Source organism: Vombatus ursinus, unplaced genomic scaffold (assembly GCF_900497805.2).
Source record: "Vombatus ursinus unplaced genomic scaffold, bare-nosed wombat genome assembly UNPS02009062.1, whole genome shotgun sequence".
Lineage (NCBI taxonomy): Eukaryota > Metazoa > Chordata > Mammalia > Diprotodontia > Vombatidae > Vombatus > Vombatus ursinus.
This window is the reverse complement of record NW_020948840.1, coordinates 2,139,285-2,427,642: the sequence shown is the minus strand read 5'-3', so window position 1 is coordinate 2,427,642 and position 288,358 is coordinate 2,139,285. Positions and strand designations below refer to the sequence as shown.

The following is a 288,358-nucleotide window of genomic DNA, read 5'->3' as shown; positions in this document are numbered from 1 at the left end:
GGGTAGAGCACTGGCCCTGAAGTCAGGAGGACCTGAGTTCAAATTTGACCTCAGACCAAACACTTGACACTTACTAGCTGTATGACCCTGGGTAAGTCACTTAACCCCAATTGCCTTAAAAAGAAAAGAAAACTGCATGTTAGAGCTAGAATTGGAAATTGTCTAGACTAACCCCCTCATCTTCCAGATAAACTAAAGCTTAAATGGACTCAGAGATTTACCCAATGTCACACAGCCAATAAAAACTTCATCCAAAAACTTCGAGATGCTTAACATTTAGTCACTAATAAAGTAATTGGGTTTCCCAGGGCCAAAGAAAAGCTCGTTCTTTCTTGGGAAGAAAAACAGATAAACGTAATGATGGCTGGGTCCTCGTACTTCCTGTGATACATCATCATGGGGTGAAGGTGACACACAACTCTCAAAGGCTATGCCAGCAGAGGGCAAGTTCTGGCAGGTCCTCCCAAGCTGGAAAGGCTTCAAGTACCAGCCCAGGGACAGAATGTGTATCTGTCCTCAAAATGTCAGGCTAGCAGGGTATGGGAGAATAAGCCCATCACCTTAAGGACCTATCAGTGGAATCACATGTCCTTTGTTTTAGATGAGTTCTGAAGGCTTTATATTAATCATTTTACAAATATTATCCAATGAAATAATATTATAAAGCACTTAGCACAATGCCTGGCACATAGTAGGTGCTAGATAAATACTTACTCCCATCTCCTTCCCTTCCCCCTGCTTCAGGAGACTAGGAAAGCAGGAGAAGGGGAGGAAGATAGGGGGAAAGATTCAAGGGAAGCTCCCTGAGGACCTAGACTTCATTCCTTTATTTTCCCAGCATTTAGCACAGTGCCTAGCGTAGTCACATAGTAGGAGCTTAATAAATACTTGTTGGCTGATTCACTTTTGTATTTGTTTCCTGGGAACCTAGTCCAGAGCCTTGGCATACTTTATATTCAATAAATTGATTTTAGGTTACCATACATAGGCTTTCTAGTGAGGTAGTGAGCTCCCAACACCGACGTATAGAAGCAGAGGCAGAGGCAGAAAGGTGTCTTCTCAGGTATGTTTTAGTTGAGGGTCTATGTTCAGGTACAGGCTGGATTGGATGAGTTCCTCTATTCTAATAAAAAGCATTAGGATAGCTAGTTGGCAAGGTCAGGACAGACCTGTATTCAAGTCCTGCTTTAGACACTTAATAACTGTGTAACTGAGCAAATCACTTAACCTGTTTCTTTATCTGTAAAATAGGAGTAATAATGTCACCTACTCACAGTGTGGGGAGATAATATATGTAAAGAGCATTACAACCCTTAAGGCGCTACATAAGTGCTATACTATAATTATCAATTATTAAATGGAAGGCAGAGAGAAACTGAGGATAGGAAGAACAAAGTCGAGGAGACAAATGGGATGGCACTGGGCGGGATTGGGTCGAGGGGAAGGGGCGGGGTTGAGCCTCAGAACCGAAAAGGACCAGACGTGAGGAAGGCAGGAGGCAGGGCACTGAAGTTAGGTGCCCTCCCCCACTCGCTGTCTATAAAGACGTGATTCTCTACCCGGCCAACTCCCATTGGCTATTCAAATAAGTGAAGAACCCGTGGACCAATGAGGTGCGGCCACGGCTTGGCGAGCGTTTTCTCGTCCTCCCTCTCCCGCTGCTATTGCTGCTCTCTTGCTTCCCTCCCCCCTCCTGGGCGGAGGGCGGGGTTCGGCGGGCCGGCGGGGCTACTGAGGAGAGAGCGGGCGGGTGGCAGAGGGTGCGGGCGAGAGGGGATTGCGGCGGCAGCTCTTATTGCAGCGGTGCCCCCGGGCGCTCCTCAACATGACCGGCCTAGGGTTCGGTAAGCGCAAGGCTGGCGCGCGCGCGGAGGCGGCGGTTGGGAGAGCGTTGGGGGGATGGGGAGGGGAGTAGCGCGCGCGGACTGCCGGCTTCAGCCTCCGCCCCCCGCGGCCATTGTGGCGGCCGGACCGGCCCGAGCGAGAGGAGGGAGCCCAGAGGAAGGGGTGGGCTCGGGTCGGGAAACGTGCAGGGCTGGGACCGTGCTGCTGTGGATGGGAGGGAGGGGGAAGAACGGCGCGTGAGGATGAACTAGGACGGGGGTGGGGCTGGGGGTCTCGATGGTGGCGGGGGAGCCGTGCGGAGAGTTTGTCGGAAAGTAAAAGTGAAGGACTTTGGGACCCCTGCGTGGTGGGGGAGGGGTCTGAGTGGGCTGGAGTTTGGTGAGCTTGGGGCGGTGGACAGAGGAACACGGAGCACCCCAGTGAGGAGTAGGACGGTGCTTAAGGAGGAAAGGTAGACACGGGAGGCCCTCCATCGGGGCGGGGGGAAATGGGGGGCTGCTGTCTGTGAGCGGGTGTAAGTGGGGGACCAAACTCACTGAGGGCGGGAGATGCTGCGCGTGTGTGAGTGTGCGCGGGGGATGGAGGTAGGGGTGGGACCCAGTGGTGAAGAAGCCTCGGAGAGGAAGTTCTTCCTGTAGGGGAGGAAATGATGGCAGTGGGGGGCGTCAGTTTGGGTGGGACGGGACGGGAGTCCTTTCCTCGCAAAACTTTGAGCAGTCTGTGAATTGGGATGGTGGGGGTGGGGAAAGCTTCGTTACATCTCAGTTAGTGATGTGAGTGGCCCAGTGAGGTTTATTCTTAATATTCTCTCTCCCATTCTGCCTTGACAAGTGTTTTGTTTTTGTGTGTGTGTTTATTGGGGGGGGGGAGTAAAAGCGTACTTCTTCTGGACCCAGAGAACCAAACTATTGTTTGTAGCCTCCCTCAGGTGTGGGAGAGGGAATTCTGAACTCATTTCTCCTTGCACCAAGTATTTGGAAGGATATGGTACAAAGAAAAAGAATTTGCTGTGAGTTCATTTTGTTTATACTTAATTTTTATGGGTACACAAGGTGGGTTGGGAGTACCACACAGTTCTTCAAAGATACATGTATTGTGTAAAATGAAGTATACCTATTTGAAGAATGTGGAGCCTTGGGTTCAAGGGACCCTTGCCTCTCTGGGTCTATCCTACATAATAATACTCCATTGAGGTGAAGGCTGAGTAAGCGTTTTGCATGGGGCACAATGTGAATGATAGGTGTGATGTCTCTCTATTATGTACCTGTACTTCTATCAGGGGTGCTGTTTTCCCTTTTATATCCTTAGATTGTAACAGTACCTAGTACATAGGAATTGCTTAATAAATATTTGCTGACTAGAGATCATAGACCAAATCCGTCATTTACAGTTCAGGAAACTGAGACCCAGAAAGGTTAAATGACTTGTCCAGTGTCACACAAGTGTAATTAAGTAGCAGATCCTGGGTTTAAACTCAAATTCTCTGATTCAAAATCTGATGTCCTATCCATTCAACTGAAGAGGATGACTTCTGTATTAATTTAGCTCATAATTTATTAAATTTCCTTGAGAATCTCTAGGTTTCTGGGTAAGCAATCATCAAAATATGGATGGTTTTAGAATTCACACTCTTATTAGAATGTGGAATTGTCCCTTTCCTGAGACTTCACTGAGGCAGCATAGTGACATCCTTGAATGCAGTAAATAGAAGTTACAGATGCCAAATCATCTGCTCACATATATTCTAGGCATTTAGATAATTGAGATGTTACTGATGGCATTCATCAGTGACTAGAAGGATAAAAATAAATTTAGAAACAGTATAGGTCAATTTAGAAATTAACCTGTTTTGTCATGTTTGCATTTATAGAGATATATGGGGTTCTTTTGTTTGGGGGCCTGAAGTTAAGAGCTAGCAATTAGCCTATAAGTTCTCCCTTATATAACCTTTTAATTTTTTAAATTCTGAACTTAGATTCCCAAAAAACTTTTTCGTATATATAACAGAACACAAAAACAAAATAGTATATGCAACTGTGATATTTCTCCATTCCTCTAGCTTTTTTTTTTTTTTAAGTATGATACACATTACTTGCAAAACTATTCTCTTCTGAGAGAGAGAGAGCAATTAGGGTTATGGTTAGCATCACTTCTCTTTCAGGAAATAACATACTTCATCATAGATCCTCTGGGGAGGCATGGTTGGTCCTTGAATTGATCTGAATGCTTTGCAGCATTGTTGTATTTGTGTAATTTGTCCTTATGTTTCTGCTCATTTGAACTCTGTATTAGTTCATAATACCCAGAATTCTCTAAAAGTATCTTTTGTCCTTTTTATGGCACAATAAATACATATATCATGATTTGTTCAGCCATTGATGGGCACTCCCTTAGGTTCTGGATCTTTTCCCACTTTTAACTGCACCTTCAGAATCAGAAATTTTGCTTTGCTTGTTGTTATTTCTTCCCTCGTCTTATTTTCCCTTTTTACCCCACCTTCAAATTCCTGTATGTTTTCTTGTATTTTTACATGAAATTGTGTGTGTGGGTTCAACTTTCTTCTCTCTTTTACAGGTAAGAGTGAGGTTCTTCTGATCCCTGCCCTGTCTCCTCCATTTTTACATATTCTCCAATTTTGAGAAATAGCAAGTTGCACCCCTTTCTTCTTCTCTACACTAGTGTATTCCTTTTATCCTCCATTCTCTTGCCCTTTTAAAGTCTTCAAAACAGAACCAGTCCACCCCCAAATACTGTTTTTCTTGTTTAACTTCTTTAATCACCTTTGAAAACATTAAGACTGAAGGAACACTTGTTCCCTCCCTTCTCTTCATCATTAAACCCCTTTTTCCAGTTGCTCAAATAAATTTATCTTTGGTCATTTCAACAGAGAAGGGATTAAACATCCTCTCTTCCATTAAAGATCCACTTTTTTACCCCATAGGATTTTACTTAGCTTCACAATGCCAATTATTCTTGATTGTAAGGTTTTATCTTTTGTCTTTTGTAGTACTAAGATCTCTATGTGATCTTGACTGGTTTCTCAGGACTTGAACTCAACTAGGCTTTGCAGTATTTTTTCTTTGACATGGGAGCTCTTGATTCGGGCTATGGCAGTTCTAGGACTTTGCCATTTGTATTTTGAGGAGATGATAAATGGTTTCTTTGATCATTGTTTTTTTAAGTCTTGATTTTGCCCTAATATTTTTAGCTGTGTCATAGAGTCATTGATTTCTGTCCTGTTTTTCAGGGAGTTCATTTCTTGGGTGAAGTTTACCACATTATTTTCTAAGCTGTTTATTCTCTTTCCGTTTCTTTCCCTGGAAGCTTTTATTTCACTTTTTCTAAGTTTTTATGTAGTCCTTCCAGAAAAATCCACTTTTTCCTTTGAAGTTATGATTGCCATTGTTACAATTACTCTCCTTTTTGTACATCTTACAATCTTTCCAGTTTTAATTCCTTAACTTGGATTTTGAGCCAGGCTCAGACCCTGCCTCTGCTTTATCTCTCTCCCTAAATCATTGAGGTTACTTTTACTGACCTCCACCTTCTAGGACCTTCTTAGTCTTGAGATTCATGGCATTGACTCTTTCGGGTCATCAGCAACATCTCGGAACAAAGTGCTAGGGAACTTGGAGACTGGCCATCTGGGCTGCTTTGGTTTTCATGCAACTTCAGCTTCCAAGGCCTTCACCCAGGGACTTTCAGGGATGGGGGGAAGTGTTGCTACCTCGAGACACATGCCTGTTAACTACACGTGTTTCTGATTGCAATGGAAAGCTACCAACTTCTTTGTCTGTACTGGTGCTGGTCTTGGCTTTACTGGTAGCCCAGCCCCCTTTCCTATTCTTATGGTTGACATTTCGTATAGTTCCGCAGCAGAAGTGGTCATTTGCTGTAGTTTTATTATTGGATTTATTCAGTCTGGTTTTGCTAAAAGTAAGTGTATATAAGCTGATCAGTCTTCATTCAGACAGTGATCTTGGCTGGAAGTCCTTGTGTAGTTTCTAATATGTCATACATAATACCTTTTAAGTTATCATGAACTCCATTAGTTGTCAAGAATGTAGGGAACCTCATTTGAAAGAGGAATCAGCAAAATACCAAACTACTAAAATAACTTCTGTCCTGAAATTATATCATTAGTGCCATCATTGAATAGAAAGACTGGGTTGTAAAGCGCCTTCAAAAAGATAGTTCGTTCACTATAGGAGTTTACTGCTAAAGGTAGGAGTACTGAGGAGACCTTCAGTTTTCTACCACCTGCTTAAGCATAGAGATATTCTTTGAATGGGGATATGTCACCATGGCTTCTAATCCACTGAGTAGATGATTAAGCTTATGTCTAGCTTGAAAATAGAACAGAGTCCAAAGAGGTTTATATATAAAGCACATCTTGCTTTGAGGTATATTTATCTCAGGAGCTTGATGTATTTCAGTGATAGTTTGAGAGAAAGCAGCTTTAAGCTAGTGCTGAGATAGAGTTAAGAAAAATTTTTCTCAGTCATTGACTTTGTAAACATCAGGCTTTATATACAAGTCCTTGGGAAACAGCCAGTTGGGATAAGGTTCAAAGATCACAGTACTGTACAAGTACATTGGAGTGATGAAAAACAAAGGTTTCATGAAGAGAATGGCATTTGAGGTGGACTTCAAGAGGATACCTTTTATATGTATATATTTTTTTTAGTTTTCAACATTCATTTCCATACGATTTTGAGTTCCAAATTTATCTTTATCTCTCCCCTTCCCCCACCTCAAGACGGACTGTAAATTGATGTAGGCTCAACATATACATTGGTATTAACCTATTTTCACATTAGTCATGTTGTGAAGAAGAATTAGCACCAATGGGAAAAATCATGAGAAAGAAGAAACCAAAAAAAGAAAGAGCAAATAATATGCTTCAATCTGCATTCAGACTCCATAATTCTTTTTTTGGATGTGGATAGCATTTTTCATTATGAGTCTTTTGGAACTGTCTTAGATCCTTGCATTGCTAAGAAGAGATAAGTCTGTCAACGTTAATCATTGTATAATGGGGCTGTTACTGTGTACAATATTCTCTTGGTTCTGTTCACTCAGCATCAGTTCATATAAGTCTTTATAGGTTTTTCTGAAGTCTGCCTGCTCATTATTTCTTATGGAACAGTAGTGTTCCATTACATTCACATACCACAACTTGTTCAGCTGTTTCCCAATTGATAGGCACCCCCTCAGTTTCCAATTCTTGGCCACCACAAAAAGAGCTGTTATAAATATTTTTGTACATGTGGTTCCCTTTCCCATTTTTATGATCTCTTTGGAATACAGACCTAGAAGTGGTATTGCTGAGTCAAAGGGTATGCACAGTTTTATAGCCTTTTGTGCATAGTTCCAAATTGAAAAGGATACCTTTATTAAGGAAATATGAACCACATGCTATGAACTTCATCTTTCCTATTCCATAGAAAGAGGAACCAAACCTTCTCATTGGCCCCTAGATCTCATCTCCAGGAATTTATCCTGTGGATCATCTCTCATCTTTAATCTATCACCTCTTTTCCTGATGCTACCTGTGTATGTAGTCAAATTTACTTCGTTCTTTAAAAACTTTCAGTTGACACATTATCCCCTGAAGTTATCATATATATTTCCTTTTCACTACTAAAGTCATAGAATTATTGGATTTCTATTATCTCCACTTTCTTATTACCTAGTCTTCAGCCCCTACTGGTCTGCCTTCTGGTCCCACCACTCTACTGAAATGATCTTGTATTTACTTAATCTGGTGGCCTTTAATCCTTATCCACTCTGACCTCTCTGGAGCTTTTATATACTGTTGACTAACCCTTTTTGGACGCTTTTCTTTGGTATTCTTCCCAAATATATACACTTTGTTGAATCATCATCTTGCCATCTTAAGATAAGTGTTTCCTAGGTCACTGTCTTCTCTCAGATAATTCCTATATACATACCCATAGCTAATCCTCGTGCTGGATTCCAGCCACAAAACTTCACCTAACTTATCAACTATCTCTTCCAGGATGTCCTCTGGCTTTGCCGCCGCAAGGTGTCAGAAGCAGAACTCATCTTCCTCCCACCTAAACTCACCCTTCTTCCAAGCTCTTCCCTCATTCTTCTGGTCACCTGTACTCATAACCTCAGAACTATCCTTAACTATTCTTTCTTCCTCACATCCAGTCTTTTTATCACATTGCCAATCTTTTTTATTCCATCTCCATGACTTATCTCTCATCTGCATCAGTTTCCCTTCTCTTGACTCCCAAAGTTCGAGTTTTCATCATCATTGGCCTCTTCCATTGTAACATCTTATTTGTCTCCCTGCTTCTAGTCTTTCCTCTCTAGTCTGTCTTCTGCACAGCCAACAATATTTCTAATATGTGTCACTTCCCCTGCTCAAAATCACCCAGGTCATCCACCCTTATTGCCTACAGGATCAAATTGAAACCCTACGTGTTTAAGACTAATATCTGAATCCATCCTCCTTTCCAGACTTATTTTGCACTACTGCCCTTCACTTGCTTTGTGTTCCAGTCATACTGGCAAATTAGCTATTACTCTTAACTTCACACTTTCTCTCGCATCTGTTCATTCTCAGTCCATTCCAATGGCTGGAACACATTGCCACCTCATCTGTGTTGAGAATTCTTCAAAGTCTCAACTCAGCTGCTACTTCCTAGGTTGAAGCTTTCCTTGATTTCTCTCCTACTCCCTCCCCAAGTTGTTTGGTGTTTTCTTTAGACTTTTTTTTTTTTTTTTTTTTTTGTATTCTACGTCTTGGTGTAAGGACCTAGAAGACAGAGATACTTTACTTCTTTATACCACTAACGCCTAGCATAGTACCTTAATAGTTTTGTTGAGAGAGATGGAAAGAGGGCACTTTTAAGTGTAAGGAGTGAACCTGGTTAGAGGAATGAAAAGAACTAGGTAGATAGCAAGGTGTAGATAAGTGTTGTAGTCAGGAAGACCGGAGTTCAAACTTGGCCTCAGACACTTAGTTGTGTGAGTCTGGGCAAGTCATCTAACCTCTATCAGTCTGACTTTGCTCATCTGTAAAATGGGGATAATAGCAACTACCTCCCAGAATTGTTGTGAGGATAAAATGAGATAATTTGTGAAGTGTTTTGCAGATCTTAAAGCCCTATATAATGCTAGCTATTGTTATTACTATTATCTTTATTATATTTTTTTCTCTTTCCATGTAGACACTCTTTCCATTTGTACCATTCACTTTCTCACACTAAAGGCAGCATGATGTAATAGAAAGCATAGAATCAGGCAGGAGCTGGAAGACCTGGATTTTTAACTTGGCTTTTCCACTTTACTAGCTGAGTGTCACAACCTTTCTTGGCCTTGATTTTCTCATCTTGCCTATTTTTTGATGATGTGAGGATCAAATGAGATAGTATATGAACACAAACTATAAATTATTCAATAATTTGCACAGAAGAAAATGGTGTATAGGGTGACCTTAGCTTCTGAATATGTATGATCTAAAAGGGCTTTGAAGCCAGTTGTTTAGCACTCAAGTCTTTTGCTATAGAGATTTTTTAAATGGTGGTGTGGTGTTAGGTCCCCAAGATAGCTAACCCATTTAGCCCACAACACAGCTGTAAAATTTATTGCCATTTGTAATGTTTATTCATGAAAACTGCTTGCAGGGTTATTCTAGAAGTAAGCAGGCAAGGGTCTTCTAACTGTATGGAGCCAACACTGAGTGGGGGGTGGGGGGAATGGGAAGTAGGAGACTAATCCATCATCACCCTTTTGATGGTATGGTTGTGTTTTGTTCTAGGACTGATAAGCTGTGCCTTATTTCTGGGTGTGAGTGGCTTATATTCCTCTAGTGATGATGTGATAGAACTGACTCCTTCCAATTTCAACCGTGAAGTTATTCAGAGTAACAGTTTGTGGCTTATAGAATTCTATGCTCCTTGGTAAGTATTTATATTATAGTTGTAAGCACTATGATATCAGTGTATTGATATATATTCAAGTATAAACTTGAGAAGATTGATAGTGGATTATTTGGTCTCTTACTTAAGGAGAGGCTTGTGGAAGATAATTGGGGGAACTGAGGAAGTTCTTAAATGGTTAAAGATATTAAAGAACATACAGAGAAAAAGTAGTAAAATGAGTGTTTATTATAGAGGAAGTATAACTGTGATATAGTGATGATACACACAGCACTTGAACTGTCTTGCATAAAAATTAATAATGGTAACTGTATTCATTATGCCCAAATGTTTATGGACAAAATAGAATCAAGAATTATTTTTTCACTCTCTTTAAGCAAATTGTTTATTAAAATATACTTTCTAGTTGTTTGTCTTATTCATCTTAATATGTGGTTGGTGTAAGTTAAAAGTAACTGGAAGATGGGTCAGCTAGGTAGTACAGTGGATAGAGCACCAGCGCTGGAGTCAGGAGGACCCGAGTTCAAATTCGGCCTTAGACCAAACACTTGACACTTACTAGCTGTGTGACCCTGGGCAAGTCACTTAACATCAACTGCCTAAAAATAAATAAATAAATAAATAAGTAACTGGAAGTTAAGGTTTTTATTTTAGATAAAAATTGATAGTTTACCCAAAACAAAGAACCTCTCCAAGGGAGGTAGAAAACATTTAATTAAAAGCTTGTCCTCAGCAGTGTAGTAGATAGAGAACTAGCCTCAGAGTTAGGAAGACTTGTATTAAAATTCCATTTCTAATATATATTATGTGGCCATAGGCAAATCGCTTAGCTTCTCATTATCCCCAGGTAATTCTCTAAATTGAAGACAGCTGCAGATCTCCAGTTGAAGGAGTTTCCTTACCAAGAAGTGTTTTGTATTAATGAAATCTTTGGTCTAGATGGAAAAAAAAGAAAAGCTTATGCTAACAAACTCTGATCACATATGTCCATTTAGTGTAACACCATAGTTGATAATCTAACTTTTTGAAGAGTGGGATGTACTTTGTAAAGGGGTCTTTTGGAATGTTTGGGGTTTTTTTTGTTGTCGGTTTTTGGGGGGTTTTTTTTTTTTTTTTTTTTTTTTGGTTTTCAGCATTTACTTCCACAAGATTTTGAATTCCAAATTTTCACACCATCTTGCCCCTCCCCCCACTCCAAGATGGCATGCATTCTAAATACCCCTTCCCCTAGTCTGCCTTCCCTTCTATCTCTCTCCCCCCCCCTTATATTATCCCCTTCCCCTTCAACTTTCCTTTAGGGCAGGATGGATTTCTGTACCCCATTTCCTGTATTTCTTATTTCCCAGTTGCCTGTGAAAACTTTTTTCTTAAACATGTGTTTTTAAAACTTTGGGTTCCAAATTTTCTCCCTTCCTCCCTCCCTACCCACCCTCATTGATAAGGCAAGCAACTAAATATAGGTTATATATGTGCAGTTATGCAAAACACTTCCATAGTAGACATGCTGTGAAAAACGAACTCTATTTCCCTTAATCCTATCCTGCCCACCTATTTATTCTATTCTTTCTTTTGACTCTGTCCTTCCTCAGAAGTATTTGCTTCTGATTACTCCCTTTCCCAGTCTGCCCTCCTCTCTATCATTCCCCTACTCTCTTGTCCTCTTCCCCCCCTATTTTCCTGTAGGGTAAGACAGATTTCCACACCCAATTGAGTGTGTATTTTATTCCCTCCTTAAGTCAAATCCTATGAGAATAAGATTCACTCATTCCCTCTCACCTTCCCCTGTTTCCCCTCCACTGTAAGAGCCTTTTCTTTTCTGTTTTTGTTTTTGGTTTTTTTGTGGGATAATTTACACTATTCTACCTCTCCCTTTCTCCTTCTCCTAGTATAATCCTCTCTCACCCCTTAACTTTATTCTCCAGATATGACCTCTTCATTTTCAACTCACCCTGTGCCCTCTGTCTATCTATATCTATATATACGTACATATAATTTTTTCCCCTCCAACTACGCTAATACTGACAAAGGTCTCATAAGTTACAAATATCATCTTTCCATGCAGGAATGTAAACAGTTCAACTTTAATAAGTCTCTTACGATTTTCTCTTTCCTGTTTACCTGTTCATGTTCCACTCGAGTCTTGTATTTGAAAATCAAATTTTCTGTTCAACTCTGGTCTTTTCATCAAGAATGCTTGAAAGTCCTCTATTTCACTGAATGACCATTTTTTCCCCTGCAGGATTATACTCAATTTTTCTGGGTAGGTGATTCTTGGTTGTAATCCTATCTCCTTTGCTCTCCGGAATATTATATTCCATGCCCTGCTGTCCCTTAATGTAGAAGCAGCTAAATCTTGTGTTATCCTGATTGTGTTTCCACAATACCTGAATTGTTTCTTTCTGGCTGCTTGTAATATTTTCTCCTTGACCTGGGAACTTGGAATTTGACTACAATATTCCAAGGAGTTTTCCTTTGGGGATCTCTTTCAGGAGGAGATTGGTGGATTCTTTCAATTTCTATTTTGCCCTCTGGTTCTAAAATATCAGGGCAGTTTTCCTTGATAATTTCTTGAAAGATGATGTCTAGGCTCTTTTTTTGATCATGGCTTTCAGATAGTCCAGTAATTTTTAAATTTTCTCTCCTGGATCTGTTTTCCAGGTCAGTTGTTTTTCCAATGAGATATTTCACAGTTTTCTAATTTTTCATTCTTTTGGATTTGTTTTATAGTGTCTTGATTTCTCATAAAGTCACTCACTAGCTTCCAATTGCTCTATTCTAATTTTTAAGGAAGTATTTTCTTCAGTAGTCTTTTGGACTTCCTTTTCCATTTGTCCACTTTTGCTCTTTGGGGCATTCTTTTCTTCATTGGCTCTTTGGACCTCTTTTGCCATTTGGGTTAGGCTATTTTTTAAGGTGTTATTTTCTTCAGTGTTTTTTTGTGTCTCCTTTAGCAAGCTGTTAACTTGCTTTTCATGATTTTCTTACATCACTCTCATTTCTGTTCCCAATTTTTCCTCTACTTCTCTTCCTTGCTTCTCAAAATCCCTTTTGAGCTCTTCCAAGGCCTGGGACTGATTCATATTTTTCTTGGAGGCTTTGGATGTAGGAGCTTTGGCTTTGTTGTCTTCTTCTGGTTGTATGTTTTGATCTTCTTTGTCACCAAAGTACGATAATACAGTCTGACTCTTTTTGCACTGCTTACTCATGAGCCCGGCCAATTACTTGAGTTTTAAAAATCTTTGTTGAGGTAAAAGTCTGCTTCCAATGTGAAGAGTGTACTGTCCCAAGCTTCGGGGGTTTGTATAGCTGTTTTCAGAGGTACTTCTAGTGATCTGTAAATTTTCAGTTCTTCCAAAGTGGTATGATAAGGGGTGAGGTGTTTTCTCTCCACCACCACAGCAAGCTCCACTGAACCAGCACTCCTCCTTGCCCCAGGACCACCCCTCAGAACTGTGACCCAGATCCAAGCACCTGTAAAGCAAGAGATTCCTGCCTCAGCACTGGCAAAGAGATCCCTGCAATTCCCCTCTCATCAGCCAGTTGATTCCCCCTCAGTCTGTGGGCCGGCAGCTCTGGAAAAAGCCATGGCCCCAGGCCGCGGTTGGGACTTGCGATTGAGACCTAGCTCCTCTTTGTCGCAGTCACAGACTTTTCCCACTGACCTTCTGAGTTGTCTTTGGCGCTCAGGGGTTGAGAAGTCTGGAAACCGCCACAGCTGCCCGCGATTCAGTCCTCTGAGGCCTGCTCCAGGGTCGCTGCAGCCTGCGCACCCACGCTGACCTGCACTCCTCTCCCTGCCCGGTGCAATATACCTTTCCAATCAACCATCCAGGCTGTCTTTGGCTGGAAATTTGTTTCACTCTGTCTTTTTGTGAGTTCTGCTGCTTTAGAATTTGTTTAGAGCCATTTTTTTAGGTATTTGGAGGGCTTTGGGAGAGAGCTCAAGACAGTCACTGCTTTCCCTCTGCCCTCTTGGCTTCGCCTCTGGGGAATGTTTGTATTATAAAAGAAAATTTAAAATGTGAATTTAAAAGTAAAAATCTCAAGTTTTTAATATTTATCAATGGAAACATTAAAATTGCTTTTTAATGAACTTGTATAATTAAAAATTTGGAAGAGTGGAAACTAGACATCAGCTGAAATACTCACAAAGTGATTTTATTTAATGAAGTAAAACAACATGGTTAATAGTTACATATAATATACATGGATTGCCCTTTTAAAGAATGTGTATTTTAATAAATCATTTGACATTGACTATGTAGTGATATAGTATTTGAGAAAGGAACATTATTGTTTTTATACAAATATAGGGGAGCTTTATGATTTCACCTTTAAAGAAACTATTTGTGTAAGTGTTTTCTTCCATGGAGTCATTTATGACTATACAAAAGTCTTAGTGCTGGAGGCAAATGGAAGTGAAGAGATTTGCCCAGAATCACATAGCTTTTAAGTGTTAGGTTCTGGAGGTGGGATTTGAACAGAGGTCCTAAAGACTGAGCCTAAGTCTAGCCACTCAGCCAAGCTGCCTTTATAATACTATTGTTAAAATAACCTACCATTTTACTGAGAAAGCGTATGTTAACAGAGATTTGAGTAATGATATCAGACTAGAGGTTTTGCTATTTACCTGTGCTGCACATTATAACATCTTGATGTGCACAGCTGATAGAATCTAACAGAGCTAGAGACATTGTGATCTTGTTTATACAAAGGTGTTTATGTAAATCACATAATTTTGTAAAAATCTGACCCTTAATGTGACTGTTTATATAGCAAAAATATATTATTGTAAATACATAAAAACCTCATCCCAAGATATATCTTTAGATATTTGGGATTTTAGATTAGTGTTGTGCTCAGTGCCTATCAATAAAGTATAATCTTGTATGTCTGGGTCAGTGATTGCAAATAACTAAAAGATTAGGATTGAAGAACACAAGTGATTCAGAGTACATTATACCATGTTTCTGGGCTGAGGTTTTGTTTTTAAATTTACAATTTTTGAAATTATTACTTATGTTACAAGTGAACATCCCATATCATTTTTCTGTTTTAAATATTATTTGACTAATGTAAACTAATTTTTAAAAGTTTAATACTCACTCTCCTCACCTCCCAAAAACCTGCTAGTTGTGAAATACCAGCCTGAAATGTATGGATTTTCAGCTCTGCTGTTCAGATTTCTAGTTCTTTGATGCTTATTCAAACCATTTAGACAGAATTTAGCATTTTTTTTATTGAAGTGTTAATCAAAAATTCCTAAAAATCGAGAGATTTAAGTAATCTAATAATTGACATGTGGTTTTCCTAACCTTCTCCCCTATCTTTTCTCCCCTTTACCTCGCCCCCATAAAGGTGTGGTCACTGCCAAAGGTTAGCACCAGAATGGAAGAAAGCAGCAACTGCGTTAAAAGTAAGTTTCAGCCATTCTCAAAGATACCTAATATGGTTTCTGTGCTTTTGCACTCAAAAATAAGCAGATTGTATGAATTTAATCTGATAGGAAACTTTGCAGTAGCTATGGATTTGGTTTTCATAGTACAATTTGAATATATTGAAATGTCAAGTCCATGTGGAATCCTTAGGAATTATATTTTGTTTTCCTTCAGCTTTTGATTATTGTTGATTTATCCCTCATTTCCTCTCACCTTATAATCCACTTGGTATTAATTCTGCCTCAAAATCTTGCATCCATACTCTCTTTTCTTGCCTGGTTTTGCTTCTCAATACCTGTTACTTGGACTTTTGCAGTAGTTTCCTAGCCATTCTCTCTAGTCTGTCTTTTTCTATTTTAATTAAAGATGTGATGAATGTAAATTAATATTCTAGTAATCCAGTTCATCCTTTATGCTCCTATTAAAGTTATCTTCCTAATGTACAAATTGAATAAATACTTTGCATGCTTCCCCATCGTCTGCAGAAAAAGAACCTCCTTAATCTAGCATGTAAGGCTGTCATAATGTAGCATCAGCCACCTTTTTGGCTTTATTTCATACTACTCCTCTTCATTTTATGTTCTCTTATCTTCCAGTTACATTGAAATACTAGCTTTTCCCTGAATTTTTTTTTCTTCCATGTTCCCAATTCCTGAAATTTATATCCCCCATACCTCCCTATACTTGTTAAACATTTTTTTTCCCTGAGGGTAGGTGCAGGTGCCACCTATTACATAAAATTAAGTTTTCCTTGATCCTTCCCTCCTTAAGTGCCTCACTTGCTGGTCCATGACCTCTCACATCATTACTTACGTACATACATACCTACATACATATTCTACTCTTGTGATGTTGTTGGGGTCAGATCTGGTTATGATACTTCCTAGCTGTGTGACTTTGGGCAAACCATTTTTTTGAGCTCTGTTTCCTGATTTATAAAACAAGGATTATTGTAATGATTGCAACACCTTCAGGGTTTTTGTGAGGAAAGTTCTTTGTAAACCTTAACCACTGACAGATCGTAACTTCTTGAGGACAGGTACTATCGTGTTTTAATCCAAGCATGTATAGCATCGTACCTTGCATATAACGGGTCTTAAGTTTATTTAACTTAATTGAGTTGTATGAACTGTAGAATCTCCTATAGCAATGTCACTTAGTTATACCAGAGGAAAATTGGAAAAATTAAAATAATGTCCAGATTTATCTCTGTGGACCTGCTTAAGGTTCCCACAACTCACTTCTGTTATGCCTACTAATCCATTTTTGGCTCCTTTCCTCATTTACTCAAGTACAGAGATCCTTTTTGATCCAGTTCTCCTATTTCTTACTCTCCTCACTCGTGGACTTTTCCACTATTTTTGATTCTGTTTTACCCCCAGAGTGGTTGCTATGGACCAGATCTCCAAATGGGTAGGGAGTGTTATCTGTGATTTAAAGATACTGATGCAGGCAAAAAATACTAATGTGGGGAGTTTTTAATATCATTATATTTAACTTAAAACCCTGATATTGGGACTTGTTTTTAAACTTTTTTTTAAGCAGTTCTGAAATTTATATGAAAAACATTTAATTATGAACAAGGTAGTGAAACCATGCTGTTGACTCTAGCCTAGGAAACCCAGAAAAAAAAGCAGGTCTTTGTGAGTGTGAGTGCAAAATAATGTTTATTTGAATTTCAACAGGATATAGTGAGAGTTGGTGCAGTTGATGCAGATAAACATCAGTCCCTAGGTGGACAATATGGAGTCCAAGGATTTCCCACTATAAAGATCTTTGGATCCAACAAAAATAGACCAGAAGATTACCAAGGTAAGAATTTATTTTCCTATATCTCCCTTTCTTCTGGCTTTGCTGTGTAGTGGTATTTCTTTGTTTCAATTTAAACCACATTTTAAATAATCATTACATTATCATTGGAAAATTTGTGGCATTAGATTGCCAAGTGCTTCCCACTTACTTGCTACTTGTGTCATTCTCAGCATGTAAGATGCACAACATATCCCTCTACTGATGCCTCTCTATATGACTACCTTGTTCCTCCTCCTACTGGGAACAGAAGGAATAGCATATGGATAAAAGGACGTCTCATTTCAAAGGCTTAGAGAGCTTACAGTCTAGACACCCACAGAGACAAGTCTAAAATATATGTGTATACGTTAAGTGCTTAACTTTCTGCCAGGAATACAATGAAGAATTGAAATATTTCTTGCCTTTTAAGAGCTTATATTCTGTTGAGTAGAAACAGATGAATTAATACAAAACATATACAGAGTAATTGGGATGAGAAGAGAAGTAGTAATTTCCAAGGGGATATGGACCTTTTTCAGGAGATGGCACTTCATCTTGTCTGTTTTTGGACATGACCATTATGGGAATTTACTCTGCTTGATTGTAAATATTTGTCACAAGGATTTTGTTTTCAGATTTCTTTCTTTCTTTCTTTCTTTCTTTTTTTAAATCTTGAGTGAGGTGAGGGTCAAGGGGTGGGGAAGATTGGAAGAGGGACAAAGTATTGCTTGATCGCTGAAAAAATGTAATAAAATTTTGAAACTGCCTTGTTCTTGTTCTTTGACCATGTATTATTGAAATGTCTCCTTTCTTCTCCCTTGTGACTTTTTCTTTTGAAAGGATAGAAAGAAAATAGGGGAAAGAACAATATTTTTCTTAGCACTTTTTACAAAAATAAAATTCATACAGTAGGCAGGATTATTATTTTTATTAATTTTTTGTCTTGTTAGAAATAGGACTTGCAAACTACTGAGCCTTAAAGAGTTTAGCATCTTGTTTTTCTACTTCAGAAAAATTACATGAAAATATAAAATCAGATAAAATATAGGGGGAAAACTAATTGGTATTATTGTTGAACAAAGCATTTGTTTTCAGAAAAGGAACTAAGTTTAAAATCTCCAGGGAATTCAGTAGTGGTAGCTAAAAGTCATCCTCACAATTGTTACCATCATTCTTACTCTTTTAAGATAAGTCTTTAAATGGACTGCCGTCCTTAAATGAAATTAGTTTATTTTACAGTCCATTAAGACAAAGTCCTTTTTATTAAACTTTAAAAGGACCTCAGTACTCTAGTCCATTGAATCTTTTTTTTTGCTTTTTGGTGAGGCAGTCGGGGTTGAGTGGCTTGCCCAGGGTCACACAGCTAGTAAGTGTTAAGTGTCTGAGGCTGGATTTGAACTCAGGTCCTCCTGACTCCAAGGCCAGAGTTCTATTCACTGCGCCACCTAGCTGCCTCTTATTCCATTGAATCTTGCTGGACTCTTGTAACCATTTTCTTCTTGAAACAGTTGGTATGAGATAGTTTTTGGAAGTATTATTTTTACTTTGCTATAGAATTTGAAGAAAGAGGTTAATTTTGTGAAATGTATCTAGTACTTTTTATAAAAGGATATTCTATGACACTAATACCCGTAGCATGTTGAATTATCAGCAAAAAAAAAAAACAGCAGCATAGTAGAACAATTTCTATTTTTAGAATCCAAGAACCTGAGTTCCGTTCCAGGCTTTGCAACTTAGGTACATGTGTGACCGTGGGCAAGTTCTTTAACTATTCTGGGCTTCAGTTTCCTAATCTGTCAAATGAGGGTCTTGGTCTAAATGATACAAAGTTTCAACTATAAATTTGTGATTCTATAAAAACAGTTTACTAAACCCTATATTCTGTTGGAGTTCCTATATTTGACAACTACTCTTGTGTTTGTTCGTCTTTCTGTAGTTATTTCAAAAACTGATTGAAATTAACCCCAGGTTTGATTCTTTCCCCCGTCCGTAAGTATTACAAATGACATGATATTCTTCAGAATTTCAAAACTTTATTACTAGACTGTAATTTTCAGTTACTGATGATGTTCTTCCCCTAAAACATACTGCTTCTATAACAATTTGGTCAGTTTTTTTGTTGATATTCAGGTGTATAGCCTAGCAGACTGGGACTCATACCTGAGTTTAGTCTCCATTTTAAGGATCATAGAATTTAAAGTTGGAATGGATCTTAGGGAAGCCAGAGGGACTTCTGTTATGGCAATGCCCTTCATAATTGTCTCCTTTTAACACCTATGAAGGTTTGTTTTGTATGAAATTTGATGAGTAGGCTCTTTAGGGATCTATTTATCATTGTATTGATAGCACTAACACTGTTGTATAATTTTCTAAATCATTTTTCCCCTAGGTTAAGTACCTGTTCTCTTCTTTTCAGAAAAGATACTAGGATAGCAATCTCTAGACGTGCTAGAGAGTTTTTAATTCCTTTTATCTAATAGCGGTAATGACTGTACCTTTAGCATATAAATATTTGTCACTTTTTGATTGACTACATCTTAAAGTAATTGACATAAGGGAAATCCTGATTGCACATGCTTTTGTTGTCATCACTGTTAAAACTGCGGACAAAGACTACAAAAAAAAAATGAAGCGATGGGTCATTACAACATTGAATAAGCAGAATGATTTTAAAATCGGGACTATCTGTACTTTTTATATTAGAAAGCAATTTAGTGACACTGCAGCTAGTCAATTTTCAAGTTGTCAGAAGGATACCCGCTTGTTTTTATGTGATCCATGACCATTACATTTGTTTTCCTTTTAGGTGGTAGAACTGGTGAAGCTATTGTAGATGCTGCTCTTAATTCTTTACGACAACTAGTAAAGGAACGCCTTGGTGGAAGAAGTGGTGGATATAGTTCTGTAAGGCTTTCTTATTATTTTCGGTAACTTTAAAAATAGTTTTATTGATGCTATTTTGTTTTTACATCAGTCACTTCCAGAGAGTTCTTCATCTCCTCCCTCACTAAACCAACCCCTCATTCCTTGTTAGTTTTTCTGTATTCCAAAAAAAACAAACAAACACTACTTGTATTGACACTGTGTTGCATGAATACGTTTCTGAGTCTTATCTTGTTAATACTACTCTTTACAGATTTAGCAATACTACATGTCAACCATATTTAACAGCATATTCAATATTCCACACCCATAGTCTCCATCCATCAGAAGTTCGGGGTGCATTTCCTCATCTCCTCTGACTCTAATATCAGTCAAAATAAGTGTTCAAGGTTCCAGGTTTTAGCTTCGTTTGTTTCATACACGTTGTTGTGGTCATGGTGTTTGTTGTTTTTCTACTCATTTCATTTTGGGTCACTTCGTCTAGGTCTTCTGTGTTTCTTTAAATTCCTCATTCCTCACTTCTTAGACTGAAATTATATCCCACTACATTCATACCTCACAGTTCATCTAACCAAAGATGGGTAACCATTTAATTTTTAAAATGTCTTTGTGAGAGTATTGAAACTTCAGCTCCTAGTATGTGTGGAAGAGTATTGTGTGTATACATTTCTAAGAGAGTATATGTGTGGTTACTCTAAAAATCATATTCCATTAAGTTTTTAAACACTGGAAAACCTTTTGTTTTTTATTCATTTTGCACTGGAATGACAGAAACTAATCCAAAGCTTTCAGGAGTATGTGAACATTTCTTAACTTTAGATATGGAATTATATCCAGTGCCCTAAATCTTACTCCCAGGTTATAACTAAAGTTCAGATGTATTTTAATTACAGAGTCGAAGTGAAGGTTCAGGCAAGAAGGATGTGATTGAACTAACAGATGACACTTTTGATAAAAATGTGCTTGACAGTGATGATGTTTGGTTGGTGGAGTTTTATGCTCCTTGGTGTGGACACTGCAAAAAGTAAGTTGGACAGTTGGTTTTTACCCTCTTTTTGTTTCATGTTTATTTTAATCTACTCACTAGCTCAGGTCTAAAATTTCTTACATAAATAAATTTAGAACTATAGTGATAGAGAACGAAGTGTATCATCAGACTTTCAAACATTAGCCAGCAAAATGGATCTGGGGTATATAGGGAGTGGCATGGCACATAGATATTTATGGAATGTGGAACTTGGAGGAAAAAGAATACACTTAATGCATTTTTGTTTTGTATGTCTCATGTTTTCTTTCAGGGGACTTAGAAAATAGGGTTTTATCTGAGGGAAAGCATAACTTAAAAGGTTCAAGATCTGCCCCATCTGAATTTTATAAAAAGAGAATATAAAAAAAATATATTATTGCTAATTATTGAGGTGTAATCTAAAGATACTTTATTCTTCCAATAGCTTAGAACCAGAATGGGCAGCTGCAGCCACAGAAGTAAAGGAACAGACAAAAGGAAAGGTGAAGCTAGCTGCTGTAGATGCTACAGTAAATCAGGCATTGACTAGCCGATATGGGGTAAGTATGTTTTAAATTTAAGGCTGATTACAGAATCATTAAATATTAAGCATTCAGAAGGACCTTTAAAACCATGTAGTCCTGGGGCAGCTAGGTGGTGCAGTGAAAAGAGCACCAGTCCTGGAGTCAGGAGCACCTGAGTTCAAATCTGGCTTCAGACCAGGCACTTGACACTTATTAGCTATGTGACCCTGGACAAGTCAGTTAACCCCAATTGCCTTAAAAAAAAAAGTCTAAATCCTTCATTTTAAGGGTGAAGAAACTGAAACCTAAAGATGGCATGATGTTCCCTGCTAATAAGAGCTGAGACTTGAAATCCAAGTCTTCTAACTCAAGTCTAGTACTTTCACAATTCTTCCCTTCAACTTTACTTTTTATGTATCATATTTGCAAATGAAAGATGGGAAAATATCTGCAAAGGTGATCTTTTGTTTTTAAGTAAATCATCACTGATAACTTTTGTTTTTACATCACTACATTCAGGAAGGCCTTTCAGCAAGTTGGGTGGAGGCCCCATGTCTAATTTGTGGGAAGATGTGAACAAGAGTTGAATGGATGGGTTAACCTATATTGTTGAAAGGGATATTCATGTTGATAAAATCACAAAGTCATTGATCTGTTGGAATATTTACTTCGGTAAATATTCCCCTTATCCTGACTGGGAGATTTTTTTTCTAGTACCGTCACCTATCATTTACAGTGCTTTTACACCAGTCCAGCAGAACCTGCCTTTAGTCCACAGCACTTGAAGTTCAGGGCTTTCTCAGCTTTCTTCTATCCTGTCTCCACACACGGAATTACTGAATAGAAATTCCTTCTACAGTATCCCTAACTAGTCATTTAGCCATTGCTTGAAAACCTGTAGTGAGAGGGGTATCTTACAGTGACATCAAAGCCCTTTTGATTTTGGGATATCTCTAATTTTTTGCATATTTAACCTAAATTTACCTCTTTGAAATTTATCTCCATTGTTCCTAGTTCTGTCTCTTAGGCCAAGCAGAATAAATCTAATCTCACCCCCAACAGACAGCCCATAAGATACTTAAAGATAAATATATGTCTCCCCATTAGGCTGTACACCAAGTTCTTCTAGTCTTCATGTATCATGAATTTGAAGCTCTTCACCATCTTGGCTTCCTTATTGGATGTTATATAACTTATTAATGTCCTTTTTATGTTGCCCAGAATTGAACACAGCACTGTTTGTGATTTGACCAAGCCATGCCTCTTTAGTTTTATTTGGCCAATGCAGCATACTGTTGACTCATTAAGCTTGCAGTCCAACAAACTGCAAGTCTTTTTCTGACAAATTGCTGTGTAACCATGCCTTTTCCACTTTCATCGACGTGGCACAATGCATAGAGTGCTGGAAGAGCTGAGTTCAAATCCGGCATCAGACTTACTAGCTCTGTGACCCTAGGCAAACAACTTAATCTCTGCCTGCCTCAGTTTCCTAAACTGTAAAATGAGGATTATAACAACACCTATCTCACAGAGTTGTGAGGATCAAATGAGAAAATATCTAGAAAATGCTTAGCACAGTACCTGGTACATAGTAGGCACTTAATAAATATTTGTTTCCTTCCTTTTAGCTAACTAATAAATTTATACAGCACAGGGCCAACCAAGCACAAATTCCTGGGGCACTCCACTGATGACCTCCATCCAACTTAATATTGAACAATTACCCCTGCTCTAGCCATTCACCAGTTCCAAATCTCTATAATTGTTATATCATTTAGCTAAATCTCTTCTATCATTTCCATAAGAATTTCATGAGACTTTATCAGAGTAAACACTATGGGCAGCATGCTCTGAGCTCTGTATTGATTAGCCTTCTCAGAAGAAGGATATAAGGTTAGTCTGAGATGCCTTCTGACCCACAAAGAGTTGGAAATTAATGAGGAATTAGAAACTGAAAATTCAGCAGTTAAAATAGGTTAATTAACCGTGTCAGATAGTATGTCAGCTAAGGTTTCTAACATAATCCTTAATGGTTTTCTCAAGGCCTGACTTGACCCATGATTGTCTCTAGACCTAAACTCACCCACAGTCTCATTTTTTGATCTTCATGCAACCTAATGCTCAGCAGCACTACTAGCCAATTCAGAAGCCTTTTAATTGAATGGCAATATTGTGGTGCCTCACTCATATTGCTACTCTTAAACACTTAGCTGGGGCAGCTAGGTGATGTAGTGGATGGGGCACTGGCCCTGAGGTCAGGAGGATCTGCGTTCAAATCCAGCCGCAGACACATAACACTCACTAGCTGTGTGACTCTGAGCAAGTCACTTAACCCCAATTGCCTCATCAGAAAAATAAATAAATTTAATCACTTAGCTAAAAAGTTATCTTTTCTGCTCATTTGGAAAAGGAAACAAAGCTCTATAGGATAGTAGGTTTTTAGAGATGGAAGGAAACCTAAAGATCATCTGATCTAACCACTTCATTGTATAGATTAAGAAGATTCAGATGGGTCAAATGACTTGACCAAAATCATACTATATAAAATTTTTGCCTGTCACCTCAAAAATCAAAGTGATTTAATCCCACAGACATTACTCCCAGAATTCAAAAAAGACTCCCTTTTTCCTTACAGAATGTTAATTGAAAATTGGGTTAATCTCTCTCTTCCTACCCTGTCCCCCCTCAAATTTTGAGCTAGACTTGCTGCCAGAAGGAGTGGTTAAGTCAAATTGTCATAACTAGCATAGGAAAAAGTCAATATAAAGGAACAGTTAGCTGCTTGGCAGTGGTGGGGGATGGAGTGAGCTTGAGTTTGTTAGCATTTCTCTTCTTTTATGTCTAGGTATTTAGGGAGTTAGGCACCTCTTATATTATCTCTCCTTGACCCTGTTTCCAGGTTATTGTCTTAGATATCAGATATTCTCCTATTTTTTCAATCTTGATTTTGTCCTAATTATTTCATACTGTCTGATGGAGTCATTGACTTCTATGTCATTTATTTCTAATTTTCAGGGAGTCCTTTACTTGTATCAGGCTTACGGTGTTCTCTCCTAAATTATGTATTCTCCTTCTAAGAACTTTTATTTCATTTTTTACCTTTTTTGCTGCACTTTTAGGCTTTCATGTATGTAGTCTTTGTAGAAAATCTTTTTTTTTTCCTTTGAGTCTCTGCTTGCAGTTGTTATAGTTATTTCTCCTTTTGCAGAACTCTAGTCTTACACTAATTTTTTTTATATTGGTCAGTGTTTTTATTTGATTTACGCTTTTCTTCAACTGTAGTTAATGAATTGGGGTTTTGTGCTAGGACCATACTTCTCTCCCTGCTGCACTTTTAGGTAGGGTGGTGGACCCTGTTCTCAATATAGCTTTATTCCTGGCCACCTGCTGGGGTTAGGGCTGTGCCCTAAGACACACACACTAGCCTTGAGGTTCAGAGAACCAGATCTTGAGGGTTCTCTCTGGTATCTCAGGACAGAATGCTCAGGACTCGGGCTTTCCTCATCTGGTCACTTCCTTCTGTTGCTCTCTGGGTTTTCTGTTAGCCCAGGAGCTTTCTCAGGGGAGCCCTCAGCTTTTGGCTGCCTTCAGACACATAGCCTTAAAGGCTACATTTGTCCCTGGCCCTTCTGTGATCATTGAAAGCTACCCTGTACTAGACCTAGTTTTGCTAGCAGGGTCCCCTTTTCTGTTAATGGACTGGTTTATTTATTTATTTGCTTGTTTGTTTGTTTCTTTCTTTCTTTCTTTCTTTATTGGTGAGGTTCTGGAATGGAAAAAGTCAGTGTCATTTTCTCATTGGATTTCTTGATCATTGTTCAGTTTGTTGTGAACTTCTGGGTTTTGCTGGATTTAGGTATCCAGGGGCTAAGCAGTTTGCCTCTCATTCAAGCAGTCATCTTTCCCAGAAGTTCAGCGCTTCTTTCTGTTCTTCCTCACTCTGTGCAGTGGGCAGATTTAGGAAGTGACTCAGGAGTCCCAACACCTTTCATATGTATGGCTGCTGGCGTTTCTTAGAAACTTGAGGAATTACCAAAGGAAAGAAAGAAAACTAGAAGATCTAGGTTCTAATGACCTTTACCACTGATTAATGCGTAGTCTCAGGTAAATTGCTGTTCTTTAGTCAAAAGTAAGAAACTCAAAGATAGATGAAACTTGTTGAGGGTAAGATTGAATCAAATATTTATTTAAATCTTCCTTTTACATATGAAAATCCTGAGGAAAATATGGGCGATCTAATAATGGTTAAATAATATTCCTATTTTTCCTGATTTCAGTGTATTACATTGAAACGGCAAGCAGCCTTAGGACCACTATTACTTCTCAGCTCCTCTGTGTACATGTGAAAGTTGATGAAATGGTAGATGGTTCAGCACAATTAATTGCCAGTATTGAAGTCCCTAAACTTAAAAAAAAAAATTCAGGTCAATTTTTATATAACAGAGACAGTATATAGCAGATACATTGGTACAAATACATTGATTTGAAATACATTGGTACAAATATCCTACTATTTGTTTATGTCTGACTTTTTAGTGGAAGGAGTAAAATTCTCAGGGAGGCTTCTTATTAAAATCTAGGGCCCAAGTAGTTTTTAATTAACATGAGCATTAAGATTTGTATAGAGGATACTGATGATTGTGAACAGCTTTGATTTGTACTTAGAAATAGATGTGTGGGGGCAGGTAGGTGGTGCAGTGGATAGAGCATGGGCCCTGGATTCAGGAGGACCTGAGTTCAAATCCGGCCTCAGACACATAATACTTACTAGCTATGTGACCCTGAGCAAGTCACTTAACCCCATTGCCTAGCCAAAAAAAGAAAAGAAAGAAAGAAATGAATGTGTGTTTTGTAGACCTGCTTTGTCCCACACCCCCATTTCCCTCACCTGTGCATGTAGATGCTTTCAAATACATGAATCAGTAGTTGAGTTTTGAGGACTATAATTTAATTGATTTATTCAATTATTTAAATTGTTATTATATTCAATTATTATTGAAAATTCCAAAGGAAAAAAAAAGCTTAGTTGAGCCTGAAGGAAGTCATACCCAAGAAAAGAACAATTTAGATTGAATCATAGCAGTATGAGATTTCTAATATATTGCTCCTTTGTGGATTCTTTGATATAGAAACAAAATGAAGGTAAAAAACTGGTTCCTTTTTTCTTTTAGTGAGTTAAAAGCAGTTTTAGAAATGGTGAAAAGCAATTTTATCTTATTCTGGTTAAAGAAATAATATTCTGCATTTCATTATAGATTGGAGGATTTCCCACAATCAAGATTTTCCAGAAAGGAGAACCACCTATGGATTACAGTGGTGGGAGGACAAGATCTGACATAGTTTCCAGAGCTCTAGATTTATTTTCTGATAATGCCCCACCACCTGAGCTCCTTGAGGTATGTCACTTTTTTAAAAATTCTACCTCAGTTTATTAATACAGAATATTTATACTAGCTTCCTTATTTCCATTGAGGACATCAATATTTTCTCTCATTGTGCAAGTTTGCAATCTCACTCTCAACTTGGCACTTTCCTTCCCCTATATTCAGTTATTTGGCAAATCCTGTCAGTCCTGTATACATAACATCTCCCATATCTATCCCTTCCTCTCAACTCACAAATCTACTGCCCAAGTTCAGGTGCACATCCCCTCTTCTCTGAACTGTTGGAGTAGTCTCCTAATTGATCTCCATGTCTTCAGTATCCCTTCTGTAACGTATCTTTTGCACAGCTGCCAAATTGTTATTTCTCAAGCATAGTTCTGATTATGCCATTCTCCTGTTCAAAAAGCTTCATTGGCTCCTATTTTTCCAAAATGATTCTACATTACCACTCCTTAGGCATATTATGTATTCTGACCAAACTAACCTACTTGCTGCTTGCTATCTGTGACATTTTCCACTCCTGCCTCCATGGTTTTGTACAGATTGTCTTCTATACCTAGAATACTTTGCTTCCCATTTCTGTCTCATTGAATCCTTAGTTTCCTTCATATTACAGCTGAAGTACTACCTCCTACATCAGGCCTGTGCAAGCCCCTTGCGGCACACCAAAGAATTTCTTCCACTTAACAAAGGATGTTTTTCTCTGTGTTTTTTGTGGACCACCCAGAATCCTTTGGCATGCCACAAGCTGTAAGTGGCCCACAGGCCACAGGTTGTACAGGCCTGTCCTACGTGAACCTTTTTTTATTTATTTACTCCAGTTGTTAGTGCTCCCTCACACCCTTTGAAATTACTTCTTCATTGGGGGCAGCTAGGTGGTGCAGTGGATAGAGCTCCAGCCTTGGAGTCAGGAGGACCTGAGTTCAAATCCAGCCTCAGACACATAGCACTCACTAGCTGTGTGACCCTGGGCAAGTCACTTATTTGCCTTATTTAAAAAAAAAAAAAAAAGAAATTGCTGCTTCATTGATTCTCAGTTTTCTATTTCTCTGTGTATTTGTTGTTGTTCCTCAATAGAACATCTCCTTAAGGGCAAGGACTATTTTGTTTTCTTCCTAGCATAGTGCCCAGCACATAGTAGGTACTCATATGTTTGCTTGGTAAATTGAAATGTTGAAGGAAGTTGCCATACAAAGTACTTTTAATGCTGAAGAAATTACTTTCTAAACTGGTATGTGGAGAATATGAAATTGACTTAAGTACACTTAGATTGTTTCCTTTTCTTTTTATTTTTAACTGGCTCTTAGCCTTTTTGACAAACAACTGTGTTCCACGGCTCTTAGGTGCACAGTCTTTTTTTGAATGCTTCATTTCTCTTTTCTACACTAAAATAATTGATAAGAACAAGAATGTACCAAAAGATCATAAATATAACATTTTATTGGGTTTTGTATGAGCATCATTGTTAGATACATTCCTTAAAGTGGTGAAAGAATTTAACATATAATAACAAATGATGGGTTGCCCTTTGAATAATTTATGAAATTCACAATAGTGAGTTTTTCTTTTTATTTCTTGGCTGTTCATCTTGGACCTTCCTAAATATTAACTGCTGGCTTCCATATTATTATTCACAGATTGTTGATGAAGCAGTGGCAAAGAAAACTTGTGAAGACCACCAGCTCTGTGTAGTTGCTGTATTGCCTCATATCCTTGATACTGGTAAGAGAAACAGAAGTTCATGTTTCATCAGTTTTTCTTCTGATACTAACGTATCCTGTAGATAGCTTTTAAGTAGAGAGAGAAAAATTGCTCCTTCTCTAACTCAAATTTTGTCTGTCTAAAACAGGAGCAGCAGGCAGAAAGTCTTACTTAGAAGTTCTACTAAAGTTGGCAGAAAAATACAAAAAGAAATTGTGGGGGTAAGTTATTGAGCATTTTATCTTAATAGTTTTCACATTTCAGAAGGTATAGGACTTCTGGACATTGTCTTCCCATTAGGTATCTGGAATAGTTAAGATCTTATTGTTTCTTGTAGTGTTTTAAATCTGTCTTTAGAAAGTGCGTACTGTATGTGTGAGATATACTAGAATATTTTCCAGTAAATATAGGAGTGAAACAAGGATGTCCACTCTCCCTACTACTAGACGATTAATAGCTTCAGCAAACTTGCAGGCAACAGAATAAATGAGCAAAAAAATAAAAAGTGCATGCTCCCATTAAATGACCTTAGGATTATGCAGAACATGTAGGATGATTATTAAATAGAAAAGGTGAAGGTGTCCAGTGGACCCAGGTTTTAACACAAAACATAAAGCTATGTGATTCTTCTCAATCCCTAACTCCAAGGAGATGGTAGTGGTGGTAGTTGTCAATAGAGGTAGAAATCAATTTACCCATTAAATAAAAGAGTTTAAGTTGAGAAGCAGGTTGATTGGGCTTAAGGAGGAATCTCTTGACTGAGTGAAAGGCTTCTAAAGAAGAGAAGATGATAGAATCTATCTTCTGTAGATCTTTGTGAGACTAGACAAGCTTTATGAATGATAATCCTGTTTTGTGGATATTATGATTTCCACAAAAAAAAGGCAAGATTGTATAGTGAGGAAAGTTTTGAGTTTGAAAGCTGAAGGTTGAGTCCTTGTTCTGACATTTAGCAGGCATGTTACCAGCAACAAATCAGTTAACTATTTTAAGCTTCAATTTTTTATTAGTAAAATGAGCTTAGGAATACTGACACCACTTATTTCTTGTCAGCATTGAAGAGATATATAAAGGATTTTGGTAATCCCATAAGCATTCATTTTTCTTTGTACAGCAGTAGACTGTGTTTACATAGTACTCTAAATTTTACAAAGTATATTCCTTATACCCTATGTCCTGTGAGGTAAAATAATAAGTAGTAGTATCATTCATATGTAAATGCAGTCCTATATCTCTTCCCTTTCAGGGCTGTTCTCCTTGAGAAAGCTATCTATAATCAGTTCTTCTATTTCTTTCTTCTCACTCGCTGTAACTGTCTGTAGTCACTGCCAGCCTTGACATTTAATTGAAAATTGCTCTCTCCAAAATTACTAATGATCTCGTAATCTAAGGGCCTTTTCCCATTTTTCACATTTTCATGGTGCTTCTCGGACCTGGTTCTCGTAACCTGATTGCTCTTTTTCAGTCTTCTTTGCCGTATCTTCTTCCAAGTCACAGCTTCAAAGCTCTATCCGGATCTTCTCTTCTCCCTCTATATACTGTTTCACTTGGTGATCTCATCAGTTCCCATGGATTCAGTTATTGTTTCTGTGCTGGTGATTTTCAGATCAATTTTTCTAGCCCTAACCCATCTCCTAACCTATGGTCTCTTACCTCCGACTGCTTAACAGACATCTCAAATTGGATGTTTTATAGACATCTTTAACTGAACATGTCAGAAACTAAACTCATTATCTTTCCCACCCACACCTTCCCCTCTTGTTAGTTTCCCTATTATTGTTAAGAGCATCACCATCTTCCCAGGCCCTGATAAATACTGGCCTTCAAGCAAAGAAAATGGGAATGTCACTATTAGGGTAGTTGAAAAAAGTACCATCTCATCAAAAGGAAATTTGTACATCAAAGGACATTTGCTACCCATTCAAAACACCTCTTTGTTATGGGAAATCTGTAATTAACAGAATTTTAAAGAATGTGATTTGCCATAACCTTCTGTCCTTCCATTTATTCCTATGTTTTCCCCTCCCCACCAAACCTATTCACCTTCTTCCCTACAGTCTCCATTCACCTGCCTCCTTCATTGCACACATTTTCTTCCCTTCAAGATCTTGACCCTTAGCTAACCAGTTCAACTTTTTATACTGTCTTCAGTCCCTAGCCCCATTTCCTGTCTGCCATTTATCCCTTTTCAAACTCCACCTTGGATTACTCTTATCTATTTTCTCCATTCCTGTTTGAAAGCTGCTACTGAAGAAAGACTCACAGTCATGTTGATTGGGTCAACCACAAATTGGTTTTCTGTTCTCAACTGGGCACTCACTGTTGCATGCAGTCATTTTATTCATCCCTGATGTCCCCATTTCTGTCAAGTAGGCCACCATTTTTCCAGCCACCCAGGTTCAAAATCTTAATGTCATTCTTGATTCTTCGTTCTCTGTCACCCCCTGTATCTGGTAAGTTACCAAGTTTTGTTGACTCCATCTTAACATCTCTCACATCTGTCTGCTTCTCTCAACTTGCAGCACAACCATCCTGACTTAAGTTTTAATCACCTCTTGCCTAGACTATTGTAATAGCCTTCTAACCGTTTTTCTTGTATCCAGTCTCTTCTCTTTCCAAAACACTCTCTAAAGCTGCCAAATTGCTGTACCTAATGTGCACCATATCACTGGATAAAATACAGACTTCACTTAGGGCATGTAAAGCCCCGTAGAGTCTGGCTTTAGACTATCTTTTATTTGTATAAATTATATACTGTTACCCTGCAGACACTACACTCCAGACAAACCATCCTTCTTGCTGTTCCCCATATATGACATTCTGCCTCATACTTCTGTGGGTTTGCACAGTCAAGTCCACATGCCTAGAATGGTCTTCCTTCTTGCCTCTGCCTCTTGAAATCTCTTGTTCCCTTCAAAGCTCCGTTCAGATGCTACTCAAGAGACCTTTTCTGATTTCCTCAATTTTGTATTTATTTTTAATATATCCTATATTTACTTATCTTTGTATATTTCATATTTTATCTCCTCTTTTATATGTGGAAATGATATTTTGGGGGTGGAGAAATGACCAATCTTTTATTCTTAACTTGAGGTCAATTAATAGTATAATGAGTACCCTGAGAAATTATAAAAATATTCTTTTCTAGATGGCTGTGGACAGAAGCTGGAGCTCAGCATGAGCTTGAAACTGCGTTGGGAATTGGAGGTTTTGGGTACCCTGCAATGGCAGCTGTCAATACACGGAAGATGAAATTTGCTCTTTTGAAAGGTTCTTTCAGTGAGCAAGGAATTAATGAGTTTCTTAGGTAAGTGGGGGGCATGGTGCATAGAAGGCTTTGAAGTTAAAATGAGCTTTGAGATACGCTAATTTTGTAGGTGACTGAAATAAGCTTTTCAACCCACATTTAAATTAGTTGGTGCTTTAATTTGCTCCATTTTTGATGGCCTTTTTCTCTTAAATAATATTGATAATTCTAAAGTGGTAAATATTAGGGGGGCAGCCAGGTGTCACAGTGGGGTAGTCAGGAAGACCTGAGTTCAAATCCAGCCTCAGACACTTACTAGCTGTGTGACCTTGGGAAAGTCACTTAGCCAGTTTTCCTCAGTTTCCTCCACTGTAAAATAGGTATAAGAATAGCATCCTTCATCACTGTTGATTGTGGGGCTTATGAGACAATACTTGTAAATTGCTTAGCACAATGTCTGACATAGTAGGCATTATATAAATGCTAACTTTTCATTACCATTTTAGCATTATTAATGATAATATATAATAATTGTGCTTTATATTGAATCTTTTCATAGTCACAAAGTTACCAGACTTTCTGTTCCAGCCTTAGAAACAGGTTTTGTTTTTATTTTATTTTTGTTTTCTAAAGACATTTTTAGCCATAAGCAAAGTTATTATGAACCAGGGATCCAGAAGGGCCAGAGCTGGCTAATCAAGATTCCACTGTAGTTGGCTTTGGACTCTAGTTATTTGAACACAGGTGTGTCTGACCAGGGAATTCACAGTTCTTCAAATAACATAATAAATCCACTCTAGGAAGTGTTAAAAAGTTTACTTGCTTTCCTATCCTTGTTCTCTGCTCATATCCGTGCTTTCCACAGTATACTGGAATTTGACCTTGTCCCTTATTTTGAGAAAAATAGCCATCCCCTAACTCCCAGCCTAAAGAGAAGCAGCCTTCCATAAGATTCAGCCTTTACTTCTCAGTTACATCTTCTCTGAGGTAGGGCAAGTAATTGTCTAATTGAAAAAATCTACCATCTTATCTCCACGTCTGGGTACAAAGTAGATACTTAATTAAAATGGTGACAATCAGAGGACTTAGCCTAGCAGCTTACTAATATCCATAAGAAATTGAAAGCCAGATTTTACCAAATTGTGTGTTAGCTGAGCATGGATAATTAAGAGTTCACCCTACCTCTGAATATGTGAAGAAATCTTTAGAGTATATAGAGTGTTTTCAGACAAGTATAATAAAAATACATGTTCCGTAATTTTAAAAAAAGATGAAATTAAAATTTAGATGGAATAGACATGAATGGTCAAATCATTGGTTTAGTTTTCATTTAGTAACCAAGAGAAGCAGTATGGCATAGTAGATAGATATCTGGCCTTGAGGCTAAATCCTATCTCCAACACCTACCTGCTGTGTCACCCTAGGCAGGTCACTTAACCTCTCAGTGTTTTAGGCAAATCTGTAAGTAAGGGAAAAGATACTGATCTCAGTTAGTAGAGGTGGTTTCCTCATCTGGGGGTGTTCTTTGTACTGATGAAATCATTGATCTATATCCTGTCATATCATTTAGTAAAATAGTGCATTACAAAAAAACTTTCTTTTCACAGTGCTTCCCTGGAAGCCTTTAATGTTCAGAAAATAGTTGTTGGGAAAGCTGTACAGCCCACCTGGGCATAGTGATTAGGCCCTACTGCTCATCACCAGATATTCTCCCTGGGCCCTAGGGTAGGGGGAAATCATTATAAGGATCACATTTTTGTCTCTCTCTTAAAAACCTAATATAAATTTTTATGCTCCTCAGAAACATTTCAGATTTGTAACTTAGTTTTTATGGGATTAAAATGCCATGAGTAATCTAGTTTTGTGTTTTCAGGGAGCCAAGTTAGTGACATATTCTCATATAGTGTATATCTAATATGGCTACTTTAATGATGTTGCCATATCTAAAATATGGAAGAAGGGATATCAGCTTCTTGGTTTTTAAAAGTTATTTTCATCTTTAAAGGAGTTGGACTAGATAATCTCTAAAATCACTTTTAGCTTTAAAACTTTATGCTTCTACAAGGGTAGCAAAGCATACTTTTTTTTATAATTAAAAGCGTTAGATGGGGGCAGCTAGGTGGCGCAATGCATAGAGCACCGGCCGTGAAGTCAGAAGAACCTGAGTTCAAATGTGCCCTCTGGTCTCTGGCCTCAGACACATAACACTCACTAGCTGTGTGACCCTGGGCAAGTCACTTAACCCTGTTGCCTAAACCAAAAAAAAAAAAAAAAAAGCATCTGACAAATGTTTTGGTTTCCCCACTATATTGTCTAACAAAAATAAGAGATTGAATTGATGTCTGATTGTTATGAGCATGTGGGAGACTGCAATGTACAGAAATTGGCTTGAGCCAATAGCTTATCTTTTCTCAAATTACTTGTGGAATTTGAATAAGAATAAATTGTGTGCTTTTTGTAGGGAAGGAAGTATAATACCTAATCTTTGTAAACCTGGATGCAACCAGTTAGAAGCTTCTAGTAGTATAAAATTGAATCAAAAAAAAAAAAAGATTAAATCTCTACCCCCGGACCCTTTTGTCTACTTTAGCATTCTACTAGTTCCTTCCCTGCTGCCTCTAAACAAACCCAAGTCTATCCTATCCTTAGCTAATCTTTACTACTTACTACATTCCACCATGACCACAAGATATTATCCTCTAGTTCTCCTTTATTTCTCAAACTACTTGAAAAAACTTTCTACACTTGTTGGCTTCACTTGTTCTTTCATTTTTCTCTCATTTGCTTCTAAACTTAATTCAGTCTGGATTCCTGCCTTGTCACTCAACCTAAATTGGCCTATCTCAGTCTTCATCCTTTTTTCACTTCTGCGCTCTGCAACATTACAAATTTTAACAGCCCTCTCTTCCTGGGTACTGTTTTCCTTTGGGTTTTCATAACACTTCTCTATCTTTGTTCTGTTTCTTCTCAATCTCTTTTACAGTATCATCAGGTATAATACTCCACATATAACTATAGGTATGCCCCAGGGTTCTGTCCTGGGCCCTTTTATCTAATGGTCTTTCGTGATCCCATTCTCATAAATGGGTTTAATTGTCATCTATGATGATGAATCCAAATCTGTATTTCTTATCCTAGTCTCCTCTGGGTTATAGTCCTGAATTGTTAGCTGCCTGTTGGGTGTCCCATAGATATCACCAACTCGAGCATTTTTTTTTCCTGAAATTGCAAGTGGATAGTAAAGAATGAAGTTTCTCTTTAAGAGTTTATATGTCTTGGATCCCATTTAGCAGTCTGATGCCTATGGACCCCTTCTCAGGATAGTGTTTTGAAATATGAAAGAATTGCTAAATTTCAGTTAGAGGTTAGTGAAAATAAAGATTTAATTTTTCCCCTGTCCAGTTTCACAAGCCTACCTTCTCTTCCTGACTTTCATCACCCCACTCCACCCCCAAAAAAAATTTATCCACAGACCTTTTCAAGAGTCTCTGTATCCAGATTCTAAAGCAGCAATTTTTCAAGTATGGTCAGAAGAGGCCCTAAAACCAAAAAGTTTGATAACTGCTGATTTATAGCAGCTTTAGTTCTGTAGGAACCATAGTAATACTAACTTTAAAGTAGTAAGCTCCTCTAGGAAAGAAAATTAATGAACTACCTCCAAAATTTATTTGAATTGATCTGTTATATAATTGTGCATCTATAATAGTGTAATGTAAAGAGCCCTGGATTTTGAGTCAGGTGAACTAGATCCCAATCTTAACACTTAACTTGCTTTCCTCATCTATAAAATGAGGAGATTCTCTGATTTATCTCACCTTGTCATATTTTTGCCAATGAATACAAATTGCTGAGAAACAGACTTTGTCAGAAATAGATTAGAGCTGTGGTTCTTTTGGTAGAGATGACTTTGCTAATGAGATCTTCATTCTATTCATACATTCAGATTTATTCATTTTCACCAGTTGAACCTTCTAATACTCAATACTTCAGAACATTTTTGTGGGGAATGATAGATAAAACATGCCTGAGTAGCAATAAGGACCATGACTATTATTCATATTTTAACCCTACTCAGTTTGATCTAGAGTTTTCATTAAGTGCCTTCTCTTAGGATGGGATCGCTCTGGTCTGTGAAAGAGGAGAGACACACACAGTTTCTCACTCAGTATGTGCAAAGTTAATGTCTAGTACAGGAGCCCTTAAGAAAGATTGCATGTGATAACAAAAAGTAGATACATAAAAGTCAATTCCTAGCAGATTCTTTTAAGGTTTGGATTTTATTGAAATCTCTGGAAACATTCCTCCAAATCACTAGCTTATTATATTGATGGAATAATTAAGGCTAAAATTACAAAAACCCTTGTTAATTGACTGGATTTACTTACATTTCAAAAAAGCATGTTAAAGAAATTAAAATGGCTACAGATATTGTCATAGTACATAGTGGTTAAAGTGATAATAAAAAGCTGGCATTTACATAGTGCTTTAAGGTTTGCAAAATGCTTTAACAATAGTTAACATGTATGTAGCACTTAACTATGTGGCAACAATTTTGAAATGCTATAAGGATTAGTTCAGTGATAAACCATGAATCCAGACTATTGAAGATGAATCACATGCCTTCATCCTGACAGAGAAGCAGTGGACAAAGGCATGGGAAAGGAATAAGCATTTATATGCCTACTAGGAGCTTAGCACTTTTTACCATATACTATCTTATTTGATCTTCACAACAACCCTGCAAGGGTAAGTACTGTTACAAATGAGGGACCTGAGACAAACAGAGGTTAAGCGATTTGCCCAGGGTCACACAGCTAGTAAGTTTCTGATACAAAATTTGAACACAGGTCTTCCTGACACCAGGTCCAGCACTCTACCCACCTAGTGGGCCACCTAGCTGCTTTAATATTTACAAAGTACTATAACAAATATAGTTTAGTATGAAAGACCCAGTTTGAAAAAGAGGAAACATTGAAATCTTTTTAAATTCAGTTAAAATATTTTGGAAAGAGATATTTTTGATAATTGTTTAATGGAATAGAACATTTGGACTCCAGAGGCTCTGGGAGACCCTTGTCACAAGTTTCGATATCTGTGTCTCGTTTTCCTCAGGTAGAAAAGGAGGTAGGTTTGGTTTAGATCTTTAAAGTCACTTTCTTCTCTAAATTCTAAGTAGCAGCAAAATTTGCAGAATACTCAGGGATTTTCCACGTTTGGGGCTAATAATGAGTGTAAGCTGAAATTCTTTTAAGTAGAAAGTTTCTCTTCCTAGTTGCTAATTTATAAGACATTATGTCTTGAAAAAGCTTTTTTTTTTAAATAGGGAAAGTGGGTCTGATTCTGTGATTTCAACCATGCAAAGAATTCCCCAGTACTAAAATTCCCTCTCTTATGAAATCAGCAACTGTAACAGTCTGAGAAAGTTGCTTCAGGCAGTTGTGTCAAACTCAGATAGAAACAGGGGCCATAGATAAGGATCCTTGACAGCTACATGTTGACTTAGTTTTAAAATGCAGTATTACCTGTGTTTTATTTTATTAAGTATTTACCAATTACATTTTAATCTGGCTCAGACCCCCTGGGGAGTGTTGTAGACCTTGGTGTTTGACACCTAGCCTAGAACACTGAGAGGTTGTGACCTGCCTGGGATCGAAGAGCCAGAATGTGTAGGCAGGACTTGAGCTCAGGCAGGTTTTCCTGGCTTCAGTGTCATTTCTCCATCCACTCTACTACATTGCCATAAGCTATAAACTTGAGAAAGTCTCTAGATTTGCCTTCAAGTTTGTGTATTCCTTGAAATAATTTTCTTCTGAGGATCTCATTTAAATTTGGGAGCTCCACTGTTCTGGCTCTAATAAACTCTTTTACCTTGAACAGGTCATTTCCCCTTTCTGAGGATTTAGCTGATTTTAAAATGGAGAGGTTGGAAGGCCACTGAGTGGTTTGGTGGCTATAGTGCTAGGCCTGGAATCAGGAAGGCAGGAGTTCACAACCAGTCTTGGACACATAACTTCTGTCCACCTCGGTTTCATTTGTCAAATGAGGATAATAGTGCCTACTTGCCATGATTGTTGTGAGGATCAAATGAAGTATTTGCAAAGCGCTTTACAAAACCTTAGAGCACTATGTAAATGCTATTATAAAGTGATACCTAAAATCCCTTTCAATTTTAAATCAATTTTCCTTTGCATCAATAGTGTGGACTTTTAATTTGTTCGGCTCACATATCTAGATCTTCCTGTCAGACCTTTTTTTTTTCTCCCGATTCTTATGGCATCACTAAACAGGATAGGTTATATAATGTATTGACACTGTAATTCACACTTACTCCCTACTCTGAAATAGTAGGGACCTCATAGACTTCTTAAATAAATTGCCTCCTTTGGCCCTTGGAAAATGGGGGAAAACAGACTACATGTGTAACTTTCTGCCTGGGGATATTTAATTGGTTTCCTTAAAAACACCCTAGGTGAAACAAAGGTACTTGGCTATTTCCTGATTTGGTGAGGGTAGTGTTTTTGGGAAAGCTACTATAGCATGTAAAGAGTTGCCATTAGACTAGTTCTTAATCCTCAGCATTTAGTTTGATATAATTACCTATATAGATCAGAGAATATATAATTTTTCAGGGGACAGAATTGAGAAAAACAAAGTTACTATTTCTCTTGAGCTATTGTCATGGGTGGGTGGGTGGGTGGGTATGATTTAACATTTTATTCCCCCCCCCAATTACATATAAACTATTTTGAGTCCCAATTTCCCTCCTCTCCTGAGAAGGGAAGCAATTTGATATAGATTATACATGTGCAGTCATGCAAAACATTTCCTTATTTAGCCATGTTGTGAAAGAAAACAGACAAAAAGAAGGGAAAGAAAAAGAATGCTTCAATCTGCATTCAGACTCCATCAGTTCTTTCTGTGGAGAAGGATAACGTTTTTCATCGTAAGTCCTCAAGACTTGTCTTGAATCATTAAGAATAACTAATCTGGGGCAGCTACCCACCACGGTATTCTATTACATTCATATGCAACAACCTGTTCAAGCATTCCCCAACTGATGGACATCCACTCAATTTCCAATTCTTTGCCATCACAAAAAGAGCTGCTATAAATACTTTTGTATATAAGTCATTTTCCTTTTTGTTGCTTTTTTATTTCTTTAGGATACAGACCTAGTAGTGGTATTGCTTGGTCAAATGATATGCATGGTTTTATAGCCCTTTAGAGTGGTTTTCCTTGATGATTTCTTGAATGATGATATCTAGGCTCTTTTTTTTTTTTTTAATTTTGGCTTTCAAGTAGTCTGATAATTTTTAAATTATCTCTCCTGGATCTGTTTTCCAGTGAGATTGTACTTTTTTTTTATTCTTTTGATTTTGTTTGATTGTTTCTTGATGTCTTAGTACACTTTCCCAAGCTTCAGGGTTTTTGTGCAGCTGTTTCCAGAGCTTGTTCTGGAGGGCTCTGTAAGCTTTCAGTTCTTCCAAGGTGGTATGATCTAAGGAGAGATGTGTTTATTGCTCTTCTGGCCTGTGCTCTCTTCTGCCCTGGAGGTGTGACCAGAGTCCCTGCTCCCCTGCAGCTACAAGCTCTGATTGTGCTAGTGTTCCTCCTCACCCCAGGACAGCGAACCGGATCCATGGGGGCAGTGCAGCAGGTGTCCTGCCCCCAGTGCCAGCAGAACCACTGATCTTCTGACCAGTTATCCAACCCCCTTACCATCTGTGGACTGAGAACTCCAAAAGTAGCCATTGCCACTGCTGATTCAGTCACTCCCAAGGTCTTCTCCTAGGCCTGGGGCTGGTGGGGCTGTGCTGGCGTGGCCTACACTGGACTGTGCTTCACTCTCACCCTAGTTAGACAGCTTTGTTTACTGACCTTGTAAGTTGTCTTGGCTAGAAAACTGTTTCACCCCATCCTTTTGTGGGTTCTGCCACTCCCAAATTTGTTTTAAGGCATTATTTTAAAGGTATTTGGAGGGTAATCTGGGAGAGCCAGGGTGAGTCCCTTTCTTCACCATGTTGGCTCCACCTCCACTGCGTTGTGGTGGTGTGGCTCCACAAAGACATAGATGTAATTGTATTCGCTCCTACATGGCTTAGACTTTTAGAGGCTGAAGGGGACCAAAGAGCCAGAGCTAAAATTATAGCCAGCTATGATCCTTGCAGTTACTTGTTAAAATGAAATGAGTTAACTTGAGAAGAGGGAAGAGGCAATGGAGATTATAGGAGACTACATAGGATCTAAGGATTTAGGGAGTAGAAGCCGACTGCTTGTTCCATGTGCAGAATATATTCTTGCCGGGTGTCATCTTCTCACAGTACCAAAACAGCACAAAAATTATGCATGCAATTGACCCAGACATGTTGGTATACCGTAGTATTCCAGCTAATCTGATGCAGGAGAAGTTAGGATTTTGGTTTTGGTTTTTTTTTTTCCTTTTTCATGAAACATGCCACTGCTTAGTAAGCATGTAAATAAGTTGTATATGGCTCTTAACAAGTAATTAACCTGGCAAAACTAAGTCATAAATCAAGGTTTTGTTTTAATCGGCTACTTGAGAATTTAACTACAGCGCCAAGTTTGAGGATAAAGTCATTCTTTTCAGAACCACCTTGCTTTCTAGCTCGTGAACTGAAATAATGAGAAGACCAAATACTTGGAATTGTACCATTTTAAGTGAAAAAAGAATGTTTTTGTATTTGTTACTGATTTATAATTGCACTTAAATATAATTGGGGAGGTTGCCTTGAAATGTAAATTTTCCAGTCTTTAAGAATGTTGAAGTCACGTTTTACTTAGCTCACCAAATATATATTTTGAGATGTTTTAAATCGTACAATTTATTTTACAGAGAGCTTTCTGTTGGCCGTGGCTCCACAGCACCAGTAGGTGGTGGTGTTTTTCCTAAAATAAGCACTGTAGCTCCCTGGGATGGCAAAGATGGTGAGGTAAGCATTTATATATGTGCTAAGCACTTTATAAATATTATCTCATTTGATTCTCACAACAACCCTGCAAAGTAGATGCTGCTATTATCCCTGTTTCACAATTGAGGAAACTGAGGTTAAGGCTACTTTCTGTCATATCCTGGGAGACGTAATTTGCTATAATCTTTTGTATTTTGTATTTACTACAGTGATTTTTTGAATTTTTACTATTAGCTCCATCACTGAACACTTAGCCACTCCAGAATCTTTTGTTTTCTCATGAGAAATACCATCACTCTTGAATAAAGAGGACCCAGTTTCAAGCCCTTACACTTCTCATTGACAACTATTTGTCTTAGGCAACTTACCCACACTTCCTTGGTGCCTCAGTTTCCTCATCTCTAAACTGAGGAGATTGAACCACATGATCTCTGAGGTTTGCCCTTCCAGCTGAGATTTTGACACTATGACAGGGAATATTATGGCTTTGGCCCATTGTCTCATGAGTTGTGTTAATAGTTAATAAGTTATTACTTTGTTGTTTAGAAGGCTAGAGCATCTTTGAGTTGTTAGGAGCAACGTATTGTTTCTCCATGACTGAAGTAGAGCTATGTTTAAGAAACTATGTAATAGTGGTCAAATTCTTTTTGTTGGTCGTTTGTAATATTTAATCTACTGTTTGACTTAGGCACATGAAAATTGAGAGGAAGAGTTTTAAGCGGTGAGATTAAAAACGATCAGAAAGTATGTGGTGTAATAGGCATTTAACCCATCTGTAAAGTTTGATCCTTTGTAAAGTTTTTGTAAAACTTTTTAAAGTAAAGATCCTTCCAGCATTTAGAAGTCTGACTCTAAAGTATTACTTTGCCACCTTCAGTTAAATCCCATTTACTGTTTCACAGCTTCCCATTGAAGATGATATTGACCTCAGTGATGTAGAACTCGACGACTTAGGAAAAGATGAGTTGTGAGATATGACATATACTTCTTGGGAGCGGATTTTTCCAGCAGTGGTGGAACATCCTTTGCAATCAAATGGATATACCAGTGGCCTTTTTTAAAAACTGAAGCAGCATTGTTTGGTCATTCGAAACACTGTAACAGTGAACTGTTTGCATCTCAAGAAAAACATTGAAAAATTCTATGAATTGTTGTTAACCAGTGAATTTGATTGTATTCTGTCAAATAATATTTTGAAGATAATTGATTTTTTTTTGTTGCTGTTAAAAACATTTTTTTCCATCCCAAGTTTGCTGTTTGTAGGTTCTTTAAGGCTGTTACTTTACTAAGTTTTTAACTGTGATTTTTTTTTCTTAATTTGAACACAATGCTTTGTTCCAGTTAAAGAATAAAAACAAAGTATTTTTGACAGTGCCTATCATGTATGAAAACAAGTCCACATCACAAAGTTTAATTCAGGGTTAAAGGTTGTGACTATCAGCTATCCTCACATAATAATGCCCTTTAGGTTTCTTTCTTCCCTTCTATAGGTGAATAGTAAGAACATAATATATATGCCTTTGGAGAGATGTGGCTCTCTGGCTTTCTTTCCCCTTACCATCTTTTTTCTTTTCTTATTTTTGTTTTCACTGGGTCTGTTTTCACATTTCTCTTATTTTAAGCATATTATCTTTGTAAACTAAATACCTACAGAAATACAACACTTGCTTGTAGCACTATTTTATTTTCACATTTTATAAAGTTAGTTTAAGTTTTGGGAACCCAGACAAAACTTGTATGTGAAATATACTCTGTATACTCTTGAGCAGAATTAGGGACAAAGCATTTGTGAAAGCCAGGCAAAACTCAATCATATACTGTTTTTAAAGTGCTTCTTATTCAAAAGCAGCCACCTATCCCTAGTGTTTCCTTTGCTTGAGAGTAGGTTTTAATCAATTGCTGGTTCAGGGCTTCATTTCCAATCTACTGCTCTTGATCCTCTTTTTAGGCCTCATCAAATGAATATCAGGGAACAGAACCCAGGTATATAGCTAGGCAATAAGAGGTTTCCAAATGTTTGTTAAATGGTGTGGTGTACTCCATTTGTAATAAGTCTTTTTTAGACTTCTGTGTAAGGCATGGAACCCTGCTTTAGGACCTGGACTCTTCAACCTTGGCAAATTGTGTATCTTAGACTTTCAGGCAGGGAACCAGAACTATGAGACTAAGTACAAAACAGTTGTAATTACTTTACATGTTTGTACATACAATGCCTTGAATATGTGTAGGGTGACTAGGTGTTCAGTATTATCTTAGTATTTAATTATGTTTAAATTGAAGTCAAGAAAAAATACTTCAAAGTTCAAAGACTATGGGAGCTTTTCTTTATTGTAACATACAAAAAATAAATACAACCATAACTAATTTTTGTGAGTAATTTTTGTAACATTCTAAATTCTCTAACTTAGAGAAGACAGCATCTACAGTTTAATTTGATTACATAAAGACATGAAATAAGGTTATTTCTAGAGTTACTAAGGGTTACCAGACTCAAAAAAGCTAGTCAAGAAGACTTAGGTCAATGTGAAAGTAGACATAAGGAAAATAATCTTGGTTATTTAGTTGTAATCCAGGAATATCCACAGAAGCCTAGAAAAGGAAGAAAAGACATTCTTGAAAGAGCAAGCTGTTTTTTTTTTAAGTTTAACATTGTTTATATTTTCCATGTTTTAGCCTTTGAAAACACTGCTCTGCTCTAAATTTAACATTTGACAAGAACTTATCTAGATATTCAAACTAATTCTTCCTGCCACCCTTCACATTGATTTATTTCCTACACACACACACTCTTTTATAATGGGAATAAAATACAATTACATCTTGTCATAGATGATATACATACATCCAGTATACTTGCTGCTGCTACTTCATCCAGGTGTTTGAAGACTGAGTTTAGAACCTCTCTTAAACGTTTTGTGGCCTTCTTGTGGGGTTGTAAAAGCACTGCCTGAAAATTCACAGGTAGTCCATACCTTTTTCAAATATATAAAATATTATTGACTCAAAGTGTAAAGATCAAGACCATCTTAAAATGTACAGTAAAACCTCAAATAAGCAAACATTACCAGTTTTTTGCTTGACATTTAAAGTACATTAGACCCAGTTTACCATTGTACTGTTTCTAACAGACAAAAGTTGCTGACATTGAATATAGTCAATAGGCTATAAGCATCACTCTAAACATCAGTGATGTCCAACAGCTGGGTGATGCAGTGGATAGAGCACCAGCCCTGGAGTCAGGAGGCCCTGAGTTCAGATCTGGTCTTAAGACAGTATGTGACTCTAGGCAAGTCAAATTAAGCCCAATTGCTGCTTCTCCCTCCCACCCCCCACCCCCCCCCCCAAAAAAGACAGGTGTCAGAATTCTGGCACATGAAGAACGTTGTTTACTTGAGCTCTGGGGGAAGTAGTATGACTAATACCTTCTAAAGTTACTAGTGTAAGGATGGGGAGGTAGGAAAAAAGAATATCAGTCAGGGGCCTGTAGAATCAAGTTACTCTAAAAAGTAAATGCTAGCTAAAAAACGGAAGTTGTTCCTGAATAAAAGATGTATCCTAAAGAAATGAGGACTTACACCAAGCTATAGTTCTAAGGAGTAAAATACTTTTATGGTCATTGGTTTAAAAAAAAAAGGATGTCATAGGGCCCAATGGTTCTTTGACTCAAATGCCATTTTTATAGTCATTCTTTTATCAGAACAGACCATTAAAAGTAAAATTTTTCCCTTTTGGCCCACAAATTGTTTTCATCCACCCATTCCACCAGGGGAAGTCTTCACATTCTTGGGGTAGACACCTCCTAACTCACCAACAGATTTGACACCCCTTGACCTGGTTTAGCCCATCAGGCCAAAACTGTTTACTGGGATGTGGCTGCTGTGCCTGCTACAGCTTCTTGGAGCCACAGGTAAGAGGTGGACACCAAAGGTGGAGAGCAGCCCTGAAAAGAGCTCAGCAGCCTTCATATCGGAGGTACTAATCTTCCCTGAACACACCCTATACCCCTTAGAACTTAAAAGATTTTACATCAAGACATTCAAAATTATATATGTATCAAGGGGAGATTCCCTATGCATAAAACCGGAGCAAAAATGAGTTTGACTATTTGTTGACTCATGTCATTAGGTGCTAAAAACATTGGAGGTGAGAACTCTAGGTTTATGAAAGCATAACCCTAACCCTAAAGCTCTCGTGTTTTTCCTGCTCTTCTGTTGCTGTGTTCTCCCTGGTGATTATTAGGCAATTAGCTAATTAACATTCTTTGTGCCCTCTTCCTCCCCCCCAAAAATAAAATCACTTTATATTACCTATTTTCGTGTGTCCTCCAGATAAAATAGATGGCCCTTGAGGGCAAAGACTGTTTCTTTTTTATCTGTATCCCTAGCACCTGGCACATAGTAGGTATTTAATACATAATTAGCTGTGCTAAAGAGAGGTTAGATCTCCATTCGTGGTAGAGATGGGGGACAACTAAGTGTGGAAAACTACATATACATATAGAATTGGCATATTCTGCTGAATTATTTTTCTTATTCTTTGTTGTAAAGGATGGCTCTCTCTGGGAGGGATCTTTTGGGAAAGGAAAGTGAATAATTAGCAGTGTTTTGTTTTTCCCCAAGAGAAGGCAACATTTCCTTAAATCAGTCTTAATTCTTAAACCACAACTCTATTAAACAAAAGCCTTCAGGAGATAATTATTTGCACTTTCTATTACATTGTATCAACTTGTAGGAATTAAATTAATATGATATTGTCAGCATCAGAAGTTGATATAAAATCTGCCACCAGCTGGGGTGACTCTCCAAGAAGTTACTATCTTGGAACATTTCTCAAGATCCTGTTCTCCCTTAAAAAGTTGGCAACCTGTGGAAGGTAGAGGAATATGTCAACATACAAGGGGAAAATTCTGATAGCAAATAGGCACCAACTCCCAATATAGAGAAACTTGGATTTTGAAAGATATTTGTTACCTTTTCATTCAAAGCAAATGGGATCATGGGGTAGACCTTCCCTCCCCTCTCTCTCCTCTACCCTACCCTCTCCTTTCCTCCTCTTCTCCCTCTCCTGTCCTGTCCCCTCCCCTCCCTTTCCCCTTCCCCTCTCCTTTCCCTCTCTCTCCTCTATCTTCTTTTCTTCTCTCCCTCTCCTCTTCCCTCCTCTGTCCTCTCTTCTCCATCCCCACTGCTCCCCTCTATAGTGGTTCTTGGTTGCAACATAGGCTTCTTCTTCATGCAGTCTTTAGCTTTTCCTCCTGTCATCTCCTGTGGAGATTTCTCCGGCAATATTGTTGTTGTTTTGTGTTTTGTTTTTTCTTTTTTTTTTTTTTGAGCTAGGCAATGGGGTTAAGTGACTTGCCCAGGGTCACACACGTAGTAAATGTTACATGTCTGAGGGCAGATTTGAACTCAAGTCTTCCTGAATCCAGGGCCAGTGCTCTATCCACTACGCCACCTAGCTGTCCCTGGGAATATTGTTTTACCAGCTTTACTCTGCATCTAGTATTGTCCTGTTCTTCACTTCTGTGAAGAGACTGGACAGAAATGTTCTCATTCTGCTCCAGAATACCTATGACCAGTGTTTAACAGTCTTACAAGCTCTGCCCAATGCCCACGCCCCGACATAACCCAGGTGGAAGGCTATATTACCTATGGGCATGATGATACAGGCCTTTCTAATTTGTTCCACTGTTCTCTCTAAAATTCTATAAAATCTCAGCCACATAAAAGTAATATTTCTTTAGTCTTCAAATTTGCAGTGTTTTCCTTGTGACCCTAAGAAGGTAAGGTAGATGTCATCTCCATTTTATAGATGAATAAACTAAGGTTCTAAGCTCAGGTGAGCTACCTGTGGTCACACACAGTGTCAGAGCTGGGACTTGAACCCTAAATCTTCTGAGTCCAGGTCCAGTACTTTCCCCACTACTTCACATTTATTATCATCATCAATAAGGCAAAGCAGTTGAAGAATACTAGTTATACTAATTAATACTACTTAAAAATACTAAGCAAAATATTAATTAAAAATAAAATGTTAATCAATGGCTAGCATTTATATAGCATCTGACATGTATCAGACTAACCACTTTACAAATACCTCATCTGTCTCCCCTTAACAACCGTAGGGGAAAGGTGCTGTTATACTCATTTTGCAAACAGAAGCGAAAGGATTTGCCCAGGGTCACAAATTCGAACTGTCTTCTTGATTCTAGACCAGGCGCCACCTAACTGCCTTAAGAAAAATGGTATTTCTAGACATGTAACCTGGGTTCACTTACCTTAGCACAGATTCAACAAAGACTCTCAAAGCCTTTAGGTGAATCCAGGCAATAAAAGCTTCACTGAAGTTCACCTTGAGCCAGCGCAAAAGGGGACCCTTGAAAAGAAATCATGTTATCACCTTTCTCTTCTACCTTCAGACACAGCACGTTAGAAAGAAACTTTTCATTATGATAGAATACTGACATTGATAAGAACAAGAAGCTTGCAAAAGCTGAAAAGGTGGAGAATCCACCCAGAAGTCCACCTTCCAGAAAGATAAACCAGGCCCAACTATATTATGGGGGCTGATTGACATCAAATTCTAGACTCCATTAAGTAGAGTTGAAGGAAATGAGCAGCTCAGCCACCCAGCACATGCATACCATCTATACTAATGTCCGGGAAAACTAGCGAGCCCACCTTCAAAGTAAGTTCTGATACCAGGCAGATTTCAAGCTTCTGTCTGACAACAATTTCCAACTTGGGATCCTTTAGGGTTTTCATTGCAAGCTATAATGTCAACAGTGCTAAGGCCAACAGTGCTCTACCAACATTCCAAGACTACATTTCAGACCAGCTTAAAGCTCCAACCCTGCTTGGCAGAGGAAATGCGCAGATTTCAATAGCACTCCCCTTGATGTAGATAGTGACAAAACTTTCAGTAGCGCTTCTCTTGATGTGGATAGTGACAAAACTAATGATAATCAGCACAAGCTACAGATTCTTCTTAGGAATCTTAAATGCACTTCACAGACCATAGTGCATGAATCCTCCCCAGCACCTCAAGATAGGTTGGTAGGTGGTTGAGTACCATTCTCTTCATTTGTACAGATGGAGAAACCCAGAGAGCATAGATGAGCTGCCCAATATCCAGGTGAGTTAGTGGCAGAACCCGTCAAAAAGCCAAGGACTCATGTCTCCCAATCAGCTCCATCCACTCAGAATCCTGGGATAACCTAGCCCACCTGACCAAGAAGCACATTCGTTTAGGTATTAGGGGGAAGACGCAGCATTTAACAAAAAGTCCTATAGATTAGGAAAAGGCATGATTGGCAAGGGAAGGGTCCCCTTTTTCATCACTTTTATTAATTTGAGGTCTAGTGAAAGCCACACCAGATGATGAAAATGGTGGGGAGAGATTCATTTTATCAAAAGTTAAAGACCTCGCAGCCTGGAGAGGGAATAGAAAAGCTCCCCAAGCAGAATTGCTTACCTCACCCTCGCCCTCACTCTCTTTTTCTTTCTCCGTCTGCCCCGTAGTGGGCCTACCAGGGTTCCCTATCGGGGTTACCTTAACCATGTGATCCGGGAAGGTAGATGATCTCTTTTTAAGAGCAACACGTGAAGTTTGCTATAAGCATAGAAATGATTTATTAATCTTTCAGCAAACATGCATCAGAACACAAACTAACATTAAATCAATGAAAAGCATCTAAGAGCAAGCAAGTGAATGATGAAATTTAACATTAATCCTAGAGATTAAGTGTACAAGTTAGATCCGTCATCTAACCTGGGGAAACTGAAAATGGCCTGTGCCTGGCTTGGTGCATTTCCTTGCCCACAATTCCAGGACCAAAGTCAATCGCTGAAAGAGGGATTAAGATCACATACCATGCTTGGAATATACACAGCCTTTGCCTATATTTTGGGTTTTCCCTCATAGATCAACACAAAAAGTTAGTGGAATGGTCCCAGCCCTCCCCAAATCTTGAAGGAAGTCAGGGAAATAGAGGTGAGGGGGTAGAACTTTCCAGTAATGAAACAGCCAATGCAAAGGCATGAAGATGGGAGATTGGAGAGTCCTGAGAAATTGAAAGACCAGCAAAACTATACTGTAGAATGTGTGGAGGGGGTGTTAAGTGAAAAAAGACTGGAAGATGATGGAGAGTTGCTGGTACTGGACTGTAGCTCAGGAAATACCAGGTCTGAATTTGTAGATCTGAGATTTCATCTTATCTCTTTAAACACAGAGTCAAATGAAGGAGCACAATGAAAGCAGAAATAAAGCTTTTTTCTCCTTGGTCAAGAATAAAAGAAGGAAAATAAATAAATAAAATTTAAAAAATAAAAATAAAATAAAAAGAATAAAAGAAGGATGAAATGACTAGTTCTTAATGTATAATGCAATCAATTTAAAATGGGATTAAGACAGAAAATAGGTTCTGACCTATAAACCCAACACTGTAACACGCCCCACCCCCACCTAAAGGTTAGTAGGCAGGATGCTACTTTCCCCATATAATAAGATGAGAAGGTTGAAAGCTATTAAATGTTTAAAAGTTGGATGCCTGTTACAGAGCTCTATTTCCCTTCTTAAAGAAACCTTGGCCACACTCCCTGGGGCAGGGGAGGGGGGAGGATGGGGATGTACAGAAGTGGAATGCCATGTAAAATTCTAGACCAGCAATCTGATAACCCAGATGGCAGGTGTGATGCTCTTGTATAACACACTGATAAACGGGGTGGTCTCGGGTTGGCTTGTGATGATACAGAGGGTAGTGCCAAGGACCCCATTTTATCCCTCCTCCTCAGCACAGCCTTCTAAAAAGTTTCCCTGGAAATAAAAGACTCCTAGATAGTCCAGGAGCCTGGAAATACGATGAAATTCACAGGTAAGGAATTAGGAAAGATAGCTGGTTTCAAGTCAGGAAAGGATAATGCATTAGTTCCTTTATTGGGGCAGGGAGAAGGGGGAAGGGAAGTGGGGAGAGAAGTAGTGCTTTAATTTTTATTCTTTTTTTTTGGCTTTTTGGTGAGGCAGTTAGGGTTGTGCCTTGCCCAGGGTCACACAGCTAGTAAGTATCAAGTGTCTGAGGCTGAATTTGAACTCAGGTCCTCCTGAGTCCAAGGCCAGAGCTCTATCTACTGTGCCACCTAGCTGCCCCCTAAACTTTTATTTATATATATATATGTATGTATGTATGTATGTGTGTATGTATTTTGGGAGGGGGCGCGGTTAGGCAATGGGGTTAAGTGACTTGTCCAGGGTCACACAGCTAGTAAGTGGCAAGCGTCTGAGGAGGAATTTGAATTCAGGTCCTCCTGACTCCAGAGCCTCTATCCATTGTGCCACCTAGCTGCCCCTTTAATTTTTATTCTTCAAAAAATGTGGGGGGGGGGGGTCAGCTAAGTGACACAGTGGATAGAGCACCAGCCCTGAAGTCAGGAAGACCTGAGCGCAAATCCGGCCTCAGACCAAACACTTGACACTTACTAGCTATGTGACCCTGGGCAAGTCACTTAACCCCAGTTGCCTAAAAAAAAAAAAAGAAATGTGGATAAACAGGAATGCTCAGGAAATTGATGGGAGAGGTAGTTCTGGGGGTAACAAGATTTCCTAGTTAGCTCAAAGTTAATAGAATTGTAGACTGTAGTGAAAGGAGCCCCAGAAATCATCTACTCCCACTCTTCCCTCTTTCCCAATTAAAAAACCCGTGTTTGAGCTCTCACTTAGTATTATTTGGCAATGTCCCACTAAGACCTGCCTCAATAAAGTCAAGTCCATTGACCAGAATTGACTTATTCTCTTATGACTGAGGATCCTAGGGGAGTTCAGGGCCACTGTACAGAATGAAACGTCATCTGTTATTGTTCAAGACAATGTGAAAGTTGTGGGTGACTGAACACCAGACCTAAGCCAGAGGTTTGAAGTTTTTTGTGTCTAAATCTCTGACATCTTTTCTTTCTTGTCATATATCTCTTACTGCTAAAATTAGAGGCAGTCACAAAATTCCAGTTCATGTAGGTGCCAGGTAATTTGTTTACAGTAGTGATAGTTTTCTATGTTTTTTGCTTTTTCCTGATACACATGGAAAAGGGCTATTCAAAGCATTAATTGCAACATATTCAGGATTCTACGAGTTATCTAAACATCTGACAAACTTTGGCCGAAAAACAGAACACAGGATAATATATTAACAAATACCCTTCCAACAAATAACACTTCTAAAACTTCACCTGTCTTTAGAATAAACATATTTTCCTAACTTCAGCAGTAAGGATGACTTTTAATAAATTTTGTGTTGATTTGCATAAAGCCTTCTTCCCCCACCTCCAAGAAAGCAGAGGGGCTTTCTGGTCTTGCTCCCCTTTTCATGACCAGTCCTGAAAATCAGTAGAGATTCACAGGATTTCAGAACCAGAACCCTTGGTGGGAAGCATGGTAATAAAAGATTCACTGGACTCTCTGAGGAAAAGGAACAATAGGGGACATAGTTCTGGCTTCTGAAAACCTGACTATGATTTGGGTGGGGTTGCATATGTATTAAGCCCACTTTACAGAGGAGTAAACTAAGGAACTGAAAGAAATAATGATTTGCCCAAAGGCCATGCAGATCATCTTTAAAAATGGAAAGTCTGGGAGTAGCCAGGTGGTGCAGTGGATAAGCTCTGACCTTGCAGTCAGGAGGACCTGAGTTCAAATCTGGCCTCAGACACATAATACTTCCTGGCTGTGTGACTCTGGGCAAGTCACTTACCCCCAACTGCCTCACTAAAAAAATAATAATAATAATAACATAAAAATAAAAATGGAAAGTGTGTTACTTTCATTATATGCTAAGCTAAGCTTCCTTCACATAGTACAACGCTCACATGATACTACTGCTAAAGGATACCTTTCTAGGCAGATGCTTTGCTAAAAACATGGGCAGGTAAAGACAAGAGGTGGTTGTTTGGTACATCTGAACACCAAGCACCACTCCCTTGAAAATATGCTCTTGAACAGTCTAACCAATTTCATTCAGCATAGCTGCATTATTGCCATCAACAGAGGAGTTGTGTCGGTCCCTCTGACGAATGAACCCCTGAATTGTTGGCCTCAGGGTGAGGGCACCCTAAGATCCCTTTCAAAGGGAAACTGAGCTCATGTTCATCATCAATGCCTGTGGCTGCTTTCCTAGAGCCCCTGGTACAAAGCTCCTGTGAGGTCAGATGGTCCTACCTGATGGAAGTAGGTCAGAATTAAGAGAAGACAGGCTTCTATCTAGATCTATCTCTTAGAGAGTTGGAGACTAAATCAGGGAAACTTCCAGGCTTCAAACAAAGGGCTCTTCTAGCTAAAACATCTGCCCTGGTAAAGGGATAACCAAAGGGTGGGGAATTCAGTAAGAAAATTCACCAGGCTCAAGTACTTACATACTGTTGCTTCTTTTCAGACAGCAATTTAGTCATCTCTTCCCTTTCAGTTTTAATTTCTTTTTCATCATAGAAAAATTCACGGACAATGAACCTTAAAAGAAGCAATATGGAAATGTTTTACATGATTGTAAATGTACAACCTATATCTGACTGCTTACCGTCCCAGGGAGAGGGGAGGGGAAAAAAACAGGGAGACATAGATTTTGGAACTCAAAACTTTCAAAAAAAAAAAAAAAGAAGAAGAAGAAGAAGCAATATGTTAGCCAATTATTAAATATGTAGGAGGAAGAAAATCCTAGCAGACTAGCAGCCAGTAGAAAAGGGTTAAAATCCCAACTTTGCCATTAACTAAAGGGCAAGTTTATAGTTAGGATAGAGGCATTGCAGAAAAGCAACATTTTCAAGCTTTCAGCTTCAAATTTCAAAAAGGAAAAAAATATAAATAAAAGTAAATAGACAGATAAAAAACTGGGTGGGTGGATAAGTAAATAAATAAAGCAGAAGTCCCAAATCCTTACTTGTTTTCTTTGGCTTTGGCTTTGAAATCATTGATCACCTTCCGAAACATCGTGACTGTAAAGAGGCCTCCCTCGTCATCCTCAGCAATCAGTCTGCGGAGGAGAAGACCCCACTTGTAACTGTGCTCGGACTAAAAAAGGCATTGTTCTTCCCCAGGATATGACATCCTACTTTTCCTTCTGGTTAACACCTCAGAAAGGTTATGGGTGAGGATCCATGCATTTGAAAGGTTTAAGAGCTGGGAATACAAGGAATTTCCAAATTCTAACCCTGTAGTCTTCACTCTGCCAGCGTCTGGATTCTCCCAACTAGACTTATCAGCTAAGAGGTTTCAGGGATTGCTAATGACACACCTGAGGATACTCCACATGCGGTCTAAAGGTTAGTCCTTTTGAAGAGGAAAGTGTGCTAGACTAGGAGTTAGGAGAACTGGATTTGAATCCTGGCTTTGCAACTAACTGGGTGAAAGCCCAGATGGTATTTGACAGGAAGTTGGGTGGAAGACTTAAGACACTGGAGGATAGGATTTGGATTCAGCAAGGTCTTAACAAGTTAGAAGGACGATACTTACTTCTACATTACTTTAATACCTAAAAGATCAGTGATTTCATCAGTGTAAGCATTTTTTCCACTTGATAAACCCATTGGGGACAACCAGATGACAAGTACAATGTTAAAACTCAGACTATGGGGGGCATCTAGGTGGCTCGGTGGATAAAGCACTAGCCCTGAAGTCAGGAGGACCTGAGTTCAAATACAGCCTGAGACCAAACACTTGACACTTACTAGCTGTGTGACCCTGGGCAAGTCATTTAACCCCAACTGCCTTAAAAAAAAAACAAAAAAACCTCAGACTATGAACATAGAGAACATCACTAGCCCTGCACCTAAAGCATCTGCAGCTTGGTAAACTCTGCCAGAGCCTTTGAGAACCCAGTATCACCTCCATACCAAGATGAGTCTTGTGAATTGACATCTTCATACTTCTGAAGTCAGAATAACTGGGTTTAAATTCTATGCAACCCTAGTTGAGTCACTTAGCTCCAATGGGCCTTATTTTTAAAATGAGGGCTTGATTCAATGATGGCTGAGATGATGATGATACATCTATAGAATGCATTAGGGTTTGCAAAACACTTTACATATATTATCTCATTTTATCTTCACAATAATACTTGAGATCAGTGTTATTATTATCCCCATTTTACAGAAGAGGAAACTGAGAGTGGCAGAGGTTTAATGACAAGTGGCAGAGATTTAATGCCAAGGCCACACAGTTACTAAGTAGCTAAGGCAGCTTTCAAACTCATCTTCCTGACCACAGATTGAGCACTGACTGTATCTACTATTCCAAGCAAAACCCATCTGCCTCTAAATCTAGGATTCTGTGGCTTTCATCTGGAAGCTAACAGCAAGTTCTTAGTTCACAACAAGCAAACAGAAAATAAATTGCTTTACTATGTTTGCTTTCTCATTATTATTTATATATATATATATATATATATATATATATACACATATATGTATTACTTTGGTTAAGTATTAATGTTACTCATCTTTCAAGAGCCATTTCAAACATCACTTTAACGTGGTGCTCAGAATATATTCTAAGACTAGGGGTCTTAGAAGCCCCTAGGGAATTCCTTCCTCTTCTGGTCCCACTGGAGTTAGGAAAACTGTTCTTCTGCCTTGTATGACAGGTAAATTTGTCTTTCCCTACCTATGAAATAGATTGTGAGCTCACCAAGGACAATGACCATCCATGTCTTTTTTAAATCTGACTATCCTCCCATAATGTTTAGAGATGATTGATCATGATATAGAGGTGACCCTGGTTTCACAAAGGCTATGCCAGGAAAGCACAAGTGAAAAGAGTTTCAAATAACAACAGCCCAGCAATGGACAGCATGCCTGTCACCTAAGTCCAATTCATCTAAGAGCAAAGAAGTTCATCAAGTGAATCATATTACCCTTTGTCAGAGCACCTCATAAAACCATATTCTAGGGTCTAGAGAGACTATGACCAGCACTGGCAGAAAGATTGCCCAAACCAAGGAAATTATAATTCCTGGAAGTATGGAAGAAATCTTTTGTACGTATGCATCACATATAGAATCCATTTTTAAGTGAGTCCATAGAACGACAGCCTTCTAATGAAAAATACTTCCTCCTCTCTGATCTAGTCCAATCTCCCTCACGTTTTACAGAGGAGGGACTCCCAGAGAAGACGGGTGATTTACCCAAGGATGCACAAGGGAAACATTTTTCTGTTTATGCCAGAGGTGAGCCTAGGACCAAAGTTCATGAACACCAGTTCAATGCTCGCATGAGTCCCACACCTTGCCTCTTCAATTCACTACACATTCTGAAACATAAACTAGAACAGTCTCTCCTTGCAGAAAATGCCATTTCTAAATACAAGAAGTGCAAAATCCACTGGAAAAAAATGCCCTGACAGGCCAAGGACCTGATTTAAGAGTTTCACTTACTTGGTTGATCGAGGTACCACCATGTCTGAGAGAGATTCATATCTTTTTTGCCACTGTGAATAGTTTGGCCTTCAGACAACAGAACAGAACTTCAGTTAGCAACAGCAAAAGCAATAAAGTAAAGTTCACAAGAGCACTTTCCTCACAAGAACCCTGTGAAGTAAGTTTGTTATTATCTCCATTTGAAAGATGAGGACCTATAGTCTTGAGAGGACAATTGACTTTCCCAATGTCTTATAACGATTAAGTGTTAAGAGCCACAACTTTCTCTGGGGGAGCCCACGAGGTCCTTAGGCAACTGGGATGGGAGGCTCCTGCCTGACACAGATCATCACTGCCAGCAGCTTCCTACTGTGGGGATTAAAATTGTCCAAACTACAATAAAAGAGACTGAGGCAGAGCTCTGAGCCAATGGCACTTTAATAAAGGATCCATGGTCCCCTCTAATGAAGTGGACCTCAGATCTTCCTTACACTCTGAGATGCCCTCCTCTTCCAGGGCTCTATTTTTAAGGTTTGACAACAAATCTGATACCTGAACATTCTAATGAAGCTACACAAAGTACAGAATCCTATTGGTTGATAGATATTGCTTCAGGGGCCAAAAATTGATGCATCAGCTAGAAATGGTATGTCAGCAGGAGGGTCTCGGGTTGGGCAAAGCATGGGGCATTCTCCACTGACTAAGTGGTCATAAGATGGTTACCTGCTCATTGTGGACAAGATAAAATGGTCCAGAGGTACAAAAATAAGTTCAGGGACTTTCCATGTCATCGAGTCACCTCCACTACACTGGGCTTGGTCACCGTAACAAAGAAAAACAAGGGTGGAGGGCCTCTAGTTGGCTTCCTATGATTAAGCAAATGAACTTACAATCTGCAACTCAAAGCTCTGGGGCCTAATATACATAACTTATAATCACTACCCCTATGGAATCATATCAAATTGATTAATACCGATTGGAATACAGTAGGCGTCCAAATGAATTATTCCTCACACTACCTGCCCCTCTCAGATGTCTCTTCTGGTTCAGCTCTACATCCTTGAGACCTTGCAGTGGTCAAAGAGCTTTCCCTTGGCTCTCTCAGCCCATTAGACAAAGAGAAATCTCCCAAAGAGGAACTGAGGACACTGAACACTGGGGTCACTTAACAATGCTCTTACTTTGGAACTATCACCAGGAGAGTGATGAGATACTCTGAATCCAGCACAAAATCTTCTTTGTTCACAATATCAGCTAATGTTCGAGTGAAGAGATTTCCCCTGAAATGCAAAAGCAGAAAGATGTGAGCTTAATGGAAAGACACATCACAGTCCTATCTGAGCTCCTATTCTTTCACTTAGGCTTTCTAGCATATAGGCATATGTGCCACATATGTAACACATACACATTGAAAATGAGATCTCAGCTACAAAATGGTCATATTCAACCAGTCAACAAGCATTATTTAGTGTTTTTCAGAGCACTGTGCTAGGCAGTCTAGGAAACAGTTTAGATCAGGGGTTCTTGACATGAAATTAACATGTTAATAAATATTATTTCAATATAACTGGTTTTCTTAACAATTTTCTTTTATGCATTTAAAAACATTATTCCAAAAACGGGATCCATATGCTTCACCAGACTGCCAAAGGAATCCATGGCAGAGAACAAAGTTAAGAATCCTTGATTTAGATAAAACACGGTCCTTGACCTCATGAGTTTACCAAGAAATGACATAAACACAGATAACTAAATAATATTACATGATGAGTGCATTATAATATGATAAAATGCTATCTAACGTATTACCAGGAACAACACTTAGATGAATGAGGGGATCTGGGAAGCCTCCTTGGAAGAAGTAGCATTTGAATTGGACTTTATAATACCACAGGCGTATTTTAAGCACCTACTTTATACCAAGTCCTATGTTCCCTGGTGGGGAGGAGAGGGATCCAGGTTGAATTAAACAGGGTCAATACCATCAAGGAGTTTGCACCCTTTAAATGCTAGTTTTAAAAAGACACCAAAAAGATTTCTCAAACACATTCTGTCTAACATACAATGAGTCATTATACAGATGCTTATGAATAACTTTTCTGTCATGTTAATGAAATAATTTGATTGCTTTAGTCACATTATCTAGGGATAAATTCACCTTAGTTGTGTGGATTAAGTATTAGGGTGGGGTGGGGGGAATGGGAAACCTATAGCTTCGAGGCCACATGTGACCCTCTAGGTCCTCAAGTGCAGCCCTTTGACTGAATCCAAATCACAAAACAAATTCCCATAATAATTTGTTCCATAAAACTGGGACTCAGGGGCAGCTAGGTGGCTCAGTAGATAAAGCACTGGGCCCTGAAGTCAAGAGGACCTGAGTTCTAATCTGGCCTCAGACCAGACACTTGACACTTACTAGTTGTGTGACCCTGGGCAAGTCACTTAACCCTAATTGCCTCACCAAAAAACAAAACAAAAAAAACAAACAAACAAAAAAAAAACCTTGGACTCAGTGGAAAGGCCACACCCAAGGACCTAGAAGGCCACATGTGGCCTGGAGGCTGCAGGTTCCTCACCTCTGTGTTAGGATAAAGTTGGGGAAGAAGCAAGAGGAGGATGTTCATAAATTTCAAATTGGACAGGACCTTTAGGAACATTTAGTTGTATTCCCTCGTCTTACAAATGAGGGAACTAAGGTCTCAAAATAAATGACTCGCCCGTGGCAGCACAAGTTATAAGCTGAAGATCTGAACCCAAGCGCACTATTGGTGATCCTTCCACTTTCTATTCCACGGCCTCCTCCTGAGCAAGTAAAATTGGGGTCCATTTTACTGATTAGGGGGGCAATAAGGAAGGCAAAGGATGAGATGTCATTTAAGCTAGATTTTAAAGGTAAAAATAGGGATGGATATTTCATCTATAGAATGTAAAAAGAGGTGTGATTTCTTTTTCTTTCTAAGTCCCCGACCTGTAGCACAGTGCCAGCACTAAGGTAAGCACTTAAGAATTGCTTCTTGATTAATTCCAGGCATAGAGGACAGTGTGAGCCACTGCAGGGATGGAGTTGTCCGGCTGACCTGGAACGTGAATTGTGGAGAATAGAATGATTGAGCTAAGACTGGAAAGGTAGAGAAGGTGCCACATCATAGCTGCAGACTTGGGCAAGTACCCTAGAGGCATCATGGGACAAGGGAAGGGGAGTTTTACCCACAGTTTGAAAAATGCTTGTTACTCATCTTGTTCCCTGGCCACTCACACCTTCTTTCTGCTTTTATTTCCTGGCATCCAGGGCACCCCCTCCCTTCCCCAGGAGATGTGGCAAACTTGGCTCATTAACCCAATGGTGTTCTCACCAGTCTGCCAAGATGGCTAAACTCAAGCTGCCTGAATTCCACGCCTCAGTGACCTGGGCTCCCCTCCCCACCTCCATTCTTTCCATCTACATTGCTCTGCCAGATTCATCGCCCTAATGCATTATTTGGATCATACTACTCTTCTGTTCAAAAGTTGCTCAAAAGCTCAGCCCTGGCACATTCCCATTGCCCACGAAGTCAAGTCCAATTTCCTAGCTATTCAAAGTCCTCCAGGATCTGGCCATAACCTACTTTTCTAGTCTTATTTCCCTCTTGTGAAGTGTTTGACTCCAATAGAACACAGCACTTTCCAATGCCTCTTAGCTGAGTCTCCAATTTACCTTCCCAATCAGACTGCCTTCTAAAAAAATTTAATCATTTCCATAACTGGAATCCCACAAAAATACTCACATTTCTATAGGACATTAGGATTTTAAAAGCATTTTCCAACCAATAACCTTATGAAATGGGTTTTGCAAGTATTAATATCCCTAGCTTTCAAGATAAAGAAATTGAGTTCAGAAAGGCTGTAATTTATCTAATGCAGCACAAGTGCAAGCTCTAGGATGTGATCCCAAGAGACTACTGACTCCAGTAACCTCCACACTATGATACTGTTCTGTACTAAAATATTGAGAATTCATTTATTATTATTTTTAGGAAATGAGGGAAGAAAGGAAGCAAGGAAGGAAGGGCCTATTATGTGCCAGGCACTGTGTTAAGCATTTTACAAATACTATCTAATTTGATCCCTATAACAACCCTAGGAGGAAGGTTCAGATAAGTAAAGAAAGCAGAAGTTATGTGACAACCTGAGTCACATAACTACTAAGTGTCAGAGGCTCAATTTGAACTTAGGCCTTTCTGACTCTAGGTCCAGCACTCTGTCCACTGGCTGCCCCTGATCAAAAGATCGAGAGCTGAAGAGCTGAGAGGATCTTAGCAATGTATGACTTCCTTATTTTATAGAAGATGGAACTGAGACCCAGGGAGTGAAAGTAGCATGTCAAAATCACCATGAAGTCAGTAGTAGCCAGGAATCAAACCCAGATCCTCTGATTCCAAGCCTGAGGCAGCCTCCCCTGCAATATGCTACCTTCCCCGTTGACTGTACCTCTCTTCTAGCTCCTATCACCTTCCAGAAGGGAAAGCTATTTCCCAGGGGGCAGGGGGAATTCCCTGGGGGCAGGGCTCTTTACCACTTTGAAGCTGACCACCAGGAGAGGAGGAGGAGGAGGAAGAGGAGCTGGTTCAAGTCACCATAGGGAAGATGGCTCAAGATAGAGCAAAGCTGCCGTTGACATGATTTTCAGCTCAAACAATCTAGTTGACTTGCACCTGGGGGGGGGGACTTTTTTTATCTTAATCACAGCATTGGTGACAGTATCTTATCCAAATTTTGTATCTCCCCCAGTACTCTTGAGTACATTAATTGCTTAATGTTTTTTTTCTTTTTTTTTGGTGAAGCAATTGGGGCTAAGTGACTTGCCCAAGGTCACACAACTAGTAAGTGTCTAGTTTCTGAGGCCACATTTGAACTCAGGTCCTCCTGACTCCAGGACCAGTGTTCTATCCACTTCACCACCCAGCTGCCCCCTCCACCAAAAAAAACTTTTTTAAAAATTCAAAGAAACCTCATCCTGGATATTGGCATATGATACACTGGCAACAACAGAAGAGAAAGTAAATAGCATTTTATCTGAGACTTGAAGTGTAGATAGAATTTTATCAATCAAGAATGGGGATAAAGGGCAGCTAGGTGGCACAGTGGATAGAGCACCGGCCCTGAAGTCAGGAGGACCTGAGTTCAAATCCGGCCTCAGACCAAACATTTGACACTAGCTGTGTGACCCTGGGCAAGTCACTTAACCCCAATTGCCTAAAAATTTAAAAAAAAAAAAAGGAATCATAATAGGTTGAAAAAAATTGCTATTGAGAGCTCTTCCAGCTTAAGCTCTATGATCCTTGGATTCTGTAACTAATAATACCATGAAGTATCTGATGCTAGCCAAATAAGGGGCATGGAGAAGATGCCTAGGAGTTGAGAGAAGGGGGATGTCATTACGGGGCAGCTAGGTGGTGCAGTGGATAGAGCACTGGTCCTGGAGTCAGGAGGACCTGAATCCAGCCTCAGGCACATAATACTTACTAGATGTGTGACTCTGGGCAAGTCACTTAACCCCAATTGCCACACACACACACACACACACACACAAAATGGGGGATAAAGGATATCATTTTTGATCGAGAAGTTTGTTCCAGAGGGGGTGGGAAGATGTGGTAGACAGAGCATTGGATTTAGTGTTAGAAGACCTGGGTTCGAATCCTGCCTCTTTTTTTTCCTATTGGTGTGACCTTAAGCAGTTCATTTAACCTCTGGACCCCAAAGCTTCAATAAAATGAAGAGGTTGTAAACAAATGGTATGGAAGGTCCTTTCCTATGCAAGGTTCTACGATCTTGGGGATTTTACTCACTTTGATGTGGGACAGAACAAGAAAACTGAGAAGCAAAATCATAGCAACCAACTTCTTACTTCCTGAATCTTTTATTTAACAACAACAGTATAAAAGAATGATGGTGGTTTACTGCATGTTATTGTTTTTTGGTGTACTCTGCTGGGTTGTCTAACCATGCTTCAGTGACTATATTCTGGGCATAAGCATTTTATTGACAGGCTAAAAATTATCCAGAGGAAGAGAGATCAGAAGGACTGGGAAACCCAAAACCATGAGGACCGCTTAAGGAAGTTGGGAATGTTTAGACAGGTGAAGATACTCAGTGGGTGGGACATCTTTGAGAAAAGCCTGGAATTCCCCCCTTCTTCCTTCTCTCTGCCTCTCCTGGCTCTGGGACTATCTCCTTGATATCCCAGTTGTGTTTGCGCTCTCTCCCTCCTCAAAGATAGAGAGCTAACCTTGCAGCCAGGAAGGCCTAAGTTCAAATCTGCCTGTAACACATACTGACTCTGTGACTTGGGCAAGTCACATAATTTCTTTGTACCCTAGGCAACTCTAAGATTGTAATTTGCAAAGAAGTACTGATCTACTACATTGGTAGAAGTACAGTTATTCCCTCACTGGGAGCTGGTTTTACTAATGAAATCACAGGAATTGGACATTGAAGGGATACCAAGCAATTGGGGAATGGTTGAACAAGTTGTGGTATATGAATGTAATGGAATACCGTCGTTCCATAAGAAATGATGAGCAGACAGATTTCAGAAAAACTTGGAAGGACTTATATGAACTGATGCTGAGTGAAGTGAGCAGAACCAGGAGAACATTGTACATAATAACAGCAACATTATCCAATGACTGACTTTGATAAACTTAACTCTTCTCAGAAATGCAAGGATCTAAGACAACTCCAAAAGACTCATGATGGAAAATGTTATCCACACCCAGAAAAAGGACCATGGAGTTAGAATGCAGATCGAAGCATACTATTTGCTCACTTTCAGGTTTTTTTGATTGTTTCATTTTGTTTCATCTTTCTCATGCTTCCTCTCATTGCTTCTAATTCTTCTTTACAACATGACTAATGTGAAAATATGTTCAATATTAATGTATATGTAAAGCCTATATCAGATTGCATACCATCTTGGGGAGACAGGTGGAGAGGGAGGGGGAGAAAATTTAGAACTTGAAGTTTTATGGAAGTAAATGTTGAAAACTAAAAATTAATTAATTAATCAATTAAAAAAAGAAAGAAAGAAAATGAGGACAAACAACACAAAAAGAAATCACAGGACCAATCTTCATACTTACTGGGGACTCTTAACTTTGCATCTTCTCCACCCAGAAAATTGCCCTGTTTTAATAAATGTTCGTAGGATCAAATTGAAAATATGGTAATCCCCTTGAGAGATAGATGGCACCTTTGTTACTACTGATGACAAGATTCAGTTGTGGCCAACTCTTTATAACCCTATTTTGGTTTTGTTTAGAGAGTGTGTAATCTGATATAGGCTCTACTTATACATTCATATTAAGCATGTTTCCATATTAGTCATGATGTATAGAAGAATTAAAACTAATGGGAGGAACCACAAGAAAGAAGAAATAAAACAAAACAAAAAAGACAAGGAGAGCAAATAGTATGCTTCGATCTGCATTCAGGTTCCATGTTTCTTTTTCTGGATGTGGAAAACATTTTCTATCATGAGTCTTGAAGTTGTCTCAGATCCTTGCATTGTTGAAAAGAGCTAAGTCTATCAAAGTCAGTCATCACATAATGTGACTGTTACTGTGTAACATCTTCTCCTGGTTCTGCTCATTTCACTCAGCATCAGTCCATACAAGTCTTTCCAGGTTTTCCTGAAGTCCACCTGCTCATCATTTCTTAATAGTACAATAGTATTCCATTATATTCACATACCACAACTTGTTCAGCCATTCCCCAATTGATGGGCATCACTTCAATTCCAATTTTTTGCCATTTGGGTTTATTGTTTTTTGGGGGGTTTTTTTTGGCAAAGATACTAGAATGGTTTGCCATTTCCTTCTCCAGCTCATTTTACAGATAAGGAAGCTGAGGCAGACAGAGTTAAGTGACTTGTCCAAGGTCACACAGCTAGGAAATGTCTGAGACTGGATTTGAACTTAGTAAGAGGAGTCTTCCTGAGTCTAGGCCTAGCACACTACCCACTGTACCACCTAACTGCCCCTGAGTGGCACCTTAGACATTATCTAATTTAATCCCTTCATATTATCAGTGTCTTCACATATTTAAAGTGCTGTCCTATAGAAAGGAGGCAGATTTGTTCTGGGTTGTGCCAGTGGGAAGAAATAGGAACATATAATCCAAAACCAATTTACATTTATATAGTTACTTAAAGGTTTTCCTTATAATCAACCCCATATCCTCAGGTCAAAATTCTTTATGAGCCTGATTTGGGATTTTACAACATCTCCTGAAATACTAGAGAAATTGAAGTAGAGAGGCAGCTAGGTGGCACAGTGGATAGAGCACCAGCCCTGGAGTCAGGAGGACCTGAGTTCAAATCCGGCCTCAAACACTTAACACTAACGAGCTGTGTGACCCTGGGCAAGTCACTTAACTCATTGACTAACAAAATACAAAAACAAGCAAACAAAAAGAAATAGAAGTAGATAGGTAGAATAGCGTTCCTTATTGTCCCCATTTTACAGATGAAAAAATTGAGTCAGGAGGATTAAGTGACTTGCCTAAGGTTGTATAGTCAGTAAGTGGTGAACGTAGGATCTGATTCTCAAATCCAATGTTTTTTCCATTCTCCCACACTGCAACTTTCTAACAGTCAGCACTGGGATGTAGATGTAGACGCCTGAGAACACCTTGTCAAAGATGTTGCAGGGAGGATTACCATATTGTTGTAGGAGGCTTGAGCGTCTAGATGACCTCTAAGTCTTCTGAGAAGCAGAGTGCAGCCCTGGTAACCATCTGATTCAGGGGGATAACTCCCTTGAATGAATAACTTGGGCTTCCTCTTCCCTTCCCTTCCCTTCCCTTCCCACTACCAGAGAATGGATTTCATCTCTTCTGCTCGTCCTTTCCCACTGCCCAGCAGGGTTGTCCACAAAACCCATAGAAAAGAGGAAAAGGAACAAGACTCGGGTTTGAGTGACTTAACTAACTCTCTGGCTCTGGACAAGTCACCTGTAAAATAAGGAGCATAATACTTGAACTAATCTTTTCACAGGATTTTTGGGAAGAACAAAGTACCTGAGTAATGTAGAAATGAGGGCATCTAGGTAGCTCAGAGTCAGGAAGTTTGCTGTTGAGTGTTTCAGTCATGTCTGACTCTTCATGACCCCATTTGGGGTTTTCTTGGCAAAGATACAGGAATGGTTTGCCATTTCCTTTGCCAGCTCATTTTACAGATGAAGAAACTGAGGTGAACAACATTAAGTGACTTGCCTGGGGTCATATAGCTTGTAAGTATCTGTGGCCAGATTTGAACTCAGAAAGAAGAGTATTCTGTAAGCCAGGCCCTGCGCGCTATCCACTGTACCACCTGGCTGCCCTTAATTCCCTCTAGCTCAGAGTAGCTCTTTTCTCTAAACTCTCATTCTCCCACTCCCCTCCAAGTCTTTTTTTTTCTTTTGGTAAGGCAGTTGGGGTTAAGTGACTTGCCCAAGGTCACACAGCTAGTACGTGTCAAGTGTTTGGTCTGAGGCTGGCTGCCCCAGAGCCACCTAACTGTCCCTCCCCTCCAAGTCTTTTACTCTCCTTTTCTTCTAATTTCTTCTCTAAGAAAGCCCCAAGAAGCAAGTGGATGAGGATCAGTTAGGAGGCAGTCAAAATGCAGGAATTTTGTGATCCTAAACTCTGAAATTCCCTAACTATAATCTGCTGCCTTCCATTTCTCAATGTCAACCTCCCCCATCCTCATTGCAATCTCCAGTCCCCCCCAACATTCCCTATTTGTTCAATCCATCATCACTCCTACATTGACCTTTCTTCAGTCTTGAACCTAAAGTTAACTAAAATATAACTTTAAGCTGCCTCTTTTCAACTTTTTCTTCTACTGTGCCAAACCTTTAGCTGGGAGACTTTTCTTCTTTCTTCAATCCTTATATTCAATTACTTGCCAAGTCCTTTTAGTTCCTCTTTCACATCTGTCCCTTTCTTAACATTCACAATGTCACCCTCACTTTAATTTATCCCTTTCTTGTCCCTACTGTTTCAATTGCTTCTAATCTCTACAGTCTCCACTCCATCTTCAGTTACCAAAATAATATTCCTAAGGCACAGAACTGACCATGAAACTAAGTGGTTCAAAAACCTTGAGTGGCTCTTTTAGATAAAATACAAATGACCTCTTTCTAGCATTTAAGGTCTTCCATGATCCCTCCCCAACCACATTTACTGTACTTAAAATATCCTCCTTCATGAACTCCAAGTTCCAGCCTTAAACATTCCATTTGGCACTAGGCATTTGCATAATCCTTCCCGAAAGACTGGAATGCACTCTCTCTACTCACAGAACCCAGGTCTTCTTTCCATACTCAGTCCATTCTAGTTACCATTTATTTACTTATCTGTATATAAGGCATTCTTCTTTGGTAGGTGGTAAATTCCCTGAGAAGAGGAATTGTCTATCTCCCCACAAATGGTATCTCTCAATATCTCAACCCCACCCTTGCATATCACAGACCATAAACAGAAGCTGAATGGAATTGAATAAGGGGAGAAAGGAGGGAGGTACTGGGGCTTGGGGCAAAGAACTAAGGCATTCTAAATCCTAGTAGGCCTCAGAAGAAGCACAAGGATATATACCTATAAATATATCAAAGCTGGAGTATAATCAAAGCTGGAGGGGTGGGGGTAGGAAGGGGCAAAAGGAAAGTGAATGTGTTACATGGGCGGGACAACTTCAGCAGAGCCTATATAAACAGGTCCCATGAATGAGCAAAAGCAAAGATACATACGAGGATTTCTTTTCCAGATTCTCCAGGTTTCCTTTCAGAGTATTGTAGGCAGCCGTTCGAGCTTTCAGGTCTGTTTCTATTTGTGCCAGTTGCTGTATGTAAAAACGAAAGTTAACAAATTAAGATTTCCTACAAAACTGCCTCCATTTGGATACATTAAAGAACTCTCTGGACAACCTAGATGACAAGAAGTTGGGTTTCACCCTGAGGACCTATGCAGCAGCATAGTGTGGTAGGAGGTACCTGAGTTTGAATTCAGGGTCCACAACTTACCAGCTTTATAACCTCTCCCCACACTGGGGCTCAATTTCCCTATCTGTAAAGGAGAGGTAATAATCCTTGTACTCCTTTCCTAGACAGTAGAATTCTTACAAACATCAAATGAAAAAAGAGCTGTGAAGAGCTATGCAAATGTAATGTAAATCACTATTGCTTTTAAAGTCATCATTTGTTTCCTCATTGTTCTGGGAAGACATTTCCAGTATAGCCTAAGCACAAGTAAATCTTACCAAGCAGGAAATAACAATAGCAACTGACATTTAAACAACATTTCTGATCCTTACAGCAATCTTGTTCCTGGCATTATTAGCCTTATTTTACTGATGAGGAAACTGATGCGTAGAGAATTTAACTGGCTTGCCTTATGGTCACACAGCTAGTTAAAGTGTCAGAGGCAGGAAAGGTTTTTAAGGACACATTTGAAATATTTATCATACTGACTATAGCTGTGGACTGGGAGGCAACGAGAACTAGGTTTGCACGTGTCCCAGGCATCCAAAATCTGTGGCCAAGAGCAAGCCCCATACTCCTCACCCACAAAATGAGGAATAACATCTAAACGATTTACCTCAAAGGATTATCATGAGGCTCAAATGAGACAATGAAAAGTACTTTGTAAACCTTAACACAATACAAACATCACCTATAATTATCATGACTGTCATTCAGTAAGTTGATCCAAATCTTTCTTGAGGTTACTTCTGTTTTTATCTGCCTCATTCTACCTCTTGTAGTAGTATCAGCTTCTACAACATGTCCTACCAATGTTATAACATAACTTACTTGCCCCAAATTGACCACTCTCAAGTTTAAGACTCTTGCACAAAAGGCTTTCCTAATTTCTTATGGAATCTCCTTAGTCTACTACTTAAGGTCCTGAAGATGGCAGACTCTGACCTCAGACTACCCCCTGCTTTCCATCTTCACACAAATGCCCCAGACACTGTACCAACTAGAATTCCATCCGAACCCTATCTCCGCAACTGGATATTTTATCCATCTTCACAGGCCCAATATTTCTCTTGATTTCTCTAGTCAGGTGTGTTCTCTCTTCCAGGGCTTGGTCCCCACCCCACCCAAGGCACTTCTAGCACAAGCAAGTTGTCTCATCTCATTTTCTAGGCCAGATATTCTAGGAGGGCTTAGTGTCTTATCTTGGCTCTACTAGAGCTCAGCTGGTTCCGGCCTTCTCAGTTCAATTAGGTTGCAAGCTCTAAGAGGGCAGGGACATATCTTATTTATTCTTATATCTCCCATAGCACCCAGCATAGGATCTTAAACTTAAAAATCATTGAATATAAATGTCTTGACAATTCTATATAGAATATACAATTCTGTATAGTCAGTATGGTATATATATATATATATATATATATTCTGTATATTCAACCTGTTTATATCACCAGTGGGCTAGAGAAAGTAGTAACCAGCAGCCACCTTCTAGAATAAATGCCAATTGGCCCCCTTCCCTGCCATAGAGATGGTCAATACCTGCTTTAGCATTCAGGCACTGGCTTCACAGAGGAACTGAGCTCATTACACACCTTAAGTCATGCATTGAATTAGATCCTAAAACTTCAGAGCTGAAAGGGACCTAAAACATTATCTGGAGTCCAATACCCTCAAGGAAGTTGCATACTACAGAGGGACAGAGCATACTAGACTGGTAATATTATGAAATTATTTCTTTTTAATGGTCATAAGCTTCCTCCCAGCAAACAGCAACTGGCTTCTAGATGACTTTTGAAATCCTGATTAATTCTAGCTCAAGGACTATGTCCCTATGTCTCCATGTTTCTCAAGTAAAGGATCATAGAATTTAGACCTGGAAGGAGATTTCCTAGGATTATCCCTTCATTGTATAGAGAATATGACCAATCATCATTCAACTTTCCTGGGCAGCACTTTCTTTATCTAGAAACTGAGACAATTAAACTAGGTGGTCTTTAAGTTCCCAAACTGCTGTAAGTCCTAAGACACTAGGGCCAAGAGAAGGAAACAGACTGTGTTAGTGGAAAGAGTCATAGGACCTTAACAGTTTAAATCTCATCTTACTGCCTAAGTCACCTTGGGCAAGTCACTTCTCTTAGCTTCAGTTTGCTCATTTATAGGGAAATGAATAAGCATTTATATAGCACCTACTACATGGTAGGCACTGTGCTAAGACCTTTTTTTTTCCCCACACAAATATTATCTCATTTGATCCTCATAACAACCCTGCAATTAAGTGCTATTGTTATCCCCATTTTACAGGTGAGGAAACTGAAGCAGATGGTGATTAATTAACTTGTCAGGAATCACACAGCTAATAAAGAATCAGATGTGAACTCAAGTTTCCCTGACTCAAGTTACACTGTGTCACCTAGCCCTTCCATAAAATGATGTGGATTAGATAAGACCACCTCTAAGATACTGTCTAACTGGTCCCTTCTAACTCTGGATCACAGTGTATATGTGTATGTGGGAGGGAGAAAGGAGAGGAGAGTGTGAGGGTATAAAATGAATGGGTGGAGATAGTGGACTCCATACCCCCCAGGGACAATGACTGCCACAGATATCTGGGCAGGAACTGAATGTCCTATCAGGTTTCTCTAATTGCCTGAGGACATTAAGGCTTTGTGATGCTTTTAGAGAAGCCCCACCTGGATTCCCAAAGGCCCCTAGGCTTCCAAAGGGCCACAGATTTATCAGGAGAAGGAAAGATGGGTTAGGGTCTACTGCCTGACCATAAACTAGAGAGGCCAAATGGACTGTGTTGACAAAATACTGTGGATTCCAAGAACTATGGTTCCATTCTAAGAGCCCTTGAAGTGGAATCAGGAGTCCTGGGTTTCAGTCCTAGACCCTAACACTTCTTAGCTCTGTGACCATAAATTAATCACTTGATCTCTCTGAGCCTCAGTTCCCTCACCTATAAAATAGGTACAATAATGCATCGACCCAATGTGAAGGTACCTTTGGGGTTCTGGAGAATGCACTAGCACAGAGCATTCTCAAGCAAGTCCAACTAGACTGGAGAAGGATGGAGTATTAGACTTCCAGGGGGTTTCTGGCCTGAGAGGCTGATCACCAGGTTAAGATGTAGGGTAGATATTTCAGGATTAGCAACCTTTGAAAATCACCTCATTTGGAATCCAAGGGAAAGAGCCTTGGATTTGGCACCAGAGGACCTGAGATCCAATCCTAATTCTTCCATTTCCCACCTGAATGACCGGGAGCAAGCCACTCATTTTCTCTGGACAATTTTCTAGGTGATTCAATGAGCTAATAAGTTTTAATGAGGCCATGCATAATGCTACAGAAAGTAGCCACATTGTCAAATCAGACCTTGAAGACCTTGAACACATACAAACTGGATGCTGTGGAAAAAGCAACTACGCAACTAAGTAAACCTTAAATTAACTCTTTTAGTTGCTGTTATTATTATGAATCAAGACCAGACTAGATCCTGCCAGAGATGGTAGACAGTGAGGTGTAACAGGACAACAACTTGATTAGAAGTCAAGAGCCTTACATTTAAATCCTAGCCCTGCTACTTAAGAGCTATAGGAATTTAGGGGCATTCCTTCCCTTTTGTGAGCCTCAGTTTCCTACTCTGCAAAATAAGGGAGTTACATTCAAGGGGTAATGGTCAAAGAAATTATAATATATGGCTGTAATGGAATATTATTGTATTGTAAGGGATGGCAGATGACAGATTTCGAGAAACCTAGGAAGACATGTATGAACTAAGGTAGAGCATGAGTGGGTAGCTACATGGCACAGTGGATAGAACACCTGGGCTAGAGTCAAGAAGACTCATCTTCGAGAGTTCAAATCCATCCTGAGACACTAGTTGTGTGACCCTGGGCAAGTCACTTTGTTTGCCTCAGTTTCCTCATCTGTAAAATGACCTGGAGAGCGAAATGGCAAACCACTCCAGTATCTTTGCCAAGAAAACCCCAAATAGGGTCATGAAGAGTTGGACATGACTGAAAAATGACTGAAAGAGTATAAGTACAATCAGAACTATTTATACAATAGCATAAAGGAAAACCACTTTGAAAAATTTAAGAACCATTATCAATGCAAAGATCAGTCATAGCTCTAGAAGACTACTGATGAATCATGCTTCCTATTTGTTGCTACAGAAGTAATGGCCAGAGGTATAGAATGAGATGAAACATACATTTAATATTATTAATGGATTTATTTTGCTTGACTATACTTATATTACAAGGGAGAATTTCTTCTGTAGGAGTAGGAAGAGAGGAATTATGAAGGGGAGTTGATGGGTAAGGAGAGTGATTCAAACAAAATGAAAGAAAGAAAAGAGTGTTAACTAAACTTTTTTTTTTTAAGTACACAGTGAAGAACAGAAGGAAGCTCAAAAGAAGAAATAGACAAGCAGGACAGTTGTTATTTTATTAAACTGAATATACATGTTTTGAAAAGTGATGTAATAGTTCATACTTTTCCTATGTAATCCTCTTCTGTTCTTTGTACATCAAAATGTTCATATTTAAGTTGATTACAAAAAAGAAAAAATATTTAAACTGAGGGTTGGACTAAATTATCTGAGTTCAAATGACAAATGGCATTAATAGCCTGTCCCTGCCTCACCTAGGTAGCCAAATACAGTATTTCAATAAATGGCTCATAACAGCACATTACAATACCCTCCACTGGTTTGCACAGTGAGGACTTCAAAGAGATGGAAAATCTGCCAGCCGACCTGTGTTCCGTGGACAGAATGTTCCCCAATTCTCCTTGGTGTGGAGTGCATGTTCTCCCTCCTCTTTGGGCAGATATTTCACAATCATTCTCATTCAGAAGTTATTTCTTAGGTTTAACCAAAACCACAGACGGGACTGTTTGATCAGACCTCAGAGGATGAAAATGGATCTATTGGGTAGATGAATGCCAATTGAGTCGGCACCCTAGCTAACACTTGTTTTTCATAATAGCTATGTCACAAATTATTTATTTCACACCCATACAAAGACTACCATAAGTAATAGTCACCATACAATGCCTCCTAGGTCTCATTTATTCATTAACAAATGTTGATGGAATGGAATCAATGACTGGACATAGTCAGGAGACCCAGGAGCCCTGACTGACACTTCTTAGCTGTGAAGCAGGAGGCAAATTACTTCTCTTGGTTTCAATTTCCTCATTTGTAAAAGGGTAATAATGATACTTGCGCTCAGGATTTTTATTTATTTTTTTTTCAGACTAGGTGTCCTATGCTATCCAAGCTGGAAGTTCAAGGGCCTGATCCCACTGATTGACATAGGAACTTTGAACTGCTCTGTTTCCAAGCTGGGCCAGTTCACCCCTCCTTTGGCAACCTCCTTTGCCTCCCATTCACCCTCTGCTTCTGGGGGCTCAACACACTGATGCTGATCTTAGTGAGGATACTTAATCAGTTTAATCCACTGTAACTCAGAACCCTTGAACTCAAGATCTGCGAGCCTTAGCCTCCCCATTAGCAAGATGACAGGTGTGTATCATCACCACATCTGCCATCTTGGGACTACAGGACAAATATTTGTACACCTGGAAGCACTATTATAATGTGAATTATTCAATGAGAAAAAACTCAATAAGGTCTATAAATATAAATTTCTATAAATAGCAGTTATCATCACTGCTCATTTATTCCTTTATTCAATAAGTCTTAATTAAGTACCTGGGTATGGAACACTGTAGTGGCCCATCAGATCTATTACTATTAAACTCTCAATTACTAAATAATAAGCCTCCATGAAGATGTGGGAAAATGGGAACACTAATGCATTGTTGGTGGGGCTGTGAACTGATTCAACCATTCTGGAGAACAGTTAGGAGCTATGCCCAAAGGGCTATAAAAATGTGCACACCTTTTGACCCAGCAATACCACTTCTAGGTCTATATCTCAAAGAGATCATACAAATGGGAAAAGGACCCACATGCACAAAAATATTTATAGCAGCTCTTTCTGTGGTGGTCAAGAATTGGAAACTGAGGGGATGCCCACCATTTGGGGAATGGCTGAACAAGTTGTGGTATATAAATGTAATGGAATACTATTGTGCTATAAGAAATGATGAGCAGACAGATCCAGAGAAACCTGAAAGACTTATATGAACTGATGCTGAGTGAAATGAGCAGAACCAGGAGAACACTGTACATACTAACAGCCATGTTGTTCGATGACTAACTTTGATAGATTTAGCTGTTCTCGGCAATGCAAGGATCTAAGACAACTTCAAAAGACTCATGATGGAAAATGCTATCCACGTCCAAAAAAAGAACCATGGAGTCTGAATGCAGATCAAAGCATACTATTTGCTCACTTTCAGGTTTTTTTGGCTGTTTCATTTTATTTCTTCTTTCTTATGCCTCCTCTTATTGCTTCTAATTCTTTACAATATGACTAATATGAAAATAGGTTTAATAGGAATATATAAGTAGAGCCTATATCAAATTGCATATTGCCTTGGGGAGGGGGGATAGGAGGAAGGGGGAGAAAATTAAAAACTCAAAAGCTTATGGAAGTGAATGTTGAAAACTAAAAATAAATAAATTTTTAAAAAGGAAAAAAATAATCTTCCATTTAAGTGCTCCTCTGATGCTTCATCATGGTATGAATGTGAATGTGGATTCTCAAAAAGTTTCCCAGTGAAGTGTAAGTTTTGTCATAGTCTACTAAGCTAGAAAGGCTTCTAAGATTGGCCAGGTAATGACAAGACTGTTGTGTGTTGAACAAGGAATGTCTAGCTAAGATCACAGAAGCTCATCATGGTGTCTCAGCAAGATGAATTGTTCCACCACAGAAACTCTCAAAGATCATCCAATAGGTTGTGGGGGACTATATAATCTGCACAGCAAGGGAGGCTACCCCCATTAAGCAAATCACAAGTCCTTGAAGTATCTGAACATAATCAACCTTAGATGTAAATATTCAAATGTTATAGAAATGTGAATTATTATCATAACTCTAACCTGCTTCCTCAAAAACCTGTTCTGAAAGGGGCAGGCTACACTCCTACATCCAGACTGGCGAGGTGGGTGGGGAGGACAAGTATCTGAGCCCATAGTCTTATGGGAGAGAACAGGGTGGCCCTTACCATGACCACAAAAGCCCATGATATTGCAGAGTAATACAGGTTGGGGAACATACCCACTGCTACCACAAAAAAAACTGAAGAATTGGGGAGGCAGTCAGTTCACTGAAACTCATAGGATTTTGCTTCCTGGTTCCCTACTGACTGCCCTGACCTGAACCTCCACTCATGAACATCACATTCTGTTTCCTTCTCAAACCCTTAGAGGTTGATACTACGCAGAAGACATCCTGGTATCAAACCTGGCTGTTCAGTTTGAGAAGTGGATTTGTACCCTCCCTTTACCCTACCAGTGGGTACTACCTCTGCCTCTACTGGTTCTAGGAAGCTTCTTCTCATGAAGAACGTGACAGCCAGGGCAAGTAAAGAGGCCCTGAGATTAGGAAAACACAAATCCAGCCATGCATGGAAAAGCATAAACCACAGAATCTGAGGATATTAAGGCAAAAGGAGTGTTTAGAACAAAGAGCATAAAATAAGAGTGACTTCATTTTATAGATGAAGAAGATTGAAATCCAGAAATGAAATGACTTGTCTAGGTCATTTTTTCAAAGGAAAAGGAATTAGGGGCATCTCGGTGGCGCAGTGGATAGAGCACCAGCCCTGGAGTCAGAAGGACCTGAGTTCAAATCCAGCCTCAGACACTTGACACTTACTAGCTGTGTGACCCTGGACAAGTCACTTGACCCCATTGCCTAGCCAAAAAAAAAAAAAAAGGCAAACAAAGGTAAAGGAATTAGATGAAATGCAGGTTTCCTGTCCACCAGTGTAGTGCCTTTATCACTATATCCAAATGTAAAATGTGGAAGCTCTGTAAATGGGATGGGGAAAGGGAGATGAGAGAATACAGTTCAGAAGGCTCACATACCCTTCCCTAAGATCCCTCAAGTCCCCAAAGGGTAACTACTCTCAGACACAGTCATGTCTCCTTTACCTTTGCTAATGTGTCCACTACAACCACAAGCGGCTGCTTGGCAGGATACTTGGCCATGTCCCATTCAAAGCGGGTCACAAAAGAAGTTAAGTCAACTGAAAAGACACGAATATAGTCGGTTTAGCAACAAGATAAGAAAATCCAGCCTTTCAATATGTACAATGTGGGGCAATGAAAGACTGCCACCAGGTAGGATAATGATAATAAACACACACACACACACACACACACACACACACACACACACACACAATCTTTTATAATGCATTAAGGTTTACAAAACAATTTCTTCCCAACAGCCTTGAGATGGAAACAGTACAAGTATATCCATTTTATCTATGAGTAAATCAAGGCCTAGAGTGGTTTAAATGAAAGTCTTCTCTTTTGAGGGCTCCTTGTCATTTGAATTCATACAATTCATACATACCTTGTTAGGTCTGGAAGGGAATTTGGAGGTCACCTAATCCAGGGGTGGGGAACCTGCAGCCTCAAGGCCACATGTGGCCCGCTAGGTCCTCAAGTGTTGCCCTTGGACTGAATCCAAACTTCACAGGACAAATTCCCTTAATAAAAGGATTTGTTCTGTAGAACTTGGATTCAGTCATAAGGCCACACCCAAGGACCTAGAAGGCCACATGTGGCCTTGAGGTCACACGTTCCCCACCCCAACCAACCACTCCATCTTACAGAGGAGACTTGAGGACCAACATGATAAAGTGATTTGTCCCAAGTCACTCATATAAGTGTCAGAGCCAGGACTTAAGCCCAGGTCTCCTAACTTAAGGTTCCATGCTCTCTCCAATATATCGGGTACTTATATCAGTGTTGCAGCTAATGAAAAACTGTGAGTTATTTAGAATGATCTGCTCTGGGAAAGATGCATGCAACATGGGAGTCTAAATACCCCACATCAATATAATCAATGTTTTAACTTTCACTTGAAAGCAATCTATAGCTGGATGGCATAATCAAATCAAATATGGAACCTTAATGTTCCATAGAAAGTCCTATTCTCATTATGTCAAGCCAGCTGAGAAAGCTTCATCACAGAAATATATCTTTTGGTCAAGACTGATCTGCAGAAAATTGCCATCTTTAAAATAATAGCTCACATTTCTACGGCACTTTAAATATATCCAAATTGCTTTCCTCACAAAGATCCAGTGAGGTAGGTAGTGCTTATTAATACCCCTTTTATAGATGAGGAAACTGAGGTTCGGAGTAGTTAAACAACTTGGAATCATAGCCTCAAAGGAATTAACACTGGAAAGGACATTAAAGGTTATCTAGTCCTACCTTCTCACTTTACAGATGAGTGAACTAAGAGAGGTAAAATAAATTGCTCAAGACTGCAGAGATTATATATTAGCAGAGGCAATATTTGAACCAGGATCATCCAACTCCATAAATCGGGTACTTTCACCTCTGTCCCTCCCAAATTCCCATAGATAGCAGTAGACAGATCTAAGATTCCCTTCTAGGTTTCTTCCTTTAATTCTAGTGCTCTCTCTACTCTGATAAAGGACCTGCTGTGCCTTTTGGGCTCTCCAAGGGAGCAAAGCAAAATAACATGTTTTCACCTTCTTCTGTCAAAACTTACTGATTTTTCAAGGCACATTAAATGCTTCTGTCTCTTCCAGGAAACTTTCTCTGATCTTTCCAAGCAAAAATGGTGTCCGTTTACCTCACACCAGATCTTAAACTCTCCCAGGACTTCTTTTGTTCTGCTGTTCTGCACTTTGGAATGTATTCTTTGTTCCTATGTAATCCCTGCTGTACATAGCAAGTTAGTCTTATCTGTATCTTCCACAGCATGAAGTACAGGCCTTACATGTATTAGATACTTTCAAAAATAATCATTTGATGAATTAACAAATGTTTCTTGAGATAGTGAACAACAAATAGGATATAGGGGGGATTTTCCCCAACTCTTATTTTTTTATAGAATCAGGAAATGTCAGAGATGGAAGGGACCTCACAGCTCATCTAGTCCAATCTACACTAGGAAAAAAATCTTTTCTACACCATCCCCAAAGGGGACAACCCAGCCTTTATTTGAATGCCTTTAATGAGAAGAGCTACCACCTCTAAAAGCAGCTCATTCCAGTTTGTGACAGATACTGGGAATTATTATTGTTATTATGATTATTAATACTCCAGGTATGATCTGACTAGGGCAGAGTATAATGGTTTTATTACCTTCCTAGTCCTTGGTACTTTACCTCCCTTAATGCAGCCTAAGATTTCATTAGCTTTTCGAGTACCCTATCATACCGTTTACTCATGGATCTTGTAGTGCACTGAATTCACCATATCTTTTTTTTTTTTTTGCTGTCTAGGCAATCAGGATTAAGTGACTTGCTCAGGGTCACACAGCTAGTAAGTGTCAAAGTGTCTGAGGACAGATTTGAACTCAAGTCCTCCTAACTCCAGGACTGGTGCTCTATCCACTGCGCCACCTAGTCCATATCTTTTTTCAAATGAATTGAAATTAAGTCATGCCATCTTCATCTTATACTTATGAAGCTGATAAAAAAAAAGTGCATCCCTATTTAATTTAATTTTATAAGATTAGATTTAGTCTAGTGTTCTAGCCTCTCAAAATCCTTTGGGATTTAGACTCTGTCATCTAACATATTAGCTATTCTCTGAGAACCCACAATTAGACTAGTACATTGGTTCCCCAGAGTGAGGCTATAATTTTTCCCCTCAGGCTTCTAGTGATAATCCTTTAGAGTTGAGCTCTCCATCAATATGTTTCCCTCACTGATTATCATTTGATATCAATTAACAGCCAGATTTAGTTTTTAGAAATAAGTATTAACTGAAGTGGTATAGTAAGAACAGTTGGCACAAAGCATCTCCCCAAAAGGGGGGAGGGGAAAAAGAAATAAGCATTTATATAATATCTACAATATGCCAGATAGTATACTAAGCTCTTTTTTAAAAAAACAAACCATTTCGTTTGATCATTACAACCCTGCAAAATAGGTGCTGCTGTTTTACCTATTTTACAGTGAAAGAAACTGAGGCAAATAGAATGTGTCGCTTGCCTACACATGTAATAAGTTTCTGAGGCTACATTTGAACTCAGGTCTTCCCCATTCCAAGCCCAGGACTCTCTACTGCACCACCAGCTATCTCTAGATCTGGGACATAATCTTTCTTAAATACATATAAAGTTCAGAAGGAAATAGTCTCAACCTAAAAAAGTTCATGTGGCAAAGGTACATTCATAGCTCCTGCTTACTAGAAGTCCTTTTCTCCTTTGGAAGAGTCCTCACTATAGGTATGACATAATTTCTGGAGGACTGCTTAGAGAGTCCTGAAGCTAACTTTCATCAGTGTGTGTAGTCTATTCTTTACAATTCCCAACGTTGACATGCTGTCAACTACTGATGCTCCAGACATCACATGTAGAACACACATGCAAAGCCTGAAATCTTCTGACCTCTTTAAGTTCATAAGATCAACTTCATCATCTTCATTTCCTTGATCTATCAGGCAAGCACTACTATTAAAAAAAAAAAAAGCTAAGTCACCCTGGCTCTTGGAGATCACTGTTTCCCTTTTCTAGATATTCAGTAACCATTCCTTTAACATAGTCCAGAATTTTTCCAAGAATTGAAACAATGGTCATTGGCCTACAGTTGGCAAACTCTTATCTTCTCCTTTTTGTAAATCAATAAAATTTCTATTGTTAGCCAGTTCTGCTATACCACTCCCCTTCTCTATGATCTTTCAAATATCCCTGATGGTAGCCTAGCAATTATATTTGCCAGTACTTTCAGTACCCAGGGATACAGTTTGTCTAGCCTTGCAAACTTGAAGGCACCAAGGGCAGCAAGATGCCATTCTCTTCCTATCTATATGCTTATCTTGGGTTTCAATTCCTTATTGACCTTTTGTGTTCTGTCCTTTCCAGTCTAAAGCCTGCTTTCCTTAACAGATAAAATAGAGGCAAAATAGGAGTTGAGTAATTTTGTCTTCTCTCAACTGTCATGATTCTATCCATCTGATGGAACAGTACTATTTCTTCTTAAACCTTCTTTTACCCAGTAAAATGAAAGAAAAAATTAAATCCACCTTCTAGTTATCTTCAGCATTGCTGACTTAGGCTTGGTTATAACAGCTTTCACACTATTTTTACAGGACTGTTATGACTTTCTATTACCTAACTTTGATTCCATTCTCTAAGTATGAAATATTTTTATACTGAACACTAAAAAAAAAATCTACTTTCATACATATAATAGAAAAGAATATGGCATATGAAACTGCAGATATCTATTAAGTATAACATGCTTTTCTTTTAAAATATAATAAATTCAGCATATAGTTTTCAAATATGTTTTGCTTGTCTATACTTCTTTCTGGTCTTTCTCCTATTCTCTTCTAAAGATGCTTCAACAATCCTCTTTTCTTTCTTCTTTTTTTCTTTTCTCCCTTTCTCCCTCTTCTCTCCCTCATGTCCTCTCCCCTATTGGGGGAAAAAAAAATTAATGCCTTGCAACAAAAATGCGTAGTCAATAAAAACAAACTCCTAAATCAGCCATGTTCAAAAAAAATACATCTTTCATTCTGCATCCTGAGTCCATCCTCTTTCTGTCAAGAGGTGAGTAGCACATGTCATCGTGAGTCCTCTGGAATCACGGTTGGTCACTTTATTGTTTTAAGGTGTCAAGTCTTTCAAAGTTGCTTGTCTTTATAATGTTCTTGTTCTCCTGCTTCTGCCCCCTTCACTCTGAATCAGTTCATACAAGTGTTCCCAGGTTTCTCTGAAATCATCTCTTTCATCATTTCATATGGTACAATAATATTATATTACATTTATATTCCATAATTTATTTAGTCATTCTCTAATTAATGTTCTTTGACATCACGATATATACTGCTACAAATATTTTTGCTACACATATCTTTTTAAAATCTAAATTGCTTGATGAGTGACAATTTGTTTTTTTACTGCTTCCCCTTTTCTTCTTCATCAAAATTATTCTTTGTGGCTTCACAAATTCATTCTAGAAAGTGCCTCATCCCTCCTTGACTGATTTCTCCTATAGCATTTTCTAGGAGAAAATTACCCTTTCTATATCTATAGCTATCCTTTCTCTGATCCCTTTGAAATACGTTTTCCTCAAACTAGGATGCATGTCAGACCATACTTGACTTTCCTCTGCTTCTCTAGCACAGATTTTGAAGTGGAGTGGTCACTTCCCCACAAGGGTAGGTAACCTGTATGTCTACTTCAGCAACCAGTTCTTCCTTTGTAACAATCAGGTTCAGAATGGCAGTCCTCTTTAGTTCCTTTAACATTTGAAAGACTGTTCAATCTCTTCCAATTTGAGGTTCTATTGGCAAAGATACTGCATTGGTTTCGCCATTTCCTTCTCCAGCTCATTTTTACAGATGAGGAAACTGAGGCAAACAGGGTTAAGTGACTTGTCCAGAATCACGCAGCTAGTAAGTATTTCAGGCCAGATTTGAACTCAAGAAGATGAGCCTTCCCAACTCCAGATCTGGCATTCTATCCACTGCACCACTTAACTGCCCTTTTGATAGATGACTATTTCTATATTTAAGTGAAGAAATTAACATAGCAGAGTTTCCATGATGGTGATAAACAACTTTTATGTCTTGTCTTATGCCTCATTTGATAATTAGAAGATCATCTGACAAAGTGTTCGATGTCAACAGCATAGTACAATGTTTGGAAAGGGTACGATCTTGTGTCAGAGGACCTGGGTTTGAATCCTGGTTCTCTTACTACCTGTATGACAAGTAGGACCAATTTGAAAGTTTTATGTTGAATTTATTATACTTTTTATTGCCACAGAAAAGTACTCTATACTTAATAGGTACCTGCAGTTTCACACACAAAATTCCTTTCTGTTCAACTATGTATATGGAACTATAAATCATTTAACCTCCTTGAGCTTCAAATACTTCTATCTATAAAATGAGGGAGTTAATGAAGTGACCTCATAGATCACTTCAGTCTCCAAATCTATGATCTTATGATTTATCAAGAAATCTTATATAATCATACTATGTCCTTTGATATGATCATGTGTCATTTGATGACAGTGAGGATGTTGTTTGCTGTAGAAAATTGTCTACAAAAATCTGTCTGTCCATTCCTTCAACAACCCTTCAGAATGTCTACAGAATATTCTCATAAAACTGTTATAGAGATGAGAAAGTGTATCTGTAGTTACCAGTGTCTTTGGGCTTTATAATGGTTAACATGTAAGTGAAGTTTATAAAATGATTGCAAAGAATTTGTTCCCTGAACTCAAAAAAATTTCCTCAACAATATTCTTTATATTAAGTTATACTCTGTAGGAAGAAAAACTTTGCTAAGCAGAAGCTCACTTCCATTTCATTAGACATATCACAAATCCCATCAGAACACAGCATTATCTATAGCTCCTAACAGAAGGACAAATCAAAGATTTCTGAACTCTGAGCACATGTATCTCAAGCCCCATCTTACCTTAAGAGCAGAAAAAGTCTAGCAAAATCCCAGTTATTTTCCAACTGAGGGCACTTTGCTCTTATCACCACTATCAGATGAGAAAATCCTGTAAGACTAGACAAGGACCATTGTCTTAAGAAAAGAGCATTGGATTTGGAGTCAAAGCAGCTCCTGTCTCTTACAACTTGTGTGACCTTGGGCAAGTCATTTCAGTGGCTTGTGGCTCCAGCTTTCTCAGATGTCAAATAAAGGGACTGAATTGTATAATATCTAAATTAATTAGTCAACAAGTATTTATTAATGGCCTACTCAAAAGCAGTACTAGGTGCTGGAAATACCAAGACAAAAAGGAGACAACCTCGACCCTCCAGGAGCTATCATTTCTATCAGAAGGAAATAACATGAACACATAGAACTGTATAGACAATATACACTATACAAGATAATGGAGGATGGGAGGTATAAAGGCCCTAACAGCTAGGAGCCCTTTCCACCTCTGAAGTCTCTGGTCCCATCTCATACACCTTTCTCCCCTTTCCATTGACAAAGTAAGGGCTCTTGCCAATTGCCCTAACTGATGGTGTTTGCCTTGAATTCTTGCCCAGTTGAGGGGGAAGGGGGGAAGGGATGGTGAAATATGAGTGAAGGTGAAGCATGACTACTTTGTTTTGCATTTCTCTATATTAGATCAAAAGCATTATTGGCAGGGACTTAAACCAATCAACTCTGTAATCATACCACAGGGGCATTAAGCTTATATGACATCCAAGGAGCCAAAAACAAGATGATGACTTATGGATCACTTACTCACTTGGCTCTAACAAGTGTTTACCCTTCTTCGCCCCAAATATATATCTTAAAGCTTGAGTTAGATATCTGTTTTTCAAACATTGTGGACCAATTCTTCTTGCAACCTAATATATACATGTTTGTCCAAGTGTGACTATAAAATCGAAATGAAATGAATAGTAATGCCTATGAGATCAAGCGCAAAAAAAAAAAAAAAGTCAACAAATAATGAAATAGGGATTTAGGTGCTTCTATTACCAAGACAAATTGTATAGTTGTATAATGCAAGATGTTCTACCCTCATTAAGATTATTGTCTTTTCTCATCCTATCTCCCCTGCCCCAGGCCACGTAGAATATATACATGACACCAGGAATGCCCTTTCCCTCTTTCCTTTCCCCTTTAATGGTGAGATGGAGAATCACAAGGCCTTACCATTTGCCTTGCTGCACCTTCCTAAGCTCCTCCAGATTACCATCTGCCCTGAATTCAAGTTATTCTAGATAATTTAGGTCATTGTTATAAATTGTAATTGTTATACTATTTTATGATGATCAGGTACTATTAAGCTGCTCAAGACAGTTTGCCCTTGCACTAAATGACCCCATGCTTCTATGCTTTCTAAGTTCTGTCATCTACTTCTCATACTTTCTTTTGCTTCTTCTGTGATTAGGACATCATCTGTTTCTGTCTCAAGCAGCCCTTCCTCCCTCCCTTCAAGTTTGCAGCTCCTAATCAGCCAGACTAGAAGCAGTATGGTCCAGTAGAAAGACTATCAGCTGTAGAGGACCGTGGTTCAAATGCTGCCTCTGAGAATCAAAAACTCTATGGAGTAGGATTACTCTGAGGTAACCGCCATGGGATCATGGCTTAATTAAATAGCGAATGAAGTCAATGATGTATTTTGAAATGAATGGGTATCCATATTAGGTGTGCTGTTGGTATGGGGATGAAAGAATCCTTAAAAGCTTTCATTGGATTCTGTTTACATTTCAGAGCTACTATCATATGAAAGAGCTCCAGTTCTCAATTCTAAAATATCATAAGTTAATTGTAACAAGAACTTGAGACATTAAAAATCATCATCAAAAAAGGCCAGAGTTTCCTTTTCTGAAGACTTGAAAGAACATAGTTCTGAGCTGGTTTGATTCCAATCTTTCCTTATTTAAAAAGATAGTATGCTTTAGAACTTTAGAACTAGAAGGGATTTGAGAAGTCAATTCACTCCCTCTCTCTCCCCACATATGTGTAACATCCACCTCTGAATTTTACAGACAAAGAAACTGAGATTCAGAGGAGGCAAAATAGACAGGGGTCTTCAGGCTAAGGCCAGATCACTACTTGTTAAAGTATAACATAAGGAGATTGTTCTTCAACATACTACTTAGACAGGATGGCCTGGGAGGTCCCTTACAACCAGCTCTGAAATTTTACATTTCTGTAATTTGCTCAGATTCACCCCGGTAGTAAGCAGCAAAACTGGAATTTTAATCCAGGCCTTCCAACTCCAGGCAATAATAATAGGTAAAGCACTTTACATGATACCTCATTGATTCTCATAACAACCCTAAAAGGTATAGGTGCTATAACTATCACCATTTTAAAGAGGAGGAAACTGAGTTTGAGAGTAGATAAAAGTGACTTTCCAATGAACACACATATTGTGTCTGAGACAGGATTTGAACTCAGGTCTTCCTGACTCCAGGTCCAATCCTCTATCCACTATACCATCTCTAGGGCTTTTTCTACCCAGGTTGTCTTCAGGGTAAATGGAATGGGCCTTCAAGGTCCTTACCAATCATGAGTTTACAAATCAATAATATAATTTATTTTAAGATGCGTAACAAATTCAGTAAAAAAAAAAAATCAATCAATCAACAAGGGCATATTAAGCACTTAACTCCATGTCAGGCACTGCAATAGAGGTACAAATACAAAGAGCTTACAGTAATGATAATTGAAGGGTTGTTCTGAGACCTTTCCCCTTAAAGCAAGGTTTATCCTAAGGCCAGAAAGGTTGGGTCTTTAGTGGGTCATTTACTGGCTTCAGGTTACTGGTCTGGTCTGCTCTGCTCTGATTGTCTACAAAGGCGAGAAGAGCTGGTCCAATACTAAAGATGACTAAAGCCATCAGATTGGTTTACCAATCAGACAAAAAGGAATTAACAAATAACTTATTTTAGGACCTGTTAGCAGGGCAACCGTACAGGACAGATTTGGTTTGGAAAGTCTTTTTGCGCTATTTTTAAAACCCTTTTAAAAACTGTAACATAGGCAATTAGATGGTGTTATGGACCGTGTTGGACGTGGAGGCAAAAAGACTTGAGTTTGAATCCTGCTTCAGACTCTAGCTCTGTGACTCTGAAGTATTTAACCTCTGCCTCACTTTCCTCCTCTGTAAAATGGGGATAATAACAGCACCTATTTCCTGAAGTTGTTGTGAGGTTCAGATGAAATAATATATGTAAAGCACTTTGGGAACCTTAAACCATAAAGGCTAGCTAGAACTGCCAGTTTTTTGAGAGCATTTGATTGTCTTGCCCAAAATGTATTTGCCCTAGGATTAGCACAGGATTTGGCAGACAGTGCTTAATAAAAGTTTCAACTCAAATGTCACCTCCTTCGGGAAGCTTTGATCCCTGATCCCACCCCCACCCACCCCCACACTCACTCAGTTAAGAACCTCCACTTATCTAGTCCCCATTGTTTGCCCCCCTCAAATGCAATTCTCACACATAGTGATTCTCCCCCACCCTCACTCAGTTAAGGACCTCCCCTTATCTTGTCTTTGTTTGTCCCTCCCAAATGCAACTGTGTATTACAGTCATCTATTCTGGTGTCTTATCCCTCTCTAGATTATAAATCTAAGCCCCACAAGGGCATGAACTGATTTGTATCTAAACTACATATCTCAGGCAGCTCCCAGGAAGCCCAGTGCTTTGTGCCCAGGAAGGACCTCATAAATGTTTGTTGAACTGAATTGAAAATAGGATTGGACTAGCACTGAAGATTACATCTTTAAAGCAATCCAGCCTACCTGGGTGATGACTGACCTGGTTAGAGAAAAACCTAAGTCTCCTCCCTCACCAAAACCAGATGCAGCATAATTGAACACAAAGGCCCCAAGGCAGAAATAAGAAGGATATTTAAAAAGTAAATGGCCTAAGGATGTTTCAGAGCTCCCAAAACAAAGGAAGTTAATTTCTTATGGACTTATGATCAGATCTTTCCATGGATATGTCTGGAACAGAGAGGTGACCAATGCACTGTGACCCATCAGAAAAACAATAACAGAGAAAAGCAACCATATTTCTGAGCACGGCAATGTACATAGGAAGTCATATAAGGCTCAGAAAGAGAAGCAGGGTCCTACAGGGAACAGAGAGATAGACTTAGGGTCAGAAGACATGGTTATTTACAGTGTGGCCTTGGGTGAGTCATTTAACTTCTAGAAGCCTCAGTTCCTCTATCTGTAAAATAAAGATTAATAATACTTGCATAATTAAACCAACACCTACCTCAGAATGGTGAGGATCAAATACTTATAAAGCACTTGGCATAGTGTCTGACACATAGTAGGTGCCACATAAATGCTATCTAATTATCATCATCATCATCATTATTATTTATTATCAGACTGTATATCAGTTTTCTGAACAGTCTGGTGATGAGTTAGTCGACCACAACAACTTTTTTAAAGCCTCTCCACTCCGTAAAAGAAGGAAGTGACCACACAAACAAACATCTCGGTTATTAACACTTACAGGCTTACAGGTGCTCACCCCACTGACCTTTCAAGAGTAGCAGAGAAGAATGAATACGTGACATAAAGCATACAAAAAGCCCTTGGTAAGTCTTAAAGCATTATGCAAATATTAGTAGCAAGCCTCCTAACGAATTTCCGCCTCCTACTTGACATATAGATCAGTTATTGGGCAAGAACAAGTAACACAAGAAATAAGACAAAAGTCTAAAACTGTGACCATCTGAGTCATATGGATATCGTGACCGAGCTACGAGGTGGTTACTTGAGAAATCCATCATAACCCGATCACTGTACCCCTACAACCAGACCAAGATTCCTCCCTCTGGGTAGCATGCACACATCACAAGGATCATGAGAACAGCAAACCATGCTCAACCTACTTTTGAGGTATTTCATTTTTTCCTTCAACCCTGCAACATAGGAAGGTGGATTATTATGAGTTATATGAAGTTACTGGAGTAGGGCTCAAATCTGGGGGCACAAGGATTTCAAAGTCTCATTCTGAAACAAGAAGGCTTGTTTTAAATATACAAACATGCACACACACACATGTACCTACATGCAATATTTTAATACTTTAGTACTTAGAGATTTGATAAGATTTGATGAGTGGGGACAGTCTCCTCCACTGACACAGATCACAATCTATCTACAGTTTGATAGATTGTCATCTCAGAGATGCTGTGGCTGAAAAAAAGTCAATCCTTTGGAGAACTTAGCAACAAACTCCCATCTGTCTCTTCCCATCTGTCTCTTAACATACACTAGGCAACAGATCCAGTCAGTCTTCAGGCTTGTACTCAAAAGCCTTTGCAACCTGGGAGGCCTTGCCAAAGTTTATATACCACCGGCAAAGTCTTAGGAAGTCCATTGTTACCTCTAAGCCCTGATATGATGAGGCCACCTATGAGCCATGAGATCCTTTTAAAAAGAAAACAAAATATTTTTAATATGTTTTTAAATATCATTAGTCTGAGAAACTGTCAGATCAATATAGAAAAAAGGTTTTTAATTTGTAAAACACCATAATTCTGTCATGCAAAGAACAGGACATTTTCAAGCGCTTCCAAATATCCATTTCAGATTCTAACGGTATACTTTGAGCAGCTAGATGTCATACCAGAGGTATGCAGTGTCTCCAATACTGAGTAGATTTAAGTTCTACTTAGAGGCTGGATCTGCCAAAGACATCGGCAAGCCCTTCTTCAGGCCCCATCCCCCAAAGCATACTGGGACCACACATGTTACCTACCTCCATTGGCCAATAGGTTCTCATGAACTCTACCCTTCGCATCTTCCATGACTTCTACTACACACTGAGCCATCTTCTTTATAAGGCTTTGAAGGAAGAGAAGAAAAATATAATTAGTAGCAGAAAAATGTCCTTGGAAAGTATCCAGTTAATAAGAAACTTGTCATAAAGAAGATAACAGCATGTTATAGCAAAAAGACACAGGATTTCATGTTAAAAGCAACTGGGGGGGGCAGCTAGGTGGCGAAGTGGTAAGAGCACCAGCCCTGAAGTCAGGAGGACCTGAGTTCAAATCCAGCCTCAGACCAAACACTTGACACTTACTAGCTCTGTGACCCTGGGCAAGTCACTTAACCCCAACTTCCTTAAAAAAAAAACAAACTGGAGTTATAATGTGATCTGGGGAAACTTTCTGGTCCTCAGTTCCCTCATTTGTAAATTAGGGGTAAATCACAGAGCTGTGGGGCAAGGATCATATAATATATGCAAAGTACTTTTCAGCACTTAAAGTGCTTTGTAAATGACATTATGATAATGATGATGTTGATGACAACAACGATGATGGTGATGATGGAAGACAACTACTCAATTAGAAATTCATTGGACAAACTAAGATCAAGTACTATCAGAGCATATTAATGATCTGACTCTCTGACCTACATCCCAGTTTGTATGCATTCTGGTGAGGGCAGCAGCAGGTATATGACTGGAGGGAGCACAGAGGAATGCCATTTACCTCTAAGTGAAGCACATGGCCTTCTGCACTCACCAGGCATCCAGTAATGAGAGGTAGTTCTGTGTAGTGAATAAGGTGCTACACTCAGAGGCAGGAAGAATTCTTAATGCTAACGTGCACCTTTTAATTCACCTTTTATTTATTGGATTCTCCTGGCATAAAAGTAAAGCTTTTTTTTTTTTTTACTTGGAGGGGGAAAAGAGGCAGCCGGTGGTACAGTGGATAGAGCAGTAGACCTGAAAACAGGAAGACTTGAATTCAGATTTCACTTCAGATACTTATTAGCAGTGTGACTCTGGTCAAGTCACTTAACCTGTGTGCCTTCATTTCCTCAACTGTAAATGAGGTTCAAATAGAACCTACCCTCACAGGGTTGTTGTGGGCATCAAATGAGTTGGGTTTGTTTTTTTTAAATCTCACTCCTGACACTTAATAGCTGTGGGACTATGAGAAAAATTATTTAAACTGTCTGAGCTTGAGTTGTTTCATCTACAGAATGAGAGGCATAACCGACATAGTTATTATTAGATTATGACACGTTAAAGTTTGCAAATTACTATAATATATAATCTCTTTAAGCCTCACACCCCAGTGAAGCAAGTACTATGTTCCCCCATTTTTTAGATATAGAAACTGAGGCTTAGAGGAGTGAAGTGATTTCTACAAAGTAACAGAGATAGTAACTATCAGAAACAGAATTCTTATACTAGATCTTCCTGATGTCTACTATACCAATCTATTGCAAAGTGTTCTTGCAAACTTTAAAACACTATATTAAAGTCACTAATAACTAACATTTATATAATGTTTTAACCAAGTCAAAAGATTTAAGGAAAGACCCCAGGTAATTGGGTGGGCCCCCTGTGATGGGATTATAGGAGGACAGGACAATGGTAGCCCAGGATGAGAAAACATGGATGAATTGCTATCTACACCCCTGGAGGGTATAACCATATTGATGAGAGCACCCATTCATTCAAGTATTATCATTATCATCATTATTATTATTATCATTACTATTATTACTATCCAGCACTAGCAGCACACACCCTCGGTACCAACAGCATTTGCTACCATATAGAACCATATAGTAAAGTTATTATTAATTACCATACAGTAGAGGTCCAGGTAGAAATTCAGGATGCTAAAGTGTGATGTAGGACAGAGCTCTTTTAATATGTCTATCATCATTGGCCTGGACTGGAAGTTTCTGGCTTCATTATAGTTACTAGTGCTGGCTTTCAGTTTTCATTTCAATATTAAGTCATTTCCATTAGATTCAACAAACATTTATTAAATGCCTACTTTTGGTCTTCTCAAGCTTATATCACTAACTACTTATTAGACATTTCAAACTCTATATTTCTATAACATAACGAAGCTGGGAATTGAGAGATTAGAAAGACACAAAAAGCTTTGAGAGAGACGCCATAATAACCATATGGAAACCTACATTTGAATTCCTGTTTTGACACTTAGTAGCTATGTAACCTTGGGGAAGTCACTTTAACTAAACCTCAGTTTCTTCACATGTGAGATGAAGTTTGTAATTCATATGCTATCTACCTCATAGGGCTGTTGTGAAAACTACTAATAAACCTTAAAGTGCTCTAGAAATAGGGGTTATCATGGTTACTGTTCAAAAATAATGAGAAATAAGAGAAGGCTCAAAGAAAAATGAGATAGTTCTTCTCTTTAAGAACTTATAGGTCTAGCAAAAGAGACTACAGATATATTAGAACTTGAGGACAATTTCACAGCAAAAACTGTGGTTCAGACATACTGGGGCACAGTAAAGCAGTCAGGAAAACTTGGAGTCAGGAAAACATGAGTTCAAATTTGGCCTCAGCTCCTTATTGGTTATATGACTCTGGGCAAGTCTCTTAACCTCTGTATGCCTAAGTTTCTGTAAAGTAGAGATAGCACCTACCTCCCAGTGTTGCCATGAGGATCTAACGAGATTATTTATAACATTTGTAAAGTGCTTAGTACAGTGCCTGGCACATACTAGGTGCTTAATAAATCAATTTTTTTTCCTTTTTTCCTTCCTTCTTTCTTTTCTTCCTTTCTTCCCAACGTCTCATAAATAGTAAGTGATCGAGTCTAAGTTCCCCTGGAACTCAGGTCCTCTATTTCCAAATCCAGCACTCTTTCCATTGTGCCAAACTGCTCTTCTCTACTGACATCTTCTTAAACAGATGTTCACTTCTCATACCCTAGTCTAGTGGTTTGTAAACCTTAAAACAACACAGAAATGAGTTATAACATTTGGAAATGAAAGAGTGAATACAGGCTAAAGCCAAATATATTAGGTTCCTCTAAAGCAGTCACAAAAGTAGCACATCAAGCAATGTGCCATAGCAGAAGTTTTGGAGTCAAAAGACCTGAGTTCCTGTCCTGACTCTGATACTTATATGGTATGATCTAGGAAATTCCCTTGCTCTCTCAGGGCCACAAACCTCTCGGTCTGTAAAATAAAAGGTTTGGATTAGATGCTTCTTTCTCTAAAGTCCCTTCCAATTCTAAAGCTTGTGAACCATTATGGAGTTTCATTAGGTTCATCAGCCAGGCAGCAGGCAACAAGCACTTAATATTACAGAGAATAGAGGCCTCAACATTGAGAAGTTAGGAAAAAGGGAGGGATTAGGGGCAAAGATGAGTTCTTTTTAAACTTGTTGAGTTTTAAGATGTCTACTGGACATCCAGTTTGAGATATCCAATAGGCAGTAGGAGATATAAGAAGAATGGACCAGCATAGAGATGATAACTAGGTTATAATTAGGTTGAAGCAGAAGCATAGAGTGGGCATTGGCCTCTGAGGTTTGCTACAAGGCCTTCCTTTTTGTACCTCCCCAAAACATTTCCCTATGAGCTTCTGAAGTCAACAGTTCTTGCCAAGGAGATCATTCTTTGGGGTTAAAGGACAGTGAAAGGGTCTCAGTTAAAAATTCACAAGTGTTACTTGACACTTACTATCTGTGTGACCCTGGGCAAGTCACTTAACCCTGATGGCCTCACCAAAAAGCAAAAAAAAAATGCAAAGGAGTGACTGGGGCTAGTCCCCATTATCACATTAGGAATATTAAGGGCCTCTAGGGAATAGGACAAGCAGAGATTCAAAAAAGTAATAATAAATGAGAATGGGTAGAGAAAAGGGTTCAGTGTTTTAATTTCCATCCAAATAGAGAATTTCCTGGCTGAGGTACAACAAGGCAAGGCAGAATACAACAGAAGGTGTCATAGAGGACACTTCCCCCAAAAAGGATCATTTGAGACCACCCCTTTCCTAATTCATACTCAAGGCCAGAAAGTCCAAGAAATAGAAAGGGTTATTGTTCTCAGAAGGGACTATTTCTCTTCTGGAACAAAGTCACAAACTTAATCTCATAATTGGAAAAGAACTCAATGGTTATGACTTGTATGAACTGATGAAAAATGAAGTAGGGAAAGCCAGGAGAACAGTAGATACAATGACACACAATAGAATTCATATTGATTGTCATGCCCAATCTTGGTACTAAAGAACAGATGATTAAACACACCTCCGTCATCTTAGTTTAGAGGTGAGACTGACTACAGATGGATATTGTAATATGCCATGTCAGAAGGTCATTGTGTTTGTTGGTTTTGCTTAATTGCTTTTCTTGGTTAGAAGCAATGGTTGGGGGAGGATTGTGATGTGAGATATTCAGAAATGACGATCAAGTAAACAAAAGTAATCAATAAAATTTTTAAAAGTTAACATATACTTTTTAAAAAACAAATTATAAATCATTTTGAATTTTTAGCTTTATGTAGCCATGTTTTATTTTGTGGGTTTGTCACTGGAAGGCAAGAAATGTCCTCTCTTTTGTACTTGTAGAGCAACCCCAGCTCCTTTTTTGAAGCCTGGCACATAGCAAGCCTCAATAAATCCTTGTGGATTAACTGACTGATTGGAGCATTTCTTTTGCCAGTGGTTGCTCTGTTTACAGTCAGGTTCTTTACACCTACAGCAGAAAGACAGAGCAAGCCTCAAACAAACTATATGACAATACAAGGGCTGCCTTGCTGGATTCCCAAGTGAGCTAACAAGCAAGACACAGTAAGAAAGGACAGCCTGGGTATTTCAAAATCTAAAAATCTGACATTCCTTTCTCTTCATTATAGTAAAGTCTGAAGTGAGATAGTTTGGCCCAGAGGTATAAAAAGTGCCAAATAGGGGAGTCTGTTTTCATTCAGGCCCATCAGATGACTCAATGAACCCCTGGGCAAGTCACCCAGCTTCTTTGTTCTACTGTTTCTTCCTCAGCCAATAGGGACAATGGAACCAATCTACCCTGGAGCAAAGCAGTAGGAATAGGAAGGTGTGACTGACTACAAAGGAAGGAGGCTGAACTTTTTTTTTTTTAAAGACTATAATGGAAAACTCTAGAATGAAAATATCTGGGTTCAAAATCTTTTTAAATTATCCTTCTTACTATTATTAACTTTACTAATATCAACAAACACGAACATTTCCCTGTACAAGTAACAGAAAAAGAGTACTAATTATGAAACCATGAATCTCCATTATGTATAACTTTTAAAAAAAAAAGCATATTTCTAATTTCTTATCTCAAATTCAGGCTCTGCTACTTACTAGCCCTGTGACTGGAGGCAAGTCACTTTCTCTGGCCTCAGTTTCTTCCTCTGTAAAATGAAGAGGTTGGAAAATGCTGTCTCTTCCAAAACTATGTGTTTTTATTCAAGAGCAGTTAAATCATCTATTCCAACCCACTATTTTTACAGAGGGGTAAACTGAGGTTTAGAGTAATTACTCAAAGTTACAAAGATCAGAAAAAGCTGATTGAAGCCTCAAACTCAAGCTTCCCTATGAATCTAAGGTTCTTTCCACTATACCATATGGTATGATCCAACTCAGTCACCCCTTTATTTGACAAATTGAATTCTGGATAACTTTTGGCTATTTCTAAAACTTACCCAGGGGCAACTAGAATGGCATAGTGAATGGAGGGCCAAGGAAGGAGTCAGGAGGATCTAAGTTCAAATCCAGCCTCAGACACTTACTAGCTGTCACCTTGGGCAAGTCATTTCACCCTGTTTGCCTCAGTTTCCTCATCTGTAAAATGAGCTGGAGAAGGAAAGGATAAACCACTCCAGTATCCTTGGCAAGAAAACCCCAAATGGGACCACGAAGAGTCAAACACAGCTGAAGACTAAATAACACCAAAAAATGCTAGTTGACTGACTGCTAAATGGAGGAACTTGTATCTAGTACAGGGAAAGGAGGGGGATGATAATTCACATTTCTAAAGTTCTTGAAGGACTACAAAATACTTTCCTCACAACAACTTTGTGAAGCAGGCAGTCCAAGTATTATCCCCATCTTACAGATGAAGAAACAGAGGCTTCCTGGAAGTTAAATAACTTGCCTAAGGTCACATAGCTGGTTAAGTATCAAAGCCTTGATCTCCTGACTCCTTCCCGGTGCAGTGTTCTTTCTCTGACATCACACCAGCAACAATGGCACTTAAAAATAGTTACAGACCTGGATATTTGGCTAAGTTGCCCAGTAAGCAGGATCACAAAGCCCAGTTGGGTGTTCATTGTCAAGACTCCTTTGAAGAGTCTATAGCAAGACGACTGCAGGGATAGCTAGGTGGTGCAGTGGATTGAGCACTAGCCCTGGAGTCAGGAGGACCGTAGGCACATGATACTCACTAGCTGTGTGACCCTGGGCAAGTCACTTAACCCCAATTGCCTCACAAAAAAAAAAAAGAAAAAAAAAGATTACTGCAATATATTAAATAGTAGATCACAGAATAGGTAGACCACAGAGTAGGTAGAAGGAAGAAAGTAACGTGGAAAAAGACTGGAAAGATAGGAAGGGACCAGGTTGTGGAGAGCTTTAAATATCAAACACAACAATTTGTATTTGATCCTAGAGGCAGAAGAGAACCACTGGAGTTGGGGAATGCTGGGGGAAGTGTGTGACTATCTGACCAGATCTAGACTTTAGGATAATCAATTACTGACAGTTGTGTGAAGGATCACACAATCAGAAGTGATAAGAGTCTGAACTAGGGAGATGGCTGTGTGAGTAGAAAGAAGGCGACCTCTACAAGAGATGTTGCATAGGTGAAAATGATAAGATTTGGCAAATGATCAGATATATGAGGTAAGGACGAGTAAGGAGTCAAGGATGGTACTGAGGTTACAAATCTACATGACTAGGAAAATAGTTATATCTCGGGCAATAGTAGTGAAGGCAGCTAGGTGGTGTAGTAGATAGAGCACTGGGCTTGGAATCAGGAAGACTAATCTTCAAGAGTTCAAATCTGGCCTCAGACTCTTGACTAGGTGTGTGACCTTGGGCAAGTCACTTAACCTTGTTTGCCTCAGTTTCTTCATCTGTAAAGTGAACTACAAAAGGAAATGGCAAACCACTCCAGGATCTCTGCCAAGAAAACCCCAAATGGGGTCACAAAGAATCAGACACGACTGACGCAACTCAACCACAAAGTAGTGAAGTTCACTATTTGGGTGACTTCATGGGGAAAGATAATGAGTTAAAATTTGGAAAATTGCCTTGAAGTTCTAGAACAAGAGAACAAAACAGAAATGGGAAAAATCCATCCATCACTACCTAAAAGAGATCCCAAGATTAAAACAAATAGGAACATCATAGCCAAGTTTCAAAGCTCCCACGTTAAAGAGAAAAAACTACAAGCAACAAGGAAAAAAACAATTTAAATATTGTGGAGCTATAATCAGAATAACACAAGATCTAGCAGCTTCTACATTAAAAGACTGAAAGACTTGGAACATTTCAAAGAGCAAAGAAGCTGGGTTTGAAACCAAGAATAATTTACCCAGCAAAGCTGAATGAAAAATGGAGAAAAAAAAAGTATACTTAATGAATTGAAAGACTTTCAGGTATTTGTGACAAAAAGACCAGAACTCAATGGAAAATTTAACATCTAAGATCTAGAAGAAATGTTTTTTTGTTTTGTTTTGTTTTTGTAGGTAATTAGGGTTAAGTGACTTGCCCAGGTTCACACAGCTAGTAAGTGTCCAGTGTTTGCTCTGAGGCCAGATTTGAACTCAGGTGGTGCTCTATCCATTGCACCACCGAGCTGCCTGGGATCTAGGAGAAATGTAACATAAACATTGAAGACTAATTACTGTAAAGGGGACTCAAGAAGATCAAACTGTTTACTTCTTATAAGGGAAAAAGTCATCTGTACTTTTAAGAATGTCATCATTCTTTTTTTTGTTTTGTTTTGTTTTGTTTGTGGTAAGGCAATTGGGGTTAAGTGACTTGCCCAAGGTCACACAACTAGTACATGTCAAGAGTTTGGTCTGAGGCCGGATTTGAACTCAGGTCCTCCTGACCTCAGGGCCCAGTGCTTTATCTACTGAGCCACCTAGCTGCCCCATTGTTGAGGCACCATTCTAGAGCACCGGCCCTGAAGTCAGGAGGACCTGAGTTCAAATCTGGCCTCAGACCAAACACTTGACACTTACTAGCTCTGTGACCCTGGGCAAATGACTTAACCCCAATTGCCTAAAAACAAAAAACAAACAAACAAACAAAAAAGAATGTTATCATTACTTGGATAGTTTTGAAAGAACATTGAGTTGAGTTGAATATAAAGGAATGATTCTAAAAAATAAAACTGGGTAGGGAGAAATAAAATGGAGCAATTATCTCATTCAAACCAGGGGTGAATGGAAGAATTGTTACAGTGGAAGCAGGTGGGAATGGAGGGTTGGTACTGCTGGGTGCCGGTTGAACTGGGTTTAAGAGGAAATAACATACATCTAGAAAGGTTTGAAAGTCTTCTAAATTTATTAAAAAAAAAATTGGAGGGAAGGGGACAGGATAAGGAAGGGATTCTTTAAAATTATGGACTAGGGAAGTAGCAGTTAGAAGTAAATCAGATATGTGAGGATAGGATAAAAAGGTGAGAATGGTAATAGGGAGGAAAACTAGGATGGAGAGAAACACACAACTAGTAACGATAACTTTGAATGTGATTGGGATGGACTCACCCATAAAATGGAAATGGATAGCAGAATGGATTAAAAATCAGAATCTGACATATGTTGTTTATAAGAAACACTTTTAAAAATGAAAGTTATACAGAGTTAAAATAAAGGACTGGAGTAGAATTTATTATGCTTCAACTGAAGCAAAAAAAAATGCAGGGGTAGCAATCATGATCTCAAAGTTAAAGCCAAAATAGTTTTAATTAAAAGAGATAAATAGTGAGACTACATTTTCTATGTACCACAGAAAAATGAAGTAATAAGCCTACATGCACCAAATGCTATAGCATCTAAATTTTGAAAGGAAAAACCTCAGTACCATCCTTGACTCCTTACTCGTCCTTACCTCATATATCTGATCATTTGCCAAATCTTATCATTTTCACCTATGCAACATCTCTTGTAGAGGTCGCCTTCTTTCTACTCACACAGCCATCTCCCTAGTTCAGACTCTTATCACTTCTGATTGTGTGATCCTTCACACAATCCTTCACACCTATAAATGAATTATAGGTGAAAATAACACTACAATAGTGGGGGACTTTAACCTTCCCTTCTCAGAATTAGATAAATCTAACCAAAAAATAAATAAGAAAGAAGTTAAGGAGGTGAATAGAATCTTAGATAAGCTAGATATGATACGTACACATATATATACACATATATATATATCTGGAGAGAAGTGAATGAGAATGGAAACAAATACACCTTTTTCTCAGTGGCACATGGTACCTTTACAAAAATTGACCATATATTATGGCATGAAAACTTTATAATTGGGAATAGATGGTTTCTCAGATAAAGGTCTCATATCTCAAATATGTAAAATAAAGAACTTTGTCAAGTTTTAAGAATATGAGTCATTCCCCAATTAATGAATGGTCAAAGGATATGTATGATAGGACAGTTTTTTGATGAAGAACTTAAAACTATATATAGTCATATTAAAATGCTCTAAATCTCCTATTCATTAGAGAAATGCAAATTAAAACAAATTTGAGATGTCATCTTATACCTGTCAGATTGATATAAGGCTAAAATGACAGAAGGGGAAAGTGACGAATATTAGAGGGGATGTGGAAAAATTGGGGCTCTAATTTGCTGTTGGTGGAACTGTGAACTGGTCCAACCATTTTGGAAAGCAATCTAGAATGATCCCTAAAGAGTTATAAAACTGTGTATACACTTTGACCTAGCTATACCACTATTAGGTCTGTTTCCCAAGGTGATCAGGGAAAAAGGAAAAGAACTTATATGTTCTAAAATATTTATAGCAGCTCTCTGAAAATTGAGGGGATGCCCATCAACTGGGGAATGGCTGAACAAGTTGTGGTATATGATTGTGAAAGAATACTATTGTGCTATAAAAAATGATGAGCTGGCTGACTTTAGAAAAACATGGAAAGATTTACATGAAATAATGAAGAGCAAAATGAGCAAAACCAAGAGAACATTGTACACAATAATAGCAATACTGTTCCATAAATACTCAAATCAACTATAAGGACCTATGAAGAAGGTGCTATCCACATCCAGAGAAAAAACTGATAAATAGAACTATGTATAGTATGGTTTCACACACACACACACACACACACACATATACACATACACACATTTTTGTGTCTAATGGTAGCCTTCTCTAGGGTGGGGTAGGGATGGAGGGAGAAAAAAAGTGCACAGCAGAGAATAAAAGAAAACTTAAAAGGAAGTACATAAAAGCAGGGTAGCTTTGAAAATGATATATAGTATTCATTACATAGTTTTCAAAAAAAAAAAGTAAATAGTATAAAATAGAAACTCATGGCTTTATATTAAATCCTCTTTTTATGTTGTGCTGTGTACATGAAGTGTTGGGGTTTTGTAGCCTTTTTATATTTAAGTTAAAAATAATTTTAAAAAAGAAAAAAGGGAAAAAACGTTTATTGACTGACTCCTACAATGTACAAAGCACTGGGAATGCAAGAATGAAATAAGATATATTATAGACCAGGGGTGGGGAACCTGCAGCCTTGAGGCTACATGTAGCCCTTTAACTCTTCATGTGTGGCCCTTTGACTGAATCTAAATTTCATTGGTAAAATGAGGTGGTTAAACAAGATTGATCTCTAAAGTACTTTCTAGTTTTAAAATCTTTATCCTACACTAAACAATTTTTGCTACTGTCAAATTCAACCCAGACCATTTAGAGCTTCTTTAAGCTCAAGAAACATGCAATGAAAAACATGGATTTCTACCCTCTGAAATTCTCTTTTGCCATTATTCCTCCTCTCGTATTGTAACCCTTTGAGGGTAGGGACCATGTGGCTTTTCTTCTTATCATAATTCATATAATAAATATTTGTTCTATTAAACAGAAGTCTCAAATTCTCCCACAATACACCTGTACACAATACACATATACTACTACAATACTGTTCCCTGGGGACTTTGCCTTATCTTTTCTACTTTCTTGATTGATTGCTTGTTCCCTTTCTCACTTGACTACTTATCTCTTCCTTCTCCAATCCATCCTTTACACAGCTACCAAAGTAAAAAACTTCTAAAACTCAGCTCTAACCATGTCACCATTCTGCCTCGAAACCAAAACACAAACTTCTGTACAAGGCAGCATTTGAGCTAAGGCTTGAAGACTTGGTTTGATGATTTAAACTCCTTTACAATCCAGCTCTTCAGCAAACCTTTGCAGGTACGTTGTGCTTGACTCCCTTGCATACAGTCTACAATGCAGCCTGCAACTGGTCTACCTGCTGGTGTTCTCACACAACATTCCATATCAAGTTTCCATGCCCTGGCACAGGCCGTGCCATCCCCCACATCTGGAATGCCCTCTTCTCTTCTCTACTTCTTAGACTTGCTTCTTTCTTTTTTTTTTTTAAGGCAGTTGGGGTTAAGTGACTTGCCCAGGGTCACACAGCTAGTAAGTGTCAAGTGTTTGGTCTGAGGCCGAATTTGAACTCAGGTCCTCCTGACTTCAGGGGCAGTGCTCCATCCACTGCGCCACCTAGTTGCCCCAGACTTGCTTCTTTCAAAGCTCATCTGAAGTACTACATCCTACATGAGATCCCTCCTATTACCCCCAGCTCCAAAATTTCCTTAAATTTACTTTTTGTATATTCTTATACTTGAACCTTTTCTGCCTAATAAGAGAGGTAACAACATAGCATAATAGATAGAAAACTCGCCTCTAAGGTAGCTAGTTCAAGTCCCACCTGGGACATTCTGGCTGTGCAACCCTGGGCAAATCAAGCAGCCTCCCAGAGCTCTAAGCAACTCTCTAGGACAAGTGTCTAGAAGTTGCAGAGATGATACAGACTTGCATTGACAGGGGAAGTTTCCCCTTTTAGAAGTTTTCTATACCAATGAAATCACAGATCCAGTTCATATCTCCCATAGTGTACACTCAAAGATACTAGAAGCAGCTAGATAACTTAGTGCATAGAGCACTAGTCATGAAGAGTCCAGTTCAGATCTGGACTAGCTGAGTGACCCTGGGCAAGTCACTTAACCTCTTTTTGCCACTGGAGAAGGAAATGGCAAACCATTCCAGAATCTTTGCCAAGAAAACCCCATGGATAGCACTGATGTGCTGTGGTCTATGGAGTCACAAAGAGCTGAACATGACAAAGAGGCGGAGGCGATGACAGTGGAGGCACTTACTTGGGGGAGTCTTTGCAAAAGTGTGGAGATGGGAAATGGAATATTGCATGTAAGGAGCAGCAAGGTTCGTCTGGCTTGATAATGGAGCGTGTGGAGGGGACTAATGTAGAAGAGGCCTGGGAAGTAGGTTGGAGCTAGGTTGTGAAGCGTTTTAAATGCCAAAGTACCCCATGCACTGTATCTGCCATCTCACACTCAGACTCAGCTTAGCTTTACCTCCAGCAGCCTGGAACCCAAAAAAGGAATAGAAGCGAAATAATTTTAGATAAGGAACCAAGAGGTCTTAGAGTCCAAGATTTGCCAATTTTAAGCTTTGTAACCTTGGAAAATCACTTCCTCTTTCAGGGCCTCAGTTTCCTCAATTATACAATAAAGGGGCTAGACTAGATGAATCCCTAAATTCCTACCTCGTAAGTTTTTTTTCAGTCACGAATAATCCATTCATGGATAATTGAGCATTTGACTGCATGTCCACACTGTGCTGGATGGGTCCCTTCTACTTAGCTAAATTTTGGGGCTTTGGTTTCTTCTCCTATAAAATGAGGGGGTTAAATTCTAAAGTCTTCAAGTCCTATCTGTCTTCTTGCTGGTGGATTTTATTAGTTTATAAATGAGTATCTGTGAATGTGGGCTTAACTAGATCCTAGGTAAATAACGTTTGCGTTCCTTGTCCCGCCTTTGTTCTCCTTCATTAATTCAAGTTATGTCCTAAGAAAGCTCTCAGGACATGTGATGTTTCCACCAGCAATTGTTAACCTGATTACGATCATTTAAAGGGCTCAAATACTCAGAAAAGGGAGGAATGTGCTGCTTCCTAAGACTAAAGTATTGATTCCTCAGATGTCAATGCATTGGAAGAAAAATAATTAGCAGATCCCCGAACAGAACTGCTGGGGAATAAATCAAAAATAGATGAAAACTCCGAGAGCCAAAAGTTGCCTTACAGCAACATGGAAAAACACTCAGTCTAGCCGAGTAAATAAATAATAAAAGGGTATGGAAACAATACACCCTGAAAACCCTTGTACCTTCTCTACTCTCCTGACCAGAGCAGTGCTGACAGGTTTGTGCTGCCTAGGTTACAAGAACAGCTAGCGTTTATTTATCTAATAACACTAAAGCACTTTTCAGACAATCTTGTAGTCCTTTTCAAAAAACTGAAGCTGGGTATGGGCACTTTCTTTCAATACTCTATTCCTTATAAGCGTCCTCTACATTATTTATTTCCACTGTGTGGGCAGGGGTGGCTGGCAGGTTAACCACCCTTTGGCTATACTACTGTTGAGCTTGAACTGACTGTTTGGAGTAGTCAAAACAGATCACGCCTATCTTATGGAAGCAATGACGTCCAAGGGAAAAAGTGCCAGATTGATAGACTGGAGACCTGGGTTTGAATCCTGCTAGTGTTCACTAGCTATATTACTTTAGAAAGTTACTTAACAAATCTGGGCCAGCTTTCTCACCTGTAATAGCGAGGGGTGAAGAGGTTGGGGGGGCCGCAAGAGGCGGGGTGCTGTTGGCCTAGGTGATCTTTAGGGCTCTTTCTAACTCAAATCTTAATTTTCTTCTTTGATCACGGTTGACACAGTATCTACTAATGTTTCTATTTTGGCCAGAAACCCTGAGGGTCTTCCCCTTCCAGACTGATTTTTTTTTTTTTTGACCAGATGAAAGAGGCCATTCTTTGCCTCATTTTCACCTAGCCTTAATCACTGGATGGGCATTGCTTCAGACAAACTCAGACCTGGGAAAGACCTTAGTTTAAAAAGGCCAAGGCCTCCCACTGCATCGAGGCCATCTCCAGTCATCCTGATGAATATCTTGTCACTGGACCCAGATGGTTCTGGTGGAGAAAGTGAGGCCGATGACTTTGCACAGCCCTGCCTGACTTCCTGACTTAAATCCAATTCACTTGCAAGTCATGACATCTCCTTCCTGATGTCATGGTTCTCTTCAAGAATGAAGGGCAAACAACTACTCATATTGAAAATTAAGACATGTCAGTTTATTTTCTTTTGGATCTCACTGCTTCCATAAATCAGGAATGATTTATATTGACTGCCACAAAAAGCCAGTTCTAGCTGCTACCTTATTATAGCCAGATGATTAACATGCCAATTGTACTCATTTTTATATATTTTCTTCTCATGAATTTTTTGACCTTGAATGTAAGGTATGATGGAAAGAGCAAAAGAGACCTTAGAGATAATAATAATTAGTGACATGTGCATAATGTTTTAAGTATATTATCTCATATGATCCTCACAATAAACCTGAGAGGAAAGTTCTAAAGTAGGCATTATATCATATTACAAATGGGGAAACTGAGGCTGAGAAAAGTAGAGTAACTGTCCATGGCTAATTGGTATATAAGTGATGATTTGAACCCAGTTCTTGATGCCATGTTCCACATTTTATCCTCTATGCCACGCTGTCTTCTCTTTTCGATTTCTGAGATCACAGTTTGTTGGAGAGGGTGGGGGCAGAGCAAGAACCAAAATCCAAGTGTCCAGACTCCGTAAGTCCTATTTTCCTTACGCTGCATTATAGATGAAGGCTGCTGCTTTTTGGTGAACTAGCGTCTTATACAGGACTCTGTCATCTAGTCCTGACTCTGCTGTCAGCAACTCATTGTGTGACCTTGCAAGCCACCTACCTCCCCGGGTCCCAATTTTCTTACTTTAAAATCAAGGAGATTAATTAGCCAGCTCTCTTTAGCTCCTTCAAGCTCTTAATCTGTGATTATAATTATATTATATGGTGTGTACACACACATGCTCACATACCTCTATCTAGATAGGTTTTATTAATACAATTGCATAGCATCACAAGCAAGCTAGATGGCAAACACACACAGAAGAAACTTTATAGTAGGATGGAGACAACAAAATACTCCACTGGTACATTGAACATACTACCCAGAATTGTAGCGAATTTATATATACATATATATATGGGGGGAGCCTACAGGGTGAGTTGAATATGAAGGGATTACATGTAAAAAATAAAATTAAGGGGTGAGAGAGAATTGTACTGGCAGAAAGGAAGACATAGAATGAGGTAAATTATCTCACATAAATGAGTCAAGAAAAAGCTTTTACAGTAGAGGTGAAGACAGGGGAGGTGAGAGGGAAAGAATGAGTCTTACTCTCATTGGATTTGGCTTAAGGAGGGAATAACATACACACTCAATTGGATATGGAAATTCATTTTGCCCTACAGGAAAATAGGGGGAAAGGGGATGGGAGGGGATGATAGAAGGGAGGGCAGGTTGGGGGAAGGGGTAATCAGAAGCAAACACTTTTGAGGAGGGACAGGGTCAAAGGAGAGAATAGAATAAATTGGAGAACAGGGTAGGATGGAAGGAATTATAGTTAGTATTATACAACATTACTATTATGGAAGTGTTTTGCATGACTACACATGTATAAGCTATATCGAATTGCTTGCCTTCTCAATGAGCGGGAATGAGGAAAGCAGAGAGTTTAGAACTCAAAGTTTTAAAAATGAATGTTAAAAACTGTTTTTACATGCAACTGGAAAATAAGATATACAGGCAATGGGGTATAGAAATCTATCCTGCCCTACAGGAAAATAGAAGGGGAAGGGGATAAAAGAACAGGGGGAGGGATGATAGAAGGGAGGGCAGATTGAGGGAAGGGGTATTCAGAATGCACACTGTTTTGGGGTGGGGAAAGGGGAGAGATGAGAAAATTTGGAACTCAAAATCTTGTGGAAGTGAATGTTGAAAACTAAAAATAAATAAATTACTAAAAAAATTATTAAAAAAAAAAGAATTTTAGCCAATTGCTACAGCAGTACCTAATTATTAGAACATCTTAAGGTAACATTAGTACTTCCTATCAACTATTGGGCAGTGTAATATAGTTAAAAAAAGAAAAAGAGCACAGAGATGACATCAAACCACCTCAGTCTGAATCTCAGTTCTGTTACTTTAAATGAATAGATGGATAGATGATTGGACCAATGAATGAATGAATAATATTTATTAAGCACTTACTATTGCATGATCTCATCTGTAAAATGAGTAAAAGATCATTTCTACAGTCCCATCCACCCACAAATAAATAGAAGGTCTTCCAGAGCAAAGACTTTCATTTTTGTCTCTGTATCCCCAGCAGTGTGACATAGTGGATCACAAACCAGCCTCTAAGCCAGGAAGACCTGGGTCTCCTATATACTAGTTGTGTGACTGGACAAGTGACTCAACCTCTGAGTGTTCTAGATGACTCCGAGTTGCAGAGGTGTCAACCTGAATTGATAGGTGGAGTTTCCTCACCAGAATCTCTCCATACTAATGACATAGCCCTATCCCCAGCACCTAGCACAGTGACTCAAACATAAAATGTACTTAATGTTTGCTTAATTGAGTTTAATTCTAGCTTTAAATCCTATGAACTGTTCTAGGCTATCATTCTGCCCCTCCCCAAATTATGGAAAATGCTGATCATTTTTCCCTTAGAATTTCCCAAAGCAAGTACCCTGATCTTATCACCTCACCTTCACAATACTTCACTAACCAGACCAAAAGCTAAATAGAATCACCCAATTTTACAGATAAGCAAAATGCAAAACATTTATTCACTCAATCATTCATTTAATAAACAATTAACAAGTGCCTTCTCTTTGCAAAGCAATTTTTTCCAGGTTTCATAAATTGTAAAATCCCTCAAGATTAGAGCTGTTATATATAGTATCCCACATACTGCAAACAGGTACATATTACTTACTACCATTGTTACAAATAACAATGCTATTAGGCAATTGGTAGGGAGGTAGAGAGATTTCCCAATGCCTATCATATAACTGCAACCATAAGTACCAATCATTTTTCAACTATGTTCCCTGGAACCCCAAGATTTTCACATTTCAAAGCTACATCCACTGTCCTCCCTCTTAGACTGTTGCTCCACACAGCATTTGGTAGTCAGAATTGTGTCCTAAAACAAATGCAGGGCGTTTCATCACCTCAAAAAGTAGGAAAACTACAGCTCTAAACAATGCTCAGGGCTATTTCTAGAAGGAAAGAAAACTTCTTGATTCCCAGAGCTTAATGCTAAGAGTCCTACTTTTATTTCAAGATAATTGCCTTGAAAATTATGGTCTTCTTTAGGCACACATTATCTAAGCAAATGAGTTACCAGGATGACCCTGCAGCCCTTAGAAAAAGGTTAAGTCTCCTCTGTCCACTATGCTGGTATACTACCACCAGGTTTAGACAGGTATAGGTTCAGTTAATACAAGAACATTGTGTCTTCTAAAAACAATGTCAGATTCTCACTTGTATGTAGTAAATAAGGACTATTTTACCTTTCAGCGAAGCTATCAAGTTTCCCCAGCTCATCTGAGAGACCAACAAGAGAATCCAAGGTCCCCACCTGTAAAGAGTATAAATAAATTAAATGTACAAAAGATTTACGGGAAAGATGCTTTGTGATTTTTAGAGCCATTCATTGTTAGATAAATTAATCCAGAGTCTAGAAACTTGATTAGAAATCTTTAATAATAGAAACTTGGGACTTTAGGTTCTCCCCACTGTCATATTTTTCCCATAGGAAAGACTGCATGTTATCTTGTGGTAGGTCCTATTTCTCATTTTCTTCACTGAATAGAAAAATGCAATTTTGCAATTTGTTTGATTTCAGCAAGAGATATCGGTGGAAGCAAACTTGAAAACTTAGTAGAATGTCAACTCCTTGCAGGGACTATTTCTATTTTTGTCTTTGTACAGTCAGAAACTAGCATAGTCCTGTATACACAGTAGACACTTATTGTTTATTAAATTAACAATCAAATTGAGAACTTAAATTTTAAAAAGCATTTCTATCTCTAGTGATTTTAACTAGCACCTTCTTGAATTTTCTTGGCTGTTACAAATAAAGGATCTGGCTTGGGTGGGGCACCTTTAGGGTCATCCTGGGGGCAGCCACACTCTTAACATATTCTGAAAGTTTACAAACATTCCTTCAGCTCACCAAAGGCATTAAAGAAGGAATAAAAGTATGTACAACAATGCCCAATTATCTCTGATAAAATGATGTAATAAGGCTTCTCTTCCCCAAGGGTCTTCCCTCCCCACTCCCCCACCTATTTCTATTTAAAAAGACTTGAACTCAGGGCTTCTTCTACTTGTGTGACCTCAGGCAAATCACTTAGCATCTCAGGCTCCTGGTGTCCAAGTCTACAAAATGGAGGAACATTGGACTATGGACCTCCAAGGTCTTAAATCTATGCTGTTCTCTGAGCCTCAATTTCTTCGTCTATTAAATGAGATTAATAGTATATGAAGGGATTTCCTGTGTTTGTCTCTATTTTTGAAATAAAGGAAGATTGAGCTCCGGCAGAAGTTAGAACAAGGGTGCTTTATCTAGGGTCCTGGAACTTTTTCAAATGTTGAAAAAAATGTAGTTCAATATAATTAAGTCTCCTTTATAATTCTATATATTTTATTTTATGCAGTAAAACTGTATTCCAAGGCACCCATAAGCTTCACTGGACTACCAAAGCGATCCATGATATACAAATAAAAAACTGAAGAACCCCTGATCTAAGAGCAGTTGGTGTACACATCATTATTTTAAACATCTAAATCATTACTTCTACAACTCTTTCCTCTTCCCCTACCTGCTAGTGGCCTGCCTCTCAAAAGTAAATTATACTTATTTTGTATGTAATGTACATATACACGTGTATGTGTGTACATGTAAGCTCACGTAGCAAATGCTTAACGTTTATTGATTGATTGAGCAAAGAACTTTCTTCCTTTTCTCTTTATATTTCACAGTGCCTAGAGCCTGTGTTAGGCACTTAATTAAAGTTTGCTTGACTGATTCCAGATGTTCACTTACTACTTCTTAAGCATCCATAGCTCCCATTTCTATGGTGTTTTTTAAAGGTTTGTAGAACACTTTTCTGACAACAAAATCCTATGAGGTAAGGAGCATAATCATATTAAATGTGGATTACCCTGTCCCCAGTAGTCTGCCTTATAAGGCAGTTTGACAAATAGACCTACTTTCAAGATAAAATCACTGTGCTAATATATATTGATCTCCTTAAGGTTTACTTCAGCAATGTGATAGAGTGGAAAGGGTGCTATACTTCCAGTTTGGAAGGAACTGGGTTCAAGTTCAGGCTTTGACATTCATTAGCTGTGTAACACTAGGCAAGTCAGTACCTTCCTAAGCCTCAGTTTCTTCTTCTGAATATAATGAAGATATTAAGGGCTACTCTATTGGCTAAAGCTTTGTAAACCTTAATAGCACTATATAAACGGGAGTTTTTGTTTATTTCCCACTGCAAGTGACTCCAATCTCTCAGTTCTCACTTTCATCTTGTGAAGGGATGTATGCACCTAGTTGATGTAAGAAGTTACTCAAGGAGGTAGGGGAATTAATTGATTTTGTAAAATTATTTCTGCCAGGCCAGGGTGACACACACTTCCGTACCACTGGAGAGAATGAGGCTGGTGCATCACTTGAGCTCTGGAGTTCTGAGCTAGGATAGGGCTAAAGCCATTCAGGGTCTCTGCTAAGTCAGACACTAGTATGGTGAACCCCAAAGGCACAAGGGCCCCAAGTTGCCCAAGGAGGCCAGGTCAGAAACAGTACAGGTCAAAGCTTCAGAGCTGATCAGTAGTGGGCCTGTGAGTGGCCTCTGTACTTAAAGCCTGGTGTGCTAGGGAGAGATCTGGTCTCAAAAAAAAAAGTCTTATGCAACTAAGCATTGTGAATTCAAGAATGTTTTCCTTTTCATACTGAATAAAGGGTATGGGAACATTTACTTAATGCCAAGGCATATGGGAACCAAAAAGTGATCTTGGGCATGAACACTGAATTTCTTTTCCTTCATACCTTCCCTAAAGTGGGTCAAAAGTACACTTAAGGCTGGAGACAAACAAGGCAAATTCCAAACTATAGCATGTTATTAGTCTTTACCAGAAGGAATTAGAATGGGAATTTAAGATCAAACCAGGAGTTTAACTCTGACAGTCAATCAGCAGACTTTCCTAGAAAACTTTCAACAGGGAAGAAACAAGTTTTGGAGCTAGCTAGTTCTACCTTTAATGGGACCCGCCCACAACTGGGAGATAGTGCTCTCTCCTTATCCAAAAGTTTGTTAGCTATTCTGCAGAAAGTCTCTCTGATCCTTCTGTTATCCATCCTTTCCCATGATACCACAATTAATCTGAAGACTGACTCCTCATCTTCCAAGTTCTGTAAAATCAGACATTTCTATCACACACCATTGGCATATGTGACGTAGGAGAAAATTTGCTGATTCTGGGTTAAAATCTTGCCTCTGATGCACACTACCTGTGTAACCCTTTCATTTAAACTCATTGGACCTTTGTTTACTCATCTACAAAATGAGGAGGTTAGTCGATGGCCTCTGAGACCCACTCCAGTTCAAGATCTAGAATCCTACGGCCATCTGCTCTTGATGACCATTTCTATCTTCCATTTTTCCAAAGGACCATCCATAATAGATGGCCTTCACAGTACCATCTCACTTTTTATAGGATCATAGGTTTAGAGTGGGAAGGGACCATAAAGTCATCTAGTCTAACCCTCTCATTTTACTCTCGAGGAAACTAAGGCAGTTACGTTAAGTGACTTGCCTAAATCCTAACTCAGATCCTTACAGTATAATATAGCACTCTTTCCACAAAATCAAATTAACTCTCTTCTTCCAGGGTACTAAAATGAGGAGCAGCCTTTCCCCTCCCTCTCCTTAATTATTGCTTTTTTCTTTCCTCTCTCCCACCCCTCCCCAGATCTTCTAATTTCTAGGACTTTACCTTGAAGTCCGGAATGGCAAATTTGGTGTTGTGGGACAGATTAGACTTGGAGGTTACTGTGTTCATCCGTTCCAGAGCCTGCAAATTCTCCTTATCTCCAGGGGCAGAAATTAACCAAAATTCTGACGACATGTTTGAAGTCTTCCCTTTTAGTCAAGGTTACTGAGCAAACATACAAAACAGAAAATCAACATATAAAAGAAAAAAGTGTAAGGACCTTCCTACCTGCTTTTTTTTCTTCCTAGTACCAGATCTATGGGATTAAGGGGATTAGACCTGTCACAGGTAGATATGGTATAGTGCATGGAGAAATACCCTTAGATTGGATTTGGATTCAAATCTTTGGAGTCAGCCAAGGTTAGAATCATTGTGATGACTTCAGGTAAGTCACTTTCTCTCTGGCCCTAGGTCCCACCACTGTAAAATGATGGAGTTGGACTATAGTTTAGTATAGACTTTGATAAACTGAAAAGAGTCCAAAGGAGGACAACCAGGATGGTGAAAGGCTGTGAGTTTAAAGTCATATGCTTATTGGTTGAAGGAAATGGGGAAACTTAGCTCAGAGAATAGGACTCAGAAGGACAAAAAAACAAATAATTGAAACCTTTAGCACAGTGCCTGGGACATTGCAGGCACTTAATAAATATTTATTAATTGATTTACTGATTGATGAGGAAGGTGGGTTAAACTTGTTCTGTTTGGCCCCAGAGGGCAGAACCAGGAACAATGGATGGAAGTTGTAAAGAGGCAAATTCAGGCTTGCAATAAGGAAAAATTAAAACTTCTCAAGAGTATAATCAGCTGTCTCAAGAGATGACTGGTTCTGAAAGGTCTTCAAGCAGAAGCTAGATGACAACTTTTCAGGAATGCTGTAGTAGATACTGCACTTTGGTATGGATTGAACTAGATGGCCACTGAGGTCCCTTTCACCTCTAAAATTTTGTGCCTCCTTTCCACTTTAAATTCTATGGTTCTAAAGCAGTCTTAAAGATGGGAAGTACCTAGTCGCAAAAGCTATGAGAACTGGACTAGTCAGAAGTTTGGCGTCCTGAATGTGAAAGGCTTTAGCAGTGTCTTCTTTCTCAGGGTTGTTCCAACTAGTTCCTGGGGAGGAGGAGGTAGAGGTGGTGGTAGAGGTGGAAGAGCAGAAGGAGGTTTTCCATTTCCTTTCCCTCCACCCCATTCCAGTGACAAATGCCCATATGACCTCATAAAAACCTGTAATAATCAGGAGGCCTAGCTTGGGAACTTGATGTTCCTTTAACATGATATCCACCTTTTTAATGGATTGCATCTGCTTCCTGAAAAACTGATTTTGGGGGAGAAGGGGAGTAATAGAGATGAGATTTCCCTCCATTGGGAAAGAAAAACCTTAGTGGCATAATTATTAGATTTGGAGTCAAAAAGCCTGGGTTTGAATTCTGGCTCTAACATTTAGTGATTGTTTTTTGTTTTGTTTTGTTGTTTTGTCTTGTTTTGGTTTGTTTTTACTTTGAACAAGTCATTTCCCCTCTGTGCTTCAGTCTCCTTGTTTCTAAAGTTAAAGGAGTGGAATACATGATCTTTCTATTCATCCTTGCAGTTCTAACATCAATGATAACTACAGACCTACATAATTGAACATGCCTTTGTTAGTCTCTTCAGAAAAACCCTTAAAATCTGTTCTACAGAGGACCTCGGATGTCTTTGTTTTAGAGAAGTAGCTTATAGTCAGCCTGGCTTCTAACCCCAGGTACCTAGAAATTTCTGCCCAAGTGTCTTACCACTAAAACCTATTAGTTCTGCTCATTCAAACACAAATACACCCACACACATTACTTCTTTCCATTGTCTCCCCTCCCTCTAGGTGTTTATCTGGCTTTCCATCCTCTCAAGTACCTCCTCCTTTTAGATGACCAAGGTGAGAGTTAAAGAGGGCTCTGCTATGTGGATTAAAAAAAAACGCCCTGAATTTTCCTAAAATAAACTGATATCTAATGCTTTGAGGCAATTTTTAATCAACTAACCCCAATTGCCTTTTCATGTCTTCCTTGCAAAGAATTTGGGGATGGATTGCTCCTATTCTCAGGGGACTGAAGAGGTGCCACCTGCAAACTGAATTGCCTAGTGTTGATGTGACAACTCAAAAGATTGTCAGCTGGAAAGAAACTTAAGAGTTGCCTCATAGTTTCCTACGAGAGGCAGGGAGATGTAGTGGTCTTGTTTGGTAGACGGGGTTCCAGTTTGAACTCTGATACTTACCAGCCTTGAGACCTTCACCCCTGGGCTTAAATTTCCCTGCCTGTCAAAAACCGATGATACTGCCTGCGTTTACTGCCTCACAGGAGTGTAGTGAGAAAAGAGACTGGTAAACCTGAAAAAGCCGTAGAAATGTGAGCTACCTGGATCCTGGACTTCCCACTCAGAAATGACGGCGAACGAGTCCCTAGAGTAAAACTGAAGCCAATATAAACGTGGGTGGAAGTTTCCTTTCCTCCTTCTACCTGTTTCCAGATCGTGAATGGTCTGGGTTCTCCCGAGTCGCTGGCTCCCTTCTTCTCCCACCCTCTCTCGGCAACACTTTCCCAATTTTTTCCTGGCTCTTACCTGGAGTAGAATGAAGGGGGCTCGCATTCCAGGGTGCATGGGAAGGACGGGGAGCAGAGAGACTGGAGGCGGGAGGCGGACGCGAGCTCCGGTTCGGGACGATGCGTTCAATCCGCCTGGGCAGCCTTGGGGTGAGGGCACCTCCGGGCCTTCGGGGAGTCGCTTCGGGCACTGCTGGGGTGGGAGTGGGGCGTGCTAGGCTGCCTCCCGCAACTGGCTGCCGGGGTCGCTGGAGGGCAGGTGCTACCCTCTTTGCCCAGATCAGTCCCGGGTGCGCGCGAGCCCCGGCTCCCAGGCGGTTGAGGCTCCAGCTGCTCCCGCCGGCCCCGCCCCGACCGCCTGGCGTTTTATCCCCGAGCAGCAGCTCGGGAAGTGGCTCAACTGCTCCCACCTACCTGCGGATTTGCATACGGTACCAGGTCGCCTGGCGCAGGGCCCCTGCTGGCTCTCTCCGACTAACCTGGCCTCTCCCCCTTCCATCCTAAACTCCTAGGCTACCAGGGCATCATCAGAATAACAGCAGCTGGCATTTATATAGCTAGTGAGGATTTGCAAAGTGTCTTCCATACACTAGCTCATTTGAACTTCACAACTACTCTGTGAAATCCTAAAGATGTTATTGCCCCTTGTTTTACAAGTGAGGAAACTGAAGCTAAGAAAAGTTAAATGAATTATTCTAGGTCACACAGCTGTCTGAGGAAGGATCATTAGACCAATATGCGCTTGCGCTTGCGTTTGCGCGCGCACACACACACACACACACACACACACACACACACACACACACACACACACACACACACACACACACACACACACACACACACACACACACCCACACACACACACACACACACACACACACACACACACACACACACACACACACACTCCTACCAAATGATAACCATGGAATTTTGTTGTTGTTCAGTCGTGTCCCGCTCTTCGAGACACCTTTGGGGTTTTCTTGGCAAAGACATTGGAGTGGTTCGCCATTTCCTTCTCCAGCTCATTTTATAGATGAGGAAACTGAGGCAGTGTTAAGTGACCTGGCTAGGGTAACATAGCTAGGAAGTGTTTGCAGCTGGATTTGAATTCAGGTCTTCCTATTCCAAGCCCAGTGCTCTATCCACTGTGCCACCTAGCTGCCCTAATCATGGAATTTACATGGAACTTAAATGTTCTGTAAGAACCGAAGGGGAACTTAGAAGGTCATCCAGTCCAGCTCCTTCATTTCATAAATGAGGAAAAAACCTCAAAGGGACAGGTTTTGAACACAGGTCCAGAGACTCCAAAGGATTCTTTTTACTGAACAGGGGCCTACCCTGCCCCCAAAGCGCTTTGAAGGCATTATGTTTTTTTTTTAATTGTTAACTTTAATTTTTAGCATCAACTTCGTTTGTGAATATAGTCCTCCACTGTCCTATACACAGGAAGTCAACAAATCAACATGCATTTATTAAGCTCATTACTTGCCAGGTGCTGTGCTAAGCACTGGGCATACAAATAAAGGCAACAACAAAAACAAACAGATGCAAACAGATATATATATATATATATGTTAAACTGGCAGTAAACTCTTAGGAAAAGCTAGCTTGGCGGGTGGGGGTGGGACAAGAGTGAAGTTAGAGGGGGCTGGGTTATAGGAAAAATGCTTTTAGCCCTAGGTAGGATTTGACCTAAGCTTTGAAGGAAGCCAGGGAAGCCAGGAGGCAGAACCAAAAAGGTAAAACATTCCAAGCATAGCAAGCTGTCCCTTTAAATGAGAGAGAAAGGCAGAGACAGACAGAGGAGGGAAACAGAAACAGACAGACACAGACAGACAGAGACAGAGAGACAGAGAAAGTCAGCCCAGCAAAACTAACCATCAACAAAGCACTTTATATTAAGGGATCCTCACAACTGTGTGAGGTCACAGAGATTATTTCCCCCTATTTTGGAGGTGAGAAAACTAAAGCCTGGAGAAGTGTCCATCTTCACATGTGTAAGGGTCACATGTAGGATTCCAATCTAGAAGGTCTCTATTCCAAAAGTCCCATTGTGTCCTACTCAACACTAATGATGTCCCCCTAAATTCTGCTTGCATTATAGCTATTTTACAGTTTAATTCAGCTTAAATCAATACAACAACAATTATTTGACACCTGGTGTTCAAAGATTACTTGTGCTTACCCTTAGGGGAATTAGGAAGATGAGACAAAATACCGATAACTATAATTCACAATATAACTAGAACAACTGAGTTATTCATTCAGGAAACATTTACTAAGTACCTTGAGTGTGCAAAACACAGAAATCAATGCCAGGAGATTTGATTAAAGAATCATAGAATCTCAGAGTTAGAAGGGACCTCAAAGGTTACCTAGTCCATCTTCAACCTGACCAGGAATCCCTCTACATCTTCAGCAGGTGCTCATCCTTTCATAGCTAGAATAATTACAGTGAGAAGGAACTCAGTACCCCCTGAGGCATCACATTCCACTTTGTGACAGCTCTAATTATTAGAACATTTTTCCTTAGATCAAACCTAAATCTATCTTTTGGCACCTTTGCCCCATCACTTCCAGGTCTGCCTTCTGGAACCAAGAACAATAATCGTCTAATGCTTATGCTTGCCTGATCTTGGGCAAGGCACTTAAACTCCATGGGTTTCAGTTTCCTCATCTATAAAATGAGAGGCTTGGTCTAGATGACCTCAAAAGTCTCTTCCAAGTCTAGATCTATGATTCCATAATCCTAAATCTAATCATCCCCTTTCCAAATATTAATTCTTCAAAGTATTTGAAGATGGCTAATAATCTTCAATTTCTTTATCCAGTCCTCATATGATATTGATTCTAATCCCTTCACCATCCTGGTTACCCTCTGAACAACCTTCTCTGAAAGTCCACTTCTTTAGTTTATCGATATCCTTCCTAAAATGTGGCACCCAGAACTGAACACAGTAGTCTAGGTATGGTCTAATTAGGGCAGGGTACAATGAGACTGTCACCTCCTGTTTTCTGGACACTCTGTTTGACTAATACAGCTTAAGATGGCATTAGCTTTTTTGGCTACCATAATTCACTGCCAACTCATGTTGAATTTGCAGTTCACTAACAACCCCAGATCTTTTTTCACATGGATTGCTATTTAGCTATGCTTCCCCCAGATAAAATATTGTAGCTTACAAATATAGGCCTTTAATATAAACTCTTGTTCAGTTGGGTAGAATCTAGCTGTAAAACCAAGCATCATGTGAACTCTGAGATTTGTTGTTGTTCAGTCATTTTTCAGTCATATCTGACTCTTCATGACCTTATTGGAGGTTTTCTTGGCAGAGATACTGGAGTGGTTTGCCCTTTCCTTCTGCAGCTTATTTCACAGATGAAGAAACTGAGGCAAATAGGGTTAAGTAACTTGTCCAGGGTTACATAGCTTGTCAGTGTCTGAGGCTGGATTTGAATTCAGGAAGATGACTCTTCCTTCCTCTGGGCCTAACACTCTATCCAGGGATGGGAAACTTCAGCCTCAAGGCTACATGTGGCCCTCTAGGTCCTCAAGTGTGGCCCTTTGACTGAATCCAAACTTCACAGAGCAAATCCCTTTAATGAAAGGATTTGTTCTGTAAAACTTGGACTCGGTCAAAACGCTGCACCCTAGGACCTAGAAGGCCACATGTGACCTAGAGGCTACAGGTTCCCCACCCCATCCAATGTGCCAGCCAACTGCCCTAAACTCTGAGATAGAAGATCACTATTAATAGGGGAATCTGGGAAGATTTCCTGGGTAAGGTAGCACATGGGCTTTTAAGGATGGGTACTAACGGGGTGATAGCAAACCACTCAAGTATCTTTGCCAAGAAAACCCCACAAGGGGTCACAAAGAGTAGGACATGACTGAAACAACTATCAGGTGAAGATGGAAAAGGAGGACATTCCACACATAAGAAACAACTTAAGAGACTTGTAGAAGAAGGAAAAGGGAGCACAAAGACTAGTCCATTTTGGCTAGAGCATAGAGTGAGTGATAATATGCAATGTTTGGGAAAACAGGTAACATTAGGTTTTGGAGGTCCTTGAATGCCCTAAAAAGGAATTTGGCAGTCCTCATCCATTCAACTCTGTCTACAGAGAAGAAACTTGAGATGTGGGGAAAGGGAATTAGAGGTGGAAATACGTCACCTCTGCTTTTATTCTGGTTGTCTATTAAATATTACCTGGACCCATGGACAAGACAACTTCTCTGCCCATTATGAATACCACCTATATCTTCCAGTACAATAGGAAGAGCACCAGCTCTGGAATCAAACAGAAGACTGACCTCTGATACACACAAGACCTTGGGCAAGTTGTTTAACTGCCCTGGACTCCATTTCCTCTGATGGGATCTAGACCCCAGAAAGGAAAAACCCTGAAATTTCCCACTTGGCCAAATCTCTGGCATTTGCCTGAGGCTATAATCCCATCACCTGGCCTTTCATTGTGGCTACACTCAATCTCCCAATTGTGTTAATCTAGCCTGGCCTTATCCTAGGTAGGCTCCATTCTCCCTTGGCCACGAGGTCCGGGTCCCAGCAGTTCTGTTCACCCCAATTTATTGGCCACTCCTAGGTCCCTCCCACAGTCTTTCTGTATATAAGGTCCACCTTGTCTCCATTAAGATGCTCAGATTCTTATAATCTAGCCACTGCTCAGATTCCTAAAATCTAGCCACTGCTGGGATTCTTCTAATCTAGCCACTGCTCTGATTCTTAAAATCTAACCAATAGTTTACTAATGTTCAAACTCCTTAAGAGTCTGCCCAATATGATGGATGTTCTAATAAACCTTGTCTTTGGCTGAAAGAAGGCTTAGGTTGAATTCTTTCGGGCAAGACTCTCGTGTTGTGATTTTGGGGTTCCAGCACCCTTGATCCCCTAAACCGCAACACCTCCACCTGTTAAGTGGGAAGTTGAGCTAGAAACCCTCTGAGATTCCTTCCATAAAATCCTAGAATTCCCTCCAAAAGATTAATTTATGTTCTTGTCACAAGGAGAATTACACAGAATATAAAAGTTTCTGGTTCTCTGTCTCTCTGTCTGTCTCTGTCTCTCCCTCTCTTATTTTTTTTTTTCATTTAGGGCCTAGGAAGAGAGATAATAAACATAACATATAAGGGATGAGGGTAAAGAACTATCATATGGTTTTTCCATTTTATGGACTCCTTATTTGGACCATCAGCTGCAGAACATTCAAGCTAGGGAAATTCAGAAAGGCTTATCAAACCAAAGAGTTGATCACCTGATCAGGACTGTTTTTATATAAATATTCCTGAAGATTGTCTATTAAGGTGTGGAGAGATTGAGAGCTCCATCTCAGGAGGGAATAATGGATCCTTAAAGTCTTAAAAACATTTTACCTGCAAAATTTGCATTGCCAGTATTAGAGTTCTTGGTACTAAAACAAAGTGTCTCAAAGAGATACATAGATTAACCTTATTTACCCTCCTGCAATTCAAAAGGCTTGCAAAGGACAGATCACAACTAGTCTGTGACTTAGTAGATAAGTCCTAGGGAGTTGTCTAAAGCACATCGAGTTTAATTGACTTGTCCAGGTCACACATCTATTAAATGTCAGAAGCAGAATTTGAATCCAAGTCTTCCTAACTCCAAGACTGATCTCCTATCACTATGCCAAGCTACCTATCTGTATATCAAAACAGTATACTTATGCATCTATTAAAATATCACTGACTAATGATAATAGCTAGCACTTAGATACTGTCATACAGTTCATGTGATCCTTTGGATACAATTTTCAAGTCCAGCACTCTCCCCATTTTTTCTTATTGCCTACAAGTGAACATATATAAACAAAAATATCTTGCTATTCTGAAAGAAGGATATTTGCTATGTTGATGTGGTTTCTGAGTTTGTTTCCAGTTCATCTAGACCAGGGCTCATCATTTTTGGGTCATGGATTCCTTTGCAGTCTGGTGAAGTCTATATACCGCTTCTCAGAATACTGTTTTTAAATGCATAAAATAAAATACATAGGATCACAAAGGAAGACAATTACATTAAAATACTGATATTGGAACATTTAAAAAAAAACAAGTTCATGGTCCCCAGGTTAAGTACTTCCAAAAGGTTTCCTAACCATGCTCCCTAACCCCACATCCACCCTTTTGTAGTTTCTGGCCTTTGATGACTCTTCTCTTATGCCTTCCCTGAAGGCTGAACTCAGATGCCACTTCTTTCAAGAAATCTTCTTCAGAAGACTTCTTTCTCCCCTAAGAGAAGATTATTTCTCTGCCTCATAGCACTTCATCTGGATTTGTCTTTTGAACTTAACACATTCTATCTCATGTCATAGTTATACCTTGTATACTTTTCCTTTCTATTAGACTGTAAACTTCTTCAGAGCACAGGGCTGTATCATATCTTCTTTGTATCTTTAGTCATAGAACAATGTACTGCACATAGTAGGACCTTAAAAGCTGTTTATAAACAATTCTATTACTTGAATTTTAATTATTTCTTTGTATTTTGATCACTGCAAAGCATATTCAAAAGCCAAACAGACCATCTTGGGAATGTTCCCAGCTATAGCTTAGGAAAAAAAGTAGAAATCATAGATAATGCATTTTCTCCAGAGTAATCTCTGAAACCTAAGAGAACCAATAAATACCTGGGCTTCATACTGGGGGAAGTATTTTCATTGCTTTTATTGGGGGGGGGCAGGGAAGAGACAGGACAAGAGAGGCTTTAAGATTACATTTGACACTTTATTGAAGATAGGCTCGCCCCCAAAATAAAAATAGCTGCTTTTCAGAGTTATCCAGGTTTAATTTTTATTCAATTTTCAAAGCCCTCTGAAGGTAGGTGGGGACAAATATGTAGCGTTTGGGAAAGTGCCCTGGACTTGGAATCAGGCTTGGGCTCTCACCCTGACATGACTATGTACTAGCTGTCTGACCCATATTGTATAATCTCTAGTACAATGAAGGAATTGGACTATGGTATCTTTCATTCTGACACTGTACATTCTAAGATCCCTTCCAGTTCTGATATTTTCTCTGTCCTACAGCTGCCAAAATATCTTTCCAAAGGCACAATCCTGACCATGTTGCTCTACCACTGAAAAAATCTCCAATGCCTCACCATTGTCTACAGGATAAAATGCAAACTCCTTCCTCTGACATTTAAGGTCCTCCTTAATTTGGTTCCTGCCTACTTCTCCAGACATTTCAAATGAATCCCCTTTATAAAGCAGCTCAGAGAAGCTAGCTGCACTAGCACTGGATTCAGGAAGACTTAAGTTCAAATAGTTTGCTTTGATCTACATTCAGACTCTACAATTCTGTCTCTGGATGTGGATAGCATTTTCTATCATGAGTCTTTTGGAGTTATCTTAAATCCTTGCATTGCTGAGAAGAGTTAAGTCTATCATAGTTGATCATCACACAATGTTGTGGTTACTGTGTATAATGTTCTCCTGGTTCTGCTCACTTCACTCAGCATTGGTTCATGTAAGTCTTTCCAGGTTTTTCTGAAGTCTGCCTGCTCATCATTTCTTATAGAACAATAGTATTCCATTACATTCATATACCACAACTTGCTCAGCCATTCCCCAATTGATGGGCATCCCCTCAATATCCAATCTTGGCCACCACAAAAAGAGCTGTTATAAATATTTTTGCACATGTGGGTCCTTTTTCCTTTTTTATGATCTCTTTGGGATACAGACCCAGAAGTGCTATTGCTGGATCAAAGGGTATGCACATTTTTATAGCCCTTCCAAAGTGCTCTCCAGAATGGTTGGATCAGTTCTCAACTCCACCAACAATGCATTAGTGTTCCAATTTTCCCACATCTTCTCCAACATTTATCATTTTCCTGTTTTGTCATGTTAGTCAATCTGATAGGTGTGATGTGGTACCTCGGAGTTGCTTTGATTTGCATTTCTCTAATTAATAGTGATTTAGAGCATTTTTTCATATGACTATAGATAGCTTTAATTTCCTCATCTGAAAACCGCCTGATAATATCCTTTGATCATTTATCAATTGGGGAATGACTTGTATTCTTATAAATTTGACTCAGTTCTCTATATATTTTAGAAATGAGGCCTTTATCAGAGACACTGTAAGAATTGTTTCCCAGCTTTCTACTTCCCTTGGCAGGGACTCTTGTTTCTCTACTTCTAACTTCACCACCTAGCAAAGTGCTTTGCATAGAGTGGGTACTTAAAATGTGTTTGTTTAATTAAATAAAATTCCAACTCTGTGACATTCTGTGTTTCTAGAATTGAAGCTGCTAATGAGTGGAGATATGCTCCTTTTTCAGTTTCAATCTTGACTTGGTTGGTGAGACTGCCTAACTTGACTGTGCCTCAGTTATTCACTCTCAAAAGAATCTATGATACATAACAACTCTTCCCTTCCCTTAGTATTATTCTCAGTCTTCCTTAGGTGAAAGCTGTAAAAATGCCTTGAACTTTCAACAGACAGATCTATATAATGCAAGTTCTGTGTAATGCTGAATGAAATTCTTCCCACTTGGGACAAAGAGAGAATGTAAGGCACACTGAGTACTGAGAGACAGCTTTTGGGTCACACTCATCCTCATATTATGAAGCCATTCATGAGTTCTGAATTGTCATAGTAGAAGGGATATTCCCAGCACCTGCACTCTTTGCATCATTATTATTGAGACAATAACTAATTTGGGTTAGTCAGTTCTTGCAACATCTTCATGAGGGAGGATACCCTGAAACTTAGAGATGAGGAAACCAAGGTACAAGAAGAGGATAAGTGGCTTCCAGGATCACCCAGAAATAGTGATATGACTGTACTTATTTGGTCTCTCTCTAATCCCATGCTTTGCCCAGCCATCCATAGTAGGACTAAAGGACTGTGACATCATTCAGGAACGATCATGTGCCTCTCTCATAGTTTCAGCTGTGGCCACATTTTGCCTGATTGCCTTTCCATTTTTTCCCCCTCAGCTAGCAAGCAGCATGTTTAGAAGTGATTCCCCATATACTTGCTGCCTCATTTCTACTGACACTATGACTTCCTTTAAACTAGTTTGTTTTAACATCATAAAAGCAGAATCAGGCACAAATTACTTAATTGCAATATATAATTAATGAAATGACAGAAGCATCAGGGAGAGGTAATGTCCCTTTCCCTATCAAGGAACAACACCCAAGACTTTGCAGTGGGGGTGGGTGAGGTAGTCATTCTGGCATGTAAAAAAGGAATACAATGTTTGAGAACTTTGGAGGTTCAGTTGGTAATGGGTTACAGTAATCTTTGTGTGGTGAGTAGTTATAAGTTAGCAAACCCTATATGTGTATGTGTGGGTGGAGTGCTAGGGCCAGGTGGGTGTTAAGGTGACTTCTCCTTGGGCTGGGAGTGCGGCACTGATTGTAAACCTACCAATGGGCTGAACCCGGGGAACTGTAAGCTAGGTGGAACCAAGGCCCTTGGCCCAGCATCCTGGAATGGTTACTAGTCCTGGTCTGGGAACTCATTGGGGTTGGATATACCAAGAGAGAAAATCTGGTGTGGCATAGTGGCGTATTGGATTTGGAGCCAGAAAACCCGGGCTCTGAGTTTATGTCTACCAATTACTATCTATATAACCTTGGGCAAGTCATTTCATTCTCTGGGTCTAGTTTCCTGGCATATAAAATGAGAGCATTGGTCTCGATTAACTCTTATGTCCTTTTTAACTTTAAATCTCTGATTCAAACACAAAGGCATCTGATCTGTGCCAGGCATATAACCTAGAAAAGGCTAGTTTAGAATGAGAAAGCTTTAGTGATATCTAGCTATTCAGTGGTAATTTATTAGCATTCTCATAAATCTCTGTACAATTTTTGAGTTTTCAGTCCTTTCCTCATCAGTAAATATGACTGCATGGAATCTCAAGGTACCTTGTAACTTGGTAAAAAAAAAAAAAAGAAAGAAGGATGGAGGTTCTAGAGGCCTGCCGTGTTTTGGTGGAAGCACAGACTAAGAAGATACTACTTTTTTTGTGCAAGTAATAACTCTGAGGGAAGGGAAGAATTATTATGTATCATAGATTCTTTTGAGAGTGAATAACTGAGGCACAGTCAAGTTAGGCAGTCTCACCAACCAAGTCAAGATTGAAACTGAAAAAGGAGCATATCTCCACTCATTAGCAGCCTCAAATCTAGAAACACAGAATGTCAGAGTTGAAATTTTATTCAATTAAACAGATACATTTTAAGTATGGAAAGCACTTTGCTAGATGGTGAGGTTAAAAAGATAAAAAGAGTCCCTGCCCAGGAAAAGCTTTCATTCAACAGAGATGTAACAGAGAGTATACAAAATAAATTTACAGTACTAAAAAACAAAAACAAAAACAGAATTAGGGGTGAAATAAAGGAAAGCATCATGGTAGAGGTGGCATCTGAATAGAGCTTTGAAAGAAAAGGATTAGGAGTCCTAGGAATGAAGAGGGAGTGAATTCCAGGTGTTGGAATATGGTTTGTGGAAATATACAAAAGTGGGAGATGGAGTGTCATGTTCAGGAATGCTACCTCATACCTTTGTGTTGTTAGAGATGATCACAATATTTCATAGGTGCATATATAGGTCCATGGGCCTAGAACTGGCAGAGAATGCAAAGAATATTAAGTCTAATTTCCTCTTTTCACAGATGAGGAAACTCAGGCTCAATAGCTTAATTGACTTTCCCAAAATCACGCAGGTACATCTGTAACACTTGTAAGGCAGTAGAGAGGTAAGCTAAAGAAGATAAGTAGCAAAGGGTAGTGAAAAGAACATTGGACCAGAGGGCCCATATTTGATTTCTGGCTTTCTGACTTACTATCTAAGTGATTGGTCAAGTAATTTAACTTTCCTAATCCTCAGTTTCTTCATTTATAAAATGGGGGAGGGGGGACTAGATGAGAGCCTCTTCTTGCTCTCAGTTTGAGAATCCATGATCTATGGACCCTTTTGGTCAGATTTGGAGACATAGCACAGTGTCTCATGCAGAGGTCTGTCATAGTCCTAGGATGACTTTCCTGTTAGCATATGTATTTTATGGCAACTGATGACAGCTACAGATTAAGATTGCATATAAAAGAGTCAAAGTAATTAGTGTCTGAATATAAATACTTCTTGTAGATAAAGAACCAAACAAAAGCAAGAAATGATTTCTCAAAGCTCAGGCCTTGAGTAATTTTATTTGCTCTTAAAAACAAATGCAGTTTAATGTGATTGTACATATATAGCTTATATCAGATTGCTTGCCATCTTGTGGAGGGGGAGAGGAGGGAGGAAGGGAGAAAAAAATTTGGAACTCAAAATCTTAAAGTGAATGTTGAAAACTATCTATAAATGTAATTGGAAAAATACTATTAAGTGGGAAAAAAACAAAGATCACAAAACAACTTCTATCTTGATAAACTTATCTGGATTAAATATTGATAAAAAAATTAAACAAAAACCACATCAACTCCTCTAAAGAATTTAAACCTCCTTTCCTGTCCCTCCATCCCTGTTCTCTTGTATGCAGATCTTTGTCAGTTATATTAAAGTACTTTTTTTCCTCATTCAACAAGCATGGTAATGGAATCAGATCAGAGGACCTGGGTTCAAACTCTGCTACTGATAGTACCAGTGTGACTTTGGGCATTTAAATTCCCTAGGCCTCAGTTTCCTCACCTGTAAAATGTATGGATTGTACTAGATGACCTCTGAGATCCCTCACAGCTCCAGATCTATGATCCTATTGTATGCTGGGCACTGGAAATACAAAGACCAAAATGAAATAGTCCTTACCCTAAAGAAACACATATTCTACTTGGGTGAAAGAATGTACTGTATATAAAAATAAATATCAAAATATTTGTTTTTAAATGTTGGTTAGTCTCCCTGAACTTTTTTGTTTGTTTATCTTCTAAATTCTTAGTTATAAGAGATGGTCCTATGAGGAGAAACTTTATTAAAAAACAGAGGTAATATAAAAATTGATTGATGGATGGATGGATAGATGGTTAGTAATATGGCTGAGGAGGGGGCAAAAGAACCAGTTCATTTCCTATGGGGAAATGGGGAAGTATTATGGTAGTCATGAGTCACACTCAACTCTATGGTAGCCTCAGGGGGTGGTGGCCACACTCCAGCCTCCACCCCCACTCTTCAAATAAGACAGAGTATTTTTCCTGCCTGTTTGAAAGGTCTTCCAAAGCAGCTTGCCAGCAGAGGAGCAGAACCTCTCCAATATTAATTGTATATATCTTTGACACTGATTTCAATCATACCTTAAAGACATAGAGTCATATTAGTTAGTTTACATTAAGTAGAGCTCTATATGTATATATATGTATGTATGTACATGTGTGTATGTGTTTGAACAGATTTCTCCTGAATCACTGAAATACCTTCTTCTGAAACAACCCTTCCTCCTGAGGAGGAAAGGCAGACCACCTTTTCCGGGAAGGAAATCAAGGCTAGTGAGAAGGTGCCAATAGCCTTTTATTATCATCAGTGGGGCTGCAAATACTGCCTTGGCCAGATGTCCCAGAATTGCGTGTGTAGTTGGCACTGGTCATGCATTCCCTTTAGAGAGATGGCATGGGGCCAGCAAAAATCTATGCAAGATCGAACTGTCCCATCTGGTTTGAGAACTAGAACAACGAGGCTAGGCTAGTCAGTGTGTTGTTCTTCAACCGCTCCCAGGTGGTTTATTTTTCTGGACCTCTTTAACTATTACTTCGTAGAGACAAATCTTCAGGCATCAATAGGACTCCCTCTTCAGATTAGCATGGGAGGCCAGCTGAACCTAGAGTTGGATGAGGATGATTGCTTCCTGTCCCACTCCCCTCAAGGCCTGCTGGAAAGACACCAGATTAAGTCTTTCTAGTGGGACACCTAGGAAAGAAGGGTGCATAGGAACCTTTGTCTAGCTTAGAAGTTCTCTGGGGGTTGACAATCCTTAAATTTTCACCTAGATCACCCGAACAGAGTTTCCATATCATAATGTAGCTTTAAAGCATAAATGTGCTATATAATAGGGACAGTGCTCACATTTTTGTAACATTTTTTCTTTTTTAATTTTTATATTAATTTATTTTGATTTATCAATAATCACTTCCATATACTTTTGAGTTTAAAATTTTTCTCCCCCTTCCTCCCTACCACCCTCCCCAAGACGGCGCACAATCTGATATAGGCTATACATTTACATTCATACTAAACATATTTTCACATTAGTGATGTTGTAAGTAAAAATTAAAACCAATAGGAGAAACCATCAGAAGGAGGAAATAAAACTCAACAGAAGAGAAAAAAAATAGCAATTCGGCTTCCATAGTTTTTTCTTTGGATGTGGATAGCATTTTCCATCGAAAGGCCTCTGGAGATGTCTTAGATCCTTGTATTGCCGGGAAGGGTTAAGTTTATCAATATTAGTCATCACACAACGTGGCTGTTATTGTGTACAACGTTCTCTTGGTTCTGCTCACTTCACTCAGCATCAGACCATACAAGTCTGTCCAGGTTTTTCTGAAGTCAGCCTGTTCATCATTTCTTATAGCAAAATAGTATTCCATCACATTCATATACCACAATTTGCTCAGCCATTCCCCAATTGATGGGCATCCTCTCAATTTCCAATTCTTTGCCACCACAAAAAGAGCTGCTATGAATATTTTTGTACATGTGGGTCCTTTTCCCATTTGTATTATCTCTTTGGGATATAGACATAGAAACGCTATTGCTGGGTCAAAGGGTATGCACATTTTTATAGCCCTTTGGGCATAGTTCCAAATTGCTCTCCAAAATGGTTGGATCATTTCACAACTCCACCAATAATGCATTAGTGTTCCAATTTTCCCACATCTCCTCCAACATTTATCATTTTCCTGTTTTGTCATGTTGGCCAATCTGATAGGTGTGATGTGGTACCTCAGAGTTGTTTTGATTTGCATTTCTCTAATCAATAGTGATTTAGAGCATTTTTTCATATGGCTATAGATGGTTTTAATTTCTTCATCTGAGAACTGTTTGTTCATATCCTTTGACAATTCATTTTTGTAACATTTTAAGGCTTGTAAAATACTTTCCTTGTAATAACTCTGTGAGGTAAGTAGGACAAAGTAGTATCACTCCCATGCTATAGAAAGGAAAACTAAGACTTTGAGAAGCTAAATCACACACTGACAGGGTTAGCAAGTATATGAAGTTGGATCTGAATGATCTGGGGAATCTAGATGGTGCAGTGTTTAGAGTTCTAGGCCTGGAGTAAGGAAGACTCATGTTCCCGAATTCAAATCCAGCTGCAGACACTTCCTAGTTGTGTTACCCTGACCAAGTCACCTAATCCCATTTGCCTCAGGTCCTCATCTATAAAATGAGCTGGAGAAGGAAATGGCAAACCACTCCAGTATCTTTGCCAAGAAAACACCAAATGCAGTCACAAAGAGTCAGACACTGGGGGCAGCTAGGTGGCGCAGTGGATGGAGCACCGGCCCTGAAGTCAGGAGGACCTGAGTTCAAATCCCGTCTCAGACCAAACACTTGACATGTACTAGCTGTGTGACCTTGGGCAAGTCACTTAACCCCGATTGCCTCACCAAAAAAAAAAAAAGAGTCAGACACAACTGAAAACTGACCAAATAACAAAATCGAATCTGAGCTCTAAGTCTCTTGGACCTGGGTATGAATCCTGCCTGGTATACTTCCTAATTGTGTGATTTTGGAAGCCACTTAAAAGCTACTGTCATACTTTAAGGTTTGCAAGGCATGTTACATGCTTATTATTTGATCCTCACAACATCACTTTGAGATCAATACTGTTATCCCAATTTTACAGATGATGCCAAGAGTGGTTAAATAATTTGCCCAAGGTCACACAGTATCTGAGGCAAGATTCAAATCTGTTCCTCCTGACTCCAAGACTCTTTCCACTAAGCCACCTTGCTGCCTCACTTAAATTCCCTGGACTGTACTCACCTGTAAAATGATAAGGGTTGGACTTGATGACCTTTGAAGTCCCTTTCAATTTTAAATCAATGGTCCTATGAAAACCAAGTCCAGGACCCTAGCCACTATGCTATTCTGCCTTTCATCAGGTCTAGGTAATTTACATATAGTATCTCATTGATCTAGTCAATATCCTTATAATTTAAGAACAAATATTCTCCTCATTTTATATCTAGCAAAAATAAACTAAAATAGAGAGCTTTCCTCCTTAACTTACCCAATATCTTAAATAAGTCCCCTTTGAGCAGCTAACCAACATACTGGATAGAGCATTGGGCCTGGAGCCAGTAAAACTTGAGTTCTAATTTGTCTTCCTTATTATGATATTAGCTGTGTGATCCTAGGCAAGTTGCTTAACCTCTGTTTGCCTCAGTTTCCTCAAGGGCAAAAATGGGGAAAATACCAGCACCTACTTCCCAGGATTGTTGGAGGGATCAAATGATGATATTTGTATATATACAAATATAATTTTTGTAAAGCGCTTAGCACAGTTCCTGGCACACATTAGGTACTAAATAAATGCTTATTCCCTTTCCCTACCTCCCCACTCCTCCCCCTTTTAATTCATTCATCCATCATGCTTAGAGCTTGAACTTTCCTCTGCTCCCATGTCTACCTTAAAAGGTAATAAGTGTAATAGAAAGAGCATTATTTTTGGAGCCAGAAAATCAAATTTCAAGTCTCAGCTTTGCTACTTACTAGCTTTGTGACTTTGGGCAAGTCACTTTATTTTTCTGACTTCAGTTTCCTTAGCTGTTAAATGAAAGAGTTGGTTGTTCAGTGGTTCTCAATGTTTTTGAGTTTAAGGACTGATTTTTTTATTTAAAACAATTTTGAAGCTCCTCCCCCATATAATAGTAAATACACTATTAATATGCATTGATTAAGAAAATACATATTGACAAAAAGCTACTTTGATTCAGTAACACTTTTAAATGAGTTTGTTTTTATTAATCCCAATAGTATACATTCAAACAACAATAATACATAAATAGTAATAGTAATGTATAAATAATATATAAATTTGTATATTTACATACAGTTTAAGGGATATTATTTATGTAATATACAGAAGGCATGTTTCCCTACTCCTTATACTGACTTCTTAAATGACATGGTCCCTTTACAATAGCACTACCACCCTACAAGGGGTCCAAGTTCAAGAGGGCCAGAACTACCATGGCTGGATTAGATGATTTCTGAGATCCTTTCTCGCTCTAAGTGCTTCCTTTCCTTTGAGGTTCAACCCAGGAATCAGCTCCTCAATGAAACCTTCATTGACCACCTTTCCCTACCCCCCCAAATGATAATCAATTAGTTAATTAACAAGCATTTATTAAGCAACTCTAACACGCCAGGAACTACGCTAAATACTAGACATAACAAAACCAAAAATGAAATAGTCTCTACCTTTAGGGAGCTTATTATCAGGAAAAACATATGATAATAGCCAACATTGATATAGTGATTTAAGGTTTACAAAGCGATTTACATAAGTTATTTCATTTGATCTTCATAACAACCCTGTGAAGTAAGGATGAAGATATTGTTATACCTATTTTGCAGATGAAGAAACCTAGGCTTAGAGAGGTTAAGTGATCTACTAATGAGCACATAAAATTCAAAAGGCATAAGTTAAACTCAAGTCTTTCCTGACTCTCAGGACGGTGTTCTTCTCATGACACCACAGTGAACTCACCTTACTTCCCTCACAACACTTTGTCTTGACTTCTACTTTGCCTCTACCACATTCTCCCTCATATCATAATTATCATTGTAGCTATTATTTCTACCCTAGTGGATTTTAAGCCACATGAGAGCAAGGACTGTCTTGCGCTAATCTGTGTACCCACAATGCCAAAAACTATGCCTTGAATATAGCAGGTATTTAAAAATATTTGTAGAATATATTTGGCATTTATTTAAGAAGTTTTTATTGAGTGAGAAAGATGTTCTGCTATGAATTATGGGAACACAAGGCCAAATAAGACGTGGTCCCTGCTATCAGAAGCTAGTCAATAAAGGGAAGACAAATAGGTCTTAAAATAATAATATCTAGCATTTTTGTAGTACTTTAAGACTTTAATATGTTATCTCATTCGATCCTCACAACACACTTATGGAGGTATTAACATCCCTGTTTTGCAAATGAGAACAAGGTTAATAGAGGTTGTGACTTGCCCAAAGTCACACAAATAGTAAGGGTATAAGTAAGGATTCAAACTCAGGTCTTCCTGACTCCAAGTCCAGTACCATATCCACGGCCCACCTAACTGCCTAAGACATTGATAAATAAGAATGGTAAAAATATGGGCTTATAGGAATTGAGAAGGGGAAGAGATATCTTTGGGTTCAGTGATAAAAAATAGCTTCAAAGAGGAGGAAGCATTTGAGCTGATCCTTGGGTAGAATTCCAATCAATTATCAGAGCCTATGAATTTTACCACTACTCTATCTGGAGTCCTATGCCATTTAAAGATTTGGAGGTGACCCTAGATTCTCAAGGAGTACATCAGTTTAGGGACAAGCTTTGACAGGTACTATCATGTTGGAAAGGCTTCAAGTACAGCCCTGGCAATAAAATGAACCTGCTTTCCAAGAACCAGCTTAGCTAAGTACAAAGAGGTGCCTCACCATAAGACTGGCCATTTGAGCATGAATTCTTTGGCTATGGCAACCCAGGAAATAGGAAAAAATGCAAAATGGCCCTCAGTCTTCTGCAACTCTATTTTACTTCGCAGTTATAATGGTTGAGTTGTAGAAAATTAGCAGAGAGCTATAGAATCTCTGTAAACTTCAATTTAGCTATTCTTCATCCAAATAGGAAATCCTTGTCTAATAACTTAGTGGACAAATGATTAAAGGGGAATTGAATCATCCCAATTTTGACATTCTTGCTCTAAACAAAATTAGAAGAAAGAAAGAAGTTGTAGCTAAATAGAAGGATGGCTCACAGGAAAAGACCAATAAAGGACTTGGCAAAGTCACCTCTGCCATGCATCTAAAGGCCAGAAGAAGTATTATTTCTCAAGACATTTAATCATCTTGTATTAGAGTGCTCATGATAAAGCAAAACAAAAAAACAAAAAAAACCCCAACAATGAAAATAATTGCAACTTATTGCACCAACAATAATGGGAATAGGTGAAGTTGATAAGCAATATATTGAAAGATATGGATCAGCAATAAGAAAAGAAAAAGGCATAAACTTGTAGACTGTACAGAAGCCTCAGGCCTATCTATGTATGAAAAGGTCAGGAAATATGGCTGAGGATTTGTGGAGAAGATAGACTTGCCCTTGACTATAGCTAGCCTCAGTGTCCTTTCTCTGTCTATTCATTTATATAAGCATCAGGGGAATCTGAGAGTTTAAAAACAGAGGGATGGACTATGGATAGGGTTTTGGAAGAAAGAGAGCTTGGCCCCTAGAGTGGAGCTGCTGTGACTCCAGGGCAGTAGAACTGGGGATGCTTCCAACTAGAGTTAGGTGAAGGCTCTGGTTCTCCCTGAAAGAATCTGGCAAGCCCCTAGCCAAGGATTTTGGCTGAGACAGAAAATAGAGGTGGTAGAGAATATGGCCACGTAGTGAAGCCACATGTCTAGCCTAGCAGAGAGCAGGCCCAGGTACCCAGAAGAGTGACTCTCCTAGCAAAGATGCTGCACTCTGTGAGGAGTCCCATGTAATCATCACAAAAATATGTGGTTCCCTTCAGTTTCAGAGGTATAAATTGCCCCCCTCCTTTGTGCTCCTGTGCAGTGGTATGTGTTTTTTCTGTTCATATCCCTTTCTATTTGTGAGCTCTATCTACTCTCCCTGCTAATGCCAGGTTTATTTGTGGAAGAAATGTACCATAGATTTATAGGATATGTATTTATATATATATATATACACACACACACACACACATATATATATATGGGATACATATTTATATATATGTGGGATATATTCTATTATATATGGGATATGTATTTATATATATATGTATATGTATATATATTTATAAAAAAATTTTATTATGAGATCAATGAGATTACAGACCTCTTTGATAATATTTGGAACCCATCCATTTCTTTGCAGTCCTGAGGATATACTACTTCAAGTCCTAATAGTCTCTTCCTTAGATTGTTGTAGTAGTCTCCTAATAGTTTTCCTGTCCTCAATTTCTCTCCTCTCTAATCTAGCCTTCACACAGCTGCCAAAATTATCTTACAAATTCTTTCTTTCATATTACTTCCCTTCAGATATTCTATGAACTAGCAAAACCTAACTGCTAACTGTTCTCTGATTTCATTAGGCCCTCTTCCAACTCCAGACTTGCATAAATTCATACATGCACACGTCCAGAAACAGATCCCATGCACAACACATATATATGTACATGTGTATATACCTACACAAAAACATACAAATAAGCACACGTGGGTGTGCACAACCATACATACACACAAACACACACACCCCCCATATTTAGGAAGCATTCCTTCCTTATCTCTGCCTGTTAAATTCTTCTTTGCTTTCTAACCCTCTCACACTTGCCACTTCCTCTGAGTTCTTCCCTGATCTCAGCTAAAAGTTCTCTCTCTAAAGTTTTCTTATTGAACTTCAGATCTCTATTTGCCTTTATTACATTCTACTTTGTACCATGTTTTTTAAAAAATATCCTCCTCCCAATTAGATGGTAAGAGGCTTATACCCCTTACACTAAGCATATTGCCTTGCATATAGTAGAAACTTAATACATGGTCATTGAATTGCATTGAATTGTTTCAGCATGAGACAGCTGAAATAGCACTGGTTCTGGAGTTCAAAGACCTGTGTTCAAATATTACCTCTGATACTACCCATATGGCCATAAGACAATAACTTATTCTCTCTGGGCCTCAGTTTTCTCAATTGTAAAATGAGGGGGAATGCCATAAGTGGCCTCTGAGGTCACTTTCATCTCTAGAGCCATGGGCCTATGCTTTCAGGTGATAAAATCTCAACTAGAACAGAGGCAGTAGTGGAGAAGGAAAAGACGGGTGCATGACACATTGCACAACATGAAATGACAGGATCTAATTACTGAATGAGCAATCTGAGGAGACAAAAGAGAAAGAAGATTCAGAGATGACTGAGTTTTGAATCTAGGTAAACACTATTCATAAAAATAGGGAATTTAAAAGGAAGACCTGGTTTGGAGATGAGGGAAAGTTGGCGAGTTCAAATTTTAGATGCATTGAATTTGAGGCGCTTATAGGACATCCAAGTAAAAACATATAGCAGAAAGTTTGAAATGCCGTAATAGAGCTGAGGAGAGAGGACGGGATTGGAGATATGGATATGCTAGTCATCTCAAGAAAGATAACAACTGAAGTTGTTGGAGTGGATGAGATCATTGAGCAGAGGCTAGACTGGGAAGAGAAGACTTTGTTTATGACAATGGAACTCTGGGGAACTCCAACGCTTAACATGTGGGAGGAGGAAGAAAGCGATAAGAATCATCAGAGGAGGAGGAGAGCCCAGTTAGTAGAGTGTCGCAAAAGCCAAGGGAATACAGAGTTCGAAAAAGGAAGGAGTGGTCAAAATCATCACATGCTTCAGGCCAAGATGAAGAACTAAGAAAAGGAGTGCTAATCTAGTGATTGAAGTTTATTTATGGCTTTTAATCTATAACATTTCAACTGCTTACTATGTGCCAGGAACTTTGCTAAGTGCTGAGAATGTTGTTATTCAATTGTGTCCAACTCTTCAACATCCCTCCCCCCATCCCTCAATTTGGAGTTTTTCTTGGCAAAGATACTAGAGTACTTTGCCATTTCCTTCTTCAGTTCATTTTACAGATGAGAAAACTGAGGTAAACAGGGTTAAGTGACTTGCTCAGGGTCACACAGCTAGTAAGTGTCTGAGGCCAGATTTGAACTCAGGCCTTTCTGACTCTAGGCTCAGCCCTCTATCCATGCCACCTAGCTGCTTAAGGGGTCTATGGGGTGTTCATGGAGGAATAACTAGCACTCTGATGAGAGGGCCTGCCAAGCCCTTTTCAGGGCTACTCATTTGATGTCCATCTTTCACACAACTCTCACCTGTGACTCTAAGAAGCTATAGCATATGCAGTGGCCACACTCTAGTAAAACCATCTCAGCAGACAGGGTAAACTAGGGTCAGAATAACCTATAGACCTCAAACCCGTTGATGAGTTAGGGGAATGTCTACCCCAAGCTTGTGAAGACTTCTCCTAGACAAATGGGCAGATGAGAACAATTTGTTCCAATGGCTATGAAGGTGGCTGAAGCATGTGCTGTGGAGCACTTAGAGCTTGGCCAGACATCAAAGAAGTCAAGGTCACCCAATGCATCCTGGGCCATTACCAGTCATCTCTACTTTTGTCTTGCCAGTGGACTTCAATGACTATGAATGAGACAGTCAGGCTGATGACTTTGTGCAACCCTACTTCATTTAAATCCAATTCATGTGCAAGTCAAGACATCACCTTGTGATGTCATTGGTTCTCTTTGAAAATGAAAGACTAAAGATGGTGGAGTAAGAAGTAAGTCACTCTCACTCCCCCTTATTAACCTCTGAAAGCCCAGAAAATATCATCCCAGGAAAAACCCTGGAGCAGCTGAATCAGCAGAAAGATGTTTTTGTAGCCCAGGAAGCTTAGGGGATTAACGAGAAGGGACCTTCTCACTCTGGGGGAGGGGGAGCAGTATAGAATGGGAGGCATCCCAGCAAGCTAGAAGAAAGCCCCACCTCAGCATACCAGGGGGGAGATCTTGGAGATCCCCAGGGTGGTGGAGCAGGCAAGCACCAACACCAGGACCCTCCAGTGCATCAGTACAGGCAGGGGAACTGGCGGAAACTGATTCAGAAAACCACCATGTACCATGGCTTTCCCTGGCAGACAAGTCTCCCAGTGCCTCAGCAAAACTCTGGGAAGCACAACTCCAACAGGTAAAGTTCCAGGCTGAGAGACATCCTCCAGCAGCGAAACATCCCTGTGCAAGACCCGGTGAGCAGGCATCCTCCAGTGGCCAGGCTCACCACCCCTACCCCTAGAGCTCCAATGTTGCTGATTCCAGTCTAATACCAGGTAAACTGCCTGAACCCTACAGCCACCAATTGATAGCACCTGAGGCCCCAGCATACAAAGCTAGTGATCAGGCCCTGGGCTCCCAGCACAAGAAGCTTGAGTCAGTGCCCCCTGCTCTCTAGCAGAAGAGCTCAATTTTTTTTAAAAGTCAGGAAATAAGCAAACACCATGAACAAAAAGAAATGTACAGTGACCATAGATTCTTATTATGGGGATAGGGAAGATCAAGGCAGAAACTGAGAAGAGGACAACATTGTCAATATACCCATATCCAAAACCTCAAAAGGAAATATGAACTGGTCTTAAGCCCAAAAATCCTTTTTGGAAGAGCTCAAGAAAGATTTAAAAAGTCAAATAAGAGAGGTAGAAAAAAAATTGGGAAAAGAAATGAGAGGTATGCAAGAGAGAGTCAATTGCTTGGAAAAGAAAGGACAAAAATTAGCTGTAGAAACCAAGTCCTTAAAAAAAACACAATTGGCCAAATGGAAAGGGAGGCACAAAACCTCACTGAGGAGAACTCCTTAAAAAGTAAAATGGGCCAAATAGAAAAGGAGATACAAAATCTAATAGAAGGAAACAATTAGTTAAAAATTAGAATTAGGCAAGTGGAAGCTAACGACTCTGAGAGAGGGAGAATCAGTCAAACAGAAACAAAAGAATGAAAAAATAGCTGAAAACATAAAATACCTTGTTGGTAAAACAACTGACCTGGAAAATAGATCCAGGAAAGACAATTTAAAAATTGTTGATCTACCTGAAAACATGGAAAAAAAGAGTCTGGACAGCATCTTTCAGGAAATCTTCAAGGAAAACTGCCCTGAGATCCTAGAACCAGAGGGTAAAATAGTCATTGAAAGAATCCACTGATCACCTCCTGAAAGAGATCCCAAATTGAAAATGCCAAGGAATATAGTAGCCAAATTCCAAAATTACGAAGTCAAAGAGAAAATACCATAAGCAGCCAGAAAGAAACAATTTAAATATCATAGAACCACAGTCAGGATTATGCAGGACATTGCAACTTATACATTAAAAGATCATAGGATGTGGAATACAATATTCCATAACGCAAAGGAGCTTAGATTACAACTAAGGATCAACTACCCAGCAAAACTGAGCATAATCTTTCAGGGGACATTCAACAAAAGAGGGGACTTAAAACTTTCTGATAAAAAGATCAGAGCTCAACAGAAAATTTGATCTTCAAATACAAGACTCAAGAGAGGCATAAAAAGGTAAACAGGTCAGAAAAAAAAACATTATTAATAAGGGCAAACTTTACATCCCTACAACGGAAGATGACACTTGTAACTCTTGAGAACTATATTGTTGTTACACCATTTAAAAAGGGTTTACATAGAGGGGGTGGGTATAAATTGACTTTGATGTAATGATAAAAAATCTAAGTTAACTGAATTAAGTGGTTAAGTGGATCTAAGTAAGTGGATTAAGTCGATCTAATTAAGGGATTGTATTGAGACAAAAGGAAAGGGCAAACAAGGGTAAATTACTTTATATGAAAAGGCACAAAAACCTATTACAGTAGAGGGTAAGTAGGGAGGGACATGAGCATTGCCTGAACCTTACTCTCATCAGATTTGGTTCTAAGAGGAAAAAAATAATCATTTAGGTATAGAAATCTAACTTATCCTATAGGAAGTAGGAGGGGAAAGTGAAAAGAAAAGGGAGGGGGTGAACAGAAGGGAGGGTGGACTGAGGGAGGCAGTCAAAAGCAAAACACTAGGGAGGAGGTAAAGGGAGAAAGGAGAAAGAAAAGCATAAATGGGGGGATGGGAGGATGGGGGAATAGAATGGAGAGAAAGACACAGTAATCATAACTGTGAATTTGAATGGGATGAATTCTCCCATAAAACAGAAGCAGAGAGCAGAATGGATTAAAAACCATAATTCTACAATATGTTGTTTACAAGAAACACATTTGAAACAAAGGGATACACACAGGGTAAAGGTAAAAAGCTGTAGTAGAATATATTATGGTTCAGATGAAGTAAAAAAAAAAGCAGGGGCAGCAATACTAATCTCAGACAAAGCAAAGGCAAAAGTAGATTTTATTAAAAGAGATAAGGAAGGAAACTACATCCTGCTAAAAGGCACCATAGACAATGAAGTAATACCATTACAACATATATGTACCAAGTGATATAACATCCAAATTCTTAAAGGAGAAGTTCAGGGGGTTACAGGAAGAAATAGACAGCAAAACTATACTAGTGGGGGACCTCAACCTCCCCCTCTTTGAACTAGATAAATCTAACTACAAAATAATCACGAAAGAAGTTAAGGAGGTGAATAGAATTTTTAAAAAGTTAGATATGATAGACCTCTGGAGAAAATTGAATGGGGATAGAAAAGAATATACTTCTTTCTCAGTGGTACATGGCACTTAACACAAAAAATGACTATGTACTAGGGCATAAAAACCTCACAATCCAACGCAAAGAGGCAGAAATACTAAATATATCCTTTTCAGCTCATGATGCAATAAAAATTATATGTAATAAAAGCCCATGGAAAGATAGACTAAAAATTAATTGGAAACTAAATAATCTAGTCCTAAAGAATGAGTGGGTCAAACAACAAATCATAGAAACAATCAATAACCTCATCTAAGAGAATGACAATAATGAGACAACATATCAAAACTTATGGGATGCAATGAAAGCAGTTTTTAGGGGAAGCTCTATATCTCTCAATGCTTACATGAATAAAATAGAGAAAGAGGAGATCAATGAATTGGGCATGCAACTTAAAAAACTAGAAAAATCACAAATTAAAGATCCCTAATTAAATACTAAATAAGAAACACTAAAAACCAGAGGAGAGATTGATAAAATTGAAATTAAGAAAACTATTGAACTAACAAATAAAACTAATAGCTGGTTTTATGGAAAAAAAAACAATAAAATAGATAAGCCTTCAGTTAATCTAATTAAAAAAAAGAAGAAGAAAACCAAATTACCAGTACAAAAAATGAAAAGAATGAATTCACCACCAATGAAGAGGAAATTAAAATCATAATTAGGAACTATTTTGCCCAACTGTATGCCAATAAATTTGACAATCCTAGTGAAATGGATGAATATTTACAAAAATATAAATTGCCCAGATTAACAGAAGAGAAAGTAAAATATTTAAATAACCCCATCTCAGAAAAAGAAATTGAACAAGCCATCAATAAACTCCCTAGGAAAAAGTCTCCAGGGTCAGATGGATTTACAAGTGTATTCTTTCAAATATTTAAAGAACAATTAATTCCAATATTGTATAGACTATTTGGGAAAATAGACAAAGAAGGAATCTTACCAAATTCTTCTTATGATAAATATGGTACTGATACCTAAACCGGGAAGAATCAAAACAGAGAAAGAAAATTATAGACCAATTTCCCTAATGAATATAGATGCAAAAATTTTAAATAAAATATTAGCAGATAGATTACAGTAATTTATCACAAGAATAATATACTATGACCAGGTAGGACTCATACCAGGAATGCAGAGCTGATTCAATATTAAGAAAACTATCAGCATAATTGACCATATCAACAACAAAACTAACAGAAACCATATGATTTTCTCAATAGATGCAGAAAAAGCTTTTGACAAAATAAAGCACCCATTCCTATTAAAAACACTAGAGAGCACAGGAATAGAGTCTTCCATAAAATAATAATTAGCATCTACCTAAAACTTTCAGCAAGCATCATATGTAATAGGGACAAGCTAGAAGCATTTTCAATAAGATCAAGGGTGAAATGAGGATGTCCATTATCACCACTGTTGTTCAATATTGTAGTACAAACATTAGCTTTAGCAATAAGAGAAGAAAAAGAAATTGAAGGTATTAGAATAGGAAAAGAAGAAACAAAGCTATCTCTCTTTGCAGACGATATGATGATATACTTAGAGAATCCTAGAGAATCAAGCAGAGAACTACTTGAAATAATAAACAACTTTAGCAAAGTTGCAGGTTATAAAATAAACTCATGTAAATCATTGGCATTTTTATATATTTTTTCTTAATAGTATTTTATTTTTCTCCAATTTACATGAAAAGATAGTTTTCAACATCCATTTTTGTAAAATTTTGAATTCCAAATTTTTCTCCCTCCCTCCTTTCAATCCTCCTCCCCAAGACAGCAAGCAATCTAATATAGGTTATACATGTATAATCATGTTAAACATATTTCCATGTTAGTCATGTTGTGAAAGAAGAAACAGAATGAAAGGTAAAAACAACAAGAAAGAAGAAAACAAAAAACAACAACAAAAAAGTGAAAATAGTATGTTTTGATCTGCATTCAGACTCCATAGTTCTTTCTCTGAATGTGGATAGCATTTTCCATCATGAATCTTTTGGAATTGTCTTGGATCATTGTATTGCTGAGAAGAGCTAAGTCTATCATAATTGATCGTCTCACAATGTTGCTGTTACTGTGTACAATGTTCTGGTTCTGCTGATTTTACTCAGCATCAGTTCATGTAAGTCTTTTCAGGTTTTTCTGAAATCCTCCCTCTCCTCATTTCTTATAGAACAATAGTATTCCATTATATTCACGGCATTTTTATATATTACCAACAAAGCCCAGCAGCAAGAGATAGAAAGGGAAATTCCATTTAAAGTTACTGTAGACATTATAAAACATATTTAAGAATCTACCTGCTGAAACAAACCCAGAAACAAAACACTTTTCACACAAGTAAAGTCAGATCTAAATAATTGGAAAAACATCAGTTGCTCATGGATAGGCCAAGCTAATATAATAAAAATGACAATTCTACCTAAGTTAATTTGCTTAGTGCCATACCAATCAAACTACTAAAAAATTATTTTATAGAGCTAGAAAAAGTAATAACAAGATTCATTTGGAAAAATAAAAGGTCCAGAATATCTAGGGAACTAATGAAAAGAAATGCTAGAGAAGGTGGCCTAGTCATTCCAGACTTAAATTGTATTATAAAGCAGCAATCATCAAAACTACTTGGTGCTGGCTAAGAAATAGAGTGGTGGATCAGTGGAATAGGTTAGGTATGCAAGACACAGTAGTCAATGACTATAGTAATCTACTGTTTTGATAAACCCAAAGACCCCAGCTTCTGGGATAAGAACTCACTATTTGACAAAAACTGCTGGGAAAACTGGAAAAGAGTATGGCAGGAACTAGGCATAGACCAAAATCTTACACCATATACTAAAATAAAGTCAAAATGGGTCCATGATTTAGGTATAAAGGCTGATACTGTAAGCAAACTGGGAGAGCAAGGAATAGTTTACCTGTCAGATCTATGGAGAATAGAAGGATTTATGACCAAACAAGAAACAGAGAACCTTACAAAATGTAAAATGGATAATTTTGATTACATTAAATTGAAAAGTTTTTGCACAAACAAAGCCAATTCAACCAAGATTAGGAGGGAAGCAGAAACCTGGGAAAGAATTTTTACAACCACTGTCTCTGATGACGGCCTCATTTCTAAAATATATAGAGAACTAAGTCAAATTTATAAGAATACAAGTCATTCCCCAATTGATAAATGGTCAAAAGATATGAATGGGCAGTTTTCAGATGAAGAAATTAAAGCTATCTATAGTAATATGAAAAAATGCTCTAAATCATTATTGATTAGAGAAATGCAAATCAAAACAACTCTGAGGTACCACACACACATCACACCTATCAGATTGACTAACATGACAAAACAGGAAAATGATAAATGTTAGAGAAGATGTGGGAAAATTGGGACATTAATGCATTGTTAGTGGAGTTGTGAAATGATCCAACCATTTTGGAGAGCAATTTGGAACTATACCCAAAGGGCTATAAAAATATGCATACCCTTTTACCCAGCAATGGTACTTCTAGGGCTGTATCCCAAAGAGATTATACAAATGGGAAAAGAACCCACATGTACAATAATATTTATAGCAGCTCTTTCTGTGGTGGCCAAGAATTGGAAATTGAGGGGATGCCCATCAATTGGGGAATAGCTCAACAAGTTGTGGTATATGAATGTAATGGAATATTATTGTGCTATAAGAAATGATGAGCAGGCAGACTTCAGAAAAACCTGGAAAGACCTGTATGGACTGATGCTGAGTGAAATCAGGAGAATGTTTTACAAAATAACAACCACGTTGTTTCATGACTAACTTTGATAGACTTAGCTCTCCTCAGCAATGCAAGGATCTAAGTAATGTCTCCAAAAGTCTTATGATGGAAAATGCTATCCACACCCAGAGAAAGAACTATGGAGTTTGAATGCAGATTGAAGCATACCATTTGCTATTTTTTTCCCTTCTGTTTTGTTTTGTTTCTTCTTTCTTGTGGTTCCTCCTATTGGTTCTAATTCTTCATTAAAACATGACTAATGTGAAAATATGTTTAATAGGAATGTATATGTAGAGCCTACATCAGATTTCACGCAGTCTTGGGGAGGGAGGTGAGAAGAGAAGGGGAGAAATTTTAAAACTCAAAAGCTTATGGAAGTGAATGTTGAAAACTAAAAATAAACTAATTAATTAAAAAAAGGAAAAAAAATGAAAGACAAAACAACAGGAAAACAATTTCAACAGAGTGATGAAGGCAGAAGCCAGATTGCAAGGCATCAAATGAGATAATGTATGTAAAGGGCTTTGTAAACCTTAATATATAAAGTGGTACAAAAATGAGAGCTGTTAATATTAGTTTTTATTTCATTTTCTAATTAAGCTCTTATTTTCTTTCCTATCCATCCCTACAATTCAAAAGAAAAACAAGAAAAACAAAAAAAAGTAAAATACATTCCCTGTCTGAAAATGAATGTCTCATTATGTATCTTGAATCCTAAAGAGATCATGGAAAGAAAAAACGAATCCATATACTTAAAAATATTTATAGTACCTCTTTATATGGTGGTGCAGAACTGGAAAGTAGGAGGGTGTCCATCTATTATTTTAATCATTGTTCACCTTATCTTTTTCTTTTTTTAATGGAATTCAGACAGGAATTGTTCTGGAACAATTTGCTATCCTGCTGTTTTTCTTTTAATATTTTTATTTAATGTTCTTTGAGAGTTTAACTAGAGCACTCAAAGATTAAGTGATTTGCCCACGACGAGACAGCCAATATATGCCAGAGGTGAGACTTGAACCCATCATTTCCTGTCGTTGAAAGCAGCTCACTACCTATTATGCTATACTGCTTCTCACAAGACTATTCCTCATAAGGTAACTCTTTAAGATTTTAATTTTTTTCGAAGATGGTGACTTACATTGATAGAGGGAATTTTCTTATTTAAAAGTTCCCTGCACTAATGAAATCATAGGTGCAGTTCCTATCCCTACTTAATAATCTGGACTGTTAAGAGGAGGATAAAATAGCTATTTTTGTGATGAAATAAAAGGTTCAAATGATGGGTCCAGAGAACCAGAGGAGCAAAGATGAAACATGCTACTCATCTCCTGATAAAGAGGTGATGGATGTAAAATTCAAAATGACACATACATATTTGGAAATGATCAATTTGGCAATTTTTCTAGGCTCTGCATATTTATTATGAGGATTTCCTATTTCTTTCCTTTTAATCAAATGAATGGGGGGAGAGAAGGAGATAATAAGTGATTATGAAAATAATTAAAAACCCAAACGTTTGAATATTGTGTGTGTGTGTGTGTGTGTGTGTGTGTGTGTGTGTGAAATATTGAGAGGTAAACTCATCTTCTGTTCTGTAGCCTCATTCAAAGCATCTCTAGAAATGATTCCTGTAATTGATAGGGCAACAGGGATTCTATACATCTCATCCTGTTCCCACATGATTTTGACTTCCTCCATTAAATCTCTATAGTTTGAAAACTTTTCATTCCACATAGTTTGGAAGTTACTAGTATTTCTATGGTGACATCTAATGGAAAAAAGGTTATGCTTAAAATTTGGTAGATCAATGTTATGTCCAGGTAATTGTATCTCCCACCTGATAGTATATATTGCCCTTATTTCTTTTGTGTTTATACTTTCCTGATTTTTGGTAAATGAATATTCTGGTGAGAATATTTGCTGAGACCAAAAGATCTATCAAAGCCATCAGAGATCTAACTGGCAACTAGAATCAATAGCATCAGCTGTCTACTCCAGTGAGGAGCCAAGTTAGCAGCTCAGTTACTTGCCTGACCCAACCCAGCAATGAATTTGCTTAGCTGAGACACCACATTCTTCAAGAAGCAACTATGGTTAAGCAAAGGGAGTGTCTCATCCTGAAACAAACTTGTTGGGGACTCTAAAAAGCTAGAAAAAAAGTTCCAAAGTCAGAAATCATGAGGAACTGCTCATTGCCGTGTGCTCCCTACATATGTGCCTTACTACCTTTGTCCCTGAAGTTTTATCCTGCTCTTCCCTCCCAAAACTTATGTGTATGCAAGGGAGAGAGTGAGCCCCCTGATTTGGTAGGAGGAATTCTTTTATAACTACTGTTCCTACTATCCCTTCTCAGTAAATGTCCTCTTGTAAAAGCTAATCAGTGTCAGCTGGTTGATCAATAATGAGAAGCACACTGGATGGTGACTTTATGAATGGCCGTACTAGAAACCCCAGCTCCTCAGAGTTATGCTTAGAGCTCTGAAGGGTAGTCATTGACCTCCAGAGAATCCAACCTATTAGCCCATTGGGGATTGGGAGAATGATCCCAGAGAAGATGCTATAACTGTAAAGAAGACCTAAGCCTTTGTGTAGACACAGAAAATTCCCTTGAAGCTTTGGTTTTACTTTACTTATCTGTTAAAATGCTTTCCTATAGGAGATAGTCTGTGTAGTCAAATGGTCAGTAAAATGGAGAAGACCTGAGTTCTAGTTTTATCTCCCCCACAAACTGGAAAGTCAAATGACCTCTTGATGCCTCAGGGTCTTTATCTTGAAGGGATAATCAGAACTCAAGATTAAATCAAAAACTTGTCTGACTTGAACCTTGGCCACAGGCTTCTTGGCAATCTCTTCAATTAATTTGAATTATTCCATTCTTCTTTTTTAAGTTCATGTCACAAAGTATTGAAGCCTAGTCTGACAATTCTATGCTTTTTCAATAGGACCTAGATATGCCTTTAATTTCAGGGGTAGCTAGCAAACAGACAGATAGATAGAGCTTTATTATGTGCCAGGTATGGAGCTAAGCACTGGAGATACAAATATAAGCAAGCAAGACAGCTGCCTCCTCAAGGAGTCTACATTCTAATGGGGGAAGACATCACAAATAGGGGAGCTAGAGAGAGGAGGGTGTGCCTGTGGAGACATGGCACTGGAAAGGCTGGGAAGTGGCATGGAGGCCTGGTTCCTGATAAAACATCAGAGCTGTGGGACCAAGGGATGGAGTCCAAAGTTATAATGTTGGTGGGGTAGATGGGGTAGGGGGTGGAGATGCGGATAATGGTCAGAATATAGTCAATATGGTGAGGAGATAGCTGGGAAGTTTTAATGTGTATTTCTCTTATTATTATTGATTTCTATTCTCTTTTTTATATCATTATTGAGAATTTACTTTTCTTCTTTTAAGAACTGCCTCTTCAAAACTGTTGTGTCTATTATGGAATTGCTCTTATCCTTATCTATTTGAATAAGTTCCCTATATATCTTGCATATTAGGACTTATCAAGAAAACTTATGGCAAATATTTTACCAGTTAATTATTTCCTTTCTAATTTTAACTGCATTGATTTTATTTATTAAAGGTTTTAAACTTTTATGTAATCAAAAGTGCCTGTTTTATCTCCTGTGATCCTCTCTAGTCTTTGTGTGGTCAAGAACTCTTCCTTTATCCATAGTTATGACAAGTATCTCCTTCTCTGATCTTCTAATTTGTTCATGATGTGAGCTTTTATAAATTTATCTATCTATCTATTATCTATCTATATCTAATCTATCCAGTACCCATCTGGAACTAATTGAGTTATATGGTGTGAATATTGGTCTAACTCCAATTTCCATTAATTTCCAGTAATTATTGTCAAATAGTGAGTCCTTACACCAGGAAGCAAAGTGTTTTTGCAATATAGAAATAAAAGTTTTTCTTATGAAAGCAATTTTACGTAAGCTATTTCTTTGACCCTATTATGAGCTTTAGGATAATAATAACTGGGCTTTACGTTTTGCACAGTACTTTGTATACATAATCTCATCTGATCCACAGAACAATACTGTGAGTTGTATGCTATTATTATCCCCATTTTGGAGATGTAGCATCCACTTTGGACTAATTCTCTCAACTCATGCTGGACTAGCATGTCAGGTTCCCCAGAGAATAATCAGTACTGCTCCTCCTAAAGGTCTAGTGATAACTTACTGTTTGGGGTTTTTCCTACTATAATTCATGTGTTCCCCTTTTGGTGTGCTCCCCAACGTTGATAGGTTCCAGTTAACATTAATTAACCTTTAATAATCAATAAATATTTATTTATTTTTTGGTGAGGCAATCGGGGTTAAGTGACTTGCCCAAGGTCACACAGCTAGTTCGTGTCAAGTGTTTGGTCTGAAGCCGGATTTGAACTCAGGTCCTCCTGACTTCAGGGCCGGTGCTCTATCCACTGCACCACCTAGCTGCCCCTTCAGCATTCACTTTTATAAGATTTTGAGTTCCAGATTAGGACGAGTCATATAGCCACTGCCATGATGTCTATGATCCCACACACTTATACAGGATCCTTTATTTTAAATTTAATCCTTTTATTATTTAAAGATCCTTTATTGACCAGATAAATAAGTGTATATATATACATATAAATATATTTACAGACATATGAAAAGGATCCTTTATTTTTCACTTAATTCTTCTGCTATTAAAAGGATCCTTTGTTGACTATGGTCAGAGTCCCTTGAAAGTTGGTTTTTCATATTTAAATTTCACCTTTTTTTTTTCTTCCCCTAGTGACTAGAGCAGTATCTTGGTATTTACATGTAATACATGTACATATATTACACATGCCACATGTTATAACACTATATATGATATGTTACTTATAATACTATGCTTATACAATATCACACATATATTATTATAACATATATTGTAATTATCTAATATTATGTTATATATAATATCTAATGTTATATATAATATCTGATACCATGTTATATATAATATACCTATATAAGTGTTCATATATAATATATGTATTACAGATATTATGTGTGTGTGTGTGTGTGTGTGTGTGTGTGTGTGTGCACCCGTATACCCAAAAACACATAATAAAAGATTCTTTAAAAGAATGTAGGGATTTTGCGGCATGGAGACATCCTAGGATAGGAGTGAGGCTTTCTGTCTGGAAAATGGGCTAGGTATGCCACCTGCTGGGAGCTGATGAGACCAACAGGTAGAGTGATAAGGAATACCCCTAAGGTTGAAGGTCAGAAATAAAGACTGTCAATACAGGCTGAGAGCTTCAGAGAACTGTTAGAGTGACAGCCACTGCTAACTGGGAGCAGTGAAGGGCTGTAGTGGGTTACATGCAGTGAGGCAACACCTATGGGGAGTCCTTTCTAGTTTATTGCTCTAAGTGCCCAGCTATGTAGCTCTCTGGGGAAGGCTGTTCATTCATAAGGCACTGATAATTTCCTTGAATTATTTTTTCTTCAGCATGAAAGTAAGTACTGCATTCCCTGGGCCTATGATTTATAGGGAAGGTTTGGCTAATCAACGAGGTTTTTGTATTTTCATGGTAGGGGCAATAAGCTGGAGAGTCCTCATGGTTTGTTGGAAAGAGGATTAGATTTGGAGTTGACTCTGACTACTGTTATCTCCAGGCCCTTGGTCAGGTCCTTTAAGCACTCTTGGCCCAGGTTTCCAAAACTGCAAAATGATAAGGGTGAGACTAGATGGTCACTAGATGGTCTTCTGGCTTTAAATTTATGATCTTGTAAATCATAATTGGGCCTTTTGTGTCATGTGAAAGATTCTGACATAAAAGTTACATAAATAAGTATAGCAAAAACTGATAAAAATGGATAAACATAATTTTTAAACATAACCCTAGAGATACAAACTGTACTGTTTTCCTCCCACAGGAACTGTGGCCACATGGTTTTCACAGCCCATAGAGGTGAGGAAGAGGTTTTAGCTGGGAAATTCACTTGCAATCACATTAAAAGTAAGCAGATATTGGAAATACATGTTTAGGAACTAAAAGAGCCAGGAAAAAAAGGACGTCTGAAGCAAAACTCAAATTTAGTAGCTACAACTGACATTCAGAGAGATGAACAGGCCCAAGATTGTTACAAGGTAGATTTCAAAACTCAGGAATCTAGGGGCCTATACCACTTGCACAACAAACTGTTGAATTAAACAAGAAAATTTAAATTTGCTGCACATCCTATTGCATTGGTGCATGAGAGGTTTTATTTCTTCAGCTTATCCTGAATTTCCTTAAACTAAAGAAAAACTCCCACTGCTATCTTCAGTAAACTTCTCTATCACACTCCATGCAGCTACAGACACAGAGAAATTCTCATATCCTGCAAAGAGGATGGAATCACACTACAAATCAATACCTCTGCTAGGTCCTATTGGGCTTTCTTAACACAAGCTCATAGAATCACAAAAATTCAGACCTGGAAGAGATCTCAGCAGTCACACAGTCCAACACATACTGGAAAAAGAATCCTCACTTTAACACACTTGACAACTGATCATCAACCCTTGAAAAACTCCAAAGAGGGGAACCCACCTCCCTCTGAGTCTGCCCCTTCTACTCCTGAATAGCTCTAACTGCTAAGAAGTCTTCAGTCTCTCCCTATTTATCATCTCTTTCTCTGCTGCCTACAAACTTTCCTTTCCCCCCCTATTCTTATTCTGGTTTTTTTTTTGGCTAGGGCAGGGTAGCAATTGAATTAAGTAATTTGCCTAGAGTCACAGAGTTAATAAGTGTCTGAGGTCAAATTTGAACTCAGATCCTCCTGACTCCAGGGCTGGTGCTCTATCCACTGCACCACCTAGCTGTACCTCCCTCATTCTTTAAAAAAAAAAACCAAACCCTCACTTGGTTCTAATATCACCACTAACTCTCACCCTATATCTCTCCTTCCCTTCTTGGCTAAACTCTGAAAAAGCTGTCTACACCTGGTGCCCCTACTTCCTCTCTTCTCATTAACTTCTAAATCCTCAGCTACTTGGCTTCCAAACCCATCATTCAACTGAAAATACAACTTTCCAAAATTATTAATAATCTCTTAATTGCCAACTCTAAAGGCCTTTTCTCAATCCTCATTCTTCTTGACTTCTCTGGGGCCTTTGACACTGTAAAACAGACTCTGGAAACTATCTATTCTCTAAGTCTTTGTGACACTGCTCCTTCCTGATTCTCCTCCTGCCTGTCTGACTGTTTCTTCTCAGTCTCCTTTGCTTTTTCTTCATCCAGGTCATGCCTACTACTTATGGGTGTCTCAAAAGCTCTATTCTGAACCCTCTTCTTTTTCCTCTGTACTATCTCCCTTGGCAATCTCATCAGTTCCTATAAGCGTAGCATATTTTCCTTATGCAGATGATTCCCAGATCTTTGTAATTTCTCTCCTAAAACACTAAACCTGCATCACTAACTGCCTCCTGGACATTTCAAACTGGATATTTCATAGGCATCTCAAATTCAATATGTCCAAAACAGAAATAATTATCTTTCCTTTCAAGTCCTCCCTTCTTCCAAACTTTCCTCTGACATAAGAATTACATAAACATGTAACTATAATAAAAACTACTATAATTTTAAAAACTAACAGTAGAAATACAAACTGCACTGTTTCCCATAGGATCTGTGATCAAGGACAGCACCATCCTCTTAATTAACCAGGCTTACAATTTTAGAGTCAACCCCAACTCCTCATTCAAACTCACCCCATAGATCAAATCTATTGTCAAATTTTGTCATTTCTGCCTTCACAACATTACTCACATACATGTATTTCTTTTCTTTTTTTTTTTAGTTTTTTTTTTTAAAGGCAATTGGGGTTAAGTGACTTGCCCAGGGTCACACAGCTAGTAAGTGTCAAGTGTTTGGTCTGAGTCCAAAATTGAACTCAGGTCCTCCTGACTTCAGGGCCGGTGCTCTATCCACTGTGCCACCTAGCTGCCCCCCATGTATTTCTTTCCACACATACACTTACCACCCTTATACAGGCTATCATCACCACCTAAACTACGATAGCCTTCTAATTGGTTTCTTTGCTTTGCATTTCACTCACTCCAATTCATCCTATACTCAGCTGCCAAAGTGGTCTTCCTAAAGCAGAAGTCCTACTGTGTTACCATCTTATTTAATAAATTCAAGTGACTCCCTATTAGTTTCAAGATCAAATAGAAACTCTCCTGTTTGGCATTTAAAGCCTTTCATAATCTGTCCTACCTCAACCCTTCCAGTCTTTTTACACCTCATACCACTTCATATACTTTGAAGCCCAGTGACAATGGTCTGCTTGCTGCTTCTCACCCAAGACACCATCTCCTGACAACGGGCATTTTCACTGACTGTCCCCATGCCTGGAATTCTCTCTCTCTTCATCTCTGTCTTCTGGCATCCCTGGCTTCTTTTAAATTCCAGTTGAAATTCTACCTGCTACAAGAAACTTTTCCTGATTCCCCCTTAATGCTAGTGTCTTCCCTCTCTTGATTTTCTCCATTCTGTATATAAGTTGTTTATACAGAGTTGTTAGCATTTTGTCTCGCTTGTTAGATGTGAACTCTTTGAGAGCAGGAGCTGGTTTTTTTTTTCATTTTTTTATTAATTTATTTTGATTTATCAACCATCACTTCCATAAGCTTTTGAGTTTTAAATCTCCCCCCATCACCTCCCTCCCCAAGACAGCATGCGATCTGATGAAGGCTCTACATATATATTCCTATTAAACATATTTTCACATTAGTCAATAGGAGGAACCACAAGAAAGAAGAAACAAAACAAAACCGAAGGAAAAAAAAAGAGCAAATAGTATGCTTCAATCTGCATTCAAACTCCACAGTTCTTTCTCTGGATATGGATAGCATTTTCCATCATGAGACTTTTGGAGATGTCTTAGATCCTTGCATTCCTGAGAAGAGCTAAGTCTATCAAAGTTAGTCATTGCACAACGTGGCATTACTGTGTACAACATTCTCCTGGTTCTGCTCACTTCACTCAGTATCAGTCCATGCAAGTCTTTCCAGGTTTTTCTGAAGTCTGCTTGCTCATCATTTTTTATAGCACAATAGTATTCTATTACATTCATATACCACAACTTGTTCAGTCATTCCCCAATTGATTGGCATCCCCTCAATTTCCAATTCTTGGCCACCACAGAAAAAGCTGCTATAAATGTTTTTGTACATGTGTATCCTTTTCCCATTTGTATGATGTCTTTGGGATACAGCCCTAGAAGTGCTATTGCTGGGTCAAACGGTATGCACATTTTTATAACCCTTTGGGCATAGTTTCAAATTGTTCTCCAAAGTGGTTGGATCAGTTCACAACTCCACCAACAATACATTAGCATTCTAATTTTTCCACATCTTCTCCAACATTCATTATTTTCCTGTTTTGTCATGTTGGCCAATCTGATAGGTGTGATGTGGTACTGCAGAGTTGTTTTGATTTGCATTTCTCTAATCAATAGTGATTTAAAGCATTTTTTCATATGATTATAGATGGCTTTAATTTCTTCATCTGAGAACTGCCTGTTCGTATCCTTTGATCATTTATCAATTGGGGAATGACTTGTATTCGTATGAATTTGATTAAATTCTCTATATATTTTAGAAATGAGGCCCTTATCAGAGGCAATTTATTATAAAAATTCTTTCCCAGTTTTCTACTTTCCTTCTAATCTTGGTTGCATTGGCTTTGTGAAAAAACTTTTCAATTTAATGTAATCAAAATTATCCATTTTGCATTTTGTAATGTTCTCTATTTTTTTCTCTTTTTTTTAGTTTAGCACATAGTAAGTGTTCAATAAATACTTGTTGACTAACTGACATATTCTATGATCCAGATACAATGGCCTACTCACATATTCCTCACACAAGGCACTCCATCTCCTGACATGATGCATTTGCATTGAATAGCTCCCTTGCCAGGAATGCTTCACACCACATCTCTACCTTCTAGCTTCCCTGGCTTCCTTCAAGGTTGAGCTTGAATCCCACCTTCTTCAGGAGGCCTTTCCTTCCACCACCCTGAAGTCCTTTCATTCTAGATTACCTTCCATCTACACTGTGTAGACTGTGTATATACATAGTTATTTGCATGCTGTAACTTCCACTAAAACGTGAGTTCTTTAAGAGCAGGGACCATGTTTTTTGTTTTCTACTTTCTTCATATTCCCAGCACTTAGCACAGCGTTTGACGTGTAGTAAGCGTTTAGTAAGTGCTTGTTTGTTGACTGTTAGCTGACTGACATCAAGCATAAATTTGCCCTTTTGCAACATTCATCCATTGTTTCTGGTTCTGTTTTTTGGATCCAAACAGAACAAATGTGATCCCTCTTTCACGTGACAACCCTTCAAATACTTGAAGTCAATATTTTATTTTTTTATTTTAATTTTATTTTATTATTTATCCATTCATTCATTCATTTATTTATTTATTATATTTATTTTCCTCTTTTACCCCCTTCCTTCCTATTGCCCATGAGTGTTCTCTTCTCCAGGCTAAACATCTCCAGTTTCTTCAACTTGATTCTCATATAACATGGACTCAATGACTTTCAAAATACTAGCTATTTTCCTCTAGACACTTTCTAGCTTATCAATGTTCTTCCTGAACTGCAACACCCAGGACTAGGCCTAACACTACATATGTGGGAGGAGGGATTTTGATAAGCTGGAGAGCTTCAGAGAAGAGCAGTAGGAATGATGAAAGGTCTTGAGTTTATGTTATACCAGTTCTAAACTCTAACACAAGGATGAAAAAAAAAGAGAGAAAAGAAAAGGGGAATAGAGAGAATGAAAGATGGCCTAGTCACCAGCTGGGAAAACAAAATATTGATGTGGTTGCAGGTTGCCAATTTGGAGGAGCAGCTAGGTGGTCTAGTGCAGGTTGCCCACCCCTAGTAGTGGATAGAGTGCTGGCCCCAGAGGCAGAAGGATCTGAGTTCAAATCTAGCCTCAGACACTTCCTATCTGTATGACCCTGGGTAAGTCACTTAACTCTGTTTGCCTCAGTTTCCTTATCTGGAAAACGAGCAGGAAAAGGAAATGACAAACCAGTATCTTTGCTAAGAAATGGGGTCACGAAGAGTCAAATATGATTGAAAATGACTGAACAACAAAAAACCTGGAGGGAACACAGAGAGAGACCAAGATATAATCTGGTTGTATGGGAGTCACTAAGTATATGTGTGTGTCTTGGTCATATAGATTAGGTGTATCTACATGGGTCTCTCTAAATGTGGCTCACAAAGAAGGGTGGATAGATAGCTCTAGGATATCCTTAGCCCACTCTTTTCCAAGGAAGTCTTTGATTCTTGCCAATAGGAAAGCAGTGTGGTTGAGACCTTGATGCTGGTTAGTCTGCTATCCTTAGGAAAGGGGTTCTAGCCCTGTTAAATAGTATTTGTCTAGGAGGAATAATTTTTAGTTCCATGCCATGTCACTATCCCTTCAATGAGGAAGGAGTGCTCAAGGCTATGCATCCAAGGCTTAACTCCCTTTCCACAAATGTCAGCTACACAAAGATCATCACACATGGTAAATAACAAATAAATTCATTTATCCAAGCTGAGAACAAACGGAAATCAGAAAAGTTCTATGGATTTTAATATACTAGGCAATACAGGTAAACGAGCTATCCTGCTGTTCCAACACAGATTCAGAGAGAATGCCTGAACTCATACAAGGACCAATTCCTGAAAGTCTCTAGCATAGTAAGATGGGAAATAAGACATCGGGAGGCTCCAGCTCCTCTACATATTGGCTTCTTCCTGGAGTCTTTCTCTTCCTCCAGGAACTTCTCCATGAAGAGAGCCTGGAACCTCAAATGTTCTCTTTTGAAGATAGAAAACAGAAGACCAAGTGTTTCTCTTCTTCCAAGCTCTTGCTAACTCTGCTCCTCATGTATCAAATTCATTCTCCATCAATAACAAATCTTATACAAATAGGCTTGAACCCCAGGTTATAAGAGGGAGATACTTTTATAAGCCTGGCAAGTAGCCAGAAAGAAAACCAGAATCTGAGGTAAATGTAGTTGTGGACCTCACTCAGAGCCAGAGAAAAAGAGTATGTAAGAAAAATCAAAATGTTGCCACTGGATTAAAAGTGAGTCTAAAGAGAGAGGGGAAGTTCTATGTGGGCCTTCCCTATATGCTTTTTACTGCTTTTGGTTTAAAGCCACATTCATATTAACCTTTCTCATTACTAGTTAGCATATCTCTAGCCTTCTTCTCTTCTACCTTTCACCAAAAAACAAAATTGCTCTTTATGCATTGCAAATTCTGTGCCATATTTGATTCGAGTTAATTCCATTTTGAGTTGCCATCCCTTTAAAAAGTAGTTGATATCTTTTGTTATTATGTCATTTATATTTCCTATTAGATTTCTCTTCCCACTCCTTCCCCAGAGAATTGTCCCTTATGCTAAATACATGGAATGGAAAAAAAAAATTTCAAAAAACTAATCTATACATATAAAAAAAAATGACATTATATGACATATCCCACACCTCTGGTTTCCCATTTCTATAAAGGAGACAGGGAGAAGAAGTGTCTTCACATATGTCTTCTTTGGAACTAGCCAAGCTTGGTCATTGTAATCCACAACTTTCAATTTTGATTATTTTGTTGTTGTTATTTTTTTTTAAGTACATTGTCATTTATAGTTATCATGTATATTGTTTTATTAGTTCTGCTTACTTCATTTTGCATAGGATCATACAAGTCTTTTCATGTTTCTCTATATTTATTACATATGTTTCTTTTGGCACAGTGATATTCCAGCTATGCCTTTTTAAGGAACAAACCAGATCTACATGAAGTGGAGCATGACTTGTAATAACAGAGAACTGCCTCCTCAATCCAGTCCCAAGGCCCATCAATTCAATGCAAATGAACAAATATTTGTTTATTACTTACTTAATTCAAGGCATTGTGCTAAGCACCAGGAATATAAGGATTAAAAAGAAATTATAGTCTTAAAGTTACATTCCTTGGTTCCTTTGTAAGACCCATTGTTATAGTGAGAGCTGGGGTAATGGGTAGGGGGAGAAACACATTATTAGCCCTTCTCTGTCATTCCAAGGAGCCACAAGGCAATTGTCCATGATCAATGATAATATTGCCAAGAATTGTTTTTTTCTTTTCTTTTTTTCCCTATTAAACATATTTTCATATTAGCCATGCTGTAAAGAAGAAGTAGAACCAATAGGAGGAACCACAAGAAAGAAGAAACAAAACAAAACAGAAGAAAACAAGAGCAAACAGTATGCTTCAATCTGCATTCAAAATCCATAGTTCTTTCTCTGGATGTGGATAGCATTTTCCATCATGAGACTTTTGGAGACATCTTAGATCCTTGTATTGCTGAAAAGAGCTAAGTCTACCAAAGTTAGTCATCACACACTGTGGCTGTTACTGTGTACAACGTTCTCCTGGTTCTGCCCACTTCACTCAACATCAGTCCATAAAGGTCTTTCCAGGTTTTTCTGAAGTCTGCTTGTTCATCATTTCTTACAGCACAATAATATTCCATTACATTCATATACCACAACTTGTTCAGTCATTCCCCAATTAATGGGCATCCCCTCAATTTCCAATTCTTGGCCACCACAGAAAGAGTTGCTATAAATATTTTTGTACATGTGGGTTCTTTTTATGATCTCTTTGGGATACAGCCCTAAAAGTGCTATTGCTGGGTCAAAGGGTATGCACATTTTTATAACCCTTTGGGCATAGTTTCAAATTGCTCTCCAGAATGGTTGGATCATTTCACAACTCCACCAACAATGCATTAGTGTTCTAATTTTTCACACTTCTTCTCCAACTTTTATCATTTTCCTGTTTTGTCATGTTAGTCAATCTGATAGGTGTGATGTGTGTGTGTGGTACCTCAGAGTTGTTTTGATTTGCATTTCTCTAATCAATAGTGATTTAGAGCATTTTTTCATATGACTATAGACAGCTTTAATTTCCTCATCTGAAAACTGCCCGTTCATATCTTTTGACCATTTATCAATTGGGGAATGACTTGTATTCTTATAAATTTGACTTAGTTCTCTATATATTTTAGAAATGAGGCCGTCATCAGAGACACTGGTTGTAAAAATTCTTTCCCAGGTTTCTGCTTCCCTCCTAATCTTGGTTGAATTGGCTTTGTTTGTGCAAAAACTTTTCAATTTAATGTAATCAAAATTATCCATTTTGCATTTCATAATGTTTTCTGTCTCTTGTTTGGTCATAAATTCTTCTGTTCTCCATAAATCTGATAGGTAAACTATTCCTTGCTCTCCCAGTTTGCTTATAGTATCAGCCTTTATATCTAAGTCATGGACCCATTTTAACTTTATTTTGATATATGGTGTAAGATTTTGGTCTATGCCTAGTTTCTGCCATACTCTTTTTCAGTTTTCCCAGCAGTTTTTGTCAAATAGTGAGTTCTTATTCCAAAAACTGGGGTTCTTGGGTTTATCAAACAATAGATTACAAGTCATTGACTACTATGTCTTGCATACCTAACCTATTCCATTGATCCACCACTCTATTTCTTAGCCAGCACCAAGTAGTTTTGATGATTGCTGCTTTGTTAATGCAATTTAAGATCTGGAATGGCTAGGCCACCTTCCCTAGCATTTCTTTTCATTAATTCCCTTGATATTCTGGACCTTTTGTTCTTCCAAATGAATCTTGTTATTATTTTTTCTATCTCTATAAAATAATTTTTTGGTAGTTTGATTGGTATGGCACTGAGTAAATTAACTTAGGTAGAATTGTCATTTTTATTATATTAGCTCGGCCTACCCATGAGCAACTGATGTTTTTCCAGTTGTTTAGATCTGACTTTATTTGTGTGAATAGTGTTTTGTAATTGTGTATTGCCAAGAATTTTTGAGCAAGTGGGCTTCTCACTATTTTTAGGGGCAGTTAAGGTGCTACAGTGGATAAGGCACTAGGTCTAGAGTCAGGAAGATTTGAGTTCATATCTGGCCTCAGAAACTTACTAGCTGTAAGACTCTGGGCTAGTCATTTAACTTCTATTTGCCCCAGTTTTCTCATCTGGAAAATAGGGATAATAATAGCACCTACTTCACAGGGTTTTTGTGAGGGTCAAATGAAATAATAATTGCAAAGCATTTAGCACAGTTTTAGCTACACACAAGCACACACACAAATATGTGTGTATATGTATGTATATATTAGCTATGATGATAATGATGATGCCTACAATTAGAGTAGCGTTCTGTCACAGTAATTTCCAAATATACCTCACCGTCTAAACATCCCCTTGTAACAGAGTTACAAAGTTGAACAAAATCAACCAACACAGCAACCTCCTTTGACAGTTAGTTGGGAAAGTCTGATCAGGAGAAAGAGAAGTCTCCATAGGCCTAGCCAGTATTCAGAATCTAAGAAGGCCAGAAAGTCTGAGAGAGATCTAACTGTGGACCTGCCTGGGAGCCAGAAAGAGTATTTAAGAGAGATGAAAGTGTGCAATATTCAGTACTTGTAGTCCCTTGCCTATCTATCAAGAGGAGAAAGGTGTGTGTTTCTTTATCTGTTCTCTTTCCAGTGATCAAGTTTGGTCATTGTATTGAAGCTGAATTCAGTTGATTTTTTTTAGTGTTGTTTTATTTTACATTATTATAGTTATTATGTATAGTATTGTTCCAGTTCTGCTTTATTTGTTCTGTGTTAAGTCATAAAAGTCTCATGTTTTTTTGAATATCTTATATTTTTATCTCTTATGGTTTGATAATATTCTGTTACATTCATATAGCATAATTTGTTTGGCCATTTACACTTTCTTTTCCCAGGTTTTTGCTACCAAAAATGTATAACAATGGATATTTTTGGTGCATATCGGATCTTTTTTCTCTTTTTGATCTTTATAAAGTGACCTATAGTAGTGACCTAACAAGATCAGAGTGTGAATGATTTAGTGGCTTTTTTCCCCCACATAATTCCTACTGTTTTCTAGAACAGTTGGCCCAATTTACAGGTCGACCAACAGCATATTATTATAGAATCGTTGATTTAGAGCTGGAAGGAACCATAGAGGTCATCAAATCCAGTACTCTAATTTTACAGATGAAGAAACCCACAGACGTTAAATGACTTGTCCATGGTCATCAGGCTAGCAAGTACTTATGATGAGATCTGAACTCAGGTCTTCTTGACTCTAGATTCAGGGCTCTTTCCACACTTCCAGATTAAGAAAAAAAAACAACCAAAAACAATTCTATGATGGCTAATTTAGTCTAGGAAGAAAAAATGAGATATTGATCAAATATTAAAATGTGAAATTTACTGTTCATATATGATAAAAAAAATGTAAAACAATCTCTTTTCTCAAGGAGCTCACATTCTACTGGGGAATACTCCATATAATAATTAAATCAGGACACAATAATTTGTAAAGTTCTGTGATGACTGAGCATGATTAGTCATTTCGAACACTAGGGAACTTGCTTCCAAGTGGAGAATGGCAGTGGCAGAGACTTCTGACTAAGGATCTCAGTCAGTAAATGCCTGATGTTTAGGCTCTTTGGGCAGGACTAAGCTTAATTTGGCAATTCTCCTATAATAATAATAGCTAATATGTATATAGTGTCTATTGTGTACCAAGTACTATGCTAAGCACTTTACAAATATTATCTCATTTGATATTCACAACAATCCTGGGAAGTAGGTGCTATTATAATCCCCATGTTCCAGATGAGGAAACTGAGGCAGACAGAGGTTAAGTGACTTGCTCACGGTCATACAACTACAAAGTATCTGAAGCCACATTTGAACTCAAATCTTTGTGACTGCAGGCCCAGAGTTGTATTCATTTCACCACTTCATCCCTTAGGAATGAAGAGTGTCCTGAAGATACAGCTCAAGAATAAGCCCCAACCCCCTCAGACTCACGGGTAACTCTGTGTCTCCTATCTCTTCTAATGCCCTTTGGTACTTTGGACCTGGGCTTCTCTGATGGATGTGAGTCCCCTTTTCTGTAAGCTCTTGCTTCAACCAGGGGACACTAGATAGATACAAGCTATTCCTGTGATTTATCATTCTATCTCCCACCACTCGCATATTCACATACCTGGAATCACCCCTTCCTTATTTCTGATTTCAGAATCATTATGTTCTTTCAAAACTCAACTTAGATGCCATCTCCTCTAATAGCTAACACTTATCTATGTTTTTTCATTTGGTCCTTCCAACAACCTTGGGAAGCAAGACCTTTTATTATCTCCATTTTATGGATTTGGAAACTGAAGCCAAGAGAGCTTAAGTGCCTTGTCCAAGGTCACGCAGTTAGTAAGTATTTGGGGCAAGATTCAAATTCAAGTCTTGAAAACTCCAAATTTAGCATTTTATTTATTGTAGTAGGACCCTTATGCCTAATGGAGCCTTCTTCAATCACTTCAATTGTTAGTTTGTTCTGCTACTCAAGTTAACTTGTATCTACTTATTTCTGTACATGCTGTATCTCCCAGTAGAATGTTGTTCTTTTTTTTTTTTTTCGAGGCAATTGGGGTTAAGTGATTTGCCCAGGGTCACACAGCTAGTGAGTATTAGAGTGTTATGTGTTGTGCTTCATTCTTGAAGAGGACTATGATATCAGGAGGGTGATGCCATGACTTGCAAGTGAATTGGCTTTAAGTGAGGGAGGGCTGTGCAAGTCACCAACCACACTTTCTCCTCTGGAATCATCTGGGTCCATTGACAAGATATAGATTAGGACAACTGGAGATGGCCCCCTCCCAGTAGACCATAAACTACTTGAAGGCAAAGGCTGTCTTTATATTCCCAGAATTTTACACTGTTCCTTGAACCTGGTAAGTGCTTAAAATGTTTGGTGAACTTAATTGAATTCATAGGGACAAATATTAAGTCCTGTACTTGATGGCAAAGAATAAAATGTGTATGCCTAGAGAAACATGACTAGAAAATAGTTCATACTTTAAACAACAATGAAACAATCCTAGGTGTTCTAATGGATTGCAAAGTCACCTTCTCCACCCCCAAAACAAAACCCTTATGTGATCGTGTTGTTCAGTCATTTTCATTCATGTCTGATTCTCTGTGACCCCATTTGGAGTTTTCTTTGTAAAGATACTGGAGTGGTTTGTCATGCCCTTCTCCAGTTTATTTTATAACATGAGGAAACTGAGGCAAACAGAATTAAGTGACTTGTCCAGGGTCACACAGTAAGTGTGTGAGGTCAGATTTGAATTCAGGAAGTTGAGTCTTCCTGACTCCAGGCCGAGTACTCTATCCACTGCATCAACTAGCTACATGTGATCTTAGCTTGCATTAATATAAATTTAGCATCTAAAGCAAGGAAGGTGTTGGTTGTATGACTCTTTGCCCTGGTCATACCACATGCTTTAGGGTACTGAGTTTAGTTCTGGTCACTTCATCTTAGGAGGCCCATTGACAAGATAGGGTACCCAGAGGAAGGTGATCAAGATGGTGAAAGGGCTAGAGGCAATACCACATTAGGAATGGTTGAAGGAAATGGGGATGTTGAACCTAGAGAAGAAAAGACTTAGATGGGGACGTGATAGTTGTCTTCAAATATTTGTAGGTCTGCTATACGGAAAAGGATTTAGACTTGTTCTACTTGGTGCCAGAACTGTGACCAAACGGGATACATGTATGTGTATATATATATATATATATATGTGTGTGTGTGTGTGTGTGTGTGTGTGTATGTATACATATATGTGCATGTGTATAACAAAGTAGATATACCATACATAGTATATATGTATTATATGAATATATACACATTCTTTCCAATTAGACTACAAGCTTCTTGACTGATGTAGAGTTTAGTGAGTAGAACCAGGAGAACAACTGTGAAAGACTTCAGAACTCTTATCAATGCAATGACCAACTACAATTCCAGAGCACCCATGACATCTATGCTACCTGCCCTGACATAAAGGTGAAGTCTCAAGATGCAGAATGGGACACACATTTTAGGAAATAAGCCAACGTGGGAATTTGCTGTTTGACTATGCATATGTTACTAGGGTTATTCTTCACTTTCTTTTTTCAATAGGGAGGTCGGGGAAACTGGTAGAAAAAAATAATAATTAAAAAAAACACTCCTATTTTTTGGGAAAAATAGAACGTAAACTTCTGAAAGGAAAGGACAGGGATTGTTTTCTCATTTTCTTGTATCCCCAGTGCTTATCGAACGTTTCCTTGTTTAAGGACATAGGATGTCAGACGTGGGGAGGTCATTAGAACACAGAACGTCAGAGCTAAAAGAGGCCTGAGGAGACGGAACGCTGGAGCTTTTGGAGATACAGTAACAGCAACAAGAGCTAACATCTATGTAGCGCCTACTGTGTACCAGGCACTGAGCTCACGGTCCAAACCCTGCTATTTTTACAGAAAAGTGACTGCCTCTCTCCACTTCCCTTTTAAGGGGTCAAACATCCCTAACCCAGGATGGGCCACTCATCTTTGCAGGGTCAGGCCGCCTAGGGCTTAACAACTGCGGAAAAAGGATAGCAGGAAGCACCCCCTCCGGTCCCGGTCCCTCGGAGCCTCAAACTGGAGCTAACTAGGGAGCAACGTTCGCTTACAAAGCCCGTAGCTCAACGACTCCGCATGCGCGTTCTAGGAAACGCGAAAGGCAGGGCCAGGAGGAGGTGTTTCTTTCAGCTTTCTCCGCCTTCTTTATTCCTACGGCCACGGCTTTCCGCTTCCGCTCGCCGGCTCGCCGAGGCCGGAAGTGCGTCATAGGAGCGCGCCCGCGTCGCAGCTCGTGGGCTCCGGTGAGAAGTTTCACACTTGCATGCCGGAGGCGTCAGCGAATAAGAGCGACCATGCAGGTCTCTAACCTCAATGAAGTGAAGATTTACAGCCTGAGCTGCGGCAAATCCCTCCCTGAGGTGAGTTTCGTGCCTTCCTCCCCGGTTCTCCGGCACTCCCTGGGTACCCTGGGCCCCTTACTCACGCCATCTTTCCCAGCACTCGCATCTCATGCTTCTCTTCCCGGGAACAGTCAGGCTCCTGCGGGCTCCATAGACCCAGCATCTTTGGGGCATCGTCGGAGAGAAGAGGCCCTTTCGTACGTAGGCCAGAGAGCTCGTATGTACTTCCTGCCGGGATCAGAGTGCTGGGAAGGGACTTAGAAATAGATGATTTCATCTGGTTCACGCATACACGAAACTGAGGCTCAGAGAAGTTAAGTGACTGGTCTAAGGTTTGCACAGCTAATGCTAAACGGGGAGTAGGATGTTTATCCTGTGGAGAAGAGAAGAGGAGATAGGAAATAAATATAAAATAATTAGAGCTTTCTACAGGTGGAATGGGTTGCCTCTGGAGGTAGAGGGTGTCCTTTCATTGGAAGTTGCCAAATAACCACCAGTGAGTGGGGGATGTTTTAGAGGAGACTCCTGCTTAGGTATGGATTTGACTGGATGGCTTCTGGGATTCCTTCTAACTCTTGGATTCTTTGATTTTGAATCATGACTTTTGAAGGCCTTTCTGGTTTTTGAAGGTTTATTAGAAAGGATAAGTGTATGAATTAATGTTCAATTGAAGCTCTTTCCCTCTGAGCAGTAATAGGTCTTAAAAAGATAGATCTGAGAATGTTTACAATTTTGCCTGACCTCAATAATATTCATTTATTCATTGATGAGTGGATTTGAAGGTGAAAGAGGCCATGTAAGTCATCTAGTTAAAAGAGGTCTAAATTGCCTTTCAGATCCTTTTCACTTACAAAACTACCCGATTCTGGGTAATTCTGGTTACTGTTTGTTACCTGTGTCAGTTATTATTTACTGTTGTGCCCACTTTGCTTTAAAGGTTGAGGAGATTATTCTAGCCCAGATTTAGGTTGCCCAATTCAGTCTTTTAGTCACTGATAATATCGTTATAAGTTGAATTTGATAGTGTTTTGGTTTATTATTTCTTCTGCTTATGTTGTCATTCCTTTTCATTTCATCATGTGTTAGTCAATTGGGAATCCTGCTGTTCTCTGTATCTGACACAATGTGAGTGATGCTCTGAGTTTTATTACTAGTCCCATGCCTGCAAAATTCTAGTCATTCAGGTGTTTTTCAGTAGTGTCTTCGGTATACTCACTAACTCCAGAGGATACCTGTTCTCTTGGGTAAATTACCTTAATTTGTGTCAGTCATTTAAACATTGTAACTTTGTAGTGCAACATCTCTATTTTTATAGCAGGAATAAGCCATTTATAGTTCTTTGAAATAGCTGTATTCTCTTCCTTATCCATATTAACTATCATTGGCCAGTACAGTGCCCAGCTATTACAATTTAGTGATGGCTTTGAATTCTGTGTCATCAGTGAACCTTTTTGACTTCATATTCAGTTCTGTCATTCTGTTGTACTGAATCTATCCTTACACATTCACACGAGCACATACACACACACACACACACACACACATGTGCACCATATTTCAAGAGTATAGTCATTTTGTACAGAAACTCCTGAATGAGTTGCCATTGGAGAAGCTTATAGTTTGTTAATTTAAGAAGATATTTTGAGAAATGAGAAATATAGTATAGAAACCTTAGCTTTTATCTGGTTTGCATTTTGAAGTTTTGCTGCCTCAGGTAAGTCATAGAAATTGAATGAGGAGATTAACATAACTTTTAGATTGGAAAACTGACAGTGTGGTAACAAGAAAGTTCCAGATTAAATCCCAAACTTCAAAAGTAGTGAGTGGTACCATTCAGTTATTGGGAATAGCAACAAACATGTTTACTTTATTGAAATTTACTAGTGAATTATTTAGAAATGAAGTTGTTAAGCAGGGCACTAAGAACAAGGTCCATAAACTGTTGTTATTAAAAGAGAACTCAGTATTGTTTTGTTTCTTCTCTTGAACTTATTCAGAGTATCATCAAATTGACCACTCTGCTCCCTTGTTGGTTCATGTCACATAGAATAGAGCTACTGTGTTTGCTTCACATAGCAAGAGGCAATTTGACATAAAACTTTTTTAGGTAACAGACTGATTTTTATTGTCCTGTTCACTTATGAATTTACTAAAATTCTGAATTATTTTGTTTGTTTTATCTCATAATAAAGGTAACATGATACCATGAAAAGAGTCTGAGCACCTTTGTTCAAATCCTTCCTCTAATGCTTACTAGCTTGTGTGACCTTAAACAAGTCATGTAACCTTCTTGGGGCTCAGTTTCTTCAACTGTAAAACGGGATAGGATAGTACTTTCAGGTTCCTTCCAGATTTAAATCTGTGATCCTAATAGTAGTATTTTTTCAGTTCCTGACAAAAATAATGATTTTGTCATAGGTACTCCTTCCACCAAAGCTGATAATAATATTTCTACATCTTAGATGATTTCATGAATTGTTTTGGACTAATAATTCATTACCTTGTGGCCAACTTTCTGATGATGTATTTCTTTGGAATTTACTTAGATTGACACTGTATTGAAAACCTTTTCAGCTTGGTAGGACCTATCAGAGCTTCTGTTTTGATCATTGACACCATCCTATCAAGAGTTTAGTGGAACTTAATCACTTTGGTTATAATTTTAAAAAATTTCTTCCAAAAATGAGGTTCTGTTTTATGTAAAGTTTAAAATGTACTGTTTTTAAAAATTACTCTCATTTTTGTATAACATAATACTTATGAGAAGATCAATTTTCTTTCAGTGGCTTTCTGACAGAAAGAAGAGAGCACTGCAAAAGAAAGATGTTGGTGAGTTTAATTTTTTTATGTCTCCAAGCCAGTATAATTCTGTATTTAAATTTTATTTGCTACTCGCAAGTTATAGAACCAAGAAGAAGCATTTCTTTTTAACCAAACCCATATTTAATGCATAAATTAATAAGTCTGAATCACAAATCCTTCTAGAAGCTTATTCAATTTTGGGTAAATGTATAAAAAAAGATAAAAATGTCAAAGGTATGTGAACTCCTATGGGATAATGGTGAATAATTTTCCTTAGATTTTAAAAAAAATTTTTTTTTATTTTTAACATATGTTTTTAAAACTTTGGGTTACAAATTTTCTTCCTTCCTCCCTCCCCTCCCACCCTCATTGAAAAGGCAAGCATCTCGATACAGATTGTAGATGAGTAGTCATGCAAAACACTTCCATAGTAGTCCTGTTGTGAAAAAACTTAAGGATATTTCCCTTCATCCTATCCTACCCCCCATTTATTCTATTCTCTCTTTTGACCCTGTCTGTCCTCAGAAGTGCTTGTTTTTGATTATCCCCTTCCTCAATCTGCCCTCCCCTCTATCAACCCCCTGCTCTCTTGTCCCCTTCCCCCCTTATTTTCCTGTACAGTAAGATAGATTTCCATATCCCATTGTGTATGTTATTCCCTCCTTAAGCCAAATCCTATGAGAATAAGATTCATTCATTCCCTCTCACCTTCCCCCATTTCCCCTCCACTGTAAAAGCCTTTTCTTGTCTGTTTCATGTGAGATATTTTACTTCATTCTACTTCTCCCTTTCTCCTTCTCTCAGTATAATCTTCTCCCACCCCTTAATTTTATTTTCCAGATATCACCCCTTCATCTTCAACTCACCCTGTGTCCTCTATCTATCTATCTATCTATCTATACAAACATAATTTTTTCCCTTCCACTCCCCTAATACTGACAAAGGACTCATGAGTTACAAATATCATCTCTCCCTGCAGGAATGTAAACAGTTCAACCTTAATAAGTCTCTTATGATTTCTCTTTCCTGTTTACCTCTTCCATGTTTCACTTGAGTCTGGTATTTGAAGGTCAAATTTTCTATTCAGCTCTGGTCTTTTCCATAGGAATGCTTGAAAGGCCTCTATTTCATTGAATGACTGTTTTTTACCCTGAAGGATTATACTCAGTTTTGCTGGGTAGGTGATTCTAGGTTGTAGTCCTAATTCCTTTGCCCTCCAGAATATCATACTCCATGCCCTCCGGACCCTTAATATAGAAGCTGCTAAATCTTGTGTTATCCTGGTTGTGTTTCCACAATATTTGAATTGTTTCCTTCTGGCTGCTTGCAATATCTTCTCCTTGACCTGGGAATTCTGGAATTTGGCTACAACATTCCTAGGAGTTTTCCTTTGGGGATCTCTTTCAGGTGGTGATCGGTGGATTCTTTCAATTTCTATTTTGCCCACTGGTTCTAAAATATCAGGGCAGTTTTCCTTGATAATTTCTTGAAAGATGATGTCTAGGCTCTTTTTTTAATCATGGCTTTCAGATAGTCCAATAATTTTTAAGTTATCTCTCCTGGATCTATTTTCCAGGTCAGTTGTTTTTCCGGTGAGATATTTTACATACTCTTCTATTTTTTCATTCATTTTGATTAGTGTTACAGTGCCTTGATTTCTCATATTGCACCTATCTTCCAATTTCTCCATTCTAATTTTTAAGGAAGTATTTTCTTCAGTAAGCTTTTGGACTTCCTTTTCCATTTGGCTAATTTTGCTTTTAAGGGCGTGCTTCTCCTCATTGGCTTTTTGGACCTCTTTTGCCATTTGGGTTAGGCTATTTTTTAAGATGTTATTTTCTTCAGTATTTTTTTGGGTCTCCTTTAGCATCACTCTCAGTTTTTCCTCTTCTTCTCTTACTTGCTTCTCAAAATCCTTTTTGAGCTCCTCCATGGCCTGGGACCAGTTCATATTTTTCTTGGAGGCTTTGGATGTAGGAACTTTGGTTTCATTGTCTTCTTCTGGTTGTATGTTTTGATCTTCTTTGTCACCAAAGTAAGATAATACAGTCTGACTCTTTTTGCGCTGCTTACTCACGATCCCAGCCAATTACTGGAGTTATAAACTCTTTGTTAAGGTAGGAGTCTGTTTCCAGTGTGGAGAATGTACTGTCCCAAGCTTCAGGGGTTTTGTGCAGCTGTGTTCAGAGATACTCCTAGGGACCTGCAAATTTTCAGTTCTTCCAAGGTGCTATGATCAAGGGCTAGGTGTTTATTCCTTTCCTGGCCGGTGCTGTGGTCTATGAGCACTCTTTTCTGTCTTGGAACTGTGAAGAGGGTTTCCTCTCCACAGCCACTACAAGCTCCACCACGTCAGTTCTCCTCCTTGCCCAAGGACCGCCACCCAGAACTGTGACCCAGATCCAAGCCCGGGCAAAGCAAGAGAATCCTGCAGCAGCAGAGAGATCTCTGCAATCCCCCTCTGATCAGCCACTTGATTCCCCCTAAGTCTGTGGGCTGGAAGCTCAGGAGGTAGCCGCTGCCCTCGCTGAGCTTGGGGACTGGAGGTGAGACCACCGGCTTCTCTCTCTCCTTGCTGACACAGACTTTTCCCACTGACCTTCCAAATTGTCTTTGGCATTCCTGGGATGAGAAGTCTGGAAACCGCCACAGCTGCATGCTATTCAGTCCTCTGAGGCCTGCTCTAGGCTCTCTGCGAACTGTGCTCCTCTCCCCGCCCAATGTGATATACCTTTCCGATCAACCATCCAGGCTGTCTTGGGCTGGAAATTTGTTTCGCTCTGTCTTTTTGTGGGTTCTGCTGTTTTTGAATTTGTGTAGAGACATTTTTTTATAGATATTTGGAGGGGTTTGGGGGAGAGCTCAAGCAAGTCACTGCTTTTACTCTGCCATCTTGGCCTTCCTTAGATTTTTTGCATTATTATTCTTTGCCACATGTCAGAGATTTCCTTTAAATTGATTGTTTTACTTTTTTTGGCCCCTTTTTGGGGAGGGTGTGGTTGAAAATTTTTTTTTATGTTTATGTTGAGTACTTTATTTCAAAGATAATCAGAATTTACAAATAAATATATTTAGGAAATTAATTTGCCTAGCATTAACACCACAAAATAAATTTTCATTTAAACTGCTAGTGGACACCATTTTCTACATCTTAGATTTCAAAAAATCAGTAGTTCTTTACTTTTTTTTAGATTAATTTATTTCAACATTTACTTTTATAAGATTTTAAGTTCTAAATTTTCCCCCCTCCCCAAGATGGCATGCAATCTGATATAGGCTCTGTGTGTATAATCATATTAAACATTTCCACATTAGTCATGTTGTGAAAGAAGAATCAGAACAAAAGGGAAAAATCACAAGGAAGAAAAAACAAACAAAAAGAGAAAATGGTATGCTTTGATCTTTATTCAGATTCCATAGTTCTTTCTCTGGATGTGGGTAACATTTTCCATCATGAGTCATTTGGAGTTATCTTAGATCATTGCATTGCTGAGAAGAGCTAAGTCTATCAAAGTTAGTCATTGCACAACATGACTGTTACTTTGTACAATGTTATCCTGGTCCTGCTCACTTCACTCAGCATCAGACTATACAAGTCTCTCCAGGTTTTTCTGAAGTCTGCCTGTTCCTCATTTCTTATAGTACAGTAGTATTCCATTACATTCATATACCACAACTTGTTGAGCCATTCCCCAATTGATGACCATTCCCTCAATTTCCAATTCTTTGCCACCACAGAAAGAGCTGCTGTAAATATTTTTGTACGTGGGGGTCCTTTTCCCATTTTATGATCTCTTTGGGATACAGACCTAGAATCAGTCTGTAATTTCATTGGTATAGAGAATAACTTATAGTCTTAGAGAGTTCCCTAGAGCACTGAGAAGTTATTGACTAGCCAAGGATCACACTGCCAGTAATGTCAGAAGCATAATTTGAATGCAGGTCTTACTGGCTTTGAGGTCAGCTCTCTATTTACTACTTCACGATGTCTATCACTTAGTAACTATCAACAAAAAAAAAATTAAAAAATAGTGAATATAGATAAAACCATAAATTCAAAACTGTGATTTATTTTAAAATGTATTAACCTTAATAAAATAATATCAGATTTCTTGTTTACCTTTTTGGACCCCTATGATTACTTTTATTTTCTGTATTTTTTTTCTGTATTTTTGATTCGTTGTCATTGCTGTTATAATAATAATTATGTGGGTAGTTTCCTCTTGGTGCAGATTAAAATTCATCCTTACTTTCCCAGTCTGATGGCTGCTTCCCTACTGCCCACCCCCCATCTCTATTCTTAAAAAAACAAAAAACAAAACCCCTTACTTAATACATTCTTTCTTGCTAGCTATTGTCTTTTATCTCTCTTCCCTTTGATGGCCTAACGCCTTCACAAAACTATCTACAATCAAGATGTGCCTCCATTTCCTTTCTTCTCACTTTTTTTCTTAACTCTCTAATGGCCTTTTCTCAGTCCTCAGCCTTCTTGGCCTGTTAATGTTTGATACTGTTGATACCCTTTTTCCCCCAGCTATTCTCTTCACTCTAGGTTTTATTTTTCTTCTCTTTTGCTAGAATTTTCTTCTTTTTCTTCTGGTTCTCCTTCTACTTGACTGACCATTCTTTCTTAGTCTTCCTTACTGGATCTTAACTAGATTATGTCCACCAACTATGGATGTCTCCCAGAGCTCTGTTCTGAACCGTCTTTTCCTTTTATCCTTTTTCTCTTGGTGATCTCATCAGCTTATATGGACTCTATTATTTTCTCTATGCTGATGATTTTCTGATCTGTTTATCCAGCCCTAGTATGTCTCCTGAGTCCGGGCATCACCAAGTGCCTTTGGACATTTTAACTTGAATGTCCTGTAGACATCTAAAACTCATCATGTAAAAAACTGAACCTTCTTTCCATCCAAACTCATCATGTAAAAAACTGAACCTTCTTTCCATCCAAACTCATCATGTAAAAAACTGAACCTTCTTTCCATCCAAACTCATCATGTAAAAAACTGAACCTTCTTTCCGTCCAAACTCATCATGTAAAAAACTGAACCTTCTTTGCATCCAAACTCATCATGTAAAAAACTGAACCTTCTTTGCATCCAGACTCATCATGTAAAAAACTGAACCTTCTTTCCATCCAAACCTTCCCTTCTTCCAAACTTCCTGTTACTATTGAGGACATCACCATCCTACCAGTCACCTAAGCTCTCAGCTTAGGTGTCAACCTTGAATCCTCACACTTACTCCTCCATTTCTAATCTTTTACCAAGTTCTGTTGTTTCTCCCTGCGTGACATCTCTTGTATGTGTCTTCTTCTCTCCTCTGATACTTCCACTGGCTTGGTGCAGGCCCTCGTCAACTTACACCTGCTTGGACTATTGGAATTGACTTCTAGTTGGTCTCCCTACCTCGGGTCCCCACTTCAGTTCATTTTCCACTCGGCTACCAAACTGATGGTACCTAACTTTAGTGGTTCCTTTTTACCTCTAAGATAATATCTGAAATCCAGTTTAACTCTTAAAACCCTCTATAACCTGGCTTTTTCCTACCTTTCTGTTTTTTCTCGCACTTTAATCGCTTTCACATGTTTTACCATAGAGTGACACTGGCCTCCTTGCTATTCCTTGCACAAGATACTCTGTCCCTGACTCCCTGTATTTTCATTGACTGTCCCCCATGAGTAGAATGCTTTCTCTGCCTCCTGGTTTCCTTTATTTCTCAACTAAAATTCTGCCATCTACAAGAATCCTTTTTTGGGCTTCCTTAATGTTAGTGTCTTCCCTATGAAATGACTTCCAAGGACCACGTATAGATCTTATTTGACTATTACTCTTTGCACATTGTGCCCCTCATTAGACTGTGAGCTTCTTGAGAGCAGGTACTTATTTCTGCATTTCTTTTTGTATTTCCAGTGCTTAGCGTAGTGCCTGGCAGCTGATAAAGGTTTAATAAATGCTTGTTGACTAACTGACCTTAGTTGTGACATCTTAATATCTTTCCCATTGTCCCACAGGTAATAATCTTTCTGATTTTGTCCCATACTATAACATCCTGAACACACCAGTAGCAACACAAATTGGAGGGTGGGGAACTAGTACAGATAAATGTAGGTATCAGTGCTTCAGTGTCTCAGATGGGGCTACTTTTCTTCCTTTCCCTAAATATTTTATCCTGGGGTAATCTGAGTTAAATTAGTTGTACTGGCATGCCCAAAGGGTAATGATAAGTATTTTCTTACATGAGTTGAAAGTTCTATAGAAATAAACAAATATTTTTCTATTTGGTTTTTTACACCTAAAATAAAGAAGACCCAAGGGTCATGTAAAACAAGATTTTGGTAAAATTCTAATAAGTTTGTATTCCTTTTAATCTAGTGGTAATAGGTTAACATTAATTGTACTTTTCTCTTTCTCTCCATTCTTTAATACTATAGATGTTTTCTTGGTAGAGATATTTTTTAGAGTTAATGTTTGTTACCTCTGAGATGGGAAACTAAAAAGTGCAAGTATACAAATACAGGGTTTAAAAAAGAAACCCAATAATCATCCTTATTTAATGGAGGAGGCAATTTGGGATTACTTACTGATGGCCTAGAATGATTTGGCAATTGGTAACTTTTGAATAGAACAAGTAAGTATCTGGTGAATTTCATGCATATGTTCATTAAATTTTTTTTCCTTGTTCTGTCTCTCTGTAGATATTCGGAGGAGAATCGAACTTATCCAGGATTTTGAAATGCCCACGGTTAGCACCACTATTAAAGTGTCAAAAGATGGACAGTATATTTTAGCAACTGGTAAGTGTTAATATTTTATCCATTTATAGAAAATGTGGTAATGAAAATAGTCACTTTTAGGTATACTGTATTGATGCATAGTCATTTTGAAAGTTATTGTTGTAGCTTACAATTTTAAGCACATTTCAGCAGATTATAAAGAAAATTGCCAATAATTGTAGTTGTCCAAAAACAGCATGGGTGACCTCTAGAGGTAGTGAGTTCTCTGTCACTGAATATCTTTAATTAGGGGCTGTGTCACTTGTTCAGGACATTATAGAAGTACTATGTTTCAGACTGTGGTTAGACCAGAATATTTGAGGTCTCTTCTAACTTTTAAGACTGAATCTCTTATCAGATGTTTTACTTTTATCATCTCATTGACATTTCATATTAGGACTATCCCTCATAATATAATAACTCAATACAATAAACATGGCATCTGCTAAAATTTATAGACATGGCATTATTTCCTTGGTGTTTTTTTGTGTGTTCTCCCCCCCCCCCGATTAGTGACATGCCCATGAACTTGGGATGTTATACATCATATATTTATATTAAATGCAGACATTCATTGGTCCTGAGACTGTCCATTCACATTCTTTATCCCAGCCATATTTAATATATTTCATAGGGAGACACTCTCTCTCTCTCTCTCTCTCTCTCTCTCTCTCTCTCACTCTCACTCACTCTCTCTCACTCACACACACACACACACACACACACTCACATTCACATATTCCCTTCACCAAATTTCCTCCTCTGATGCCTTATTGTAAAGATGACTGTTGTTTTTGAAGGATGGATTGCAAGTTTTCCCATGTTCTGTTGAACTAAAAAAGTTCCATATGGGGCTAAGGACAGTTTACTTTCTAACTCTGGCCGAGTTAAGTGAGGAGAGTTGGTAATCAAGAGGTTGGTCACCGGTTGTTAATTTTTTTTTTTTTTGCTCATAGCGTCTCGTGGGGTCATTTACTAAGGAAAAGGAAGGGTTGAGATCATTTGAATTATTAGAGTATTTGAAGTACAACAATCACAGCATTGATGCTCTTTTCTTTCTGATTGTTAGCATTGTTATTATAACTTTCCTTTTCTGCTCTTTACTTTCCTAATAAAAAATTTTCAAGTCATGTGAAAATCTAAGAAATAATGATATGCTAAACATACCATCTTTGTAGTGGCCAAAAGTTTGTGATGTACTGAGTGGGAATGGCAAATTGAGGAATAGATTAAATGTATGTTAAATTGGGGTGGAGCCAAGATGGCAGAGTAAAAGCAGGGACTTACATGAGCTGTCCCCCAAACCTCTCCAAATACCTGTAAAAAATGAATCTAAACAAATTCTAGAGTAGCAGAACCCACAAAAAAGACAGTGAAACAAATTTCCAGCCCAAGACAACCTGGATGGTCAATGAGAAAGGTCTGTTGCTCTAGTCTCGGAGAGGAGCACAGTTCAGCAGGGGCCATGCTGGCAAAGATGGGGCCCCAGCAAACCCAGAGCAGGCCTCAGGACTGAATCACAGGCAGTTGTGATGATTTCTAGACTTCTCAACCCACAAATGCTAAAGACAACATAGAAGGTCAGTGGAAAAGGTTTGTTGGACCTGGGAGAGAGAGGAGCTCGGTCCAGCCGTTTCCCTAGCGTAGCCCTGGAATGGCAGCCACAGTGGCAGTAGCTGCTTCCAGAGCTCTTATGCCACAGATAGTAAGGGGATTGAACAATTGACCAGAAGAAGATTACAGAGATCTCTTTGCTGTCTGAGGCAGGATTCTTTTGCTTTGCTCATACTTAGATCTGGGTGGCAGTCCTGGGGTGAGGAGGAGCATTGGCATAGCAGAACTTATGCCAGCAGTGGAAAAGGAGCCCTCCTCACAGTTCCAGGGCAGATAAGAGTGCTTGTGGTCACTCACAGACCAGAGCACAGGCCAGGAGAGGAGTAAATACCTCTCCTTAGATCATATTACCCTTGGAAGAACTGAAAACTTACAGGTGCCTAGAAGTAGCTCTGAAAACAGCTGCACAAAACCCTTGAAGCTTGGGACAGTACACCCTCCACACTGGAAGCAGAGCTTACCTTAACAAAGAATTAAAAAGTCAAGTAATTGTCTGGGAAGATGAGCAAACAGAGGAAAAAATAACTCTGACTATAGAATCTTACTTTGGTGACAAGGAAGATCAGAACATACAATCAGAAGACAACAAAGTCAAAGCTCCCATATCCAAAACCTCCAAGCAAAACATGAATTGGTCTCAGGCCTTGGAAGAGCTCAAAAAGGATTTTGAAAATCAAGTAAGAGAAGTAGAGGAAAAATTGGGAAGAGAAATGAGAGTGATACAAGAAAATTGTGAAAAATTTTAGCTTGCTGAAGGAGACCCAAGAAAAATTACTGAAGAAAATAACACCTTAAACAATAGACTAACTCATATGGCAAAAGAGGTCCAAAAAGCCAAAGAGGAGAAGAATGCATTAAAAAGCAGAATTGGCTAAATGGAAAAGGAGGTCCAAAAGCTCACTAAGGAATATAATTCCTCAAAAATTAGAATGGAGCAAATGGAAGCTAATGACTTTATGAGAAATCAAGAAATTATAAAACAAAACCAAAAGAATGAAAAAATAGAAGACAATGTGAAATATCTCATTGGAAAAACAACTGACCTGGAAAATAGATCCAGGAGAGATCATTTTAAAATTATTGGACTACCTGAAAGCCATGATGAAAAAAAGAGCCTAGACATCATCTTTCAAAAAATTATCAAGGAAAACTGCCCTAAATTCTAGAACCAGAGGGTAAAATAGAAATTGAAAGAATCCACCAATCACCTCCTGAAAGAGATCCCAAAAGGAAAACTTCCCGGAATGTTATAGCCAGATTCCAAAGTTCCCAAGTCAAGGAGAAAATATTGCAAGCATCCAGAAGGAAACAATTCAAGTATTGTGGAAACACAGTCAGGATAACACAAGATTTAGCAGCTTCTATGTTAAGGAATTGGAGGGCTTTTAATGTGATATTCCGGAGGTCAAAGGAGCTAGGATTAAAACCAAGAATCATCTACCCAGCAAAACCGAGTATAAATGGACATTCAATGATGTAGAGGAATTTAATGCATTCTTGAGAAGCCAGAGCTAAATAGGAAAATTGACTTTCAAATACAAGACTCAAGAGAAGCATGAAAAGGTAAACAGGAAAGAGAAATCATAAGGGACTTATTAAAGTTGAACTGTTTATATTCCTCCATGGAAAGATAATATTTGTAAATCATGAGACCTTTCTCATTATTAGGGTAATTGGAGGGAATATATAAAGACAGAGGGCACAGGGTGAATTGAATATGAAGAGATGATTTCTAAAAAATAAAATTAAAAGGTGAGAGAAAGAAATGTTCTGGGAGAAGGAGAAAGGGAGAGGTAGAATGGGGTAAATTATCTCACATAAAAGAGGCAAGAAAAAGCTTTTACAGTGGAGGTGAAGAGGGAAGAGATGAGAGGGAATGAGTGAACTTTATTATTATCAGATTTGACTTAAGGAGGGAATAACATATGCACTCAATTGGGTATGGAAATCTATCTTACCCTACAGGAAAGTAGGAGAGAAGGGGATAAGAGAGGGAGGGGTGATAGAAGGAAGGGCAGATTGGGGAAGAGGGTAATTAGAAGCAAACAATTTTAAGAAGGGAGAGGGACAAAGGAGAAAATAGAATAAATGGGGGGTGGGATAGGATGGAGGGATTAGTTTTTCACAACATAACTCTCATGGAAGTGTTTTGCATGACTACACAACCCATATCATATTGCATGCTTTCTGAATGAGGATGGGAGGAGAGGAAGGAGAGGAGAGAATTTGGAAATCAAAATTTTAAAAAGTGAATGTTAAAAATTGTTTCCACATTACCAACTGAGAAATAAGATACATAGGCAATGAGGTATAGAAATCTGTCTTACCCTACAGGAGAATAGAAAGGAAAGGAGATAAGAGAAAGTGGGGAGGTAATAGAAGGGAGAGGAGATTGGGGGAAGGGGGTAATCAGAATGTACCCTGTCGTGGAGTGGGGAGAGGGGAGGGATAGGGAGAAAATTTGGAACTCAAAATCTTGTGGAAGTGAATGTTGAAAGCTAAAAATAAATAAATTGAAAAAAAAATAAATGTATGTTAAATTAATTTGACTTTTGTGGAATTTTGGTAGAAGCAATAGTTCAAGCAGATATCTTCCCTCTGGTCCCATTTTGTATTTGTTTAGTGAAGCAGCAGAGTCACAGAAGAACAGTCTGCACTCTGAGACTCTTCCTTTCCCCTGCTAGCAGATCTGCATGCATAGCCCTAAAGAGTAGTTCCAGTTAGTTGATCCAAGTATTTAACACAACAATGTAACTACAAGGAACTTTAAAAATCATCTGGTAGACCCAGAGGGGTTAAGTGATTCACCTGACATCATTCAATAGTTGAGCCAACACTAGAACTCAGGCTTCTTGGCTCGAGTCTAGTACTTTTTTATAGCAGGACATCACTGACATAGGCTGGTCTGGTATCTCAGATTTAAGAGTGGCACAAAAATAAGACACCTATAGAACATCTTACAGCTAACAAAAGGAGGTTTACTTAGCTGTAGCTGGGCAAAACCATTTAGAGCAGGGCTAAGATATTCAATGAAGATGCAGCATCAATTCAACCAAGGTTAGCTTCCCTCTGCCAGTATTGATCATGCTGTTGGTATGCCAGTCAGGAGTCTGAGGGATGAGCCAGGAGACTACTTGTGCTCTAGCTTTTGTATTAAGGGCAGCAGAGGTGTACCAGTGGCAGAAGCATTTAGTTCCCTGGTCTGACTGAATCTTGAGGATGGTTTCAAAACCTTTTAACAACTAGCTTAGCCTCAGCAGGGCAGACCTTTATATTGCTTTCACCACAACTATCTTCATTAATACACTTTGACACAAACTTTTTTTTTCGACCCAAGCTTTAATATATTTTTTGCAGACACAAGTAATGATGATATTCTGTTGTTTCTTTAAGCTTTTTACCACTATTATTAACATTTATAACCTAATGGAAGCTAGTGAGAAAACAAGTTTGGTATATAGAATTTAGTTTACAACAACTTTTTAGGAATTTAGATGGCATATGTTGAAGAGAGCTCATGTTATAAAGGGAAGAATTTATCACAGTATTCCAGTGGATCTGTGATCTCATAGATGTGGATATTTCCTTTAACAATGCAGATCATAATTGTAGCCTAAGGAGGACCTGGATTTGAGTCGTGGGCACTCTAAGACAACAAGCATTACAATATGATAGCAAAAAGAATTATTTTATTAAATGTTGATAGGTTTATATTTCTGGAAGCAATGGGAAGCCCTGGTAAAGACCCTGAAAGATAGTGGCCTCTATAGGAACCTTCTGATATCACTAGCCTAATTAGAGTCATCCCTTTATTTAGCTTGCCTCTGGGCACGCAGTTTAGGGAGTCCTGGTAGATTCTAGCTAATTCTTACAGATAAGGGAGCTTTGCTGGGGTTTGGATCCTAGTTAATACCTGGCTGAATAGGTTTTGATGGTTCTGTTGGCTGGGTTCAGATGGGGGTTACCAATGTAGCTAAAGCTGAGATTCTTTTGATCACTCATTCTTTCCCTGTGAAGTGTCCTGCAAATTCCCTCCATGCCTCCTTATCTGGTTTGACCCCTGTCAATAAGTATTTCAGGGGAAGCGGGGGTGGGAGGGGCTTTATCCCATATGCTAGAGACTTTCTTGATATTCTCTTAACATTTCAGGAATGTGTCAGTAGAGCATGTTGTTGCTCAGTTGTTTCCATCGTGTCCAACTCTTCATGACCCCATTTAAGGTTTTCTTTGCAAAGATGCTGGAGTGATTTGCCATTTCCTTCTCCAGCTCATTTTATAGATGAGGAAACTGAAGCATACAAGGTTAAGTGACTTACCCAGGGTCACACAGCTAGGAATATCTGAGGCTACATTTGAACTCAAGTCTTACTGTGTCACTTAGCTGCCTCTTAGTGAAGCATACCAACTGTCTTTCAGTTTACATTTCACTGTGTCCACATGACATGACAGGTTCATCTTTTTTTTTTAATTGTGCATTTTTCTTTTAATTTCATCCTCTACATTTTGCACCTCCTATGTAACAATGGCTTGTTTAGAAGGTACTTAAGCTTTTCCTGCCCATCATGCATTTCTCCAATGGCATGATGTAACATCAGTTCTTTATAGCCACCAGGAAACATGAACCTTTGTTTTAGGGAAAAGTTTGGATTAATTAAAAGAACTCTGCCATTTCACAAAGTCAATCAAGCTTGCTTTCTCCCCCTTTAATTCTGGGCCCAGCTCATTATGAATGAATGAATGAATGAATGAATGAATGAATGAAGTGTTTAAGCACTCTATGCAAGGCATTGGGGATACAATTAGAAAGGTAAGACAATCCCTGCTCTTCAAGAGCCCATGTACTGATGGGGAAATAGCACATCTGGAACTTTTTCTACTATAAGGCAGATGGAAAGCTTCTGTGAGGGTCTTAGGAAATGATAATGCCTCTTTAATGTCATTTCCATGGGTAAAATCCTATCAGTGTCTGAGGCAGACCCATTTGTCAGTGTGAAGAAGTTTCTTTTCAGGGTCTTAAGTAGCAGTGGTTTTAGCACCTGCTGGAGTAGCTCCCAGGTTTCATCTCCATAGGGGCTGCTTCCTCTGATGTTGGCTATGGACACTGGGCCAGAAGCGCTATTTGTTTGTGGTGTGTATTCACGATACACTGGTGGACAGGCTCTGTAACTGGATCTCCCTTGATGATGGTGAGCATCTTGATAAATGTCAGCTCCATGAGAGTTCTGCCCATTTTGTTTCCTGCATAGTGCCTGACATGTAGTAGGCACTTAATAAATGCTTCTTGATTGATTTTGATGAGCATACATTTGCCTGTTTTATGTGTTGATATTAATAATCAGAGGATCTTTGAACTGGATTATCTCATACCTTTCAAGGAATCTTGTATGACGTATACATGCAATTTCCCTTGTTGGAAGGAAGAGACACACCAAAATAGTATTGTGCTTCACAAAATCAAATGTGGAGACTATTTTTTCCCTGTGTCTCCCTAGTGCTTAGCACAGTGCCTGCCTGGCACCTAATAATCGCATGACAAATGATTTTTTTTATAGTCATCAAACAGTAAGCACAGTGGGATCTTATAGTCCGTATATTAATAGTCAGTTTTGTATGGTAATGTTTGCTATAGAATGATTTTTTTTATGCTTTAAAATCTTTAAAACCCTTTAGTAAATGGTATTTTATTCCTTCCTCACAACAAGCTTATGAGGTAGGTATTATTATCTCCATTTTATAGAGAAGGGAATGAAGGTTCAGAGCTCTCAAATGACCTGCCCTTGATTGTGTAGCTATTAAGTGACAAAAGGTGGCTTTGACTCTAAGCCACCCTGACTACAAGTCCAGCGCTCTAACCACTACATAATAACTAGAAGAAAAATTATTTCATTTTTAATTATGTAGAAAACCCATGAAAACATTTTTCTCTGCTTTATTTACCTGGAATGTATCTTATATACATATACAAACTTTCACTTTGACTCACGAACACCAAACACATGAATTATTACCAAAAAGAGACAAAGATCATCAGATCAGAAAGTCAGGAATCTGGGTGAAGAGATCTAGTGGTCAGTTTTTGCAAATGGTTGCCCAAATGCCTTTTCTGTGGCCATTCATTTTGAAATAGTGGAAATATCACTTTTAAAAGGGTTACCTATCATTTTCTAATACTTTCTTACAGAGTTGGTCTTGATATCTTTTTAGATTATTCTCATAAAAATTTTAAATATATAGGAAAGTAGGTATATGAGTTGATAGTTCTTGGTACTTTCTTGGTCACCCTTTTGGTTCAGAGCAATAAATTATGAGATCCTTTTTTCCTCATCTTTGATTTCATTCCCTTCTTCAGTTATCTTGAAAATCAGCCTATACACATTTGTTAGACACCATATGCCAGGTGTTTTATAGTAATGTTCAGAATCTGTTTTGAAAATATAGTAACATTTGTATCACTAGGTATTCTTTTATGGATTTATTTAGTTTTTACATGCAGTATTTAGTTCTGTAAAAAAAAAAATGCAAGAACACTCATTTTCTCATCTATTTTTCTACCCCTAAATTTCATATTGGTATTGCATAAGCTGTATGCATGTGGTCATCATTTGTACTAGGTACAGTATTACTGCTTTTTCTACCTCTCATTTGTAGGACACATAGTTTACAAAATGTTTTCACATTCTTACGTTAGCCTCACAAGAACCCTGTGAGGTAGACAGGGCAGATACTATTTTCCCCCCAGGAGAATGTAGTCCCAGGTGCTTAATAAATACTTCTTGAATATAATCTAATCCGCATTTTACAGATGAGGAAATTGAGTCTGAGAATAGTTAGCAACTTGCCCTCAGTCACATGACTGGAAAATAACTGAACTAAAGACTAACACCCAGATCTTTTAAATCCCCAGCTCTCTGTTTTTTCCCCCACTCTTTTAATCTGCTTCTTGGCAATGTCTTAATTCTAAACAAAAATAAAGATTGTTGATGTTGTGTACTCGTTGGTATGTAATTTATATTAGTGTGGCTTTTTCTTTGTAAAGTTACAATTTATAAATCTAATCTACGTGGAATTTTAGGCTTGATAATGTAGTTTCAGACAGTAGAATCTAGTACTTTGTTAATGTTTTCATACTCTTTTTTTCCCCCTTGATTTTCAAATGGAAATAAGGTGAAAGATTTAACATTAAACAGGGAGCTGACAACTCCGTAATTGTTGACACTCATGAAATATCATAGTGGTACAGATAATTTAAAACTGTGGATAAATCTCCATTAGAAAAGGTGGTAGAAATTAAACTGGTTTACGTTGTATGCCATGCATAGGGAAGGAAGTGGAACCAATCGAGTGATGGCAGCAAGAACTTTCTTGGGCGCACATGGTCCAATGATGAAAAATTCCTAAGGGCCTGAGGGATAACAGAAGAAAGCATGGAACTGTGGAGTATAAATAGTTTGCATTTTGATAACAGGAAACTGACCTGCCTTGCTACCTTGCCATTAGATGATTATATGCTAATGTCATCATGCTGTTCTTTCTTAATCATGAAATGTATGCAGTTCTGTTTTTACATTGTATTAATTTTGTGTTATAGGTACATATAAGCCACGAGTTCGATGCTATGACACATATCAGTTGTCCTTGAAATTTGAAAGGTGCTTAGATTCAGATGGTGAGTGAAGTAATGACACTAACGATTAATGTTTGTCTGCACTGCTTGCATACTTTCCTGCTTGACTGTCTTCAGTGGAAGTGAGAAACTGTAAATCTGCCTGATGATAGAGAAAGAGAGAGAAGGTATGGCTAAAGAATTGAAGCCATTTTCTAATGATTTATTTTATTCTTGTTTTCCCAAAAGGGTCGAAAATTATTGGAACTGGAGATAACAACTGACTCAATACTTTTTTAAAGTTATTATTCTTTTGGTATTCCATGATTGTGTAAAACACTATTTTTTTTAAAGTACAGAGAAATCCCCTTTTCTTTTGAGCAATTGGCTTTAAAAATTAAAAAGAACCAGAAGAATAAAGAGAAGTGAAATGATGTAAACTTGCCTGTTTAATTGATATTATAGCCCAGTGGACATTTGAGAGTGCCATTCTTTCAAATACTGTTAGATTTAGGAATCTATTTGGGTGGTGGTGGGAGTCTGTAAACCACTTGTTTTCTTTTGTATTTGGTATAATGTGTAAATGATTAAATGGAAATTGCATTCTGGTTTTATGAAAAAAGGAAGTTGGGAATCCTATAGTTACATTACTTATGAGTTAAGACAAATACTGTATTTCACTGCATAATCGTCACAGATTTTATGGCAAATTTTTTTGCCGAAAGTGGGGTGCAACCATTATGTGAAACAATTTTTTTAAAAAAAATTGTGATGGTATTACTTAAAAATCATTTATTACCAAACTTTCTTTGGCACAAGATTGGGATGCAGGAAATACTCATGAATATACATTGAAATTGGGAAAATACAGGTCTTACCATATCACTTATGACTTATTCATGGCAGCATCACCTTCCTGCCTGCTCCCTTTGTGCCTGCGACTCTTCATTGGGTTGAACAACAACAATACTGTTAGTACTGCAGCACTCTAAACAAACTATACAAGTCTTTTGGAAATATACTGACAGTGCGCGTGCTCTGAGAATTCTAGGCTTGTGGCTTGCAATGCCACTGGCAAATACATTGTTGCTCTGTTTACCTTTCAACTGGCATGAGGAATATAATTGTATCATGTGACAATTATGTGGTGAAAGGTTATAAACCAATTTTTGGACTAACAAAAAACAATACAAAACAAAACAGGGTGTGACAATTATGCAGTGGTGGTGATTATGCAGTGAAATATGGTAATCCTAACATGCAAGTGTGTATATGTGTATAAATGCAAATATATGTATTTAGATATAAAATGCAAATGTTTAAATGCAAATTTATATATACCAGTACAACATGCAACTTTATATATTACATATAATCACATTATGAATGCTAGGAATATTATGTATATACATTGTGAATGCATGTATATATGTATCTGTTAAAGCTATTATTTAAATTATTAAAGCTTAAAACTGCACTAAGTCTTCTAGGATACCGTACATGGCAACATATGTATATATATTATTTCCTTTGGGTTCACAAATGAACATTTTATGATTATATATTTTTCCTCTTGTTTTTCAGTTGTGACATTTGACATATTATCTGATGATTATTCAAAGGTATGTTTAACAACATTAACTTTTAAATGACTATGTTTGAGTAGTATGATACAGAGGAAAGAACACTAGTTTTGAGTCAAAGGATCTGGAAGCATACCCTACTTCTCTTACCACTTCTGTGATTTTAGGCAAGTCACTTAGCTTTTCTCAGCTCAGTTTCTTCTGTAAAAATAAGGTGTTAGTCCACGTTATCTCTGCGATATTCTAGCTCCTGCATTGTATAGAATTTTAAATGTAGTGTCTTATGAACAAAGGAGTCCCTTACCTTTGGGTGTTCCCATTGCTTCAGATAATGTAAAGTCATTGGAATGTATTTGGAAATATATTCCAAATATTCTTCAGTACGTCTTGAGATCTATAGTCTCATTGTAAGGGACTTCTTCAACTATATGTGACCATCTGTCCCGCATCCCTTTCACTCTATGACTGACATTTCTTATTCTCTTTCTGTATCTCTTGGGTGGTATCTTTTGTGATGTTGCCGGCACACAGGTTGTTGGTTATATGCTATTTATGTCCTATTTATATCCACCATATTTGACCTTTAAATTCCATATTTGTTATATATTATGTATCAGTTGAAGACTTTTCCCCATTCTGTTTCTTTATGGTTATATTGTTTTATGCTATGCAAATCTTTTGATTTTTATAGCACTAAAGCTATAAAAACTTATTTTAAAGCTATTTTGTTTTTAGTAATTTTGTTCACCTGTTTGACAGACACACATTTTCTTCTCTGTAATTGAAATAAATATGTTGTTCCTATTTAATTCAATTTTCAAATTATTTTAATAACTAAATAATTTTATTGGTGCCATTTGTTTTTTACATGGTAATCATTTCCTACTTAAAACAGTTAAGCAAAACTGACTGATACTGAGACTCTATCTGATTATATACAATATACTGCATTCATAGACCTCCACTTGTGTACTGAACCCAAAAAGGTATACTTCATTATCTATTTGTGGGACCATGATTGGTCATTTAACCCGAATGGAATTTTTTGTAGTATATTGTGGATAGAAGTTCATTTTGTCATTTCATTATCTGGTTTTCCTAAAAATTTTTTTACTGCATAATAATTCCCTGTGGCAACCCTAAATTTTAAACACTTATCCCTGATATACACTTGGTGCTATGTCTGCCTTCTGTTTCTTTTATCTTTTTAATTTCACCTGGTACCACATGATTTTGATAATTATTGCTCTCCAGTATATTTTGAAATATGACAGAGTAAGTCTTTCCATTATTAGTTTTTATTTTTGTCCTTCCTATTGATAATTCTCTTTGTTTTCCTCACATGAATTTTATAATTTTATTTAATTTTATAAAATAGTCCATTTATATTTTAATGGACATTGTATTAAGTTTATTAACTTATAAACTTCTCTAGGAGATTTTTTCTACAATTTTTTTACCATTGGATTTATTTAACTGAAGACTCAGTTTTTCCTTGTTTCTGTCAAAACATTTTAAAGTTCACTTTTTTAGACTTTTGTTAATATCTTGAAAATTTTAATACATTTGAAAGAAGATTTCCAACTTAAGTGCCTAAAATAAAAATAATTGCATTAAAAGGGTAAACTTTAATTACTCACTTGTGGAGAACATCTCATTTCTTACATTGAAGTCAAAGGACCTGAGAAATTCAGATGTATTAAGCACAGAGAATAGTACTGTTTGAATTACAAAAGCAGTTATATTACCTTCATTACCTCATTTTCCCTTCTCTACCTCCATGCCAACTGTGAAACAAAGGATAAAAAAAGTTTAAAAAATAAACCCACAGCTGTGTGAGGATGTTTGGATGATTATTGCAAAAAAAAAAAAAAAAAGTACACTAGTTTTGAGTGACTTTCTTTACTTGGGAAACATATGTGAATAATATGCAAAATCTTAAAGTTACTGTGTAATTTTGAAAAGTTTATATTTTAGTGACATAGATTATTAATTAGTCTGAAAATAATCTGTGCATGATTGTAGCACAAGTTTAATTTTTCCTTACATGGACTAAGTTCTATCTGTCACAGGATAGAAATCAATATCTTGCTCCATGAGAGCTATTTTTTAAATTTGTTACAAGTTGTAAACTAAGAATGTATTGTGTATATCTCTGTGTTGACCAAACTCCTAAATTTTCTTTTCATTGTTGAATGTTATTTACAGAATAATTGCATCATATTAACAATCTGAGTTTAAAAGTTTGTAAAGACTTCATAAAGACCTTGTATTTATCTTTATTGCCTTCTTGGTTTACACAGTTATATTAACTTTGATTTATTCCTTTGTAGTCATCTAATTGCCACTGGCTTACTAAAATATGTCCCTAAATCAGTTCGGAAATTGCTCATTAGAGTTAGCTTTCTGTTTTATGAAGTGACTTTGTAATCTGAATTGAGGATACTCTGGTTATGTTTTTCCACTGTGAAGTTTTGATCCAAAAAAAATGCAATGATGGAGTGGTTTTTCTTAAGCAAAGATCTGAACATCTCATTGTAAGTATAGTGGCTCCTGTTACCTCTAGGATAAGAAAACTGCTTCTTGTTTTTAAAACCTTTCACAGTCTGGCCCAAACAAAGATTCTAGCCTCAATATATATTTCTTCCCTTTCCATACTTCATGCTTCAGTCAAACTGGCCTTCTCTCTGTTTTTCACTCATGGTTTACCATCAAATGCTGGCTTCCCTACAGGCTGAGAATGTCCATCCTCCTCTCTCACTTTCACCTCAAAGAATCCCTGATTTCTTCAATATATAGCTCAAGGATAACCTTTCCTGATACCCTCAATGGCTAGGGCCATTTCTCCCTGGCTATCTCTCATTTTTTAATTGCTTTGTATGATAATGTGTATTCATTCTATGTGTGTATGTATGTATATATATGATATATATAAATGAATTGTGTGTGTGTGTGTGTGTGTGTGTGTGTGTGTACATGTACACATCTCTCTTCTGGTAGAATGTGAGCTCTTTGAGAAAAGAGATTATTTTATTTTTTATATTTTTATTCACATCTAGCACATTGCCAGGCATGGAGTAGGCATTGAATAAATACTTATTGATTTATTGATGGAAAGAGCATAGAAACTTCTGGTATATAACATATCGATTCTAGAATCTGTTCTCATTGGTGATAACATTTAACTCAGTACTAGTATTACTAAGTGATTACTGTGTGCAAGGCATGATGCTAGGTGCTTGACGGTTAAAATTTTGCCTAGAGGCCCAACAAAATGAATTTTTTGGTTGTATTTTTCAGATTGTCTTCCTACACAATGACAGATATATTGAATTTCATTCACAACAAGGTTTTTATTACAAAACCAGAATACCCAAGTTTGGCAGGGATTTTTCTTATCACTATCCATCTTGTGATTTGTACTTCGTTGGTGCAAGGTATTGAACCTGCTATATGGGCTTCCTCTACTCCATCCCCAATTAGCATTTATTAAAATATCTACTAGTTAATTGGTAATTTTTCTTAATGTTAAAACTGGAGACTAATTACATATATCATGGTAAAACCAAGTCATACTGAAGATGAGTATTGTGCAGGATAAGCTATGTTCTTGAGAAGTAGAGAAATGGGTCTTTAGGAGAAAAACTTAGCTCAGTAGAAGCAGTTTTCAGAGATGGTGCTATTTTGCTTTTGAGAAGCACCTAACAGTGTACACTTAATTGTGTTCTTTGAACCTTACTTTCAAGTGTGCTTATATATTTGCTGTCCTGCTACCCCCCACTGCCTTCGTGCTTTTTGCTGGTTTCCTTTGTGACTGAGGTGATATATTTTCAGGATTACTGATTGGAATTAGGATTTCAGTCTGTGGTCATAGATCTATACAGAATGAAATTACTGGTTCCTAGTGGGGATTGAACCTGTGACTTTAATTGGCATGATGTTCTAACCATTTGAACCAGTTAGATCCACAGTGTGATAAGGTAATAGCACTTCTTAAATCTCTTTGTTAACTGATTTTGAACTTAGTATATTAAAGCACTGCATGTATTTTTGAAAATCCTTTTTGTGTAAGCAGATTCACAGGAAGTAGCAATTAACCGCTTTAGAATTTAGGGTTATTTTTTAATGAAAGGGACGTCATGAAGGCATTATGATGGTTAAAGGGCCTACCATTTTACAATTAGCTTTAAAATTATGTAGATTTAATTTATCAAATGAGTAACTGTAGCTTTTCTTCCTTAGCTCTGAAGTATACAGGTTAAATTTAGAACAAGGACGGTACCTAAATCCTCTCCAAACAGGTTCTGCGTGAGTATTTCTCCAGTTTAAGTAATACTTGATTTCTACCCATAGGGGGAGCCAAAAGTTAAACTTCTTAGGTTACTAGTGTCCATCGTGGGAACTTTTTATATCAGTACAGATTTCAACCCATCTATAATTTAGTCTTAGAGAATTACTTGATGCTTAGAGAGGTTAAATGACTTGCACATATTCATAAAGCAAGAGTCTCTACTGATACAAGAGTTAAACGTGGAACTTTATCCCATGTTTTATGGACTCTGTGCTATGCTTATTCAAAGGAATATATTATCATTGGAAGTTTAAAAAAATGACTTTCTACTTAAAAAAATCCATTAATATTTTCTAAAAGTACTTTATTTCTGAGCAGATCTAATTTTAAAAGGAGTTTAATGTAGTCAAAATCAGAAAAGATTTTTTTTCTTTTTGCATTATCCGCAGTACTTTGGATGGCCCTGATTATTTTGTTGATTTTGTAACCAAATTTGGTTAATAGAGTCACCCATAGATAACAGAGCTAGAAGAAACTTTAGAGGTTAGCTAGTTCAGCCTGTTCACATTATACATGAGCAAACTGAGACTTAAAGATGTGTGGTGATTTAATTAAGGTCCCACAGATAGAATATAAGAGAGTCAGGATTTGAATACAGAGCCTGAAATTCCAGATCCAGCATTCTTTATTAGGAGACAAGCATTTTGGAAGCTCTGCATTCATGCCATTGACAGCTTCATATTTTATGTCTTCATTTACTTAAAGATAATATCGAGTAGAAGACAAAATTCTTTTCTAGGAATGAGAAGACTGTGGTTCTTAGCCTTTTTTGTTCAAAAAAGAAGGACCACCAGCACATCAATGAGCTTTCTTGTGACTCCACGTTCTCATTTGTAGATAAGCATAGTACGTCAAACTGACTTCATTCCATAGAATTTTTGTAAAGGCTTGATCTTTTAAGGACTTTGTATGCCCAAAAAAAAAATGAGTATTAACAATCATTTTTTTCCCTTTACTATTGTAGAGAAAACAATGTTTGTGACATAAATTCCATGCATGGCTTGTTTGCCACAGGCACAATAGAGGTAAGCATTTCGGTATTATGTTTTAAAAGTAATATACAGTATGACTTTGTAGGAAACCTCTGCAGAAGGTTTGCTTAGTATTATTGATACGTACCCTTGTTCAGTGTCAAGGAATAAATAAAATTTTCTTAGTGATATATTTATTATATACATACCCACACGTACATTTGCTTAGAGGGTAAGAGTGTGCGTGCATGCGTATATGCGTGTGCTCATGTGTGTGTGTGTATGTATACACATGCATGCATACATACATATGTTTTAGATATAAAAGTAAATGAAATAGGCTAGAGAAGACATCAGTTACATGCTGGTAATGTGTTTTTGTTTCGTTAGAAATTTTAAGAACAGCACTGAGAGCATGGAAGCTTTTTTGTTATAGGAAAGTATAATGTTGGATACTTGGTATTGTAGAGATTCTTTAATTCTGTGACAGCAAGTATATTATTCCAGACAAAATTAAAGTGGGCTTTTAAAATCCTTTCCCAAAATAATATATATTGTAAAAAAAATTTGCTGCCTGCATTTTACTATTTGATTTTTAAAAAAATGCTCTTGTCACAATCACCTCATGAGGTAACTGCTGTATTATTCCCATTTTACAGATGAGGAAACTGGTATTTAGAGAAGTGAAGTGTCTTAGAATCGTAGCTTTAAAGCTAGAGGAGTTCATCACTTATCCTCAGAAAGAATGCATGACTTGCCCTGGGTCTCACAGGTAGTAAATAGAAGAGCAAAGATTTGAAACCAGAGCCTCCAATCCAGGTCTCTTGATCTGGAGATAGCAACTTGTTATGTCCACCTTACTGTTTCTAGATGATACTGCTTTATCAAATATAGTACACCAAATAATGTAATTTTCATTTTTGTAAATATTCAGAAGACTAGCTTTTATTAGTTAAATACTTGAATTTAGATCATCAGTAATCAGTAAAAAGAAAAGCTGTTTTTTAGTTTACTTTCACCAATATGTATGCTTTCTTCAGAATTTTGAATCTAGGGGCAGCTAGGTGGTGCAAGGAAAGAGCTTTGGCTCTGAAGTCAGGAGGACCTGAGTTCAAATCCGTCCTCAGACCAAACACTTGACACTTATTAGCTGTGTGACCTTGCCTAAAACAAACAAAAAAAAACCCAGGAAAAAAAACAAAAAAGAAAAAAAAAGAAATATATATAATTTTGAATCTTTTTTTCCTTATAATTATGGAATCTTTTGTGATCATGAGCAAGCAATTTAACCTTTCTGAACCTCTGTTTTCTTATCTGCAAGATAGGTATAATAATTTTATTACCTACCTCACAAGATTGTGAGGAAAAAACAAAACTTAAAAAACTTTAAAATGTTACAGAAATGTTAGTTGTCAGTACTTCTGGAATGAGAAACTTCTTTCCTTGTTCCCTTATATGACTTTCTGGGTAAGTTATAACTTCTCTCTTCTTATTAATTAGTCTTTACCTTGCTTACTATATATCATAAGGATATTTTTGTGTTTAGGAGGTGTGGTGTTAATGACAGTTTCTGACGTATATTTGATATTGCTTTAACTTCTAAGGCAAGACTCGTTTTCTAATAGATGATTATTTCTTTTGTTTAGGGTAGAGTTGAATGCTGGGACCCTAGAACCCGAAATCGGGTTGGACTCTTAGACTGTGCTTTAAGCAGTGTCACAGCTGATACGGAGTAAGTAAAAAAAAAATTGACTTGAATTTTTGAGACAAAGTATAGTCTATGGCTTCCCCTATGCATATTTCAAGAGAAAGCAAAATAGTACATAGTGAAATCCTTAGAAGATTTCCACGTATAAAGATGTCAAATGTTATAGCTTCATATCTTTTTTATTTTTTTCTTTTTAAAAAGAACTTCTATAATAGAATTCTGCTGAATTGAATAAAGGTTAACAAAAAGTCTAAAGTAGAAACTCTCTTTATAAAGAACTTTGCAGGCCATCCTAATTAGTTGCAAAGGAATTTGTTAACAGTTTAAGAAATAACATTCCTAGTTTGCAGCATCTGAAATTAAAACTGAGTTGCAGTGGAATGGTCTTGCTTCAGGAATTAGTGGGTTCCCTATTACTGGGGGTCTTCAGTGGAATCTGGATGACCACTTGTCATGAGTAATGTTATGGGGATTCCTGTTAAGGTATCAATTGGAATAGAATGTCCTCTGTAATAACATTTATTATAATGGAATTTTACCTGCAAGCATTGCTTTTTTTTTTTTTTTAAAGAAATGCCATCTTGGGCAGCTAGGTGGTACAATGGATAGAGCACTGGCCTTGGAGTCAGGAGTACCTGGGTTCAAATCTGGCCTCAGATACGTACTACCTGTGTGACCCTGAGCAAGTAAATTAACCCCAGTTGCCTCTAAAAAGAAAAAGAAATGCTATCTCCTACTTGGAATTAGTCTAAGAGCTTTTCTTATTAAACTTTAGGAGACTTGGTGTAATGAGGAGGCAAGGATGGAGGCTCATTTACATATCACATTTTGTTTGTATAAAGGTGTTTCCTTTTGGAACTAAAATTACTTGGCAGAATGAATGGTGTTTAGTGTATATTTAATTTCCCATGTGACTTGAACCGTAGAATTGCAAGGTTAGAAGGGACCTGCCTGATCATTTAGTCTAAATCATGGCCAAATCATTAATTTTGTCTCCAGAAGTTTTGTAGGCTATTCATTAAGGTCATTTTCTTTAAGGGTAGTCCTTTATCAGGGAGGTGTCAGGCTGAAGCTAGTTTAGGGGAAGCTGGAAAGCAGGACTTATCTTTTTAGTTTCAGCCATTAAAAAAACAAATTGTAAAGTACATAACTGCGATAAGTTACCTTAGACTGTTAACAAACTTTGAATCTTTTTTCTCCTATTTTTTGGAAACTTTTGTCTGGTCACATTCTGCACACACGTGCGTGCGCACACACACACACCCTCTCAACTTCCCTCCCCCTTACACACACATTTTTCATAATTTTGAATATATTTTTCTTATGGTCAAAGGATCTAATTCAATTATTCGCTATGTAACCATGGGCAAGTGATTTAATCTTTCTGAATCTCAGTTTCCCCTTTTTCAAAATGGGTGTAGAAATATTCACATACCTATTCCCCAGGGTTGTGAGAAAAAGCACTTTAAAAACTTGAAAATGTTATAGAAATGTGAATTGTTATCACTGCTTCTAGGATGAGAAGTTTTCCTTGTTCCCTTATATGATTTACTGTGCAAGTTTAAATTTCTCTCTTTATTAGTCTTTACCTTTACTGTATGTGTGTGTATATCATATATGATATATATTAGTCATATGAATATATGTACACATATACATAAACTCTCTCTCTCTTTTTCTCTTTCTCTCTTTCACTCTGTCTCTGACTTTTGCTTCTTTTGGTATATGCCCAGTGGATGAATTTCTGTGTCAATGGCTGTGGACAATTTAGTAACTTTTCTTGCATAATTCCAAATTGTTATCTAGGTTTTCAGACCAGTTCACATCATTGTGCTTGTTTTCCCGCTGCCCCTTCAACATTTGTGTATCTGTCAATAGGTATAACCATTCTGGAAAACTATTTGGAATTATACCCAAAAATATATGTTTCTAAATATATTTCTGTTGATAAACCATGAATTCCCTTTGATTTTAGCTATATTAAAGCTATGACCATACTCAAAAGGGATAAAAGAAAAAGGTCCTATATGTACAAAAATATTTGTAGCCATTTCTTTTTGTGGTAGCAAAAAACTGGAAACTAAGAGGATTTCCAACAATTGAGGAATGGTAGAATAAGCTGTAGTATATAAATGTGATGTAATATTATTGTGCTGAAGCTGTGAAGAAATAGAGAAATCCTTGTATGAACTGATGTGGAGTGAAGTGAGCAGAACCAGAATAATGTATACCATAACATCAGTATTACAAAGATTAACAATTTTGAAACCTTTTATAAACTGGTAAAGAATGAAACAAACAGAATCATTGTCTGTGGTACCTTTTAGTGAGGTATAGTTTCTTTATCTTTCTTAATTAGATCCATTTTTGCTTTTGGTCCGAGATCGTAATTTCCAACCCTGCTTTTTTTTTTTTTAACTTCGGCTGAAGTGTAATAGATTCTATCCCATCCCCTTAACCTTTATTCTGTGTGTATCTCTGTGCTTCAGATGTGTTTCTTGTAAACACCACATTGTAAGATTCTGGTTTTTAATCTATTCTGCTATCCATTTTCATTTTATAGATGAGTTCATCCCTTTCACTTTTACAGTTATGATAACTAGCTGTATATTTACCTCCTTCCTATTTTTCCCTTGTTTATCCTTTTCTCTGTCTTACCTTTTAGCCAGTCTCTCCTCACAAGTATTTTACTTTTGATCACATACTTCCACAATGTGCCCTGCCTTCTATCAGTCCCCCCTCTACCCCTTCTCTTATCACTATCCATTTTTATTTCTGTATAGGATAAGATAGGTTTCTTTATCCAACTGTGTATGTATGTTATTCCCTCTGAGCCAGTTCAGAGAGTAAGGTTCAAATGTTACCCGCCACCCCACCCCTATAGTCTGCCTTTCATTGTAATAGCTCTTTTATACCTCTTAATGTGAGATAATTTGCCCCATTCTATCTCCCTTTTCCCTTTACTCCCAGTGCAGTCTTCTTTCTCCATCCTTAGTTTTGTATTTTTGAATATCATCCCATCATAGTCATCTCATACCCACACCCTCTGTCCATGTATACTCTGATTGCCCTTATGATGATAAAGTTCTTAAGAATTAGAAAAATCATCTTACCATGTAGAAATATAAACAGGTTAACCTTATTGAATCTCTTATGTTTTCTCTTTTTTGTTTCTTTTTTTACCTTTTATGTTTCTCTTGAATCTTGTATTTGAATATCAGATTTTTTATTCAGCTCTGGTCTTTTAATTAAGAACACTTGAAAGTCCTCTGTTTCATTAAATATCCATTTTCTTTTTCCTCTGAAGGACTATGCTGTATTTGCTGGATAGGTGATTCTTGGTTGTAATCCTAACTTCTTTGCTTTCTGGAATATCAAATCCAAGCCCTCTGGTTCTTTAATGTAGAAACTGCTAAATCATATGTAATCCTGAATGTGGCTCCACAATATTTGAATTGTTTCTTTCTGGCTTCCTGCATTATGTTCTTGACCTGGGAGTTCTGGAATTTGGCCATGATATTGCTGTGAGTTTTTATTTTGGGATCTTTCAGGTGGTGATTGGTGGCTTCTTTCAATTTCTGTTTTGTCCTCTGGTTCTAAGATATCAGGGCAGTTTTCCTTAATAATTTCTTGAACTGTGATGTCCAAGCTCCTTTTTTTTTTTTTTTTTAAAGATCATGGCTTTCAGGTAGTCCAATAATTCTTAAATTATCTCTCCTAGATTTATTTTCCAGGTAAGTTTTTTTCCAATGAGAAATTTCACATTTTTTTTCTTCTTTTGATTTTGTTTTATTGTTTCTTGTTGTTTCATGGAATCATTAGCTTCCATTTGTCCAACTCTAATTTTTAAGGAATTTTCTTCAGTGAGCTTTTGTACCTCCTTTTCCATTTTGCCAGTTCTGTTTTTTAAGGAGTTATTTTCTTCAGTGAATTTTTGTATCTTTTTCCATTTTTTTGTATTTTTTTACAAAGCTGTTGACTCTTTTTTTTTATGATTCTCTTGCATCAGTTGCCTGGGGTGTGACCTGCTGCTGTTTGTTTACCGCTTTCCACTCCAGAGAGACAGACCTTTCCCATTGTTCTGCTTCCCCACTCCTAAATTGGTTCTGAGATATTTTTCAAGGTTGTTAGGAGGGGAATTTGAGAGGGCCCTAGGAAGTTTCTTCCTCACTCTGCCATCATAGCACTGGAAATTTCTAAATACTTTTTAGTATATTTTGAGATCTGATACTGTTAGATCCCCTTCATTCTCATTTCTTTTCATCATTTCTTTTGAGATTTTTGACTTTCTTTTTCTTTTCTGTGAATTTCATTTTTTTTTCTAGTTCTATAAAGTAATCCTTTGATAGTTTATTTAGTTTAGCATTGAATAAGTAAATTTTTTAATATTTATTGCCTTTTTTATTATTTTGGTTCATGCTACCCAGGAGCAATTAATATATTTGCAGTTATTTAGGTCTGTATTTCTATAAACATTTGTTTAAGCTACCTTTAATCCTAACTGCATTTAGCAGTAATCTTTAGCACTCAGGAGCCCCCAGATTTTATAATCTAGAAAAAAATTTTTTCTTCTTCCTTTACTAGCAGCAGTTGATTAGCAGTTAGCAGATCCATGCCAGACCCTAATTACTGATTATACCCTGGCAAGCCTCAGCCTTGGATCACTCCTGCCATTTGTCACCTTCTGTCCTACACATGTGTTGTGAAGGAAGGTAAAAGAAAATCATGCAACTGTTCTCACTAGGTTCAGTACACATTTATGTTACATAATCTCAAGGGAGCCCTTACTTCTGGTAGACATTCCTGCTGTATCTCCCTTATCAACTCACTATCCCATTTTCCAGTTGGGCTCTTCCAGACCTTTTCATCCCTCAAACCTCCCATGGCTCCTCTTTCCCCTACCTTCTCAGCTTAGAACCTTACCTCACATTTTAAAGAAGAAATTGAGTCCCTGTTCTCCTCTTTTTTATCTCCTGTCATTCAGGAGCCTTCTGCTGTTACCTCGTCTGTCACCCATCTCACATGATGAAGTGGCCTTACTCCTTGGCAAAACTAACCGCTTTACCTGTTCAAGCAGTCTTATTCCATCCTATCTCCTCTAACAGATTGTCCTCTGTCATCCCTAGTTTTTTTCAGTCTCTCCATCTCTACTAGCTTGTTCCCAACTGCCTACAAATTTGCCCATGTCTCTACCATCCTGAAAAAATCCTTACTTGATCCTTCTATCCCCACTAACTATCATCTTAAATCAAAGACTGTTTATAATAGATGCCACCACTTTCTTTCCTCTCACTCTCTTCTTAACCCCTTATAAACTAGCATCCAACCTTGTCATTCCCCTATAACTTCTCTCTCCAAAGTTACTAGTAATCTCTCAGTTAGGAAATTCAATGCCCTTTTCTCAATCCTCATTCTCCTTGACCTTTCTGCAGCCTTTGACACTGCTATCATCCTCTCCTTTATAATATCTTCCCTCCAGGCTTCTGAGATAAAACACTCTCCTTTTTTTCCTCCTACCTGGCTGACCACTGCTCATTTTCCTTTGCTGGATCCTCATCTAGAGCATGTCTCATAACCATAGATGTCCCTCAGGGTTCTGTCCTGGACCCTCCTACCGTCTCTCTCTATATAACGTCACTTGGTGATTTCGTCAGCTCCCATGCACTTAATTACCAGCTCTATGCTAATGATTTTCAGATCTATTTATTCTACTCCAAACTCTCTGCTGACTTCTAATCTTGCATCTCAAACTGCCTTTCAGACATTTTGAACTAGATGTCCAGCGAACAGCTTAACGTCAATATGCCAGAAACAGAACTCATCATCTTTTCCCCTAACACCCTCACCTCCTGCGGCCCCCCTCCCCCGCCCCGGGCTTCCCCCTTCTCTATTACTGTCGAGGGCAACACCGTCCTCCCGGGCCCTCAGGCTCCCAACCTAGGAGTCATCATGAACTCTTTACTCTCATCCCCCATATCCAAGCTGTTTTCAAGGCTTGTCAATTTTTCACCTTTGCGATATCGCCCTAATACTTTCCCTTCTTTCCTCTGATACTGCCACCACTCTGATTCAGACCTCCATTACCTCATGCCTGGGCTATTGCAATAGCCTGCTGGTGGGCCTACTTACCTCAAGTCTCTCCACACTCATTCCATCATCTGTTCAGCCACCAAAATGATTTTTTTAAAAATTTATTTTGATTTATCAACAAACACTTCCATAAGCTTTTGAGTTTAAAATTTTTCTCTCCCTCCCTCCCCCCTTCCTCCCCAAGACAGTTCACAATTTGATATAGGCTACATATATATATATATATATATATACATTCCTATTAAACATATTTTCACATTAGTGATATTATAAGGAAGAATCAGAACCAATAGGAGGAACAACCAGAAAGAGGAAACAAAACAAAGCAGAAGAAAAAAAAATAGCACATGGTATGCTTCGATCGGCTTTCAAACTCCATAGTTCTTCCTTCACCAAGTGATTTTCTTAAAGGCCAGGTCCAATCATGTCACCCTCCTACTCAATAAACTCCAGTGGCTTCCTGTTGCTATCAGTATCAAATACAAAATACTATGTTTGGCATTCAAAACACATCATAACCTTAGCCTCCTCCTGTCTCTCCAGTCTTCTCACACCTTACTCCCTGCCACATAACTATTTGATCCAGTGATGCTGGCATTCTGGCTATTTGATGCACAAGAACCCTCCATCTTTTGATTTTCTGTAGCTGTCCTCCATGCCTGGAGCACTCTCCCTGTTCACTTTTGTCTACTGATTCCCTGGCTTCCTATAAGTCCCAACTAAAATACCATCTTCTACTAAAAGCCATTCCCAACTCCTTTTAATTCTAGTGCCTTCCCTCTATTAATTTATTTCCTATTTACCCTGTAATACGTAGGATAAATAGCTTGTTTACATAAGCTATATAGGATAAATAGCTTATGCATATATGATATAGCATATTTTTATATATTTGCATGTTGTCTTCTCCAATAGATTGGAAACTCTTTGAGGGCAGGAACTGTCTTTTCCCTCTTTTGGTATCCCAAGTGCTTAGCACAGTGCCTGGTATATAGTCGGTACTTAATAAATGTTTATTGATTGAATTCAGGACAACCTCATTTACAAGGTAATTTTGAGAGGTCCAGAAAGAAAAAAAATTTAAATTAACTAAATTACTTTCTCCTAGTATGCCATTTATGCCACTACTGAGAATTTTTTAAAAATCAGTTTTCAGTAGTTCATGTTTATAAAAAGTATGTGCATGCCTACATGGATGATTGCATATTTAGTTAACTTATAAATATTGTATAGTTTTTATACACACACACATATATACAATATATATAATATATTGTATAGTTTAAGATTTTTTTCATTCATGCTATGATACTGTAGCTCTTAGTTTTTTTTGCCAATTACCTTTGGACTTATATCTTAATAAAGCTCAATTAATTTAATTTTGATTTCCTTTTTTGTTATTGTTTTAAAAAAATTACAAGTTATTTCTTTCTCACTTTGAATCTTAGAATTATGATGCTAGAAGAGATTTGAGAGATTATCTGGTTCAATTTGTGAGGTATAGGGAAAAAGCACCCAAGTTGAGGTAATAGGACCTGGATTGAGATCTTTACTGTGCTCTGTCATGCCTGTGTGTAACGTTGAGTCAAATCACTTTTCCTCTCTAGGTCTTAGTTTCATCAGCAAAATGATGTGGTTACACTAGATGATGTCTGAGGTCCTTTCCAGCTCTAGATCCTATAATATCCTCCTTTTACAGAGAGAGAACTTACTTATTTATTGTTTTACGTGTTGGAGCCTAAAAATATTTCTTCTTAATAATTTGGGCAATTTCTTTTGTAGCCTTTGAATTAAACAACCATAAAGAGAAGCTGGATTTGGCTGGAGTTGGTGGTAAAATATTAAAATGTTGAACTGATTTTGCTAAAGTGCATGTCTGAATATACCAGTTATTTTGAAGGATTCTTGGCCATTGTGTAAATGGAACATACATTATGTCTTTCAGGATAGACAGTTTGCCTACAATCTCAGCCCTAAAATTTAATGGTGCCTTAAACATGGCAGTTGGAACATCTACAGGGCAGGTAAATATGTCGTGAATTGAAACTGCAGTTTATCCAGTCTTTGTGCACGTGATGTGGAGGATGCCATCTGTTAGGTTGCTCACAAATATGATGATTTAGGTTTCAGGGTTCATGAGTAGTATTGCTAAAAATTACTTGAGATCTCGTAGTTGAGAGATCCAACTTAATGGATATATTCACTATTCTTTCAAAACCTTTTCTGTATTAACTTAGTCATTAAAAAACTATAGTCATTATCTCAGCTTTATAGGAATTACTCCACTGAGTTAATATTTGATGCTATAGTTTCAGTTTTCCATAGGCTTACATATTTAGCAATGATAGGATCCTTCAAATTATCTTATCTACCTTCTTCAATTTTATAGATGAAGATGCAGAGAGAAGTTTAGCGATTTGTATTTGGTCACATAAGTTGTAAATAGAAGAGCAGAATTTGAACCAAGGTCCTCAGACTGTAAATCTAATGTCTGTCCACTTCTCCAAAGCTGCTTTCATAGGGGAGTCAATATAAGAAACATCCATTCGTTATTTGTGTTTACAAAATCACTTTAAAGATAATCTTAATGATTCTACTTAAGGTCCATTTACTGTTATGATAAATTCCTCCTCCATCTCAGTATTAGGAAAAAGTTTGTACTGGTAAATTTGGATTTTGAAAAAAATTATGCAATGAATATTGTGAAATCTGTAAAACACAGTATATTTTCCTTTGTACCTTTGCAGCCGGGAAACTAAATTCAGGGCTCAACTGAAGTAGCTTGACTTATTCTAGGGCCTGGCTAATAATTACTTGACTCTTTACTCCTTTTTCTTATGTTTTTCATTTTTCTATTTTAGGTTGTTTAATTTTGTAGGAATCTTTTCATTCATTTAAGACACAGATGTCATATAGTTTATTGATTTTTTTTTTTCTTAGCACATATGCTTATTTGGTTGAAGCAAATTAGTTCCTTCCTTATGCCAGGGTTTTCCTTTCAACATTCAGGTACTTCCCAAATATAAGAAACTTTTTAATGGTAAGGTCAAGTCCAGCATTTATTAGGGAATACCAGTCATTGGTGGACAAAGCACAAAAGACCTATTCTTAATCACTCTGGAAAGATTCTCTTTTTGGCTTAATTTATTTGTTGAACGTTTTGCTGAATAGAATATTAATAATAAAATAATTAGGCAAGTACCAAACTGTTCAAAATCTAAAATATTTTCTTTTAGTTTCCTTTTTTCTTGTTTTGGTTATTCTAGTTTTTCATAGCACAGATAACTTTAACTTTTTTTTCTTTTTTCTCAAAGGTTTTGTTGTATGATCTTCGCTCCAGTAACCCATTACTGGTTAAGGATCACCAGTATGGTCTAGCTATTAAATCAATCCAGTTCCAGAATTCGTTAGATTTAATTTTATCTGCAGACTCTCGAATCATCAAAATGTGGAACAAAGACACAGTAAGTGTTACAGTGTTGAATTTTCATTCCTTCATTTGCCTCTTTTGATACCATTTTGAGAAGGTATTGATTCTTAGAAATTGTTAAGAGACAGTTTAGAAAGCTCTAGTAGGAAGTCAACTACTATACTATAGATAAGGTCTGTTTAGATAGTAGAGTCATTACTCTTTGCTTTTTACTTGCTATGTCGTTTTTCATTTTGAAAAGTGAACATAAAGTTTAACAGTATTTAGGTCAGTGAAGAGCCCGAGGGATAGCCATTAAAGAAACTATTTCTTGAATCCCATAAAGTAGCTTTTAGACCCTGAAGTTCTGTCTCATCTTTATGAAAGCTAACTATGTGTTCAGAATATCTTTCCATGATCATCCTTTTTAATTTATATTCTTCTTTTCTATCATAAACTTGGGAAAAATCAAGTAAGTGCACACAAACTAAGTTTTTTTTTTCTTTTTCTCCAATTCCTATTTTCATTTTTTTTTTCTAGGAAGAGGTGCTTTGTGGGAGGACAGAATAAGTATCTTGGTCTTTTAAATGGGATTGAAAAATATGTACAGTGGAAGCTGCTTAGGAGACTTGTCTGAATTGAATTAGTTCTAAATTCAGAAGCTATTATTCAAAAGAACCTTGGGAATTGTTTCTTATTTCTGTCCTCTTTCTTGGGGTTAAGAAAATACTGCTTTTGCTCTGTGGGCTAGCTTAGTTCCTCTTCTCCATTTTCATGGCAGGGCTTTATGATGAGGAAAAAGACACATCATTCAATTTATTTTTCCTTTATCATCTCATTATTTTTCCTTTAGAACCTACTTCTAATGGATTTTGTGTGCCTGGTGATATTGTCATCATTCTCCCATTTACCCGGGCTTAAGATATTTCTCATCTTCTAAGGTTTCGTCCAAGTATAATGTCCTTTGGGAAGCTTTCTCTGATTTCTCCCCTGCCCCCTCAAATAGTGCTGAGAAGTAAATCTTTTTTTTGCAATCAGTCTTTTTTTTTAAAATTAATTTATTTTGATTTATCAGCAATCACTTCCATGTGCTTTTGAGTTTAAAATTTTTCTCCCTCTTCCTCCCCACCACCCTCCCCAAGACGGTACACAATCTGATATAGGCTATACATATACATTCCTGTTAAACATATTTTCACATTAGTGATGTTGTAAGTAAGATTTAGAACCAATAGGAGGAACCACCAGGAAGAGGAAACAGAACTCAACAGAAGAAAAAAAAATAGCACATAGTATGCTTCGATCTATGTTCAAACTCCATAGTTCTTTCTTTGGATGTGGATAGCATTTTCCATTAGGAGGCCTTTGGAGATGCCTTAGATCCTTGTATTGCTAGGAAGGGTTAAGTTTATCAATATTAGTCGTTGCACAATGTGGCTGTTATTGTGTACAATGTTCTCTTGGTTCTGCTCACTTCACTCAGCATCAGATCAGGCAAGTCTTTCCAGGTTTTTCTGAAGTCAGCCTGTTCATCATTTCTTTATAGCACAATAGTTTTCCATTACATTCATATACCACAACTTGTTCAGCCATTCCCCAGTTGATGGGCATCCTCTCAATTTCAATTCTTTGCCACCACAAAAAGAGCTGCTATAAATATTTTTGTACGTGTGTGTCCTTTTCCCATTTGTATGATCTCTTTGGGATATAGCCCTGGAAGTGCTATTGCTGGGTCAAAGGGTATGCACATTTTTATAGCTCTTTGGGCATAGTTCCAAATTGCTCTCCAAAATGGTTGGATCATTTCACAGCTGAGAACTGCATGTTCATATCCTTTGACCATTTATCAATTGGGGAATGACTTGTATTCTTATAAATTTGACTTAATGCTCTATATATTTTAGAAATGAGGCCCTTGTCAGAGAGACTGGTTGTAAAAATTCTTTCCCAGTTTTCTACCTTCCTTCTAATCTTAGCTGCATTGGCTTTGTTTGTGCAAAACTTTTCAATGTAATGTAATCAAAGTTATCCATTTTGCTTTTTGTAATGTTCTCTATCTCCTGTTTGGTCCTGAATTCTTCTGTTCTCCATAATGCAATCAGTCTTATATAGCAATTTGTGTCTCTTCCCTGTTATTTTTTGTGTTTTACTTTATTATGAATTGTTTGTTCATGTCTTACTTCCCTTACCAAGTTGTAAACTTCTTGATAGCAAAGACTGTCCTTCACTTTGCATTCTCACAGTTTCTTGCACATAGTAGGTCTTAATTTATATTTTATTGAATTTCTACTTTTGAAAGCACTTGGCTTCTAGTTCTACAGCTTTTAAAAAGCCATAAAACAACTCTTCTTCCTTGCCCCACCTTGCTTCCTCTCTTACTGTAGAAAATGGCTACATCCCAAAGTCCTCTTTTAATTTTAAATGACAAATGTAAAAGCTGGAAGGGGCTTCAAAATTCACTCCATGATAGCCCTTGTTTTAAATTGTTGAAGTAAGTTTTATTTGGCTTTTGGGGGGTATTTATAAATAAATATTCCTTCTGGACCAACACATAAACTGTATATGAGCTTTTTACTTTTCTGTCTTCCTTTGTTGATCCCTCTCTTCACCTTTTCCCATGACTCTTTCTTTAGTAGTTCCTTTATGACTTGTTTGATTTCATTTTCTGAGATTGGATCATTTAAGATCTCAAGCTCACATTTTGTTAATTTGCCTGTTATTTTGTATTTTTGTAGGTAATTTTTAAAAAATTCTTTCTTTTGCTAGCATATAATTGTGTATAGTAGGTTCAGATAATTTTAAAAACCGATCTCGTGATTTTTGCCTTGTTCATTTTTTTTCAATAATTTGATCTTCTTCCTTTTTGAACTGGTTAAGGAACACATTTAATTATCAGACATTTATTAAGTACCAGTTAATTTAGGTTTTGTAAATAATACATATTTTCTGCTTTTAAAAAAGGTTGGTACATAGTGTCACTTTGAATTCATTTACCTAGGTTCTGTTGTTTGTTAAAATAAATTTTAATTTATTTCAGTAGTTCATTTTTCTGTTTCTTTTACAGGGGAAAATATTTACTTCCTTGGAACCTGAACATGATATTAATGATGTCTGCCTTTATCCAGATTCAGGTGATATATCAAATGTTTGTTCCATTATATATGTTGGCCTTCAAGTTTATCTAGTTTCATTGAGTAGACAGATTTTTCTGGGTCAGACTAATACTTGTGTGATATATTGTGGGAAAAAACCAAGAGCAGGAAGTGGTATAGATGATTCAGAAAAGAGCATTCTTACCTCTGACTCACTTAATGTGGCTGTTAGTAGTAAGTTATTATAGGATGTTGGTAGATATCTGTGTTATGGTGAAGCGGGATTTTTAAGTTACCAAGGGTGATTTTATGTGATTATAGAATGACACTAAATATGTAAGAACACTGGATTTTAAAGCTATTTGTATTCATTGAGGAACTCCTTGCTAATAGTGAGGGATAAACTATTCATTCTATACAGTTGGGGCCTCCTAATATCCAGAAGTACCCAACCAGGAAGTCTTACTTTCCCATAAACTTTCTCATGGATTAGCCTTTGAGGTTTAAGAATTTGGGAAGGACCCAATGGGTCATAGTTCTACCAGCCCCTGACTCTTTTTGTGAAGTGTCTGTATCAGTTCAGTAGACATAAAGAAGAACATCACCTTTATGATATGCTCATAGGCAAGGAGAGTGTTCTAAGTATTGACATTTCAACCCAGGTATCTCTTTAAGACCTTTTGATTTTAATGAAAAGCATTCTTTAAGTATATCAAAACTTTGCAATAAGTGCAGCATATCTGTTGATTTTAATTTTTCTAAGTTAACTTGATGGAAATGAGTATTTTTAAAAAGACATTTCTCCTTTGCAAAACACATTGTTTGCTTGATGATATGAATATAGTATGGTTTTTACATAAGTTTTCAGAAGTTGATTACAAAAAAAAGAAAAAGGCTAATAACGGCCAAAGAACTTATTTGGTAAGATCTATAAATATACTAGGAAAGGCCTTTTAATGGCTGCTTTGAGCTTCACTTATTTATATTTTGTTTTTTTTACTTCAGTAAAATCACATTCCCCACTCACTTCTTCTTTTACAATTCTTAATGATTATGTGTTCAATTTTTTTGTGAAGCAAATATATTCTTCTTTCCTCCTTCACCATTTTTCTCTGCCCCGGAGTCTTGCACAGTTCATGGATTCATTCCTCAAGCATTTAAGTGCCTACAAGATGGAGAGAACTGTCTTAGGCATTACAGGAAATATAAAGTTTAGATGAAACAGTCGTTGACCTCCTGAAGCTTATAATTCAATTTTTAGTGACCATTAAGGGTACTAGACAATGAGGCTACAAAGCCAAAATGAAACAGTCCCTGCCTTCAAGAAGCTTATATTCTACTGAAGTTACAGACAAATAAATGAATAAGTAAATTTATGATAATTTTAGGAGAAAGAGAGCACTTACAACTAGGAAGATTATACATAAGATTGTACATAAGCTCAGCCTTGAAGGAATTTAGAGATTCTGAGGACTGAGATTAGAAGGGAGTCCATCATAGGCATGGAGGACAGTCCATGAAAGGCACAGAGCTGGGATTTGACATGCAAAGTGGAATCAAGGTGAAAGTAGACCTATTTAACTGGTATGCTTAGCACATAGAAAGGAGTAAGTAATATAGGTAGATTTGGAGAAGTAGGCACATGCCAAGCTGAGGCTTTAGAATTTTGTCCTAGAGGCTATAGGAAGCCATTGATAATTTTTGAGCAAATGATATGGTTAGGCTTCTGTGGTAGGAAGATTATTTTGGCACCTAAGTGTGGAGGATGAATTGGAGAAAGTAGAAACCAGAGGCTGAGTCTAGTTACAATAGTCATAAGTGAGACAAGATGAGGTTTTGAGCTAGGGTAATGTTCATATCAAAGAAAAGACTAGGATGAATGGGAGGTATTAAGGAAGTAGAAGTGACAAGATTTACCAACTAATTGGATCTGAGGTTGGCAGAGTAAGAGTGAATAGCTGGACTCTGAGGATGAGATGCTTGGTGAGTAGAAAGCTATTAGTACCTTCAGTAGAAATAGGAAAGTTTGGAGAGATGTCAGTTTTGAGGGAAGAAAATAAACTTTCTTTTGGGAACATTCAGATGGAGATGTCTAGCTCTGGAGAGATATAAGTCCTGGATATACATATTTGAGAGTCAGTCTACATAGAGATAATTGAAAACCTTGAGAGCTGAGGGGATCACCAAGGAATTTTGTTAGAGTGTGGTGAGGTCTTAGAATAGAGCCTTAGTAGACGCTCACATTGGAAGATGGGCTTTAGATAACACTCCAGCTTAGGATATAGTTAGAGGTGCAAGAGGAGAGTCAGGAAAGCACATTGTCATGAAAGCCAAGAGAGGAGGTGGACAACTGTGCCAAAATTAGCAAAGAGGTAGAGAAGGTTATGGACTGAGAAGATGCCATTAAACTTAGCAATTAGGAAATGGTAATTTTGGAGAGAGCAAGCTTTGGTCAAGAGGTGTGCTTAATGGAAACCAGATTTTATGCTGTTAACAAGTGAATGAGAACAGAAATAGATTGGAATACAAATTACTTTTTCTAGAAGTTGGTGATGAAAGAGAGGAGAGAGAGGGCAGTTGTTAGAGATGATAAGAGGGCAAGCCAGAGATGACCAAAACCTAGTCACATTCGTGGACAGCAAGAGAGGAGTGATTGAAAGTGTGTAAGGAGAGACTGAAAATTTGGGAGGTTGAATAGATTATCAAAGGGACAGTTTCCCATAGGAGACAGGCATATGATTAAGGATAAAAGTGGCAGAGTGGGATTGGCATTTGTACATAGATGGGGCCTCTTCCTTAGAGCCTAGAGCAGAAGAGATCATAGGATGTTGTAGAGAGATTTTGAAGTATAGAACGGGGGAAAAGATAAGATTCAAGATGGAGAGCTTCCATTTTCTTAGTAAAGTAAGAGTCAAAGTGTCTTCTTTACAGATTTGTGAGTCAGTTAATACACATGTTATTAACTCATTTTACAGATGGATGAGCTGAGGTTCAGTAATTTGGAGTGACTTGCCCAGGGTTAAATAAATGCCTATTAATCAGCAGAGCTGGGACTTAAGCCCAGTTCTTCTGACTTCAGGTCCAGTGCTCTTTTCTTGACAATATCATGGTAATACCTCAGAAATATTTTCCTACAAATTTAATTTTTTTTTTTGGTGATGTCTTTTTTATACTTCTGGAAATTAATTTGGGTTTATAAACCTTTTTAAAATGGAAAGCTTTTTACCTCTCCCCTGCTTCCCCTACTTTCCCCTCAAAGGGTTAAGGGACTTTCAGTCATCCACATATCACCTATTAATGTAACTTAGTCAAATCAATATTAGTTGATATCACTTATCAATTTATAAATTATGAATAAACAGTTGAATCACTTAAAAATTTTCAAGAATCGAACTAAATAGCATGGAGAACTTTATGAGGGCAAGACAAGGTTTGTGATTAGTTATTTTGGGGGGAAATGAAAACTGTCTCTCAATAATATCTAAAGGGTTGTCAAGGGGTAGAGGGATTAGGTTTATTCATAGTTTCAGAAGGAAAAACAAGGATGTAAGAAGAAACTTTAGGGAGGCAGATTTAAGCTCAATAAAAGTACTTCACAGTTAGCCCTTTCTGAAAATAGAATAGCTTGAAGTAGTGACTTCCCTGTTATTTGAAGTTTTCAGACAGAGATTGGATGACCATTGAGGATACAGTGGAAGAATTTCTGATTCTTTCATCGGGTAGGTGGTTGGAATATATGTGTTTTAAGATCCATTCTCACCTTTGTGATGGTAGGCCAAGCAGGAATTAGGGTTGACTAAAGTGAGCCTCTTAGAACTTTGTGCGAGAATTGTAAAACTAGAGAGTTGTATACAAAGAAGCTGGAGACAGGTGCAAAATGACAAGGGAGAGAGTACTAATACAAACTTTTATCTATGTCAAAATTTTTGCCTAGGATTAGTTGTGGACTTACAGAAGGGGGAACGTGAACATCTTTACCCTCTTCTGCCATTCTTTAGACCCACAACTCAAGCTAGTACTATTATTCTTACATTCATTCGTGTACCTTATGCGATACATAGGCTTTAGTGGGCTAACTTGGAACTTAAGTACCACTTACTGCATTATTTCTATGGAAAAATTCATTACAAGTTCCAGATAACATTTGCACATTTGGAACACAGTATGCCTGCAATTTAGGGACTGTACTTTTTAATCTTAAATTGCTTGTGTTCTTCATCAAGATCTGTTTAATAAGCTAAATACATTGGTGCATATTGACATGGTTTCTAAGCATGATATTAAATAAAGGTAAAAGCAAACATGAGGAGAGACTTCCCACCCTTTTTCCCCCTCTGGCAATGGTATTTACTGGTAGACTGTCTACCAGTAAATTGTATGAGACAGTGGCCAGTGCCAGATGCTTCAAAGGGAGATTTGATACTCTCATAATATCTGATCATAAGAGACTAGACCATAGAAGGGTTCTGTGTTGACTACAGGTGCTGAGTACCTTTTGATCTTGGAAGAATTGTTTTTTTTGTTGTTGTTATTTGTTTTACTCTTTGTTTCTCTGAAGGTCATTATATCTCCCCCTAAATTAATTTTCCTCTTAGTGGTTTGAAAAGAAGCCTTTTTGTTTCAATTTGTTAGTAACTTCTGGCATTCCTTAGGCTTTATGAAATTGTTTATCTTTCACATTTATAATTGGTTTTGGCCCTGACATTCCCTAACTTAGACTGATAGCCAATCAACTTATATCTTTAGTTCCATATACGGTTGTCATTAACTCCTGCCTCATTGAAAAAATAAATCTAGCTCAATCTCGTCAGAATTCTCTCATGTAATCAGATTAATCTCTTCTGTGGTTTGAAGGTGTGGCTGTATTCTCTTGTGAGATGCAGTTTTAAGAAGCAAAGGCAGTGGAGACAGGTTGGGGAGCTGTCTTTTGATCAGGAAGCTTCTCTTTAGTTGTGAGATATTTCCTATCATTCAGCAAAGACATACTTAGTCCCTATGACTTTTTCTTCTTTAATTATGGCTGAAGGCTCTTGGAAGTTGCATTGACATCACTGTTGTTTGTGGCAGTATTTGAAGCATAGTCATCATGTGCTTTATCTTACTGTAGCCTTAGTTTTCTTCTGAGTTTGAAACTATTAGTTGTTTCTGCTGCCATAAAACATGTTTAAATACCAAGGGTTTTTATAGGTCTTAGTAACTAACTACGGAGACTTTAGGATGAATGCTTCTGAATATTGTGATAATGATCAGGTGTCTCTTGTGTGTGTGTATTTTAAGTATTTGCTTTACCTTGATTTGAGTTTTTACCTTTTTAGATTTTATTGGTGTTTTTGGTTTTCTTTCTATTTTTTGTTTTTTTTGTCAAGGAAATTTTGGTTTCCAACTTTGAGATAAAGCACACTAACCAGTTACATACAATGCATGACTTGGGCTGAGTGTTTAATTACATTCTTGCTGTGTGGCTCAGCGTTAATTGACCTCATTAATCTTAGCTTCCTTCATATCTATATGAAATTACTTTTTAATCTTCAACTTTTTAATCCTTTTATGTGCTACACAAAGCTGATGGCCAAAATAATTTATTTTAAAATATATATACAAGCTACCAGTTAGTTGTCCATATATGTGAGTGTATTTATTGCTAAAGATATATGTTCTGGTACTTTAAATGTAATTGTCTTCCTTTTATTTTCTCTCTCCCATGCTCTGTAAGTAGATCAGATAAAAAGAGAATAATGTAACTTTCATTTGATTCAGCAAATTCAGCAAACATTTATTAAACACTGACTGTTTGCCTAGCAATTGTCCTAGTTGTCTAGGGAGATAAAAAATAAACAAGGTATGTTTCCTGCTTTCATCAGGTTTATAGCATAACATAGAGAGAAGAGACATATACAAATAACTATGATATAAAAATTGTAATGAAAACATGATAAATGGAGGAGTTGTGTCAGAACCTGGGTTCAAATTCTGGCTCAAAATTTGTAATACAAAACATGACATGAGGGATATGTCAGGATTCAAATTCTGACTCTCTTTCCTAGTCCACTGCACCTCTCTGGATTGAGGAGTTTGGTTAGATGGCAAAGATCCCTTTAGCTTTAACTTCAGTAATCATGGGTACAGGAGAGGAGTTCAGATGTAAGACCACCTTGGAATATAAAACTGTTTCCAGAATTTTCTGCTGCTACTTAAAATTGTACCAAGAGCACGTCTCTCTAGAGATAGGGTTATGAGGCAGGGTGTCAGGCAGCAGGTATTGTTGCTGTACCATAACTGACTTAAGAGACTTTGACAAGAGAGCTCTTTCTAAAGCAAAGGGGGGTAAATGAGCTTTTTGCATAATGTGGGATTGTTATACAAGTGTCCATGTCTTCTGTGTTATATAAAAGTTAGCATGAGAGAACAGATAGGAAGAAAGGCTTGAGAGATTCATCTAGTCAATGTAGAGTCTTGTCAGTGAGATTGACAGAAAAATTGCTGATAACCCTGTGTTTTGCTAGTAGTCTTGATCATCTGATTTACAGGCAAATCTCCTGGTTTATCCCACTACTGCTATCACTTAAAAACATTTGCAGTAGGATTCAACTATCAATGAGTGCATAGTGTTGTCAAATGCTGTTAGGTTCGGTAGCACTCTTTTCTATGATACGTATCTACATAGTCCATTCAACAAACATTTACTAAGTGCTTCTTATGTGCTAGGTACTGTGCTAAATACTAGACATACAAAGAAAAGCAAAAACAGAGTTCTTGCTCTCAGGAGTTCACATTTTAATGGGGAAGACAACATGTAAAAAACTGTACATATACGATATGTACAGTGTAAATGGGAGGTGGTCCCCAAGGGAAAACACTAATTGTGGAGGAAGGAGAGAACAGGGGTACCAGGAAAAGCCTTTAACAGAAAGTGGGATTTAAAACTGAGTCTGGAAGGAAGCCTGGAGGCAGAAGTGAGGAGGGAGAGCATTCCAGCCATGGGACACATGTAAGGAATGGTGAGAAAGCCAATGTTATTGAATTAAAGAACATGTGGAGGGGAATAAAGTGTAAGAAGACTGGGAAAGTAGGAAGGAGTCAGGCTGTGAGAGGCTTTAAAAGCGAAAGAGAGGATTTTATATTTGATCCTAAAGCTAATAGGGTGTCGCAGTTTAGCAAGATCCCTTGATCCTGGATCAAGGAGGATCCTGGCTGAGTGGAGGATGGATTGGAGTGGCATGAGAACTGTGGAATGAACATGGAATTTGGAGTTAGACTGCCTGAAGTCAACGTTGGTATTATCCTCAATTCTTCATTCCGTGTATCCAGTCGGTTTTCCAATCTTGCCATTTCTACCTCTGCCATATCCTTCTCTCTCCTCACAGAGCTACCTCCTTACTTCATACCTTTATCATCTCTTGCCTAGATTACTGCAACATCCTCCACTCTAGTCTCCCTGCTCTAGTCCATTCTACGTGCTGCTGCCAAAGAAATCTTCCTTGTATACATCTGCACTTGAGTGTTTCTGTCATTCCTGTACTCAGTAAACCCCAGCACAAGAATTTATAAATGAAAACTGTCTAGATCCATGAGAACCAGAGGGCAAAGTTAAAAAAAAAAACCCCGTCCGTCCGTCCGTCTGTCTGTCTATCTATCTATCTATCTATCCATCCACTGATTACTTCCTGAAAGGTATTCTTAAAGAAAAGTCCTAGAAACTTCACAGCCAAAATCTCGATCAAATTAAAAATACTGCAAGCAGCCAGGAAGAAGCAGCTCATGTGCCAATGATCATATAAGGCCTGGTAGCTTATACTTTAAATGAGAAATCTTGGAATGCAATATTCCAAAAGGTAAAAACATATAATCAATTATAATTTATTATACAGAGGTGAGTATATGAGAATAAGAATATATACAAGCATGGACAAGAAGGGGTGAGGAGAGCATACAGAACTGGACAAAGGAGGATTGAGCACACACATATGCATGTACACATGGGTGGGTGTGCACCCACCAAAAAAACCAACAACAGCAACAAAAACAATAAACCTGTTTGGTATATAAATGTATGAAAATCAACAGGGGATGGAAGGTTGTCAAGACGAAGTGTAATACCTTGGAGAGAACAGTCCTTAGCAAACCAAACTTCCTGATCCTGAACTGGAGATTAAAGGGAAAAAAAAAGAACTAGAATCTAAATTTAAAAGAAGAAAAAAATCTAAAAAAAACCCCTAGAATCAAAATAAAAAATGAAAAGAAATAGAATCTAAAGAGGGTACCCATTAATCAGAAGATATTGTGGTATATGAGTGTAATGGAATATTACTGTGCTATAAGAAATTATAGAAAAGATGATTGCAGAAATCCTGAATTGTATGAATTGATGCAAAGTGAGGAGACACAGAACAGTTTCTTACAAGGACAAGAACTAAAAATGAAAACACTTTAGTTTGAAAAAACTAAACAACTCTTATCAGTGCAGTGACCAACCAGGTCTCCTGAGGACTTGTGATGAAACATTTTACCTACTTCTTGACCATAGTGATGGATTAAAGGTCAGAAAGAGTCATGCATTTTTGGACATAGCCACTGTGTGGATTTATTTTGTTTGACTACTTATTTGTTACCAGGTTTTTGTTTTACTTTTTTAGCTTTTTATTTAGCAGAGGAGGAGGAGGTAGAGTTAGAAATACTGATGCCAAAAAAGAGAGCCATTGAAACTTTTAGCAAATGCACAGAAGAGAACAGGAAAGTTCAGAGGGAAACATAGGCAAGCACAGAACTTGTGAAAGTAATGTGCAGAATTTATTACATACTTTTAAAAAAGTGGTAGGGAATGGATACTCAAGGTCTCAAATACAACATTCTTTATATAGAAAATTTTTTTGGTGTTTAAATTCAAAAACATTAAAAAATACTATTGACTTTTTTCTTCTTCTAGAATCAAATATAAATGCTGTTTAGTTTTTAAAGGCCTTACCAACCTTGCCTCAACCTGTCTTTCCAGCCTTATTGGACATTACTCTCGTTCCCACTCTACTTGTGATCCAGCCAACCCATCCTTTTATCTGTTTCTCATATATAGCACTCCATCTCCTCTTACCATGCCTTTGCACTGGCTGTCCTTCTTTCTGGAGGACTTCCCCCTTCTCATCATTCCCTCATAGAATCCTTTTCCTTTGTCACAGCTTATACACTACTTGCTTTTACAGGCAGCCTTTCCTAATCACTTCAACTGCTAGTGCCCTTCCTCTTAAATGATCTTATATTTAACAACTTTATATTCCTCTTTATTCTTTCTGTATTCATTCTGTATATAGTTACATATATTTTTGTTGTCTCTCACATTGGAATGTACAGTTCTTAAATTAGAGATTGTTTCATTTATTATATTTGTATCCCTTAGCACAGTGATAGGTGTTTAATAAATGTTTATAGATTGATTCAAATGCCAAGTTTGCTACTTATTGATTTTGTGATAGGCATGTCATTTACCTACTCTGGGACTCAGTTTCCTCAGCTGTGTGGTGATTGGACTAGGTGATCCTCAAGATCCCTTTCAGCCTTATATCTCTGAATCTCTGAATTTAGTCACCATTAATAGTGTGATCTTCAGCTTATTTATGAATCTTGGATCAAAGATATGGAGCTCTTCCTTGACATTTTGTGGAAAAGAGTTTACACTGGCTGATGGTCAGGAAAAGTATTCTGTCCTCCATTTATTGTTTTGTATTTTTGAAAAATTCAATTTGGCTCCATATTTTCTCTCTTACCTTCTCTTCCTCTCAGTTGAGAAAGTAGGAAAAAGCAAAATACCTCTTACAGACATGTATACTCAATCAAAACAAATCCATATTCCTCAAAAGTCTCCATCTGCACTCTTGAAACTGTCACTTTTGTTTTATGACATGGGTTGCCTATTTTTACTGAGTCCTCTGGAGTTGTGATTTGTTATTGGTCATTGTGTTGATAATTGTTTCTAAATCTTTCAAAATTGTTTGTCTTCACAAAATTGTTATCATATAAATTGTTCTTCTGGTTCTGCTCGCTTCACTTTGTATCCTCAGTTCATACTAGTCTTAGTTTTTATGAAGCCCATGCCCTTTATCATTTCTTATAGTATAATAATATTCCATCCCATTCGTGAGCCGTAATTTGTTTAGCTGTTCCCAGTTAGTGGGCACCTCCTCAGTTTCCAGTTCTTTGTCACCACAAAAAGACCCTGTCGTTTGTTGTAGTGAGAGAGAATGCATTGAAGCTCCTTTTCATTTGTCCCTGAATTTTGAAATATGTTTCTTTTAAGTATTTTTCAGGCTTTATGTAGACTTTGGAAGGAATTTTAGAGATTTTGTTTAAACTGGTTTCCTCTTTTATAGATGAGGAAGCTGAGGCCCAGAAAAATCATATTAATTGTTCAAGGACACAGAGTAAATCTTTTTCTTGGTTTAATTTTTTTCCCATGGTATAATTTTGCGTGGTATTAGAGACCATTTTTAAAATCTTCATATGTTTAAACATGAAAAAATGATTTTCTTTTGCTATCTGTTTACTGTGTTGTTTTGTATATTTTTTTTTTAGGAATGCTTCTGACAGCCAATGAAACCCCTAAAATGGGCATCTATTACATACCTGTAAGTGCTACAAATAAGCTGTGTGATAAATGTAGGAGCAAGTAAAGGCACTGTTTGTTTTTAAATTTTTTTACTCAGAATGAATTTGAGTCTAAATGGGAATCTTAATTTAAAGTATAGTAAAAATGTATAGCTTTACTTAACTTCTTAGAGTCAGTAAAATTATATGTAAGGCTAATACTAAAACATTCTGTTATGGTAAGTAAGGGAACAGGGTTTTAGGAATAAAAAGTTTATCTTTCTAAGTTTATCTTTATTTTTATATCTCTTGTTTGAAGCTCTTTTCATAATCTTACTTTATAGATTTTGGCCAAGAAAAGGCTACTCTAAACATAAAAAGAAAAATCTGACCATTTTGCAGTAGTTGCTGATTATTAGTTCTTATAGTGGTTTCTTATATTTTATTTTAAAAAAAGATTATTTAAAAGTGACCCTGCTTAATAATGTATGTTTTCAGCTCCTTGTGTTAGAGCTCTTTTTCTTGTGTACATAAATAACTCATTTTTTCTTGGGTTTATTCCTTTCCTTTTAATTTCTTCTTAAGAAGGTATTACTGATGAGAATGATCCTATAAATAGAAAAATGAAAGGCAGCATGTTGTAGTAGATAGAGCACCTATTGCATAGTGGTTGCATGTTCCTGGACAAGTCCTTGCCTTTTCAGTGCCCTAGGCAACTCTCTAAGAATATTTTGTTGCTTGTGGCTTACTTCGGTAGAAGGAATTTCCTCACTAGAAAGCGCCCTACAGCAGTGAAATCATAGTTCCAGGCAAAAAAAAGAAAAAGAAAAACTGTAGCAAATTATAACACTTCACTTTATGGCCCGTTAAGGATTATTTGATTATGTCCTTTCTTGAACAGGCCTGATCGTAGGCTTAATTGAAAACCACAAATCATAGAATTTCAGAATTGGAAGGGATTTGGTAGTCATATAGTTGAACTCACACCTGAAAAAAGATTGTAATTACAATATACCTGAAAAATGGTGATCCTGCCTTCTCTGTTTGAAGAATAGTGCTTTGGAATACTGCTAATCCTTAGGGGGGTTTTCCTGATAGTAAAAAATTGCCTCTTTATGGTTTCTTTACATTGTACTTAGTTCTTCTTTGTGTACTAAATAGAACAATTCTTATCCCTCTTTCACATGACTTGAAGACAGTATCATGTCACCTCTAGTTTTCTTTTTTTCACATTAAATATCCCTAATTTCTTCCACTTAACCTTCTATTGTATGGGCTCAGGATCCTTTTACCCTTCTGGTTGCCTGCCTCTGGACAATGGACAGAATATTAATATTTTCTTCTTTATTGAACAGAACATAAGAATTCCAGATCGTGCCTGGCTGGGTTGTAGTTGTACCAGACTTTTAGCTCCTTATTTTTCAAAGTTATGCCTTTTTGGGGGTGGGGTGGAGGTGGAGGAGAAGTTACAGAACATATACAAAAGTTTCATTGGTTTTTTTGGCTACCATATCTCATTGTCCATTGTTGAACTTGCAATCCACTAAGACACATCCCATTTCCCAAATCATTTTTAGATTAACTGCCTTTCCTATCTTGTATTTGTGAAGTTTATTTTTTTTTAAACCAATTGTAACATGTTACATTTTTCCTTATTAAATTTGATCTTACTAGATTCAGTCTAGGGTTATACTGTCTCAACAGCTTTTGAGATCCTGGCTTTGCTATACAGAGTATTAACTGTCCTTTTTAGCTTTTTTGTCATTTGTAAATTGCAGAAGTGAATTTAATATCGTGGGAATTTCACACAACCAGTAACCTCCTTCATGTAATCATTATTTCTTATTTCTTTGAGATAATTCAGAAGTGTTTGTAACTTCTAAATGAGAAGTTTGGAGGTGGCATGATGGCTTAGTGGAGAGGGAGCTGGCCTCAGAGCCAAAATGGCCTGGGTTCTCATTCTGTCTCTCCCATATTGACTCTTTAACAACACAAGATTCAGTGAGGTGTTCAATTGTATTGGAAGAAGAAGTTTCTTTATCCAGGAGTTCCACATGAATAAAATTACAGGTCTAGTCCTTATCCTTTTTAACTTTTTAATAGTAACACTTCATTGTTTTATTGATGATTTTTGTTCTTATGTCTCATTCATTTGCAGGTATAAGATGTCCCATCCCTTCCCCTCATTAAACAGCAAAATATATTTAAGCAAAAACAATGAATGTCATGACTATTTCTAGAGTGTGTGTAACATGATGCCCTCATAGTCATAAGATCATAGACTTAGAGCTAAGGGGATCTTGTGGGCACTAAGTCTAACACCTTCATTTCACAAGTAAGGAGATAGAAGCACAGAGACATTATTTACCTGGCCAGATTCACACAGGCAGGATCTGAATCCTGGTAGTCTACTTTTCATTGTACTCAAAGAACTGTTTCATTCACTGTTCTTTAGTTTTGAGATTTGTTATTACAATTGTCCAGAATTTAGCTTCTTTTTTAGTGTCCTTTTCATTTACAATATTTTACTCACTGTGTATATTGTTCTTCCATTTCTCCTTACTTCACTCCTCATTAGTTCATACAAAGCCTCCCATGTTTCTTTCTCTGAATTCCTTATATTTGTTATTTCTTACTTCGTGCTAATATTTTACTAAATTCATAGCTATAGTTTGTTCATCCTTTCCCCTGTTAGTGGGCACTCGCTTTGTTTCCAGGTTTTTGCTAGAATATTTTGCTTTTTGTTATATGTGGGGCCTTTCTTTCTGGGGTTGACATCTGTAGTGTACATACCCAGCAGTGTGATTGCTGCAAAGGATAATGAACAGTTTATAAAAAATTTTTTTTCGTAATTCCTTTTTCTCTGTCTCTTTCCCCCCCATACCGTTGGATTGTAGAACTTTACAGTTCTACAGACAGTGTATTAGTTAGTCTGTCTTCCCAAAGCCCCTGTTTGTCTGTTTTTTAATTTTTTTAAATTTGTTGGGCATTTGGTGAAACTTTAGAGTTGTTTTAACTTGCACTTATAATGATTTGGAACATTTTTGAAAATGTGATCATTGATATTTCACAATTCTTTTGAAAAACGTTCATACCCTTTGAAGCTTATTTAATAGGAATTTTGGTTTCTCTTCCCTACTTTGGTCTGAGAGTGCTGACTTCTGCTGTAGTTAAACACTACGCAGTAATACTTTTTTTTGATTATATGAGGAAAACCACATGCTTATAAGTCATGCCTCTAATTCTTTTTGGAATAAGGCAGGAATTAAAAATAAAAACCTCAAACAAAACTTTGCAGAAAATTATCATTTGTGTACTGATGAGTCTCATTTCATGAACTGCAAAGGTGTGACTTCTCTGATTACTCCTGACTCTGAAGAATTGTGTTTATTTTTCTTTAGGTAATGCTCTACATTAACTGACATGAAAAGCTCTAGCAACTGCCTAACCTAGCAACTGTAGGAAACCCATAACTCAGTTGTGATTTCTCAAATTTCTTCTCAAATCTTGTTTACCTTACCTGAATTTTTCATTTATATGTATGAAAAAAGACTAATATACTGAAAGTGTTTGAAACTGTTTTCTCGACAATTGTCATTTCAGCTATCTCAGGTGAATTAGTGTCACATTGTACATCTGCCTCTTTATTTAACAGAGAAAAAAATCACTGCTTAAAAAACAGATGATTTCCTGGTGATAACTATATATGTGGGGGTAGTGAAGAGGCTAAGTTTTCCTTGCTTAGGTAAACATCGTGCTGCAAATTGTACTAAAGTCTCCTTTTCACATCTTGAATGTCTTCCTTCAGCCTAGCACCACTACTGTAAAAATAGTTTCAATGTCATCTTTCTGGGAGTGAGTTATTGACAGTGGTGTGCCTCGTTTTTGTATGTAACTAACCTCTTTTAATGTTATATTTGAAGTTAAGAGAGCTCACTTCCCTAGTGTTTTATCAAACTATTAGAAACATAAAACTTTATGATATATGTGATCCATTGCTTTTGAGAGGTCTGTATGGTAAAGCAACAGCTTCTTATACATTTTGGAACTGTGCTGTTGATGAAGTTCAGCATGTTTTTTGTATGTACTTTTGTTTCTTTTTCAACTGCCACAATTCTCCTTGCATATTTTAATTTGTTTTTAGATTTATATATTAAGAAATTAGATAGAGAAATTTTAGGAAAAGATGTTAGGGTGAAACATATTGGTAGTCATTTGAGCAGGAATCTACTTATTTTAGAAAAATAAAAAGTGTTTCTGCAGATATAGGTTTTGTTTTATGACATTTACTCCTTTGACAGATCCATGGCTCTATTGATTTGGATTTTCCCTTTAGTGGTACAGATCACCATTCATCCATTGCTTACTTATACTCTGAGATTCTTTTGCATGGTGTCCCATAAATCCTCCATAAAAGGATGCACTGTAAACCTTGATCTAAATTGTTTAGTATTATGGGGATACTGGCATGACACTTGGTATCTCTGTGTCTTACTATACAACTGCTTCTTTTTTTTTTTTAATCTTACATCAATCAAATATTTATTAAACACAGTGTGCCCTGCAAGCACTATGCTGGATGCTGGATGCAGGGAATACAAAGACCAAAAAAAATTTCTTATTCTCAAGGAATTTATTGTCTATCAGAGGGACAACACATATACATAGTGGTATGTGAATAATTTGGAACAAGCAATATATTTTATATGGTTTAATTTTGACAGAAATATTCATGTGCATATTCTTCAGCTGACATTACTTGCTTACCCAATGTCTGATGTTAACCAGATGGAGACTACACTGAGCCGGTTTCTTCACTTTTGGTCAGTTCTTTGTGAGTAGAGGACTAGATTTCATGACATACACATGTGTTTCTTTACTCTATTTTTCTGAGATTAAAAAAAATTGTGTGGTTTTTTTAAGAATAACTATTATTCCAGAGAATTGTGCAAGAGTTGTAGCTCACTTCAGTAACTTTTGGAGACATTTTAGTTGGCATGTTGAAGTCAGGTATTTTAAGGACTATTCAAACCTGCAGTGAAGAGTACTGGGTCATCTCTGTCTGATGTGAGGTATTGCATTGCATCATTGACTAGGTGTCTTAATATTAGAAGTGAAACAATACATTTTAAATGTTAATTCTAGAATGCCTGTAATTAAGGGCTAATTTGAAAATCTAATCCAACATGCCAGGTATACAAATTTTTTTTTTTTTGGACTGATATTGCAGGACGCCCACCTTGAGTTTGTATTTCCTGACATCATGCCTATTTTGTATTAGATAAATGCAAATGTGGGAGAGCAAAATACTCTTAATGATAGTGAAGTCTGACATTCCATAGCTTCCAGAATCTTAGTGAACACCAGAGGGAACTGTTGGCTAATGTAGAAGTCAGTATCTTTTCTGAGGAAAAATAGAATTCCGTTTTTCTGAATAAAAATGGAATTTGGTCTCTTACTCTCTTTTACTGAATGTGTGATAAGTCTGATTACTGAATACTAGGGTAACCATAGACTGCTGCTGTGCATGTGTAAAGTCAAAGAGTATGGAGTCTAATGTAGGTATTCAGTGTTACTTCTCCTCCTTTTGTGCAAGATTCTACATTTTGTATTCCTTTTCTCTTCATACTGGTATTGGAAGATAAAGGCAGGAGAACCTTTGAGAAGAACAATGGGAGAACTTGATTTACTTTTGACAAATCCATTTCTTACATGTGATAGAGTCTAAGTAGACCCGATCTGAAAATCTCAGTGTAGCAAAATAATTGAGTTCCTAGTTGCCTCAAAAAGTTGTAATAGTAATATCTTGTAAAGCACATGTGCTTTTTTTTCTTAAACCAGACCTGTGATTTCTTTGGTATAGGGAACCTTTAATGTGGCACTTTCCTCCAGCTAACAGATCTACACTCTTCTGAAAGTTAAAAACCTTAGAGTTACTCTTAAGAAGATGAATTAAATTTCTTGCCTACAAAACACCAAAGCTAATTATTTGACAAAATGTCAATGGATAAGATGTGACAGTTGCATGGTGTAAGGGAAAGTTTAACTGTGCTCTGGCTCCTTTTCTATAGCATGCCTTTGGAGTATTGGACCATCAGCTGTGTTGCCAGAAGTTGAGATTTATTTTTGATGATGTACAATTTTTAACAGTTAATTTGCAGCAGATCTTTTGAGCTACTGGCCTCAAGTAATGCTTTACACTGCAAGAGACCAGTGAGTCCTTGCTGAACCTCTGGAGGTGCATATTTGGCCCAGATACTTCACCACCCTGCTTTGAAGAGTGGATCTGTAGCAAGAACAGTGTTAGGTTTGTTGGTATGACTATTTCCACTGACATTGGTTCAAGTATTATTTGGTAGGACAAAGTAAGAGGGTAAAGAATCCTGCATGCAAGGTAAAGTCTGTCTGGCTTGGAGATTTGTTTGCCAGCTTCAACAAAGTAAATATGTGAATGGAAATGGACCCAAAGATTCAAAATTGCTTCATTGAGGTGAATTAAGGAGCTCCTCAGAGATCAAGGTAGACATAAATATCAAGGCTTAATGGACAAAGACCATGAAAGAAGCCTCAGAAGGGTGGAATAATATATAGCTATATATCTGTATATATAGTTGAAGATCTTTTTTTTTATTAAGTTTAATTAGTTCTGAATGTTTAATTGGTGGGGGCTTTTTTGGACAACATGATGTATTGTCAGAGATGCTGGACTTTGGAATCAGGGGATATCTGGGCTCAAATTCAAGCTGATGAGATTACCAAATGAAATAAAATAGAGGGAGAAGAAAAAAGGACCTATGATAGAGTCCTTTGGGACATCTGTGGTTAGCAGTCATGACTTTGATGAAGATCTAGGATGAAGTAGAATGAGGAGTGGTCAGATAGGTAAGGGGAGAACCATGAGAGAGCAGTGTCACAAAAACCTAGAGAGTTTACAGAAGAAGTAGATTGACAATGTCAGAGGCTACAGGGCGGTCAAGAAGTTTGAGGATTGAGAAAGGGTCGTTAGATTTGGCAATTAAGAGGTTGTTGTTAATTTAAGAGAACAGTTTCAGTTGAGTGATGAAGTCAGATTCTAGACTGCAAAGAATTGAGAAGAGTGAGAAGAAAGGAAATTGAAGCCTTCTCAAGGAGTTTAGCCACAAACAAACAAAACTAGGTGAGATATGGGATGACAGCTAGTGAAAATGGATGAATTGACCAAGTAAGGGTTTATAGAAGATAGAGTAGACACGGACATGTTTGTGGGTAGTAGAGAAGCAACAGTGATTGAATATCAGTGAGAGAATAGGGAAGATAGAAGGGACACCATACTGGAGAAGATGGGTTGGTATGGGATCACTTGTGCATGTAGAGAAATTTGTCTTGGCAAGCAGAAAGGCCACTTTTTCATATCAAACAGCCAGAGGTGGAAAGATATCTGAGTGAGATACAGAGGAAGGGAGAAGATGAAACTCTTCTGTGAATGGCCTCAATTTTTCAGTTTCAATAAGGTTCTCAGCTGAGATTGAACTATGGGAAGTTTGAGAAGAGAGGAAAAGGGGTGTGATGAGTCTATTAGGGAAGTGTAGAAGGATTACCTTGCTCCAGTGAGGGCCCAGTTAAGATTATGTAATACAAACTTGTAGTGGACCCAGCCAGCAGTTCAATTCAAATTAGTATTTATACATGCTAGGGAAGCATGTTAGGCACTACAGAGAGATTTAAATCACTTCTAAACCCTCAGCTCTTTGCTCCAAACCTAATATCACATACCAACTGGGTTGACGCTTGAAAAAATAAAAGGAGAGAAATGTATCTCACCTCCCTGTGATCAGTACAATAGAGCATAAATACCAATCTCATTACTTAATTTATATGACATTTTTTTTTCGAGGCAGTTGGGGTTAAGTGACTTGCTCAAGGTCTCACAGCTAGTAAGTGTCAAGTGTCTGGTCTGAGACCGAATTTGAACTCAGGTCCTCCTGAATCCAGGACTGGTGCTCTATCTACTGTGCCACCTAGCTGCCCCTCATTACTTTATTAAAAAATAACATGTAATGCTATGTTATGCTGCTTCTAATCCAATTTTATAAGTGAAATGAACTTAAGGAGAGAGCCAAAACTCTCTCCTCAACTTGTAATGCTTGTTGGGATGCCTTTTTAGAGCCTAGATCCATGCCACACCCCACAGCAGAGATCCTATAGATTCTTGTCTAACTCAGAGGTTTAGATTTTAATCTAGGCCAAGATAGGCTTAGGTGACTTACTTTTATCCAGATTTAGCACAATATTCTAACTGTGATCTAGGTTCATGTAGTGATTTGGGGAACTCTCCATTAGGAAGATCTCATTAGCTTTTACATTATAACCCTACCTCACTCCCTTTCCTTGAATGTCTCTTCAATTCCCTTGGGAGGAACGTCCATATGTGTTATATCTCCTTAGGTCCAACCAAGACTGGCCCATACTCCCAAGGTTTCCTTCATGGACCTCTGGCCTGCCCTGGGGTGAATATATGTATTACTCTGCATGCAAGCTCTTAAAGGTGAAAAAATACATATGTTCATCTTAAATATTCATTTTAAGCAAAGGCCTGTTACACTGGCGTCATAAACAATTTAGTTGGAAATTACTATTATTTAGCATTGGGGGATGGTGCCAAATGCAAAGAATGCTTTCGCCTTGGGGCATTAGTGAGCGCATTAAGGGACATACAAGACAGAACATATAGTTAGCAGAACAAGTAGTTACTGAAATTCTTTGTGAAATAAATGGTTTTTAGGTCTCTTTTAGAGAGTATGCAGGCCAAGATTTTTGAGACATAACTTGAGTGTGAACAAAGCAGTGAGCTATGGGAAATAGCCTTATAGGGAGCATAGTAAAATAGATAATTGGATAAGTCTTACTGAAATTTTGTGGATTTGGGCTTTTGTTCAACCTGGAGAAAGAGTTTAATATCAAGATAGTGAATAAAGGTTTTCTTTACCAGGTTGGGATAAGGTTGTCAGGCTGTGAGAGGTCTAAACTAATTCTAATTCAGAATTGATTGGGCTGTCTGGAGGAGAGGGTTAATATTCATGTTGTCTCCACTTGTTACTTTCTCTTTCTGTATTCTCATTCTCTTTTAAACCCTCTGCAGTCTGGCTCCTTGTCTCATCCCTTAATTGAAGTTATTCTCTTCAAAGTTATAATCAGTCTCTTAATTTCCAAATCTAATGGCCTATTCTTAATCCTAATCCTTTTTGACCTCTCTATAGCATTGATATCACTGACTGCCTTCTCCTCCTGGATATTCTCTCTTTGGCATTATATGACACATACTCTCTTCTGGTTGTCTTCCTACTTTTCTGACCAGTCCTTTTCATTTTCTTTTGCTGTGACTTCATCCATAGCATAGCAACTAATTATGAATGTCCCCAAAGCCCTCTTCTTGTTTTCTCTTTACATTCACTTGGTGACCTCATTGGATCCCGTAAGTTTATCATTTCTATGGAGATGATTCCTACATCTATATATCCAGCCCTAATCTCTCTCTTGAGCTCTAGTCCCTTATCACCAGCTATCTATTGGGCGTTTTGAACCCGATGTCCTGTAGGCAAGTCAAACCTAGTAAGTAAAAAAATCTCACTATCTTTCTCCTCAAACCTACTTTGAACTATTTCCCTTGAGGGTACCACCATTCTTCTAGTCACCTACATTCATGGCTTTGGTATCATCCTCAACTATTCACTCTCATTGTCCCTATGTTTCCAGTCATGTGTTAAATTTTGACATTTCTGCCCCCATGTCCCATTCTGCCGGCAAACAGTCACCTCCCTAGTTCAGACGCTCATCTAGATAATTGCAGTAGTCTCTTTAATTGGATTCCCTGACCTAAGTTTCTTCCCACTCTAGTCCATTCTCCACCAAATTGATTTTCCTAAAGTCTGGGTCTGTCTGTACCACCTCCCACTCAGTAAATTTTTTTGGTTCCCTCTTACCTCTAGGCTGAAATATAAACTATTCTAGTGGTTCCCTATTACTTCTAGGATTAAATATTAACTCCTTTATTTAGCATTTAAAGATCTTTACAACTTGGCTTCATCCTACATTTCCAGCTTTATTGTATCATCTCTATACACTTCACTGTCTATCCAAACTGGCCTTGTTTTTCCTCACATGTAATGATTCATCTCCCATCTTTGTGCTTTTGCACTGAGTGTCCCCCATGCCTGAAATACTCTTTTCCTGCTGGCTCTTGAAACCTCTGATTTCTTTCAAGTGTCACCTTTTCCATGAGACTGATCCACCTCCCATCTCCTCCCCAAACACCTTGTATTTATTTTGTATCTGTTCTGTACATACTAATATATGTAAATGCTATCTCCATCCTTTGAGGGTGAGCTTCTTGAAGCTGAAGGCAGGGACAGTTTTACTTTTGTCTTTATATCTTTGATGCTTTACAGTGTCTGGCTTGTTGATTTATTAAATAGTTGCTCTAAGAAGGAGTTAAGAGTACATGGGTAGGTTGGCAGATGGACCTCCATATTCTTCTACCCCCCAATAATATAATTTATAATGAGAAAAACATAATTCATTTTAAATTGAGCATGTAGTTCTCTGATTTATGACTGTCTGGATTAATAATATGTAAGTTGATCAAGTCTTCAATTTTTGTCCTTGAAAAGTATAATTTTATTTAAAAAATATTCAGAATTTTCTTTAAGCATAACATGCACATAGAGAAAAACTGGAACATGGAGGTGAAATCAAACAACATGCCAGTTTAAAACTCCTGTAATTGATTTATTACTGTCTTTTCATAAAAAATAAGAGCACCACAAATGTTTTTGGTTCTCTTGCTTAAGTTAATACAAACAGGTCAATATTGATTTTATCTCAGTGTATAAAATTACTTTTTAAGTAGGGGTGCTCTGTGTACTTTTCAGATAAATCATCTCATTGGTGAGTATCAAACAATATATTAATTGGTATGGAAAGAAGAAGTGAATGCCAGGTGAATAATAAAGCATTTTGTTCTGAGACAAACATGTTGTTTGTGTCTTTGCAGAGGGGAAGCTTGGGTTTCCTATCTTAAGCTAAACAGAGTTGGGCTGAAATGTAGTAGCTGTGGCATATTCTCAACAAAGGAAATCCTTTCCATTTCCCACCACGTTTTATTGGGTCACAGGAATAGCAGAGATACAAAAAGCATTAATGTGTGAAATTTAGGAAACAATTTTCTGAGCATCCTGTTGTAGATTTAAAAATTATATATTGTTTCCTATCAGTGTAAAAATTTAACTCTTATGTAAAAATATTTGTATGTGTAGTGGTAGTGTCAGTTTATTTTAATTAACACATAGATGATACATGGAGATTTTCGTTAGGACAACTTTGACTATTTAGGAAAAGCTAGACTAGCATTGGTCTCACTTTCCTTCAAGAATCAACTTCTAACCATATTTATTGAACTTTAAAACAATATGGGTTCTTCTTTGTTTTTCAGAGGACTGATGTAGTTGTGAAAAGGACCGACTACACTAACTGTGTAGTCAGCTTTTCTGTCCAAGTAAATTTTGTTAACATGCTTTTAGTATTTGAAATAGCTTATATTCAGTATTCAGATGAATAAATCTTCAGATCGTAAGACTTAAAAGTGGAAGTCATCTTCTAAGCTTCATTTTACCAACAAAGAAAGAGAGTCCTAAAGAGTTGCAGTAACTTGCCCAAGGTCACATAGACAATAAGTAGTGGCTCTGGTATACAAATCCAAGTTGTCAGATACAAATCTAGTGTGCTTTCTTTTGTGGTCTCCTTCACTTTCAACAAAAATTTGCAAAGTGCCCACTGTTTATGGGGTCATGCTAACTGCTCAGTGTATTACCAGATTTGGATAAGTTGCTATCACTGCCCTTGTGGAAGTTGCAATTTAGTAGGGAAATTAATTCATATTTAGAGAATATTAAATACATGATTAATGTGTTTATATTTACTTTATGTAGATATTTTGCACATATAATTTGTTCCAAAGCTTTGTGTATAATGGTTGTCATATAGTACTCAAAATATTAAAAAAAAATACTTGTTGAGTTTTGAGAGCTGCAAAGAAAGTGTTAACAAATTTGTGTCCTCTGGTTTTGAAATATGAGTTTGAGCCAGTGGTTATAGGATACAGTATTGTACTGAATTAGCATATACTAATTAGGTCATGAGTTGTCAGCACACTGCTTTGTATATGAAAATCCTGCTTGATTTCTTTCTTTCTTTATTTCTTTTTTTTTTTTTTTTTTGCCTTTTTTTAGGCAATTGGGGTTAAGTGACTTGCCCAGGGTCACACAGCTAGGAAGTGTCAAGTGTTTGATCTGAGGGCAGATTTGAACTCAGGTCCTCCTGACTTCAGGGTTCTATCCACTGTGCCACCTAGCTGCTGCCTACTTGATTTCTTGCTCCAATATTTTTTCTCCCCAAGCCTTTGTCTCAAAATTTATTATTAAACTTTCATTACATAGTTATGGACTATAACAACTTATTAGAAATCTGAGGGCCATGTACATGCATAAATCAAAATTAACAATGCAGAATGACATGCAGCATTATACATTGGCAAGTAGGATTTGGGTTTAATTCAGATTAACTCTCATAGCTCATATTTGCAGTTTTATTTCCATAAGAAATTTAGTACAGTAGTGAATCCTAAAGACATTTAGTACTGTAGTAAGAGAATTAAGTGCTTTCCCTCCTGGGATTAACTCATTTAAATATTAAAATTTAGTTCTCTGGAGTCAACTTACAACTTTGTGTGTCAATGTGATAGTATTCTTTTGTTTTTCACTTTGGAACAAAATGAGAGTGATTGATGGCCATTTGTTTACCAAATAAAACAGTACAAGAAGTGATAGAAACCTCGATGACCAATTCCAGTAAAACTGACCTGTACTGAATGAACACTTGATTGACTGTGATAGGGTGAAATCTATCTTTTTTAAGCCTCTATGAGTCATGTTTCTTTTAATCTAGTTGCCAACAAAATTTCTATCTAATACTGTGAACATATTAAAATCGCTTAAGTTTGATGCCTGTTGTCTTAAAGTTTGCCCGGTTTGCTATTTTCTTATTTTGGGGGAAAATTAATTTAATTTGAAATGTATTCCTTGGCAGTTTCCTTGTTCCATACTTAGCACTCTGTAGGTACTTAATGACTACTAATTAATTGCTGGCAGAATATTTTCTGACACTCCTAGACTGGTACAGCTAAGGTGTGGAACTGTGAGAAAAAAACATTTATAAGTCCTTTAATTTTTTTCATTCTCATCAAATTTCTACCAAGATTCTATTCCCAGGGATTTTTAAATGTTAAGATGCTCTTGATTTTGTATATAGACTTCAGGATAAAGAACAGCAAGACAAATAGATCCTGAAAAACTATTTAGAGAGATTATTGCCTGCACGGAAGTAGACCAGAACCAGGAAGCTACTGATGTGGTAACCAGGGATAATACTCTAAAACCATCTGTGTAACTCTTGGCAGGAGTAAAACAAGATCTTGGGGAATGCGCATGACCAGGTGTGTGATCAAGAAGATAAACATTCTCATCTGATACAAATTGGCTCAGTGCCTTTAGCACCCAAGGGGTATCTGTGTGCGTGTGTATATTCACACATTCCTCAAGCTTTAATGCATTTAGGAAGTTGAGGGGAGTAAGAAGGGCAGAAAGTTATTATTACAAACTATGAAAGTTTTTGGAATTCCATTTTATTTTTTCAAATATATGATAAATAAATGATTTATAGGCTAGTTTAATTTTTTTTTTTTTTTTACAAAGGACTTCCAGGGGCAGCTAGGTGGCACAGTGGGTAGAGTGCCAGCCTTGGAGTCAGAAGGACCTGAGTTCAAATGTAGCCTTAGACACTTGACACCTACTAGCAGTGTGACCTTGGTCAAGTCACTAAAAACAAAAACAAAAACAAAACAAAAAAATTCAAAGGACTTCGAAGCACGTTGTGACCATATCAGGGTATTAATGCCTTACATATTAGAGTCTAAAAAGTGCTTTTACATGCATGCATTTGTTACTCCCAATATTCCTTTGTAGTGACAGTTTATTATTAAGTAGTACCTGCCAAAATTTGAAAGAATTTTATATTTCCCCTTTCAAAGCAAATATGATTTTAATTTAGTAAGTCAGATTTGGCTTTTGTCTTCATGTAAATGGAACTTATGACAAGCTGTAATTCTTGAGTCACAGAATTTTGGGTCTGGAAGAAACCTGAAAAAAAAAATCATAAAATCCAGTTCCCTCATATTCATAAGAAGAATTTGAGGCCCAGGAAGGGGAAGTGATGTGACCAAAATCAGACAGGTCATGGTTGTGGTTGTGGCTGTGGTAGCACCAGGATGACAGCTCAGGATTTCTGATTCAGTATCCTTTCCCCATTACCTTCAAATGTTAAGTATCTAATTGGTATATGTATCTAATTCCCTGAAAGCTGATAGAGCATGAATACATTTACTAGCACAAATAATTTTTTTTATATGCCTATCTTGTTTCTTGCTGATAAATTTTAATTAAGCTATTTATCTCATCTGTAAAATACAGGTTTAAAGTTCAAAGCTTTGTTTTTCCACAAACCAGAATATATATGAATAAGGATAGTGCATTTAATTGGAGGTCTTAGGGTAATACTTAAAATAATTTTTATTATGAGAGACTGTGATATCTTTATTATTTAACATTTTTGTTGGATTAAATTATAGTAGTTTAGTTGGTAGAATACCTCTTTCCATGCTTTCTTGGGTTAACAGGAAAGTATATTGGGAATTCAGTGTTATTATTACGTCCTCACCTTGGGAGGAAGATTGCTTCTGCCAAAACATTTTTTAAAGTTAATAAATCCACAGTGGATGTAGGAGTTGGGTTTTCAGGAAACAAGTTACAGCACTGTCCAGTAGACTTTCTGGAAATTCCAGCACCTCTTAAATGTGCTTTAAGTGATAAAAGAAACAGGGCAGGAAGATTTGTATATTCTTTCTGTTGGAGAAATAAGGATATAAGATAGTTTATCAGTAAGTGTGAATCTTTTAGACAAAGTCTGCTAAAAGATAGTCTGAAGATTTCAGATCTGGAAAAAAGTGGAAATGGGATAACCTTGAAAGATGAATTGTAGTAGAGGGTAACACATGTTGGGTACCACTGAAATACCAAGTTAGTACATGTTACAGAACTTCAAGAAAGAGATCTTTGAAGTTTGCCTTGAGATATTTGGTATGGCTGGGAGCTCGCTTTAGTTGGTTAGAATTCAGAAGGGTTTGTGAGAGCCAGATCTCACTCTTTCTTGGCTCCAGAATTTTGATTCTAAAGTCCCTGACAGTCTAGTATTACACTCTAGAATTCAGAATAAAGATTTCCTCTATCAGATGAGGAGTGTTTTTTCCAGTGGCACTAAAATATCACTTTATTCTAGTAGCTCAGTTGGCACAGCCTATTGAGTTCTGGTAGATCAAATGATCCAGCATATGCTATGTTTGATTCTTTCCTCTCTAAGGAGAAGGATTCACATATAAGACAAATAGCACTTAAGCAAAACTAACCAACTCTTCAACTGTGTCTGATAGTATCCTCTTATCTGTTTAATCCTCAGTCTTCTACTCTTTTCTATAGTACCTCCTTTATAGAGCCCATCCAATTTTTATTGTTTCAACTCAATGTAAAAGACTCTCAATATCTTTATCCTTGATCTCTTTCCTGATAACTAGCTTGAATCTTTGAACCACCATTACCCTGTATTTAAAGTATCTTAGAATTTAGAGCAGGAAGGCACCTTTTTTTTTTTTAAATTCCAATTCTTATTTTAGAAGTGGGGAAACTGAGGCCCTGAAAGGCAGATTGACTTTTCTATGGTAGTACGGGTCATCATATTTTTCTTGGAATTGGCTGTGTATACAGACTTATTTCTGTTGATGTTACCTTTATTTTCCCAGTCTCTTTGGCTCTTGTGGGTCCTATTTGTCCATTCTTTTATCCTACATATTATCTGTCAGCAAATCTTCATGATGTTTCTTTTACCTAACTCTTCTTGTTCCTACTGCTGCCATCTAGTTTAGGTTCTCATTATTTCTTTCTTAAGTAATTGTAATACTTACCTTACTATTTTATCATCTTCCTATTCCTATCTACCTTAAATGCTACAATTTCACTAATCTGAAGACATATCTTCAAGTATGTCATAAGCCTTGTTCCCTATGGTTTACCAACTAATGTTCCAGCTTTGTAGCCTGACATAACTCTAAAATTTGATTCCTACTTAAATGCAACCTGGTGTTAACTTATCTCTTTGTGTATGCTTGGTCTTTTCAACTAGATTTTTAAGCCCTTCAGAGTGTGGACTATGTGTTATGTTTCTCTCAGTGCTTTCCTTTGTGCATAATAAGTCCTTGATAAATGTCTGCCAACCTTTCATAACATTATGATTTGCAAAATGATTTACTCTTGACAACCCTGTTAGATAATGCAAATAATTATTATTTATTATTCTCATTTTATAGATGTTAAACTGAAATGTTCAGAGAATAAGTGGCTTGACAGGAGCTACATAGCTAAATAAATGGCGGTGCTGAGATTTAACCTCCAGTCCTCTGATATTAATAACAGAATAATAATATTCTAGTATATGAAATCAGTCTAAAATTGTGGTTACTATATTTTTTCCTAATACTAAAATATAAGCATATTTGATGGAAATCTTAGAAAATAATTTTAAAATCAAATTAGTTCTTTGCTAATCTGAGTTCAGGAAATAGAGGACAAAGCATTACAAGCTGAATACCTTTAAATGAATCATAATTACTCATGCAAGTGCATGTAAACTTGGATATTCAATTAGACAACTAATTATGTTGAAAATGAAATTACATGCTTAAATACATGACCACTCCCTCAGGCTCACCCATTTTTTTTCTTTTGGATTCTGCTTTCGTTTATTATTAAGCAGCACCTGTTAAAATTTGAACATTTATGCAAGACGTTTTTTAGTCAGTATTAAGGTAGTAGTGAGCAAAATGTTTGAATTCTTTTCATATCCCCCAAAGTTCTTTCCAAAAATTGTGAAAGGCAGTGCAAAGAATTTTTTGTTTAAGGGTAAAAGGACATTCTCAAACTTAACAGGTATGGGCTGTACAATTGAAGAGAAAAAAAATAGAAAAAAGGTTGCCAGTGGTCAGTTGAGAGAGACAGCATGATCAAAGGAACACTGAATTTGGAGTCAGAAGACTTAGGATCGAATCATTCCCCTGCCATTTACTACTTGTGTGACTTTGGAGCAAAGTTTTTAGTTGTGCTGTGGTCTCTAAGATCCCTTGCGTTCTAGCTCTGTGCCTGAGCTATCTTTATAATTACATTGAGAATGTCCTGAGAATAAGTGATATGTGAGTGACATGAGTACATACATAGTTGTTCCATGATGATGCCTTGCAATCAGGTTACCAGTACTTTCATAACAGGTCTAGTCCTTTCCGTTGTAGTCCTTATCTGTTTAGTGGAGGTATTGTATAATTAAAATGTTGGCCAATTAATATGTACCTGTGTTTTAGCAATATAAGAACAATGATGTCAATATTTGCCATTTCCTCTAACCCAGTATTATGTAAAATGCATAGTTAATATGAAGGTATTATGGACCTAGAGCTAAAAGGGAGTTTAGATGTCACTTAGTCTAACCCCTCGTTTTACTGATAAGGAAACTGAGGCCTAATGAGCTTAAATGGCTTGCCCAGGGTCATAAAGATAGTAAGGAACAGGGCCAGGATCCAAACCCAGCACCTCTGATTCCGTATTTGTCTCTCTTGTACCATTCTGCTGGGTTAATATTATTAATATGTTTTCTAATTTCTATTCATTATAGTTTTTTTATAAATAAGTTTTCATTGATGACTAATGATTATTTTATCATCATAGTTATCTCAAATATACCTTCCCCTCCTTCCCAAAGAGCCATCCCATGTGAGAAATAGTTTTTTTTTTAATTTTTTTTTAAGGCAATTGGGGTTAAGTGACTTGCCCAGGGTCACACAGCTAGTAAGTGTTACGGGTCTGAGTCCACTGCCCCACCTAGCTACCCCCTGAAACATTCTTTCATGTGGTTCAATACTTATCAGTTCTTTTGAGAACTGTTCGTTCATATTCTTTGATCAGTTATCTATTGGGGAATGACACATCATGGATTCTTAATATTTTGTAGAGATAATTAGAGATTAGGTAATCCATCCTTATTTATTCATTAATTAGTCAACAAACATCAGTTTAGCACCTTGTGATTACAGAGCACAATGTTGGGGAACTTTTATATAAGTTGTGGTCAATTTAACAAACATTTATTCAGTGTCTGCTATGGTCGAGGAACTGTGCTGAGAATGAAAAGACGAAAATGACATAACCCTTGCCTTGATGGAGCTTTCATTATACTGGGAGAATACAGAACATGTACACAGTAAAAGGGGCCAAGGAGAGAACCATAAATCTAGGAAAATTTGAGGAGGGAAAGATGGTTCCGTGGAGGCTGTGGTAATGTGTGACTTTAGAAGAATGAGAAGGGTTCTTAGAGATGTTACCCAGCCTGCTAGAGATCTGCCTTGGTTTTAAAAAGTGTATTATAGATACCAAGGCAGCATTTGGATTGTTCAGCAGTTCAATTCAGCAAACATTTATTAAGCATCTATTATGTCCTAGTTGCTGGGGACTTGAAGACAAGAATGAAATCTAGGTCTGGGCCTCGAGGAACTTGCATTCTACTGTCCCATTGTGATCCCTTACTTTTGCTATATAACAGGCCATACATATTGTTTATACAAATCATGTGCAGATTTATCTTTGGTAATAGGCACTGGCCTTGTTAAATGAATCATTTGCCTTTCCTTTGCCCTTTGGATCATTTGCAATTTTGATTCTTCTATAAAAGTGCATAATTTAGCTTTCTCTTTTCCTCCTATTAAATTTTGAGTCAATATAATAATAGCCAGCATTTATATGATGCTTTAAGTTATACCTAGCACTTAAAAATATCTCCTTTTATTCTCACAACAATCTTGGGAAGTAGTTGCTATTATTATCCTTATTTTATAGATGAGGAAACTGAGATAGAGATGAAGTGATTTGCCCAGAGTCACATGGCTAGTAAGTGTCTGAGGCCACATTTTAACTCAGGTCTTTTGGACTGAAGGTCTCGAGCTGTATCCATTGTACCACCTAGTTACCTGTCTCTTCTCCACCCCTTGCTCTCTCGCTCTTTCTACTGATACTCTGTGTGTGCGTGTGTGTTTGTGTTGTATACATAGAAACTAATATTCTTAATGTTCTTTCCCCTAAATTACCATGTATTTATTTTGCTTTTTACGCATTATATTGTTACTTCCCCCCAATTGAATATAAGTTCTTTGAGTACTAAAGCTATTCTTTCTTGTCTTTATATCCTTATAGCCTGACTCAGTGACTTTTTGCAAAGTAGACTGTTTGTTGAATTGAATGGACTTTTTCAACAGGCTATTTTGTCTCATTTTAGTAAAGCATCTTTCATCACTTTTGTTTGACCATTGTGAGTGATTAGTCCAGTATATTTAAAGTCATAAATGATCGACCTGTTTGTTGTGATTTTTCTGAAAAATGAGTTTAGTTCACTGAAGGATATTTCTGTTTATACTAATTTGCATCTCTTAAAACTTAATGTTTGTTCAATTTTTTCCATGCATACCATAAGGTTCATTTATTTTGGCAAGCATTTTAGATTAGAAAAACTAACTTTAAAAGCAGCAATGAATTTGACAAGTCTTTGTTAGTAAAAATTTGATTTGATTTGTTTAAAAAGACCTAAGTAACCTAAAGGTTATTTTTTCATATTTTTCATATTTGGTGTTATTTGACAACTCTGTTATATTAATAATAGGCAAAGTCACGAAATTCCTGTGTCATAGGATCACAGATTTAGAGGTAGATAGGACCTTACAGGCTGTTGATTCCAAACCTTTCATTTTATAGATGAAGAAAACTGAGGCTGAAAGAGGTTATGTGATTTGACTATGATCACACAGCTATTAAATGTCTTGAGTCAGAATTGGAAATTGAGCCCTTCTGACTTCAAGTACAGGCCACCTAGCTGCCTCGTATAGTGTCATGGAATAGTGTTATAAATAATGGGAAAATGATAGTAATTCTATTTCTTTGGAATTTTTATATATTTTTATTTTGTTTCTTTGTTAACAATATATTATTAGTGAATGATAATATTTGTATTGCAGTTTTGCTACTCTTAACCACTTGAGAGCCTCCAGGCCATTTTCTCCATTGGAAGATTTGTGTGAATTTTGACTTGTAAAAATGTGAGACAGATTCTGATCTTGGAGGCAGATCCTAATCAGGCACTTGTGGCATGTATTTTCATGTACCTTTAAATTAGTTATTCTGCTTGGGTAGATTAATTCAAGAGCTTTATGGTACTTGGCTACATCTGAGATTAAAACCTTACCATACGGCCTGTTGATAGATGTAGATTGTTTTAAGTCTAGATGGACCTAATGTGACAATTGGTTGTAGTGATAGTATTACCATTAAAAGGGTGATATAATATGTCTTTTGAGTAATTTAAGTAATTACTTTTTAGTTATTTAAAATGGACAAAATGTTGATTCAGTGATTGGACCATTAAGGGCAGAAATTTGAGTCAGAGTTCCTTTGCTGATTATATACCCCCCCAAAACTGAGATCTATTCAGTAAAAGAAAAGCACCAGAGCACTCACTGCTTATAGCCTCAATAAAATCTCCAACAAAATCATGCTATTGGCAAGCATTAAAAACTTAGAAATGTTGACCCTAGATGCAGAAAAGCCACTATGCTTACAGTCATAGTTTACTTTGTGTTTGGTGAACCAAAAACTGAAATGCTTTAACTATCTTGAGAGGGTTAGTTGAAGGGTATGTATCTATTCTAGTCAGGTATCAGTGGCTTTTTTAATGTATTAATTAGTACTACAAGCTTTACGAGTAAAATAGAGATTGGCGAAGTGTGCCAAGTCTGTCTCTTTTTTTTTTTTTTTTTTTAAGGCAATTGGGGTTAAGTGACTTGCCCAGGGTCACGCAGCTAGTAAGTGTCAAGTGTTTGGCTTGAGGCTGGCTTTGAACTCAGGTCCTCCTGACTTCAGGGCTGGTGCTCTATCCACTGCGCCACCTAGCTGCCCCCCAAGTCTCTTATTGATTAAACCACTTCTCTTGTCCTCTTTGAAACATTTTAATTGTACATATTTGAGGAAATAACTTATGTAGATTTAATCTTTAATTCCAGCTTCCTTAAGGTTACTCTGATATTTTTCTCTTTAAAAGGGAAATGAAAAAGGTGATAAATGAGACCACAGCCCCCTAAATGTCATTTTGTTTTTGATGGAAACATTTCCTCCTGTAAAATTTAACAACCAGAAATCTGATTTGAGAGATTATTTATTGCAGCCATGAAGCCTGTCTCTGGGGAAGTAATTGAAAACAATTCCATTAACTATTTCATTAAAAAAGGTTCTATTAAAATGCTTGGTTAATCCCCTAAAATGAAGTATTATGGTACTATTTAAGAATATTATTGATTTTATGAAGCTAAATATCTAAAAGATGATTGAAGGTGATATTGTAGTGTTCTAGTCGTCAAATAGAAGTCAGTAAATATGCTAGAGCATAACTTTTATGTTGTCTTCAGGATTCTTGTCGCATCAGTGTGGGGAAAGCTTCCTTATAGTGAAGTTCTTCAGTAAATAGCTTTCCTCTCCTCCCTAATCTCCTTTGGAAAAGTTCCAAGAAAGATAACTTAAACACAATTCTAATCTATAGTGTTATGACAAGGCTCTGGTATATTTATTTAAGAAAAAAGAAGTTGCTTTTATTCAAAATACCTGTCTAGATCTTTAAAAAAACATTCAACAAACTAATACTCTCTGTGTTGCAATGGTAGGGAATGGACTATTTGGGTTTGTTTATAAATGTATAAAGTTTGTGACTGTCAGGGTACCTGTCTACAAGAAAACACTTTATTTGCATATTTATAGTAATGCATTAGAATCAATCAGAAGCAGCATGTGTGTCTTTTTTTTTGTAATTGGGTAGTCTTTCATACTTTCCCACTGTGTCATATATGTTCCTTTCTCTCTTTCTTTATTCATGTTGTTCCCTAACCCTGGAATACCTACTCCTCCCCTACTTTATTCTGCTCTCCAAGGACTACATATCTCTCAACTCATTCCTTATCTCCTTTAAAAAGTTTTTACAGACCCCAGTAGCCCACAGTGATGCTTCGCAATAGAAATCTGATACTGTTTTTACCAGTTAGTTTGATTTCTTTACCTGACCAAATCGTAAGCTATATACAGGGAGGGCAGGGACTGTGTCTAACTCTTTGAGAACTCAGCAAAGTACCTCTAGAGATGGCCTTCCTTGCCTAAAGTCATATAGATACTAAGTTATTGAGCTGGATTTTGATTCTGGATCTTTTGACTCAAAACTCTACTGCTATTTTACTTTCCATCATGCTGCCTTCAGTGAGTGATTAAACAGAATACTGAATTTGAAGTTGGAAGACTTGACTTCAGTGTGATTAAATGAATTTCAATTCCATTTTCTTTGAAAACTTATGAACTTTGCCATCTTTTCAGAAGTTCCAATGTCTTAAATGTTTTCAACTGTACTGCATTTTATGGAAAAGGAATTTAGACATTATTCTCTTTCTCATTTTGTGTTAAGCACTCTGTTCCATAAATTAATATACAAAAATGTTATTTCTTTTTTTTAAAGTTCCTGATATTTTTTGTTTTTACATTGCCTGAATTTCTCCCTCTGTCCCCTCCCCTCTCCTTTTCCTATTCCATATAATGTGTTCCCCGCCCCACTTAATAGTATTTTGTTTTTTTAATTATATGTAAAGATAGTTTTCAACATTCACCTGTTTTTTTTTTTTTTTTTTATTAGTGAGGCAGTCGGGGTTGTGACTTGCCCAAGGTCACACAGCTGGTACATGTCAAGTGTTTGGTCTGAGGCTGGATTTGAACTCAGGTCCTCCTGACTTCAGGGCAGGTGCTCTATCCACTGCGCCACCTAGCTGCCCCTTCAGCATTCACTTTTATAAGATTTTGAGTTCCAGATTTTTTTCTCCCTCCCTCCCTGCCCTCCCCTTTCCCAAAGACAGTAAGCAATCTGATATAGGCTGTACATGTACAATCATATTAAACATATTTCCACATTAAAGAAGGAAAAACAATCAGCAAAATTGATCAATACATCAAAAAAAATCTGAAAATAAACAGTGTTCCACACCCAGGGACTTTGTAACTCTGCAAAGGAGTGAAGAGAGGTATCTTCTCACCTCTCTTCTTTGAGTCCATTCTTATAGAAATGTAATTTCTTTATTGGATGGTGTTTAATTCCCTGAAGATGATGATGGTTGAGAATTTTCCTCAATTGTCCCTTGTGAAAAATAAATCTCTGCCATACCAAAGTGGTAATATAACCAAATTATATTTTATCCACGTGAAAATGCTGTGGTTTTTGTCTGCTGATTTGTCAGGGTTGGATTTTCTTTTGTTTGTTCTTTTGTTGTGATTACTGTATTTCTTCCCCCACTCTCTCCACCCACAGTGAACCTTTTAAAGAATAACAGATTTACACTTTCCAATGTAATTTTTTGTTTTTCTCATTTAAATTATTAGTACCAAAACTAGAAAGGAAACTAGTCATAAAAAGTTCCCTTTTGTTGAAGCCCATCATCCTCCCTCCTGCTGAAAGCTTCATGCTGAAGGGAGGATCTCTGTAGTGACCTTTTCCCATTTAACTAGCACAACTAGTGGGCTAAGTGTTCTCCCTCAGTGGTTTGATTGCATGATGGAAAGGATTTGTATCAAAATACAGGAGAGAAAAACATTTTCATTATTTAGTGAAAGACCTAAGTATTTTGGTTCATTGTGAATTTTACCCAGCAGAAAAAACAGTGATCCTAGGTTCTTTATTTACACTTTTTGGGGGAAGGAGGTATAATATGGTGCATCAGTGACATGCTTCTATGTCAAGTGGTAGGTTTTACTGGAATCTTTGAAGATGATTCCAACTATTAATTTAACTTTTTTAAATTTAAATTTTCTTTGTTATTTTGAACTTCATAATCACCAACCAACATAACTGTTTCAGTATATAAAGAACAACAAAAAAAGGATTTGTATATGAAACCATGAATTTCCATTACAAAGTTTTTTAAAAGTTGAATTTAAAAATTTTAAGTGTGAATATAAAAATTGCCCTGTTTATGTCCCCTTATGAATTTTTTCTTCCATGTGCTGTTGATATTGTTATATATATTGCTAATGTATTATTTTAAATGTGGCATTTTATGAGAGTTATTAGATATAGCATGATTGCCTATCATGTATCTTGTTTAAATATTTTGAGGAGCTGCAATTTTTATCAGTATAGGGTAACCCCTCCACTGTCATAGTTCTGATTTCTCTACACCTTAGTAGAAGGTCTTCATGAGTTACTGTCACTGGGAAAAAAAAATCACCCATTTAAGGCCAACCCCTTCTGGTGTTAAGCTTTTCCTTATCTATCCAGAAACAGGTTCTTAATCTTAGACATTGGATGTCATAACCAGGTGTGTAATGAAAGCCCTTCTAGCTTGGTTGGACCTGACAGATGTTGTACTCTTTTGACGTAATTTGTGAGAATCTCGTTCCACCTCCTCACCATGATAGGGTAGGACTTTAGTGGAAGACTTGTCCTATTAATAAGTTTAAACCTTAAAATAACAAGTTATTTTATTGCGTCATTATCTTAAAATGTTTATTATGAGTAGTTTTCAACAGGTATGGGAGTTTATATTAATCTTCTTAATTCTAGAAACCAACTTCATCATTCCTTCAAATCTTTAAGAAACATCTGAGTTAACAGTCCAGATATTAATAAATCTCGTGTGGTAATGTTTTTCTGTATACTCCAGAGAGCAAATCATGTAATTTTGTTGTTGTTTTAAATAAAATAGGAGGCCACCTATTTGTCTCTCTTTGATCCTGAGTTCAAATCCCAATTCTGACATTGCCTGAATGACTTTGGGCAGATCACTTAACTTCTGTGGGCCTCAGTTTCTTCATCTATAGAATGAGGGGGTTGAGGTAGATGGACTAGGAGGTCCCTTGCAGATCTACAATTACAGTTCTATGAATTGTAGAATGAGAATAATTTTTGCACTCATTCTCGTGGGATTGCTATGAGAATTGAGATAATATTTGTGAAAACTTTTATTAAACATAAAATGTAGTTAAATGCAAATTGTTCTTATTGCCTTCTCATGCTTTGCTTTTGTTATATATGAACCATTCGCATTTCCCAAAGTGCTCTTGATATAAATCAAGGATTCTTTTCTTCATTTAGGGAACTATAATGGACTTTAGTCGTCTTTCAGGTTCCAGCTCTCCTGTGTCATCTTTGACTCTTTCTTTCTGTACCCCTGGTCTGTTTGTGGGACTGATTCCAAAAGTTGAAGAAGCAATCAACTTGTCCTGCCCATTCCCTGATATTTAGCAGTTAATTCTGTATAATTGAATAGTTATGTGATAATTGATACCTTTCTACCACCAAATGGTGAAAGCAAAACCCAACACATAATTTATTTATATTCCAGTGAGATTTGTTGTAATTTTTGTCATTCAGTTGTTTTAGTCATGTTTGACTCTTTGTGATCCCAAAGATATTGGAATCATTTGCCATTTCCTTCCCCAGCTCGTTTTGCACATGAGGAACTGAGGCAAAGTGGGTTAAGTGACTTACCCAGGGTCTCATAGCTAGTAAGTGTCTGAGGCCAGATTTGAACTCAGGAAGATGAGTCTCCCTGACTCCAGGCCCAGCACTCTATCCGTTGTGCCACTTAGCTGCATTTATTGCAGAAATGTTTGTTATATATGTTAGCATATATATGCATACATGCAGCTGGAATGGATAGTGAATCCTTACGGAGTATGAATGCTGCTTTCGACTCTTGGGTACCTCCAGATGAAGAACATACTACTCTAGGCTTACAGATTTTCTTTTGGTTCTATGCCAGCTTTCTCCACAGTAGTACAAGTATCTGTATCCTGGTATTCTGTCTAATACGCCAGTTCTGTTTGAGGCTGAATTGCTCTTGCTGCTGATGTGTAGTAGAAAAGCCCCTCTTTTAACTTCTGTCTTTGTCAGTGAGGTTCTTTATTTTTCAAGTATTCTTGAAGATTTGTGAGTGCAAATTGGGCAGCTGGTTATGTGTTCCTGAATTAGCGGATGGACTTTTCTGAATGTGAATTGGCTGGAGCACAGGAGTCTAGGTAGTGGACAGTCCTTTATTTATTCATCATTTACTCATCATACTTGGTACTTTATTTACTCAGACTTTATTGACTCATCCCACTCAGTAGCCTCAGACATGGGGGGCTGTTGTTTGGGGCACACTTATGATGGATTGGATAGACTGGTTCCCATGCTTAACCTCAGGTTGATATACAGGCAGTGGTTATTTTAGGATTGGCGTTTTGCTCAGTTTATATACTAATGAATTGCTTGAGAATATACTTGACAGAATGTTGTCTTAGAGCAGAGAATGAGGGGCAAAACCTTTTGCAAAGATTAGAAGAAAAGGTCTTTTTTCGTTTTTGGCATGCACGTGACAGTCCATCTCCAGACTTTTGAGTGTTTTCACTGGCTCTTCCTATGCCTGAACTCTCTCCTCATGTCTGCCTCCTGGCTTCTCTGGTTTCCTTCATATCTCAGCTAAAGGCCCACCTTTGCAAGAAGCCTTTCCTAGGCCTCCTTAATTTTAATGTCTTTTCTCCAAGACTATCTCCACTTTATCCTCCCATGTATCTTGTCTCCATACATAATTGTTTGTATGTTGTTTCCTCTCAGACTGTAAGTACTTTAAGAGTGGTGACTATTTTTCACCTTTCTTTGTATGCTCAGGGCCTAGCACATAGTAGGTGCTTACCAAATGCTTGTTGACTGACTGACAAGTAAATAAATAAAGCTACAAATGGCTTTGTAAAGAAAATTAGTAACTCGGCATGCAACAAGGGTTATAGTAAACCCTACTTAATATAAAAATTTCTTTTACAAAGGAAAGGAAGCTCTGAACATCAGAATTACATTTGAAGTTACGAGTAATAGTAATAATAATTATAATAATAATAATGATCTAGGCTTGATTCATCACTTAACCCCAGTCATCCTTGAAATGGCTGCCAGAGTAAATTTCCCAAAGCATAGTTCTGATCATGTTAATTCTTTACTCAAAGGCTTTTAGTGGCTTCTTATTTCTCATATAAATAAAATAAAAATTCCTTAGGTTGGTAATCAAGGCCTTCCACATTCTGGCTCCAATCAGTTGGAGCTCTGTTTCAGCTCACCTGGATTACCAAATGGCCCTTGCACTCATCCCGTGTTCTCCTACCTCAGAGTATTGTTCGTGTGCTTCCTCAACAACCATCAGATTCATCTGTCTTCGGTTGCTGAGATCTTTCTTGTATTTCATGACCCAGCTTGGGCGCTGTCTCTTCCATGAAGCGCCACCGGGTCACTAGTCTGGAGCTGGAAGGGACCTCTGGGGTAATCTAGTCCCGTCCTCTCTTTTTACAGATCTAGGTAACTTGACTTGCCTATCTTCACACAAGTAGGACGTGTCAGAGCCAGTATTTGAACCCCAACACGATGTCTTTCATTCTATCAATCTTATATGTACTACATTGCTTTTGTTTAACCTTTCAGATTCAAGTGATTACTCCCTCCAAAAATCTCATGACATTTTTTTAATCTTTTCTGTTTCTTCATTGTATTCCTTTTTATAGGTATTTGTAAAAATGTCTTATTCCCCCCTTGCTGGGTAGCAAGTTTTGCAAGGGTAGGGAACCGTGCCAATTGTTATCTTTGTACAACAAGCACTTAAACCTGGGCCTCATATTTAGGCACTTAGTAAATTTTTGTCACATTGACTGGAATAGGTGATGCTGTTAAGTGTCAGGGTAACTGCCCATTGTCTAACTTTATTGTAATGTATACTCACAGGTTTTGGGTCCTGCTCCTAGATGGTGTTCATTCTTAGACAACTTGACTGAAGAATTAGAAGAGAATCCAGAAAGCACAGTTTATGATGATTATAAATTTGTCACCAGGAAAGATCTTGACAATCTAGGTAAAAAAAAAATGTTATGGTCACAAATTTTTTTTCCTTTATTTTGTTTCACTTTTTCTTTTTTAAGTTTTAAATATAAGTAATGACTGATACTTCCTTGATATTCTGATGTGGGCAGCGAATAGATGTAATTCTCAGCTGAAATTATTTGCTCTCCTGTATAGATTATAGTCACATATGTTATCTCTATTATTAGAAAAGAGTATTGGCGCAGATCATCAGAAATGACTTTCCTACCTGGCTTTGGAAGTCAATATGACTTTTTTTTGAGATCACATTTAATAGCACCACTAATATTTTTATTTGTTCTTAAGATGTTTCATTCATGCTCTTTTCTTTTTAACATACACTGCCAGCTTCCCAGTGACTCCTCTCCCAGAAGAAGCCAACAGTCAGTAAAATGAACATACTAGCTATGTCTCAAAATATAAATGTGACTTTTATATCCATTATTCACCACCTCTTTGTTGATAGGTGGGACGCATGCTTCACTATTAAGTCCTGTGAAGTCACTATTGGTTACTGAATTGATCAGAGAAGTCTTTTAGTGTTGTTTTCATTCACATTATTTGTTATATCATTATTATATTGTGTTACTTTATGTCATTATGGTCACTGTAAATTGTTCTTCTGGTTCTACTGAAGCTAAATTTCATTTCATTCCTGAGGTACCAATCAGTTAGGATTCAATAATGGGACAAGTTAGTATTGGATTATCCTTCTACAGCAGATGTCAAAAATACAGTCCCCAACACTCCCCAGTATGGGCTGAATTGGATTAAAATATAATTGGGAGGAACCATGAAAAAAAAGAAATAAAACACAATAACAAAAGAAAAGGAGAGCAATTAGTATGCTTCCATCTGCGTTCAGCGTCCGTGGTTCTTTTTCTGGATGTGGATAGCATTTTCCATCATGAGTCTTTTGGAGTTGTCTTAGATCCTTGTATTGCTAAGAAGAACTAAGTCTATCAAAGTCAGTTAGACACTGTTTTATCTCTTTTGTGGAGGAAGATCTTGAGAGCTTGGAATTTTCTGACCTATTCCATTATCTTCCCAGAATCCTCCCTAATTCTATTACTTTTACTAGAACTTAGTTAATATTTTAAGGTTTTTATTTTTGAGGAGATACTTGCATTTCAGCACATTGGCATTTAAAAAGAAAAGTTATCATGAAGGAGACATATTATGCCACCTGAGTAGAATAGGTTTTGAAATACATCATTAATCTTAATTAAGTAATGTCGTTCCTGTTGGATATATGGTAGCATTTTTTACCCAATAAGCAAGCAAACAAAAAAAAAAATCTACCACAAACTGAGAACAAAACAAAAAAACCTTAGTGCCTAAATGTTAGAATTCATGTACCAAATCCCCTTTTATTTGTGTGTATTTTAGTTATTTTAGCTCTGGAAGTAACAAAATAAAGTATGATTGCTTTGAAATGGCACACAGTTTTCTGAGTTAAAAAATACATATTTCTGGCAAAACTATAGTCAGAGTAAAGTTAGAATAACAAGTCATTCAGAATGGGAAAACTTGATTCATTTTTATCACAAGTCTGGACAAGATTTCGTTTTCTTTGCAAGAAATAGACTCACAGTAGCGTCTGTGAATGTGTTAAGAAAAGATATAATCTTCTAGTGGATAATACTAGAAGTAGCTATTAGTAGATAGTTAAAAGCTCTTAATTTTAAAAATTTCGCCTTTTGTGCAGCTGTGCCTTAATCACACCTAATCTTTCAACATATAGTTTCTTTACTTTCCTCCCAAATTTGCATTTTAAAGCTTAATGTCTTCAGAAGAGAGAAAATACACATGTATTTTCAAAATATGTTAAAATCAGCATTGAGATAGAACCCTATGCAGCTACTTTCCTTTATATTTCCAGAATGATAAAAATAGAATACAAGTTTATTATCTGAGTGCTAAATTTGAAAAGTCTAGATATTTTTCTTTATGGATCTTCTCAGTAACTTCATCTTGGCTACTTTTAGTGATGGGCTAGGTCAGTCTTAAATTGTATGCAATATTGTATATTGTATTGTATTTTTTGAACTATTCTAAAATACGCAAACCTGTTAATAAATGGTTATCTGTTTGGGGCCAAGTACAGACTTAAATAAAAGATTTAGTAGTACTCTGATAAATCTAATCCTGTGTATCATTGTTAGTAGGTAATTATACATAAGAATGTATTCCTTTCTCTTTCCAGGAGCAGGTGACTGAATGTAGAACATTACATATAACTATTGCACTTACTTAGCTTTGCTTGACTATTTTTCCCCCCTTTTTTATAACGGATGGCTTTCTGAGATGTGTGGTGAGAGGGACCATTTATATAGTGCTTTAAAGTTTGCAAAGTGCTAACAAATATCTATTTATCCTCAACCCATTTTATAGATAAGGAAACTGAAGCAAACAGAAATTAATTGATTTGCCCAGGGTCACAGAGCTAGTTACATGTCTGAGACTGGATTTGAACTCAGGTGTTCCTGTTTCTAGGTCCAGCACTCTTATCAACTACCCGACATAATTGCATTATACTAGTTGTATGAGACCTGTGGTTTCAATGATATAGGAATATCCAGTGAGAACACTCCCTCTGCCAATAAGGTTAATACATTCTCTGCAAATGATAGTTGTAGAGAATTGCCTAGAATACTGAGAGGTTAAGTTATTTCCCCAGGGTCACATAGCCAGTACCTTTCATAGGCTAACCCAGGTCTTCCTGACAGCAGTCTATCCATTATACCATGCTGGGAATTGAAGGCAATGCAGAAGTAAAAGATATCAACAGAATTTTAACTCTTAAAAAAGATAACATACACTTTACCTTTGTACCTAAAAAAAAAAAAATCAGTGAGCAGATTTCCCTAATATGTGAAAATCCCTTGAAATAATTAGAAAAGTAAAAGCAATTAATACTTGGTTCTCATTTTCCTCTTATTTCCAAAGTATAAGAAATGGTAACAAATGTATTGTTTTGGGGATTAAACATAATTGAGTAATTCTTTAGGCCCAAGCACTTTCAGTAACTTGGATTTAGCAACTAACAGATGATTGTTAACGTTAGAGAGAATAGCTTCACCAAGGTGGCTGGATCAGGAGCCAGATTGCTAGTGGTGTAGATGGAGTGAGAGGTGAGAAGGGAGAGGCAACAGAGATGAAGGTTTCTAGGAGTTTGATGGTGAAAGGGAAAGGAAAAGATTTCCTCTAGAATCAAATGCATACTCCTCTGTTTCTCATTTAAGCCTCTCTGAATTTATTATATATCATTCTCTTCAGATACTCTGTAGTCAAGCCAAACTGCCCTTCTTCATGTTCCTCACCTGTCTCCTTGCTTTTACACTGGCTCTATCCTTTGCTTAGAAAGTTCTCCTGCTTTTCCAAAATCCATCTCTTAGAAGCCCTAGTTCTCATCAGGGCTTAACTTAAACATCATCTTCTAAATGATCCCCGTAACTGCTAGTGGACCCCAGTCTCCCACCCCATCTCTTCTGAATTGCCTTTTATTTATATGGTGTATATATAGTCTTCCCTGAGGGAACGTAAGGTCCTTGAAGGGAGAGACTTTAATTTTTGTCCTTGTATCTTCAATGTTTAGCACAGTTCCTTGAACACAATAGGCACTTAATAAATTCTTTTTGATTGATTAACCCCATTGGCATGGTTGCATGATTTTTTTCTGTCAGTGTTCAGCTTCATGACAAGAGCAGAGAAGGTAAATAGTGGGAATAACTCAGAGTTGGATTTTCATTTTGTTCAGTTTTGAAAGTAATAATAAGTATGATACCTTAGCAGGTCATAGACATTCCTTTTCTTTCTTTTTTTAATTAGTTTTTTTAGATCATGGCTAAAGTATTAGCTAAGGGGGCAACTAAGTGGCACAGTGGATAGAGCACCAACCCTGGAGTCAGGAGGACCTGACTTCAAATCCGGCCTCAGACACATAACACTCACGAGCTGTGTGACTCTGGAAAAGTCACTTAACCCCAATTGCCTCACCCCCGCCCCAATAAATAAATAAATAAATAAATAACAAAGTGTTAGCTTAAAAAAAGATAAATAAAATAAAAATCTTACTTATCCCCAAGTAAAACATCCTAAATTCCACTCAACTCAAAATGACTTCTTTTCACTATTGTGATATTTATTACTTAATATTTGAAATAAGAACTAATTGATACTAGTGGGATGGGAGTCATATGAAGATTTTTAATTTCCTTAGTGCTTTCATATAAGAGTATAGTTCTTTCAAATCTCAAAATTTCTGACTGATTAAAAAATAAATGTAATCAGATCAAATGCATCAAGCCTTGTGATACTGTAATCAAATTTAGGTAAGTTTTTTTTTTTTTCCTCTGAGATTTTTTAAGTGGACTTTTTCATCATTCCTAGGCCTTACACACCTCATTGGATCACCTTTGCTCCGGGCATATATGCATGGTTTTTTCATGGATATAAGACTCTATCATAAGGTAAACATATACTTAAGATGAGTTCAAGTAGGAAACTATGAATATATAGTGATTTTTCTACTACATATTCTCATAGTATGTTTTTTTAAAGAATGTCATTGTTCTTTGAAGTTGTACCCCCAGTGTTTATCAATTACGTTGCTTGTCTTTAAATTTTTCTTGTAAAAAGGTAAAATTGATGGTAAATCCATTTGCTTATGAAGAATACAGAAAAGATAGAATTAGACAGAAGATAGAAGAAACTCGTGCACAAAGAGTCAAATTAAAGGTAAATATTCTCACTTTTGAATCTTACTGAAGGAAACACTCCTTTTTTAAAAGCATGATTTTATTTCACAAGACTGTATTATGTAGGTTGTATTGATGTAGTGTGCTGTTTGTCTTTTACGGCTTGATTTTGTGTAAAACATAAATTGACATCTTTACAAAAGCTTGTGTATATATTATGTTATTTTATATAGGAGTCCTGTGGCGTAATGGACAGGACTTTCTGAGTTGGTCTGGTGCTCTAACCATTGCACCACCTAGCTGAATGTGTTTATCTATTTAAGCATAATATTTTACTTTTGTGAGTGGCTTTACTTTATAGTTAATATCTATTTGTAACATTAGAAATCTACCAAGAGAAGATGATTTTAATTCATTCTAAGAACATATGATACTACTCTCTTGAGTTTTCACTTTTCCCCCTTCTTCCTCCCTTTCTGCCTTTCTCCCTCTCCCTTTTTCTCTCAAGCTCCATTTCTCTCTTTTTCTCTGTGTTGTTATGCCTTGTTTCCACAATGGCCGTTTCTTATGCATCTTTGATATTTTATTTCTTCTGCACCTTTGATCTCCCTCTCCCTCCCCTCATTATTCCCTTCTTCTTCCCCATCCCTCTTTTTCCCTTTCTTTCTTCTCCTTCCTCACCCTTTCTCTCTCTTTCTTTTTTTTGCTATTTGTTTCTACAGTGGTCATTTCTTTTGTACCTTTGATATTCAGTACATTTGTCTTTGGCCTTGGGAAAGATGCCTAAGACTACAAACAGTAACTGGTAATTGACCTATTATATATGTTAGTAGATAAGATATTTTTGTCAACTTATATATCATTTAGGGGAAATAGAAAAATAATTTGTGTTTTGAAGTTGTTTCAAGATGCTCCTATTTCTTTTCCCTCCCAGTATATTAGTTATTAAAATATTAAATGGGGCAGGATGGAGTAACTTATTTAAACTTAAAGGTATTATTTCATACTATAACCTAAAAAGCTAAATGAAAAATAAAGAAAAAAGGAAGCGTTATTTGGAACAAGATAGTGGACTAGACGTTTTCTCTGATCTTTATAACCTCTTAAACTTTGCAAAATAGGAATTATGCACAACCAATAAAGGAAGCATTATCTGAAGAGTTGACAGATTCTCACATGGATTTTCCTTTTGGAAAGCCCAGAGTTCTGAAGCAGGGTGGCCTTTCTTACTCCATAATGTGTTTTAGGCCCTTGGTCTAGTCTTAGGTTATATGCAACTTCTCCTAGATTGTCCTGTATCTTGAGCCACAGAAATTGGGGAAGAAGAATAAGGTCCTTTAAAACTACGAACAAATCTCCTGACAGCTTATTTCTAAGTGCAGTGGGTCAGGACTAAGCTAGTTCCTGCTATAACCAACAGGTTAATGAAAAATAGAGTTGTTGTGGGTAAAAATATCTTAAGTTTAAAAATTGCCTTTATTATAGAACTTTCTCCCTTTAAAGTTAACTTTTTAAAATTACTAGACAAAGAAAAACAGGTGTTTAGAGTGTACATTTGACACATAGTAGTTACGTGAACATGGGCAAGCCATTTAATTTTTCATTGCCCCCGTGCAATTCTCTATGAGTTACTGGTCTGTGTAGGAGGAAAGAGTTTCTACCATGGGAGTTTCCTATGCTGATGAACTCACAGATGCATACACTGCTTCCTCAAAGCTAATTTTTAAGTGTCCAGGAGGTATATTCTTAAGTACCATTATGCTTCTTCTTTTTCAAATAGAAGCTGCCAAAGGTTAACAAAGAACTAGCCCTCAAGTTAATTGAAGAAGAGGAAGAAAAGCAGCGGTCTGTTTGGAAAAAGAAACTTAAGGTAAGATTTGTGTTTAAAGAGGAGAGTCTTGAGTGGATTTTGTTTTCAAAATTATCATACTCCTTCCAGAATACTTTAGACAATGAATTTCTCATTAGATTTTTGAAGATTTATTTGCTTTATCAGTAGCAATCCCTCCCTGGATTTTGGAGCTAAACTAGTCATTTCCTTTGTGATCACATGATCACTTTTCATTGGAGAAAATAAACCAAGAACTTTTCCTTTAATTATTTCTCCTTGATCTATTATCCAGGTCACACATTTTCTTCTGTTTTTTCATTCTTTTGATTTTGTTTTGTTGTTTCTTGATGTCTCATGGAGTCCCTAGCTTCCACTTGCAGAATTCTAAATTTTAAGGAATTTTTTTCTTCAGTGAGCTTTTGTACCTCCTTTTCCATTTGTCTATTTTAATTCTGCTTTTAAGTAGTTCTTCTCTTTGCAGTGGATTTTTGTGCCTCATTTGCCATTTTGCCTATTTTGTTTTTTAAGCAGTTTTCTTTAGTATTTTTTTGGTGCTTCCTTTACTAAGCTGTTGACTCTTTTTTCATGATTTTATTATATCACTCTCATTTCTTTTCCCAGTTTTTCCTCTCTCTCTCTCTTATTTGATTTTTAAAATCCTTTTTGAGCCCTTCCATGGCCTGAGACCACTTCACTTTTTTTTTTTTTTTTTTTTTTTGTTTTTCTTTTTCTTTTTTTTTTTTTTTTTTTTTGAGGCTTTGCATGTAGCTGCTTTGATTTGTTATCTTCTTCTGAGTTTGTGTTTTTTGATCTTCTTTGTCGCCGTAGTCACTTTTATGGTCAGGTTCTTTTATTGTTGTTTGTTCTTTTTTCCAGCTTAGTTGTTGAGTTTTAACTTTATGTTAGGGTAGCGAGGGCACTATTCCAAGCTTCAAGTTTTTCATGTTTTTGGAGCTACCCCAGGGGGTCTGCAAGCTCTTAATTCTTCTAAGGTGGTTTGATCTAAATGGAGGTGTGGTCAATGCTCTCCTGGCCTGTGCTTTGGTCTGTGAGCAACCACAATCACTCTCTTCTGCCCTGGAACTACAACCAGGGTCTCCACTTTCTGCTAGTGCTTCTCCTTGCCCTGGGACTGTGAACTGAAACCATGTATGGGCAATACAACAGAATCCGGATCTCCTGTAACCAACTGTGACCAGCTGTTCAAACCCGTTACTGCCTGTGGGCTGAGAGCTCCGGAACCCACCTACACTCCTCATTGAGTTGCCCTAGGTCCTTCTGCTGCCTTGCAGGGCATACAACCTGCGCTCGACTGTGCTCCACTCTTACCTCAGTGAGACGATCTTTCTTGCCAACCTTCTACGTAGTCTTGCACTGTCAGATTGTTTCACCTTGTCCTTTTGTTGGTTCTGCCTCTGCAGAATTCATTTTGAGCCATTAGTTTAATGTTTTTTGGAGGGAAACTTGGGAGAGTTCAGGTGAATCCCTGGAGAGTTAGGCTGAATCCCAGCACTTATTCCTCCATCTTCTCACAGTGTATTTTAGAACTCTTACTTCATCAAGTCAGTAGTAACTTATCAGGCATTGTCATTGATAACCCATTGAATATAGAGATATTTTCCATGTACTTAAAGCTTACCTCTAATTTGATTGTTACTGTGTTTTTGGATTGATACCTCTCTTAAGTGGAGCACAGAATTTCCTGCATTGGTAAACAGAAGGTACTGAATGTAACTTAATTTCTTCTGAGTGAGTAAAGGTAATCGTGATATCAGTTACCATATTCTGCTATAGTATGGTAATAGGTGTAGTTTAGGGGAAACAGCATGGTATTGTGATTATAGGACTAGATTTGGAGTCAGAAGACCTGGCTGGGTTCAAATTCTGGCTTTGTTGTTTATTACCTATATGACTTTGACTAAGTCCTTTCCACCCTCTAAGAATTCTGTTCCTCTTCTGCAAAATGTATGATTGAAATGAATTTTTTAGCATCCTTTCCAGTGCTAAGTCTTATATATTCCTGTAGTTCTTATTCAGTTCTTATGAGTGTATTTAGTAGCTTTTCTGTTCTTTCCTTGTTGGTAGCTGTAATTTCTTTCCTCTTTCAGTGCCTTAGCTTCAAGCATTACTCTTCCTAACCACTAATTCCATATTTTGTTATTGTCTGGGAACCCATAAAACCCATACTTGTTAGAACTGTAGTTGTAGAATTGCAAATAGGATCTGAATGGAGGCCTATCTTTAGAGAACTGTATGGACTTTGTGACATCTATTTTTTGCTGCTGAGAAGCTTTCTGACTCCTTGTAATAATGTGAATTAGTGATCTGGCCCTAGCCTTATTTTTCTTTTACCACAGCTTTTTTTTTAAAAGATAGGTAATATTCTTTATTTTTATAGTGATCATTTTTTTTTGTTATGCACAATTTCTGTAACCAGTTAACTATCTTATGGTGAAATAAATTTCTTTTCAGAAAAACTAGTGTTACATAATCTTGATCAAAGAGCATACCAGTTCAGATTGACAAAAATTTTTAATCAAAATGCCATCATACCAGTAGATAGAACTCCGGCCTTAGAGTCAGAAAGACCTGAGTTCAAGTCCAGCCTCAGACACTTGACACTTAATAGCTGTGTGACCCTGGGCAAGTCACTTAACCCTGATTGCCTCACCAAAAAGCAAAAAAAAAAAAATTGCATCGTAATACTTTAAAGCTTTATACAAAGCTATTGTTAAAGGATCTCATGCTATTCTTGGGAAAGATCAAGAGATGTGGACTAGATAATAACATAATTAGATGGATTCAGAACTAGTTAGATGGCCAGTTTCAGTAGTTGCTAATGTTTCATTTTTCATTATGGCAAGATGTCTCTAGTGGAGTACCCCAAGGATTTGTGTTTACTTTTATTTAACTTTTTTTTGGGGGGGGGGGGTGAGACAATTGAGGTTAAGTGACTTGCCCGGGGTTATACAGTTAGTGAGTGTTATGTGTCTGAGGCCGGATTTGAACTCAGGTCCTCCTGACTCCAGGGCCAGTGCTCTATCCACTGCACCACCTAGCTGCCCCTCTTATTTAACATTTTAAGAAGTAACCTAGACATGGATAGAGATGGCATACTTGTCGGGTGTGCAGATGACACGAAGCTGGGAAGAATTGCTAACACACTGAATAACAGAGTCAGTATTCCAACAGATTCTAACAGGCTAGAGAATGTTGTACTAAATCTAGTAGGATGAAATTCAGTAGAGATGACTATAAGACCTTAAATTTGGATACAGAACTCCCCAGCTTTACCACTTTAAGATGAGGGAGTCATAGTTGTATAGAAGTTTGTCTGAATAAGTTTTGGGGATTTTATTTGATTTCGTGCTCAGCATTGTTGGTATGGCAGCAAAAACTACCACGGTGTTCTTGGACTGCATTAAGAGGGGCACAGCTTCCAGGGATAAAGAGATAACCTTTCCACATCTGATCTCACCAGGAGTACTGCTCCAGTTTAAGAAGGACATTGATAAGTTGGAACATATCCATGGAAGGGCGAATAGAATGGTGAAGGACTTGGAGATGTTTACCTTAGAGAATACTGGGAAGGCACATGATGTTCTCATCAGATATTTGAAAGGCTGTCTCTCTGTAGAAGAGTGAACGTGCTCTCTTTGGCCCCAAGGGCAGAATCAGAATCAGTAGGAGGAAGTTGCAGAGAGGCCAATTTAGACTTGATGTCAGGAAGAGCTGTCCAGAAGTAGGAAGGTATGCCTTAGAGGCGGTGGTCAGTTCCTCTACCTTGGAGAACTTTAAACAGGGGCTGAATATGTTATGATGGGGATTCCTCTCAGTTCTGGGTTGGAATAGATGGCTGCTGAGCTTCATACTTCATACTCTTTGATACTTTTGTTAAAATATTAAAGTATACTTCTGCTGCTCTCTCCAATCAGTTTTGGCAAATTCATTCACTACTCCCATAGTCCTTTGGTGTTAACACCTTTTATTCTGCTTGCATATACTTTGTACTTCAAAGGTTTTTTTCTTCTCAGCCCACTAAGTTACTTCTATTATTACATTCAAAAAACTAAAAAGCTTTATCTACATGTAGCCTTTCCTAAGTGAACAGAATTTATGCAGGGTTTACTCAGACACCCTGTCATGGCTTTTTTTCTGCTAGTATTCTTTAGTGTTTCAGTTTCTACTAATGGAATAATACTCTACTGCTTGAACATTTGCAAAGATCTGTTGACATTTTAGTTTATGTCTTTATAATCTTAACATGTATACATATTTAATTTGTAGATGTGTTTATAACATATATCTAAGCATGCATATTACCGAGTAACACCGAACTATGTATGATGTAAATACTTATTGCCACCAACCAGAGGTTCTGGGCTGTTTGCTTTGCTCAAAGGATGCAATGTGATTTTAATGTCAGACAAAACTAAAAACTATAACTAACCTTAGAAAATGATATCATGTACTCCAAAACTAAATTTAAATTTGGGATGAATATGCTACCATATTTCTGAAATGTAACATCAACAGCTGATTTATGAGGAGAAATTTATATTTCTTTGTTCTTAGCAATATAGTGTGTTTGTGATGACTTATTTTGTTGTAACCTCTTAGACCCCAGAGGAGGGACCTTTCAAATTAAGATTTCATTTTAGTAGTTGTTTGCTTTGTGTACTTTTCAGCTCTGATGAAGAATTGGAAGTTAGAGCTTAGAGATCATTTAATTCAGTTCCTTAGTTTTATAGATAAGGAAACTGAGGCCCCCCAAATGTTGTGACTTGGCCAGGGCCCCAAAGGTAGCAGAACTGAGACTAAATAAAACCCAGGTTGTCTGACTCTGAAGTTCAATGTTTTTTCTGCTATGCCATCACAGTTTCATCTTCCTATCAACTCTATCCTGGTGGTCTAGACTTAAGAGTGCTTTGTTGATTGGGTTACCACAAGTTCACCATAATGAATAATTGAGTACAATAAATATATTTCCAGGCTCCTCTAACAGTAACTCATTAAAGAAATTATCTGTCTGCTGTTTGTAGTTTGAATGGGGGATGGTGATGAGGATCTTAGAAATTCTTTTGTTCTGCCATCAAACAGCATTTTTTACCCAGCTTTTGCATACTGTGAGTAGTGTTATTAGCAGTGTAGTCTGCCATATAAAATCCTAGAGTAAGAAACCATTACACTGGCTCATCCTTTTAAAAAATGAGATTTAGCTTTATGGTAGCTTGCTAACCCGAGTCAGTTCATGGATTCAGAACTAACAGTGCTAATGACCCAGAAAAATTCTGTTAATGGTCCCTATTCCCATTGAGAACCTACTGTTTTAGATAGTCTAATGATAAATTAGTATCTGCATATTAAAGAATTTTCTTTTCAGATTTTAAACAATAGATAACATGAAATATTTCTTACTCAAGTGAAACATTAAATCCATAAAAATCATTAGCTCTGCCTTTGAATTCTGCTCTTCAAAACTTTAGTAGCTTTAATAGTATTGATAGCACCTCATGATCTGGGATATAATGTTTTGGAAAACTGCACTGTTCAGTTTTGTTGAACTATGGGTCCATTTGAAACTCAATAAAGCAGTAAAATGAAGAGAGAATATGCTTGGGTGTGGCTTCCTTTATATTTCTGTTCCCAAATGTTGCCCATGTCACTCGGAAAGTATCTAAGTGACATATCTCAGGGGTAAAATAAGTATACACGTTATAGTTGTTAGTGAGTTACAACTGCAGCATGTGTGACTTGTCCCACTACTCCCTTAGGTATTATCAGACTTCCTTATTTCTGTGAGAACATTACTGTTTCCCTAGTCACTCAGTCTTGAAACATCTAAGTTATCTGTGATTCTGCCTTCTACCTCAGCATCACCAACCCCATACAATCAGTTACAATTCAGTATGACTTAGATCTGTCTCTTCCTTCCCATTCACACTGCCATCACTCTATTTCAGTACTTCAACTATTAGAACAGTCTTCTAAGCCGACATATTTTTTCTTTCTCCTATCAATCTTTCATTCAAATACCAACATAATATTTCTAAGTCATAAGTCTAACTATGACACTCTCCTGATCAAAAACCTAAAGTGGATCCCTGTTATTTCTGGCAGTGGTTTCTAACCCTTTTAAGTAGGACATCAGCTTGATTTAGTATGTTAGACTTGAAGTCAGGAGAAACCTGAGTTGAAATCCTACTTCTAAAGCTTACCTTTGTTATCATGGACAAGTCACTTAATCATTCTGAGTCTATTTCCTTACCTGTAAAATGTTTATGGTACTTTCAATTACCTACCCCATAGGTAGATTGTGACGATAACCTTGTTGTTCTTCTTGTTGTGAAGATAAAATGAGATAGTATGTATGTAAACCTGCTAAATAAATACTAGATTCAATAACTACTATTTTAATACCCCCTTTAGCCTTAAAAACTTCCTCAGACCCACTATATGAGTAGCTGTGCTCTTCATCTATTGATTTAGAAAATACATAGTGACAATAAAGGTTATGAATTATTCATCACAAAAGCAACTTCATACATTTAAAAATAGTAATACATATATACAAGACATTGTTTATTCAGTCTACAGAAGGTATGTTTGCATATGGATTCATTGACTCCTTGCAGTTACTCTGGGACTCTAGAGGTTAGGAACCAGTGATCTTTAGGATAAAATGCCCTTCTAAAACTTTCTCTGAACTACCTATTTGGGTTGATTTCCAGCATGATTAGACTATTAGCTATTTAATGAACTCAACCTATCTTCTCACTCCATGCATTCAAGAAGGCCAAATCCTTGGCTTGGAATTCTTCCTTCTAATTTCTTTGAGTCCTTATTTTCCTTAAAGATCAGGTAATGTGCGACGTCCTCAGTGTACTCTTAGCTGATCTCCCAGACTGAAAGTATTCTTTCATTTCTCAAAGTTTTCTATGGTACTCTCCTTCCTCCCTGTAACTTCCCATCTCATATTATTCGTCTCTGTTAAGAAGAGGATTCATGTAATTTTCTGTCTTTGTATCCCAGTGCCCATCACACTCCCTTGTATATAGGGATAGAGACTAGATTTATGATTCCATTAGTATTAGGAACTCAGTGGATGTGGGGTTTTGCAGGTCTGCAACTTAAAGCCTTAGAGAATCTCCCAGCACACAGGGGTTAGGGACCTGCCTTGGGTCATTCAGGCAAGATAAGTCAGAGCCATGACTTTAAGCCACGTCTTCCTGCGTCTGAGGCTGATTATTCATCATCATATTCTGCTACCTTTCTGCCTTGCACATAGTACACACTTAATAAATATTTGAATGATTGAATCAAATAGCAAGGTGAGAGTCAAGTCATACATATGAACCATTAAGATACCTCTTTATCAAAGTATTAATTTAATCAAAAAAACTTTGGAGCAGCCTACCCATAGTAAAGCATAGCACCTAGTCACTGGAATCGTAAAAACTGGTCCAGGTTTGAGCCCTTTATTTTTCTCATTTATTTTCTTTTTATTCTGAACTGAAACACCGAAAACAATAAGTATTTCCATACACAGTTTAGAACAGGAGAGGATTGTACGTGAAACAGTGAATCTCTATTTTGTAGAACTTCCATTAAGTAAATAATAAATTCAGCATGTATCTTCTAAAGCTGACATTTTTCCTAATTTCCATCCACTGAGGTGTAGAAGTTTAGGTCATTTGTTCTGTGTGTGTGTGTGTGTGTGTGTGTGTGTGTGTGTGTGTGTGTGTCCACCTTTCTTTGGCTTATCTGATATTAGAATGAGAGTAATAGCTTGGCACCTTTGTGCCACAGTACAGTGTATGACTGATCTGTTCCTTTGGCAACTGTTTTTTTAATGGCAGACATTGTCATATCAGATATCTCTAGGCCATAGGTGTTTCTTGGCTGGGTGTCTATGCCTGAGCTGTGCATACAGCTTCAGAGATGATTAAACACCATTTCAGCTATCAAAATAATAAATCATCACTCCAGGGGTAAAAAGAATATTAATGTTTGTAGGCTATTATTTTGAGCCAAATCAGTTAGAACATTTAAAATGTTATCATTTTTAGCCTTTGCCTTCCTAACTGAGAAGTGCTAACCTTTATTTTCATATATTATTTTATATTTAATTTAATTGATTAATGTTCATAAATAACACTCTTGTGTATAAAGGGATATGAGAAAGTAGAAAAAAAATCATTTAATTCACAGGTCATATAAATGTATCTCCCATGGATTATATACAGTAAGTACTTTAAAATAATCTTTCCCATAAATTTTTCATCAATGACAAGTGATTTTTTTTTTTTTTACTCTCTGTGTTGAGTAAACCAGGCATCCATAAACTGGGAACATTTCTGACTATCCTCTTATATTTTTAGGCTTTCAAGACAGCTATATAAACAAATAATTAGATGAGGAAATAATATTTTTGCAGCTGGGTGAAAAAAAAACATTTTTTCATTTTTTAAATCTTCATTTAAAATGTAATGGTCTTAAGGTTTTTAAAAATCCCAAAACAAGTTAAAAGTCATCATATCTTATTAGCATCATGATTAGAGAATACCAGTTATATTTACTCTCAGAATATTTTTTTCTGATGTAATGATTTTTGCTGAACATAATGATTATATGACAACTTTGTGGTATTTAGTAAGCTGACATGTTAAAAATTTTTTCATCATTTAATTGGATTTTTATTATTTTCTTAAGAAAATGTGCGTTATCTAGTAGAAAGGAACAGAACTAATAGGAGGCCTGGTATTTAATTCTAACTCTATTATTAACTGACTTTATAGAAACAAAGGCATATGATTTTACCCCCACTGAATCTTGGTTTTTCCAGTAGTAAAATTCAGTTCAACGGATATTTTACTATTATTTGCAAAGCATTTGCTGGGGCTTGGGTAAAAGAGTAATAGATGAGATATCAGCTCTGCTGTCCAGGAGTTTATAAGTTGATCAAAAGACATGTATGGGAGTGGGAGCTAAATGCATGTAAGAGATCAGAGCACAATGAAATGCAGAATTTGAGAAGCTAGAATTCATTTTTAGTTGAGGGGATCTTGAAAGCTTTTTAGAGGAATCTGGGACTATATGATCTCTGAATGGCCATCTAGTTCTGTAACTGAAAATATGCAAATTCCTTTTTCTAATGATATTGTGGAATTTCACAAAGATCAGTCTGTCTTACAAGTGTATTCTATGTGACAGCTGCTTACCATGTCCTGGTTGCCAATTTTTTATTTGGATTTGAATTAATCAGTAGCACCTCACCTATCAGGAGCATAGCTGAAAACCAGAAGTGACCAAAACTAGGCTTTCAGCTAGCCAAAATAGATAAAAGGTTCATATATTTTTATTCGTAACAGATGCCCTACCTTAGAACCATTCTACATTAGTTTTACATCTATTTCTAATAGACATAGTAATATGATGTCCTGGTGCACTGCAGATTGAAAGCAATTTTATTGGTGGTTTAGGTGCTGGGAGTGCTGGGAGTGTAAGGACTTAAAGTGAAAGTAGCTAGAAGCAATATGTGATAACTAGTGAGGGGACTTCAGGGAGCTGATGCAAGAATTCAAAGTGTTTATAGCAGCCTAGGCTGTTATCTAGAGAAACTAACAGCTCTTCTCTTAAGAGTAGATGCTGAGGGCATCACTGTGTACTGTCGTGAATGTTAATAATTGTGACCTTGGGTCATCAAGTAAACATCAAAGAATACTAAGTATCATCTGTTTAAAAAGGCAGGGGTACACATGCACACATATACATACATACACATGCATATGTACATTCATACATACATATATTTTAGAAAATTTTCATTTAAATTAAATAAAAATAGTTGCTATCAGGAACACATGGCTGCTTAAAACAATTGTTTCTCCAAGGGTTGTACATAATAACAACAATTGATAAGAATATAGTGCTTTACAGTCTAAGAATACTCTGTTTCCTGATTGCCAGTGTTTTTCAGTACAGAATGTATAGGATCTAAAACCATATACTTTGAAAATAAATGAGATAAATTGGTGAGCCTGTTGTATGGAATAATATTTCTAAAGATTTCTAAATCAGTGTTCCTGTGTATTTTATTTTTTTTCTGTCAGCCTCAACTCTCTTTTTAATGCAGTATTTAACTACTAATATACCAAAATTTCATGATTCACAAAAATATATTTTTTCCATTAATAATGTTACTTGAAGAATAATTCTGTCTTATATCTGTATTATGTTCTACATATTGAGTGGAAAAAAAAAAGCATTCCCCTACATAGGTGCAAATTGTTAGATCTGATCAGTGAAGACTGAGCAGCATTGATTAAGAAGTTGATAAATTGGGTTGTTTCAGTGGTGGGATTTAAAATTTAGGGACATTTGGAAAGTTCTTGAAACTACTTCTGAAGGGGTTTGGTAATTATTAAGTAATGTTGGCCTTGTGCAGCTTTTTGCCTTATTGCCATTAAAAATCATAATTGAAATTTTTATAAGTGATTTTGTCTAGCTCCATTTTCTTCTAAAACTGAATTTAAAACGTGCCAGTCACTTCTCTCTTTCTCTTTCACAGAAATTACCAAATATTCTTACTGACGATCGATTCAAAGTTATGTTTGAGAACCCTGATTTCCAGGTGGATGAACAGAGTGAAGAATTTAGGCTTCTGAATCCACTTGTTTCAAAAATAAGTGAAAAAAGAAAGAAGAAACTAAAACTCTTAGAGCAACAGGAATTCCTTGAACAAGTAATGTACCCATTATTTCATATTAATGAGAATTTTTATGCAATAAATCTGTAGAGCAAGGAAGAACTGTAGACTGTGACTGAGAAATTATTTCAGACAATTCTACCTGTTTTATTTGACAGTATTTTTATTTAATTATAGCTTTCTCTTAAAATTGGAGCATAGTAGAAGTTGTCACATATTCTAATTGGACAAATGCTAATAAAAAAAAAAGAACTAGTTCCTATTTAGGGGAAAAAGTGGTGCCTCTAACTATTTCTGTCTTCAGGAAGAGGAGGAAGAACCGGAAGGAAAACCAAGTGATGCAGAAAGTTCTGAGACTTCAGATGATGAAAAAGACTGGGTTGAAGAGGTCAGGAAACAGCGCAAACTTCTCCGCCAAGAGGAAAAACTCAGGTGGCAGGAAAGGCTCAAGGAGGATCAGCAAACAGTGCTGAAGCCCCAGTTTTTTGAGATCAAAGCAGGGGAGGAATTCAGAAGCTTCAAGGATTCTGCAAAAAAGCAGAAACTAATGAAGTAAGTAACATGTGGGGTTGACGTGTGGTCAGGGCTCCAAATGGTTTATAGGTGGCACATTGCCTGTTCAGTCCCCTTGAATAGTAATATTTATTCCATGTACATATTTTTTGGTGGAGGCCAAGTGCTCTTTAGCAAAAGGCTTTAGGAAACATTAAAACACAAGATATTAAAATGTTTTAAAATCTCAAAAGCCAAGTTCATGGATACTTAAAGTTGGAACGGACAGTAGAAATTGTCTGTCTTTACTCAAAACATCATTTCCAAGTGTTCGTCTTGCCTCTGCTTGAACACTACCAGTCATAAGGGACTCTACCTCACCAGAAGTCCTGCCTAATTTTTACAGAATTCTTCCTTACATTGAGACTAAGTCTTCCTCTCCATAGCATTGACCCATTAGTTCTAGTTGTTCTCCCTGAGATCAATTAGAATATGTCTTTTCCGTCTTCTAGGTGAGAAACATCCAACTAAATAAGTACTTTTTTTCTTGTCCTCCTCTCTCTTTTACCCCAAGTTCTGTCATTGATTCATTTACCAGTAGGGTAGTCAGCATAAAGCTACTTTTGTGATATCCTAGAGACAGAACATAGTAATTTAGGAGCTAACTAATTCTATACTTTCTGTAGAAAATAATCTTATTTTTTATTGGGACCACAATCTTTACTGTTTCTTCTCATTTTACCCGTTTTTTCTGAGGATATATGAAGAAATTTATAAGGCGCTTGGAGGTCATTAAACAAATAGAAACTAAACTCAAGATGGTGGCATTATTTGATTATTCATGTCACTTCCAGTGGACATGAGAGTCTTTTAGGTAATCCAATTCCAAATTATGTGTGGACTTTAAAGTGTTGACCCATCTCTAATTTCAAGCAAAGAAATTTGTCACACACAAGAATGAACTTTTTGGTAAGAATCTGAAGATTTGGGAAAGAAAACAGAGTTAGGAGGTAAAGGAAAATTAAGGCTAAAGATGTAAGGCTAGGATTATAGGAATGATGATTGATGTATACCTTGTTCTTCCTACCTCGTCCTTCACCATCATTTAACTTATTTTAGTTTGGCACTTGCTCAACTTCTCACCTCCAGCCATTTGGAGGGAATAATTTGAAAACTGCTAGCATGTCTTCCCTAAAACACTATGCATTCATGTTTCAAATGTCTGAACTAAGACAAGGTTAAGTGAAGATAAGAGACAGATTCTCTTACGCTAATTTTTAACTTTATCTCTCACTTAAAAATCTAGGTTTCTGGTATGTCAGAAAACATTCCATGTTTGTAAACCTCAGTAGCAAATAGTAAGCTCATTTTCAGTAAGTTAGAAGGCCACTAATCCCTTTTCTACCTTCTATAGCTATAGATTTTTCTATAACCTGACATTTTTTTTAAAACCACTTTTTTCTACAATGGTATATTTATTCTGTGAATTGAATTTATCTGCTAAATTGTAAGAATTAAGAAATTATACTTCATAGAACTGCTGAAAAGAGTTTGCTTTAGATTCTCAACCATTATTTTTCTCATGTAACCTTTCAACTAGGACTACATGAAAGCAAGTGTTTACAGACTGTTTTGTCATAAGAGGCCAAGATTTGAAGGGTGGGCTGCATAACTGATCACATTGCCATTCTTCCTGCTAAGTTTTGATAGGACGTTAATGTCTTAAAAAATGGGAGGCATAGACATTAAGTATAATCGGTACATACAACAACAATAAAGAATGTTTTTCATAAAAGCCCCACCTCTTGTCTCTATTGTGCAGAAGAACCATAGTCTTCAAAAGGCTGTGTATGCCAGTGGAGGAAAAGGCCAATCTGGAAAGTCTTTAAATATGGGCCTGGCATTAGGCCACAGCTCCTGTTTGAGGACCAGCCTAATGGTCTCTTTAGAGAGCTTGAATTCCAAAAGGTTCGTCACCAGGGGTGTTATGAGATAAACAGCCCTTATCCCTTCTGTTTCCTACATGATAATGGCAGAATTGTGGAAGAGAAGAGGATAAGCATAGTGTGAATCAAGTGTGTGAAAGATAGTTTAAATATTATGTTTTGCCGTTGTTATCACCTTCTTGTAGAGTAAGTCCATGCTCAAAGCAGCCCTGACAAATAACTGTTGACCATTTTTCTTTTAACAAAAAAAAAAAAAAAAAAGTAAAGAGATATCTCCGTTTACTTTTGTAGCACAACCTAAAATTTCGTTCTCCTTAGGTCTAACCTCAGTTTTTCCTTCTTTGATTTATTCCCATTCTATTTTTTACCCTGTAAAATGTCATTTCTCATATTTTAGATCCTTTTCTCCAAATACCTCTTCTCATTACTAAGCAGTTCTAATCCTTTTAGCCTCGCTAATTGTCTAAAGACAGTTACATTGAATTACTGCTTTTCAAATATGACTCTACTTCCTCCAAGATTCAGCATTTAAGTTATGTTTTATTCCTAGTGTGCTTTCAGTGAGTTGTAGAATAGTGCAGTACCATAGGCTGCTAAGCCCTATATTAGGCCCCAAGTTCTAGGAAAGCTGCACAGTAGCAGTTATTTCACTTGTCCTAACTGATTTCTTTTTTCTATTACAACTGAACATTTTCAGTGTCCCCACATTTTTACAGCTTCTGCATCTGCTCATATTTTTAATTGCCTCTGACTGAAATGGCACTCGTGCAGTCGTGCTTTAGAATTGCTGGTTAGCAGCCACACTCTAAATTGACTTTCAAAGAGAGAGAAGTGGAACTTTCTTTAATGTAGATATCTCAGTTACATAGTCCCTGTCAGTGTTTGATCTCTTGCCATGGTTCATTCTGAAGCTTAGCTTGCCTTTCCAAGTAACCCAGACGAAACAAGTTTTTACAAGTGTTCATTGAAAGCACATTGGAAAAAAAAAAGAATTTAAATATCTGATCATAGAGGAAGTAAGGTCATTCTTGAAAGACAGTAATTTTATACCATTTACTTGAAAAATCTTAATTTTCACAAATTATTTTCTATGAAACATTTAGTCCTAATAACTCCATATTCACTTACAGTTCCTATGATGTGTGAATAGAGTAAGATCCTAAAGAAAATATGATGGTTGAGGACTGTGCTTGGGCAAGGGTAATTCACTGCCCTGCTGCAGCCACATTTGTGACCATAGCCTCACCAAAAAGAAAGGATTCATTCTCATTGCTTTCATCATATATAAGATTAGCAGTTGAAGAACAATTAGGAAAAGTTTCTCGTGCAGATCTTTTGAATCAGGTAAGGTCTAACACTGGTCTGAAAAGCAGAAATTCTCAAATTCAATCTTGGCTTTAGACTTGAATCCCTATGTGACCTGAGGCAAAACATTTAGCATCCCCCCCCCCCCCAAGGGATAAATACTTATGTCTCAGGGATGTTGAAAGGATTAATTATTTAGTCTCTAAAAAAACTTTGAAGATGAAAAGTACATTAAAAGTGCTTCTTAACAACATTATTGCTTAGGAAAAAAAACTACCACTTTATGCCAACCACATCCCAAATTATATGAAGGAGAGACGTTAGTACATTACTACTTGAAAATTGTAGCTAAATTTCCCAAGGTATAAGTGTTTTAAGTTTATTCACATGTGGATTTGGGAACTGTATTCAAAGTAATTCACCTGGAAGAGATTACTTAGTGGAAAAGAAGACCCATTCTCAAGAACCAGGTTTTGCAATTATACTTAATCAGATTAATTCTAGCCCTGGAGGGTGCAGCTGTATACTCTCTAAAGCCATGCTAGGGGTGCAGGAAAACCCGTTTATTGCTCTTGGGAGGAAACAGGCCTTTCACACCTTTAGACTATTGATAAGTGCTCTCTGTACTTCAATATGAGGATTGGAGAATCAGAGAATATTATTTTATCCTTTCGTATTTAATGGTTACAAGTAAATGTTAAGAGGCAGTGTGGTACAGTGGATAATAGCAGCCTTGGAGATCAGGGTTTAGGTTCCACATCTGGCTTACAGTAACTGTATGACCCTGGGCAAGTCACTGAACTTTTCAGTGCCTCAGGCAGCTCACTAAAACTGCATTAATTGCTCATCTGCATTCATTAGCTAAGAGATTTCCTCTTGGGAATTCCCTAAACCAAGCATCTGGTCTGCCCCAAAAAAGGAGTTGTTCTAACCTTAAAAGATAATATCTTTGCTGTGGAGGCAGAGGACCTGGGCAAATACTTGCTCTACTACTTACTGTCTTTCTGGGCTTTAGTTTTAAAATGAAAGCTTCTTATCTTTGGGCCCAGTGCAGTTTTTCCCCATAAACCAAGTTAGTGAAAGGTGTCATTGTGTCTGACTAGACAAAACTGATTTTTCAAGGAAGTGGAATTGAATAAATTTCCATAATTGGAGCACAGTCTAATCAATAAAATTTTATCAAGTCCCTTCTTTGTGCCAGGAACTGTGCAAAAACTGGAGATATAAATGAAAGCAATGACGATCTGCTCTCAAGGAACTTAGAATCTCTTTGTTTGTTTGTTTTGTGGAGAGGCAGTGGGGTTCAGTGACTTGTCCAGTGTCACAGTAGGGAGCAATTCGATTCATAACCTAATGGGGAAAGACAATCCATTCTAGGAAGCTGGAACGGGAGTGGGATGGGAAAGGAACACGATAGAGTAGAATGCAAAGGAGTGCAGCTTGGTGAGAAATGAGAGTTTCAGTACACCTATTCCTAAATGGAAAGGACTGGAGTAGTAGGCAGGTAATACTGAATTAGAGGACTTGTAAACTCTGATGAAGTTGTAAGTTTACTCTGTAGGGACTTTGGAAAAACCCAATCATGAATTGAAAATTATATTTAATCTAGAGAATATGATACAAATGTACCAAAAATGAATTCAAAACATATTTCTTACAAGGAAAACACCTGGAAAAGTAGCAATGAAAATACACTAATTCACTGGCAATGTATCAAATGATTGGTGCTCAAGTTTAATAGATACATTTTAACAATTTGTGCCAGTTATCAAAGTTGTTCTCTGCATTCCAAAGGACGTAAGAGTAAACAATTGAATAAGACTGGGCTACTACTTGTACTGTAGCCCCTTTATTTCTTTCTCTAGAGTGGCTTAGTATTTGTTTCTTTTGTAAGACATCAATGATTAATAAATACTATATGATCTTAACAGAAGACATAGAAATGTAAATGCCAGTGACCATCAAAGTAATTAAAGATGTAGGGATTACAGATCCATGGGAGAAGTTATAAAACCGTTGGTTGATCCCAGACATGTTTATCTTGTCAAATGTAAACTGGGCCCTGACTATATGACACTCCTTTCACTATCTATAATCACCCGCCTGTCACAGTTCCCCCCACAGTTGTTTCTAACCTTGTCTCTCCTCAATCCCCTAACTCAGGCCTGCACAACCTGCGGGTTTGTGGCCCTTGGTTCGCTTGCTGCATGCCAAGAGATTTTGGGTGGCCTGTGAAAAATGGAAAAGAAAACATGCTTTGTATGTAGAGGAAATCCTTTTTCGAGCTGCAGGCTGCCTGAGGGCTACAAGCGGCCTTTGCAGGCCTGCCCTAACTCTGCCTCCACTAGCTAAGCAGATGGCATTGACTCCTTTGATCAGAAAGCAGTCTGGCATGAGTTGCCTCACCTCTGTACCTTGGAATGTCTCCCTTCATCAGTCTTCTCTAGGGTCAGGGATTGAACTGGACTTCATCCTTGCTGAGGCAGACTCTCCTCTGACTATGGCCATGATTCCATCCACTGTCCCCACTCTGTTTTGAATCTTCAGTTTTGCTTTATTGGCTCCCCACTCTCCTGCTTAGCAATGTGTTTGGGTCTCCTCTGTCCTTAAAAAAAAAAAAAGAAACTACAACCTATTCCCTTTCCCTGTTGATGCCACTCAAATTAGTTCAATCTTTTCCTTCCCCTTCACTGCCACTTTCAAACAGAGAGTAGCCTATTCCTGCTGACTCCATTTCTTTATTACCCATTCGAATCTCTAACTCCAGTTCTGTTATCCTAGCATTTGGGTTTCTGCCTCCAGTATATTAATAAAACTGCTCTCAAAAGTCATGAATGACCACTTAATTATCATATTTAAAAACCTTTTCTCAGTCCTTATCTACTCTAAACTTCCAACAGCACTTGATACTGGGTTTTTTTTAATCACTTCTTTGTTGATATTTTCTTCTCTCTTTGCTTCCATCTCCTGGTTCTCCTTTTGCTGATGTGACTTCCTGTTTCTCTGTCATTCACAAGTTTATATTTCTTCCTCTTCCATAAATGTGGGTGTCCTCAGAGACTCTGTCCTTAGCCTTTTTTCCATAGTTTATCTTTTGATGATCTCATTTGATCCTATGGTTTCAACTAATGCTTTTATGCATATGATGCTCAGATCTATCTATCCAGCCCTGATCTCTCTTCCCTTGATACTACAAGTGAAATCAATATATCTTAAATTTCACTCATCATCTCCTTCCTTATTTTCCTATGGTATTAATAGTTCTCCCTAGACTCCTGAGTTCAAAATTTCAGTCATATTTAGCTTGTCTTCTTCTCATTTGCCAGTGCATACAGTTAATTGCCATATCCTGTTGATTCTACCTCTGAAATTCTTCTCCTGTCTTACGCTTTCTAATCTTAGGTCCATCTCCTTAATTCAGGAATGTATTGCCACTGGCCTAGACCATTATAATCACTTTTGAACTGTTTTTCTTGTTTCCAGTTTTTCTCTTTTCTAATGCATCCCTTTCATTATCTGACTAATCTTTGTATAGGTATGATCATACTAGTTCCCTGTTCAGAAATTGTCAATGACTTTTCATTGCCTCAGGATATACAAACTCACAGACTCATAGAAACTTAAGTTAGAAGGGCCTTTGGAGATCCCAACCTATGTTGAACAGAAATTCCTTCTATAGCAAACCAACTTGCTGTCTTTTGCTTGAGGACCTCCAGTGATAGGGAGCCCACTCCTTTCCCAAGCAGCCTCTTCCTTCTTGAAAAGCTCCTATTTCCTAAGGCTATAAGTTGCAGAGAGGATGCATTGGTAGGAGTTTCCTCTGAAATCACTTGTCTAATCCTTGTCCCTTTTCTTTCTCATCCTATTCTAATCATTAGGAAATATTTCCTTATATTGGGAAATAAAGCTTCCTCTTTGCCAATGTCCTTCCTGAAATGTGGCATTTAGAGCTAAACACAGTCTTCCAGATTTAGTCTGGGCAGGGCTCTGTAAAGCAGGACTATTTCTTCCCTTCATTATGAACACTGTATTCTCATGCCTTTTTTGATTGCCGTGACATATGGTAGCCACATTAAGCTTACAGTCCACTAAATCTCAAGATGATTTTTATATAAATTGTTGTCTAATGATATCACTCTAGTCTTGTATTTGTATAATTTATTCTATGAAACATTTTTAAGACTTTGCATTTTTTTTCCATTTAATTTCATCTTAGTATATTCAACCAATTATTTTAGCTAGTTCAGGTATTTTCAGATCTTTACTTTGTTCTTCAGCATGTTAGCTGTCCTTCTAAGAGATCTCCTTAGGCATTTAAGGCCAACCATAATGTGTCCTCAGCCTACTTTTCCAACTTTTTATCTTATTATTCCTTTTAAACACTGTACCTTCAAGCCAAACTGGACTGTTTCCCAGTGTGTCCTCTGTCATCTCTTTATCCATGTAGGTCAGCACCCAGGAACAAAATGGATACCCTGTACATCTCTGCTTGTTGAAACTTTTCTCTTCTGGTGCTCCAATTCACTAATAATAGGAGAAATGCAAATTAAAACAACCCTGAGATTTCACCTCAGATCCAGCAAATTGGCAAAGATGAGAAAAGATGGGAATTGTCAATGTTGGAGGGATTGTGGTATAATAAGCACACTAGTACATTGTTGGTAGAGCTGTGAATCATAGGACAGCCATTCTGGAAAAAACCTGAAATTACAAATAAAGTAACTCAAATGTTCATGCCCTTTGACCCAGAGATTCTCCTGTTAGACTTAAAACCCAAGGAGGTCTTTGATAAGGAGAAAGTAGCCATATACACCAAGTATTTATAGCAACTCTTTTTGTGATAGCAAAGAATTGGAAACCAAAGTAGATGTCCATCAATTGGGGGATAGTTAAACAAATTGTGGTACATGAATGTAATGGAATATTACCATGATGTGAGAAAATGGTAAATATTAACAACACAAAGAAGCCTAGAAAGATTTACATGATCTGATGCAAAATGAAGTAAGAAAAGCTAAAAACAGTATGCACAATGACTACAACAGTGTAAGTGGAAAGAACAGTTAGCACAAAACAATCAAAAGCGAATGTTGCAAAATTAAAAAGAACAAGCATGACTTGAAGGAAGAAATATGAGAATACATACCCATCCCTTTCCTTCACAGAGGTGGGAGGTTTTAGTATATTGCATGTATTTTCAGATTTGTTCATTGATTTTGCTGATTTTTTTTTCTTCTTAAAAATATCATTTATTATTTTTGATGGTTCTCTGAGAAAAGGCATGGGGAGGGATACTGGGAGAAGCTGTTGCTATATAAAACAAAAGACATTAATGAAATTATTTTTTATTTTTATTTTTTTTGCATGAGGCAGTGGGGTTAAGTGATTTGCCCAGGGTCACACAGCTAGTAAGTGTTATATGTCTGTGGCCAGATTTGAACTCGGGTCTTCCTGAATCCAGGGCCGGTGCTCTATCCACTGCGCCACCTAACTGCCCCAAAGAAATTATTTTAAAAAGAAAAAATTCTTTCTGCACAACCCAGTTCAGGTGCCATCTCTTTCATGAAACCTTTTCTTCCTTCCATAGGTAGAAGTAACCCTCTGCCTTTTGAATCTTTTATATCATTCTGTTTGATCTTTTCTATGTGCGTATCATACTATTTTTTAGCTGTTGGTCTTTTGACTCTAGTGTGAGTTTTTTGAGAGTGAGATTATGTCATTTACTACCTTTATATCTCATTACCAAGCATAGTACAGTGAAGATAGGAGACCCTTAAGAAACTTTGAATTGAATGTCTAGAGTATGAATAGTATCTATATTTTCTCTACTTACTGATTTTAATATAGGTGGTATCCCCAAAGTCCAGCATTTTTAAGCATTAATAATTTCGATAGCTTAAAACTACATTAAAACTTTTGGGACACCCTGGATGATACATGTATGGATATTTTTGGGGGGAGGCGGTGGGAGAGTAGTAGTTGGGATTAAGTGACTCGTCCAGGGTCACACAACTTGTAAGTCTCAAGTGTTTAAGACCAGATTTGAGTTCATGTCCTCCTGACTTTACGGCCAGTGCTCAATCCACTGCGCCACCTAGCTGCTCCTTGAGTATTCACTTTATTACATTTCATCGTGTTAAATCATAATTTGTTTCTTAATTTTTATTCATTCATTCATTTTGTAGAAAACCCCTTGAAGATCGTTTGCAGCTTGAAGCAAAGCTTGGGACTCTGAATGTATCGGATACAACTGTTGGCAGCAAACAGTTGACATTCACATTAAAGAGGGTAAGTTATTTTGACTTAATTTAAATAGCTTTTTTTAAAAAAAGGAAAGTAATATAGAGAATGAACAATTAGCACTATCAAACTTTCACAGAAACCTCTGGGATCATTTGGTTTATTCTTGACCTCATATCAGAGCCAGACCTCCCAGACTTTTCCCCTCCTGTGTAATGTACCATTTTCTATACCAATGTTTCATCTTTTTTCAGAGCTTTCTTGGACTATGAGCTCATTGACTAAAAGAAGTAGGGTCATGTGTTATTGGGGTCCTAGAGGATAGCACAAGACTGAGTGATTCAAAAATTAGGTATATCTTTTTTGGTTAGTAGTGAGCAAGCATGCTAGCAGTTATCCATCACTGAATTGCCATATGTGACTTAAAAGGATATCTTTTATTAGAACAGTAATGTGACCTATGGTATTCTGGTAAAATTTAATTTCATTAATGCCAAAAATAAAGAATAACCAGACTGGTCTAAGCCCAGCTCTTCTACTCACTGTCTCAGTGACCTTGGGAAACACACTTAACTCCTCTAGGCCTCAGTTTTCTTTTTTGTAAAATGAGAAGGCTGGATAAAAATGACTTTGAAGGTCTTTTCTAACCTTACATTCTATGTGTATTCTATTTTTATGTGTTGAAATCTTTGTTTTAACATTAAACACTGCCCTAAATTGATCTGCGCTTTTAATTGTTGAAGGCTTTTCAGTAATGATCTGAAGTTGGTACTTTTTTAAATTAAGTAGTTAAGGAGCATTGTTTTTAACAATACTATTGGTTCTTTTGCTTGAATCATTTATAGTGGTCATATCATAAATTTTATCCTTGGCTATTTCTGAAATTTCCCAGAGAAGATGTAGGTAGTTTAATAGCAGTGATAGCTTTCATTCTATGAGTTGAAAGGACCTTTTAGTTAAGACAGTCTATTTTGAAGGCAGAACTTATTTTCCCAAATAAGTCAAAATTTGTTTTTCACCCAAAGTGACTTCTTGTACCTATTACCTATTCCTTACAGCTTAATGCTCTTATCATAATTAATCATGGGCATTAACATAAAATCTTTATGTTCTCTTCAGAATTCAGGACACATTTTTGTTGGGATTAGAGCCATACAGTCCAGTGCAGTTGTGGGCAGGGGTTCTCCATTCACTTTTAGTAACTATTGTATACTGATGTGTTACTTCTTTATAATTCTTGGTAGTAGTGAATGCAACTCAGGACTCTTAAAGTAAAGTCTTTTCGTAAAATTAGAAAGTGATTTCCTAGACTATGTGTTCATATTTCATGATAAAGTGAATAACAGACCCTCCCAACACTGTTTTTATTTAATAAAAATTTTTTAAAAGATTTTTTAAAGGCATTATATCAAAACTAGACATAGATAGTGGATTTGTTAGAATTATTTTTGCAAATGATTGGGTTAAGGGTTGGGTCCTCTGGCTCCACCTACTTAAGAGTTGTGTTTTTATGGGTATGTGTTTTATGGGTAACCTCGCCTCATTTCCTTCTCTGCAAAATGAACATAATACTTGAATCATTTAGTTGTTCAGGGGAGAAATTGCTTTGTAAGCAAATAGTATAGACATGTTAAGTTTGAAATCATCTATGGAAAAATATGAACTAGAAATTAGGATAGGAAGGTGTGGGGAGGTTCAGTGTAGGAGGGGAGGCCCCCACTGGTGTTATGGAAGAATTGACCTAAGGCTGCTGTCTTCTAAAGGTCCTTTTCTCCATTGGCCCCAGCGTTAGACTGGACACACAGCATTCATTTAAATTGAAAGAATTCAGGGGGCAGCTCAGTGGCACAGTGGATAGAGCACTGGCCCTGGAGTCAGGAGGACCTGAGTTCAAATTTGGCCTCAGACCAAACACTTGACACTTACTAGCTGTGTGATCCTGGGTAAGTCACTTAACCCCAATTGCCTTACCAAAAAAAAAAAAAAAAAAAATCAAGAGAATTCAGAAATGCGTATTTTTTATTTTTTTTTTTGTTTTTTTTTTTTGGTAAGGCAATTGGGGTTAAGTGACTTGCTCAAGGTCACACAGCTAGTACGTGCGAAGTGTTTGGTCTGAGGCCGGATTTGAACTCAGGTCCTCCTGACTTCAGGGCCGGTGCTCTATCCACTGCACCACCCAGCTGCCCCATGTGTATTTTTTAAATGCCCATTGTGTGGGAGGCTTATGATTTAGAGGTGTAAGATCTTTTAGTCTTAATCCTTTACTTCACAAATGAATGCATTGAGGTCCAAACAGGAGAAAAGACCTGTCCCAGGCCTCATGATTAGGAAGCAGCTTTCTGAATTTCAGTTTGAGATGGAATTCAAACCCAAGTCTTCAGATTCTGTGTCCATTGAACTCTTTTGGCTGTATCACATAGATGTCTGTTATATTTTAGGTTAAATCTATATATCTTTCCAGTTATTCTTGATTTTAATTTATAAATGCCAACAAATTCCAGGAAACTTAAAACTTGTTCAGAGATTTTAGGGATGAAAAATGTATTTTAAATGGCATTAACCATGTGAAATTCATGAAAAAATTTACATCTTTAAAACAAATGATTTAGAGAAAGAAATGATTTAATGTATCATTTATCTAGGGACTGTGATTCCTGTGAATTTCTCCATCATATAGCTATACTCCTATTGTCATTCATGTTCCACCCTGATTCCTCTTCCTGAGCAGCTGATGGCAGCTGAAAACATGACAAACTCATTGGAGAAAAGAATTATGTGATTATCGAGTTTTAGAGATGGAAAGGATCTTGGAAATAATCTAATTCATTGACTCTCAAATTTTTGGTCTTAGGGCCCCTTTATGTATTTGTGGACCTCAAAGAGCTTTTGTTTTATGGGTTCTATCTATCAGTTTATCAATTGATATTATTGATTTTATCACTTTATTGATTTTTATCACATTAGAAATTAAAATGTCATTATTATTATCAAAATACATTTGCCCTCAGAATCCCCCAGAAAGGTCTCATGGATCTCAGGGATCTCTGGATCACACTTTGAGCATCACTGATACAATTCAATCTCCTTGTTTTGCACAAGAGGAAACTGAGGCCCAGAAGAGTCATCTCAGTGGTTCAGAGCAATACGTTTAATGATAGAGCTGGAACTAGAACCTGTTTCTGGCCAAAAACTTCATTCTAGTTATTTATTTTAGCATTCTCCAAATCTTTGTCTCATAGTGTTAATAATTAGTGATATTAACTCATTTAAATTTAAATCTCATTTGAATTCCTCTTGTGACCAAAAGGAAAGAAAAAGAACTTATCAATAACATGAGCTTGGGGGCAGCTAGGTGGCACAGTGGAGAGAGCACCAGCCCTAAAATCAGAACGACCTGAGTTCAGATACGGCCTCAGACCAAACACTTGACACTTACTAGCTGTGTGACCCTGGGCAAGTCACTTAACCCCAATTGCCTAAAAACAAAAACAAAACAAAACAAAAAAATAACATAAGCTGTTGCCTTTGTTGTAAAGGACATCTTCAATAATCTAGTGATGTAAATAGCATAACTGATTTCCAGTTGAATCATTTACAGATCAACAGATTTATAAGCTGATGGTTTAATTGACATTTATTAGCTTTACAAAGGACAATTCTGTGACTACTCTGTTTAGAAATGTGGTGTTCCTCTCAAGGTTTTTATGAGATTATTGTGAAGGGTAGCTGAGGAAGGATGGTAATCAACAATGGACAAAACTTCCATCTTCTGAAATTTCACTTAATTAAAGATTTCTCAACAATGTGCAAACTAGTCCTGGTAACTTGTAATACTATAGTTAGGCAGTCCACTTATATTTTCTGAGATAATTAAATTCAGTATAAATTTTCGTTTTGCAGGGAAAGTATTAAAGTCTAATGATAATTTATTTTTCTTAAAATTTGAAAAGAAAAGAGTCTTCTGAATTTAAAGCATCAAGCAGAACTGACTAGGGATGAATATAGGGAAAGAATTTTTGAAATAAAATTCAGCTCCTTTGATTGACATGTAAATCAAATTGGTTTTAGGCCCACTACAGGGTTAGTGAAATTAGGTTTTGTTTATAGCAAATAGACCAGAACTAATATAGTGAAATTAATATCATCCCTTTTAAAGTTGTACTCATGATAATGATATTAATAGTAATAATTGATACTTATTGTACTTTCAAGTTACTTTAAAGTTTGAAAATATGCTTCATATGCATCAACACATTTCAGTCTTCTAATAATCCTATGAGGTAGGCTTTACAGGTTCAATGAACCTCATTATACAAATGAGGAAAATGAGTTTCAGTTAAGTGATTTGTTAATTGTTGTACAGCTAGTGTTAAAGGCTAAATCTGAATCCAGGTCTAAAGTATTCACAGGATGTATTCACCCTGCTTGCCTTTTTTAGTTGGACGGTTGAATTATCAACTGAAAGAGCTGTAAAGGGCCAGAGAAATCATCCAGTCCGACCACTGCCATTTTACAAGTGAAGGAACTGAGGATCAGAGAGGGGAAGGGGCACAAGACACAGAAACAGAACATAGGTCTCCTGACTCCCTGTCCAGTGTTCTTTTCACACAACATGGCACCTTTCTTCCTCCTCACTAAAGGGCCTTTCTCTGTACTGCATGCTTATTTTAAAAATGAGTGATGCACTTACTAGCTGTGTGACCCTGGGCAAGTCACTTAACTCTGATTGCCTCACCTGAAAGAAAAAACAAAACCGAACTAGTGATGCAAATGTCTTTCCCTCTGTTGTCTTCCACTGCAGTGTTCTTTTCTAAGCAGAATCTAGCCTTGCCAACTTAAAATAGCCAGAGTTCAGTAATACTTCTACTAGCAAAGGAGGGTCTGTGGATTTGGGTAACTTTGGAAGGATATGTGGATCTTTCATTCCCTCTCCTTTTCTCCATTGAAATTTTTTAGTCTGAACAACAGAAAAAGCAACAAGAAGCTGAGAAGCAGCATCGACAAGAGAGAAAAAGACTTCGCCGTTCAGCCGGACACCTTAAGACTAAGCGCAGAAGAGGCCATCCCTTTCATTGATTGTAGAATTCCTGTCCCCAGCCTGCTGATTGTGAACTGTTCCTAAATATGCACAGTGGAGGTGGGAGGGGAAAAATGGAACTAAGTTTTACTGTTATTACAGGATATTAAGCAAAAGAATGAATTTTTATAACGCTATTTGTATTATTGAGACTTTTGTAGCTGTAAAGATATAACTCCTTTTCTACGGAAATCTGGGGTTTGGACTTCCATGGATCTGTATATATTAACTGGTTATTATACAATTTGGAATATGTTGTTTGTAGAAATTATTCCCAGCAACACATTATTTCTTTACTATAGTTTTAATCAAGTAAACTGAACTTTTTTCTTAAGCCTCCTGGAAAATGTACCATTACAAACTGAATTCATCTGAAGTGTTTATTCTGTGCCAAGGACTGAGTTCAGGGTTTGGTTCTTTTCTCTTAGAATGCTTGCTATCCCCCTCATAATTACATCATCTGGAAGCTATCCTTCAACTGTATGTCATGACTTTTTGGCCAAATTTGTGTTGGTATTTATATAAATCTAGGAGGGATAGAGAGGAGTGGAGTGTTTTTGTTATTGTTGTTTTGTTGATACTCAGATAATTGAGGGGAAAGTATGATATCAAGGAGTATGTTATACAACAAAGAGAACATGATCTGGAAATAAGTCATTATTCTTCTTACTTGCACATAGAAGTTTTCCGTAGTCCTTGGAACTTGGTGGAAGGCGAACTTTCTGGAAGAAACTGATTGAAATGAATACCCTTCAAATACGGAATTTACAGGGGCAGCTAGGTGGCACAGTGGATAGAGCACCAGCCCTGAAGTAAGGAGGACCTGAGTTCAAATTCAGCCTCAGACCAAACACTTGACACTAGCTGTGTGACCCTGGCCAAGTCACTTAACCCCAACTGCCTTAAAAACAAAACAAAACAAATAAGGAATTTACTTGAAGGAATTCTTCAAAGAAATTTTGAAAGTTAATTTTAATTTTTCAAGAGTTAAATGAATATTAAAATAAGGTCTGATATCTTTAAATACTTTTTATTTTCTTTATATTTAAGTGTTGCCTTTCCACTCTGGATCTTAGTACACTGAAAATATTGTTTTCTTTTCCCAGGTTATTTTTCCCACATACTCAGACTTACTACTCATATTTCCTTGAGGACAGGTATTTTACTTTCATGTTGTTCTATTAAGGAATTGGGAGCATGGGAAGAAATTGAGGTAGGTCTCGGAGTTAGAATATGCCTGATGATTGCAGCGATGAGGGGCCAATTATATTTCCATTGACTAAGAGTACAGACAGGTCTTTTGCAGCTCTCCAATGCTCCCTTCCTTTTGGGAAATGAAATGGGATGTGAGGGAGGCAGCAAGCTATATTATTGTTGTGTCGGCAGTCGTAGAAGCTTGGCAAAGACTTTAACTTCTCTGTGATAATAGGGTGTTACTGAGGTAATAGAATGGGTCAGTACATACTGGGTAGCACTGGGACTTGTCTTAAGGCCATAAGAACCCAGACAAAGTCACTCATCTTTCCTATGCAACAGACTCATAAGGGCCACCTCAAGTTGGCCTTTTGCCCCACTGCCTAAAGATTTAAAGAACAAAGCTGTGAAAAGTTAAAAATTTTAAATTGTATATTGCATAGAGCCTTTATAAAGACCTCTGTGTAGCTTTTGAACTTTTAATATATAAGCTTTAATAACAGGTTTGTAGATATGATAGAAACTTCCTGTAAATAATGCTTAAAGACATCAAAATTTCTTTTCATAGGTGACGTATGGAATTCAGTTCTGCTCACTAATGGACACTTTTTACCTTTTTGTCTACCTATAATAGACTTTTAAAAATAGTCATAGGATCCAAAATAAAGATATATTTTATAAGATGATTGTCTAGAATTTAAGTCATTTGCATATTTCTATCATATCTACAACATATTAAACTTTAAAAGTTATGAGATCTTTAAGAATATTCTATGATGAAGAGCAGGGGTGTCAAACTTGAAGCCCCTTCTGAACCAGATGAAATATAATTGGGAAATGTTTAACAAAATAAATAAAAATACAATACAACATAGATAATGTTAATTTGTGATTTTCTAAGTCAATAAACAGCCACAGGGGTCTATTTCTTTTGAGTGACATCACTGATTTAGAGCAGAGAGCATAAACGTAGAGTCAGAAAGACCTGAGTTCAGATCCCATCTCTGACATTTACTTGCTGACTGGCCTCTGGCCAGTTATTTAACTTCTCTGGGTCTTAGGTTCCTCATTGGTAAAATGAAGAGGTTGGGTTTGATAACCCTCTTAAGTCTCTTCCATTTCTTTTTATTTTTAATTTAGTATTTTATTTTGCCCCAGTTAAATGTAAAAATAATTTTTAACATTTGTTTTCAAAAGTTTGAGTCCCAAATTCTCCCTCTTCCTACCTCTCCACTCCTTCTCACTGAGAAGGCAAGCAATTTGATATAGATTATACATGTGTACTCATGCAAAACATTTCCATAGCAGTCATGTTGTGAAAGAAAACAAAATCCAAGAAAAATAAAGTTAAAAAAGTATTTTTCATCGTAAGTCTTTCAGTTTTTTTGGATTATTGTATTGCTGAGAATAGCTAAGTCATTCATGGCTAATCATTGCACAGTATTGCTGTTACTGTGTACACAGTACATTTCACTTATGTAAGTCTGTCCAGGTTTTTCTGAGAGCACCTTGCTCATTATTTCTTACAGCACAACAGTATTCCATCATAATCACATATGTTCATTTTTGTTCAGCCATTCCCCAATTGATGGTCATCCCCTCAATTTCCAATTCTTTGCCACCAGAAAAGAGCTACTGTAAATATTTTTGTACTTGTAAGTCCTTTTCCTTTGTGTTTTTTTTTTTTTATCTCTTTTGGGATACAGACCTAGCAGTGGTATTGCTAGGTCAAAGGGTATGCATGGATTTATAGCCCTTTGGGCATAGTTCCAAATTGCTCTACAGAATGGTTGTATCAGTTCACAACTTTACCAAGAGTGTATTAATGTCTCATTTTTCTCACATCCCCTCCAACACTGGTCATTTTCTTTTTCTGTCCTATTAGCCAATCTAATCCATATGAGGTAGTACCTCAGAATTGTTTTAATTTGCATTTCTCCAATCCGTAGGGAGTTACAGCATTTTTTCATGTGGCTATAGATAGCTTTGATTACTTCATCCAAAAAGGTCTCTTACAGTTCTAAATCAATGATCCTATGTTTTCTTCAACCCTAATAAATGAGTATACTACCAACTTATTAACTAGTGAAATTGAGACAACCAAGTAGTCACGCCTCAGGTTGGTACACATTGCTTTGAGCTGCCTCTAATTATCCAATTCTCATTTCACGGAATTGAAATCACATTTGATTTGGTTTGATGTCCTGCCAGACTTGGTCCTGCTGTCTCTTTGAACTTTCTCCCCCTCTTAATTAATAAATCAGCAAAGATTTATTAAGTACTTACTATATATTCAGTTAAGCATTGAAGATGTAAAGAAAAAGCAAAAACTGCTTGCCCTCAAAGAGCTTATATTCTTAATGGGAGGAGCAGCATGCACATGATAAACGTACAGAAAATACTGCGTAGACACAGGATAACAGAAAGGAAGGCACTGGGCTAAGGGTGCAGAGTGATCGAACTGAGTCTTGAAGGAAGCTAGGGATTCTAAGAGGTGGAGATGACTAAAGCAAAGCATTACAGGCATGAGATTTATAAAACCGTATACATGTGACCCCTATAGTGGTCTGTTATCCCTATTTTCCTGTCTGTGGTAGACTTTTTCAACATGAGATTCAAAATACCTTTTTCCTCTGTCCCCCTCTCCCCAATAAAAAAAATCCCCAAACTTCCTGAACCTAAGTATAGATAGTTTAGACCCTACCTTTGGTCCTGAGTAACTTAAATATAAAAAGTAGCAATAGAGTAGACCAACCTTGGAAGAAAAGCTGGGCTTTCTAGATTAGAACATTGGACTGGGAGTTTTGAGATTTCAGTCCTGCCCCTTCTCTGCCCTACAGTGTACTTCAGTGGATATTGGTGAGCTTTTTGATGGTAAGTATTCCCACCAGCTGCACAAATAGCTATCCTTCTACAGTTTGTCATAGCTCAATAACTTTTATTCATGTTCTTCCACATATCTGACTGGAGAGAATCCAGCCAAGCAAGCTGGTGGCCTTCCACGATGTCAGTCAGGGCTTCTTACCCTTTTGGGTGTGTATCATGGACCTACTTTCAAAATAATGTTTTTAAATGCGTAAAATGAAGTATACAGAATTACAAAGAAAACCAATTACATTGAAATAGTTATCAAATTATGTATGTGTATATATATGTGCATCTATACATGTATAAAAACACTGGGATCTGTGAACTTGGTATGTATATATGTATGCATATATATGCATATGTATATATAACGTTCATAGATCCCCAGGTGAAAAAACAAATAAACCCTGCCCTACGTCTTTTAACTTTCTGTGACTGTCAGTGTAGCACTTGACCTGTCCATCTGTTGTCTCTCATTAGCTACATGAGACTGGCTCACTTCCTTTTACTGGCATGCATTTCCTGTATGACATGCATCCATTTCCTTTAGGCCCCTTGCACCAAATAATGACTAGTAATACACAACAGTCTGCTTATCCCCAGTACTCAGTTCTCCCTTTGGATCATTCACCCTTTTGATTTTTCAGCAATTCTACAATTCAGCAATTGTATAGCATCATTGGAAGAATATTGGTGTTAAAATGATATGATTTTGTGTCAAGAACCAGCCTTGAATCATTGAAAACTCTGTGCAATTCATCCAGTGTTCTTTTTCCTGTTGAATTCTGGGCCTAGGTCACTTCTGTAGTGTCTGAACACTACAGTTAGTTCTGCTGTAACACTTGTTTTGAAGATGTGAATTTGTTCCAATGAGATTGATATAATATATATATATTAGGGAACAATTTTAGTATAATGTGAACTTCATATTAACTTATGCACCCTATTATCAAGGACAAACAAAAAATTGCACCCAGTGATCCAAGCACAAAACATACACACAGTTTTGTTGTGGGTATTGCCCTGCAGGTTAGATAACTTACTAGCTGTAGCCCTTCCCACACTTACTTCCCTGTGCAAACTTAAGGTCTTTTTCAAGATAAAGTCCCATATTTATTGCCTATCATATGGTGCAATAACAGCTCTGGACTAAGGAGGGCTGGTCCAACTTTGCCTCTCCTCCTCTATGGTCAAGGGCCTGGCCCTGGCCTCTTGAGGCTTAACACTCTGGCCTGACAAAAATTGGACTTTGCCAACTTGGTACCCATGGAAACCTGGGTTCAGGAAGAACAGTGGCCTGAGGCCACTGATACTGCCACTATTCTGTGTTTATGTATTTTTTTAACCATTTACTATGTATTCTGCTTATGTTTTCATTAGGTTCCTGGGGTTTTTTTTTCCCCAACATGGTACTGACAGTGTTTGAGTTTGTCCCCCAATCCCATTTTTCCCATGGGCACTATCGTTTTTATCGCTCAGTTTTGTGTAGTGCAGTAATTTTTTTAGGAAAGCATATGTTGCATTATAGCAGAACTGACTGTACAGGATCTGGTATTCTCTACAACTTTCAGTTAATTTGCAAGTCCTTGACCATGGGCAGATCTCTTGATCTCTCTCAGCCTCATTTTCCTCATCTGTACAATGGGAATCATAATGGCACCTGCCTCACAGGTTTGTTTTGAGGCTCAAATGAGATCATGTAAAGCACTTTGCAGATCTTAAAATGCTTTGTAAATATTAGCTACTGTCATTATTTTTGAGAGTGAAGATATTGTGCAATTTGCTGAAATTTAGAAGTGCATCAGGATTTTATGAAGATCCTGTGTAAATATATTTGCTTTGAGCACAGAAGTTCAAACCTTGTACTTCAGAGGAGAAATTGGAATGTTGGCCATCTAATAATATTGATAAAGTACACAGAAGCTCCCTCTCTACCCACCACCCTCCTTTTCTTGTTATTGTTGCTCATTGGTTGTATTGTTGGTACATTTTGGTATTATCTTTGGGAACTGAAGGACTTCAGCTTTTCATTTTGCTAAAAGTTCATATTTTAAAAGAATACAACAGAAGTACAGGTGTATTTTTTAACTACTCTTAGGGACCCATCTTTAGTGTCATTTAAACATGGATTTTATAAGAACATCAGCAGTGATAATGTGAAATTCTCTGGGTTTTTTTAAAATAACATTTTGATAGATTAAAACGTTAAGTTCCTCATTTAAAGACCAATTTTGATTTTGTAATGTCTTTCAAATATAGATTTAGCTATATACCTCTGCCATTCAATTGAAACACAAAAGCCTAGAATTTAGGCTGCTTTTGTTTTCTAGCAAGTGTAGGAAATTATAGTTCTCATTTTACCTTTTTATGATGAGAAACATTCTACTCATTCTCAACCAGGGAAATGAACACCCAGCTATTATATTATTAAATTTATAATGTATCCAAGTCCAGAGGCACAAAAAGTCCAGGTCGCCTCTATTTTCTTCACTATTAAAAGTCTAAAATTGGCCTTGAAAAGTTATGATCTTTATTTACAAAGTCCAGGACTATTTGTTTTCATAAATCAAACCTGGCCTTGTCACTGACTGAGTAGTGCCTATTTTTAGTCAGTTATAGATGGAAAATTGGGACGTGAATGCAGTAAAAGTCTTCCTAGAAATGCTTGGTGTTTGTGGTATGCAAGTTCTAGTTGTATTTCTCAAGTACTAGTGTTAAAATTGGCAGTGGGCCTTTAGCACCAGCACTGTGCTCAACATACCACCTACCTTCAAGAGAATTGCATTGTTAATTTTGGAGACAGGCTTTGCATTAGAAATTGAGAGATTAAAACCACACAGTTTGGAATAAATGCTAATTTTTTTTCTAGAATTTAGGGGAGGAAGGTATTAGCATAAACTAGGAATACTGGAAAAGCCGTCATGAAAGAAGGAAGAGAATTGTGCCCTCAGAGGTCTGAACAATTTTGACTGTATTCTTTTTCCATTCAGGAATCTTCAGTGGCTCCCTAATATTACCTCAGTAAAATTCATACTCCTTTGCCTGACATTCAAGGCCCACAGTCTGGCCTTACCCTACCTTTCCAGGTTTATCTCATACTATTTCTTTCCCTCTGTGCCAACCTAACTGGATGATTTGCTTATGCCCTATAATCTCTTGCTTCCATATACTGTATTTGCTATTGAATTCCTCCCCATCCATTTCAAATGCTACCTATTCCAGAAGGCCTTCTTCAAACCTCACCTTTCAGTAACATTTGCCCCACTATATTCTGCATTTTTCTAATGCATTTGCCAGGGGTATAGCATATTCTAGTGACCTAGGACTTTGTATCTTACATGCCTACTAGATGTTATGTTCTATAAGGGCAACATAGGCATTTTATTTAAATTGTGTATTCCATCAATGAAAAAAAATGTTAAGGAAGGTGGCCTAGCCACAGCAGCCCTCAAACTGTGTTACAAAGTATTAATCATCAAAATAATTTGGTTCTGGCTAAGAAATAACATGGTGGAAAAATGGAATATATTAGGTACTCAATACACAGTATAAATGACTATTGTAATTCTACTGTTTGATAAACACAAAGATCCCAGATTTTGGGATACCACTATTTGACAGAAACTGCTGGGAAAACTGGAAAGCAGTTTGGCAGAAACTAAGTATAGCCCAACATCTCACAGTGTATACCAACATAGTCAAAATGGGTACATGATTTAGACATAAAAGATGATATAAGCAAATTAGGAGAGCGTGGAATAATTTACTTGTCAGATCTATGGATAAGAGAAGAATTTATGACCAAACAAGAAATAACATTGCCTTATGTAAAATGTATAATTTTGATTTCATTAAGTTAAAAAAGGTTTTGCACAAGCAAAACCAATGTGGCCAAGATTAGAAGGAAAGCAGAAAACTAGGGGAAATTAAAAAAAAAAATTTTTTTAATTTTTTTGGAAAATTTTTTTTATGTTTCCCTGCTAAAGACCTTATTTCTTAAATATATAGGGAACTGAGCTAAATTTATAAGAATACAAGTAATGCCCAAATTGATAAATGGTCAAAGGATAAGAACAGGTAGTTTTCAGAAGAAATCAAAATTATAGTCATAAAAAGTGCTCTAAATCACTATTGATTAAAGAAATAAAAATTAAAAAAACTCTGAGGTACCATCTCACACCTATAGTATTGACTAATATGACAGAAAAGGAAAATGTCATGTTGGACAGGGTGTGGGAAAATTAGGACACTAATGCATTGTTTATTATTAATTTTTTTTGAGGCAATTGGGGTTAAGTGACTTGCCCAAGGTCACACAGCTAGTAAGTGTCAAGTGTCTGGTCTGATACCGGATTTGAACTAAGGGCCTCCTGACTCCAGGGCAGGTGCCCACTGTGCCACCTACCTGCCCCCCCGTCACTAATGCACTGTTAGTGGAGGTGTGAACTGATCCAACAATTTTGGAGAGCAATTTGGAGCTATGCACAAAGGTCTATAAAACTGCATACCCTTTGTCCCAGGAATACCACTACTAGGTCCGTATCCCAAAGAGATTAAAAAAAAAAAAGGAAAAGGACCAACATGTACAAAAATATTTGTAGCAGCTTTTTTTGTGGTGTCAAAGGGGATGCCCATCAATTGCAGAATGATTGAACAAGTTGTGGCATATGATTATGATGGCATACTATTATGCCACAAAATGAGCAGGATGATTTCAGAACAACCTGGAAAGATTTACAGGAACTTACACAAAATGAAGTGAGCAAAACCAGGAGAACACTGTACACAGTAACAGCAATGTTGTATTATGATCAACTGGAAATGACTTAGCTATTCTCAGCAATACAATGATCCAAGACAATTCCAAAGGACTTATGATGAGTAATGCTCTTCACAACCAGAGAAAGAACTGAGGGAGTCTGAATGAAGATCAAAGCATACTTTTAAAACTTTCCTTCATTTTTCTTCGTTGAGTTTTTGTCTGTTTTCTTTCACATGATTAATATGAAAATGTTTTACATAACTGCATATATATATTCTGTAGCAAATTGCTTGTCTTTTCAATGGGAGGGAGGCAAGGGAGAGATTTGGAATGAAAATTTTTAAAAGAGAATGTTAAAAGTTGCTTTTACATATAATTGGAAAAATTACACACACACACACACACACACACACACACACACACACATTTAAATTGTGGATTCCAGCACTTTGCACAGAGCTCTATACCCAGTTAACGTTTTGTGAACTTTTGTTGATTCATTAAATTGGCAAAGAAACAGCAGTATTGACAGGAGGTTTTTCTTGCCTTACATCAACTGAATGTCAGCTCCTTGAGAGCGAGATCTAGTTTTCATTTTTGTCTTTGTATTTGCAGTGTCTAACACAGTGCCTTTAGTAGTCTCTTATTAAATGTGCATTGAATGGAATTGATTTGAGTCAGGCTTCTGTTCATATATTACAGAAAGTTGGTTGCTTTGTGAAAATTGAATTCTGACTGTAAATGTCAATTACATTTTATTCTTAATGATTAGCTTCTCTGTTACATTGTTAGGACCTGAGTTAATGTGTTGTTTGAGGTAAATATTTGTTTCTTCATTTTTTAAATATATGCCATTCTAAGCTTATCACTTTAAAGCCATTAGATTCCAACAGTCATCCCTTCAGTTGATATGTGTAGTAGGGACCTACTATAGGCAAAGGTCCTGGGTAGGAATAAGAGCCATAACCCTTTCCCTCAACGAGAAAACTTAACCATACCAAAACAGAAAAGTTTGCCACAAAACAGAAGTCTGTTATGAATTGATGTTTACTAATTCTTGTTTTCATTTTTCTCTCATTTATTTATTTTTTGCTTTTTTTTGGTGAGGCAATCGGGATTAAGTGACTTGCCCAGGGTCACACAGTTAGTAAGTGTCAAGTGTCTGACACCAGATTTGAACTCAGGTCCTCTTGACTCCAAGACTGGTGCTCTATCCACTGTGCCATCTAGCTGCCCCTTATTTTTCTTTCATTTAGTAATGAACCTACCATCTCAAATAGTTAAAGGTCAGTTCCTTTTTTACAAAGGATATTTCTAGATGATTCTCCCTCTAGCCTTTTATTCTGATGTGTCAGAATGTTTCTCCTGCCAGATAGACAGCAGTGTTTTGAGGTGACTGGATTCCCGTAAAGTGATTTGGGGAAAGGATTTTTTCAATTCACCAAAAATAATAAGTATTCTTGTGTATTTTCCAGGAATCTTGGAGCTGCTGTAATTTTATTGTATGTTAAATGGCCCCTCTACTTTCCTTCATGTAATTTTGCCATCCTCTTACTCCTATACATGTGACTTTTGTACATATTTTTTTTCTTTCTCACCGTGACCAACAGTAAAACATCTCTACCCATCTTAGAGCACATTCTTTAATTTTGCTGTTTTGTGCAGCAGTATAGCAGTTGCTGGGGCCAAAGAATTCATCGACGAAACCCTCGTCCTCAGAAAACGGAAGCAGCCTATTGCTAGAGTCCAATTTAATAAAGTCTTTTCAGCATGGTAAAGTGGAACTTGCCAGAGTACCTATTATTGCCTCCACATTACAATCAGGCATCAGAGTAGAATTCTGCAAAGGTGATGCTGTCTGGCTCTGAGTCATGGGATGTCATCGTCTCTGAAAAATTCAAGTTGCAGGTCACCTAAAAGGCAATGATTGGTGGGCAGTGGGGGTGAGTAGGCATCAACATGGAACCACAAGGACTTACCCTGGAGAAATGGGGCAAACGATGTCAGAGAAGCAACATGTGTTTATTTTATACGTATGTGTCAGGCATTGTGCACATAGAGAAATGTACAACCAGAAAAAAAGAAGTGAGTCAGCTGGAAGAATGAGTGATAACTAAATGAGTAGCTCACATGCTCCATTTGTATCTTCCTAGAAAATGATCCTCAGTAGATGGACCTCTACTACAGGATTTATAGGAGCACATGGACAAGAATCATGTGGCATAAGAAGGCCCAGATAAAGTGTGGTCTGAACTATAGCAAAGAAAATCCCTATCAAGTGAGATCAACTATCCATTGAAGTATCATGTTTATTTTTATGGGTTTTGCTAAGGCTACTATTTAAATGCATTTCATTACTAGGACAGGGATTGGATGGTAGGGGAGAGAAAGGAGATAAGTCAAAGTCAGTATCCATGGTTGCTTTCAAATCTTAAGATTTTGATCGTGTTGCATTACAGAAAGCATTGTATGTATTTTGTTGATCTATTTGGCAATTAAAGCCCTTGCAACTTTGCCCCTTCTTATCTTTCCAATGTTCTTAATATTTCATTTTCTGTATACTTTACAATCCAGCAACACCTGCTTTCTTACTATTCCTGACTCACAACTCCATGTCCTGACTCCAGAGCTAAGCCCCATGCCTGAAATTCCCCTCCTCTTCAACCTCTGGCTTCTTTGAAGACTCAGCTCAAATCCTACCTTCTTCAGGTCCTCATCTTCACTGCTAGTACCTTCCCTCGGAGATTACCGTCCATCTATTCTGTATATCTTGTACAGAAATAGTTGTTTGTGTGCTGTCTTCCCCATTAGAATGTGATCTCTTGGGAACAGGGACCATGTTTTCCCTTTTTTGGTATCCCAATCACTTAACATGTAGTAAGCATTTAATAAATGCTTGTGGTTGGTTGATTGACCAGAATAAAGGCCTTCCTTCCTTCCTTCCTTCCTTCCTTCCTTCCTTCCTTCCTTCCTTCCTTCCTTCCTTCCTTCCTTCCTTCCTTCCTTCTTCCCTTTCCTTCTTTTCCTTTTTTCCTTTTCTTCCTTCCTTCTTCCCTTTTCTTCTTTTCCTTCTTTCCTTTTCTTCCTTCCTTCCTTCGCTCCTTCCTTCCTTGCTTCCTTTTCAGCACACTTTGGTGTTACTGCAGAGAGATAATGGAGAATTTAGAGGTTCAGAAGCATTTTAGGCTTTTTGTGGTTCTTGAGGCAAATCCCTAAAGGTGGACATGAAAAATAAAAGGAACACTAAGAATGATCTTGGGTGCTTTCACTTGGATAGTAATAAATGTGTCTAAACTCAAGGTGCAGCCTAGATTTTCTTGAGGCTTGGAAGAAAATCAATAAAAAATTTTGAAAGGTAGCACATCATAGTGGAAAAAGCAGCCAACTTGGATTCTTATGACTTAGGTTCAAGTTTGAGTGCAGGTAGTAACACTTCCTAGTTATATGGTCTTGGCTGAGGCACCTCATTTCTTTGTGCCTTAGTTTTTACATCTGTAAAATGGGGATCATAATATTTGTCCTCCCAAATTATAGGATTGTTTTGAAAATATAAAAACATGAAATTTTTATGTTTGCATCCAGTATTTGCCATGTCTTTTGTTGTTCAGTTGTGTCTGACTCTTCATGACCCCGTTTGGAATTTTCTTGGCAGTTTTCTTGCCATTTCCTTCTCCAGTTCATTTTATAGAGGTAGAAACTGAGGCAAACAGGGTTAAGTGACTTGCCCAGGGTCACACAGCTAGTAAATGTCTAAACACAAGATTTGAACTCAGCATTCTAACCACTGTGCCACCTGGCTGCCCTTTTGCCATGTCTAATGCTTTCTAACTAGAGACTTGAAGAAAGGATTATATATAGAAACAATATATGAATATAGTTTACAAGTGCTTAACCAACTCTTTTCATTTCTTGATCCTAAACAGTATTTTCAGAGTTTTTGCCAACCACTTCTGTGCTACTTTTTCTTCCCCCCGCTCCACCTCCAGAAATCCCCAAGTGTTGACGTATTTGTTGGCATAGTTTGGAGGGTCCCATCAAATTCTTCATCAAATTTCTTTACTTTTTTATCCTCTACAAAGGATCACAAATTGAGAACTGGAAATAACCTTAGAGGTCACATAGTCAGACTCCTTTATTTTATAGATGAAGGCACTGAGACCCAGAGAAGTTAAGTAATTTACCCAAGATCATACAAGTCATAAGTGACAAAGTTGGGATTTGAACTCAGGTTCTCTGAAACCAAATCTGGCATCCTTTCTATTGAACCTTGTTGCTTCTCTTAAAGCTTGGCTAATAATAGCTGGTGTTTATTTATATGTATGAGATATTGTGCCAAGCACTTCACAGATATCTCATTTGACCCTCACAACAATCCTAGGTTTTATTATTATCCTCATTTTACAGTTAAGGAAATGGAAATAAATAAAAGTCAAGTGACCTGCACAAGATTACACAGCTGGTAAGTTTCTGAGGCTGGATTTGAACTCAGGTCTTGCTGACTCTAGGCCCAAATCTTTATCAACTGAACTATCTAGCTGCTTCCTCGTGAAACTACTTGTTAGCTTCAGAGTGGTCTATTTGCTTATTTATATTTGTGACCACAAAGCACAGTGATAATGAGTTCCATGATATGATGCTTTCTGTTGCTTTTGGGTGCATGATGAATCCTACCTAAGCAACTTTTATACAACAAATTTTTCATAGGCACAATTCCCATTGAGAGAGATACTTAGACTATTTCTGCACAAAAGTTTTTATGAACCAGTGAAACCAAGAAGACTATTTGAAATTTTACTCTCAAAATTCAAGTTGCATTCACTTGAAATTGTTCCATGCTTCCTCAACAACAGATTCTTTTGTTTCTGGTTTCTTTTCAAAGTGTGGTTGAAATAATCACTTTTGTATAGTGAAGATGGCATTTAATAAATTGGTCCTAGAGTATCTATTCCCCCTCTGACCCTGCACAGACACTCAGCACCTCAAATTTACAAGTATTTGTTAAGAATACTTTTTTCACTGATCATATTGAGAGTATAGAACTATACTAGATGCTTTGAAGATTGGTATCATCAGAGAATAACAAACTTTACCTTTAAGGAAGACATAGCGTAAAGAAATAATGCAGACATTCCAGAGTAGCACTGTTTAGTAAACTTAGTGAAATACTTCTCAGTCATCGTGGCCTTCACTGGTAGTTCCTGTATATTACAGGCAGATACCAGAATGTTCATTTTCCTCATTTAGGACAAAAATAGACTGCTCAGTGAGAGTTCCTGGACACATTTTTAATTAAAGAGGAAATGATTATTCTTAAAAGCATCATCAACAGGTTGCTTTTCTGTGACAATATTTGTCCATAATCAGCCTGCATGAGATCATAAAATTATTGCCAAGACTTAGGTTTCCTGTCAGGTGCAAGGCCAGCCATATTTTTCTAGCAACCTTGATCTTCTCCCAGAGCTCAAGACAGAACATGGTAACTCTGCTTTCCTTTTCCTCCCCTTACCAGATAAAATATAGTATAACACTTCAGACTTCATTGGAAAAAAGGTGCTGTATGCATCCAAAATGCTATATATTACTCATTGATAAGAGTATATAGAGATGTGAATTAAAAAAAATCAATTAGCACCTACTGTGTGCAAAGCATGGTGCTCAATGTTGGTAGAGATAGAAACTTTAGATACAATTCTAACCTTCAGGGAGCTTACAAGCTAAAAAGACACCACAGGTATAATATGTAATATTACAGCATAGACAACTACAGTAGAGAATGTTATATAAAAGTGGTAGACAATTGTAAGACAAGGTATTACATAAGGTACAAGGAAGAAGGATATTGACCAGGGGATTAGAGAGGCTTCCTAGAGGTGATGATATTTTTGTTCAATTTTAATCAATCAATGAGCACTTATTAAATGCATATCATGTGCTAGGGATATGATGCAGTGGATATGATGATCCTTGCTCACAAAAACATATATTCTAATGGGAGAAGACAAAAGAATATATGCATATACACACATCTATTAAATACCTACTATGTTCCAGGAACTGTGCTAAAGCATTGGGGGTACAAAGAAAGGTGAAAGACAGTCTCTGTTCTCAAGGAACTCACAATCTAATTGGGGAAACAACATGCAAACAACTATGTACAAATAAGCTATACACAGGAAATGATCAACAGAGGAATGGTACTGGAATTAAGGGGAATCAGGAAAAGCTTCAAAGCCAGGAGATGAAGATGGGGAGAAGGGGAAAGCATTCCATGCTTGGGGAACAGCCAGCTCCTGGAGTTGGGAGATGTAGTGTCTCATTAGAGGAGCAGCAATGAGGTCAGTTTAACTGGATCACACAATATGAGGAAATATCTAAGGTCAAAAGATTAGAAAGGTGAGGGAATAGAGGCTAGGTTATTAAAGGCTTTGAATGCCCAGCAGAGGTGACCAGGATACACTGGAGCTTATTAAGGAGGAGGGTGACATGATCAGACCTGTGTTTTAGGAAAATCAGTTTGACAGCTGAGCAATGGATTGGAGGGGGAGAGACTTGTATTAGAGCAAGTAGATCAACCAGCAGGCTATTGCAATACTCCAAGCATGAGGTGATGAGGACCTGTACCAGGATGGTGGCAATGACACAGAGGAGAAGGGTGTGGATATAAGGTGATATGAATATAAAATTTACAGGTCTTGGCAACAGAATGATTATGGAGGATGAGGGCAGTGAATGAGACTAAGCAATCAAGCATGACATCTCGGTTGCACATGTGGGTGATTGGGAGGATGGTAGTACCCTCAAAAGCAACAGGGAACTTAGGAAAAGGGAAGGGTTTGGGGGAAAAGATATGAGTTCAGTTTGGGACATGTTGAGTTTATGGTATATATAGGACATCCAGTTTGAGATGTCCAATAAGCATTTGTAGATGTGAGACTGGAAGTTAGCCAAGAGGTTAGAACTGGATAGGTAGATATTAGAATCATTAGTATTATAGTGATGGTAATTGAAACCATAGGATCTGATGAGATTACCAGTTGAAGTAGGATAGAGGAAGAAGAGAAGAGGGCCCAGGACAGAGTCTTGTGGGACACCCATTGTTGGTGGGTTCTATCTGGATGAAGATCCAGCAAGGAAACTGGAGTAGTAACATAGATAAAAATAGAACAGTAGTGTCATGAAAACCTAGAGAGAAGAGGAGTGGGGGATTAAGAAGAGGGTAAGTTGACAGTGTCAGGGGCTGCAAAGAAGTCAAGGATAAGGATTGAGAAAAGATCTTTAAATTTGGCAATTGAGGTCATTGGTAACTTTGGAGAGAGCAATTTCGTTTGATTGATGAAGTTGGAAGTGAGAATTGAGAAGAGAGTGAAGAGAAAGCAAATGGAGGCACTTATTGTAGATGACCTTCTCAAGGAACTTAGCTACAAAAGGGAGGAGAGATATGGTACCATAGCTATCAGAGATGGATAGATCAAGTGAGGGTTGTTTCGAGGATGGAGGAGATGTGGATGTTTTTGTAAGCAGTAGGGAAGCAACCAATAGACAGGGAGAGATTCAAGATTAAATGAGACAGTGGGGATGATAGGGGGACAATCTACCTCTCAGGGTTGTTGTGCATCAAATAACATAATGTATGCTCAGTGCTTTGCAAACCTTAAAATACTAAACATATGTCAGTTATTATTGTATAAAGTGAGCTAGATCTTATTCTAAGATCGAGGCGGTGAATGGAATAATAGTGGTACTGGCCAGATGAATTACTAGACAGGTAACCAGAATATCTGGATGCTAGGCTATTTATTACCTGGTCTGTGTGACCCTGGATAAGTCACAATTCTTTTGAACATCTGTTTCCTCATCTAGAAAATATAAGGGGAAGAAGAAGGAGAAGGAAAGAAGAGTTTAAACTAGGTAATCATTAAAATCTTGTAAGGTTTTCTCTTACTAGCTCATTAGTACATATATCATGGCACTGCAGACAGACATTAAAGTGGGTCTAGGGGTGAACAGGAAAAGATAGAACTGTATCACATCTTGGAAATTGTGCAGCACTTTCTTTCTTTCTTTTTTTGCCTTTTTTTTTTTGATGAGGCAATTGGGGTTAAGTGACTTGCCCAGGGTCACATAGCTAGTAAGTGTTATGTGTCTGAGACTGGATTTGAGCTCAGGTCCTCCTGACTCCAAGACCAGAGCTCTATGCACTGTGCCACCTAGCTGCCCCTGCAGTACTTTCTATCATTTGAAACTGCCTCTTGCTATAAGGAAAGTCAAACATTTACTATCTGTGTGACCCTGGGCATGTTTCTTAACCTCTGTTTTCCTCAGTTTCCTCAACTGTAAAATGGAGATAATAACAGCAACTACTTCACATTGTTGTGAGGATCAAATAAGATATTTGTGAAGTGCTTAGCACAGTGTGTGGCACATGGTAATAGCTAACATTTAGGTAGCACTTCATTATGTGCTATGTAGTAGGTGCTCTATAAATGCTCATTACCTTCCTGTCTTCCCCTATACAATCTCATCTCTAACCCCCACCCCCACCCCTGGACATTAACACTCTTCCACTGATGTTGCATGACTATAAATCATGGAATACCACAAATCACACACAATTTCTAGTAAACCAAAGGACAATAGAGAGACCCATTGTGAATGTGTAAGTGGGTTTCAACACATCTCCAAAAATAACTTATCAACAAGAAGTGGGCATAAAAGACGACATGGAATATCTGTTTAACAGGAAGGTCATGTAGCAGGACTGAAGAATAACAAATGGACAGCCTGAGTGCTGAAGTGTTAAAGGAATTGTAGAGGAAAGCATCCAGCCTCACAGCTAGAGCCTCTAGAGGATTTGTAGAAAGACACAAGCATTCCACAGGATGAGAAGGCATAGATGGGTTGTAATCTATATGGTGGAGGATGAACCCATACTGATGAGATCACAAATCCATTGAAGTTTTGAAGGTCCTTTCTAGTACTGACTTCCTGTGAGTCTGTATTTGCCTTGGCTCACCACAGGTGCATCCCTTTAGATCAGTTCCCCAGTCTTCTGGAAGTTGTATCAAGCTGTCATTGATGGATGTGTGTTTCCTCCTTGCCCCTATAGGCTAATATTACCATATGTTTTATTTTGGGTAGCTTTTTTTTTTAAGGTTATTGTAGTGTCTTTGAGTAATGGAGACATCCTGTAGTGTCATAAGGCTAGGGTTGGGACTCCCTTTAGATCCAAGGTGTAAGGACCTCAGTAGCATACCCTACTCCACTAAATGAAGAAGCCTCAGGGAAATTCAAACTCCTTTTTCCTGTCAACAGAGAGTTTGAATATCAATTAGCCTCTGATTCCTTCAGCATGAATTAGCACCAGTCCCCAAAGCTTGGATCCCTACTTTCTCAGCCCCCACCCCAATGACTACTATTACTTGACCCATTTAAACACCCTATAAAACTCATGGGATTTTATTGGTTTGGGATGCCGCTCTTCCACCAGGGACCCCAGTAGGACCTGACTTGTTTCCCTCTTTTGTGACTGACTCAATGATTATGAATATTTTCCCTCAATAAACTTGCAGTGCTTTGCTTTCTCTCTGCTGACTCCCTACTAGAATCATGACTTTTGGTGATCTGCTCTTTGCATTTTAGGATCCTGAACCTTAAGCAAACTGTTGTTGTTCAGCCTTTGTTTTAGAAGAGGACCAATAATATCACAAGGTGATATCCTGAGTCAAGAATGAATTGGATTTAAGCAAGGCACAGTTGCACAAAGTCATCAGGCCCACCATCTCTTCCAGAGTCATGAAGTCCAGTGGCAAGACAAGTCAAGATGACTGGTGTTGGCCCCAGATGAGGCAGAAGACCTTGACATCTTCTGTGTCTAACCAAGTTCTAAGTGCTCCATAGCTCCTGCTTGAGCTGCCTTCATGTCCTTTGGAACAATTTGTTCTCATCTCACCATTCCTCTGGGGAAAGTCTTCACATGCTTGAAGGAGACATTTCCTTAACTCACCAATGGGTTTGAGGCCTGTCAGTTACCATCAAGCTGGCCTAGTGTGTTTGCTGAGACAATTTTACCAGAATGTAGCCACAGCACATGCTATGGCTTCTTGGAGTGACAGGTGAGAGAGTTGGGTGACAC

General features: G+C 37.5%; 3 protein-coding genes across 4 annotated transcripts; 2 read left to right on the top strand and 1 right to left on the bottom strand.

Moving 5' to 3' along the window:
- The first annotated feature begins 1,736 nt into the window (after nt 1–1,736).
- On the top strand, nt 1,737–43,029 carry PDIA6 (protein disulfide isomerase family A member 6). The gene is made up of 13 exons (XM_027850301.1): nt 1,737–1,844; nt 9,641–9,782; nt 15,120–15,177; nt 16,885–17,011; nt 19,797–19,894; nt 20,767–20,897; nt 21,325–21,439; nt 26,659–26,799; nt 28,425–28,509; nt 28,637–28,709; nt 31,637–31,795; nt 40,590–40,686; nt 41,568–43,029. The coding sequence occupies exons 1-13, from the start codon at nt 1,826–1,828 to the stop codon at nt 41,634–41,636; spliced, it is 1,314 nt and encodes a 437-aa protein (XP_027706102.1). The 5' UTR covers nt 1,737–1,825; the 3' UTR covers nt 41,637–43,029.
- On the bottom strand, nt 42,967–110,535 carry ATP6V1C2 (ATPase H+ transporting V1 subunit C2). 2 transcript variants are annotated; one of them, XM_027850302.1, is made up of 14 exons: nt 110,245–110,535; nt 107,659–107,820; nt 104,169–104,236; nt 86,408–86,493; nt 74,123–74,217; nt 65,818–65,909; nt 56,233–56,331; nt 55,070–55,138; nt 52,580–52,672; nt 52,059–52,152; nt 48,136–48,273; nt 46,940–47,037; nt 43,508–43,637; nt 42,967–43,254 (listed from the first exon to the last, which is right to left on the bottom strand). In XM_027850302.1, the coding sequence occupies exons 2-14, from the start codon at nt 107,788–107,790 to the stop codon at nt 43,165–43,167; spliced, it is 1,284 nt and encodes a 427-aa protein (XP_027706103.1). In that variant the 5' UTR covers nt 107,791–107,820; nt 110,245–110,535; the 3' UTR covers nt 42,967–43,164. The 2 variants fall into 2 exon arrangements, with proteins under 2 accessions (XP_027706103.1, XP_027706104.1); XM_027850303.1 differs by lacking the exon at nt 48,136–48,273 and having other exon boundaries at nt 110,245–110,534.
- A 47,676-nt stretch (nt 110,536–158,211) lies between these two features.
- NOL10 (nucleolar protein 10) lies at nt 158,212–270,243 on the top strand. The gene is made up of 21 exons (XM_027850587.1): nt 158,212–158,357; nt 161,123–161,168; nt 167,845–167,943; nt 177,125–177,202; nt 178,724–178,761; nt 182,023–182,159; nt 182,965–183,030; nt 184,038–184,098; nt 185,691–185,776; nt 193,788–193,866; nt 195,157–195,306; nt 198,316–198,382; nt 208,904–208,956; nt 236,969–237,095; nt 241,496–241,575; nt 241,745–241,843; nt 243,584–243,673; nt 254,205–254,378; nt 254,647–254,894; nt 264,271–264,373; nt 269,282–270,243. Exons 1-21 carry the CDS (start codon nt 158,292–158,294, stop codon nt 269,399–269,401), a joined length of 2,067 nt encoding a protein of 688 aa, XP_027706388.1. The 5' UTR covers nt 158,212–158,291; the 3' UTR covers nt 269,402–270,243.
- The last annotated feature ends 18,115 nt before the right edge of the window (nt 270,244–288,358 follow it).

What these genes read in the sequence shown, in the direction of transcription:
- NOL10 (XM_027850587.1), top strand. Translation starts at nt 158,292, where the DNA reads ATGCAGGTCTCTAACCTCAATGAAGTGAAGATTTACAGCCTGAGCTGC. An exon ending in GCGGCAAATCCCTCCCTGAG is followed by an intron (nt 158,358 to 161,122) that starts GTGAGTTTCGTG and finishes ATTTTCTTTCAG; the next exon opens with TGGCTTTCTGACAGAAAGAA. An exon ending in AGTGTCACAGCTGATACGGA is followed by an intron (nt 185,777 to 193,787) that starts GTAAGTAAAAAA and finishes TATGTCTTTCAG; the next exon opens with GATAGACAGTTTGCCTACAA.
- ATP6V1C2 (XM_027850302.1), bottom strand. Translation starts at nt 107,790, where the DNA reads ATGTCGTCAGAATTTTGGTTAATTTCTGCCCCTGGAGATAAGGAGAAT. An exon ending in GAACCTATTGGCCAATGGAG is followed by an intron (nt 74,218 to 86,407) that starts GTAGGTAACATG and finishes GTGTCTTTTCAG; the next exon opens with TTGACTTAACTTCTTTTGTG. An exon ending in AATCTGGAAAAGAAATCCTC is followed by an intron (nt 56,332 to 65,817) that starts GTATGTATCTTT and finishes TTTGCATTTCAG; the next exon opens with GGGAAATCTCTTCACTCGAA.
- PDIA6 (XM_027850301.1), top strand. An exon ending in GAAGTGGTGGATATAGTTCT is followed by an intron (nt 19,895 to 20,766) that starts GTAAGGCTTTCT and finishes TTTTAATTACAG; the next exon opens with AGTCGAAGTGAAGGTTCAGG. An exon ending in GGGATGGCAAAGATGGTGAG is followed by an intron (nt 40,687 to 41,567) that starts GTAAGCATTTAT and finishes ACTGTTTCACAG; the next exon opens with CTTCCCATTGAAGATGATAT.